At 34.5% G+C, this 274503-nt stretch overlaps 16 protein-coding genes and 12 pseudogenes across 22 annotated transcripts; 10 read left to right on the forward strand and 18 right to left on the reverse strand.

The window, feature by feature from the left end:
• The first annotated feature begins 12886 nt into the window (after nt 1-12886).
• Nucleotides 12887-25878, forward strand: LOC120126356 (NPC intracellular cholesterol transporter 1-like). The gene is made up of 39 exons (XM_039144571.1): nt 12887-13103; nt 13648-13700; nt 14008-14107; nt 14302-14409; nt 14753-14869; nt 15176-15326; nt 15409-15656; nt 15799-15987; nt 16195-16271; nt 16354-16471; nt 17012-17095; nt 17788-17883; nt 18006-18107; nt 18436-18501; nt 18716-18811; nt 18925-19032; nt 19140-19253; nt 19458-19541; nt 20261-20389; nt 20573-20771; nt 20878-21021; nt 21194-21237; nt 21341-21424; nt 21515-21583; nt 21678-21754; nt 22298-22367; nt 22552-22701; nt 23180-23245; nt 23341-23485; nt 23634-23698; nt 23799-23864; nt 24170-24263; nt 24561-24597; nt 24698-24755; nt 24863-24973; nt 25093-25160; nt 25282-25348; nt 25442-25510; nt 25600-25878. The coding sequence occupies exons 1-39, from the start codon at nt 13038-13040 to the stop codon at nt 25684-25686; spliced, it is 3876 nt and encodes a 1291-aa protein (XP_039000502.1). The 5' UTR covers nt 12887-13037; the 3' UTR covers nt 25687-25878.
• A 7250-nt stretch (nt 25879-33128) lies between these two features.
• LOC120126472 lies at nt 33129-34837 on the forward strand (annotated as a pseudogene).
• An 8440-nt stretch (nt 34838-43277) lies between these two features.
• On the reverse strand, nt 43278-46619 carry LOC120126436 (U-box domain-containing protein 15-like). Its single transcript, XM_039144638.1, has 4 exons — nt 46188-46619; nt 45570-45686; nt 44946-45371; nt 43278-44357 (listed from the first exon to the last, which is right to left on the reverse strand). The coding sequence occupies exons 1-4, from the start codon at nt 46527-46529 to the stop codon at nt 43299-43301; spliced, it is 1944 nt and encodes a 647-aa protein (XP_039000569.1). The 5' UTR covers nt 46530-46619; the 3' UTR covers nt 43278-43298.
• A 3007-nt stretch (nt 46620-49626) lies between these two features.
• LOC120126590 lies at nt 49627-52493 on the forward strand (annotated as a pseudogene).
• A 423-nt stretch (nt 52494-52916) lies between these two features.
• LOC120126593 lies at nt 52917-54354 on the reverse strand (annotated as a pseudogene).
• Nucleotides 54355-55269: 915 nt separating this feature from the next.
• On the forward strand, nt 55270-57809 carry LOC120126591 (annotated as a pseudogene).
• Nucleotides 57810-59964: 2155 nt separating this feature from the next.
• Nucleotides 59965-63951, forward strand: LOC120126594 (annotated as a pseudogene).
• A 560-nt stretch (nt 63952-64511) lies between these two features.
• LOC120126473 (pentatricopeptide repeat-containing protein At5g42310, chloroplastic-like) lies at nt 64512-101813 on the reverse strand. The gene is made up of 5 exons (XM_039144656.1): nt 101629-101813; nt 96411-96417; nt 96184-96315; nt 96012-96083; nt 64512-64662 (listed from the first exon to the last, which is right to left on the reverse strand). The coding sequence occupies exons 1-5, from the start codon at nt 101811-101813 to the stop codon at nt 64552-64554; spliced, it is 507 nt and encodes a 168-aa protein (XP_039000587.1). The 3' UTR covers nt 64512-64551.
• A 482-nt stretch (nt 101814-102295) lies between these two features.
• On the reverse strand, nt 102296-103631 carry LOC120126474 (annotated as a pseudogene).
• Nucleotides 103632-104923: 1292 nt separating this feature from the next.
• Nucleotides 104924-107617, reverse strand: LOC120126377. 2 transcript variants are annotated; one of them, XM_039144589.1, is made up of 8 exons: nt 107319-107617; nt 107269-107279; nt 107051-107152; nt 106877-106957; nt 106466-106597; nt 105708-105926; nt 105421-105513; nt 105037-105198 (listed from the first exon to the last, which is right to left on the reverse strand). In XM_039144589.1, the coding sequence occupies exons 1-8, from the start codon at nt 107491-107493 to the stop codon at nt 105037-105039; spliced, it is 975 nt and encodes a 324-aa protein (XP_039000520.1). In that variant the 5' UTR covers nt 107494-107617. The 2 variants fall into 2 exon arrangements, with proteins under 2 accessions (XP_039000519.1, XP_039000520.1); XM_039144588.1 differs by having other exon boundaries at nt 104924-105198; nt 107269-107610.
• Nucleotides 107618-112265: 4648 nt separating this feature from the next.
• Nucleotides 112266-148945, forward strand: LOC120126475 (annotated as a pseudogene).
• A 5182-nt stretch (nt 148946-154127) lies between these two features.
• LOC120126393 (high mobility group B protein 3-like) lies at nt 154128-155604 on the reverse strand. The gene is made up of 8 exons (XM_039144603.1): nt 155509-155604; nt 155382-155430; nt 155155-155250; nt 154905-154962; nt 154783-154827; nt 154616-154696; nt 154443-154532; nt 154128-154344 (listed from the first exon to the last, which is right to left on the reverse strand). Exons 2-8 carry the CDS (start codon nt 155420-155422, stop codon nt 154327-154329), a joined length of 429 nt encoding a protein of 142 aa, XP_039000534.1. The 5' UTR covers nt 155423-155430; nt 155509-155604; the 3' UTR covers nt 154128-154326.
• A 1836-nt stretch (nt 155605-157440) lies between these two features.
• Nucleotides 157441-159332, reverse strand: LOC120126379 (putative 12-oxophytodienoate reductase 11). 2 transcript variants are annotated; one of them, XM_039144590.1, is made up of 4 exons: nt 159168-159332; nt 158478-158618; nt 158148-158377; nt 157441-158068 (listed from the first exon to the last, which is right to left on the reverse strand). In XM_039144590.1, exons 1-4 carry the CDS (start codon nt 159245-159247, stop codon nt 157473-157475), a joined length of 1047 nt encoding a protein of 348 aa, XP_039000521.1. In that variant the 5' UTR covers nt 159248-159332; the 3' UTR covers nt 157441-157472. The 2 variants fall into 2 exon arrangements, with proteins under 2 accessions (XP_039000521.1, XP_039000522.1); XM_039144591.1 differs by lacking the exon at nt 158478-158618.
• A 3911-nt stretch (nt 159333-163243) lies between these two features.
• On the reverse strand, nt 163244-164880 carry LOC120126382 (putative 12-oxophytodienoate reductase 11). Its single transcript, XM_039144594.1, has 5 exons — nt 164794-164880; nt 164572-164712; nt 164337-164467; nt 164021-164197; nt 163244-163848 (listed from the first exon to the last, which is right to left on the reverse strand). Exons 1-5 carry the CDS (start codon nt 164853-164855, stop codon nt 163256-163258), a joined length of 1104 nt encoding a protein of 367 aa, XP_039000525.1. The 5' UTR covers nt 164856-164880; the 3' UTR covers nt 163244-163255.
• A 3657-nt stretch (nt 164881-168537) lies between these two features.
• Nucleotides 168538-169471, forward strand: LOC120126381 (WUSCHEL-related homeobox 13-like). The gene is made up of 2 exons (XM_039144593.1): nt 168538-168845; nt 168921-169471. The coding sequence occupies exons 1-2, from the start codon at nt 168653-168655 to the stop codon at nt 169409-169411; spliced, it is 684 nt and encodes a 227-aa protein (XP_039000524.1). The 5' UTR covers nt 168538-168652; the 3' UTR covers nt 169412-169471.
• A 6510-nt stretch (nt 169472-175981) lies between these two features.
• On the forward strand, nt 175982-184117 carry LOC120126535 (actin cytoskeleton-regulatory complex protein PAN1-like). Its single transcript, XM_039144689.1, has 13 exons — nt 175982-176568; nt 177410-178505; nt 179771-179989; nt 180085-180341; nt 180617-180691; nt 181037-181108; nt 181194-181292; nt 181744-181815; nt 181892-182006; nt 182610-182678; nt 182781-183075; nt 183159-183240; nt 183634-184117. The coding sequence occupies exons 1-13, from the start codon at nt 176434-176436 to the stop codon at nt 184111-184113; spliced, it is 3066 nt and encodes a 1021-aa protein (XP_039000620.1). The 5' UTR covers nt 175982-176433; the 3' UTR covers nt 184114-184117.
• Nucleotides 184118-185317: 1200 nt separating this feature from the next.
• LOC120126428 (coiled-coil domain-containing protein 115-like) lies at nt 185318-187564 on the reverse strand. The gene is made up of 6 exons (XM_039144634.1): nt 187281-187564; nt 186714-186831; nt 186359-186481; nt 186065-186112; nt 185610-185699; nt 185318-185529 (listed from the first exon to the last, which is right to left on the reverse strand). The coding sequence occupies exons 1-6, from the start codon at nt 187434-187436 to the stop codon at nt 185429-185431; spliced, it is 636 nt and encodes a 211-aa protein (XP_039000565.1). The 5' UTR covers nt 187437-187564; the 3' UTR covers nt 185318-185428.
• A 3981-nt stretch (nt 187565-191545) lies between these two features.
• On the forward strand, nt 191546-194620 carry LOC120126536 (U-box domain-containing protein 44-like). Its single transcript, XM_039144690.1, has 3 exons — nt 191546-192165; nt 192266-192575; nt 192982-194620. Exons 1-3 carry the CDS (start codon nt 191551-191553, stop codon nt 194553-194555), a joined length of 2499 nt encoding a protein of 832 aa, XP_039000621.1. The 5' UTR covers nt 191546-191550; the 3' UTR covers nt 194556-194620.
• Nucleotides 194621-195078: 458 nt separating this feature from the next.
• On the reverse strand, nt 195079-197965 carry LOC120126537 (F-box/kelch-repeat protein At5g42350-like). Its single transcript, XM_039144691.1, has 2 exons — nt 197734-197965; nt 195079-197146 (listed from the first exon to the last, which is right to left on the reverse strand). The coding sequence occupies exon 2, from the start codon at nt 197061-197063 to the stop codon at nt 195324-195326; it is 1740 nt and encodes a 579-aa protein (XP_039000622.1). The 5' UTR covers nt 197064-197146; nt 197734-197965; the 3' UTR covers nt 195079-195323.
• A 3937-nt stretch (nt 197966-201902) lies between these two features.
• On the forward strand, nt 201903-204853 carry LOC120126538. The gene is made up of 9 exons (XM_039144692.1): nt 201903-202071; nt 202220-202246; nt 202348-202427; nt 203144-203216; nt 203554-203611; nt 204102-204153; nt 204297-204321; nt 204398-204489; nt 204620-204853. Exons 1-9 carry the CDS (start codon nt 201976-201978, stop codon nt 204663-204665), a joined length of 549 nt encoding a protein of 182 aa, XP_039000623.1. The 5' UTR covers nt 201903-201975; the 3' UTR covers nt 204666-204853.
• A 198-nt stretch (nt 204854-205051) lies between these two features.
• Nucleotides 205052-207747, reverse strand: LOC120126542 (annotated as a pseudogene).
• A 7608-nt stretch (nt 207748-215355) lies between these two features.
• LOC120126541 lies at nt 215356-217235 on the reverse strand (annotated as a pseudogene).
• A 1324-nt stretch (nt 217236-218559) lies between these two features.
• LOC120126476 (serine/threonine-protein kinase/endoribonuclease IRE1a-like) lies at nt 218560-219801 on the reverse strand. Its single transcript, XM_039144658.1, is given in 5 exon segments — nt 218560-218735; nt 218902-218980; nt 218982-219081; nt 219177-219626; nt 219670-219801. Coding segments are annotated over 5 exon segments (888 nt in total). The 5' UTR covers nt 219753-219801.
• Nucleotides 219802-219804: 3 nt separating this feature from the next.
• LOC120126477 lies at nt 219805-220603 on the reverse strand (annotated as a pseudogene).
• A 2576-nt stretch (nt 220604-223179) lies between these two features.
• On the reverse strand, nt 223180-226004 carry LOC120126540 (annotated as a pseudogene).
• Nucleotides 226005-243584: 17580 nt separating this feature from the next.
• On the reverse strand, nt 243585-247864 carry LOC120126478 (annotated as a pseudogene).
• A 3394-nt stretch (nt 247865-251258) lies between these two features.
• On the reverse strand, nt 251259-253479 carry LOC120126544 (increased DNA methylation 3-like). Of its 2 annotated transcripts, none has more exons than XM_039144699.1 (4): nt 253407-253479; nt 252487-252683; nt 251495-251848; nt 251259-251431 (listed from the first exon to the last, which is right to left on the reverse strand). In XM_039144699.1, the coding sequence occupies exons 2-3, from the start codon at nt 252647-252649 to the stop codon at nt 251571-251573; spliced, it is 441 nt and encodes a 146-aa protein (XP_039000630.1). In that variant the 5' UTR covers nt 252650-252683; nt 253407-253479; the 3' UTR covers nt 251259-251431; nt 251495-251570. The 2 variants fall into 2 exon arrangements, with proteins under 2 accessions (XP_039000630.1, XP_039000629.1); XM_039144698.1 differs by having other exon boundaries at nt 252487-252686; nt 253407-253477.
• A 2078-nt stretch (nt 253480-255557) lies between these two features.
• Nucleotides 255558-260139, reverse strand: LOC120126543 (AT-hook motif nuclear-localized protein 10-like). 4 transcript variants are annotated; one of them, XM_039144696.1, is made up of 7 exons: nt 259938-260139; nt 259469-259665; nt 258741-259368; nt 257710-257762; nt 256742-256873; nt 256178-256339; nt 255558-255983 (listed from the first exon to the last, which is right to left on the reverse strand). In XM_039144696.1, the coding sequence occupies exons 3-7, from the start codon at nt 259252-259254 to the stop codon at nt 255759-255761; spliced, it is 1086 nt and encodes a 361-aa protein (XP_039000627.1). In that variant the 5' UTR covers nt 259255-259368; nt 259469-259665; nt 259938-260139; the 3' UTR covers nt 255558-255758. The 4 variants fall into 4 exon arrangements, with proteins under 4 accessions (XP_039000627.1, XP_039000628.1, XP_039000625.1 ...); XM_039144697.1 differs by having other exon boundaries at nt 258741-259279; nt 259465-259665; XM_039144694.1 differs by having other exon boundaries at nt 259465-259665.
• Between the last annotated feature and the right edge of the window lie 14364 nt (nt 260140-274503).

The raw sequence follows: 274503 nt of genomic DNA on the forward strand, positions 1-274503 counted from the left end.
TGAATATAAATTTTACATGTTCATTTTTAATCTTAGTGGATGAGCAACAGGATGGACCTAGGGGATGTTGGAGGCACTGTCGTCAATTCTCTTATATTTTAGATCTTATTCTTACATCTTCTATTGATTATCTAATTTCGTACTCTTAACTTTTATAATTTTATCTTTTAAATTTTTTAATATAATTTCTTAAACACATATATTTTAATATAAATTTTTACGTCGGTCTCAGTAGGGTCTCACTGATCATAAGACGTTGTCTTAAATTCTGACTCATAGAACGAAAATATCTAACATCATCACCATCACCTAAAAGTCAAACCAAATTCTTGTTTTGCGGGTAAGAATATTTAATGCTGATACTGATTTGACTACAGATGTTTAATTAATGGGCATTAAGTGAATTAAGCACTTGTCCATAATGCCCCCATTGATATTTCCTTTAAATTTGAATTTACATCATTTAATATCGAAGTATTATTATTTGAATTAATAATCAATTTTTCATAAATTATGTTCAAAAGTTCTGAGCAACAACCATTCTTGATAAGAGTTTTATTTTATTATTTATAAATAATATTATGATCTTATTTGATTATTAGTCTTACTTATTATTTTCAAGTTTTGTTGATTTTCAAATGTTAACTTTTGTTTATAAATTTATACTTATTAATCGATTCTTAATTAAGTTTGGTCTCATGGTTAATTGAACATCAACTCGTTAATAATTACAAAAAGATAGTTCCTCTCCAAATTATTAAGAGTTTTGGACACCATGTTCGATTGCAAAATATAATTATTATTTTAATAAGTAACTTACAAAGAATTTTAACTTTTTAGATATATTTGACTGATAATGTAACACTTACATCTTAAGTTTTTATGTCATGTTTATGCTACAAATTGTAATTACATTGTTTAAAATAAATTAGTCAATATTAAAAATTCAATAATTGTATATTAGTAATAAAATAAAATTTTCATTAAATAATATTTCAATAGTGTTATTATATATTTATTAATTATATATATTATATTAGTATATTATATATATATATTATATTATATATTATATTATTATATTATATATATTATTATATTATATTATATTATGAACTATAACTGAGTATTAAATTTAGGCTTACTAAAATAGGTGCCTAAATTATTGTTTGACACATCCAAGTGTCTAACGTTATAAACGTTACCTATTTAGGTGTCTGGGCCGTTAACGACGTTAATTTTCTATGTTAAGCGACACGTGTTATAATATGGTGATTTTGATATTTATTTTTTTAATATTATTATATTTATAAAAAACACTAATTTTTATTAAATTATAAAAAGCCCCCAAATACCTAAAATCCCAAAATCTTATTCTTAACCCGCCCCCTTTTCATCCATGACCACCACTGTCGACGTAGTCCCTGTCATCCTCCTAGTTATACACCATCGTATTTGTCGTCGATTGGTCGTTGAGTTCGCATGGGATCGTGATTTTCATCCTAGGGTTCACAAGGTATAAAACGTCGATTCGTCGTCGATCTGTTACGATTTCATTGAGGTTTGGTCGTCAGGGGAGATGAGGTCAGGTGGAGCTTCGTCAACGGTAAAGGGTGATGGTCGACGTGGGTTTAGGGTTTGAAATTAAAGTTTTCAAAGTTTTTGGGTTATTTTAAAATGTTTATGTTTTTCTTTAAAAAATATATATATAATTTTAATTTTAAATTTTATATAAAATTTTTAAAAGCATCAGATTGTGACATGTGCCACTTAAAGGGAAAATTAATGTCGTTAATGGCCCAAGCACCTAAATGGGTAACGTTTGTAACGTTAGGCACTTGGATGTGTCAAAAATTGTTTAGGCACCTATTAAAGAATTTAGATATAGTTTGGACACTTATTTTAGTATTAAGCCTAAATTTAAAGTAGTGATAAAGTGTGCTTATGTCCCTTTAGGCATGGGTTTAAATCCTTTTGATCTATTTTTATTTTCTTTAAATTTCATCAATAAGATATTACGTCCGTTCCACTAAATTTGTCCTTTATTGATTTTTTAAATGTCAATTTTTTTTAAAATTTGACCATAGTTATATTAAATATTTTAAAAAATAAATTTTAAAAAATATATATTTCAAACCTACTTGATTAAATTTTCTAAAATATATTTTTTTTATATTTTTATCAATGATAAATTTTAAATAATAATGAGTTAAAATTGGAAAATTTTGACAAAAAAAATTAAAAAAGGGACAACTTATATGGGATGAAGGGAGTAATATTTTTTTAATAATGTAATCGTCCGAATTGATTCTGTTTCGATATAACCATGGGTATTGTTTTTCTTCCATTTAGGATTTGAGAGATTTTTTTTAATGAGGCATATAGTTTTGTCTTGTTTTGTATTTGGAACCATATTGCAATAAAAACACCCTTTTTCAATTTTTTTAATAATGTTATGTAATTATAAGGTAATATTTGTTTAATTTTTTTTAATAATTAACAACGTATACACACCAATACAATAAATTATACACAAAATATTATCAATTATAAATCAAAATATTGGACTTAATTAAATGATTATGTGCTTCTAAACCCCCTTTCGCAAGCTCTAGTCTATTTATTCCTATTTTTTTCTTTCTTAATTTTCACCATAATATAATGACGAGATTAAATTTATTAATTATTATAATTAAAAGTTCGATCAAATTGATAGAATATATAAATAATAAAGATCAAATATGTTATTATCTTAACTATAACTAAATTGATAAAATGTATAAGATGGAGACCAAATATATTATTATACAAATTTTTTTAACTACCATGTCAATAATTCTATTAACAAGTAACAGTTGATGGTTAGATTGAAATCAAATTGAAAGTTTAGTAACTTAAATGATAAAAAATTACTTTAATTATTAAAATAGAATCAAATCAATAGTTTAATGACCTCATGGATAGTTTACTCTAAAATTTATATGTAAAACATTTATTTAGTTTCACACAAATCATGATAGTGATATATAAATAAATATATCTTGAAGTGGAAAAGACACCCCTATCCTTGACAACGAAATCTAAACTTGGGTTAAAAGTATAAATTGGAAGTGCATTGAGGTGATTATTTATAATATAATCAATAATGATTAATACGTTACATGAATACACTTGATTTAGAAATAAATATTTTAAGTAACTTATTATGCCACGTGATACAAGGATTCGGGTCAAATTTTTACAGGTCAGCAAAAGATTTTGGAATCAATTTGATTAATTGTTAAAATCTATTATACTTTTAATCAAATTTTAAAATCCTTTTTAATACGAATACGGTATCATGTTATAATTATAAAATGAATAGATCAAATTTTAATTTAGTTAATTTTTTTAATTTCGTTGAAACCAGTAAATAAAAGTCAAATTATGCTAAATACCCATGGTATTTAAACGAAGTATTGCATCCATTTCAATACAAAAATCAATAATGGCACGTACAATAAAATATGTTGAACATGTAATATTAACCATTTCATTCCACCTTCTTATTTTCTCTTTATATGATTCATCATACACATTAGTATTTAAATTGATGTTTTTTTAAAAAATTTAAAATTTATTATTTTTTTTGGTTCTAGATGTATATATTTAAATTAAATATTAGTATTGACATATCACTCCAACTATTAATTAAACTGTCAATACATCATTAATCAATTAAAATTCTAATATTATTAAATATTACGTGTCACAATTTAATTGATTATTCGGTTTCGAATTTTTTATATTTATATATTGATTTAAAATAAAGAATCATACCAAAAAAATACAAGCATGTATCAGAACAAAATGATCAACCCTCCCTTTTTTCCGCTCTTAACTCCACCCATAATTCTGCCAACAATAAGCAATTAAATCGTCCGAGAATCAAGGAGGAAGACCGCCTGACGCCGGAACTGAAGTGGTCGCTCCGATGGCGCTTAACTTGATCCTTGGTAAAGGGGCTCAGGTTGGTATCGTGGATGGGGATACTCCTATGGGTGATTGTGGTGAGAACAACCTATCGTCTGATGTGCAATTTATGAAGGAATTGAGGTGTGTAGCCACACATTTTCGTCCGATATTACATAATTTGTTCATATTTATTATGTGACTTATTTATAGTATATGATATACGTATATTATGGTATATACATATTGCATATTTATGATGTTACTTACATTATATATTGTGCATACATATACATTGTATTTATATTAATATGCATATATTATAGTATATATGTATACACATTTCATTATTACACATTATTTTATTACACATATACAATTTATCATTTTTATTTTATTTACAGATCCAAAACCAATCTAACAAACCCTACCCAGCCCTGCAGTCCAAGACCAACACTCAGCAGCCCACCAAGTTACAAAGCAGACCCAGATCCAGACTCAACCCGGAGAAGGACCCGAACCGACCCGAGTAGAGTTTTTCCCTAGCATCAACAACCGCCTCAATCTCAGCCCTTGGATCTGGACCCATTCAACGGTCCAAATCGCTCTAGGGATTAGGGTTTAAACCCTAACCTTTCACCCTTTCCCTTAGCGTCGCTCCTCCACCAATCGAAGAACAACCATCAGGCAGAGGGAGGTAAAACTTGTCACTATTGTAAAAAGAAATGTGTGTTAAATCGGAGTGTTACAAGTTGCAAAATAAAATCAAAAGAGAAGTTGAAGAGTAAAACTCTGAGAAATCTGGTGAGGTCGGTATAGTACAGGAGTACGATGACGAAAAACTCCTAGTTGCGGCTAACGACAACTTTATAACAAGTGATGAGTGAATACTTGACTCTGGTAGTAGTTTTCATATGAGTCCTAATTGTGACTAGTTTGCAACGTATGAAGATGTATCTACAGATGATGTATTTTTGGAAATATGTCTCTTGTAAAGTCGCAGGTATTAGCACAATCAAGATTAAGATATTGATGGGATTGTTCGAGCACTTGGTAATGTGAGACATGTTCCAGATTTGAGTAGAAATCTAATTTCACTAGTTACTCTAGATTCAAAAGGTACAAATTCTCCAGTGAAGGTGGAGCTATGAAAAATTGCAAAAACTCTCTTGTTGTGTTGAAAGGGAAGACAAATACTACCAATTTTTATGTTCTACAGGGTTCAACAGTTTTAGATAATGCAGTTGGAGTTTCATCCACCGTGTCAAATAACGTTGTTGAACAAAATAATTGTGGGCAGAACGGTTATGTGAAACAGAAAATAGTTCAATTTCGTGAACATAATGAATTTGAAGATAGAACTATCATTAATGATCGGGATCGTGTTGTGCATGATATTGCTCGTGGTGAAACATTTGTGAGCAAAGTTGGCACTTATGATAACCATGCCGATGTTAAGACTAAATCCAAGCCTAGAAAAACTTAGACTTGATTGGTGTCCGTTACTGAAGATTACCCCTTTGAGGGGTCTTGTGGAAGAGGTGGATAACTTGTTCGTTGAAGTGAAGAATTGTTTTTTGTTGAGTTTGAGTGTCACATCGAATTTGAGTGTTTTGTCTCGAAACCTTTGCACTTTCAGAATTCGTGTCAATGTGAGGATTTGTTAGAGTTTGACATAAATTCAAAGTGGCACAAATTAATTAATATATAAATATTGAGAATTCAGGAAACCCAGTTTAGTTAAAAGTAGAAAACTTTATTAAATTGATTTCTACTTTATTTAGTTTTATTTGTAATCAAATATTATCTCTATAAATAGATACTAAGGGTCAGGGATATAAATAAAAAAAATCTTTCACCAAAATCTTTTCTATTTTCTTCCTTCATATTAGTAAAATTCTTATCCCCTGCTCGTCGTTTTTCCCTTGAGTTTTTCACGTAAATCCTGATGTTCTTTATTTTTCCTTTTCGATCGTGTTTATTTGTTTATCGATAATCATCATTCGGATATTATAACAGAAGTTGAAACAGATAATATGGAGGTTTACAGAATTTGCAACAATATTTCCGGTGCATTAGCAGGGAGCGCCTTAATTAGCATGATTCTTGAACTCTGGGTTCAAGATTGGAATATTAAAATCCGACATATCAGCCGGGATGAGAACAGTAATGCAGATGGACTGGCGGCGATGAGCCGTGGTGCTCCTGTGGGAATACAGGTGTTCATGGGCCCCCGATGGAATTGGTAGGGTTGGTCCTTCGAGAGCAGCAGACTTCGGCGTAATGTAGCTACTGTTTGGATTTGTATTACCAAAAACAAAGAATCATACCTTGTTATATAATAAACTTATATATTATTAAAAGGATAAATATAAAAATAAGGGCCTAAATTATACTTAAAATTAATTTTTGGTACTTAAAGATTTTTTTGTTAAAAATATGTGTTTAAAGTTTTCTCAGTTACATTTTTAGGTGTCTATCACTAAAAAAAGAACCTTTAAGTGACACATGTCACGTTCAAATTTTTTAAAAAATATTTATAAATAATATTTTATTTTAAAAAATAAAAAAATATAAATGTACATGTGTCACTTAACAATTTTTTAACGGTATGCATATAAAAGTGTAACGAATAAAATTTTAGCCACCTATTTTAAACGAATTTTTTTTTAAAGACTAAAATATTTATTGAGATATAATTTAAACACTTACTTTTATATTAAGCCATTGTTGAACAATATTCTATTGTTAGGAAGCCACTTTCGATAATAGCTCGCCAATATGTGAGTGGACTAGTAGATTAGTTGAACAAATTTATACAAGTTTCTAAAACCTATTGCATTCTAGAAGAAACTTATTATTATTGGATACTATATCAATACATGGCGTGATTATTGTTGATCGTCCTAGAAAATCTATAATTAGATATTGTGTATGAGAATTAAGGCACTATATTTTTTTAAAGTATATTTTCGAATATAATTATATATAAAACAAAATCAGTCATTACGATATATATTTTTATTAATATTAAGATATATAATTAAATTTAATATTCAAATAAAAATAAAAATAAACTCAAGTAAAACTTTTTTTCTCATTATGATTCATACACTAATCATTTAATCATTTGTTGCTATGTACCTAAGAGCTGGTGAGCGATTGTCCCTAAAAATTTAAAATTTTATATATTTTAATTTTTTTATATATTTCTATTAAAATTTTATTTCATCCTTTAAATTTTTAGAAATTTAAGTTCTCTCTATTAAAATTTTATATTTTAAAATTTATCTCCCAAATTAAAATCATACTTCTGTCCTGATTTATTTCACCTTGAAACAAGACTGACGTGTTGATTTTTGTTCACCTAAAGGTTTCCCACCTACAGTTAATTGTACCTTTTTTGTCACGCCTAGGAAGTTTATCTAAGGAAGCATTTCGACCTAATAAACTTCTAAGAAGAAGTATGAATGTATGCTCTGATAAATGAATTCAAGTTTAGATTTTAAATTTTGTCAAAAAAATTTAGAATTTAAATATTATGTTGATGAGAAAATATTTATAAATATAAAAATATAATATATATTGTCGAAATATTATGGAGAGATAAGCATAAAGCAAACAAAATTAAGTAGACTCCATAATAAATAAATTATTATTATTTTATAAGAATTCATATTTGAACAATATAGACGTTAAAGATGTGAGCGTTGAGATTTTAAGAGTTATGTCCAAAAACTGTGAGATGTAAAAGGGTCGGCAACGATGACCTTTTATTCAGTTGTGTGCTGGTTTGTCAGTGGAACCTCATCTGATTTTCCACACATAATTAGGGTCAGTCAGTTCCCACAACTGTGAACCGGTGTGAGAGCGACTGAAACTGACTATTATTATTATTATTATTTTAATTCTTTTTATGTGGGACGCTACCCCACTAAAAATCATTTCATTCATCTTTATCATCTAATTCGGTCTTCATCATTAGTTTCCAATTACACCCTCATCCCCGCAACTAGTGATGGGCTCGGGGGCAATTTTATTCAAATATCACACAAAAAAATATCATTATAGTATCCTTTCTCGAATATGTGCCAAATTAGCACTCTAACAAAATAAGAGAAAGACACATTTCAGAGGACAAGCTTTTCAAGACTTTTGATGATGTGGATAAAAAATTCCTGAAAAGCACGCAGTCTAAAATGCGCCTTCATCTACATTAGTAAAATGATATTAATTTAGTACATATTCGAAAAATGATGTTATAATGGTGTTTTTTTTTTTTGGGTGACATTTGAATAAAATTGCCTAGGCTCGGGACCTAAACCCGAAAGATTTCGATCCGATCCAATTTGATCGGGTCAAATCAGATCATTTTTTGGATATGTTCGGGTTGAGTCGAGTTCATGTTTAGGCTGAAAAATACTCGACTTAACTTGAACGAAAAATACTTATTTTTGGATAATCTAATTTCATTACCCAAGAAAACAGAAGTCTGCTACAAGAAATGGTTTCTTACATAAATCAACAAATACCTACTAAGCTATAAAGCCATCAACTGATAGCAAGCTATACAACCGGTCAACAAATGAAACAAAAAACAAAGAGTCCACAATCTCACGAGATACCCAACTTTCACATAGGGCAGCGTTTCTCGAGTCAATTTTTTGATAGGCCAACCGCTCAATCGAATCCGAATAGCTTCTCTAATATCCTCTAGAATTTCATCCATCAGTCTAGTATTCCCCCCAAACAGTCTGTTGTTTCTCTCTTTCCAGATGCAATACACGTAGCCCGTCAAAGCGAGCTTAAACACTCTTGCAATAAGAGACTTACCCTTAAAGCAGTGTATAGCCCAAGCTAGTTCACCATCTCAGTGGCTTACTATGCGATTGACACCACAAAGGGAAAGAATGTCCATCCATACAATTTTTGCATAATCACACTCAAAGAAGATGTGGTTTCTAGTCTCAAGCTCTATGTCACAAAACAGACACTTGTCATTCTCAATGACAAATACCATCCTCAGAAGCTTCACCCGGGTAGGGAGCCTATCCAAGATAGCCATCCATAAGATGATGTTGTGCTTAGGAATACGCCCAGAGAACCAAACTTGGTGGTGCCACACAACTTTAGGGACCGTGGTGCGCATGTCATCCCAAATCTGCCTCTTGTTGAGCTCTCTGTCTAAGCCAACAATTAAGTGATAGACACAAGGCCTCATTTTCACTAATTTCTTAAAACTCCAGCTGACATTTGTAGGGGAACTCATGTGCCAAAAATCATAATTTTTAATTACTAATATATATATATATATTCAATTAGATTTCTATTTTTATTGAATAAAAATAATATATATATATATAATCTTAAGATATCATATATTTTATTAATTACAACAATGAAGATGATATTGTATCTAAGGCAGTGGGCCCATCTAGATACGATCAAGCTTTTTTTTAACTTCTAATTGTACAATTTTTCAGTAAGTGTTAACATTTCATTTTATAGTAACTAGGGGTGTAAATGAGACGAGACAGATCGTGAGCTGTTTGAGATTGACTCGATCAAGGCTCGATAAATATTCGGATCGAATGGACTCGAGTCGAGTTCGAGCTGGACTCGAGTTCTTAACGAGCTACTTGATATCCGACTCGAACAGCTCGTGAGTAGCTCGAAAACATAATATATTAAGATTTTATTTTTTTAAAATAATTATTAATAATATTAACATTTATGTATTGATTTTTTTTAAAAATACAGTAATATTTTCATGTATTTAAGATTCATGTTCGAGTTCGAGTTTGAGGCTTCAATCGAGTAAGTTTAAATGTTTTTTCTTCATTTTGAGCTTTTTCGAGCTGCTCAGGAGCTTTAGTTCAGGATTTCAAGTTCGAGTCGAGCTTGAAAATTCTAAGCTTGCGAGTTTTCGAGTCGAGTCGAGCTCAACACTACTCGAGCTTGACTCGGCTAATTTACACCCCTAGATTGAACCCTCAAACTCGAACCTAAACCGGAACACTGCAATATGTTCAACGTGTTTATTATTTATCGCAAATAATAATATTTGTTTGTATTTATTATTTATGAGTTATTTAATTGAGTTTTAATTATTTTTATATGATTTTATTTTATTTTCAAGTGATTAGTTTATGCAGTATGAACAATATTCAACTCGAGTTAAAATCAATTTTTTTTGACTCAACCTGATTAAAAAATTCTTGAATTAATTTAATTTTGAGTCGTAATTTTGTATACTTGACTCGATTTGAAAAAAAATAAATTTGAGTCGAGTTCAAAAATAAAACTCGAATAACTCAAAATTTTTAGTAATTAGTTGTTTGATTTTTAAGGTTCAGTCTAGTCCCACAACTTTGTATGATATATCTATCTCATATTTAAACAATATGAAAAAAATATATATGTATTGTCTATAATTATAGAAAATCATTTAAATTATAATCAAATAATACAATAATATTGTAAATATTTACAATTAAATTTAAACAAATATTCAAACTCGACTACACTTAAAAAAATCAAATAAAATATAAGTTATAATATATGACTCATCAACTCGAATAATTAATACTTTTTACTTTACTCAAATTGATCAAACACTTACCCCTGAATTTATACACTTAGATAATTGAAAAGTTATGTCAGATTAATATGTTTAGACTGCTTTTATTTTATTTTTTTAATATTTTCTCTTTATTTAATAAATCAATGAATACTGTTAATTGATCTTAGTAGTTGAAAGATTTGTTATTATTCTTTGAAGTCTCATATTCGAGCATCTCGTATATATTGATATTAATGTTTGTTGTTAGATGATTGAGAATATTTGAACATATATTATCTTATATTCACTCTAAATTTATCGAAAAATAAATAAAATAAAACTAAATATTATTACTTAAAAGATAAATAATAATTTGTGAAATCATCTCAAGATTTATACCAAATTTACGTTTTCAATAACTCGGTAACTATTTCTTAACTGTCAACTTAATAGATAACTTTTTCTCCTACATTTCTCTCGAGTCACTTTATTTATTTTTATTGATTATCTTTTGATCAATTTTAATATTGATTGTCGATTATTAATATATATATTTTTTTGTTATTTTTTTATGTTACATCTTTGATTTACTTTTGTTCTTTAGTTTGTAATAACTCTGACTTGATGATATGTTTTTATCTACTTTTATGACACATTTTTTGTATTCTTTATCAGACATTTGATCGTTCTTTTTATTTTATATTTTTCTCATAGGTAGATTTAATGATGTCTTGACTAACCAAGATTATACTTATTTGTTATCATGTTGATATTTTCTGTTTTAGACCTTCATATTGGATTTGATTGAATACACGATTGAGTTCGTGGATATTTTGTTCTCATTTTATGATTTGTTTGTCGATGCAATCAGATCTATATATATCTATCTTCGTGTGAATTTTCTGGTTAAGATTTATACATTTTTCTTATCTAATCATTGTATGATCTCAAATAACTAATTTATTGTGTCAATAAAAATAAAAATATTATAATTATATGTTTATTTTATAATTATAAAATATTTATAATTATGAATATTTTTAAATTAATCACTTATATATGATCTATTGATCGACTTACCGTACAGGCGAGGGCGATCCTCCAAACTCAGTTTGCTCTATTCATAAATTTTAGGGTTTGAACTCACTTTACTTAAGGGACATAATGTCTTATCCCACTAGACTAATTGATTATTGGTATAATTATAAATATTTGTTAATAATCCAGTTGTTTCTATTAAAAAAATCTGCCAACAACTCTTTTTTAAAGGAAAATCGCCAACTTAAAATAATATGAAATCTCAAATTTCCTATACCATCCCTTAATTCCAATAAGTAAATTTAGGACGTGGTTAAAAAAATATTATCAGTTTTATTATTATTTAAATAATAAAATCGATAAAAAATTATCTAAAATATTATTATTTCTATCGTTTTTGTTATTATTAAGGGTTTTACCGAGCTTGATAATATATTCGGTAAAGCGCTACCTAAAATATTATTTTTCTACCAGATATATTACTAAACTCAGTAAAACGCCCAATAATAATAAAATTAATAAAAATAATAATATTTTTAATAATTTTTTACCAATTTTATTATTTAAATAATAATAAAAACGGCAACACATTTTTTAACCGTGTAAATCCAATCCTCATCGGCCGCCATCAATTACTATTTTCTAACTTCTAAGTCAAGCGTTTAATGAGATTTTGGGATGATACTATTTTTTTTCTTTCAAAAAATCAAGTTTTAATTTTTAACTTTTTTGTTTTATTATCCTAAACTTTTAAATTTTTTAAATTAGATCAATTAATAAAAATAACAAACTCGTTAAATTTACATCAATTATTTTATTTTTCCCAACGTGAACATCAATTATTTTATTTTCGTATAAATATTAAAATTAGTTAAAGTTAATTAAAGAAAAAAGTTAACTGTACTTTATGTCCTTAATTATGATTGAAATTCTAAATTAATTTTTAAATCTAAAAACATTTTAATTAAATGTTCAAGAAAATTAGACTATTCGAAATCTAGATATAATTTTCAGATGTATTGAGTAATTAATTCTATATATTTGTTTTGAAAAAACGTGTACCACAATTGTGTGTGGAATAGATAAAAAAATCACTTTCACAACTGAGAACCAACCGGACAAGAGCCGACCCAACAATTACCCGGACGAAGCAAACCGAAAGCGAGGCTGTTATCGTAAATACAGCGTATACATACATCTCCTCAATCGCAATCGTGCCTAAAATTTAGTTTTCTTTTTCCTTTTTAGAAAGAATTTAAATTTAATTCCCCTTGGAAAGCGTAAAACCGGAAGCTGTATATTTGGCTCGAAAGTATATATAGTTATACACCGTTTTTCCTTGGGCAATCCTCTCCCCTTCAGTCCTTCACAGCCTCGCTTGGCTTAACGGCTTCAGTTCTTTGCCCTTTTATAATATACTAGTATATATTTTGCTCTCACTCAAACCAGCAAAGCTGCAGCAGAAGGCTTTCTGCAGTTAAACAGAATGGACTCCTTTCGCCGGAGATCAGCGCTTCCTTCTGGATTTATTTCATTCATTTCCTTGTTTCTGGTAAGCGTTTCCATCGCTTTCATCCTCTGCTTCAACTGTTCTGATTTTACTTTTCTTTTTATGTTTAATTCTGGCTTCACTACTCGTTTACTTTTTATCTTTTTTTTGGTTTCAAAGGAGAGAACATTTGTCGTTTTCATCCTTATTTACGCTTGAAGCCTTGAACTCCGAGAGATCTACAATATCTGATTATGTTCTTACTTTTTTTTGGGTCAAAGCTTGTCAAATGTTTGCCTGATCAACTTCTTGTTTTCTCCTTCATTTTCAAAAATGAAATCGAGACTTGAAATGTAGAATTCAAGTTATATTTTGTTTCCTCTGTTTCTGATTCTTGAAAGTGTTTTGTTGTAGTCAATATTTCATAGAAACTGAAAAAAATTCAAAATAGCATTTAATTCTTGGCCTAAGAAGTTGTGCAGTTTCATATTTTGATTCTGGCGTTTCATTTTAGCGGAAGATTTTGCTAAAATAGGAAAAAAGAGAGATTACAATTAAATTTTCCTTGTTCATTTTAGCTGACTCTGTAGTTTTTTTGTCTGTGCAGCTTTTATTTATTATACAAGCGGCAGTTTCGCAGCCGAACAATGATGAACTAAGGTAAGACTTATTCGTGCTTATCTCTGCCAACTTTCTACAAAACACAAAAAACAATAAATTTCAATACAGCTCAAATTTATTGTTCTGAGCTGTCATTTTGAAGCCAGTTAAGTATATACGTTTTTGGTGCTTCTAATTCCCCCCCCCCTAAGTAATAGCTCCAACAATTTTTGGTTGAATTTGCGTTTTCTGAAAATCTATACAGTAACTGATGCAATTGCTAATTTACTTCAACTTGATTGAAAACTGTGATTGGTAAATTATTATTAATTGTCCCCCCCCTTTTGTTTGTGTTTGTTATGTCTAGGGAGAGACATGCTGAAGGATATTGTGCAATGTATGACATTTGCGGAGCACGAAGTGATGGCAAAGTAGTGAACTGTGCTTCCGGTTCTCCAGCAGTAAAGGTAAGAAACTTATAACTTTCTCTCATAAATTTTGTACGAATTATGGTTAATAGTAATTATAGAAGGTCCTGAGTCTCGTATGATATGAACTATATTCCTTGAGCCAATTTGCACAAATTCCTTTTTATTTTTATTCTGAAGAGCTTTGGGAAAAATATGTTACAAAATATAACTCTAATTATTATTCTTCTCAGCCTGATGAGTTACTTTCGTCCAAGATTCAAAGTTTGTGCCCAGCAATCACTGGAAATGTTTGTTGTACAGAAGCTCAATTTGATACACTACGGAGTCAAGTCCAGCAAGTAAGATTTATTGTTCAACTTTACTGTTGTTTTTATGCTAGCTTGCATTATTAGAGAGTGTGAATGATTACTTCTTTACTTATGTGGCTTTTGATGTTATTAGATTGTTATTTGGCACGATGGACTTTTCTACTTATAACTCCTTTTATTACTGCATTTGTCTTTCTAGTTTTATCAGAAGTATAATTTTTGTTTCTTACCTGGAAGCTTTAACTATTTTAAGTGATGAATTTCATTCGAACATCATGGCTTAATGCCGGTTTTGATCAATTGGAGTTAGCAGACTGCATGCTCCTAAATTTCATCTCTTTATAACATATGTTTAATTTGTACGTTATTGCAGGCAATTCCTTTCCTTGTAGGCTGTCCAGCATGCTTGAGAAACTTTTTGAATCTGTTCTGTGAGCTCTCATGTTCTCCAAATCAAAGTTTGTTCATCAATGTAACTTCTGTATCCCAGGTCAGGAATCCCGACTAACCCTCTACGACCATGTTATAAGACAACTTGATATCTTTTAGTATGATCATGAAATTGTGTCTGCCTTTTAAAAGCTTGGAAATATTATTGACCAATATGAACTTGGGAATGTTATCTTCAATCACATTGTTGTTTCAAACGTTATTTTATGAGTGAAAATCTGAATTAACTACTAACATACACAATGTCTTGTGTATGCTTCTTGGAACAGATGGTCATGCACTTCTTTAGGGGACACAAATTTTTATATCAAAGATGATAAATTCCTTGATATTTCTCTCTTTGCAGGTCAGAAATAATTTGACCGTGGATGGAATTGACTATTACATAACTGATGATTTTGGTGAGGGCTTGTATGAATCTTGCAAGGACGTAAAGTTTGGTACCATGAATACTCGTGCTATGGAATTTATTGGTGCTGGTGCTAAAAATTTCAAAGGTGAAGTGCTAGTTATAAGTTTTTATGTCAAGACTTGTCCATCATGTCTCAATCTCATTATTTGATTGATTGGTTCTGGCAGAGTGGTTTGCTTTCATTGGTAAGCGAGCACCGAATAACTTGCCAGGTTCACCATATGCCATTCAGTTCCTGCCAACTGTTACCGAATCATCTGGGATGAAACCTATGAACGTATCCACTTATTCATGTGGAGATGTTTCACTGGGATGTTCTTGTGGTGATTGCACTTCATCTCCTCTCTGTTCTAATACAGCTATATCTACTTCCAATGAGGGGGCTAAATGTTCAGTTCAAATTGGATCTCTTAAGGTGAGTTTTTTTTTTCATTTCATTTTTTAAAATCCATTTTAACGAATGAGAATTCCCTAATTCATATGAAAGCACAATTGGTTTCCTAATTTGTGCCACGTTACATGTTTTTCTAATTAGTATAATGGTTTAAAATCTGCAGGCCAAATGTGTCGATTTAGCTTTAGCAATCCTCTATGTTGTATTGGTTTCTGTGTTTTTCGGATGGGGCTTTTTCCATCAGACAAGAAAAAGAAGCCGGTCTTTTCGAATGAAATCATTTTTGGATACAACAGATGATGGCCAATCTGATTCTCTTAATGGGCAAAAAGCTGAGAACCTCCCCATGCAGGTGCCCCCCCTCTTTCTTTCTTTTTCTAACTTTGTGCTGGTTTTCTTTGATCTCATTCTATTCCACTCTTGATATTTTAGTTTAGTTAATTGCATTCACGTCTGCCTTAAAACTTTACGAAATTGTAATTATTATTTGACAACCTTCTATTTTGTATCTTTCTTCTTCTTCTTCTTCTTCTTCTTTGTGCTTCATGTTTGATATTAGAGGCTAGAAGATTCTAATCAACGTAGCACTGTGGTTCGTCTTTCTGTTGTGCAAGGATACATGTCAAACTTTTACAGGTTAACTTTCTATGTATATATAGCTTACATCAGTTGAGCAATGGTCAAGTCTCTGATCTTGTCCTAATCTACTTATTTTCAGGAAATATGGACTATGGGTTGCTAGACATCCTATCCTTGTATTGAGTTTGTCAGTGGGAATGGTTCTTCTACTTTGCTTGGGCCTAGTCCGTTTCAAGGTGGAAACACGACCAGAGAAGGTAATACTTGACTGCTGAATAGCTAGATGTATCTTCATATAAACTGAATCATCAATCATTTCTGTTTCCATCCAAAGAGGTTAGTAATCATAATTAATTTGGTACAAAATTCATTCTCAGGATTTACTGTTAAGTAATTTCAAATATATCGTATAAAACATCCAAACTTCTATGGTTGATCCAGCGATAATCATCCAAGGCTTCTGTTTACTTGCATGAGATATAAGTTAAATAATCTTTTTCATTATGTTTAGATGCATTCTCCAGCTAATCTATAGAAACTGACACCTGAGATACTGGCATGGTTGCTTGTTTTCATGCTTGCAAACCATGTTTTATAATGAATCCCCTCATGAGGCTTTTGCTATTGTTTCTGTTCTTTGCTCAAATATAGTGTCTGCTTTGTTGTTTTGAATGGATGTGTACAATCAGTTGTCAAGCATTTTTAGATCAGAGAATTGACTTTGATATACTTCTGATTACATTCTTCTTTCAATACATTTTCTATTATCTGAATATCTGTTACCAATACAATGTCAGCTATGGGTAGGACCTGGGAGTAAAGCTGCAGAAGAGAAACGGTTTTTTGACAGCAACCTATCTCCTTTTTACAGAATTGAGCAGGTTTTCCCCTATTTTATACTATTTTCCACCATCTTTGCCATTTTATCTGGTTCCCCTTTTTTTTATTGCTGCTGGCCTAGAGGGTAAAATTTATAGAATGATTCTGAGGTCAAGTTATAATTTTCATGATATATGGCATACCTTAGCAATTTTCATTATATCCTTTCTTGGAGTAAAATATTCTTGCTAATTATTTTTCTGAGTATATATCCTGAGGGTGCTACCATCTGTCAGCAGTATACTTTCCATATTTATGTAATTCCTTCAAATCTTTTCCTCTCTCTTTTCCGTATTTATTTATATCAACTTTATTTATGTAATTCTCTTCCTCATAGAAACTTTTTTTTTCACGTTCTTTTCTTGTTTTCTCTAATGATACATTATCTAAGAACCATTAGTTTAAATTCCTCTTCATTGGATTGAGCAAAATGCAATATAATTTCCTATTTAATAGTCCTCATTTCACATTTTTTTTAAAATCTTTTCCTATTTATTTAAATCAACTTTGATTATATACTTCCCTTCCTCATGGCAACATTTTCTCTCATTCTTTAGTTTTCTTCTCTAATGAGATATTATATGAGAACCGCTGGTTTAAATCTATTTATTGGATTGAGCATTGTTTTTTCTTTTTATAGTGCATGTGTCTTATCATATACTTAGGAATAACTAATGTTTCCTATGTTTTTCAGCTAATACTAGCAACAATTCCAGACCCTTTGGATGGTAAATCGCCCAGCATTATGACCGAGGAAAACATTAAGTTGTTGTTTGAAATTCAGAAGAAGGTATTCGTTCTACTGTAATTTATCAGGCTGGATTAACATTACACAGTGTGATTGGGTCTGTAATGGTTTGTGCATTTAGATTATCTTAGAATGGACTTAAACAATTGTAGTTTACTTAACAGGTTGATGGAATCCGGGGAAATTATTCTGGCTCAATGATATCTTTGACAGATATTTGCATGAAGCCGATGGGTGAGGATTGTGCCACGCAAAGTGTTATACAGGTAGCATGCTTGAGTGTGTCTGCACATGAATGAAGAATATGGAATCATAAATTTTCAATTGAAATGTAAATTAACTGTTCAATCTCAGCAGAAAAGCAATGTTCATATTTCTTCATATGGACACTTTAGTTGCTTCTTTTACAAGCATGTTTTAGTATTGAAAACGTTTTGATGTGATAACTTGATAGGTTGCTATTTATGATAATTGTCCGTAAATTCCATTGTGTTTTATATTTGACCAAACTCATCGAATTTCTAGAGCACCTTACTAGTTCTCCTTTATAATCCTTTTTCTTTACTATTTTATTTTCTATGTTTCTCTTGATAGTATTTCAAAATGGATCCAAGTTATGATGCTGATGACCGACTGGATCATGTCAACTATTGTTTTCAGGTATATCTTAATACTTCTTTGTTTATTTGGTTTAAAGGTAATACCTTATCCACATTTCTACTTATTGACCAACCGTTGTTCTAAGGCATGTTCACTTGACAATAAAGTTAAATTATCGATTCTTTTCTTCTTTTTTCCCCTCACATTTCTCTCTTTCACTGTCTTTTTGTCACCTGAGTTGACCTTTAATGTTTCAAGCTGTGCATTCTTTCAGCATTATACATCTGCAGAATCATGTATGAGTGCTTTTAAAGCACCAGTAGATCCTAGCACCGTATTAGGAGGTTTCTCTGGGAGCAACTATACTGAGGTATTAATTTTACTTTTCTGAGCTGCCAATGCAGTCTGATTTTTGAATGTATGATCTTTATCATATAAATATCTAATTGGATGTTGTAACGTAAGATGATATTTATCATACAGGCTTCTGCATTTATAGTAACTTATCCGGTAAACAATGCTCTTGACAAAGAAGGGAATGCAACTCAAAAGGCAGTGGCTTGGGAGAAGGCCTTTGTTCAGTTAGCAAAGGTGTGGTACTTGTACTTGCATCATATCTCTGTGTTTATTGTCTTTGCAATTGCCTTGGGATTTCTCGGATTAGTGAATCTCACATGTGATACCATGTTATGGAACAGGATGAGTTGTTGCCTATGGTTCAATCTAAAAATTTGACATTTTCGTTTTCTTCGGAAAGCTCTATCGAGGAGGAGTTGAAAAGAGAAAGCACTGCAGATGCCATAACCATACTGGTAGGTGTTTTTCTTTATTATGGCTTGAAAACATGACACTTGAGTCCTACATTTAGAAGCCTAACCTTTGTAATTAATGGAATTCCTAAGAAGCCTGCCAGCATGCTTCTTTTAAATAAAATCATTAATCTTGTAAATTTGATTTTTTTTTGTTTTAATTTTCTCAGACTGCTTTCTTTTGCCTTCCACCTTATTTTATCGCAGATAAGCTATCTTGTGATGTTTGCTTACATATCTCTGACCTTGGGTGATACGCCTCAATTATCTTCCTTTTACATTTCATCTAAGGTATCTTGTTCATGATTCTTCTTTCAAGAAAATAATATTTTGTTTCTAATTATTATTATTCTACCTTCCGTTCTCTTTTGGGTGTGGTTTCTGGGATCCTCACCTAGTAGCTTAACCTTTTCTGTTGAGAGGTTCTGTAGCATTGGTAATGAAATTTATCTGATCAAGTGCTTCGGAATTCAAGCCTTTGCATATTTAACTTAATAAGGTTAATAGTCATAAATTCACTTTCATCAGCTTTTGGAGTCGCCCTTAATTAGTTTTTCTTTTAGCAATAGGAACTTTATGTCTAGTGGACTAACATCTTGAACATCTCAGAAAGAAAGGACAAAGCAAATGAGAAATATTGGTTATACTATTAGAAATCCAACCATTGGTATGACTTCTCCTAGACCACTTTTATATGCTATTACCAATTTACCGGAACTTATTTAAATGACCTTTTTACCAAAACAAAGTGTACCTATTCATTGTTTCAGGGATCTATATCTAATAAATGAGAGCTTCTCTTGGTTTTGAAATTTTTCATGTTATGCTTTATTGGATGACTTGAGGTTATGCTTGGATGGAGCTATAAATAACTGCCCCTTCAATTCTTGGACTGCCATAGATAGGTTAACAAGATAACAAAAGTAACCTGCTAGGGTTGGACGAATGTCTGAAACATTTTCCGTTGCTTATCTTATATGATGGATACTGTATGATTGATTGAATTCCAGGTGTTGCTTGGCCTTTCTGGCGTTGTGCTTGTCATGCTCTCGGTTCTTGGATCAGTAGGATTTTTTAGTGCTATTGGAGTAAAATCTACCCTAATCATAATGGAAGTTATCCCTTTTCTTGTTCTTGCAGTAAGTGCCCTGCTCCTTTAGCATATTTCAAATTCATATGATGTTTCTAACTTTGCAACTACCAAGTGCCCGACTTGGAGGATGTATATTACAATTACATCAAGCATTTTGTCTGTCAAGTTCCATATCTCCATTGCCAAGTTCTGTTGTGGCTTGTCTTCTGAACTCTTTATCATGTAACAGGTTGGAGTGGACAATATGTGCATACTGGTGCATGCTGTTAAGCGGCAACCTTTGGACTTACCTCTAGAAGGAAGGATAAGCAATGCACTTGTGGAAGTGGGGCCATCGATAACACTTGCCAGTCTATCTGAGGTTTTTGTTTTTGCAGTTGGAAGTTTCATCCCTATGCCAGCGTGTCGAGTATTTTCCATGTTTGCAGGTCTATGCGTGTTACTGTGTACATTTTATAAGTAATATACATCGAAACAGTTTTTTTTTTTATGCCAATTGTGCCATTCCCCTCACATCCATGCTTTCTGTTGCAGCACTGGCCGTTTTGTTGGACTTCCTTCTGCAGGTCACCGCTTTTGTTTCTCTGATAGTGTTCGACTTTTTGCGAGCCGAGGGTAGAAGGGTTGATTGTTTTCCATGTATAAAAGCATCATCGACATATGCTGAATCCGAGAAAGGTATAGCTGGTGTTGTATGATTGATGAATCATGTAATTGTTTTGATATCTTGATTCTTTGAATATGCATTAGAATAGAACTAGTTTTCATAGTTATTTATTACTTTGAACCCATTCTCACTCATCGTGAAGCTGTCATGAAGTCTTACTAGATTTTTTTTATGGAACTTCAGGCATTGGTGGGAGAAAACCTGGGCTACTGGCTCGGTATATGAAGGTAAATGTGTCTACTTTAGAACATAAGTAACAATGTAATTTTACTTCTTCTCAAAACAAGCTTCATTTTTTGCGTATCAGATTGTTTCTGTTTTTACTTTCAGGTGGTACATGCTCCCATTCTCAGTCTTTGGGGAGTGAAAATTTTAGTGGTTTCTGTTTTTGTTGCCTTTTCATTGGCTAGCATCGTAAGTTGCTTTAACTTTGTCAAAGATCTATTTTATTCTTTTTGCCCATGACTTGAAGTAAACTTCTTATGCTTGGAAAAATTTTTGTAGGCATTGTCCACACGAATCGAGCCTGGTTTGGAACAAAAGATTGTTCTTCCCCAAGACTCATATCTTCAGGTTCGGTTTTTTGGTTTCCTTTTTCCTGAATGCAGAAATGAATCACATGATATCCATTCTCATCCTTGAGTCATTGTGGCATTCTATTTTGCAGGGCTATTTCAATAATGTTTCAGAGTATCTCAGAATTGGGCCGCCACTCTATTTTGTCGTGAAGAACTATAATTATAGGTATTTCCATTTTATTTCTAGTTTCTTTTCAGTTTACTACATGGTATCTGCTTCTGTGTTTTAAAGGATGATTACCTGGTCCAAAGCGTGAAGAGACATATTGGTTGTTTTTCATTCTTGGATCATCACATTTGAACATGATGAACCTTGCATATAGAAAATCTTTAATACCATAAATGACAAAGCATAGTATTGTCTCTTCTAAAAGCTTAAGAATTTCCTGTCTAAAATTAAAATATCAGGAATAATTATAAACACCTGAACAAGATCATGATGCAATTTACTTGCTTTTGATATGAAAAAGGAAACTACTAATGGCAGAAAACTGTGATTTTAGGCCGATTCTATTAGAGCTCCATGTGAATGTTCTATGCATTTTCCATAACAGGGGTTATACTCCATTTAAGAAGTGATTGCTTTCTGATAAGTATGTGAAGCTTCATTGCTATCAAGGAAAAAAAAGATGGGAGTTATTCAAATTTTCATCTAATTGGTTTATAGTTGATAAATAGGCTTTTTGTGCTGACGTTTTTCTATCCACAGTTCAGAATCAATAGATACGAATAAATTGTGCTCCATCAGCCAATGTAACTCAGACTCTCTTTTAAATGAGGTAAAATTGTTTAGTAGATTCTATCTTTTGAGTGTTCATTCATGATATTAGGTTTATCTTAGTAAACCACTCTCTTCTATTTAGTTTGAAGCATATTTATGTTTTTAAGATTGCGTATCTACAAACCTTTGCCTTGTATTGTTTCCGTATTTCATTTGACAGCCTTATCTTGTTGCCTTCCCAGATAGCTAGAGCATCCTTGGCATCAGAATCAAGCTATATTGCTAAGCCAGCTGCTTCATGGCTTGATGATTTTCTTGTATGGGTATCTCCGGAAGCATTTGGTTGCTGTCGGAAATTTACTAACGGGAGTTATTGTCCCCCTGATGATCAGGTTACGATACTATTATTCTTGGTACTTATTGTAAGATTTAATGCAATCCTATGATATGCCGGGAGTTTTCACTTTCCAATAATAAGGTATCCTAAAATATGTTACCAAATAGGTTGGACTGACTTCATCTGCTAGGCCTCATGTGTATTTTGCTTATGCAAAGAAATTCACTTGAACTTAGCTATCAAACCTCATTTGGTTCAATAATTATGTATTTAGTTTCAAGACTGGAGGTTTGATAGCTTTACAGCTAAGCCTTTTTCTGGTAATGGTGCCTCCATTTTTTAGTGAAATAACCAGATGTCTCTATTTTCCTGTTCCAACTTAGCTATGCTTAGCAGTTTTCGTTTCTAAGAAGATATCAATATAAGTTCAATGTCCTGTTTCTCGTATCATTGCGTAATTAGGTTTTCCGAAACCGGGTTTATGGTAATTGGATACATTTGAGTTCGCTGAAATTAAACTTTCTCTCTTCCAGCCTCCTTGTTGCTCTGCCAATGACTCTACTTGTGGGTTGAGTGAAGTGTGCAAAGATTGCACCACGGTAATAGACAACCCTTGAATTCTGTCTGATTTTTTGGTATCACAGTAGTATCTTATGAAGCAGTTCTTGTGACTAATGAATATGGGATGTTTCAGTGCTTCCGTCACTCAGATTTACATAATGATCGCCCCTCTACGTCCCAGTTTAGGGAGAAACTTCCATGGTTCCTTGATGCTTTACCTTCTGCTGATTGTTCAAAAGGTGGACATGGTGCTTACACTAGCAGTGTGGAACTCCAAGGTTTGTTAGAACAAGCCTTCTATTCACGATCACACCAATTTATCATTTGTTGACAATTTTCACGTACCCATTTGACTTTGAGATAGAATCTGTAAATAATATGTGTTCATATTTAAATTTGGCAGTGACTAGTTTTATATTTTATCAGGCTATGAAAATGGTATCATCAAGGCATCATCATTCCGCACCTACCATACACCCCTCAATAAGCAGGTAGAAACTAATAGTCAGTGCAGCCATTTTTGTTAATTATTTCCTCTCTTTCTTATTTTCCATTGAAGCATCACCATTAATTGACTTTCAATTGTTTTAGATTGATTATGTTAACTCAATGAGGGCATCTCGACAATTTGCTTCAAGAGTTTCAGATTCTTTAAAGGTAAGATATCGATCGTAATTGGCCGTCTTAAATTATTCGGTTCATATATTTGTACTTCAGTAGAAAACCCCCTTTTTTTTTTCTACGTGATTGGGTATCTTTATCTAGCTCTTTTTTGCATGATACAATTGTTACTCCTTATTATGCGACTTTATGGTCCTCATTAATTCTCCTACACCAGCATTGCATGGGAACTTATTTAGCTTCTCATGCGAGCAGTCCCTTGTTCGTAACATATTTACAAATTTAGATGCATGCTAGTGTTGTGATGATGTGCGTTTGTTAACTGACATTTTCTGGTGCAGATGGAAATCTTCCCATATTCCGTGTTTTATATGTTCTTTGAGCAATACCTTGATATATGGAAGACAGCTCTCATCAACCTTGCAATTGCAATTGGTTAGTAATTTGCAGAAACCTACTCAAGTGTCATAAATTAGTACACACATTTTTTCCCCAGAACTTATTTTTAAGGCATTTCTGGTACACATTAACGATTCAAAAGTGATTACCAAAACCTAAGGGTAGATTGAAAGATATCTGCTGATGTTATTTAATTTTGATCTGCGTCTTTTGTGTTACCTGAGTTTTACATATGTATTTGACTTGGTATTTAGCAGGCATTATTACAATGGCTTGTGATTTTGTAGTTATTTCTAACAGTCTATTGTTTTTCTTCGGTTTGATTGCTTTCAGGTGCGGTATTTATTGTTTGTTTAGTTATTACATGCAGGTTAGCTTCCTAGTTTTTTTTCCCTCGACTTAAAGTCTTTATCGGTCGGGTTTTACCTGTATAATTACTAATCTCTTTGACATTCTCCCCCCAAATATAGTTTGTGGACCTCAGCTATCATCATGCTGGTGTTGGCAATGATTCTCGTTGATCTCATGGTAATCTATTCTCTGACCGTCACCTTACCTCTTTCGTTTGAACTGGTTTTACTTTGGTTTTCTATTTGCATATGTTATACACCCTCTTACAAAGTTAAACTTTTCAGGGTGTGATGGCCATTCTCGGAATTCAACTCAATGCCGTCTCTGTTGTTAATCTTGTTATGTCGGTTGGCATTGCTGTTGAGTTCTGCGTGCATATAACGCATGCATTTTCGGTTAGTATCGTTCAGCTTTTAGTTTAATCATATGGTTTATCCACCCCCATTTGCTGTGTGGATATTTTACCATATTCATAATTCTTTTGCTGATATATTATTCCAAGTTCCTCGTGCAGGTAAGCAGCGGGAATAGAGATGAAAGGGTAAAGGAAGCTCTGGGTACGATGGGAGCTTCCGTCTTCAGGTTCGTTTCCTTCTCTTATAAAGCACACCATCCACCGCCACTCCTTTCTGTCTTTTACGTTGGGGGAGCGATAAACCATCTATTCTTGCTTTACCGTCGTTATCCGATGTAATTATTGCAGTGGAATCACTTTGACGAAGCTAGTAGGGGTGCTGGTTCTTTGCTTCTCAAAGACGGAAGTTTTTGTGGTACCTATTCCTTTACCGACTTTTTAATTATGGAACCATTCATTTTGTCCTGTAGATTTTTAAACCTTTACCCTCATCTCTTGTGTTTTGTAGGTCTATTACTTCCAGATGTACCTTGCGTTGGTCCTTCTAGGTTTCTTACATGGGCTTGTATTTTTGCCGGTAAGTCTGTTTTTTCGTTATGTAGAAAGGCTAGAACCGGGTAAGTTTAGTTACCAAAGCGAAAGCATTAACCTAGTGTTTTCATTCAGGTGGTGCTGAGCATGTTTGGTCCACCGTCGAGATGTATAAAAATCGAGAAACAAGACGAGCGGCCTTCGGTTTCATCGCAGCCTTAATGCGACTGTCTCTGACACGAATTACCACTCCTTTTGTCGACAGTTTACAATTCCATTTGCGTCTGATATAGAAACTGCATGTATCACCACACCAGAGCAAAGGATTAAAAACAACGGAAAAATTACGAGAAAAAAAAAACAGTTTCCCCCATCCCGTCCCATCACAACATGTAAAGCTTTGTTTTAGAGCAAGGACGAACGAAGTAATAGGAAAATCATATATTGGCTGCTGCTGTTGTCAATATTTTAAGGTAGCTGATTCATCTAACCTAAAAGTTAAAACTTACTTGGGATAGAATGATAGTAGTTGTTTTGCAGTCTTAGATGAATGAGTGTTTCTCTGCGTATTCTCATTTGCCCTCGCCCACTAGCATCCTATGTATAATCTTTATTTGACTTTTCTCCCCTAAATTTCGTTATTCCTAATTGCTAGGTCCGTAGCCGATACTTTCTCTCTCTTATGGAACATAAAGAAAGTAACGTTTTGGTGAAACACTTCTACTGATCGTTTGCTATTTGAAAAGTGCTCAAACTTGGAATTTTATATACAAAAATATTTATCAGACTCGAATAGGATATAATGTAAGAAAGATAGGAAATTTACTCTTATTTTGTGTTTGTTGAGGTAATTTAATTTTATGAAAGAGTAAGAAAATCCCACCATACACGGTGTTATGGTCAAGTTACGTTTCACATCATTTCTAATATAATATTTTTTTTATGAACAAGTAAAATATATTGAAGTAACCTTTCATTCGTGAAAAAAATCAACAAAGTTTATTAACTATATAAAAATTGAAAAATAACTAGGATATATTTTCACAAAAGCTTTCAACATAATCTAGATTGATTATCGATGTAACAAGATGAATATGATTAATATTTATGCTCAGATTTAAGAGTGTTATATAGATTAAATATTAGAGTTGATATGCATTATGTTTAATATATGATATTATGTAATTAACGTAGGATATTATTATTTTTAAAACAAATGCTTAAATTATACATTTTTTTCATATAAGTGTCTAAATTTTTTTCGGTCAATCCAGGTGTCCAACATATCTAACGTTACATTTTTAGGTGTATCGATCGTAACGAACGTTAAATTATGTTGTTAAGTAAAATGTGTCATGCTCAAGTAATTTTAAAATTTTTATTTTTTAAAAAATATAAATTTTAAAAAATTTTATAAGGGTAACATGTGTCATTTAACAGTAGAATTTAGCGGCGAAAACAGTCCAAACACCTAATACATTGAAAACGTTAAATACTTGGATTGATCGGAAAAAAGATTGTCTATAGTGGGACGAATGGAAAAAAATTATACTTGTTCATATTTTAAGCCCAAAAATATTCGTGGGACGAATGGAAAAAAATTATACTGGTTCATATTTTAAAATAAGAAAAAGTGTATAGTTTGGGCATAAGACCATTTTGACCGGTTCTTCTTCTTCCCCAACCCAACCCCATATTCTTCCCCAACCCATCATCTTCTTCTTTCTTTCTCTTCACTTTTCTTCTCCATAGCTTCCAACTCATTGATTATCTGGCTTCTCAACTTCTCCATAGCTTTCTCTATTTCTTCCCTCCCTTTTCTCTTTCTTCCAACTTTCGTGAACTTAGATTGGGATCTAAAAGATTAGTGATTTACCTGCAAACTTCAGGGGAAAACCATGGCGGACACTTGAAATCTCCTCTGTAAATCTTTCTATACATTGCCACCGAGTTATCGTCTTGAAATGGAAAAACCCAGCAAGAAGAACGTAAAGAATCACCCCACAAGACCAAATATCCGTTTTTTTTGTTGAAAAAAGGTAAATGGGCCGCCTAGCTTCCCGTTTTATCCACTAGCAGTATATCCTCGGCTTCTTTATGGCGTTCTTCCAGAAAATTGGAATCTTCATGGTGTTTCCACATCTGCTTAGCGACGAAATCGGTGACTCGATTGGCCTCTCTAGGTACGTGATGCAGTTCTACAAGCCAGTTCTTCTTAAGCATTTTCTCAATGTGTTGCATAATGGTAAATTTCCTGTGTGTGCTCGATCTATTCTTTATTAGATTGATAACTTCACTGTTGTATGTTTCTAAAATCACGCTCATTTCTCCCCTCAAACAAGCGATTCGTAATCCCTCATGGATTCCCCATAACTCTGCTTATAAAATAGAACAGATCCCTATCTTTTTCTCAAAACCCCACAGCCAATTACCATTGTAGTCCCTTACAACAACCCCACACATAGCTTCTCCATTGATTTGTCTTTTGGTTCCATCTGTGTTAATTTTGCAGTAATTGATTGTTGGTTTTTTCCATTTGCATCGAGCATTATCTCTGATCTGTATACTTCCAGCATTTGTAGTCTCAAAATTCTGTAAATCTTGGGTCAGTCTACTAGCTTGTTGGATAATCGAATCCCTTTCAATCATCTCAAGATCGAAAATCATTTGATTTCTTCTCTTCCATATGTACCAGATTACTGAGCTGAAAAAACTTGGCCAATCCACAATTCTTGGCGACGAGGACTGAGTTTCTTCAAGGTTTTCAATGATCCAGTCCTTGAGTCTACAGTTCAGAAACCTGTCTATCTTCTGGGGGTCGATCAGGTCAGTCCATATTTCCATTGAATTAGGGCAGTACCTCAACAAGTGATTAATATCTTCAACTTCATAATTGCACATAGGGCAACTTGCATCCACATTCATATGTCTTCGAGCTCTTTCCGAGTTAGTCAGAATTCTATTTCTTCCAATTAGCCATAGGAAAGTTTTGACTCTGGGAATGTTTTTGTGCTTTGCTATGATGCCCCAAATCTTATCTTCCATATCATTATTAATATTTGCAATCCACTTATATGCAGATTTGACTGTGAAGGCCCTATTCTTCGAGGGAATTCATCCCAGGGAGTCTTCAATGTTCTCATCCACTATAGGGGGTGGCTTTCAGCATATTAATGTCTTGAGACTGCAGTAGCAACGTAAGTTTGTTCCAATCCCAGTTTCTATTTTGATTAATCAATTCCTTTACTTTTGACTTGTCATTTTCCACCTCCAACGGTTGGTTGCAGAATCTGGACAGAGGGCCATTATGATCAAGCCATATGTCATGCCAGAAGCTAATATGATTACCATTTCCAATATTCCAACAAATGTTCTGCTTGAATTTAGTCCACAAGGAGCATATGTGATTCCATAAAGGTGATCCTCCCCTTTTTTGAAGTTCTTCAGGAAGAATATCTTTCATTTTGTATTTGCTTCTCATTACCTGCACCCATAAAGATCAGTTCGGTTAGTAAGTCTGTAAGCTATTTTAAAAATGAAGGTCTCATTTTGGAATCTAAGGTTTTTTAATCCTTGACCCCCTCCTTTAATAGGTTTACAAAGATTGTCCCAGTTCACAAGGTGTACTCTATTTTGCTCATTCAATTTTCCCCAAATAAAATTTCTTGTAATTCTTTTAAGCTCATTGCAAGTTTCTTTGGGGATTAAAATTGATTGCATGGTGTATGTAGGGATCGAGTTGAGAACAACCTTGACAAGAATGATTCTTCCATATAGTGATAAAGAGTTAGCTTTCCACCCTGCCAATTTGTCCTTCACTATTTGGGTGATGTTGTATGTTCGTTTATTAATTCTGTTGAATAGCAGGGGAACTCCCATGTAATTTCCAAGGTTCTCAATCTCCTTGATGCCAATCAAATTAGAAATAATGGTTATGGTCTGGGCATTGACATTTTTGGAGTAGTATATATTAGATTTCTCGAGGCTAACTTTCTGTCCCGAGCTATTGCAGAATTTGTTGAGTGTGTTCTGGATAATTCCAATTTGAGTGTTGTTAGCTTCCGCAAATAATATGAGGTCATCTGCAAAAAAAAAGGTGAGATATGTCAGGCCCATTTCTAGATAATTTAATAGGTTTCCACCTCTCTTGATTCACTATTAAAGAAATCTCTTGCGCTAATCTTTCCATGCAGATGACAAAGAGATAAGGCGAAAGAGGGTCTCCCTGTCTAATGCCCCTGGAAGGCTGAAAGGGTTCAGTAAGTTCCCCATTCCAATTAATTTGATTAGTACTGGAAGTAATGCAATTCATAAATGCCACAATAATTTTATTAGGCAGCCCCATCCTTTCGATGTCGTCTTTAATAAAAGACCACTCTAATTTGTCAAGCTTTTTCAAGGTCTAGTTTGATGGCTAACCACCCTATTTTACCTTTCTTCTTCTTCATCGAATGGATCACTTCTTGAGCAAGGATAATATTGTCAGTAATAACCCTGCCCAGGATAAAACTAGTTTGACTGATGGAAATCATAGTAGGGAGAATAGGCTTAAGACGGTTGGCAATAACTTTAGTAATTATTTTATAGATCACTTGGAAAAGACTTATAGGTCTAAACTGGTTTATTATCTCAGGCTTAGGCACCTTAGGGAGTAAAACAAGACTAGTTCTATTTAAGGCTTCCTCATTCTAACCACCATTAAGTCACTTCTTGATAAGAGAACAAACTTTTTCTCCAACTATATCCCAATTATTTTGAAAGAAATTTGCATGGAATCCATCAATTCCGAGCGCTTTGAGAGGACCCATACTGAAAAGGGCTTCTTTGATCTCATTGTTCTTAAACGGCCTATCAAGCCAATTCCAATGATCCCGAGTTAAGTTAGGAAAAGGCTTACTGTTATCAAGAGAATGTCTGATCAAAGGCTCACTAGTGAACAACTTCTCATAATAATCCTTGACATGATTTTTGAGCATATCTTTATCCTCACACCAAGTGTCAGAATCTGTTTTGAGGGCTGGAATAAACTTTCTTTTACCTTTGGTGATCGCACAGGAGTGAAAATACTTAGTGTTCTTGTCTCTGTGTTTAATCCATTTACATCTAGCCCTTTGAGTCTAAAGTAATTCTTCATGTCTCAAAATAGTGTCAAGTTCAGTTTTGAGTTCTGATTCGAGGGCTGTCAATTTGGTTGAACTATATCTGCGAAGAGCTTTGTCAATACCTTTCAGTCTAGCAATAATTTTTTTCTTCTTTTGATTGATGCTACCAAAAACCTCACTATTCCAATTTTAATACTATGCTTAAAGTGATTGAGGCTGTCTATAAGACCGTCTTGCTTAACCCATTCTTCTTTAAGAAAATTCCCAAAGTCAGGATGATCCATCCAAACAGCCAAAAATCTAAAAGGTCTATTAATATTCCCATTGAGGTTATTCATAGTCTAAAGGAGAATGGGACACTAGTCAGACCCAAGTCTATCAAGATGATGAACAATATTGGCAGGGTAGAGCTCAATCCACTTCAAATTAGTAATGCACCTATCTAGACGTTGCCAAAAATTACCTCGACGCCAAGTAAAGTTATCCCCTTTGTAACTAACTTCAAGCAATTCATTATTAAATATAAAATCCTGAAAATGCTTACTCCCACCTCTGTACCGAATACTGCCACCAATTCTCTCTTAAGGTCTAATAACACAATTGAAATCCCCTCCTAAGATCCAGGGCTCATCATTGCTAGACTTGATATTTTCCAGAAAATCCCACAATTTACATCGAACATTAGGGTTGGGGCTAGCATAAACAGCTGTAAAATAGTTCCAATCATTACTATTGAGCCCTCTGAAACGAGTATGAACATACTGATTAGAGACGCTTAAAATCTTCACTTCTACTGAGTTATCCCAAAGCACCCATATACCACCGCTATGCCCCTGCGCTTCAATTCTGAAAGAATTATTGTAACACATGTTGGCAATACTATCAGCTCTTTTACCACTCATGTGAGTTTCCATCAAAACAATAATCTTAGGCTTGTGCATAATAACACATTCCTTAAAATATCTTTTAAAAGAAGGTTTCACAACCCCTTGTGTGTTCCAAAATAAGAAATTCATAGAAATGAAGCTAGGATTGGTTACTATGAGACGAATCATTTTCCTTCTGAACAGATTCTTATATCTGGCTCTGATCATTATGATCTAACATTCGAATTTGATCGGTTGTAGATGTGTTGTTGTAAGGCGGGGCCAAATTCTCTGAGTTCATAGTATTCTCTTTGATCCATTCTGAAAGAAAAGGAATATTAGGGTTGGGGCTAGCATAAACAACTGTAAAATAGTTCCAATCATTACTATTGAGCCCTCTGAAATGAGTATGAACATACTGATTAGAGACGCTTAAAATCTTCACTTCTACTGAGTTATCCCAAAGCACCCATATACCACCGCTATGCCCCTGCGCTTCAATTCTGAAAGAGTTATTGTAACACATGTTGACAATACTATCAGCTCTTTTACCACTCATGTGAGTTTCCATCAAAACAATAATCTTAGGCTTGTGCATAATAACATATTCCTTAAAATATCTTTTAAAAGAAGGTTTCACAACCCCTTGTGTGTTCCAAAATAAGAAATTCATAGAAATGAAGCTAGGATTGGTTACTATGAGATGAATCATTTTCCTTATGAACATATTCTTATATCTGGCTCTGATCATTATGATCTAACATTCGAATTTGATCGGTTGTAGATGTGTTGTTGTAAGGCGGGGCCAAATTCTCTGAGTTCATAGTATTCTCTTTGATCCATTCTGAAAGAAAAGGAACATTAGGGTTGTTAGGAGTTTTGTCCTTTCTGACTTTAAGACCTTTCTTCGCAATGATATATATAGGATTTGGCTTCTTGATAAAATTCCATCTAGATGTAGGATTTTGATTGTTGTTGTCCTCTTGAATGATTATAGCTGTGTGTGAGCCATTTCCCCCCTGAACTTTGTGTTTTCTGATTTGGGCATTATCCTTAGCCATGATCTGAATTCCTCCTATGTTCAGGTCCTTAGGTTGATCTTTATCTTCCATCGTTCCTCCATCAGAAGTGGGACCATCAGAAGTGGGACCATCAATAGAATTGGTATTCTTAATTTCAGGGTTGGTGGGGTTATCTCTCATTTGGGTTTGATTAGCTTTTCCTTCTGCCTGGATTAAAATGCCTTGGTTTCTCATTTTATCTTTATCCCTCATCCTGTTTTTTGTCTGAGTACCTGGAGCATTCTGTTTTGTAGCAGGTTTTGGAGTAGCAATCCTATTTATATATTGGTTTTCTCTATTCTTTTCGCTGAGACCTTCCTCCAAATGACTTCCATCGAGAGGGGCAAATATGGAGCCTTGATTAGTCATTTCTTCTGCTTCTCTGTTTTGACTTTGAGTTCTATTGCTTCTTTCTTTTGATTGAACCACCATCTAAGGGCCAAAAGGGCTATCTTTACTGTTATCTGTACTTGATTGTTTTCCTATAGTATTGACAGGGTTAGTGATCTCCATTTTCTTTTCTTCATGGTTTATTTGGCAGGTTTCTCTAGCATACCCATAGGTTCCACATTTGAAGCAAATTTGTTGCAGGTCTTCATATTCAATGTTTTGGATAAAGTCATCTATTCCCACGCATGGAATCAGAGGTTTGTTTTAGTCAATAACAACTGCAATTCTCGCAAATTTTCCTCTTTCTCCAACTTTGGTATTGTAGTCTATTTTGATGACTCTTCCAATCATGTTTGCAATTGTTCTAATAATAATAGTATTATAATACCTGTAGGGTAAACTAGGTAGGCGTATCCAAGCAATAACCTGAGATGGATGCTTTTCAGAGGTAGTGAAGTTTCTTGACCATGATTGAACTGTCAGGTAACTTCCATAAATCATCCATGGTCCATCTGTAAGAACTCTTGTGTAATCCTCAAGATTTTTGAATTTCATAAGAAAATATTCATTATCAAGATCAATCAAATTAAAGTTTCCTATAGGTTTCCATAAAGTATAGATCTTGTTCATCAGCGCTTTGTAACTTATCTTCTTTCCCAGCAGTCTAGTGATAATAAACTGTTTCAAGTTTTGATCAATCAAATCATGTATACGGTTAGAGAAAGCAATTTTAGGATAGTCCCCAGAAATATCCATGGTAACATCTACTTCTTGGATGACTAACTCTTTTTCAAGTATCTTAACAGGGGGTTTCTATTCATCGCCAAACCACTTGCAGCCATGGCAGCATATGAGATCTTTTCTAAACTCTTTGGACATTCTTTAGCCGCCTCATCATCATCTTGGGATTCATCTTGTGGATTCATCTTCTATTTGCATGATATCTGATGGCTGACTATATTCATCATCTTTCATTAAACTATCTCGATTCTTCACTTTCTTAGTGGCTCTCAGTTGTTCTTGTTCTTGCTCGCTCTCTTTGCTCATTTTTTCTCAAATCATGTTAACCAAATATCTGCTTTAGATCCATCGTATCCTTTCTTAGAGATAACTTCAAGTGTAACATACGTCGATCTTCCACACATTGTTCTAGATCAATGGTAAACGGAATACCAAAATACAAAGTGTCTTTCTTGAAGAATGTCCGGTTCGTGAAGCATCGTTCTTACCGAATGGTTCCAAGGTCATCGTATCATGAAGGAGGAAATTCTTCTACTGTTTTGATTTGGTGAAAGAAGAAGTCGATAAGATAGGGCCATTGGTTGGTAGAGAGGAAAAAAGATGGGAAGTTTTTGAGATTTCCCCGGATTCTAGTACTATTGCATTTGTGGAAAATGAAGGCTATATATTGTTGGTTTCATCCAAAACAAAGGAATTGATTGGAACACTTAAGATGAACGGAACAGTCCGCTCCCTAGCTTTGGCCAATGACGGTAACCAATTATTGAGCTCGGGTGGTGATGGAGATGTCTACCATTGGGACTTGAGAACGAGAACATGCTTCTATAAGATCGTTGATGAAGGCTACATTAATGGTACGGTTCTTTATACGTCACCAAATGGAAGAATGTTTGCATCTGGTTCCGATAGTGGGATAGATAACATATACAAAGGGATGGTTTTTTGGGATGCAAAAGAAAACCGATCAAGATTGTCGAGAATTTAACCACCAAAGTCGATTTTATGAAGTTTAATAGTGATTCTCAAATACCGACCATTTGTTCTACCATGAAGAAAAAAAAATTTAAAACTGATATATGTCCCATTGTTTACGGTATACTCTAATTGGCCTCCACTGAATAAGAACTTACATTATCCCTGCTGACTGGATTTCAGTCCCGGTAGTGATTTCATGGCAGTTGGAAAAGGGGAGGGAAGAAAAAGAGAAAGCTAGGGAGAAGCTGAGAAGCCAGAGAATCAATGTGTTGGAAGCTATGGAAAAGAAAATTAAAGAGAAAAAAAGAAGAAGAAGATGAGTTGAGGAAGAAGAAGAGCCCGTAAAAATGGTCCAGCTATGCCGCTCAACCATCCATATCAACATATAACGATCCAACTATATTTTCCATCACGTCTATTAACTGGTGTTAACGTCGAGTGACCATTTTCATTAAATTAGTATATTCGCAAACTTGAAAACATCATGGTTTTCCTCATTTTCATTTTCATTGCCATGTTTTTCTCGCAACTATTTTTTGTTTTCTTCGAGAATTAAAATTGTTATATAAAAAAATTCTACTCGTTTCTCTTTCTTCTCAACTATTTTTTTAATATTTTTGTGACTTTTTTTCTCTTTTATCTTTGTTTAGCCAACGACGACGTTAATCTTAATGTTGATTGACTACAGCTTGAGAATATTAGTTCTCTTATTTTTTTATATTATGTTTTTATGTTTTTTATTGAGTCTTTTTAATTTTGAATACACATTCATGTCCTTGTGACATGATTTTTCTCTGCTCTTGTGGTACGCGTTTCCTAAACTCTTGTGGCACGATCCTCATATTTTTTGATATATTTTTTCGCATACCTTTGCGATCGTTCTTGTTCTCATAAAAAATCATCACGACATTTATTTTCGAATTGGTTAGTTGGTAGTCACATATAGTCAGATCTCTTCTTTTGGCAAAAGGTTTGTTTGACGATGTAATTAGAGTTGCATAGTGAAGCAGCCTATCAAATTATTTGGTTCGCTCTCCACTCTTTTATCATTTCGCCAAGCATCTCATTTGAAAGAGATAAGGAGTTTGTATGAAGGTTATTGGATTTTGATATTGATCGTCATTCTCAATGGAAGATTTTAATTTTCTTCGTATTTTTAGGTTTATTATTTACTTTTGTTTGATTATTTTTGTGACTATTCCCCACTTTCCACCGAATTCCTTGTTCTAACAGCCTACACGTACTCTAGATACTACACCAAACGTAAGATTGTTGGGATCCTATTGTTGCATGCATAAAATCAGAATTATGGAAATATTTTTCTCGTAACACTCTACTCACAAGCGATGTAGGTTGACATATTAATCTCCACCCTTGTTTAGCCATGAGGGCTATGTTGAACTTTGCTAAATTTTGAAACCCCATTCCCCCATATTCCTTTAATTTACTGAGTTGGTCTCAAGTACACCAGTGAATCCATTCCAATTTTTACCACAAGAAGCGTGCCATTATTTGTTCCAATTCCACACATAAAGTCTCTGGCAAAAAAAAAATCATAGCAAAGAGGGGCAGAGCCTGAAGAATTGACTTTATAAACACTTCTCTTCCCCCTTGAGATATGAATCAAGTGCTCCATGAATTAATTCGGGGCTTGCTTTTTATGCCCCCTATCATGGCTGGTAATCCAGTATATTTCTCCGGTTGGTTGTACCTCACATCATTTCTATTTGAATCAATGACATTTGTACCGAAGAATAAGACTAACTTCTCAAAGTTTATCATATGTCCGGAGCTTTTTCCATATCGACCCAGCATCTCTTTTAAAACACCTGCAACCCTAGTCGTAGCTTCACCAAAGATAAGACACTCATATGTAAATAACAGATGAGTAATCGAGGGTACAAACCTATTTATCCTCACTCATTTCATAGTCCCTTCAATCTCAGCACTCCGTAATAGGGAATACAATCCTTCGCTGCATAGCATGAATAGATATAAGCTAATCAGATCACCTTGTCTCAAACCTCTATGGCAAAAAAACCTCTCTCACTTTTCCATTCACCTCAAGTTTGAGAGCAAAGTAGCCTCTTCATCTTTTCTTTTCTTCACAAACGAGTGGAGAAGCTCGTAAGCATGATGATATTACCCATTATCAAATGCCCAAAAACAAAGGCGCTCTGTGCCTCATCAATGCAAAGATGAAGGAAATCTTGTATTCATTGTACCAGCATCTTCAAAACGATCTTATAGAAAACGTTACATAGATTGATAGGTTAAAATTGAGTCAATCGAGTTGGGTTTTGAATTTTAGGGATGAGAACAATAAGTGTTCGATTGGTATCTTCCATCCCCTGACCAGTATTAATTAGCTTAAGCAGTAACTAGTTACTTCCTTGCCCACAATATGCCAAAAACATTGATAGAAGATTGTCCCTAGGACATCATCTCCTGATGCTTTTAGAACCCCCATCGATATAATTACCTGTGTCACCTCTTCGAAATAAAACGATCGAGAGAGAATTTTATTCATACTATTTGTGATACTAAGAATAATACCTTGCAGGATTATCATCAATTTCTTCCTGACCAAAGGTGAATAACTCATCAAAATAATTTTTGCCCAGCTCTGGATCACATACTCATCTTTGCATTTCTCTCATTCACTATTTTCCAGCGTTCGAATACGATTTGATCTCTTCTTTTTGGGTATCAAAACGGTGAAAAACTGTTATTGTCCCCATTTCGCAGCTAGTTCACCCTTGCTTTTTGTTCCCAATATATTTATGCTCTATCTGCCTCCATGTTCAGTTGGAGTTTGAAATTTGTGATTTCTCCCAGATTATCCTCCGTGGGTTCCATTTCTATGAGCTCTCTCAATCTATTTTTAGGGTATCTTCTGTTATTTTCTTCTCTTTTTGTATCATTTTAAAATAAACATCAAGTCATGCTCTGACTCTACTAAGTTTCTCTGGAACTGATCTTAATTGTCCATTCCATAATCGCTCAACCTTTTTCTCGCAAGAGTCCTCTAACAACCAAGCTGCCTCAAACTTAAAGTGCCAATGTCTTTCTTATTTCCCCCCAGAGTATCCAACAAAAGCGAACATTGATCTGATCTTAAGTGAATTAGATGAGACAATTTATAATATTGAAAAAGAGACTACCAAGTACTATTTTCCACCCCTCTATCTAACCTCTCACGAATATTATTTTCAGCTCGTCGACCCCTTTCCCATGTGTACGTGACTCCTTTATAACCAATATTCTCTAACTGATAATCCTCCGAAGCCCACTGGAATTCAGACATATGTCTTTCAGATCGCTTCATCCCTCTTTGCTTCTCATAAGAATATAAAATCTTGTTAAAAAATCCTATAACCAATCAAGGTATCTTCGGCTCAACATTCAGGCTTCTCAATAAATCCCAAGACTTCTTCAAAAACTAGTATATCTCCATTGAATCTCTTCTGTGGGATCTGTGAGCACCACATCAATATGCGACAAAGATAAAGATCTAAGGGAAATATCAACATTACTTTTCCAAGCCATGCACATCAACTTCAATCCCATTCAAAAAAACCCAGGACCTTCGGACATCTACCATTCTTGATTTGTGTAGTTTTGTTTCAGATAAGAAAACTACATCCAGGTTAATATCTCTCAACATATGTCGGAGACGTCTAACCACATGAGGATTACCCAATCCCTGGACATTCCAACATGTTGTTCGTGCAATTAAAGATGATATTAGTAGAATGCGTCTGAATGAGTTGAAAACGGATTACTTAAGTTCCCAGACGAAGCCCTTCCAGATCACAAAATTGGTTGAATTTGAAAGTCATGCTTCTGAGATTTTTACGCGCGAATCTTTTCATGCGTTCTAAGAAGAACTTCAACAGGAGACATTGTACCAGATTTCAAGAAGAGATTCAGTCCTTATCAGATGAATGCCAATATTTTTATTTGAAAAGTATAAAGAAAAAATAGGACATTTGAAATTAGTTTTGATTTTCGTACGAAAACCCTAAATTGCTCATACAAAAAATTCAAGACCGTTGGACTTCCATGTCGCCATCAACTTCATGTTTTGAAGCAATTGGATTACACATATTTTCCCGGGTCTTTAATTCAAAGTAGGTGGACTAAGGATGCGAAGGCTTCTGCACCCAGTTTTGTTGATTTGAATGTGCCTCCAGAAATAATGCAAATGACAAGGTTTGCTTCTCTACGTGCAACAACAAGTATGTTATGCTACGCTGCATCAAAGACAGATGCGTCTTTCAAAACCGCAAGAGATGAGATGAAAAAACTAACAGAAGAATTTGAGAACTCATTTGGTTTGAATGATTTAGTCAATCGAAGCAGTGTATTAAACAACGTTCGCGACCCTCAACGGAAACAACATAAGCGAAAAGAAGTAACAAAGAATTTTTTAATATCAGCCAATTCAGTCATCAAAATGTATACCTTTTCGTCAACAGATTAAGTTCCCTCAACACCTCAACTTCATTCACCACTACATCTACCTTTCCTTCCACTTCCCCCTTATGCCTCTCAAGTGTCTCTTCTACTCTTGATTGTCTTTGATGAATATCAAAAATGATTTTTTTAATATTAGCCAATTCAGACATCAAAATGTCGAATTTACTCTGTTTTCCCTCACCGTAATCCCCCGACTGTCATCCACCCCTTCAACCATCTCTTCTTCCTTCTCCACTACCTCCTCTGCTTCCTTTGCCTCCTCTACCTCCTATGCCTCCTCTACCTCCTTGACAATAACCTTCAAAATTAAATTTGTATTAAGACATTGATTATATTCTTAATATTATTTAATTACATTTATTACCATTTCTAGCTTCCTCGGTCTATCCAACTTCAACTTCGCCATAACTCTAACCACCTATTCCTTCCTCCATGCACGGATGCGTGCCACTCCGTTTCTTTCGTAAGCCATCAAACTATCACAGCCCTACCAAAAATCGAACAGTGCAACTTGCATTTATAATAAAAAAATATCATTTTATATAATAACTATACTATCATTTTATATTAAAAAAACATTCTTCAACTCAGTTACCTCTAAGATTGCTATGCACCCTTTGAGGTATCTATGGTTGCCCTTTTGAAAGGTGATTATTGATTCAATCAATCTCGAATAGACATATTCAGCCCAATTGAATTCACCCTTCAAGCCTTCATCGCAAATGAGCTTCATATTGTCCTTGTTCGTTGACGTATCACCCGTTAGACAAAGAAATATCCCGAAAAGGTACAATAGAACTCAGGCCTTCAGGTCATCCCCCCGTAAGATCCACTTTTTATATCCTCTTCAACTTTAGCATATGTCACATTCTGATTCAAACCATATTTGGAGGCAAGTGCTTTCCAGTTCTTACTCCTACAGACTTCTACAACACTTTTGCCTTTGTTTTGTACCCCCAAGACGGCTGCAGCAGTTGATACCCCCAGAGGGAATGAATAATCACCATATTTAGCAATACATTGTTTGACATCAAATTGCTCCATCAAGGATCGACACAATTCCCTCCGAATTGGTCGATCCCCTACTCCTATCAACGATCCAAACCTCATTTCCCTCAGCACATTCAATTGATCCTTCTCTTTAAGGTGTTCAATTAATGAATTCACCCTTTTTATGTTGCACATTGTCGACACTTCCTACATTTTTTAACAATATATAATGTTATTGTTCTTATATATCTTGTATCAACGTATTTACAAGTTTAATGAATACCTTCTTTTCATGTGCTTTCATCCGTTCTTTGTATTCTTTACTATCATTCATTGACTGTGTGATGTAAGGTTCCTTTTCAGCATCACTCATCGAATTCCATTTCGACCTCACATCTTCTGTCACCTAATATTAAGCATAAATGTTTCTTAATCAATACATTAACGCTAAATAATACTCAATGTCAATTTCATTTTACATACCGAACCGCTGTGTGTGCTATTTTCCTTCATCCTTTTGCATTCGACCATACTGTCAACATTTAAAATTTGTAATCAATTTAAAGTTCTTAAATACTTTAATCCAATTACCATTTCAACAATAATAACAAAAAGACATTGATACTTACTAGAAGTACATATATCCACCCTTTGGTTGCTTTCCACCCATTGACTTCATTTTTCCTTCATATATCAGTTTGCGTAAATCAAATCAAATACTGCTTACATACACTTTATTCAATATACAAAAATCAATAACTACTCTTTGTGGTAAAACGGTTGGTCTTCAACAGAATTTGAATGACCACTACAACAAGTGTCGGCACATTTATACAACCTAAAATATCATTTTCTATCTATAATATCATTTTTACCTATAATATCATTTTTTACATATAATATTAAATAAAAGTATCGATATCGATCTCAAATGTTTCTTTACTTCGAAAACCCCAAACAAACAACAACACATAAAAACTATATTTCTGATTATTGTAATAATAAAAAACTAGGGTTTCAACAACGTACCTTTCGATTCGACTGCAGCAACAAACAAATAAAACTTAGCCGTAGAAACGCCTTCTGAAATGCAACAACAATTACGCTTCGATTTCAAAAACTTTATCTATTTTCAGAGGAAATTTAGCTATGTCTTTATATTTACATCGGATATGTTATTTATATTTAATCGATACAACTACCTAAGTGTCGATACTTTTATGTCAAGTGTCGATACTTTCGATAGGATATTTACCTATTTCTTTGAAAGTATCAATAATTTATTACGCGTACTTATTAAAGTATCAACACTTTCAACATATTCAGTAGCGCTTTACCGGTTTTGTCATTTTGAGACTGGTTTTGTCATATTTTTACCTGTTATATTGTTATAGATCGATACATTTTTTTAAAGTATCGACACTTTATAGGCGCTATAACTTCTTCTCTTTTAAATTTCAAAAGTGTCTATACTTATATTAAAGTATCGACACTTTCAACATATCTGGTAGTTATTTACCTGTTTTGTCATTTGAAACCGGTTTTGTCATATTTTTAGCTGTTATATTGTTATAGATCGATACATTTTCATAAAGTGTCGACAATTTTTAGGCGTATAACTTCTCTCTTTTAAATTCCAAAAGTGTCAATACTTATATTAAATTATCGACACTTTCAAGATATCTGGTATCTTTTTATCGGTTTTGTCATTTGTAGACCTCTTTTGTCATATTTTTACCTGTTATATTGTTATAGATCAATACATTTTTTTAAAGTATCGACACTTTATAGGCGCTATAACTTCTTCTCTTTTAAATTCCAAAAGTGTCGATACTTATATTAAAGTATCGACACTTTCAACATATCTGGTAGTTATTTACCTGTTTTGTCATTTTGAGACCGGTTTTGTCATATTTTTAGTTGTTATATTGTTATGGATCGATACATTTTCATAAAGTGTCGACACTTTTTAGGCGTTATAACTTCTTCTCTTTTAAATTCAAAAAGTATCGATACTTGTATTAAATTATCGACACTTTCAACATATCCGGTAACATTTTATCGGTTTTTTCATATTTTTACCTGTTATATTGTTATGGATCGATACATTTTTTTAAAGTATCGACACTTTATAGGCGCTATAACTTCTTCTCTTTTAAATTCCAAAAGTGTCGATAATTATATTAAAGTATCGACACTTTCAACATATCCGGTAGTTATTTACCTGTTTTGTCATTTTGAGACCGGTTTTGTTATATTTTTAGTTGTTATATTGTTATGGATCGATACATTTTCATAAAGTGTCGACATTTTTTAGGCGCTATAACTTCTTCTCTTTTAAATTCAGAAAGTGTCGATACTTATATTAAATTATCGACACTTTCAACATATCCGGTAGCGTTTTACCGGTTTTGTCATTTTGAGACCGATTGTCATATTTTTACATGTTATATTGTTATAGATCGATATATTTTTCATTTGTATCGACACAAACCGACAAGCTAAGTTTGTTGGTTGCCAAATTTTTTAATATTTCTTCATGATTTAGACTTACTACATTATTATTACTCAACATTTCCGGTAGCGCTAAACCGAATTTATTAAATATATTATAATATATCCGGTAACGCCGTATATTAGTCCGTATTTCCTGAGACAATCCCAAATCTTCTTCTATATTGTTTGTTATGAGATCACAAGTGCACGAGAAACAAAACTCAAAGGCAAAACCTTAAGACAACCAGCGACCGAGAGAAAAAGGGAAAAAACCCTAGAAAACCGTATTAGGATTAAAATTACCATTTGTTGGGAGTTTAAATTATTAAAAATTAATATAAGGTCTATATAATCTTGTACAACCGAATTTTTAAAGTTTTAATTAGAGTATGATTTATTTTTTTGGAATTACAAAGAATTCTTCTCTTAACATATATAAGGAGTATTTTTATTTATCAATAATATTGAAGTATCCTTTGGGCTTTGAGTAATTGAATTGTAAAATTCTTTCGTCTTATTTTTTTTAGAAATTGTTTTAATAAGATTTTTCTTGAAAACCTTTTGGTTATTCATCTTTAACCTTATTCTTGCCATTTTTTGAAGTGGAAATCAAAACGGTTATCATCATCTCTATGCAGAGAGGATTAACCCCAAAAAAGTGAAGGCAAAAGAATAATCAACAACTAATTTAGATTTGGGGTTTCTATATATATATATATAGTTGACAAGATTTATGGAATTTGTTCACACTTGCTGATCATAAGCTGTAAAAGAGAAGTTGCTTTTCTCTGAGCTCTATTTGTTCCACTCTGCTTGATCTTAACTAAATGCTCATATACCCCAAACTGAAGGGCTGCAAGGATGTGAGATGAATTATTCGAACTCAACTCGAGAAGAACCGAGGTTGCACACTCCTTGTTCTTAGGGGTTCCGTTTTTTATGAAGTCGACAAGAGTTTCGATGAACGAGAGCTGTCCGATCTCGTGTCTCCCCTCCGGGAAAATTGCAAGAAGTAATAAGATGGAGAGAGCCTCATCAACCATGCCTTGGTTCTTGTCCTCGAGTAACTCCAGTAATGGTGGGACAATGCCAGCTTCAATAGCCCTTACCTTATTTAAGTGGTTGAGAGATAAGCTGAACAGTGCAGTGACAGCATCCCTTTTACCTCTAATCGTGCCGTTCTGCAACAAATCCACAAGCGGGGGAATGCCATCTTCGAGAGCTATCGTCACTTTGTTCTCGTCAAGCATCGACAAGCTAAATAAAGCGGCTGCCGAATTCTCTCTCGTCTCCATACTTCCCTTTTGCAAGACTTCTATTATCGGGGGTATGGCGCGTTCATCGGTTATGAGCCTCTTGTTAGACTCGTCAATGGATAAATTCAATAAAGCTGTAACCACATGCTCTTGGATCTTAGAATCCGGATAGGACAACAGATGCACTAACTGTGGTATTGCTCCATTTTTGGTTATCAAAACTCTGGCCTCTGGATTCTCCTTGGAAAGCATACGGATATTCTTCACGGCCATTCTCTGCACTTCTAATTGACTGGAAGATAGTTCGTTAACCAGACAAGCCATTTCGTCTTTGTGATCAACCAAGAATCTCTTGGAAGATGGATGATCCTCTTTCTCGGGGAGATGAATATTGTTCTTCTCACACCATTGCGTTATAAGGCTCTTGAGGGCATAATTTGGTGCCACTGACAAGTGAGCTAGAGTCTGCCTGGTCTTTGGACAAGTTCGATGGTTAGAATCAAACCACTTCTGGATGCTTTCCCTTTCAAATGTCTGAATTTCATAAAAAAAAATAAACATATAAAATCAAAAAGTTTCCCATAACATAACATGGTGATCATCTTGTAAAATAAACGATAAATTGTCACGATCCGCCAACTGACAACGTACTACTGCTTCCTTGGGTCTCTTCATACTGGTGTCATGAACACAAGGTACATGGCCTAAGAAAGTAGCAGTACCTTACCGATTGACTGATCATGATACATATAAATTTCATACTGTATTAAAAAGAACCGAATATGACCCAAGCTAGGTCGGCTCTTCATTGATGCAAAGCTTTTTTTGATGGAAAAAGTTGAACTGTAACGGTTGTTAACGGTTCACCTCTTGTGATTTGGGTGGAGAGTCGCGGTTGTTTGATGGAGAAAAAGTAGAGAGTAGACGGACTGAAGATGACGATAAACAAAGGATCATTATATAATTCACCATACAAGGCGTCATTTCCACTTCCCCTCCACCAAACAACCGGCCGTTTCTTTCCGTCTAATCTAAAAGGGATGATTTGCTAACAACATCTACAACCCAACTTTTTCTAACACTTCTACATTTGTTCCTTCAAGTGTATACATATAAAGTTACCTGTCCACTGGCAACAATAACAGGATCTCTCATTATTTCAAGTGTGATAGGACAGAGGAACTCATGAGGGATGACCAAAGATTGGGATTTCCCCGGTATTTGATGAATGGAAGGATCATCAAGAACATTGGTAATTTCCATGCCTACAAAGTGCTTGAATTTGTTGAGAAGTCGTATAATTTGCTGCTGTGTAGACTCTGAAATGCCGCCTCTCTCTTTAGCAAGTTTCTGTACAGCTACGGTTTCTATCTTCAAGTCCTCAACGGTATGTAGCTCTAGCTTTTTGGCCAGCCTTTCTACTATGGCTATATCAGCATTCCTTTCGTCAGTTTTTGAGGAAACCGCCATCAGATCTACAGCAAGCTCCATATCTTGTGTATCTGCTCTCTTTTTGGCTCGGGCTAATTGTGTCAGCATCAGCTGAATCTGATTTACAATCCAGATACAATTTTATATAAACATCATAAATATATTATTACCAATAATCAAATTTACCTACTTTAAATATGAAACATATCCTATCAGAAGTGTTTATGCTTCATAATCTTATATATATGTATGTGTATATGCATATATAGATATATGTATATTGACATGCAAGAAAGATAATATTTTCTTATATACCTGTTCCCTCACTTCGTCAGATACCTGAAGTTCATCATAAGGCAACTCTTCCAAAGCTTGAGTCAACTTTCCGTAAACAGTGTGGAATTTGATCGTTACGGCCTCACTCTTGAATGTCTGAATTACAAAGGCAAAACTCAGAACATATATTTAAAGCAACAATTAGAAATTTTTTTTCATATCCATGATTATTGAGGATGGTCATGGATCAAATTAGGTTTTTAACTCATCCGACATTCAGCTTGACTCAGTTTTAGGAAGGTTCAACTGACCCGATTTTTTGAGATTAAAACCTACAACTGAACTAATTCGACTCAACTCAAATATAATATATATATATATATATTATTAGGTAAAATAAACATCTAATTGAAAAATAAATAGGACTATTATTACAATTATTTAGATAATTATAGTATCTCATATCAGGTTGGTTTTTTTAACTCTAAATCTAAGTGCTTAAACTTATCCAAACCCAAATTTTTAAAATAAAAGACTGAACCAATCAAACAAAATCAGATTAGAACCTGCCGAGTTATGTTAAAATGCGCATCCCTAAATTGACATTACAAAATATAAATGATTATATCCGCAAATTGATGCATGTATCCCTCTTACCAGGTAAATCTTGCTACCCTCGTTGCAAGTTTTCAACAGCTTCACCGCCAAACGAATCGCTTTCTTCAACTTAGACAAAGAAGCCACACCATTCGGGCTGATCGGGGAACCGAGGTGCCGAATTTCATCGAATAAAGGCAAGAAAACCTTCAACCGCCTAACCATATTGTAACACTCTTTCTTTTGGGTTCTCCGATAATCCCCAAATCGAGAAACGTATTCGATCATATTCACCATTTTATCAACCAAACAGGCGGGCGATTTCGTTCCGTTATCTTCCCCGAACTTCTCAAATCCTCCGTCTTCGCCATCTCCGTCTCTTTCTCCAGCATCCATCACCATCTGAAGTTGTTTTCTGCTATAGCAACCCCATTTCCCTATATCTAGACCACTATCAATCTGATGTGGCTGACTTGCCAAGCGCCGGCTCAATTTTTGGCTAGACTAACTCAAGATGTAAACCCGATTATCTATACGTCAAACATGAATCACTGATAATATTATCCGGGAATGAAAGAGGGAGATCATCATAGAGACATGCAAAGAAACCCTAACCCTAAATTTGCATGAATGTCTGAGTGTTTTATTGGTACGTGAGTGAAATTCATTTGCGGGTTTTTCGTGTCATCTGTTAGAATTATTAAGTTTTTTTCGCTGCTTTTTCCTTAAAATAGAATCAAAGTTTGTTACTCTTAAATGGACGGCCATGGTTTGCTTTTATAAGTTCAAATAATTAGTTAGGGAGGGCAACCAGACGGGTCGGGTGCGGATACTCCTCCTCCATCCTCATATCCATCTAATATTTTTAAATTCACCACCCATCCACCACCCATGATGAGTAAAATTTTTCAAATCCACATCCGCCCACGCGGGTACATTCTCAAATATATCTCCACACTCACTACTCAACTGGAGACGTACCCGGCTAGACCCACCTGACAGCAACATTAAGTTATACATAAACAACAAACATAAAACAAACACGTCCATTAAAAAACATAATAAAATAAATCAAGGATTATTTGAGTTAAATGTTAACATAGATCTTAAAGTACATAAAACACCATAATAAAAGACATAATTAAAGCTTAGAAACATAAATGACAAACACATAATATTTTTGTTCTTTGACACACATAGATGGCAAACCCTAAAATTATATCTAAATTTATAATGATCCAAAATTTAATGAGTATTTAGTGGACGGGCGGATGCGGCGCGGATAAGGTCTCAAACCCATCACCCACCCACTACCCACTAAAGTTATACCCATCCCCGCCCCAATTAGAGCGAGTACGGTATGAAATCTACGAAATTATACCCGTTTATCATCCCTATAATTAGTATTGTTAATTATTTTATTTAAAGTTTTAATATTATTGTTTTTCAAAAAAAAAAGTCTAAATTAATTCTTTTGTGTTGGAATAAATGTTTTTAAGAAAGGAGTATATAGTGTTTCTTTATTAATCTACGATGATTATAAATAGTATACGTTATAAAAGCTCTTAACCGTTCGATAAAAAAAATTTAAACACTTTTATAATCTCTTGTGCTCGAACTTAGAATATATAGAGATAACGTCTATCTCTTTAACCACTTAGGTAATTGGTTCATGCAGGAGCATGAGCATATATCATTTTAAATTGAAATAATTAACTATTCAAATTAACTAATGAAATTATAAAGTAAAACAACTGTTACTAAATTATAGGAATATAAATAACAAATTTAGTAGTATAGGGATCAAAAACCAAATTTCACCAATAGATGAAGGGTTGATTTCATGAGGTTCTAAGTTTTCTTTTAGGCTTTGCTTAGTTCCGATTTATTATCATAGTTGTTTTTTTTAGTTATTTTAATGTTTAATGGTATCAAACATCCCTAACTTAATATAATTGATCTCAAATTTTAAATATTTTAGTTAAAATTTTAAATTAGTAATATTACTTTGAATATGTCCTATTAATTTAGTCATTAAATTATTACCTTGGGAGTTAAATATCAATTTAATTTTGATGTAAAGTATATTTAAAATAATAAAAATTTATATACCGAACACTTATTAATAGACCATTTAAATTTAAGATTTTGAAAAAAATAATTTTATTAAAATTTAATGATATAACTTATATTTATATATAGATTCACATAATATAAGTCTTTTATTAATGTGTTACGTCGTCAACTTAACGGCATTTAATATCTCTGTAATCAAAACTCAACTTTTTCAAATTTGATGAGTATAAATATATAAAAAAAATGTAAATGATCATTCCGATAGCGTACCATATTTTAAAGCAAGAATAAAATGTATTTGGGTCATAATATTTCATAATCCAAGTTTCTTAGTATTTTTTTTGTTGCCCTCAGTTTTAAGGATTTGTCCTGATTAATTTGGACCGACCTGTGTCGCACACCTAATTTTGGTGGTGAGTATCCAGCATGGTTCAACCCAAAAAAACCGAAGAAATATAAATAATAATAAAAGTAAATTATATAAATGGTTACTGAACTTTTACAGTGTTTACATTTTGCTCTATCAAATTTTTAAAACTTACAATACCATTACTAAACTTTTTGTTTACTTTTACTATAATCACTAGTATTAAAAGCCGACACGAAACATTGAAATTTTCTTCCCAAAAGACTTAAAGTCTTGTTTTAAAGCGACAATCATCAGCCTCATTTTGCTTATAATACGACCGACTAGAAATCATAACACTCGTCATATTAAATTTTTATTGTTATTTCATCCAAGTCTCAAATACAACTAAAATGCCTTTACCATGTGGTCCTTAGGATTTATTAGGGTATTGGATGGTGTTGCATAAGATGAAATTAGCTACCAGCAACAGGAACACAACTACTATCCTAAATGGGAGCCATTGAAGTGCTACTTTTATTCCATTTGTTGAGAAACCTTGAGAAATGTTGAGGGAATCCTATGAGGGGTAATTGTTTAGTGTGTTTAGTGTCGACGATGATAGAAAGAACGTCAAATAATAACGGTACAATACAATTATCTTATAAGTTTAATGACCATTTATATGTATGTAAAGAAGGTCGACGATTGTCGATTTGAAAGAAGACTTTGAGATTTTTTTAGGGAAAACGATTTTAAAGTGCTAAATCAGCTTTTTCTTAAGGACGATGATTGTGATAAAAGAATATTAAAATTTTAGTGTCTATATTGCATGTAATAAAAGTTCAATAACTAAAGTGTAAGTACTCTATAAGTTCAGTGACCATTTCTATAGTTTAAAATAATAACAAAAAAGGCCTTACAATTTGAAAACACGTGGCATCGGAGTTAAGCGTTGTGACTTTACATCCAATTAACTAGCCGTTAGATTTGAAATTATAGAAGTTCTGTTTGCCTCTCTATTTAATTTGGTCCTTTACTGTAAAAGAAAAGGAAAAAAAAAACCCCAAAAAAAAAACTGAACGGGAGAAAGAAAATAGAAAAGTGTGAGAGAGAGAGATCACTCCATTGCTGTCCATTTTCAAATGACAAATTTGGGTAATCTCTTTTTTTAATTTCATTTCCCCCTTTTTCCCGTGAAGTGAAACATCAAACGAGACGGGGTTTCTGATTGGAGTTCAAAGATCAACGAGGAAAATTCTCTTGAGACAGGTTCTTGACTGTTCTCTTATCGAAGACGATTTGCTTCTTTCTTTAATGGGTCTTATCATTTCTTTCAGTTTCATTCATTTTTATAAAAAAAATGATTTGTTTTAGTTTTGATCGATGGGTCTTGATTTTGACGACCTTCATTAGGGGATTCTTATTCTATATATACGTTGTTTGTAGATACGGAATATATGGCTGGATCAGACGAGAACAATCCTGGAGTCATCGAACCCTCAAATCTTCAAGGTGACTGATTAAACCCCATTTTTTTATGTTTAAATAACTAGTCGAAATTTCAAGTTTTTAAAGAAACATGTTTTCTTTTTAATTTCAAATAAAAGGGGGTTTGCGTGCGGGCATAGGTGGGAAGTCGGCGGCGGCGACCGGGCAGAATCGAAGAGCATTGGGCACAATTAATCGTGATGTACTTGGAGCTCCACCTAACCCATGTGCTGTCAAAAAGAGACCTTTATCTGAGTGAGTAATTTCTTAAAATCCTCTGTTTGGTTGCCTAGAACAGAAAAGAAAGTGTTCCCCTTCTTCTTCCTTCCAGTTTGCTATTGTTGGCTTTGTTTGTGATTCCTGAATAATATACGAGTAAATGATGTAAATGAGTGGGGTTCTCTTGGTATTCAAGGGGCCAAAAACGAGTATTTCTGTTTTTCTCAGCAGCAAGAAAAATGATGATTTGTAATCAAGGAATAGTGTTGATGTTCTTTGTCCATTTTCCTTTTGTGTTTAATTCAGAAGAAATGAAGTCTCTAATAAGATCCCATCCAAGCATGTGCATAGACCTATTACTAGGTCAGTGAAATTTTCTGTATGTTTGTTGATGTTTGTTTTGGTTTCCAGAAAACATAATCTTCTGTCCTCTTTTGCTTATGGTGGTTCTCTTTATCAGGAAGTTTGCTGCCGAGATGGCTAACAAGCAGCAAATCAAACCCCAGGTACCAATTCTACAATGATAATTTTTAGGCATTACTCAAACATTGATGATTACGATTAGTTACTCTTACAGGTAATCAAGGAATCAGTCCTTCCGGTGCCAGCTCCAAATCAACCTGATGATTGCATTGTCATAGATTTGGATGACCCCGAGGCAAGTAATGAATCCGATGTGCAGATGTTTGCGCAACACGCTGAAGCTATGTCGGAGGAGATTGACCGGATGGTATAGGACATTTCCCTTCACCGACTCATTGATCGATTTTGTATCATGGTTTTATATGTTTGAAAGGCACTGATGTTTATGCTTCTACTTGCAGGAGGTTGAAATGCAAGACATTGATGAAGAGCCTTTTCTGGACATTGACAACTGTGATAAAAGTAATCCTCTAGCAGTTGTCGAGTACATTGATGATTTATATGAGTTCTACAGGAAGGCAGAGGTGATTTCATGCTCATTTGCAACTTAAATTGAGTAATTAATGAGTGGTTGATTCTCTCAACTTTTTTTCATTGATTTTTGCAGTGTATTGGTCGTGTTCCTTCAAACTATATGGCACAACAACGAGACATTAACGAAAGGATGAGAGCTATCCTTATCGACTGGCTGATAGAGGTAAGCGAAATGTTGCATTAATTGACATTGCTCCTTGTTATGAGATGAATTAGGTAGTAATTCAAATTTCATCATGATTTTGACAGGTTCATTACAAGTTTGAGCTGATGGAAGAAAGCCTATATCTGACAGTCAATATAATCGATAGGTTTCTATCGGCTCATCAAGTAGTGAGGAAAAAACTTCAGCTGGTCGGAATAACAGCCGTGCTTATTGCCTGCAAATACGAAGAAGTTTCTGTTCCCGTTGTAGAGGATCTGATGCTGATTTCTGACAAGGCTTACGACAGGAAAGAAGTGCTCGACATGGTTTGTGATTCAACATTGTGTTCTAAATTATATTGAATCTGATTTCATACATATGCGCCGCTTGATTTGCAGGAGAGATTGATGATCAATACTTTACAATTCAATCTATCTTTTCCGACGCCATATGTGTTTATGAGGAGATTTCTCAAAGCTGCTCAATCTAACAGGAAGGTTTGTGACAAAACATTGTCATTTTGCATTTTTTATCCAACAATATTCATTAACCAGAGATGGTTTTAAATGTGTCTTTGAACCAGCTTGAGCTTCTGTCGTTCTTCATGATCGAGCTTTGCCTAGTTGAGTATGAAATGCTTCAATTTCCTCCTTCTTTATTAGCCGCGGCTGCTATTTTTACCGCTCAGTGTACTATTGGTGGGTTTAAGCACTGGAGCAAGACCAGCGAGTGGTATACTAACTACTCAGAAAAGCAACTAATGTAAAGTCCTTTTAGCTCTTCTTCTTAAGTACCATAAAGTTATGTTCTTGCAAAGCTTACTTTTGATATTTCTTGTATTTTTGGTGTAGGGATTGCTCAAGAATGATGGTTATTTTCCATCAGAAGGCAACGTCGGGGAAACTTACAGGCGTACACCGCAAATACTGTACATCTAAGTATGGTTATGCTGCAAAAACCGAGCCAGCAACTTTTCTGTTGGAGACCAAATCCTAGCACAAAGAGAAGCATTTGCTTGATTGATCAAATCCAGCCGCCAAGTAGGAACTGGTGGGGATTTGGGTACAATCGAGCAACACAAGTTGCTCCCTGGGTTTATGATCATGATACCGACTAGGTGTTTTCGTCCATGAAGACGGCCTTTTTCATTTAGTTTTCCTTTTTTTTTCTACTTTCTTTAATTAGATTTTCCTTTTCCTCTTTTCCAGAGAGAAATAATTGTATTAGTGTTCTAGCAAGGTGTTCGTTTAGATCATGAAAACTTGGATTTTCCCATTATGAATAAAAGAACTAATTTGATATTATTTGCATTTCTTTCTTTATGCAAGCATAAAACTCAGAACTTAACATTCATCATGTACAAAGAATACCCGATCCTTGTGAACAAAAAGACATTAGAAATGATAACATATTGGTAGTTGTTCAATTCGAACACGGCAAATGAGCAGTAATTTGGATATCTGATTTCTTTTTCACATCAAATATGAAGAGTACAAGTTTGGTTACTAGAAAGCAATTTCCAAGCAACTTGCAACGATGATGCTTCTCTCGAAGGAAGAGATTGGAAAGCACATCACAGGATAAACTTACCTTCGAATGGATGGCACAACACCTCTTCCAGCTGTTGTGCCACGGCCAGCAGCTTGAGCCTGCAAAACAAGAAAGAATGAAGTTAAAGATCAATAACTGATGCACACACAGACACAAGGGCGTTACTGAATGATGGATGAACTTACTTTGGCTCGCATTGCAACAGCTCTACCTCTGCCAACTCCAAGAGACGAGCTCTTACCCTTAATCAAGTTACAAAACGAAGTCGAAATATTCCATCAAGTGGATGTCAGAATACCGCAAAATTGCAAGTAAAATGTACCTTGATTTTAGCATCTAGACGTTTGAACATAGGAGCATTCTTTAACATATCCGGTATGACCATGAACCTGTTGCGTATTTCCTACTAATAGTCAAGTTTGTCTGATCTAAACCCATCATAAACAACAATACAAGGTGAGGGTAGAGAATGGGAGACGGTCATAGTACCTGACTTTACTGCCTCAGATGAAAACATGCTCAAGCTGCGAAACCTTTCCATCCTGAAGCCAAGCCAAAGCATCATTATAAATTCAGTTGCAAATTCATGTAAACCAGAGGGAAGCCGAAAGCATGCAAATTTAACCAGAGGGATTTCGAAAAGGATTATGCACTTCCGAGAATGGGAATGAGAGAAACATGTACTTAAATCACAATGAATTCTCTTGAAAAGAAAAACGGAAACAAATAGTAAAGAACCATAATGCAAGAAACTCGTAAATGGGGTTACTTCATTAAAGCAGCTGACAACCTAACATGTGTAGGATGTGATTTCAGTTCCAAATTTGACTGAAATGAACAGAACACAAAGAAAAAACTGGAATAACACAAAATCATTAATAAAAACTATATAGCAGTGATTCCCGAGACGTTTTTTTAAAATAATCTGAGATGATTACAAGGTAGTTTTCCTTAGCTAATTGACACCCCATACATCCTACATGGTACAAACATAGCTGCTAGAAACCGAGTCCTCGTGTCCTATAGAGAGAACAACATTCCTTTTACCACTGAGTCCACTCAATGGTTCAACCTATTTATAAACTTAAGTCAAGGTCCAGAGTCCGAAACCTACATTTAAATCAAATGTTTATAGCATTTTAAGATTTATCACTGACAGAGCAAAAACCATAAACCCTGAATACGTCAGATCGAAATAAGCATAAAGGAGTCGCACATTATGAGGCAGCTTAAAATAAAGGGGAAAGAGAAAGTGAGGTACTTTAGCAGTGAAGGTGATGTTCTCAAGCTGGCAATTCCAATTATCCTCGCACTCGACCATGCTTCCTCTGTAAAGCTCTCCACTCTTGAGTTCCACCGTTACGATGTGACCCGACGACTCGTGTAGTAGCTTCACCGGTATGCCCAAGCTCCGACTCATTGTCTCTCGCCCGCCTGCTTTGCTTAATTGCTTCTGTGAAAATCGCAAAACCCTAGCGATGATATTCGGCTGGCTATTCACTGATTAATTCTCCTTCTACACACTCTCCGGTTTAGATTTCAGCCCACAACTGGACGGTCTAATATTAGCCCAATTGACTCCGTCTTCTACTTTGCCCTTTACCAGTTTATATTGCTTTGCTTGCTCTGTTAGCCCAATTTAATAGAAGTAAGACATCATTGAAAAATAAAAGAGTAAACTACCTATATACTCACTAAATTATAGGAGTGACTCTATTTTGACCATATAACTATGAATTTTATTAATTTCATCAATAAGGGACAAATAGATAAAATATATAAGTAATGATCATTAAAAATATAATTATGCAAAATTATTTAAACTATATATTAGCATTTCAATTAACAATCAATAGTCATGACTTATTGAAATTTTTTGATGACAACAAGGTGGTCTCATCAGTCGTGAGCGGTTTACCTTTTCTGATTTAGGTGAAGAGTCGTGATTGGTGAAAGAACAATTATTTAACTAATGTTTATGTATTATTGAGAGTTGATTATGAAGAAAAATGAGAGAAAGACGGTTGTCAAAGGCGTCATTTTCTTTTTTAATCTCAATTGGAGTATTTATAATAACTTTTAGTGTGTTTTCAGTCGTAGAATTATCGTGACTATTTATTGATTAACATATTAGGTAGATCTAATAGTTAAATATTAAATTCTATTTTAACGTATCATGCAGATCTATTCGAGATCTTATCTATGTGGTATAGTTGCCTGATTACTTATTGAGGCTTGGATATCTCTGGAGATATAAAAAGAAAAAAATTATTTTAATAATTTAGTGATCTAATTGAAAATTATCTTTAGTGGTTAAAATATAACAATTCTATAATATAGTGACTTTACAGATAGGAAAACTCAAATGAAAGCAGTAATTCTCAAAGGAAGAAAAGGGTGAAGAAATCTTTCGATCAAGGATTGCTGCTGCCGTAATCGGAGAAAGCAAGAATTAAGAAAGGTCAAGGTTTTGGAGAGGAGAGGAGAATGGATTCTGCAAAGAACAAGTACAGTATAATAGTAGCAACTTATAACGAGCGCATCAACATTGCTCTTATCGTCTATCTCATCTGCAAACATCTCCGGTATGTCCCTAACAACTCTGGAATCACTCCTTTTCTCCCTCTTTTTACTTGGATCTCTTTCATAGTAGTCTCTTGACGAGCTCCAATGGAGTTCCGGTTACTTTTCTTAAATTCGCGCCCTTTTCTTGTTCTCATCGAGCTTATGTTGTGGGTCTCCACGGTCTTTGAATCTTCTGTTGATTATATATGTAATTTTATATATCGTATTGTTTTCTTATCCTTGAAATGATTTGAATTGGATTATGGGTGTAGAAAAATCGTTTACTCGGTGTTTGGTTGGAAGGAAAGAGTGCGAATATAGAGTAGCAATGATCCGCTTATTGTCTTTGAATCTTCTGTTGATTATATATGTGAAATTCAACCGCAGGACTTTAATCAATGATCCGCTTATTGTCTTTGTAAATTCGAATTCCTATATCTATATGTTAAAATTTCATAAGAATTGTGTTTGTCGAAACTGAGTTTTCGCTGAAATTGAGATGACACCCCGGAAGGGAAAATATGTTCTGATTTATAATAGATTTATATTCATCAAAATGAGTAGCAATGTTGCTGCATAACACTCGGTAGATAAATTAAAATAGATAGGTTTACCTATTTTAGAAAACCTTTCCTCCAATTCGTGATATCTTCTGATATAAGCTGTTGTAACTTCTCATTCCTGGAGCAGTGATGTTGATTTTGAAATAATTGTTGTGGATGATGGGAGCCCTGATGGTACACAAGAAGTTGTGAAACATCTGCATAAACTGTATGAGGAAGATCGTATAGTAAGTTCCATGCTAATATACCTTTGAAATTCGATTCATGTACAATCGGTTTTGCTAATCAATTTGTATGCTTACGTCTGCTTCTTTCCCCTTAATCATGCAATTATTGAGACCGAGAGCTAAGAAGCTTGGATTGGGTAAGTGAAAATCATTCCATTTCAGGAGTAATCCGGAGTTGACCTTTGAATCATTATTGGTTTCAGGAATGGCTTATATACATGGTTTGAAGCATGTATCTGGGAACTTTGTTGTAATCATGGACGCCGATCTATCACATCATGTAAGTGCAATTTGTGTTTTTATATGCCTTTTCTACCAGTTAAATCCATTTACAACACTTCATGCCTATTTACTATCACATATGCTGATCTATTTCTTCAATCTCATTTTGCAGCCAAAATACTTGCCAAGCTTCATCAAGTAAGAAATCCTTTGGTTGATCCATTTTGGGTTATAAGTATGCCCGATTTGCTCAAATCCTTCTAAAGTGCCGGTCCATGACATCTTCTAGGAAGCAGCTGGACACCGGTGCCAGTATAGATACTGGAACACGATATGTCACAGGCGGTGGTGTGCATGGATGGAATCTGATGCACAGACTCATTTGTGGCCTGGTGTATTAGACTTAACTGGATCCTTCAGGTGTGAGAACTAAACAAAACAGAAAATGGGCTATTTCATTCTGTTATTGCTTCAATCTTTAGGCCTAACATTTCTTTTTCTCCTCTTCAAAAGGCTTTATAAGAAATCAGTGCTCGAAGATGTCATTTCCTCCTGTGTTAGCAAGGGATACGTATTTCAAATGGAGATGATTGTTACGGCTTCAAGAAAAGGCTATCACATCGAAGAGGTAAACTTCATTTCATTAGTTGTACCCTTATGAACGAAGCTAACAGATATTCAAACCTTGAGTGAATTTTCTTCTTGCACCGACTGTCAGTGAACTTGATGATGCATAGAATTATACACAGTTAGTGCATCAAATACTCTCCCTCTTCCTATTTCTCTATAGACGAGAATTTGTGATGGAAACTACCATCCTCAACTCTTACATTTGAATGTCCTCCCCTGCATTTACCAGATAGTACAGTACTATCTACACTGGAGTTTGCTCATATGCTTTATACCCTATGTGGTTTTCGTCCCGTCCCCTGTTTCATCTTTAAGGCACCTTCTCAATCTCATTGATTTGTTTTCTACTGTCTACAGGTTCCGATAACATTTGTTGACAGAGCATTCGGAAGTTCAAAGCTCAGCGGATTTGAAATCGTAGAGTACCTAAAAGGCCTTGTATATCTAATGATCACTACATAGACTCGGTACATATAATAACCGACTGTCACGAAAATCATTTTTATCTGTTTAAAGCGAGAAGTAACCGGCGACTCAACGCGGAGACTCTGCAGCAAACAATTCTTACATCTGGTTCTTGGATGTTTCTTTACGAAACCCAATTTTTGATGGCGATGTCTTGCCTCCTTTTCTTTTGGGTAAACTCTACCAAGTATTATGAGACTGGATTGTTGTTTAACAATGAAGAAAGATCATCCAACATTTGAAGGTGTTAATTGACCAAAGTTGACATTTCGTTCTGCAGAATTCAAAGTTGCAATGTCATTGATAAAGATATTAAAATGTTACAAGAGATTACAAAATAAAACATATTAGAACTATTTTAAGAGTTAATTGCATCATATGTCCCCAAATTATAACCTTTATTTTAAATTGGTCTTTGAACTTTTGAATATTTTAATTTCATCCTCAAACTATGACTCTCATTCTAACTTAGTCCTAAAGCTTTTAAACAATTTAATTTCTTCCCTAAACGATGACCCTCTTTCTAAATTAGTCCTAAAACTTTTGAGCATGTCAATTTCATCCCCAAATTCATCCAAATATGTATTAGTTTCCACCATAGTTTAACCTAAATTTTGTTTTATTTTTTAGACATATAATAATATAACTTGGCCTAACAATTTTATTAGCAAGTGATGTGATTAGTATATATGTATAGTTTGGGATGAAACTGAAATGATCAAAAAGTTTGGGGATGAAATTGAAATACTCAAAAGTTTGAAGACTATTTTAGAATGATAGTCATTGTTTAGGGATTAAATCAAAACATCTAAAAATTTAGGGATCAATTTAGAATGAAGCTCATACTTTGAGGATATATGTTACAATTAACTTTTATTTTAATTATTTAAAAAATTACAAAGGAATAATTTGTTAACTAAAGGGTTGTTTGTTTACTCCAAAATGATTAAGCGTTGAATGATTCAAATGCTGAATGATTCAGAGGCTCTGTATGAATTAACTCTAAATGTGACATGCTGTTTGATAATGACTCTGAATCATTCAGAATGTACTTCTGTGCTGAATCATTCAACACTGTTTTGTTAAATCAATCAGCACTGAATCATTTAGAGGTGCGAAACAAACGCGCTGAATGATGAACGATTCATCATTTTAACACTGAATGATTTCATTAAGAAGCAAACAAACAACCCCTAAATTTCAGTTTACTAAATATTGTCATTATTTTAATATTTTATACGTCTTCACTTTGAATGCATTTTTCCCCATCCAAAGCTAAGATTCAATCATTATTTTTTAGTTCATTAGTATTTACATTTACCATCATCGTTAGGGATGGGTATGGGTCGGGTTTTTGGTCCACCCGACCCGACCCGAGAACAATGAGTCCTCCACCCGAGACCTGACCCAACCCGATCAAAACAAGTTTTTACCCGACCGATATATAACTTAAAAACTCGATCCGACCCGAAATAATAAAAAAATATTTTTATTCAATAAAAATAGTGACTTAATTGAAAAAAATAATATATAGAGGGGTATTATTGTAATTATTCCTAAATATATAAGGTAAAATTATATATTTTTCGGGTTGGATCGGGTCGGATATTTTTCACCCTAAACCGAACCCGACCCGAACATCTCATAAAAAAAGCAACCTGACCTGACTTGACCCAACCCGACCCGACCCAATCCGACCCTGATTTATTTTTTAAAAATTCCGACTCGACCCGATCGGATCGGAACCCGTCGGATTCGGGTCCATGCCCATCCCTAATCATCATCGAAATATGTAAGATTAGGGATACTAATGGTTTGAATTAGGTTAAATATTTGATTGAGCCGATTTAAGAAACATATTTCTTTCATTCGAATTTGTTTCGATTCAAATCTAGAAAATTGTATCAGATTTAAAATTTAACTCGATTATTATTAATGATATTGAATCGCTCAATGTGTAATAACAAGAAAATCAAAGCCTCCAGCTATTGCCTGTTCTCCACCAGCAGGGCTTCATCTTGTAGTGTTGCCTTCAGTGGCGGGTGTGTGAATAAAATCATACCAAATCTAATAATTTATTGATTTAATTTTTAAAACATTGATTATATTTTAAACTATTTTTATAATAATTTAGCAATATCTTAAAAACTATTTAAATATTATGACTCGTTAAGCATCGTTGACTGTGTAATTTAAATATTATCTTGAAAAATTAATTTATTTAGCAATATCAGGTGGTTATAATAATTCCTTTATTTTTTTAACCTATAAAAACAATAATTAATCCAGTCATCTAGTGAGAGTATATATCTATACTATATATTCCCAGAAAAAATAAATGGAAATTAACAGAGAAGCCCCGCCCCGTCCGGGTCCACCACCCGCAGAGTCAGCGTTTTTATCGGCGATGAGTGGTTTATTTTTTATCGTCTCTTATCTCCTCTCCGTTTCTGCTTCTTTGCCAATTCCCTCTATTGCTACCGCTAGCGCAGATGCTGATCTCACTCAACCATCTTTCACTCCTATCAACCGGGATCTTTACCATTCCAGGTATGTTTTTTCTTCATTGCCATTAGTTTTAATTCTTTATTTGTTTTTCAATCGTGATTAAAATTATTTGTATTTTTTTAATGGCGTTCGATTTAATTTGAAAAATATAGCCTCGTCAAATAGAGTAGGTTGGACTATTTTAATTTTTCTCTAACATTTTGGCTGATGAACGAATCTTTTGAATCCGAGAAAGAATTGAAAAGAGTAGGTTTGCTGCAAATTCGTGCGTGAAATAGATAAGCTTGAAATGCAGCTTACAATTAGAAATCTTAGTAGATTCGAGTAGAGTGATCTCTATGAAAATGTGTTATTGATGCTTCAAGTTGGGGAATTTCTATAACAAAATGTGTTCCCGATACTTCCTTAGCCTGCTGTTGTCAAATTGACTGTGTGATCTCTCTTTCAAGCAGAGATTCGAAGCCTTAAACCTCCAGATTAATTTCAGAGAATTACATGATATCCTCTCTGTTTGTAGATTAGTTTGGTATGGTGGAATCTGCAAGAATATAATTGAATGCCACATTTTGACCTTTCTGCCATGCTTTTTTCAGTTGAGTTTTTTTTAGATCTAGACACATGAGAACAAAAGGAGTAACAGTCCAAGAATAGACTGGAAGAACAAAATGAACTAATCTAGTCAAGACCATTGAAATGGTTGGAAGCATCTAGTTCAGAAACCAAACATATGTTCAATTATTCTTTTCAATCCTTGTGTTAAAAGTACAGCTGAACTTTAGAGTTCAGAGTTTTGTTATCATGTTTTAATTTACTTTGTATTATTTTGCAGTGATGCTTTGATTGAACAAATAAAGTCTTTGGTGCATCGACACCCTGACAAACTCACTGTAGGTGAACTACATGTTATATTTGGAAACAATTTTTGCATGAGAATTGGGTTTTATATTATTCATGCCATAAACAGGTAGAAACAATTAGAGCTGGAAACAAAGGGTACAAGTCTGAGATAACTGTTGTTACTTATTGCCATAGTAAGAAAGACGGTGATGACAAATCCAAGTTCCGGATCCTTCTTGTAAGTTCCTGCATAATCATATTTGGTAAATAGTACAGCAAGAACAATTGATAGTTTGCCTTGTAGATATTAAAGATGGTACCAGATTGAATCCACTGCTTAACTTTGCATACAGTCAATGTATCTGCTAACCTTTTTCTTATCTGGTATGTAGTTAATGCATGATCTCAGATTAGTACTTGCTGTTTTTTTTTTGACAGATTATTCATTGTCTTCCAGAGTTTTGGGCAGCATGGACGGGAGCTTATTACATCTGAACTTGCATTGCGGATCTTGTCAATCTTAAGTGAAGAACAGTTTCTACCAAAAATGGACCAAGCTTCTTTAAATGCTACCCTCGATAATGTTGTCGTAAAGGTAACATTTTTTACTTGCAAGAACATTCCTGGCTTTTGTTGGGCCTCTGTATAGTGAAGTGACTTGTTTAAGAAAATTTAGTTTACTCAAACTTCAACTATGAACTTGCTACTGGAGGAAGTATGAATAAGATTTTTTTTTCACTTAATACGAGCATGTGATGCTAGACTGCTTGAGAGATACAATATACAGACCATATGCAACTTGAGTGCTAACATCCGATAACATGGCAGGTAGTGCCGATGGAGAATCTGAACTGTCGGAAGCTTGTTGAAGCAGGAAATCTTTGTGAAAGGAGAAATGGTATTTCAATTTTATCTTAACGATATAAAACATCTATGATCTTGTGATAAGAAGTTGAAATCTTTAAATTGGGTTTCTTTGACAGGGAGAGGAGTTGATCTTAATAGGAATTGGAGTGTAGACTGGGGAAAAAAGGAGAAGGTTCATCATTTCTCCATTTTCTTCATGCAAATCCTCTTTGATATAGTTCTTTCTACAGTTTCATGTTTAAGTTGTATGTCCATTTACATGATGTTTTTTATTCATATATTTTATTCGAATATAGGACTGATCCATTTGAAGAGAATCCTGGAATTGCTCCTTTTAGTGAGCCTGAGACCCAGATCATGCGTAAACTTGCCGTATCATTCGATCCTCACATATGAATTAATGTACACTCTGGAATGGAGGTGTAATCATGAATTACATGTTAACAATTCTTTCTTTTTACTTCAAGTATTGGTTTTCCTTAACTATTGTGCAACCTTTAAGCTATTATTTTCTACATCATAAATACCTTTTTTGGACATTGAAACCTCTAGGAGATATCTAGATTCACTAATAGGAAATTTTCTTTTACCTATTGTGAAGATGAATCAATCCTGTTGGTTCATTATGCATCCATACATGACAAAAACATAAAATCTCATAAATAAAATGATATTAATCCATAATCAAGAGAAAACTTTGGATGTCTAATCCTGTATAACGTTGCTTTATGCTTTTTGTATTTGACTTTTCTCTTAGAAATAGGTCAGATTTGTTGCCTGTATGACACACTTCTTGTTTTTGATTTAATTCATGTAGGCACTATTTATGCCATATGACCACAAAAACAGAACCCCGGATGGATTGCCTTCTCAACAAATGAGATTCTTGCTTGAGGAGCTGAATAATGTTCATTGCCACAAGCGTTGCATGATTGGTTCTGGTGGAGGTTCTGTCTGGTTTGTATTCTTATACTCGAAGCAATGATGATAAGTCATGCTAGTTATAATAAGTCTATAAAATCTAATTGTAATACTCAAGAATGTGAGTGATGGGATCAGTCCTCAATAAAGCTTTTGGCATCGGCAATTAATCATTTTACTAGTGGTGTAAATAGTTCTTGACAATAACATCAGTCCTAAACTACCTATTTTTGTACTAGAACACCTAAATATGCAAGCAAAATATCCTATTGGACCAGCCGGTTGTACCCGTCATACCGGTGGTACTACAAAGCGATCACTGGTTTCAAATATATTGTTAAAAGTATTAAAAAAAAGTTGTGTATATTTTACTTGTTTTTCATGCAATTTCATTCCACTAAGATATGAATGTTATTGATTTCAGGTATATGGTACATGGGACAGCAACAGATTACATGTATGATGTTGTAAGAGTTCCCATGCCATTCACCTTTGAGGTATTTGAATTGTAAACTCTCTTTCCACAAAGAAAAAAAGAAGAAGAAGCAAATTTATCTCATTGATAGGCATACTTGTATGTTCGGTGGCAGATCTATGGAGATAGTACGGCAACAACAAAAGACTGCTTTAAAATGTTCAATCCAGTTGACCACACCACCTTCAAGGTATGTTAATTTGCCTCTTTCACTAGTTGGTGTACCGGTAACAGCTAAACAAAGATTTTATTTTGATTTTCAGAGAGTTCTCAATGACTGGGCTGCTGCTTTTTTCACAATATTTAAGCTGGGACCACAGCAGATTGATGTCCAATCCAAGGCACATAAGGTGGACAAATGGGTGTCCATTGATGAATACTTCGATGGTTACCTAATGGGAAGGAGAAACAGATACGGGAAGAAGATGGAGGTTATCGAGGTCGGAATGCAGGAAATAAGAATGTATTTCAGACTTTTCTTGCTGTCCTCTGTACTGTTATTGTTCATGTTCTGTTCTCGAATTTCGAAAGCCGGCAGGCAGATTGTCTCGGCCATTCCTCTTTGAATTTTTATGTTGGATACGAACTGAGGACAACAGCACGAGAATGTTGTGACTTTGTACACGTTAATTAGATGCCTCCTTTTTTGTATGTCGATTACTTTCTTCTTAGATACTGTAGATATCATTTTTACCATTTCCTGTGTATCAAAACTAATTCTTGTTAGCAAATTAAGCCACAAGCTGAAGCTATTGACTACATTACTCTTTATTTTTATTTTGATATTTTCAATGTTCGAGGGTTTATCTAATGAAGGTCTTTAGAGGCTAGAGCGTTTGCAGGCATGGCAAAATATATTATTTCTTCTATAAAATGAAACTTGGAGAACAGAGGTTAAAGTACATTTTGAATGTTGTTTTCTATAGAATGTTACTTGTTCAAAGATTCAATAGTCCTAACATAAGGCGAATGTTCCTCATTCCAAGCTTCAGAACACGGCTCGTAGAGTTCGATCACTCCGACGTGTCACACAAGGATGACCCTGCATGGCAACATGAATAGATTGTTCATGAGAAACAGTTTATGAAGAAAAAAAAAGTTTACTGGATGTAGCAGAAGATTCCCATGTAGGTTAAAAGTCTCCATTCACCAATACCAAAAAAAAATCATTGTAGGTTCTTTTAGCTGAGGAACTTGTGAGCCGAAACCGCAAGGAAAACTCCCTTGCTTGTTTTGTGATGGCATTATACAAAACGTCCGTATATCAGAAGATCACGAATAGTACCCTCAAATTGATAAGTCAAACACCAATGTGTTCTGTCATTAATTGCTTTAGTCATATGGATTATGGATTGTCAACTAGGACTTCACCGCTTGCTTCATGTATCTCAAAGCAGACAGCAACATTGCCCTAGCTTTCCTATCAGGAGTGCAACCAGACAAAATCATCTCTTCAAAGACAGACGGGACCTGAATCCAAACCATACAGGGCATCAATAACAAAAACATGTATGTTAATTATAAACAGATGCCATGGTGCAATGCATTACATCCACAACAACTATGATAGTAGCAGCATTGTGTTATGATTGTAGAGAAATCGAATAATAGGTAATAGGAATTAGAGAGAATTTTAGAGAAGAAATGCTTTTTCATTCATAACATAAGGAATTCATCATCACAACTCATTTTTATTTAGTTACAAGCTAACAGGACCTAAGGATTGCCAGCTGGCTGTCCTTTCTAACTGAATATAACAAATTCATTCTATCTCCATTTCTTTTACAGATATGAGCTATTGAACTCGACTATTTTAACTCTTCTTGGGCCTGCTCCAGTTGCTTCGGATCCGGTTCAACCCGCTCCAAGTCTTTCTGATCCACTTCAGAGGGTAAGTGATTTACATTTCCCTCACGTGCCTCAATCCCCAATTTTTCCTGTTCAATCCCTAGCCCTCGCCTCTCTTCCCCCAATTCTTCTTCGTGCCCTCGCCTTTCTCCTCCCACTATGACAATACCCACTCCTCGAGAGGATCCTTGTCCCCAAGGATCAAAGGACGAAAACTGGCCTCGGAGAACGGAGTAATCTTCCCAAGTGTCACTCGAAGCATCCAGGTTAGTCCATCGAACGAGCAACTGGCCTGTTATTGCGATTAATAATTCGTCTTCCCAAACTCTGACTTGGTTCTAAGCGAAACTGACCCTCTTCATCTACCACAGGAGGCTCTGTCGAAGATGTTGTTGTCGTACCAATGTGTTTCTTCAACATACTGACATGAAAGACTGGGTGTAATCGAGACGTTTCTGGTAAGTCTAACTTATAAGCGACTTCTCCAATTCTTTCTATAATTTTGTAAGGCCCATAGAATTTAGCTGCTAACTTCAGATTATTTCGCAGTGCAAGGGAGGTTTGACGATACGGCTGTAATTTCAGGTAAACCTCATCCCCTACTGCAAAAAATCATTCTGAACGCTTTTTGTTTGCTTGTTGTTTCATTCGATTAGCAGCATGTTCTAACTGTTGTTTCACAATTTGCCTGATTTCTTCCCTGCTCCTCATTAATTCTCCAACAGAATATACTGTTGTATCTGGTTGCCAAACCATTGTAGGAGGCTTATAGCCATATAAAGCTTGAAAGGGTGTTAGGTTTAGGGTTGTGTGATAGGTAGTATTATACCATCACTCAGCATGAGCCAACCACTTAACCCACTGTTTTGGTTGCAAAAACTGAGTCCTCTTAGATACTGCTCAAGACATTAATTAACCCTCTCTATCTGACCATCAGTTTCAGGATGGTAAGCAGTACTGAATAGTGTTGTAGTGTCCAACTGCTTCATTAGTTCTCTCCAAAAGAGACTAATGAATATTTTATCTCTATCTGAAATAGCCATTTTAGGCTGGCCATGGAGCTTGTAGACAATGTCTAGATATAGCTTAACTACCTCAGCTGCAGCAGTGTAGGGGTGGGACAATGCCATAAAATGGTTGTATTTGGTAAACTTGTCTACTATCACCAATATACAATTTTTCTTTAAGGAAGTAGGTAAGCCATAATAAAATCCATAATAATCACCTCCCAAGCTTGTTGAGGAATAGGAAGGGGTTGTAGCAGTCCTTGTTTAGGTTTATGCTCCACCTTAATTTGCTAACAAACTGTACAACATCTGACATAGCTGACTGCCATAACTTTAAGCCTAGGCCAATAAAATATGATCTAATCCTCTGATAAGTATCCTGAGTCCCTGAATAACCTCCATGAGGGGAGTCATGTAAAACTGGAAGAATTTTAAGTCTAAGAGACCCATTAGAACCAATGTAAACTCTATCTTTAAATCTGAGTATCCCTTTTGAAAATTTCCAATTATGATCAGCAGTGGGTGTCACAGTTAATTTATTGATCCAATCAGCAGCTAATTTGTCATCCTTATAGTTGTCTTCAACTTCTTGCACCAAACTGATCAAAGTAGTTCCCATGGCAAGACATTGACCATGATCTTCCCATTGCCTTGAATCATCTGCTACAATATTTGACTTACCCTTTTTGTATTAAATAGTATAGTCCAGCCCCAGTAATTTAGTCAACCATTTCTTTTGAATTATGGTGGTCAGTTTTTACTCCAATAGATACTTTAGAGGTTCATGATCTGTTTTAATAATAAATGGCTTACTCTCTAAGTAATGCCTCCACTTAGAAACTACTAATAAAATAGCAAGATACTCCTTTTCATAAATGGAGAGAGCATCATGTCTAGGACTGAGAGCCTTGTTGAGATAAGCAATATATCTACCCTTTTGAGATAGAACAACACCAATTCCTCCTGAACTAGCATCTGTTTCCAAATAGAATCTCTTACTGAAATCAGGTAAGGCTAAAACAGGAGCAACACACATAGCCTGTTTTAAATTTTCAAAAGCAGTCAAAGCTGCAGTGGTCCACTGAAAATTGTCCTTAGTAAGCAATTGAGCCAAAGGCTTACTTATGGAGCCATAATCTTTAATAAACATCCTATAGTAACCAGTTAGACCCAAAAATCCTCGCAGTGATTTTAAAGATTTAGGAAGAGGCCAATTCTTCATAGCTTCTACCTTGGTAGGATCTATAACTACTTGATAACTCCGTAAAAAGACTATTTTTAAGGCCTTTTCAACTTAAGTTATTGTTTGTTTAAGGGTACATATAGGTCATTTTAGATGTATGTAGCTGCATATAATTGCATTTTGTGGTTGTGTTATTTTATTTTATTAAGGTGCTATATGGAGAGGAAGTTGTGGTTTTTAGTATGTGCAGGAAATAAGAAGCAAAATCGGCGAGCTGGGAAGTAATGCCACGGCATCACACGTTGCTGAAGCAGATTGAAATGCCTCGACATTTATGGTGCAGAAAACAACAAAAATATACAGCTGTACGTGGACAGTTGGCTCTGCACGTGGAATGATGGTTGTAACAGCCTGCTAGGGGACCACTGACACCTGGAGGATAAGGTTCATACACAACATGTGATTCTAGGGGTATGAGGGATATTTTACACCCAAAAATATCCCAACAACCTCATCATTACCCATAGATATTTATTATATATTACACTTCACAAGAAAGAGAGTGGGGTGGAAAGAAAGGAGACACATATTGTAGCAGAAAAATTAGATTTTTATTTTCCCTTTTTTCTTTCTTCTTCCTTGGGTTTTCCTCCATTGATAAAGCTTCAAGGAGTGGCGAGCTAGGCGCCGAGAGGAGCTAGCGAGCTAAAGTGGTTCGTGATGGCCGAGGAGACCTCCAGTGGCGCGCGTCGAAGGCTCTTTCTCACTTCCCTTTGCTGTTATTTTATTTATTTTATTTGTGGGTTGTTGGAATGAATATTTTGTGGATTTTTCTATGGATATTTCGAACCCCACCATGAACTAACTTATTTGGTGGTGGTTGGTTTAATGGATGTTTAAACTTTATTTTTAATGATATATTTAAGTTTATCTTGGTTCTCTATTTGCTTTGCTTATGAATGCTTCACCATCTAGGCTTATAAGAGGCAAGAAAATATTCATTACTTAGATGAAGGCTAGGTGTTCGGAAGAATCTTAAGCTAAAAATACTTGTAAGTATTCGGAAGAAACGCAAGACAAGATCCTCATAAGCAATGGGTTATAGTATTTTCAAGGGGCTTTGAACTGGCCTAGGAATATTATAACCTAATCCCTTAGATCTCGGAAGAGACTAGGATAGGATTTCAACGACTAAAAAGGGTGTCTTTATCAATAGGGTAGACTGTCTAACATCGTTGAGTGAGAGCATATGCCTTGGCATCCTATTCTGTTAGGTTCCTATGAGAACATTTTAGGAAAGCCCTGTCGAGTAAGTAAAGACCAGATAGCTTAAATCTGCCTGAGAGATAAATTTAGCATTCTTAGATCAATCACTACCATTCATTCCATTGAAAGCTTGTCACGTGAGGATTATCTTCTTTTTATTTTATTTATCTTTTATTTATTGTTTTTACCATTTTTCATTGTCTTGACATTTCATCATTTTCAACACTAAACATCTATTCTTGCCACTGCATTTCCATTTGCTACACCATCACACCTTCAATCCACATTCACCAGCATATACATATCCATTGCCGTGACATTTGTATATATCAAGACTAACTATACTTAGATAGAATAGTGCATAAACTTTACTCAATATCCTTCTAATCCATGTGGAGACGATACTCACTCATCACTTTATTACTTGAGCGATTGTGTATACTTGCACATTATTTGCGTATATTTTATAGTACTCACAACACGCAACAAGTTTTTGGCGCCGTTGCCTAGGATTGGCAATTGATGATGTTGAGTTTAGTTGTTGCATCGTTTTAATTATTTTCTTTGTACATAGTTGCTTGTTTTTGTGTTTACCTTTTTCAGGTGTTACGTTATCGCATGACACGTAAAAGACCCAAAGAACCATTATTTCATATAGAACCTGAGGCTCATGCTGTTCAAAATCAAGTGAAGGATCCTGCAGTTCAAAATGCCACGACAATTCCAAATGCTAGGAATGCTGCTCGACCACAAACTATTAGAGATTACTTAACTCCCACCTTGGATGACCTAAAAACTGCTATTATAGCTCCCAAGATTCAGGCAACCCAATTCGAGCTCAAACCGGTTATGTTCTGTAACACCCCAACCCGTATCCAACCCGGATACGAATTCGAGGTGTCACATTGACCTTTTAAAACATGTACTTGTATAAAATAGTGAGTAATTTAAAACTTTTATAACATATAAATGACTAATTTACATAAAAGACATTTTCATTATTACAAAACCAATCAGAGCGTGTATATTTCACTTATTTATTTACATATAACTATTCGAAACATTTATAAAACTGTTCATAGCTTAAACAATATATTCTTTTGAAAACATGCCAACTAGAACTTTATATACTAAAATACATATTATTCACATCTTTTCTGATCTGACCTTTAGTAAGGAGAACTGACTTGTCTTGCTCTACATTGCTCTTTACTCTTCTCGAAACCTACGTGTAAATCACTTACACGCTAAGTCAAAGACTTAGTGAGGCATATAAACATATAAGGTAAACGGTAACTAATAATCATACCAAAACAATTACTACTATCATTTCATACCACTCATACTTTTACATGTAACAAATATATGCATACATATATGTCATTATCATTCATATCTTTTATCTCATGTTCCTATGATCTTTTATGTCCATATCATATAACATATACCATAACCAATTGCACATATACATATCATGTCATGTAAACTATATATATATACTATCATTGATTCCTTTCATCATATGGTCTTATAAGTTACCATTTGTACAATCAATATCACACATGAAATTCCACAAGGAAACAAACATATTATCATATCACTTTATTAATATTATCTATTTAATTGCCCATGATACACATGTGAGAACTAAAGATATGCGAGTACATAGAGGTTGTGCACTAATGCTGTCACCACAGGTCATATAATTGCACCGGAGTGCCACATATAATTGCACCGGAGTGCCGGGAAGAATTGCACCGTAGTACCATATAATAATGTCCATAAGGACCACATATCATTCCTTAAGAATCATATACATATACTAGGGATCAAGTATGTGTCTCACCAGACTTCACAAATGTTCCAAAAAATACATATACGTCCCGAAGGACCACATATCATTCCTTAAGAATCATATACATATGCCAAGGATCAAGTATGTGTCTCACCATACTTCACATATGTTCCAAAGAATACATATATGTCCCGAAGAACCACATAGACCCTCGACTCTTGGCATGCCAACTATACCCCTAGCTCTCATGACACATAACATGGGCATTATCTTTTATATCCTTTTTCATATTCATGTAACCATATCATATATTCATATAAGCTCATGGTTTCATTCACATATACATGTAATCACGTAGTTCATGTCAATTCTCATATGAGTTCATATTCATAAAATAGGATTCACCCTCATGTATCACATATACTTTCTCTTTCATATGGCTTATAATATTTCTCATGTGTTCATATGACATGTAAATCATTGTCATCTTATCATGTTATCACATAAACATATCATCTTACAATACATACAAAACACATCAATACATATATTCACATATACCTATCATTTCATTATCCTTATTATTATTCTTATCATCACCATTAATCTGTTTTACTTACCATATTTATATCAATAACATATATACTCATGCACACATATAAATCATAACAAATACATACTTCTATGAATTCATGTTTTTCACTATTGGAAATAGACTTATCACAAGTCTTATTTTCCCTTGAACCTCATATACTAGAGAATGTGCACTCACCTTAGCCTTGTTTGCTTTGAATCAATCTTAATCCTTAGATTGTTCCGGAACAGGCTTTATTCTATATCTACATCATAATAATACATTGATACATATCAGTATACTAATTGATATCTTCTAAATTGTCACTTCTTAGGCTAAAAGAAAAGCCCATTTCATCTTTTAATGAAGGTATGCATCGATGCATCTTTGCACTACCTGTGCATCGATGCATAAAATACATTCGATGTTTGTTTATTACTGGGATGCATCGATGCATGCCTTATGCATCGATGCACCAATTGCATTCGATGTTTTTAGATTAAAAGAGTGCATCGATGCACTACCTGTGCATCGATACACCTTCAAACAATTTCTGGGTTTTAACCTTGATGCATCGGTGCACTATGAATATGCATCGATGCACTCTGCCCAGAATCCTCTTTTTGAACCCAAAACTTCATTCTTTTTGGATTAAATCCTTCATATTTCAACCCCTTTCATATTCTTAACTTATATATACATACTTAAACTCATTAATATTCATTTATCTCATCTTTAACCTTAATATCCTCTCCTCTTTAGGAATTTCAAGAATCATACCCTATTTTCCACATGTTTCAAATCTAATTCTAACACTTAATATTTCTTAATTATGCTGATAACAAGTCAAATTTAGTTTCAAGTTCAACTTATCAACTCCATTCTGGAAATTCACTCAAGAACTCCAAATCTTTAATCTTCCCTAACTCATTTATCTTTTGATCTTAAGATAACTTAAGCTTTCCTTAAGCTTAAGTATCACCTAAGAATCATAACCCAACTTTTAATTCAACAAATAACCAACTAATTAAGAAACTCACCTTTGAGTTGGAGTTTCACGCACAAAGAAGAAAGGAGGAGAAGAGAATTCTGGAGACCTTGTTTTTGGTTTCCTACACTCTCACGTGTAAAAATATATATCCCCACTATCACATTTTTAATTCTTTAAATGATCAAATAACCATTTTACCCTTTAGTTCCTTTAATAATTACTAACAACTTTTAGGAAATACTTCCAAATAAATCACTGAACTAATCTATTCTTCTACTTTAGTCACCAAATTCTGAAACTTTACAATTTGGTCACTAACCCATAGTTTGGGATGTTACAAATCTCCCCTCCTTTTAAAAATTCGTCCTCGAATTTTCACTGCACATCCTGAGAAGAACATATCTTCTAACATTCTCATGCTGCTTTCTGAACTTAATCTTTTGTATCATCTTTAATAACTTGGTTCTTATCTTTTCAATTATTCGACTACCTTTTTACTTTATATCTCTTATCATGTCACTTATCAGATAGACAATAACATTAATTCTTATTACTCAAACTCATAAATCAATCAAATTCCTTATCAATCTTCAATTGTCTTTCAAGAATCACCAAACTTTTATTTCATCCTTACTTGACTGACTCCAAAACTTCCTTAATACATATAAATCTTTATTCACTTCTCTGACTACATCCACTTGACCAAGAAACATAACCTTAAATCTTCATCATAACTGATTAAACATACACTTTGCATAACTAAGCAATTTCTCATTTTACCTGACATGTCTTTCTTACTTCTGGTTAAACTTATAACCTATATCTCAACATAATCTTTATCACATCTAATTCTTTAAACTTCATCCTTTCATTTTCTTCATAAATCAAAATCTTCTTATACACCAATCATATCTTTCTTTCATGTTCATATACTTTATTCCTATCACTTAAACTTATCTCTGATTACCAATCTTTATTATATCTTTATAACTTTACTAATCAACTTCACTTATACAGAACCTCATTCTTATCGTATCTTGCTTGTATTTTCTTCCTTCAAAATTTTCTTTAAAACACATAAATATTTATCTCCTTGCCTATATCATATCTATATGATCAAAATACACAACCACATCCAGATTCGTATCTCATTTGATTAACTTACTTTATGTTTCCTTCAAATCTGATAATTCTAACATCCATGCCATTACAACTAATTAATAACAACTTTTCAATCTAGGGCGTAAGCCCTGATCAAATTAATCATAAACATCATTTCAGTTAAAATCAACCCAGTGTAATTTACTTATTGAACCCATACTCTCATTCATATACAATATTATGCCTTGTCTCTTTTATTACCTTTCATTTCAATGATTAAAATACATAACCATATCTCAATCCACACCATACATAATTAGCTTACCCTGAAATCATCTTCTAATCCTTTAACTTTAATACACTAATATCTGATAACTCTGTTAGTCAACTTCGATTCTTCCAATCTAAAACATAAACCTTCATCGAACCATTCATATACATTCTTTGCAGTCGAAATTATATCAACAATAGTTTACTCAACTAATCAAATAAATATTCAATCTCATACACCATGTCACTTCCATTATTCATGCTTAACATTCTAACTTCCTTTATTTATAAACTGATCATTGATGTATCCATACTTAAACTCTTCTTATCAATCCTTAGTTTTACTCAAACATTTGAATCCTTACTTCCTTCACTCTATCACTTTACTATAATCACAGTATACAACTGTATCCAGTTTCACTTCATATTTGGTTATCATAACCTACCATATCTTGAAATCTTGTAATTTCAATACATTCCATCCCATAATCTTGTTAGCCCACGCTAACTCTTTCCATCTTAAATACAAAAACAGTATCTACCTCACTTGATACATTTAAAATACTTCTTATCCTTCACATTATTTAATTTCTAGCAAAACACTTAATCCATTCCTTGGTCTTTATCCATTTATCCTTTTATAATCCGCATTGTCTTATACATAACTAAACCATATCATGTTCTTTATACTCCCATGCTCTTTTATATCACATATATTTATCCTTAACTATCACTCCTTATCACATTTTCATTACTTTATTAGTCAACTTTACTTGCACAAAACCTTATTCTTTACCATTCTTATACTTATGTTTTCTCCACTTGTTTAAAAAAAAAAATCACCAGATTCAATACTCATCTAATCCATTTAAAATAATTTTTCTGCTTCGATTTACATAACTTTTGAAAGAGCTTTTAACCCAATTCACAAGGGTTGTCTTTAACCCTGACTTATCCTCAATTAACTCTTTGTTTAATCTTTCAAGATCAAACCTACTGTTGGAGTCTGTCGAACTCTCATCTGATTTGATTCTCTGACGGAGAATACAACTAATTCATGTCTGGTTTAAAGTTGAACCAGAATCTCTACCTTTCTTTGATGGTGCTAAAATTCTATGAAGCACTAATTATCTTAATCATCTGAGATTTTTTTTTCCAATCCTTTTATTCTTAGCTCTCTCTAGAGCTTTAACACGATCAATCATTTCTTGAAATGAGAACAATTTCAAAACCAGTAAAACTCTTTTAATTTAAGGCACAAGTCTTAAACAATCAATCACATGTATCCTTTTTATCCTTCTTAATCAGAATCAATTCAAGAATAAATCTTCTTAACTTATCAAACTTACTTTCATACACATGCATGGGTAATTCCCTTGCTTCAAGCTCATATATTCGAGCTTCATTTATCCGTCATACTCTAACTTGTCAAAGTAGTAACGAAACTACTCAATTTAATTTCTCCTCTTTGGAGAAATAAAAACCTTCTATCATATCATCTAACCATAGGTCTGTAACAACAGAACCTTCCTCAAATCCATCCTTGAACTCGGGTGCTCTTAACTTTTCAACTATTTCGATACATTCATTCTATGAGTTAAAAAAATATAAATTGAAAATTCATCAGAATATTCTTCAACATGGTGAAGACATTCCCTAAGTTTATACAGGCACTTCCTGAGGTTTTTCGCTCTTCTCCCTGCCTGGCCAGGGCAGGTGAATGCTATTACCTTCAGTCTATTACCTTGTGCTTCACTTTGGAAGCTCTCATGATCATACATCTAATATAACATAACATTTTAATTCTATCAACAAGACAATACACTCCTTACACTATCAGATCAGAAATTATTCACTTTATGTTGGCATGCATACTTTTTAAAACACTTTTTACTTCGATTGATGCCTAGAATCAGCTAAATCGTAGCTCTGATACCATTAAATGTAACACCCCAACCCGTATCCGACCCGGATACGAATCCGAGGTGTCACATTGACCTTTTAAAACATGTACTTGTATAAAATAGTGAGTAATTTAAAACTTTTATAACATATAAATGACTAATTTACGTAAAAGACATTTTCATTATTACAAAACCAATCAGAGCGTGTATATTTCACTTATTTATTTACATATAACTATTCGAAACATTTATAAAACTGTTCATAGCTTAAACAATATATTCTTTTGAAAACATGCCAACTAGAACTTTATATACTAAAATACATATTATTCACATCTTTTCTGATCTGACCTTTAGTAAGGAGAACTGACATGTCTTGCTCCACATTGCTCTTTACTCTTCTCGAAACCTACGTGTACATCACTTACACGCTAAGTCAAAGACTTAGTGAGGCATATAAACATATAAGGTAAACGGTAACTAATAATCATACCTAAACAATTACTACTATCATTTCATAACACTCATACTTTTACATGTAACAAATATATGCATACATATATGTCATTATCATTCATATCTTTTATCTCATGTTCCTATGATCTCTTATGTCCATATCATATAACATATACCATAACCAATTACACATATACATATCATGTCATGTAAACTATATATATATATACTATCATTGATTCCTTTCATCATATGGTCTTATAAGTTACCATTTGTACAATCAATATCACACATGAAATTCCACAAGGAAACAAACATATTATCATATCCCTTTATTAATATTATCTATTTAATAGCCCATGATACACATGTGAGAACTAAAGATATGCGAGTACATAGAGGTTGTGCACTAATGCTGTCACCACAGCTCATATAATTGCACCGAAGTGCCACATATAATTGCACCGGAGTGCCGCGTAAAATTGCACCGTAGTACCATATAATAATGTCCATAAGGACCACATATCATTCCTTAAGAATCATATACATATACTAGGGATCAAGTATGTGTCTCACTAGACTTCACACATGTTCCAAAGAATACCTATACGTCCCGAAGGACCACATATCATTCCTTAAGAATCATATACATATGCCAAGGATCAAGTATGTGTCTCACCAGACTTCACACATGTTCCAAAGAATACATATATGTCCCGAAAGACCACATAGACCCTTAACTTTTGGCATGCCAACTATACCCCTAGCTCTCATGATACATAACATGGGCATTATCTTTTATATCCTTTTTCATATTCATGTAACCATATCATATATTCATATAAGCTTATGGTTTCATTCACATATACATGTAATCACGTAGTTCATGTCAATTCTCACATGAGTTCATATTCATATAAAAATAGGATTCACCCTCATATATCACATATACTTTCTCTTTCATATGGCTCATAACATTTCTCATGTGTTCATATGACATGTAAATCATTGTCATCTTATCATGTTATCACATAAACATATCATCTTACAATACATACAAAACACATCAATACCTATATTCACATATACCTATCATTTCATTATCCTTATTAATATTCTTATCATCACCATTAATCTCTTTTACTTACCATATTCATATCAATAACACATATACTCATACACACATATAAATCATAACAAATACATACTTCTATGAATTCATGTTTTTCACTATTGGAAATAGACTTATCACAAGTCTTATTTTCCCTTGAACCTCATATACTAGAGAATGTGCACTCACATTAGCCTTGTTTGCTTTGAATCAATCTTAATCCTTAGATTGTTCCGGAACAAGCTTTATTCTATATCTACATCATAATAATACATTGATACATATCAGTATACTAATTGATATCTTCTAAATTGTCACTTCTTAGGCTAAAAGAAAAGCCCATTTCATCTTTTAATGAAGGTATGCATCGATGCACTGCACAGTGTATCGATGCATTCCCTATCGGTGCATCGATACACTACCTGTTCATCGGTGCATAAAATATATTCGATGTTTGTTTATTACTGGGATGCATCGATGCATGCCTTATGCATCGATGCACCAATTGCATTCGATGTTTTTAGATTAAAAGAATGCATCGATGCACTACCTGTGCATCGATGCACTCTTTAGGAATTTCAAGAATCATACCCTATTTTCCACATGTTTCAAATCTAATTCTTACACTTAATACTTCTTAATTAAGCTGATGACAAGTCAAATTTAGTTTCAAGTTCAACTTATCAACTCCATTCTGGAAATTCACTCAAGAACTCCAAATCTTTAATCTTCCCTAACTCATTTATCTTTTGATCTTAAGATAACTTAAGCTTTCCTTAAGCTTAAGTATCACCTAAGAATCATAACCCAACTTTTAATTCAACAAATAACCAACTAATTAAGAAACTCACCTTTGAGTTGGAGCTTCATGCACAAAGAAGAAAGGAGGAGAAGAGAATTCTGGATACCTTGTTTTTGGTTTCCTACACTCCCACGTGTAAAAATATATATCCCCACTATCACATTTTTAATTCCTTAAATGATCAAATGACAATTTTACCCTTTAGTTCCTTTAATAATTACTAACAACTTTTAGGAAATACTTCCAAATAAATCACTGAACTAATCTATTCTTCTACTTTAGTCACCAAATTCTGAAACTTTACAATTTGGTCACTAACCCATAGTTTGGGATGTTACAAATCTCCCCTCCTTTTATAAATTCGTCCTCGAATTTTCACTGCACATCCTGAGAAGAACATATCTTCTAACGTTCTCATGGTGCTTTCTGAACTTAATCTTTTATATCATCTTTAATAACTTGGTTCTTATCTTTTCAATTATTCGACTACCTTTTTACTTTATATCTCCTATCATGTCACTTATCAGATAGACAATAACATTAATTCTTATTACTCAAACTCATAAATCAATCAAATTCCTTGTCAATCTTCAATTATCTTTCAAGAATCACCAAACTTTTATTTCATCCTTACTTGACTGAGTCCAAAACTTCCTTAATACATATAAATCTTTATTCATTTCTCTGACTACATCCACTTGACTAAGAAACATAACCTTAAATCTTCATCATAACTGATTAAACATACACTTTGCAGAACTAAACAATTTCTCATATTACCTGACATACCTTTCTTACTTCTGGTTAAACTTATAACCTATATCTCAACATAATCTTTATCACGTCTAATTCTTTAAACTTCATCCTTTCATTTTCTTCATAAATCAAAATCTTCTTATACACCAATCATATCTTTCTTTCATGTTCACATACTCTATTCCTATCACTTAAACTTATCTCTGATTACCAATCTTTATTATATCTTTATAACTTTACTAATCAACTTCACTTATACAGAACCTCATTCTTATTGTATCTTGCTTGTATTTTCTTCCTTCAAAATTTTCTTTAAAACACATAAATATTTATCTCCTTGCCTATATCATATCTATATGATCAAAATGCACAACCACATCCAGATTCATATCTCATTTGATTAACTTACTTTATGTTTCCTTCAAATCTGATAATTCTAACATCCATGCTATTACAGCTAATTAATAACAACTTTTCAATCTAGGGCGTAAGCCCTGATCAAATTAATCATAAACATCATTTCAGTTAAAATCAACCCAGTGTAATTCACTTATTGAACCCATACTCTCATTCATATACAGTATTATGCCTTGTCTCCTTTATTACCTTTCATTTCAATGATTAAAATACATAACCATATCTCAATCCACACCATACATAATTAGCTTACCCTGAAATCATCTTCTAATCCTTTAACTTTAATACACTACTATCTTATAACTCTGTTAGTCAACATCGATTCTTCCAATCTAAAATATAAACCTTCATCGAACCATTCATATACATTCTTTGCAGACAGAATTATTTCAACAATAGTTTACTCAACTAATCAAATAAACATTCAATCTCATACACCAATTCACTTCCATTATTCATGCTTAACATTCTAACTTCCTTTATTTATAAACTGATCATTGATGTACCCATACTTAAACTCTTCTTATCAATCCTTAGTTTTACTCAAACATTTGAATCCTCACTTCCTTCACTCTATCACTTGACTATAATCACAGTATACAACTGTATCCAGTTTCACTTCATATTTGGTTATCATAACCTACCATATCTTGAAATCTTGTAATTTCAATACATTCCATCCCATAATCTTGTTAGCCCACGCTAACTCTTTCCATCTTAAATACAAAAACAGTATCTACCTCACTTGATACATTTAAAATACTTCTTATCCTTCACATTATTTAATTTCTAGCAAAACACTTATTCCATTCCTTGGTCTTTATCCATTTATCCTTTTATAATCCGCATTGTCTTATACATAACTAAACCATATCATGTTCTTCATACTCCCATGCTCTTTTATATCACATATATTTATCCTTAACTATCACTCCTTATCACATTTTCATTACTTTATTAGTCAACTTTACTTGCACAAAACCTTATTCTTTACCATTCTTATACTTATGTTTTCTCCACTTGTTTAAAAAAAATCACCAGATTTCAATACTCATCTAATCCATTTAAAATACTTTTTCTGCTTTGATTTACATAACTTTTGAAAGAGCTTTTAACCCAATTCACAAGGGTTGTCTTTAACCCTGACTTATCCTCAATTAACTCTTTATTTAATCTTTCAAGATCAAACCTATTGTTGGAGTCTGTCGAACTCTCATCTGATTTGATTCTCTGACGGAGAATACAACTAATTTATGTATGTTTTAAAGTTGAACCAGAATCTCTACCTTTCTTTGATGGTGCTAAAATTCTATGAAGAACTAATTATCTTAATCATCTGAGATTTTTTTTTCCAATCCTTTTATTCTTAGCTCTCTCTAGAGCTTTAACACGATCAACCATTTCTTGAAATGAGAACAATTTCAAAACCAATAAAACTCTTTTAATTTAAGGCACAAGTCTTAAAAAATCAATCACATGTATCATTTTTATCCTTCTCAATCAGAATCAATTCAACAATAAATCTTCTTAACTTATCAAACTTACTTTCATACACATGCATGGGTAATTCCCTTGCTTCAAGCTCATATATTCGAGCTTCATTTATCCGCCATACTCTAACTTGTCAAAGTAGTAACGAAACTACTCAATTTAATTTCTCCTCTTTGGAGAAATAAAAACCTTCTATCATATCATCTAACCATAGGTCTGTAACAACAGAACCTTCCTCAAATCCATCCTTGAACTCGGGTGCTCTTAACTTTTCGATCTTCTCCCTGCCTGGCCAGGGGCACGTGAATGCTATTACATTCAGTCTATTACCTTGTGCTTCACTTTGGAAGCTCTCATGATCATACATCTAATATAACATAACATTTTAATTCTATTAGCAAGACAATACACTCCTTACACTATCAGATCAGAAATTATTCACTTTATGTTGGCATGTATACTTTTTAAAACACTTTTTACTTCGATTGATGCCTAGAATCGGCTAAACCGTAGCTCTGATACCATTAAATGTAACACCCCAACCCGTATCCAAATCGGATACGAATCCGAGGTGTCACATTGACCTTTTAAAACATGTACTTGTATAAAATAGTGAGTAATTTAAAACTTTTATAACATATAAATGACTAATTTACATAAAAGACATTTTCATTATTACAAAACCAATCAGAGCGTGTATATTTCACTTATTTATTTACATATAACTATTCGAAACATTTATAAAACTGTTCATAGCTTAAACAATATATTCTTTTGAAAACATGCCAACTAGAACTTTATATACTAAAATACATATTATTCACATCTTTTCTGATCTGACCTTTAGTAAGGAGAACTGACATGTCTTGCTCCACATTGCTCTTTACTCTTCTCGAAACCTACGTGTAAATCACTTACACGCTAAGTCAAAGACTTAGTGAGGCATATAAACATATAAGGTAAACGGTAACTAATAATCATACCTAAACAATTACTACTATCATTTCATACCACTCATACTTTTACATGTAACAAATATATGCATACATATATGTCATTATCATTCATATCTTTTATCTCATGTTCCTATGATCTTTTATGTCCATATCATATAACATATACCATAACCAATTGCACATATAAATATCATGTCATGTAAACTATATATATATACTATCATTGAATCCTTTCATTATATGGTCTTATAAGATACCATTTGTACAATCAATATCACACATGAAATTCCACAAGGAAACAAACAAATTATCATATCACTTTATTAATATTATCTATTTAATAGCCCATGATACACATGTGAGAACTAAAGATATGCGAGTACATAGAGGTTGTGCACTAATGCTGTCACCACAACTCATATAATTGCACCAAAGTGCCATATATAATTGCACCGGAGTGCCGCGTAGAATTGTACCGTAGTGCCATATAATAATGTCCATAAGGACCACATATCATTCCTTAATAATCATATACATATACTAGGGATCAAGTATGTGTCTTACCAGACTTCACACATGTTTAAAAGAATACATATACGTCCCGAAGGACCACATATCATTCCTTAAGAATCATATACATATGCCAAGGATCAAGTATGTGTCTCACCAGACTTCACACATGTTCCAAATAATACATATATATCCCGAAGGACCACATAGACCCTCGACTTTTGGCATGCCAACTATACCCCTAGCTCTCATGACACATAACATGGGCATTATCTTTTATATTCTTTTTCATATTCATGTAACCATATCATATATTCATATAAGCTCATGGTTTCATTCACATATACATGTAATCACGTAGTTCATGTCAATTCTCATATGAGTTCATATTCATATAAACATAGGATTTACCCTCATGTATCACATATACTTTCTCTTTCATATGGCTCATAATATTTCTCATGTGTTCATATGACATGTAAATCATTGTCATCTTATCATGTTATCACATAAACATATCATCTTACAATACATACAAAAACACATCAATACCTATATTCACATATACCTATCATTTCATTATCCTTACTATTATTCTTATCATCACCATTAATCTCTTTTACTTACCATATTCATATCAATAACGCATATACTCAAGCACACATATAAATCATAACAAATACATACTTCTATGAATTCATGTTTTTCACTATTGGAAATAGACTTATCACAAGTCTTATTTTCCCTTGAACCTCATATATTAGAGAATGTGCACTCACCTTAGCCTTGTTTGCTTTGAATCAATATTAATCCTTAGATTGTTCCGGAACAAGCTTTATTCTATATCTACATCATAATAATACATTGATACATATCAGTATACTAATTGATATCTTCTAAATTGTCACTTCTTAGGCTAAAAGAAAGCCCATTTCATCTTTTAATGAAGGTATGCATCGATGCATCTTTGCACTACCTGTGCATCGGTGCATAAAATACATTCGATGTTTGTTTATTACTGGGATGCATCGATGCATGCCTTATGCATCGATGCACCAATTGCATTTGATGTTTTTAGATTAAAAGAGTGCATCGATGCACTACCTGTGCATCGATACACCTTCAAACAATTTCTGGGTTTTAAACTTGATGCATCGGTGCACTATGAATATGCATCGATGCACTCTGCCCAGAATCCTCTTTTTGAACCCAAAAATTCATTCTTTTTGGATTAAATCCTTCATATTTCAACCCCTTTCATATTCCTAACTTACATATACATACTTAAACTCATTAATATTCATTTATCTCATCTTTTAACCTTAATATCCTCTCTTCTTTAGGAATTTCAAGAATCATACCCTATTTTCCATATATTTCAAATCTAATTCTAACACTTAATACTTCTTAATTAAGCTGATGACAAGTCAAATTTAGTTTCAAGTTCAACTTATCAACTCCATTATGGAAATTCACTCAAGAACTCCAAATCTTTAATCTTCCCTAACTCATTTATCTTTTGATCTTAAGATAACTTAAGCTTTCCTTAAGCTTAAGTATCACCTAAGAATCATAACCCAACTTTTAATTCAACAAATAACCAACTAATTAAGAAACTCACCTTTGAGTTGGAGCTTCACGCACAAAGAAGAAAGGAGGAGAATAGAATTCTGGAGACCTTGTTTTTGGTTTCCTACACTCCCACGTGTAAAAATATATATCCCCACTATCACATTTTTAATTCCTTAAATGATCAAATGACCATTTTACCCTTTAGTTCCTTTAATAATTACTAAAAACTTTTAGGAAATACTTCCAAATAAATCACTGAACTAATCTATTCTTCTACTTTAGTCACTAAATTCTGAAACTTTACAATTTGGTCACTAAGCCATAGTTTGGGATGTTACAAATCTCCCCTCCTTTTAAAAATTCATCCTCGAATTTTCACTGCACATCCTGAGAAGAACTTATCTTCTAACGTTCTCATGTTGCTTTCTGAACTTAATCTTTTGTATCATCTTTAATAACTTGGTTCTTATCTTTTCAATTATTCGACTACCTTTTTACTTTATATCTCCTATCATGTCACTTATCAGATAGACAATAACATTAATTCTTATTACTCAAACTCATAAATCAATCAAATTCCTTGTCAATCTTCAATTGTCTTTCAAGAATCACCGAACTTTTATTTCATCCTTACTTGACTGACTCCAAAACTTCCTTAATACATATAAATCTTTATTCATTTCTCTGACTACATCCACTTGACCAAGAAACATAACCTTAAATCTTCATCATAACTGATTAAACATACACTTTGCATAACTAAGCAATTTCTCATTTTACCTGACATACCTTTCTTACTTCTGGTTAAACTTATAACCTATATCTCAACATAATCTTTATCACATCTAATTCTTTAAACTTCATCCTTTCATTTTCTTCATAAATCAAAATCTTCTTATACACCAATCATATCTTTCTTTCATGTTCACATACTCTATTCCTATCACTTAAACTTATCTCTGATTACCAATCTTTATTATATCTTTATAACTTTACTAATCAACTTCACTTATACAGAACCTCATTCTTATCGTATCTTGCTTGTATTTTCTTCCTTCAAAATTTTCTTTAAAACACATAAATATTTATCTCCTTGCCTATATCATATCTATATGATCAAAATACACAACCATATCCAGATTCGTATCTCATTTGATTAACTTACTTTATGTTTCCTTCAAATCTGATAATTCTAACATCCATGCCATTACAACTAATTAATAATAACTTTTCAATCTAGGGCGTAAGCCCTGATCAAATTAATCATAAACATCATTTCAGTTAAAATCAACCCAGTGTAATTCACTTATTGAACCCATACTCTTATTCATATACAATATTATGCCTTGTCTCCTTTATTACCTTTCATTTCAATGATTAAAATACATAACCATATCTCAATCCACACCATACATAATTAGCTTACCCTGAAATCATCTTCTAATCCTTTAACTTTAATACACTACTATCTTATAACTCTGTTAGTCAACATCGATTCTTCCAATCTAAAACATAAACCTTCATCGAACCATTCATATACATTCTTTGCAGTCGGAATTATTTCAACAATAGTTTACTCAACTAATCAAATAAGCATTCAATCTCATACACCATGTCACTTCCATTATTCATGCTTAACATTCTAACTTCTTTTATTTATAAACTGATCATTGATGTACCCATACTTAAACTCTTCTTATCAATCCTTAGTTTTACTCAAACATTTGAATCCTCACTTCCTTCACTCTATCACTTGACTATAATCACAATATACAACTTTATCCAGTTTCACTTCATATTTGGTTATCATAACCTACCATATCTTGAAATCTTGTAATTTCAATACATTCCATCCCATAATCTTGTTAGCCCACGCTAACTCTTTCCATCTTAAATACAAAAACAGTATCTACCTCACTTGATACATTTAAAATACTTCTTATCCTTCACATTATTTAATTTCTAGCAAAACACTTAATCCATTCCTTGGTCTTTATCCATTTATCCTTTTATAATCCGCATTGTCTTATACATAACTAAACCATATCATGTTCTTCATACTCCCATGCTCTTTTATATCATATATATTTATCCTTAACTATCACTCCTTATCACATTTTCATTACTTTATTAGTCAACTTTACTTGCACAAAACCTTATTCTTTACCATTCTTATACTTATGTTTTCTCCACTTGTTTAAAAAAAATCACCAGATTTCAATACTCATCTAATCCATTTAAAATACTTTTTCTGCTTCGATTTACATAACTTTTGAAAGACCTTTTAACCCAATTCACAAGGGTTGTCTTTAACCCTGACTTATCCTCAATTAACTCTTTGTTTAATCTTTCAAGATCAAACCTACTGTTGGAGTCTGTCGAGCTCTCATCTGATTTGATTCTCTGACGGAGAATACAACTAATTCATGTCTGGTTTAAAGTTGAACCAGAATCTTTACCTTTCTTTGATGGTGCTAAAATTCTATGAAGCACTAATTCTCTTAATCATCTGAGATTTTTTTTTCCAATCCTTTTATTCTTAGCTCTCTCTATAGCTTTAACACGATCAACCATTTCTTGAAATGAGAACAATTTCAAAACCAGTAAAACTCTTTTAAATTAAGGCACAAGTCTTAAACAATCAATCACATGTATCCTTTTTATCCTTCTTAATCAGAATCAATTCAACAATAAATCTTCTTAACTTATCAAACTTACTTTCATACACATGCTTGGGTAATTCCCTTGCTTCAAGATCATATATTCGAGCTTCATTTATCCGCCATACTCTAACTTGTCAAATTAGTAACGAAACTACTCAATTTAATTTCTCTTCTTTGGAGAAATAAAAACCTTCTATCATATCATCTAACCATAGGTCTGCAACAACAGAACATTCCTCAAATCCATCCTTGAACTCGGGTGCTCTTAACTTTTCAACTATTTCGATACATTTATTCTATGAGTTAAAAAAATATAAATTGAAAATTCATCAGAATATTCTTCAACATGTTGAAGACATTCCCTAAGTTTATACAGGCACTTCCTAAGGTTTTTCGCTCTTCTCCCTGCCTGGCCAGGGTAGGTGAATGTTATTACCTTCAGTCTATTACCTTGTTCTTCACTTTGGAAGCTATCATGATCATACATCTAATATAACATAACATTTTAATTCTATTAGCAAGACAATATACTCCTTACACTATCAGATCAGAAATTATTCACTTTATGTTGGCATGTATACTTTTTAAAACATTTTTTACTTCGATTGAAGCCTAGAATCGGCTAAACCGTAGCTCTGATACCATTAAATGTAACACCCCAACCCGTATCTTACCCGGATTCGAATCCGAGGTGTCACATTGACCTTTTAAAACATGTACTTGTATAAAATAATGAGTAATTTAAAACTTTTATAACATATAAATGACTAATTTACATAAAAGACATTTTCATTATTACAAAACCAATCAGAGTGTGTATATTTCACTTATTTATTTACATATAACTATTCGAAACATTTATAAAACTGTTCATAGCTTAAACAATATATTCTTTTGAAAACATGCCAACTAGAACTTTATATACTAAAATACATATTATTCATATCTTTTCTGATCTGACCTTTAGTAAGGAGAACTGACCTGTCTTGCTCCACATTGCTCTTTACTCTTCTCGAAACCTACGTGTAAATCACTTACACGCTAAGTCAAAGACTTAGTGAGGCATATAAACATATAAGGTAAACGGTAACTAATAATCATACCTAAACAATTACTACTATCATTTCATACCACTCATACTTTTACATGTAACAAATATATGCATACATATATGTCATTATCATTCATATCTTTTATCTCATGTTCCTATGATCTCTTATGTCCATATCATATAGCATATACCATAACCAATTGCACATATACATATCATGTCATGTAAACTATATATATATACTATCATTGATTCCTTTCATCATATGGTCTTATAAGTTACCATTTGTACAATCAATATCACACATGAAATTCCACAAGGAAACAAACATATTATCATATCACTTTATTAATATTATCTATTTAATAGCCCATGATACACATGTGAGAACTAAAGATATGCGAGTACATAGAGGTTGTGCACTAATGTTGTCACCACATCTCATATAATTGCACCGAAGTGCCACATATAATTGCACCGGAGTGCCGCGTAGAATTGCACCGTAGTGCCATATAATAATGTCCATAAGGACCACATATCATTCCTTAAGAATCATATACATATACTAGGGATAAAGTATATGTCTCACCAGACTTCACACATGTTCCAAAGAATACATATACGTCCTGAAGAACCACATATCATTCCTTAAGAATTATATACATATGCCAAGGATCAAGTATGTGTCTCACCAGACTTCACACATATTCCAAAGAATACATATATGTCCCGAAGAACCACATAGACCCTCGACTCTTGGCATGCCACCTATACCCCTAGCTCTCATGACACATAACATGGGCATTATCTTTTATATCCTTTTTCATATTCATGTAACCATATCATATATTCATATAATCTCATGGTTTCTTTTACATATACATGTATTCACGTAGTTCATGTCAATTCTCATATGAGTTCATATTCATATAAACATAGGATTCACCCTCATGTATCACATATACTTTCTCTTTCATATGGCTCATAACATTTCTCATGTGTTCATATGACATGTAAATCATTGTCATCTTATCATGTTATCACATAAACATATCATCTTACAATACATACAAAACACATCAATACCTATATTCACATATACCTATCATTTCATTATCATTATTATTATTCTTATCATCACCATTAATCTCTTTTACTTACCATATTCATATCAATAACACATATACTCAAGCACACATATAAATCATAACAAATACATACTTCTATGAATTCATGTTTTTCACTATTGGAAATAGACTTATCACAAGTCTTATTTTCCCTTGAACCTCATATACTAGAGAATATGCACTCACCTTAGCCTTGTTTGCTTTGAATCAATCTTAATCCTTAGATTGTTCCGGAACAAGCTTTATTCTATATCTACATCATAATAATACATTGATACATATCAATATACTAATTGATATCTTCTAAATTGTCACTTCTTAGGCTAAAAGAAAAGCCCATTTCATCTTTTAATGAAGGTATGCATCGATGCGCTGCACAGTGTATCGATGCATTCCCTATCGGTGCATCGATGCGCTGCACAGTGTATCGATGCATTCCCTATCGGTGCATCGATGCACTACCTGTGCATCGGTGCATAAAATACATTCGATATTTGTTTATTACTGGGATGCATCGATGCACCAATTGCATTCGATGTTTTTAGATTAAAAGAGTGCATCGATGCACTACCTCTGCATCAATACACCTTCAAATAATTTCTGGGTTTTAACATTGATGCATCGGTGCACTATGAATATGCATCGATGCATTCTGCCCAGAATCCTCTTTTTGAACCCAAAAATTCATTCTTTTTGGATTAAATCCTTCATATTTTAACCCCTTTCATATTCCTAACTTACATATACATACTTAAACTCATTAATATTCATTTATCTCATCTTTAACCTTAATATCCTCTCCTCTTTAGGAATTTCAAGAATCATACCCTATTTTCCACATGTTTCAAATCTAATTCTAATACTTAATACTTCTTAATTAAGCTGATGACAAGTCAATTTAGTTTCAAGTTCAACTTATCAACTCCATTATGGAAATTCACTCAAGAACTCCAATCTTTAATCTTCCCTAACTCATTTATCTTTTGATCTTAAGAGAACTTAAGCTTTCCTTAAGCTTAAGTATCACCTAAGAATCATAACCCAACTTTTAATTCAACAAATAACCAACTAATTAAGAAACTCACCTTTGAGTTGGAGCTTCACGCACAAAGAAGAAAGGAGGAGAAGAGAATTCTGGAGACCTTGTTTTTGGTTTCCTACACTCCCACGTGTAAAAATATATATCCCCACTATCACATTTTTAATTCCTTAAATGATCAAATGACCATTTTACCCTTTAGTTCCTTTAATAATTACTAACAACTTTTAAGAAATACTTCTAAATAAATCACTGAACTAATTCATTCTTCTACTTTAGTCACCAAATTCTGAAACTTTACAATTTTGTCACTAACCCATAGTTTGGGATGTTACATGTTCGACATGCTGGACTTGATTGAAAAGTTTGGTGGTGCTCCTCATGAGGATGCAAGGCAACATGTTCGGGAATTTTTGGAGGCCTGTGACTCCTTTCGACAAGAAGGTGTGCATGAAGATGTGCTGAAATTGAAGTCATTTCCATATTCTTTGAAAGATGATGCCAGGGCATGGCTCAATGGATTACCATCCGGCTCTATATGGTCTTGGGCTGAATTGTACAAAAAAAATTTGCTACGACATAATCCACTGAATATGAACAACCATCTTAGGAATGCCATAGCATCTTTTCACCAAGCTGATGACGAGTCAATGCATGAGTGTTGGGACCGCTACAAAGAATTGCTTCGCAAATGTACCAACCATGGATTCCACGACTGGACTCAAGTCGTGATGTTCTACAATGGAGCCAATGCACCCACGAGGATGATGCTAGATGCCTGGACAAATGTCACTTTTCTTGACAAAGCACCTGAAGAGGCTTTTGGCATTCTTGATCGAATTGCTAACCATGATTACCAATTTTCCTCTTCAAGGTTTGAAACTATAAGGAAGGTATCTGGGACATTCAAGTTGGAAGCTGAAGATTCAATGTCGGCCCAACTCTCTACCATCACCAATATGTTGAAGAATTTGTAAAATTCTAAGGCGGTGAAAGAAGTGAAGGTTGATAGCTTGGCATGTCTATTATGCCAAGACAATCACCATGAATGTGAATACCCGAACAATCAAAAGTCCATCAACTACGTGGAAAGCTTCAATGGATGGAGTCAGCATCCCAATTTCTCATGGGAAAATCAAGGAGCTTGTAATGTCAGTCATCTAGCTCAGCAGCAGTATATAGATGAGCCCCCGGCCTTTCAAACGAATATGCCATGGCATAATCAAGGGACAACATCTTACCTTAATACAAGTTATCTAAAGGCCACTATGCAAGAATTTATGGCAACTACAAAGGCTTTATTACAAGATCACGATGCATCTATTAAGAGTCAAGAAGAATTATTACAAAGTCAAGGGGCATGACTGCAAAGTCATAGTTTGTCTTTGAGAGATTTGGAAATGCAAGTGGATCAAATTGCCACGGCATTACAAGAATACCAACCAGACAGATTGCCTAGTGATACTGAAGTCACTAAGGTTAAAGACAGTGAGCAATTTAGTACATTCACCTCAGGGAGTGGCACCTATATCTACAAAGATGCTAAGTTTGGGGGGCAAACACTCGAAGAACCTAGCTATGAGATTGTGCATGAAGAGTCTCAATTGCAAGAGGACTTACATTCGCTGGAGAACAAAGCTGGATGTTCAATGAGTAAACCCGATGATGGCAAGCAAAATTATGAGCTTAAGGATATTTCAAAGGAGACGGGTCAGTCTAGCTTACTCATAGCTAGACCTGGTACGAAATCTGAACCTGTGGATTTCATTGAATTTACTCAACCCCAATTAGTTGCCCATTTTTCTAGGCTAGAAATTGTTAAAGCACTAAGGAATAAAAAGGAGAAACAATTCCCTGATGAGAAATTATTATTTGCCACGGCATTTTCGTGGTACCCTGACATTATCAATTTTCTCATTAGTGTTGTTTTGCTTCCCTACTTGAATAGCCAGGGCAAGAACAAATTGATGCATGATGATGACCCCTACTTCTTGAACAACTTTGTTGCCCAAGCAATTAAAAGATGCCACGGCAAAGGGGAGAGAAAAGAGAGTACTACTGCAAAGGTCCTACAAATCGGGTTCTATCTACTTACACTGAAGGTGGCGCTGTTATATATGTGGAGCATTTTGGTCTATACTGGTGCTCCAATCAAACGCGACAAAAATGTCATAACAATTCATGATTTTTTGGAGTTTGCATCCCTTGAACCTTTTTTAATTTATGTTTCAGAAGTTTTGTTTTGTCGTAAGTGTTTGTTTGTTTATTTTTATTTGTTTTATTTTGTTTTATCTTTATTTTTAATATTAGTTCTTTTTAGGATGAAGGGTGTTTTAAAGGATGAATATGATGAAATCTCACGAGGGAACTTCACAGGCTGCTGCAAATCAATATGTCACGACAAAGATAGATGCAATCGAGGCTCTAACAAGACGCAGTCGTGGCACCTGTTCACAAGGAGATGCTCCCACATTGGGCTTATAATCTTCTGGTCATCCTGGACAAGATCTTGCCATCATTTTAGGATGCCACGACATTTGCAAATGTCACTCAGCAAGACAGTACACCCAAGTCAGAGGATGTTAACTCAGTCAGCATGGACTAGATGACGTCTGAAGTCATCTGTTGGGCGTATGGAGACCTCAACATCTAAGAACACTGAAGGCCCTAGCACACCACCTGCTAAACCTAATTCTGATCCTGACAAAAGCCCCACATCACTGAGTAAGTGCACCAGACACAATACTACTAGCACTGCCAGCGTGACTCCACCACCATCTTAGGAAGACAAAGTACCTTGCATTGCATTGCATCACATCGCATGTAGTCTAGTTTTAACTTAGTTTTTTATTCAACATTGAGGACAATGCTTCTCTCAAGTTTGGGGGAGGTAGTGTTCTTTGTAGAACATGTGCATGATAATATTAACATAATGTTATGCCATGGCATCAGTAAATGGTAGGACACTTAGTTGAAATGTTTTGATGATACCTGATGAAGATGAACTTTTTAGGCTAGAAATTGAATGTAAATGACTATTGAGAATGATAAAACTGACTCTAGGGCTTGATGCTTTGCGAATTATTCTTACACGATTTGTATGTTTTCTATACTTAAAGAACTTAGGAAGTTTTTATGAAAGAACACTGGTTAGCCTTGGCATTAAAATATGGTATTATGCTTAAATGATAAATCACTGTTTAAGAACTCCCTTATCTCTGAATTTTGTTTAATCGTGAATAAATGCTTCGGCATAGCTGTAGAGGGACACTCCTCTTTGCCGTGGCATTGCCTGAAACTCTCTTTAATAAATGGCAGCCACACGCATACGAGTGAATAAAAGTAGTCACGGGATGACTCTGCCTGACTAGCTTGGGGGTGGAAGGTATGCTCCCTTTCACCTAGAGTGTGGGATGGTAGGTGTGATGAGCTGACTCCCTTCGTAGCAGCGTAAAAAAGTGGAAAAAAAAAAGAAAAAAATATGTACTAAATGAAAAGGGAGTATAAATGTGGTTAATGAATAAGTAAATGTTGTGGCGAAACTAGGGAACTCAATTAGAAATTGCCTAAATTCGTTAAGTATAGATTAAATACAATCACGCACACACACAACCATAAAGAATCTTAACCTAGGGAAAAGTACTTGAATTCTTGATATGTCTAGCATGTTAAAGCCAATTATTCTGAGGGTTGAAATTCAATTATTGTCTTGTTGTCCTACTGTTGAAATTGCCATGACATTTTGATTGTGTTAATAGTTATCCATTGCTTGAGGACAAGCAATAGGTTAAGTTTGGGGGTGTGATAACTCTGTAAAAAGATTATTTTTAAGGCCTTTCAACTTAAGTTATTGTTTGTTTAAGGGTACATATAGGTCATTTTAGATGTATGTAGCTGCATATAATTGCATTTTTTTGTGGTTGTGTTATTTTATTTTATTAAGGTGCTATATGAAGAGGAAGGTGTGGTTTTTAGTATATGCAGGAAATAATAAGCAAAATAGGCGAGCTGGGAAGTAATGCCGCTGCATCACACGTTGCTGAAGCAGATTGAAATGCCTCGGCATTTTTGGCGTAGAAAACGACAAAAATATACAGTTGTATGTGGACAGCTGGCTCTGCATATGAAATGATAGCTGTAACAGCCTGCTAGGGGACCACTGACACCTGGAGGATAAGGTTCATGCACAACATGTGATTCTAGGGGTATGAGGGGTATTTTGCACCCAACAATATCCCAACAACCTCATCATTACCCCTAGATATTTATTATATATTACACCTCACAAGAAAGAGAGTGGGGTGGAAAGAAAGGAGACGCATATTGTAGCAGAAAAATCATATTTTTATTTTCCCTTTTCCTTTCTTCTTCCTTGGGTTTTCCTCCATTGATAAAGCTTCAAGGAGTGGCGAGCTAGGCGCCGAGAGGAGCTAGCGAGCTAAAGTGGTTCGTGGTGGTCGATGAGACCTCCGGTGGCATGCGACGAAGGATCTTTCTCACTTTCCTTTGCTGTTATTTTATTATTTTTTTTATTTGTGGATTGTTGGAACGAATATTTTGTGGATTTTTCTATGGATATTTTGAACCCCACCAAGAACTAACTTATTTGGTGGTGGTTGGTTTAATGGATGTTTAAACTTTATTTTTAATGGTATATTTAAGTTTATCTTGGTTCTCTATTTGCTTTGCTTATAAATGCTTCACCATCTAGGCTTGTAAGAGGCATGGAAATGTCCATTACTTAGATGAAGGCTAGGTGTTCGGAAGAATCCTAAGCTGACAATACTTGTAAGTATTTTGAAGAAACGCAAGACAAGATCCTCATAAGCAATGGGTTATAGTATTTTCAAGGGGCTTTGAACTGGCCTAGGAATATTATAACCTAATCCCTTAGATATTGGAAGAGACTAGAATAGGATTTCAATGAGTAAAAAGGGTGTCTTTATCAATAGGGTAGGCTGTCCAACATCGTTGAGTGAGAGAAGATGCCTTGGCATCCTATTCTGTTAGGTTCCTGTGAGAACATTTTAGGAAAGCCCTGTCGAGTAAGTAAAGACCAGATAGCTTAAATCTGCCTAAGAGATAAGTTTAGCATTCTTAGATCAATCCCTACCATTCATTCCATTGAAAGCTTGTCACGTGAGGATTATCCTCTTTTTATTTTATTTATCTTTTATTTATTGTTTTTACCATTTTTCATTGTCTTGACATTTCATCATTTTCAACACTAAACATCTATTCTTGCCACTGTATTTCCATTTGCTACACCATCACACCATCAATCCATATTCACCAGCATACACATATCCATTGCCGTGGCATTTGTATATATCAAGACTAACTATACTTAGATAGAATAGTGCATAAACTTTACTCAATATCCTTTCAATCCCTGTGGAGACGATACTCACTCATCACTTTATTACTTGAGCGATTGTGTATACTTGCACATTATTTACGTATATTTTATAGTACTCACAACACGCAGCACTACTTCAACTCTCTGATCTACAAGAACACTGCATAGAGAAAATACTTAAGACACTTCTGAAGCCACCCCTAGGATTTATCCCTTCAAAAAATGGCAACTCAATTTTGGGTTTATGCCACATAGTACCTGAACTGTTAAATGAACCCCCTGTCCCTCTTCTTTCTACTTCTGGGTCAAACATAATAGGTCTATATTCACTATTCTCTCCCATTTGATTCTCATGTCTAACACTGTTCTTAAGGGCTAAACAAGCATCATGCTTATCTTTAAAAATCCTAGGTTCATCAGTTTTATAAGTGAATCTTGATTTATCCTTCACTACAGTCACAAAAACAAGATTTTTCTCCCCATTTTTTAAAGTAATAGGAGTTTGTACCTGTTCACCTGCAGACTGCTCTTGTTCACCATTTCTGCCAGTCAAGATCATCAACAACTCCTCAACATAACCCTGATTCTTGACTCAAGTGCAGTGATTCGGTTTTCCTGAGTTTCCCATCATTTAGGTGGATTAGAGTCATCTTGGCCTTGTTTCACCAACATTGATAATTCTTCAATTTGCTTTTGTAGTGCAGATAAATCAGCTTCCATATTCTAATTCTTCTTTGTCATACCCACTGAAATTTTGCTAGGAATTGAGGCTCTCGATACCAATTTGTTATGGTTGTAGAGAAATAGAAAAATAGGTAAAAGGAATTAGAGAGAATTTTAGAGAAGAAATGCTTTTTCATTCATAACATAAGGAATTCATCATCATCGCTCGTTTTTATTTAGTTACAAGCTAACAGAATCCTAAGGATTGCCAGCTGGCTATCATTTCTAACTGAATATAACAAATTCATTCTATATTCATTTCTTTTGCAGATATAGGCTATTGGACTCGACTATTTTAACTCTTCTTGGGCCTGCTACAGCTGTTTTGGATCCGGTTCAACCCACTCCAAGTCTTTCTGGTCCACTTCAAAAGGTAAGTGATTTACATTTCCCTCACGTGCCTCAATCCCCAATTTTTCCTGCTCAATCCCTAACCCTCGCCTTTCTTCCCCCAATTCTTCTTCGTGCCCTCGCCCTTCTCCTCCCACCATGACACATTGATTAGATCAATACCACAAATTTATTTGATCTTTCAATGTTTTAGTGAAAAGGACAACTAGAAAAACTGGACTCAATGTGCTATATGCAAGAGAACAGATACCGAAGGTGTGGGACATAGTGAGAGGTCGGCAAGATGTAGGTCTATAGTTGTTTTCTTTTGGGGGTGACTTACAACCATGACCCAGCATATAAAGAGCAAGAACACAAAAATAGAAAAAAACAACTACACTGGGCAACTGATCCAAATGCTTATGTATACAAAGACACAGAAAATATTATTTAAGATACATGAAATCAGCAGGCTAACATCTCATTCTCATAGCAGAAATGACATGTTAATAAATACCTTATGGAACTTGTCAACACGGATAAGAGCTTTCATAAGCATGGTATACGTGACTACATCCGGTTTCACACACTGTATATAAATCAAACCAGATAACAATGTCATAAGTATCACTCAAATGAATGGTACTAATAATTTTAAATCAGGCAAACGGAGGTAACATGGTACTTACATTTGCCTTCAAATATTGCAACACAGTAAATGCCTCGGCATCTCTTCTATCATCTCTAAAAGCATTTATTAATGAATTGAGAGCCAAGAGATTAGGTTTCAAGCCATCTCCTCCTATAACCCTCAATGTATTCTACTTGCATAGATAAACCCTGTTTAAAAGCAAACAACAGATGATAAAGGTATGCTACAGACATCTCATCCAATATAAGCTAGCTCTAGCTAAACCTCAAACCTATTAATTTCAATAATGAACTGACAGAGCAATAGAAAATGCAGTCTTTATGCCAAGCAGATCACCAGACTAGTATATTTTGACGACATAGACCCAGATAATCCTGCCTAAGCATTTCGACTCACTCGCCAAAAGTATGCCTGGAACCCTTTGCCCAACCAGATCCTACTAACCAGGAATCATGCGCGAGAATTATCATGATACATACCACATTGAAGAGGATAAGTACTCTCAACGAATATATACTATGAACTCACTAACTCATAATGGCATTATGCGAAGCACCCGTAACTGTGACTCCCACTGGCGGAGAATAGATACCAACATGAATTTATGATTAAGGCAGTAGTAATCAGTTCTACAGCCAATGAATTGATTAAATAATACGTATCATGGCAATTCATGAGTCAGGGTTAAGTAGGAAACTTCGGCCTAACAGGAGAGAATGAGAACTGAAAAAATGATAGTATAACTTACCCTTTGTGTATATGCATTTATTAAGGCATTATACATAGTTGAGGAAGGTTTTAGTTGTTGCGGAAGACGGCTATCGGATAGAGCAAAATCACAACTCATAATTTGATAAAATAAAAATAAAGATAAATAAGACACAAAATTTACGTGGAAAACCCCTAAATAATATAGGGTAAAAACCACGGGCAACGGTAGAAGAATTTCACTATGAGAAAATAGGAATTACAGCATCTCTCGATCTACCAATGAGAAAACAGTGATAATTCTCTCTAGATAAAAAATGAGAAAACAACTCTCAAGAAACTCTCTAAATTCTCTCTAGTATTGAAAAAAAGCTAGAATGCTTTGGGATGATTTTGAAGCTAAATGAGCTAGGGTATTTATAGTTGAAGCTTAAGGACTAATTTGTAAATACCCTAAATTACAATGACTAAATGTGAGATTGTACCATTTTCAAAATTCAACATTTTTGTTGTCATTTGCTGCCACTTGCACCGAAAGTGCATCTCCACCAAAATTGAATGTGCTTGCATGCTTTCCACCGAAATATTGTTTGGATTTTTCAACAATATCCCACTTGAAGATTTGATTGGAACAATCATATCTTCACATCATTTTTTCTACCTTGTACCTTCATGTTGCTTACGTCTCTGACAGGTCACAAGAGGATCGACACAAAGTAAATTTATCAGCGTTGATCGCCTTCGTCATGAAATCTGCTATGTTATCTTTGGTATGGATCTTCTACATATCTATCGGCCATTCTTCCACCTTTTCACGAATGAAATGGTATTGAACTCGTATGTGTTTTGTCCTTGAATGAAATATTGGATTTCTTGCTAGATGCAAGGCGCTTTGACTATCACAAAACATAGAGACACACTCTTGATTGTGCCCAAGCTCCTCCAATAGCATCTTCGGCCAAATTGCTTCTTTACTGGCTTGTCTAGCTGCTACATATTCTGCTTCTGTTTTGGACGTATCCACAACTGACTGCAATTTTGAAACCTAGCTTACAGCTCCACCAGCAACTTTGAACACATATCCTGTAGTAGATTTGCTTTTATCCAAATCCCCAGCATAGCCATAATCTACATACCCATTGATTAGTAAGTTTGATCCTCCGTAACATAATGCAATATTTGAGGTCCCTTTGATGTATCTCAAGATTCTCTTTACTGTATTCCAATACTCTTTGTCTGGATTCGCCATGTACTGACTAACCACTCCCACTGTTTGTGCAATGTCTGGTCTTGTGCATATCATAGCGAAGATTAAACTTCCCACTGCTGATGCATACGGTAGTCGAGACATCTGCATCCTCTCTTCTTCACTGCTAGGACTCATACTGGAGGATAATTTGAAGTTAATAGGAAGAGGGGAAGAAATTAGCTTACAATCTTGCATGCTGAATCATGACAAGATCTTCTTCAAGTAATTCTTTTGTGAAAGCCAAATCTTCCTATTACTTCTGTCTCGGTGAATTTGCATCCCTAGAATCTTGTTTGCTGATCCCAAGTCCTTCATTTCAAATTCCCTAGCCAGTTGTGCCTTCAATTCTTCAATATGATCTTTGTTGGGTCATGCAACCAACATGTCATCCACATACAACAACAAAATAACAAAATCGTTATCACCAGACCTCTTGAAATAAGCACAAGGGTTTGCATTAAGTCTGTTGTATCCAAGGAACATAATGAAAGAATCAAATCTCTTATACCAACACCTCAGCGTCTGCTTTAGACCGTACAGAGATTTGTTCAACCTGCAAACCAAGTTCTTCTTTTCTTTTTCTTTAAAACCTTCAGGCTGGAGCATATAAATTTCTTCTTTAAGATTTCCATGAAGAAAAGCTGTTTTAACATCTAGCTGCTCTAGATGTAAGTCCAATGTAGCACACATTGCCAAAACTACTCAAATTGTTTTTAGTCGAACCACAGGAGAAAATATTTCATTGAAATCAATACCTTCTTTTTTAGCATATCCTTTGACCACCAGTCTTGCACGATACCTCTCAACTTGATCATCACCATTTCGCTTGATTTTGAAGACCCATTTGTTACCAATTGGCTTCCTTCCTTGTGGTAGTGGCATAAGGTCTCATGTATTATTTTTATGAAGGGCTTTAATTTCTTGTTGTATCATCATCATTCACAGTGAAGCATCTGAGTTGTTTATTGCCTCTTGGTATGTTGATGACTCACTGTCCTCTGTTAAAAGGCAGTACGCAATATTACCTTCTATAACATAATCTGAGTACCAATTGGGACGTCTTCTCACACAATCTGATTGACGAGTTGTTGGAGCTTCAGAACTCTTTGGTTCTTGTTCATCATGTGTTGGTTCTGCTTCAGAAGAATCTCCTTGTTCAAACTCTTTTTCTACATGTATCTGAGTAGTCTCTGACTTTTCAGTGCTACCATCGTCTTCTTTTCTTTGTAGTTTATCTTCTACAAAGATAACATCTATGTTGATGATCACTTTGCGGGCAGTGGTATCCCACAAGTGATACCCCTTTACTCCATCAGCATACCCCAAGAATTTGCATTTCCAGGATTTTGGATCCAACTTTGAAATTTCTTGGGAGTTGTACATCACGTACACAATACTTCCAAATACATGGAGGTTTGAATAATCAGTTGGTTTACCAGTCCACATCTCCATTGGTGTCTTCAGCTCTATTGCAGTTGATGGAGCTCGATTCACCAAATAACAGGCGGTATTGACTGCTTCTTCCCAAAATGATTTTTCTAGGCCTGCATCCATCAACATTGTTCTTGTTCTTTCGAGCAAGGTTCTGTTCATCCACTCTGCCACTCCATTTTGTTGAGGAGTGTTCGCCACTGTGAATTGTCTTTTGATGCCTTCTTTCCTGTAAAAGTCATCAAATTTTTTCACTTTTATATTCTCCTCCATTATCTGTTCTGAAACACTTGATCTTATTTCCAGAATCAAGTTCCACCCACGCTTTGAAGATTTTGAAAGTTGAAAACACATCTCACTTCTTCTTAATAGGGTACACCCAATATCTCCTGGAGTAGTCATCAATAAATGAGACAAAGTACTTTGCTCCGCCTAGGGATGTAACTGGTGCTTGCCATACATCAGAGTGAACCAATTCTAGAACACTTTTGCTTCTGGAATTTGATGTGTTGAATTTCAATCGGTGTTGCTTACTTGTTATGCAATGCTCACACAAAGTAAGTGATACATTTGTTAAGCCCGGAAGTAGCTTTTGCTCCGCAAGGACTTTCATTCCTTGTTCTGACATGTGTCCAAGTTTCTGATGCCATAGCATTGCAGAATCTGAACTACATGAGGCAACAGAGGCTTCTGCTTCTAGCAAAGTCTCCCCCTTCAGCATGTACAAGTTTGTTGTTATCTTTTCGCGTTTCAGCACCACAAGCGCTCCATGGAACACCTACATGATTCCTTTCCGTGTTTCAATCTTGCTTGCATTATTATCCAACAATTCATAGGATAATAAATTTTTCTTCAGGCCTTTCATGTGCCGCACATCTCGAACAACTTTAATTGTTCCATCATACATCTTCAATTTGATGGTTCCCACGCCAACGATCTCTAAGGCATGATCATTGCAACTATACACAGATCCTCCCGAGACATGTTCATAATGATGGAATCATTCTCTTCTTGAGGTCATGTGATATGTTGCTCCCAAATCAATGAGCCATATATCTGCAAATCTTTTTTGCCTTTTACGGTGGTTGACGCTTCACAAATATAGAGTATCTCCATCATCTGAAGTGTTTGTGGTATTGCCTTGTGGATTGGAGTTTTTATTTAGACTCCAACAATCCTTCTTCAAGTGACCCTTCTTTCCACAGTTGTAGCACTTTAAATTCTTCTTGCTCCTCGACTTCGATCTACCATGTTTGTGATTGCTGCTTTGGTCACGTTCTGTTGATCTCTCTCTCATCGTTGTCAACGTTGTCAACGCTTCTGCTTGTTGCAGATTTACTTGTCTGTCTTCCTTGTTCTTGCGCCGATTTTCTTCTTGTAGAACAGCAGCTGTAACGTCATCGAAGACTAGACTGGTGACATTATTGTTTGTCAAGTTGATGATGAGTTGATCATACGAATCCGATAGACTTTGAAGTAGAAGTTCAGTACGTTCTTGTTCCCCTATTTTACAGCTTAAGGATGTAAGCTGAGAAAATAAAGTGTTCAGTGTATTTAAGTGCTCCGTTACTGAAGTAGATTCTGGCATACAGAGAGTGTACAATTTTCTCTTAAGGAAAATTTTATTGTGCAACGATGTGGCCTCGTACAGTTTGGTGAGATGATCTCATATCTCCTTAGTTGTCTTCTTCTCCTCGATGCTTGACAATTCTTCATCTGCTAATGCTAGATGAAAGTTTGTCATAGCATTCTCATCCATCTCGATCCATTTGTTGTCATATGTGAAATCTACCAGCCTTTCACTAATAGCTGCTAGACAACCGTCTTTTCTCAGAATGACCTTCATCTTTAATTTCCACAATAAATTTTTTCCCATTGGATTTTTCAACATTAGTCCGGTAGATTTCATGAGCTCCAAGCACTCTATGGCACCACTAAACCGCCCAGACTTTCCATAAATATCTACAAGTGTGGTATATGTTACAATATTAGGCAACAAACCATTGGCCTGCATCTTCCCCAACAAGCTCTTCACATCGTCCCACCTCTCCTGCTTTCCTAATGAATTTATCATAATATTATAAGTAGTAGTACGCGGTGAATACCCCTTTTTCTTTCATTTCCTCAAACAATTGCTCCGCTCTGTCATGCCACCCAGCTTTACAGTGGCAATCTATTAGCGTATTCCTAGTAGTAGTATCTGGCTCGATCCCCTCTGATAGCATCTGATTGAATGTGGCCATGGCATGATCAAGACAACCTGGAACGATCTTTGCCATTCTCCTTTGTTTCGATAACTAGCTAAAATCCTACTATAAACAAAAGAATTCGGCTTCACACTATTGGCTTCCATCTCTTTCAATACAATTCTTGCACTCTCCCATATTTTCATAAACTTGATTTGATTCGAAAAATGATTAAATTTGAGTTGAGTTATAAAATATAATTAGAATATCTTAAAAATATTAGCAATTAGTGGATTGATTTTTAAGTTTGAGTCGAGTCTTTCAATTCTATATGATATATGTATATTATATATGAAGAAATATATATATCGTATATAATTATAGAAAATTGTTTAAATCATAATCAAATAGTACGATAATATTATAAATATTTATAATTAAATTTGAAAAACTCGACTTGATTTTTTTAAAATAAGAGTTAATAAATTAAGATTTGTCAACTTGACTTAATTGAAATTTTTTTATTTGACTTGATCGAATGTACCTTACCAACCAATAAAATATCAAATTCTTTATTAAATCATTAAATTTAATGCGCTTTGTCCTAAGGTGGCGAATGCAAGGAGATCTCGGTTCTGCTCCAGCATGACCAAGTGTTGATCCTCCATGAACACCAATGCTTCAATTCCATCCTCCATTTTTGTATCCATAAGAAGAACCGTATTCTCGATCGCAGCTTCTGATTCGGCACAGTCCTTGCATACCCACGTTGGCTTCCCCCACCCCTAGTCTATATCATACAGGCCAAAGTTGCACCAGCTCGTAAAATTAATAATATCGATCTCACCACCACACGATGCCTTGCCGATCTCTTTCATTTACTCTAAATATTTAGTCCATCCTCCATCTCCTTGTAGGGCAGCAAAAAATCACCATCAATTTTCCTTGTTGCTTTCCTCAGAAGGCACACCAAGGTGTCCAACTCTGTGTCGTTTTCTGTCGCGAGTGCGGCCGCGACGCATAAGAAGTTCCCGATTGAAGTTTTTGGGATTTGTGGCACTGCCCTTTGACGAAGATTCACTGTATGATTTATAAGAGTCGATTTTCGGGTGTCGGATTTTGATTTGAGAGTTGCGATGATACACTTGGTGAGGAGGGCTAAGATGACTTCGACTTGTGTCGGATTTGATACACTTGAACTTGCTGCTCTGGCTTTAAGTGAAGCTATTGCCGAGGCATCAAAAACAATTATCGTAGTTCTGCACGTTCTTTCTTTGAGAAATGTGGTCATTAGTGTTGAGGTTGCCTCTTTGGAGAATGCCGCATTCTGTGGGAAGACAACCGAGGCGTTGAAATCCGGTAAAACGGCTTTGTCGTTGGATTTACGAATCAGTGAAGCCCAACTTCTAAGAAATGTTGTAATGCTAGTTGCATCGAAGACCATGTGCAAGAGACGTGATCCGATGGCAACGCCGCCGCACGCGAAAGATGTATCATGGATACATAACCTCCTGCACTCGTTGCAGGGAGGAGTTGGGGAACATAGGACGAATCAGTGAGCTCGAGAAACTCCCTGAGCCGACTATTAACTCTAGCCTTGACGTAGTACGCCCCCTCGTCGTTACAGTCGACCGAAAGATGATGTTCCTCGATCCTCCCGGCGAACGGATAAAAGAGAGTCAACGTTTCCGATAGAGATTCCTTAAGCAACTGTGCCCTCCTAGAGTTATCGGCGATGATATCAGCCGACGGAATGCCGGTTTCTTGGTTCATATAAAAGAGGACCATAGGAACATAAATTGAAGGAAGGAACTGATCCAGAAAGGAAAGCAAGTGTGTTCTAAGATGATGAGGCGTTGGAGAAGATGGTTTGACCAATTCTTTGGAAACTATTTCAACCTCCATCACCATTTTCTCTTGCACGAAAATACTCCGACGTTTAGCACAATCCACACATCATTTATATATAACTGGCTGACATGCAGATTGTATTTAATAATCAAAATTTAATTTCTTATAACATATAACATTAATTATTTAATAACTATTATGAAATAGTAACATTTATAATTAAATGTATATGCTAAAATCCATTAATTCCTCATTTTTCTTTGTGTTAATTTGTTTCTTCATTTTTTCCCACTCTTCTCATTATGTCACAAGCATATATATTTTCATGAATATATAATATACTTTCAGCTCTCTGGTAGAGCAATGGAATAAGTTAATTATTATTTTTCACGAATTAAGTGATTTCAGTGATTATAAGATTATTCTCATCTCTTGAAGTTCCGAGTTCGAACACTATGTTTGTAGGGATGCATAATCATTCGTTGTCAAATGAAAATTTCTAGTTTACTCAAAACTTGACGTGCATGTCTCATTCTTGAGGTAAATGTTAAGATTAACCTAGACAAAATGAGACAACATAAATATTTTTAATCACCCAGTCAATTAATAAACCATTCGATTAGCTTTATTTTAGTGGTTAATCTATGTACTCACAAAATCTCATTCTTAATATATGTACTCACAAAATTTAAGCCAGCCGCCATCTCTTTGTGAGGCAGTTACAAAATCACCATCAGCTTTTCTTATTGCTTTCCTTAGATGGCATACAAAGTTATCCAAGTTTGTTTTGTTTGATGTTAATGGTAGGGACGAACACATGATTTTAAGTTTGTTTTGTGTGTACATTATTTCCTTCAGATTTTGTTTGAAGTGCATCAAGTACTTACGATTCCTTTGCTGAAGTTTAGTTTTCGTTGGCAGAGAATAAGGTGGAAAAATACAGTTACTCTTGAACAATATTGCTAATGGCGATGTGCTTTTGCTGCTGTATAATTTCTTGACGTCGGTTCTGGATTTTCACTGATGAATGTCGGGTTAGGATCGACATAATCAACTTCATCATGAAGCAGATGCACCAAGACAAAGTCCAGCCTGACCCTTCAACCTGCAGTTCTGTATTATCTGCATGTCGACGGCGGTTTTGTGGAAGCATTGCAGGTTTCGAGTATGTGGATGATTTCTTATGAAGACATCACATAGGAAGAAAAGAAGATAGAATATGAGGACTATTTTGTGCTGTCTGATGTATTGAAACGTTTGGAAGAACCATTTGCAGCAATGTTAAATTTAGCCAAAATTTTGGATAATATAGAAGCTAAACATGCAAGACATGCACAAAATTTCCATGTTTTCTCCGGCAGCAAATCCCCTTAATTAACCACCCTCTGCTTCTCCGCGTAAATAATAGCATGTTGATGTTCTCCAAATTTGCTATCGAGTATATTAGCAGTCGTGACTGCCAAATTTAAATATCTTCTCCTGGAGGCAACTCGGCGAGCTTTGGACGGGTGCCGAGTACTCTTTCCATATCAAATCGGACTTCAATGTTTCGAAGGCTGTATCCAACCACCATGAGCCAATAAAGAAGCTTGGCTAGTTCAGGTGCACTAGTCTCAGTTACACTTGTCTGTCACACAAAACAAGGGTGGGTTAGGATGTCCTTCAAAAATAAAATGAAATTGTAGTATGGATCTACACATTTCTTCACAAGGTGCATGTATCTTCCAAATCAAAAGGCGGAATTTGGATTCTCATTCTCCAAAACAAAGAGGAAGAACTCCAACTGATTTAGATAAGAATGGAAATTTGAATCAAGAAGCCAAAACTATCAGAGTAATGTAACGGTAACCTTCATTTGGTTGGGATCCGAAACAGCTAAAAGACGCTTAATGAATGTATTCATTGCAAATACGACATCCTCTCCAGCACTACTTGTCAACTCCTACAAAGCATGTAATTTGAGTTAATACATATGTAGATAAATCTCATTTGAAGCAAGTAGAAAGAACAATTATAATGGATATGTAAGGCAACAAGTATTCATTAAGTTCTAGTCATAATCAAAATGAAAACATAACTATAGAATCAGCTGTCAACTAGAACCAATGCCATGAAATTATAAATTGCTGAATTTACCTTCAAATTTTGGGGCTCAAGAGACTTGAGATATTCTAACAGTTCATTTGGACCATTTGCAGAATTTCTGCCAACTTGACGATTTAGTTCCTCAATCTCTGCTTCAAGTAACTCAATGTACTTTTTAGCATCTATTTTCTCCAGGCCAGAAACATTATTCCACCTGATAACTTCACCAGACACATTCTTTTGTGTACCAGGTGCGTAATCTGGAACATCCTGTAAAGATGACGCCCTTTAGCACCATTGAAAAATATTTGGATATTTAAGAATTACAAGTTCATTGAAATAAATGGCATTGCCATTAAACAGTTCCGTCAAGGTGAACTAAATAGAGAGCAGTGTGCAGGAAATCAAAGATCTCTACGAGTAATTGTCACCAAACATTTTAACAAGAAATACAGGAAACCAAATCAAGCATTGTTGATCACTTCAAACAAAGCTATACTAAGAAGTGGTCCTCGGGTTAACTTACATTAGCATCAAACTGAGCAAAATACCTCTCTCCGGAGTAAAAGATGGCAAAGATAGCTTGATAGGATTCAATGATTCAAAGAATAGAAATTAATCACAACAGGTATGCTTTGAATAGACACAAATTGGCCCATGCTTTTATATCACTAAAATGACATGTCATGCTATGCGCCATCTAACTATATCTGTTTCTCATATATATCAATGTGAGATTTCTCCCTGACAGAACAGCTACCATCTTGGTTTCTTTCAAAATGCAACGCAAAAGGGGGGAAAACACATACCTTTTTCTCTTGCACCTCAGGAAGAGCAGCCTGCTCTAAACCTTGTTGCAATTCCAATCGGTATTGCGCATTCTTAAACATATATCCAGTCATCATAACACTGTACATAAGTTGTGCAAGATTTTCGGCAACCTAAAGGAGAAAACCAAAGAAATCCAAATGATTGTCTAAACCAACAATGGTCAAGTTCAATAACACTGACAAACATGACCAAAATATAACTGAAGAACGTACTTTGAATTCTTAAAAGTAATCATAACATTATACATTAGTTTTACAAGATCTCAGCAACCTAAAGTGAAATTAAAGAGCTCCCAATGATTGTCTAAACCAACAGGAGCTTAGTTGAATAACACTAACAATCCGAGTCAAAATCAAAACAAAGAACATCTATTATCACAATATGCTTACAGTGGTGACTGTCACAGCAAAGAATTGCGGGGGCAGTGTTCCTATCATGTTCGTCACTGTTTGCCGCATTGCCTCAACAACCTGGGAAATTGTTTTTTCTCAATTTTCAGTTCCGTTTCATTTCCAGAGCCTAAGAAATTATAACCCTTTATAGAAAGAAAAAAAAAATGAAACCTGTTGAGGAGCTCGTTTCACGAACAATTCCATGAACTCCGGCTGCACATTTTTCACATACTCCAATAGAATCTCTCGCCTGGTCTTAGGCTGCTGATTTTTCTTCATAAAAAAATGCACACTTAAAAGTTGAAACCAACATACATAAAACACCCATACAAGAAAACAGACCCATAAAGAGAGAAAGAGAGAAAGAGAGAAAGAGAGAGAGATATTACCAGACTGCCATTAGGAGGCTTGGAATCACCGTTGGGTTTAGACCCATCATCGCTCTTGGAAGAATCATAAGCTTTAACTCTCAAACCCAATCTCGTGTTGCTTTTAATCTTCAGTGGGAAGCGAACCGACGAAGGAAGGGATTGTTTAGTGCTACTATACGATGAGAAGACGGTGAACGAAGATTGCAGCACAAGAGAAGAGGGTTTCACAGACAAGGAATTCATCTTAGCTCCTACAATCAATAGAAAACAAAGCTGAGTCCGTTTATGGTGTGGACATTAAACACGAGGGGTGAAGTGAAAGTGGTGAGCTTTTTGGTACGGCAACTCCGAAAGATGAGGGTTTGTTGGTGGTTGTGAAATCGAAATTTTGCATGTCTCATTCACCAGAAGAGCGTGGAATTGCACCCCAGAGGATAACCTGTAATGGATCGGGTTCATCGTTTCGGGTCGGGTTTTTCAACTATTTGAGTTTTTTTTTTTTGGTATGTGCTTAGCCATGTAAACGAATCGAACGAATACGAACGAGGGTATGTTCATGTTAGTTTGTTTAACTTTAACGGAACAAATGATCGAACACGAACATAAACAAACGAAAAATTTCTTATTCGTGTTCGTTCGTTAAGGAATGTAGCTTGTTCGTGTTCGTTCATGTTCGTTTATTTAAATGATAAACAAACATAAATGAACGAACATAAACGAACGGATGTAAACAAACACAATAAACAAACGTAAACAAACACAAATGAACGAACTAAAAAATAAATGAACATAAATGAACGTAAACGAACATAAATAAAAATATATTTTTTCTTTCCAAGCAATTTTAGGATTATATTTTATTTAATTGTTTTGACTTTTTTTATTTGTATTTAAAATTAATTAAATTTTAAAATATTTATGGGTATCATATTAAAATTTATTGGGTTGTAATATTTTAAATGGGTCTAGAGAGATTAGGCTAAACATAACTGAAAACACATAAATGAACGAACATATTACTGAACGTTCACGAACTTAAATGAACGAACGAGCCCTCTGTTCATGTTTGTTCATTTAATTAAACGGACACAAAATATTGTTCATATTCGTTCATTTAATAAATAAACGAACTTCTCGCCAAACGATTCACGAACGGTTCGCTAAACGTTCGGTTAGTTTATATGCTTATATGTGCTTATGTAAACCACAAATGAGTGACATTATCTTATTAAGGGAAGATATAAGGAAAAATAAAATTAAATGAGTGATTCGTATTCGAAAATAATTTAAATCAATTTAGAAAAATAAATAAATAATAAATAATATATTTACTACTTTTAAATATAGCATAATAATTAATAATTACATTATTGATAAATTACATAAAAATAAGTAATCATAAATATAATATAACAAGGTATACGTTAGAACAAAAAATTTCTTTGTGGAATCATAATATGTTGGCAAGGCAATAATTTTTAGTTAAAAATTTTTAAGTTGATAATTGAAATTAATTTGATTTAAACGTTTGTTCATTTAAATGAAAATGTAGATATATAAAAAAAATTAAAAGTTTAAAGATTATTTGAAAATTTGAATTAAAAAAATTATTAAATATGTATAAAGATTTATGAAAACTCTGTTAGTGGTCAAATATGAAAGAGTTATCATATTTTAAAGTGTTTAACTTATCAGAAATTAAAGATAAATATCGAGTTCCATCGAGACTCTTTTAACACATCAGTTACCTTATTGAAAATGGGAAAAATAATAATGAATTTCGTGAGCCATCTTCCTTTAACTTCTTTCGTATCCGTACATCGGGTGGCTCCGAAATCGAGCTTCGACTTAAATTTAATATGTTAGAGTCGTTATCGATTATTTAAAATTAGTTGAACAGATACCTTAATTTACCATTTTACTTGATCTACATTTTACCAAAAATTAACCGGATCCGGGAGTCGATTACAGTCAATGAATGATTAGTACCATTGTATTGCACTTTCGATATCAATTTAATTTTCCAGTTTTCTTAATTGCAAAAAATAAAATTTAAATTTAAAATTTGATCTCAATTACTTACCTTTAATCGATTAAAATTATCCTAAAAAAATCAAATAAATGTTAGATTGTAAAAATAAATAAATAAGAGAAAACTAAGACAATGATTAAATTAGAAATTATTAAAATATGGGTTAAATTGAAATTAATTAAAAGTTGCAATGAGAAAAATAAAAGGTTAGAGGGTTAAACTGCATAAATATAAATAGACTAAATTGAATTAATTTAAAATTCTAGAGTCAATTTACAACAGATGACCAAAATGAATTACGCATAAAAAATACAGGAACTACGAAAATAATTAAACTTTCTTGTAATTGCACTAGGTCCACTCTATATAAAGCCCAAAAATCAGAAGAAGAAAAACACATATTTCAACATTTGAAGAAAAAAACACTCTCCCCTTCAAATATTTCTCTCAACCTCCACCTTCCTCACCCTTCTCGGCCAATGGTTGACCACCCCCTTGGTGGCCAACCGTCGCCGCTCTACCCTTTCGACCACCACCTCTGGTGACCGAAAAAAGAACAAATCACACCAAAATATTCCCTTACTACCCCAAGCCCAAATTCGAAGTTAAAATGGCCTAAAAATCACCACAACAATCTAGATCTAGAAGTAAAACTTTCGGGTTTTACCTTGACTCTTCGAATATTGGCGTTCTTCCTTCCCCGACGAAGCCTCTATGCGTTTTCGGATAAGGCTTTTAATATTTTATTATTTTGCTTGGCTATTTGTGCACGATTTTTAGCTTGGTTGGTATTTTCTTTTTTTGAGTTGCTCCGGTGATGCCTATATGTCGATTTTTCAGTGTTCTTTCTTCATGCTTTGCAGGGGCTTTTATAACCATACCCGAAGATATTTTTCGGGTTTGTTTTCATTTGCTTCGGGGATCATTTATCACTGTTTCTCGATTTACTTAGGGTTGAGGTTGCTTTGCTATTGGTCGACTAAACGGGATAGTGGAGTTTCGATTTTGTCAGGGTACTTTTGCATGGCCGATTTTTGGTGTTTTTCTCTGCTTTGGTTGCTTCGTCGGTGCGTTGTCGTTGTTCGGCCGATGGCTGCCTTTCGATTTTCTCAACCTGCCGTTAGATCATTTTGATCATATCCAACGGTTGTTGCTCCTGTGCGGCGCTGGTGCTAGGGTTGAAACCCTAGCTGTCTTCAATCTGGGTCGTTGATCTATCATCGATCTAACCGTTATGAACCGTGCGATGCCCCTAGCTTATGACAAAACCCTAGCTCGCTGGGTCAGGTGACTTAAGCTTCAGACTGTTGGGCTCGCTCTATTTTAGTTGGGCCTTGTCGGATTTGCTGAGTCAGACTACCTGGTTGGGCTCCTTATACCCTTGCTGGACTCGGATTTCAATTTGGACCTAAAACCAATAAAAATAATTAAGTAATTAAATGAATAAAATAATAATAAATAACACTATAAATAATATATCATATAATATAATACGTACTATATATTTATTTAAAAACTATATAACATATATTATATTTTCAAAAATATATATTGTATATTTTTGAAATTATTATATATATTATCATATAATATAATACGTACTATATATTTATTTAAAAACTATATAACATATATTATATTTTCAAAAACTATATATATTGTATATTTTTAAATTATTATATATATTATCATATATACTAAATACGCCATTTGAAATCTCGGGTGAAAATGGGTGTCTACAACTTCAAAGAAAAATGATGCAATTTAGATAATTATTTATCAATATTACCAAATTGATTTATTTTCGTCCAATTCGTATAGATTTCAGTCCTTCAAAACTAGTTAATTTTTATATTAATAAAATAAATAAATTTCAAGATGTAGTTAATTTTAAGTATAATGATAAAATTATTCCTCAACGTTTGTACAAATTGTCACTTTGCATCTTATTCTTTTTTTTTCCTTTTAAAGCATTTTATCTTCTAACATTTTAATTCTTTTTATCAAAACAAATCATGTTGGATGAAAACTGTGAGTTGCTAACGATCAACCCATGTTAATGACGTGATATTTTCACATGTGTCAATTACTGACGTGAAATATGACTAACGATTTTTATTCAACATGCTTAACCAAAAATTAAGACGTTAGAGAGTAAAATACTCAAAAAATAAAATATAGAGTGCAAAGCATTTGAGCAAACATTGGGGATAAATGTTAGGGGGAATTTTGTTATTAGGCCTTAAATTTATTATCTCATTTCTCAAATTTAAACGATTTTCGATAATTATATACGACATGTATTTATACATATTTCTCATATATTTTTCATATAGTGTAAGCATATATCATGTAGGGTTGAAATAATTCAATTTGAACTTGAAAACTAATCGACCAATTAATAAAAATATTAAGTTATTAGAGTTTTATTTTATAATTGAATCTTTATTTTTTTAATTGAGTTGAATTTTTAAAATTATAAATCAAATTAAAATTTTCAATAGTCTGAAGTGATTACAAAATAATATATGTTCGTAATATTTCTTATCATTAACAATATGCGCATCCTACAAACATTTCACAATAAATTCATAACCTTAAAAGAAAACATCACTCCTTTAATTAAGGTCGTTCAATTGGTCTTATTCAGTGGTGGAACTAAAACTTGGTGAGGTAGACACGTGTCATTCTGAAATCCGAATTTTCTTTGATTAATTATTTATTTTATGAATAATGCACACCTAAAATTTTATTTATCCCTATCCTATTAAAAATTTATATTTAATAAATGTGATTACCTTAAAAATATTTTTAATTAGTCACCATGATTAGTACTGAATAGTTTGTTTAATAGTAGTGATTGCTTCTTATTGACCAAGAAATGATGAGGTGTAATTACTAAACTTCATTTTTACTTTACAAGATTCCATTTGTTTACCTCTTCCGTGAGTTTTTTATTCTACTGGTAAGAATCGTGACAGTAATGATGATAAAGGAAGCAGAAAGGCAGATCACCACCGCACTCAACCCACCCGTGATTCGTTCCGTCTTGAGGTGGTTTTGTTCATACTTTGTTTACTTCTCTGTTTATCATTTTTTTCTTCTATTTGTTGTTTGTATTATTTCTTCTTGTCCTTATCCGGCCAATGCCATAACCTTATTATTATTACTATGGCGGAGTAGTAGGCATAGAGCGAGAGAGAGAGATCAATCGATTCTCACACTCTCCACTTGTAGTTTTTGCTTGGAAGGAAGACAGTGGAAAAGCGGCGGCTGCAGTACCGGTGCAATGGCCTTGCCACGGCGGCGAAACCTTTCCCACAACAACCGCATCCGATCTCTGGTTAACATGTTATCGGTCATCTCTGGTGTTCTTCTAATCCTCTTTGCTTTGCTCTCGTTTCTCGCTCCTTCTCCTAACGAATCGCAGCACTTTCACCTTCGCCATCACCATTCAAGTTCGCGTTGAATTTATGACTGATTTTTGTTTTTAACTTAATTCTGTTTTCCTTTGTGTAGTTTAACGCAGTGGTTGAGAATCTTGCTACTAGTGGAGATTCAGTTTTCCATGTTCCGGTTAGGCTTCATATTTTTTCCTTTTGTTATTTGTTTTTTATTTTATTTTATAATTTTAGTGATTATGCGTTCTGCTTTAAATTTCGTTGGATGCTAACGGTTGACTAATTTCTGGTATTGTTTTTGAGAATCAGAGTAACGGAGGAAAATTAGATCGTGATAAATGGAGGTCGAGAAATGCTGAATTCTTTTATGGATGCAGTAATGCCAGCGCCAAATTTGCAAGTGTATAATAAGTTTTTTCTCTAGTTTGACTGATTAATTGTACATCTTTATGCAGAAACTTTAGGGTCAATGACGGTAGGTTTGGGAAACGTCAAATCTAGTCTAGTGATAATGATAAAAGGATTGAGATGATTTAGGGTTTTTATTACCTTGCTTTGGACAGTGATGAAATTGCAGATATACTTAATGCAACGAAAAACATTAATGCGTTTGTTGTATTGCAGAAGCTGAAGCTGTTTCGCATCCCACTGGATATCTGGCTATTGCCACTAGTGGAGGCTTGAACCAGCAAAGAATTCTGATAGCTACTTCTCAGTAGAGTTATTTCATATGCTGGAATGATATCTTATAGCATTTTACTGCTTTGATTTTGGGTTTGATATCATAATTAATATTAGATGCTGCAAGCCAGCTAGTAAGATTCATGTTTCTCTTGCTAAATTCTTATCGAGCTTGCAATGGCAGAACTCAAGAAGACATGCTTTCAATTATTTTCTTGATTGATCAGTGTGGAATTATGTACTAGTTTATTTGTAATTGCAAGTTAATATATAACAATGGGATGGAGTTTTATGATCATATGTCTGCTTGAATGATTGACTTAATTAGCAACATATACTGTTTAAACAGAAAATAGTGTAATGGGCTGCCAATCAATCAAAAGCGCAGGGCATTGATTTTTGCTGATTCTAGATGATTGAAACTTTAGTGATCTACGGACATGCTTAAAGCTGTTGGTCCTTTAGAACCCTAGTTTGAGCTTTTTGTTACCCGAACCACCATCAATGTCTCATGACCATAAGGATTGGATTCATTGTCTTATTGTTCTATTGATGCCATTTTGAGATCAAGCTTACTAGTAATGCATGTCGCAGATTACTGATGCAGTTGTTGCTGCTTGCATTCTGAATGCCACTCTTGTTGTTCCAAAGTTGGACCAAAAATTCTTTTTGAAAGGATGCCAGGTGTGTAATGGGGTGAAAGATATTTGACATTTGAATTCCTAATATCATTTAGCCATTGATATTAAAGAGAAGTTATGCACGAGTTGAGTTGTCAAAATGTTATGTGACAATTTCTACTTTCTACATGTCCAGTAACTTCTCAGAGATCTTTGATGTTGATTGGTTCATATCATCTTTATCAAAAGTGTCAAAATCATAAAGCAGCTGCCTAAAAGGGGAGGGAAGAGTTGGACTCCATACACTATGCGTGTTCCAAGGAAATGTAGTGTAAAATGTTACCAGAATCGTGTATTGCCAGTTATTTTGAAAAGGCATGTAAGTTCCATATTCTCTTTATTTTTCATGGTCAACTTTTTGATTTCTTTATTTACTTGTGCCTTTTGCCTCTTCACATTCTATCTTATTCTTTTCGTATGGAAAAAAATTAACAAATATGTTGCTGAATGCTAATTATGCTTGAAAGCTGAAGTTGGTTTGCTGGTTCCTGAAGGATGAATTATTGAGCAGTAGTCCATCATTCAGTATTTCATAAAGAATCTGATAGTAATTAAAAAGAATGGTAGGTAAAAGGTTAAAAATTGGTGATGCATGAAACCTTTGCACCCATAATGACAAACCTGACCTGGATTACCTTTGAACCATGGTGGCATATCTGCTTGAGCTTTCACTTGATCCTATGTAAGTAGTCTTATCGTTATTGGAAGCAAAAAGTGTCTAGAGAACCAACATACAGACCTTTCTGATTGCTAATAAGTTTTATTGAAAATTTGTTTGAATTTTGGATTCATATCTTTTCTCTCCTTAGGTCTTCTTAGATTTAGCTTTGGATGGCTTTTATATTTCTGTTGACATTTGTTTCATTTGAAGTCTCAACATGTTTTTGTTTCAACCATTACTTCACTCTATTCTATCTAGTAATCTAATTAAGGGGAGTTGATATTGCTCCTATCCTTTAGAACTATCTAATATTGGTTGGTTTCACTAATGACACTTGTCTTGTCATGTGAAGCATGCAGTTCAGCTCAACAAGTTTGATTACAGACTTGCAAACAAATTGGATATGGATTTGCAGAAGTTAAGATGCCGAGTTTTTACCATGCTCTGAAATTTGCTGACCCTGTTCTAGAGATGGGAAAGACACTTGTTCATCGAATGAGGATGAGGAGCAAGCGTTATATTGCTTTGCACTTGAGGCATTTATCTTTATTTGGCCCTGGATTCTATCATGCTTATTAGCTGCATACACAAGTATGCCAGAACTGTAAGGGCCTTAAGGTTTGAAACTGCTTAACCTGCATGCATGATACAGATACAAGAATTAGCGTAACTAATTATACAAGAATTAACGTAACTAACTATACAAGAATGATACAGATACAATGACAGCATGACCGTTTGATGAAAGATTAAATATCTGATGTTGCAATGATAATATCTTGCATGTTTTAAAGATATTCTTCAATCATCATCATAGATGTGCCTACATATAGCAATGAATGAGTGCGTCATTATTTTCATGCAACAGCTCTTACAGTTATTGATGCAGCAAAAAACTTTTGTTACAGGTTTGAGCCTGATATGCTTGCATTCTCAGGATGTGATTATGGTGGAGGTGAAAAGGAAAGGAATGAACTAGGTGCAATACGAAAGAGGTGGAAGACTTTACATGTAAGACTCAGGTTAATAGTTTCATTTATCCCGAGTCTTAGCTTTTACTGGCAAATAACTTGCAATTCAGAAGGCAAATAACTTGCAATTCGGAAAGCAAATTCAGATATCATGGTCACCCAACATCTTTTTTCAGTTTATAAATATGATTGTCTTCTTCCACCAATGGAAAGGGGGGAAATGCAGCTTTTCATTTGCATGATGCGTTAAGTGTAAACATTATAAAAGGTTCAAGTAAAGTGAGTGAAGATTTTATAAAGAACAACAGAACAAGAGAGGGAAAAAGAGATGCATATTTAATTTTTAAGTGTCGTAACCGGTTTTCGCTCGGGCACGAATATTCTTGGCGGAAAAAGGTAAAGTGAATAAATAAATGGTTTTTATTGAAATGTTTTGGGAGTCGTCATCGGCCTTTTGGGTTAGGTAGGTCGAATATCTAAAAATCATCTTTTTAAAAGAGTTTTTAAGAAAACATAGTTAAAAGATAAATCGATCTGCGTTTAATAAAAAAATCGTTCTTTTTAATAATAAAAAGGGATTTGTGGTCGGTTATGTTTGGAGAATGATTACATCTCATAACATCCAAAATTGGTTCCTGTCGATTATAAATTGTCTCTAATAATAGAATTTAAGAATTCAAATATAAATTTAATTTATGATTCTCTTATTTATATTCAATCAAATAATTATAAGGAAAATATATTAAAATAATTTTTATGAAACCAAAGTAAAAGTATATATACTTAGGGTTTATAAATAGGATATATTAGAAAAGAACATCTAGTTACTTTAAGACAACCATTTTCTTCAACATAATATATAAAAAAAATGAATAAATAAGAATAAAATAATTTGATTAAAACAACTATATATATATTTTTTTTTTTATAAATAAATATTTATTTATTTAAAAATATCGGAATAGGACCTTTAGTTAATTTAAGACATCCCTTTCTTAGATATTAAAAAATAAATAAATATTAATAATATGATAATAAATAATTTAAATACAAATAAAGTAAATATATATTTTTATAAACAAGATATTTGTTTATTTTTAAAATACCAGAATAGGACATCTAGTTATTTAAGACCGTTTTTCTGAGTATTTAAAAATAAATAAATATTATTATTTAATCAAATTATGAAATTTTTATATTGTATTTCATGTAAATATGAGTGAATAAAACATAAATAAAAAATAAATAGATAATTAAAGTATTATATTTAAATTATTGAAAAATAAAGGACAATAATATAATAAAATGGCAATTAAATAATGACCAAAATAAAAGAAATTAAAACTATAGAATTAAATTAAAATATATAAAATAATGTACATAATTCGAAATATTATAAAATCTAAGTACTAACAATGTGTTTCAACCATAAATAATAAATTCGGTATTAAAATATAAATTATTAAAACATTAAGGACTAAATAAGTTATTTAACCTAAAATATATATGAATAAACATGCAAGGATTAAATTGAAATAAAATAAACTTCGAAGACAAAATTAAAAATGCCCAGAATTTTAATTCGGTGACTGAAATAGAAATTTACAAGACAGAGGACTACGCGTGTGGTTTTCCCATGTGGGAAATTACATAGAGGCCCTCCCCAAAACTGTAACATCCTAAACTATGGGTTAGTAACTAAATCGTAAAGTTTCAGAATTTGGTGACTAAAGTAGAAGAATGGAATAGTTCAATGATTATTTGGAAATATTACTTGAAAGATGTTAGTAATTATTAGATAAATTGAAGGGCAAAAGGGCCATTTGCAGGGAAAATAATTAAAGATGGTTATATATTAAACATGTGGAAGAGAAGAGGAAACAAAGTGGTTTCTAGAGTTCTCTTCATCTTTTTCTTCCTTCACGCGTGAAAACCAAGAATTAAAGGTGAGTTTTCTGATTTTTGAGTTTATGGTTAAATTTAAGGTTGATTTTGATTATTAAGTAATAATTAAGCTTAAGGAGAGCTTAATTTTTTTTGAAACAATAAGATGAAGCGAATTGAGGGAATTAAAGAAAAGAGAGGAATAAGTGAAATCTTGAAAGAGGGTTCTTTAATGAGGTTTAAGAGTGAATTTGACTTGGCATCAATCTAATTAACATGTATGAAGTGTTAGAATTGGATTTGTAACATGTTAAAATTTGGGTATGATTCTTGAATTTCATAAGGAGGAGAGGGTATGGAGGTTAAAGAAGTGATTATTGAGTAGAAATAAGTGCAAGTATGTGTATGAAAGTTAGGAATATTAAAGGAGGCGAAATATGAAGATTTGAGTTGAAAAGAGAGTGAATTTTGTGCCAATATGTAATTTTTGGATAGTGTGCATCGATGCATCTTCAATGTGTATCGATGCACTCTCAAATAAATGAACATCGAATGCAATTAGTGCATCGATGCATAAGGAGTGCATCGATGCACCCCCTTAAAATGAAAACATCGAAGGTGATTTGTGTATCGATGCATGGGTAGTGCATCGATGCACATGTTAAAGAATGCATCGATACACTGTAGAATGTATCGATGCACTTCAAGGGAAATGAAATTATACATTTCTTTGGTCTAAGAAATGATAGTTTAGAAATATTAATTAGTATATTGATATGTATCAATATATTACTATGTAGATTCAGAGCTTAAACGAGTTCCGGAATCATTGATAAGTAAGATCGATCCAGGGGAAAGATAAGAGATTGGTATTGACTAGTGAGGCCAGGTGAGTGCATACTAGTGACATGTAGTGTTTAATGGAAATAAGACTTGCGATGAGTCTATTTCCTAGAGTAATATGCATGAAGTCATGAACATGATTATTTGTTTGTTATAATTATGTGTTATATGTGATTATATGTATTACATTAATTGTATGTATGCATGACTAAAGATATTGATATGCTTTGTATATGCTATATGATTTGTGTAAAACACTATTATGTAATAATGGAAGAACATGAAATAAGTTATATGATAAAGACATAAAGAATGAAATGAACATGGGATATAAGCTACAAGTTAATGAATCATTTATATATACATATATATATATATGTGTGTGTGTGTGTGTGAACATAAGATAACTAAATATAATTCATAATATATGTTATACGTGATTACACGAGAAATGTTAAGAGACTCTATGAGGATAGTATAAATTTGAGGGCATAAACATAAGTAATGATACATAAGTTATAGGGAAGATTTATATACTTAAAGGAAACTACGGGTTATGAGTTATAAAGTGAAGAATTACAAAACTTTATGAAAGAGTATTATAGAAGTCATGGAAATTGAACTAAATAAATAGATGAAACTAGTATATAGATGATTTATGTGAATGAAAGGGGAAGTGAGATAAGATAAGTAGAAACTATGTATAGGATAGAATGAGACTATTTGAACTGGTAGTATAAACTTTATAAAAGAAGACTTAGGTAAACTCAATATATGATATAATTATAGAGCATTACTATACAAATTATATTAAAGAGTATATATAAGTATATGAGTAAGTTTATAGGTTAATGATAGGACATATAAGATTATATAAATGTATGATAATATGGAAAGTGAACTAAGTTTAATGAGGTTGAACCCTATGAGTAGAAGTTATGTGATTATAAGTAACATGATTACATGATCACAAGATATGATACGTGACATGAGATATATGAAAGAGAAAGTATATGTCATATGAAATATTATATGACTATGTGATTATATGAAAAAGAATACAATTATATGTGATAAGCTCTATGATATGTGAATCATATAAAAATGTTCTACGCGTAAGTGAACCATGTGTTTATATGTATATGTGATATGTGAATCATATAAAAATGTTCTACGCGTAAGTGAACCATGTGTTTATATGTATATGTATATGTGATATGTGATTTATATGACAATGAGCTATATGAAAGAACTACGTGATTATATGTATATGTGATCAAAGTTATGTGACCTAAGATACGTGAAAGGTGAATGTGAATTATGTGTCTATGTGAATACGTGAAATGACATAAATAATAATGCCCATGTTATGTGTCATGAGAGCTAGGGATATAGTTGGCATGCCAAGAGTCGAGGGTCTACGCGGTCCTTCGGGACATATATGTATTCTTTGGAACATGTATGAGGTCTTTTGAGACACATATTTGGTCCTTAGCATATGTATATGATTCTTGAGGAAATTTCTACGTGGTCTTTAGGGACATTTTATATGGCACTTCGGTGCAATTTTATGCGGCACTACGGTGCAATTCTACATGGCACTTCGATGCATTTATACGAGCTGTGGTGACAACATTAGAGCACAACCTCTATAGACTCACATATCTATAGTTCTCACATGTGTACATGGGCTAATAAAGAGATAATTGTGAAAACAATGTATGTAATATATGTATATGATATGTAATATGAATTGTGTGACATGATATATGTGTGATATGAGTGATTGCATCTGTTACATGATATACATGGATATATGTTGATGTATATGTGAATGAGTATAAATGACTTATATGATGATATAAGAATTTATTATAAGATATAGAATATGAACGTAAGAGATCTTATGAACAAGAAATAAGAGATATGAAGTATAATAGTATAAGAGTATGATCAAAATATAAATGATGACATGTATGTGCACAAGTATGTAATTGTTATATGTAGAAAAATATATGAGTTGTATGATTTGATAGCATAAAACAAGCCATGCATGATTAGTGGACATGAATTTCATTAGATGTGTTTTTTTATGCCTCACTAAGTCATAGACTTAGCGTGTGATTGTTTCACACGTAGGTTACAGAAGCGAAGAAGAGCAAGACAGGTCAGCATCTCACTTACAAAATTTCATATCAGAAAATAGATGATTTAAATGTGTTTGGTTAATTTGAATATAGATGGCATGTACTAATTGATTGAGTTGAATATGCTCTGATCAATTTTTATTATTTTGGTCAATTTATGTAAATAAATCATTTTTATTTTAATGAAAGTTTTAATTTTTCTTTGAATTTTGTCAAGAGTCAAAGTTTGAAAGTCAATGTGACACCTCAGACTCGTATTCGGGTCCGGTACAGGTTGGGGGTGTTACATTTAATGGTATCAGAGCTAAGGTTTAGCCGATTCTAGGCTTAAATCGAAGGTAAAGGAGTTTTAAAAATGTGTACATGCCAACATAGAGTGAAAATTTTCTGATATGATAGTGTAAAGAGTATATTGTCTTGCTAATAGAATTAGACTGTTAAGTTATAATAGAAGTATGATTATATTGATTTCGAAATGAGGTGAGAGGTAAACCTAATTGTGATAGCAATTCACCTGCCCTGGCCAGGTAGAATGAATAGCGGATACATCAGGAAGTTCCTCGTAAGATTAAATGTTGATTTCAGAAAGTTGAAATCATATCAGAATAATGATAGAATGAGTTGAGTTAATCGATCGACGGAATCGGCCAAGAGGAGTGAATTGGCAATTAAAAAGTTGGTGGAAGCTTTTGCAGAAAATTGAAAGAAGTTGCACAGCGGTTTAGAGTGGTTCGACTTTCTCAACCAAAGTCTACGTCCACTACCTTAGCTATCCACACTAAGGATTTTCCAACAAATTCACTAATTTGTTCTTTCTTTTGAGGACAAAGAGTAACCTTACAACTCCCTCAAGAATTATACCCCAATTCTTGAGCACGCTCTTTTTCAAAGAGAAATACACAAATTCGCAAACTCACAAGGAAAACCTCACAAGGCAATATGTTTGCACAATTCTAGAACAAGATAAGAACACTCAAAGATAATTACAATTGAGCACAAATTGTGTTCTTGAAAGCAAAATGAATATTGAAGGAAATTTGGCTTGATTTGCACAAACTTGATGTTTGATGCTTTCTCTCTTGTTTCTCAATGATTTCTTCTTTCTTGTTATTGATCAATGGCTTCAGAATTTGTTTAAATACTCCTTCAATTAATTTTGAACGTTGGGGATGCTCAATATAGTCGTTTAAGTGTGAAAACAATTAATAAAATTAGTTGGGAGCGTCTGTGCTTCGATGCATACCCATGGTGCATCGGTGCATCAAGTGTAAAATTCAAATATTTTGACCGTTGGACCCTTAGTGCATCGGTGCACTAAGAGTGCATTGATGCATGAAGTGCATTCGATGTTTCAAAATAGCATGAGTGCATCGATGCATCAAATGCATCCGATGTTTTCATAAAACCCTCATGGTATGTGCATCGATGTTCAAATTATTCCATGGTGCATCGATGCATGAATTGGTGCATCAGTGCATCACTTTGAAAAATTGATTTTAGGCTTGATTTTGGTTCAAAATACTTTGTGAAAATTGTTTCAAAAATATATTAAGTATAAAACACAATTTTACACATTTAGTAAGGTTTGAAATTGATCTTGAAAGACTTGTAGTAATAATTTGATATTTGAGTAATTAAATCGAATATACTTAGAAAATCATATCTTAAAATTCATTTAAACTTAATTTTTTATATCGAAACATCAAAATGTTTTAAACAATATCCCCTTTTTTGATATAACAAAACATTTGTGTAATTTTAAGATTTTCTAAAAATTTGAAATCGATTTTGAAAATTACTCCCCCTTACTCTAACACTTCTCCCCCTTTAACACTTAATATTTCTCCCCCTTTTTGTTAAATCAAAAAGACTTTAAAACGTTTTTAAACAAGGTTTTGAAAAGCATAGCTAATTGATTATAAGTAAATAGAGCTTAAGTTGCTAAGATCACAATCAAAAGAGAGATTAGCCATTAGTTTCATAATCAATATTCATAATTAAATGTGAAATGACATAATTGGTCATATATGTCTAATGATGCAAAAATAAGAAAATTCAGCCAAACCAAATATATATATATTAAGTTCAAAATCCAATCATCCTAATCAAAACTCCAAACACAATCAAACAGTTAAGAACCCAAAATAAACAATCCAGAAACATCAAAATCAATCCAAGTTTTTAAATCCAAGAAAACATAACAAGGAAACAAATTTACTCATCGGAGGATCGGGAGGAGGAGGATAATGAGCTCGAACTTCAAGAGTGAGAGCGTCCATACGTTCACGCATCTCCCGCTGAAACTCAGTAATCTGAGACTCCACGGAGGCAAACCTCAGATCAAACGACTCTAAGAAAGATCGAAAATATGGTGGCATTTGATCTTCTTGCCGTGCTGGTTCCGGTGCCAGAGGAACATCGTCAGGAACTTCCTCATCGATATCTTGCATTAGCTATTGAAGTTTTGGATCATCGTCTGCATCTGGTGCTGGAGGAGGAGGATCATGAGAAGATTTAGGAGAAGCTCGTGAATAACTAGCTCCAGAGTTTGCTTACCAGGTCGAAAGACCCAAAGATCGGTTTCCTCGTCTTGTTTCCAATATGCTTTCTTAACGAGGTGAGATTGATTTTGTTTTGTAGAGGAATGAGATTATCGAGAGAGACGTTTAGACTGAGTTTGATAAAAAGGTTACGAAGAAGACATCCATAAATTAATGTTTCGACATTTTTGAAGGAACAATGTTTATGATGTCCACTAGTTGACTAAATCTAATGTGGGGAAGATTTATTTTGATCTTATTCTTGATACAGTGCATCCACCATAAATCCCTAGTACGAAGAGAGGAGTACCTACCTCAGGATGGTCTAAACCACCACGAGATCATCAAATGAAGAAAATGATCATGATGAGATCGTAGAGTACTAATACTAGAGTTTGGAAGATAGGGATATTCCACAGTTTCATTCTCATTATATAACCCATCATCATATAGCCCAAAACGGAAAGCTGTAGTCTTGGGGTCAATATTAATATATTGGCCTAAAAGATAGGATCTAATTGCTATAGTTCCACATTGAGTTTGGTTTTGAATGCATACCACATTGGAGTAGAAAATGCGGACTAACTGATGATAGACGATAGGTTTGAGGTGAAAATTTTTATCAAACTTCCATGTTTTGAGAATCGGAAGGTATTCGAAGTCAATATCAATCATGGCTTGAAGAGAAGGCATACGCTCTTCCCGGATTCTATAAGATTGGAAAGAATTTATGTTCCTAGAGTACAATTCGTCTCTACGACGTTCAGGCATATTCAAACAGGATCTAAAGACTATTAGGTAGAGGAGGAACGGGATTAGCAGGTCGGGTAGAATGACTCGACGAAGTCCTAGGGCATTTGGGATTGGACATGGTTAAGGAATCAGAATTAGAAAGAAACATGTAATTTGAAACACATGTATGCACAATAATCAATCCCAAAACTCAATTGAGTCCGCAATAATTCAAGGTTCTCTAAACTAAATACTAATGGGCAAGGTTTTGAAAATAATTTTTTAAAAATCATAATATGTATAGTTTTCATGAAAATAACATAATTAAATCAAAAACATCAAATTTAAAAATTAAATTTAGATTTTTCAGTTTTTTTTAATTTCGAAAATTCAAAAATATTGAAAATTTGTGAGTTTTTGATGAAATTAGTTGTGAAATCTAGTTTCTAATCATCAAACAATCAATGCCCGATATAATGTTCATCCTAGAACTAATCTAAACTAGTTCTAAAATCAAAATATGATAAAATAGAGGTTTTTAGAAAAATACCTTGAAAATTTTGGATTGATGATAATGAGAAGTTGTGTTGCATGATTTAATGATAGTAGCAGGATATAGAGATAAAAAGCTTGAAGATTCCAACAGAATTTCGTTGATTTTGGCAAGAGGAGAATTTAGAGAGTGAGAGAGGCGTGCGGCTGAAGAGGGTGTAGTTTTAGGGTTTGAGATAAATGAGAAAATAAGCTTTTTAAACCCCAAAACCGATATGCATCGATGCACATTCAAGCCGTGCATCGGTGCATCTTCATGGTGTATCGATGCGCTTTCAAGGATGCATCGATGCACTGTTAGGTGTATCGATGCATTAAGCACAAAAATGTCAAAAATCCGTTTTAAACACTCAAAATGCTAAATTAATTAGCTCTAGTGGTATTGGAAACTCATATATTAAAAATTAATCATGTTCAATCAATCAAATTAATCATTAAACTACATTTGAACATAAAGTTAATTTTCACCAAAGAATATAAACTCCCCCTAACTAATAGCAATGAATGCAATCAAAAATCATTATTATAAGCATTTTTCATTTATTCTTAAAAGTGCTAAAATTATTTTAAACACTAAGTGAAGATAGTTCAGTTAAACCTAATTCTCTCCTAAGTGTCAAAATATTTCTTTGTCTAAAGGTTTTGTAAAGATATCCGCTAATTGGTGCAAAGTATCAACAAATTCTAGAACTACATATTCCTTAGCGACATAGTCTCTAATGAAGTGATGTCTAATTTCAATGTGCTTAGTTCTAGAGTGTTGGATGGGATTTTTAGTGAGACAAATAACACTAGTATTGTCACACTTGATAGGAATAGTACCTACTTCAATTTCATAATCAAAAAGTTATTGTTTCATCCATAAAACTTTTGCACAACAACTACCAGCTGAAATGTATCAGTTGTACATAATGCAACACAATTTTGTTTCTTTGAAAACCAAGAAATCATCATATTTCCAAGGAATTGGCAAGTACCAGAGGTGTTTTTCCTATCTAATTTATATCCTCTATAATCCGCATCAGAAAAGGCATGCAAGCTAAAGCTAGAGTCTCTAGGATACCAAAGTCCTAATCTATTAGTGTCCTTAAGGTATCTAAAGATTCTCTTAACAGCTAGTAAATGTGATTCCTTAGGGCATGATTGAAATCTAGCACATAAGCAAACACTAAACATAATGTCCGTCTACTTGCAGTTAGATAAAACAAAGAGTCAATCATTGACCTATATAATTTAATATCCACACATTTACCTCCTTCATCTATGTCAAGCTTTGTTGATGAGCTCATTGGAGTGTCATGAGGTTTCCCATTTTCCAGTCCAAACTTCTTGAGTATATCTTTGACGTATTTAGCTTGATTAATGAAGATGCTATCTTTTCTTTGCTTGATTTGGAGTCCCAAGAAAAATGAGAGCTCCCCCATCATGCTCATCTCGAATTCACTTTGCATTAGCTTAGAAAATTCTTGACAAAGAACATCATTAGTATAACCAAATATTATATCATCAACATAAATTTGAGCTACTAATAAATCTTTACCTTTATGTTTTAAAAACAATGTAGTGTCAACTTTCCCTTTTGAAAAACCTTTTTCAATTAAAAAGTTTGACAATCTTTCATACCAAGCTCTGGAGCTTGTTTTAAACCATAAAGCACTTTTGTCAATTTAAGAACATGATTTGGAAATTTTAAATCTTCAAAACCAAGAGGTTGTTCCACATACACTTCTTCCTTTATAAAACCATTTAAAAATGCACTTTTAACATCCATTTGATATAATTTAAATTCATGAAAACATGCAAATGCTAATAACATTCTAATTGCTTCCATCTTAGCTACGGGAGCATATGTTTCATCATAGTTTATGCCTTCTTCTTGAGTATACCCTTGAGCAACAAGTCTAGCCTTGTTTCTCACTATATTACCACTCTCATCAAGCTTATTCCTAAATACCCATCTAGTACATACAGTAGATTTATTACTAGGTCTTTCAACTAATGTCCATACTTTACTTCTCTTAAATTGATTTAACTCTTCTTGCATAGCCATAATCCAATGTTCATCATTTAACGCTTCTTTGATATTCTTAGGCTCTATGCATGAGATATGCAACATAATTACAAATATTTCTAAGAGAAGATCGAGTTGTTACCCCTTTGGATGGATCACCTATAATCTCACCATCATTGACATAGTTGTACTCTCTTGGGTAAGATATTTCCCTTTCTTCAATGATTGGATTCTCGAGAGGATCTTGAGTTTCCTCATCTTTCGTTTCTTCCTTTGATGATGGTTCTCCAACATCATGTTCAACGTCATTTATATTTATAATACCTATATCATCATTCAAACAAGAATCCTTCCTCGGAAGGGGATTATCATTGAAAATAACATGTATATACTCTTCTACAACTAAAGTTCTTTTATTAAATACTCGATAAGCTTTAGAATTTAAGGAATAACCCAGAAAAATTCCTTCATCACTTTTAGCATCAAATTTGCCAAGATTGTCTTTACCGTTGTTTAAAACAAAACATTTACATCCAAAAGGATGAAAATAACTAATGTTAGGCTTTTTATTTTTGAAAATTTCATATGGAATTTTCTTTAAAATTGGCCTAATCATTACTCGATTTACAACATAACAAGCGGTATTTGTGGCTTCCGCCAAAAGTATTTTGGCAAATTGTTTTCACAAAGCATGGTTCTAGCCATTTCTTCTAAAGTTTGATTTTTCCTCTCAACAACTCCATTTTGTTGAGGGGTTCTAGGTGCTGAAAAATTATGGTTAATACCATTAGAATTACAAAACTCAGTAAATCCAAGATTTTCAAATTCAGTGTCATGATCACTTCTAACACTAGTTATAGAGTAACCTTTTTCATTTTGGATTACTTTTGAAAATGTGATGAATTTTTCTAATGCTTCATCTTTAGTACTTAAGAATATAACCTAAGTATATCTAGAATAGTCATCTACCAAGACAAATGCATATTGTTTTCCACCCAAGCTAGTAGTCCTAGTTAGCCCAAAAAGATCTATATGGATCAATTGTAATGCTCTACTAGTTGATACATCATTAATGGATTTAAAAGAAATTCATTTTTGTTTTCCTTTAGCACAAGCATCACATATTTTATTATTACCAAATTTAAGCTTAGGCAACCCTCGAACTAAATCTCCTTGAATAAGCCGTTGCAAAACATTCATACTAGCATGTCCTAGTCTCCTATGCCATAACCAAATATCATCTCATCCTTAGAAACTAGGCATAAATTAGTCATATCAATAGAGTTTAAATGCACCATGTAAATGTTCTTATTCTATGACCAACAAGCATAATCCGATTAGATGCAATGTCAATAACTTTACAACCATTAGATTCAACATGACATTGAATCCTTTATCACATAATTGACTAATACTAAAGAGATTATGCTTTAATCCATTCACATATAAAACATTTTTAATTTGTATGGAAGAGGTATTACCTATGGTACATATACCTTCGATGTGACTTTTGAATTATCACCAAAAGTCACTTCTCCTCCATTTTTGGCGTTAAGCTCTATGAATCAGCTTTGTCTTCGGTCATGTGTCTTGAGCATCCACTATCAAGGTACCATTAGTTTGAATTTATTTCTCGTTCCTTGTAGTAATGCTCCTTTTCCTACAAACATAGATTAATTTCTAATTTTTGGTACCCAAATTCTTTTGGGTCCATATTCATTAGTTTCCAAAATCATAGTCCCCTTAGGTATCCATTTGTGTAGGATATCCTTATCTTTAGTAGTAACGAGTCCTTTAGGAACCCATATACTTCTAACAATTTTTCCATTAGAGGTTTTTTGGGGACCTCTATGATTGTAGTTTTTAAAACTTTTACTAACAAAGTTGGATTTTGAATTTTTCTCCTTTTTCAAAACGTTTTGCTCCAACTTTATCAAAAGAAGCTTTAAGATCATCAATTTTCTTTTGATGATCATCATTGACCTTTGAAAGTAAATTTTGCAAATCCAAAATTTTCTTTTCAAACTCTTCTAATTTGATTTGCAAATCTTTGATTTTGATTTCAAGATCGTTATTGGTTTTGGATATGAGTTTATTTTCATTTTTCAATTTTGAAATATCATTTTTATATTTTAAAAACAATTTCTCATAATCCGAAGCCAACCCATTATATTCCTCTAATAACTCATCATAAGATAAATCATCTAAATCAAATGAGTTAGAGGTTACCTTAGAATCTTCCCCGAATGCCATCAAGCACAAGTTTGCTACTTCTTGTTCCTCTTCATCGGAACCTTCTTCATCGCTCCATGTAGCCACATGAGTCTTGTGCTTATTCTTTGATTGACCATTTCTCTTTAATTTTGGGCAATCATATTTGACATGCCCCGGCTTTTTGCATTCATATCAAATGATTGGGTCATTCTCTTTTGGTTCATTTTTTAGGCCTTCATTTCGTTTGAATTTTCTTCCTCGGTAAGGTCTCATCATTTTTCTGAACCGTTTGGCAAACAATGTCATTTCCTCGTCATCGTCATCGTCATCTTCATCTGAATCACTCTCTTCTTTCGTTGATTTGAGAGCAACTCCCACGTTCTTCTTCTTCTCTTGTCTCCTTCTTTGGCTCGTCTCTTTTCTCAATATCTTCCTCTTCTTTATGCATCATTCCATGTGTGAGGAGAGAGCCAATAAGTTCATCGAGGGTCAAGGATTTTAATTTCTTAGCCTCGATGATCGTCGTCTTCTTTGATTGCCAAGCTTTTGGAAGAGAGTAAACTAACTTCCTTACAAGCTTGTCATTTGGAATGATTTCTCCATATGATTTGAGACTATTGACAATCGTGGAGAATCTATCGTCACAGCTTTAACATCTTCATCCGGTTTCATCCTGAAATTTTCATAGCTATGAGTTAGAATACTAATTTTAGATTCTTTTACCTTTTTTCCTTCATGAGTGACTTATAGTTTGTCTCATATCTCCTTGGCGGTTTTGCAAGATGAAACTCTCCCATATTCATCGGTCCAAGAGCACAAAAGATAATATGGATAGCTTTGGAATTGAGCTGGAACATCTCTCTCATTCACTCCACAATCTTGGATGAGTGGAAGGTTTGATATATCTATCTTCTATGATATTTCATGCTCCCATGTCACTTGCTTGAATGAAATACATCATCCTATTCTTCAATAAGCATAATTAGCTCCATTGAAGAAAGGAGGTTGTTAACGGTAATGAATCAAGACTGAAGTCAGAGTTTGAAGAGCCAGCCATTGATAACATGAAAATCGATATAACTCTTCTCAAATCGACTCAAGAGATTAAACCTTCAAATGAGTGAGGCTCTGATACAATAGTTGAGTTAATCGATCGACAGAATCGGCTAAGAGGGGGTGAATTGGCAATTAAAAGTTGGTGGAAGCTTTTGCAGAAATTGAAAGAAGTTGCACACGATTTAGAGTGGTTGACTTTCTCAACCAAAGTCTACGTCACTACCTTAGCTATCCACACTAAGGATTTTCCAAAAATTCACTAATTTGTTCTTTCTTTTGAGGACAAAGAGTAACCTTACAACTCCCTCAAGAATTATACCACAGTTCTTGAGCACACTCTTTTTCAAAGAGAAATACACAAATTCGTAAACTCACAAGGAAAACCTCACAAGGAAATATGTTTGCACAATTCTAGAACAAGATAAAAACACTCAAATATAATTACAATTGAGCACAAATTGTTTTCTTGAAAGCAAAATGAATATTGAAGGAAATTTGGCTTAATTTGCACAAACTTGATGTTTGATGCTTTCTCTCTTATTTCTCAATGATTTCTTCTTTCTTGTTATTGATCAATGGCTTCAAAACTTGTTTAAATACTCCTTCAATTGATTATGAACATTGGGGATGCTTAGTGGAGTCAATAGAGTCGTTTAAGTGTGAAAATAATTAATAAAATCAGTTGGGAGCGTCTGTGCATCGATGCATACCCATGGTGCATCGGTTCATCAAGTGTAAAATTCAAATATTTTGACTGTTGGACCCTTAGTGCATCGGTGCACTAAGAGTGCATTGATGCATGAAGTGCATTCGATGTTTCAAAATAGCCTGAGTGCATCGATGCATGGCTTGTGCATCGATGCATCAAATGCATTCGATGTTTTCATAAAACCCTCAGTGCATCGATGCATGGTATGTGCATCGATGCATGAAATGCATTCGATGTTCAATTTATTCCATGGTGCATCGAAGCATGGATTGGTGCATCACTTTGAAAATTTGATTTTAGGCTTGATTTTGGTTCAAAATACTTTGTGAAAATTGTTTCAAAAATATATTAAGTATAAAACACAATTTTACACATTTAGTAAGGTTTGAAATTGATCTTGAAAGACTTGGAGTAATAATTTGATATTCGAGTAATTAAATCGATTATACTTAGAAAATCATTTGTAAAATCTTAAAATTCATTTAAACTTAATTTGTTATATTGAAACATCAAAATGTTTTTAACAAAATGTATTCAATATTTTGAATTGGAAAAGTAATATGGAGTAATTTTGTTATTTAGCGGATAAGATAGAATACGGTGAACAAGTGTCACCATAGAGCATTAAAAGATCAAATGATGCAGTGAGAATTGGTAAAAGAGTTCAAGAATAAGTGTATCAGTGATAAACATATAAGCCATATATATATAAAATCAGAGTTATGGATTTGAAACAAAAGGATAGTATTATGTATAAGCAAGAGTGTGTATATGATAAGGATTTGCAGTTAAGATGGAAAGAATTAGAGTTGGCTAACCAGATTATGTGATGAAAAATGTATTGGAGTTATAAGATATTAAGAGATTGTCAGGTTGTGATAACTAAATATGAAGTGAATCTGAATACAGTTGTATATTTGGATTATAGCAATGTGATATACTGAAGGAAGTGAGGATTCATATGTTTGAGTAAAGTTAAGGATTGATAAGAAGAGTTTAAGAATGAATACAGTAATCAGTTTATGAGACAAAGAAAGCTACAACGTTTGACTCTCAAACAGAGTAATAGTACAGTGCACGAGGAAATTATGAGTTTAAAAAGTTGAGTACGATACGTGGAGGGAAATTTTGACGAAATAGAAGATAGATTAGGGCTTGTGCCCTAGATTGAACATTGATGTTTATTAACTGTAATAGTAACGGTGATAGAGTGGTAAGATTTGGAAAAGATATAAGGCTAAGTTAATTAAGTATGATGAATATGGATTTGGTTGTGTATTATGATCATATAGATATGATGTAGACAAAGAAATAAGTAGTTGTATAAGATTAAGGAAGAAATTATCAGTATAAGAGATGGTCAAGGAAGAGGTATGTATAAATGAAAGAATTGTCAAAGTTACGAAGATGTGATGAAGATCGGTAATCAGGGATAAGTCTAAGTGATATAAAAAACGTATGAAAGACTGAAGAAAATATATGATCTACGTTACGAGGATATTTTGAATTGTGAATGAGTAAAAGGGATAAAGAAATTAAAGGGTTAAGTATGATAAAGGTTATATGGAAGTGTAGATGATAAGTTTGATATAGAAATACGAAAAGTGTGCAAAGTAATGTGAAAAGATTGTTTGATTCTGTAAAGTATGTGTTTAATCACAATTAAAGAAGATTTAAAGTATTGTTTTGGTCAAATGAGGATGGAATAAAAGTTTGGTATAGTGATAAGATAATTAGAGATTAATGAAGAAATAGATGGATTTATGATATTGAGTAATGGAATTGGATGTTAGTTTATGTGATAAGTGACATGATATGAATGTATAAAGGAAAAAGGTAATTGAAAAGGTAAAGGATTGAAAAGTAAGTTTTCTGATGATAACAAGAAAGATTAAGTAAGTGAAGCAACATGAGAACATTAGAAGATATATTTTTATCAAGATGTTCAGTGAAAATTTGAGGACGAATTTTCTTAAAAGGGGGAGATTTGTAACATCCTAAACTATGGGTTAGTAACTAAATCGTAAAGTTTCAGAATTTGGTGACTAAAGTAGAAGAATGGAATAGTTTAATGATTATTTGGAAATATTACTTGAAAGATGTTATAATTATTAGATGAATTGAAGGGCAAAGGGTTATTTGCAGGGGAAATAATTAAAGATGGTTATATATTAAACATGTGGAAGAGAAGAGGAAACAAAGTGGTTTCTAGAGTTCTCTTCATCTTTCTTCTTTATTCACGTGTGAAAACCAAGAGTTAAATGTGAGTTTTCTGATTTTTGAGTTTATGGTTAAATTTAAGGTTGAGTTTTGATTATTAAGTAATAATTAAGCTTAAGGAGAGCTTAAATTATTTTGAAACAATAAGATGAAGGAATTGAGGGAATTAAAGAAAAGAGAGGAATAAGTGAAATCTTGAAAGAGGTTTCTTTAATGAGGTTTAAGAGTGAATTTGACTTGTCATCAATCTAATTAACATGTATGAAGTGTTAAAATTAGATTTGTAACATGTTAAAATTTGGGTATGATTCTTTAATTTCATAAGGAGGAGAGGATATGGAGGTTAAAGAAGTGATTATTGAGTAGAAATGAGTGCAAGTATGTGTATGAAAGTTAGGAATATTAAAGGAGGTGAAAGATGAAGATTTGAGCTGAAAAGAGAGTGAATTTCGTGTTCAATATGTAATTTATGGGTAGTGTGCATCGATGCATATTCAATGTGTATCGATGCACTCTCAAATAAATGAACATCGAATGCAATTAGTGCATCGATGCATAAGGAGTGCATCGATGCACCGCCTTAAAATGAAAACATCGAATGTCATTTGTATATCGAATGTTTCTTAAATTCACTCTTCACTGTAGAATGTATCGATGCACTTCAAGGGAAATGGAATTATTCAGTTCTTTTGGTCTAAGAAATAATAGTTTAGAATATATTAATTAGTATATTGATATGTATCAATATATTACTATGTAGATTCAGAGCTTAAACGAGTTCGGAATCATTGACAAGTAAGATCGATCCAGGGGAAAGATACGAGATTAGTATTGACTAGTTAGGCCAGGTGAGTGCATACTAGAGACATGTAGTGTTTAATGGAAATAAGACTTGCGATGAGTCTATTTCCTAGAGTAATATGCATGAAGTCAATAAAATTATTATTTGTGTTATAATTATGTGTTATATATGATTATATGTGTTACATTAATTGTATGTATGCATGACTAAAGATATATATATACTTTGTATATGCTATATGATTTGTGTAAAACACTATTATGTAATAATGGAAGAACATGAAATAAGTTATATGATAAAGACATATGAAATGAACATGGGATATAAGCTACAAGTTAATTAATCATTTATATATATATGTGTGTGTGTGTGAACATAAGATAACTAAATATAATTCATAATATATGTTATACGTGATTACACGAGAAATATTAAGAGACTCTATGAGGATAGTATAAATTTGAGGGCATAAACATAAGTAATGATACATAAGTATATAGGGAAGATTTATATACTTAAAGGAAACTACGGGTTATGAGTTATAAAATGGAGAATTACAAAACTTTTTGAAAGAGTACTATAGAAGTCATGGAAATTGAACTAAATAAATAGATGAAATTAGTATATAGATTATTTATGTGAATGAAAGGGGAAGTGAGATAAGATAAGTAGAAACTATGTATAGGATAAAATGAGACTATTTGAACTGGTAGTATAAACTTTATAAAATAAGACTTAGGTAAACTCAGTATATGATATAATTATAGAGCATTACTATACAAATTATATTAAAAAGTATATATGAGTATATGAGTAAGTTTATAGGTTAATGATATGACATATAAGATTATATAATTGTATGATAATATGGAAAGTGAACTAAGTTTAATGAGGTTGAACCCTATGAGTAGAAGTTATGTGATTATAAGTAATATGATTACATTATCACAAGATATGATACGTGACATGAGATATATGAAAGAGAAAGTATATGTCATATGAAATATTATATGACTATGTGATTATATGAAAAAGAATACAATTATATGTGATAAGCTCTGTGATATGTGAATCATATAAAAATGTTCTACGCGTAAGTAAACCATGTGTTTATATGTATATGTGATATGTGAATCATATAAAAATGTTCTACGCATAAGTGAACCATGTGTTTATGTGTATATGTGGTATGTGATTTATATGACAATGAGCTATATGAAAGAACTACGTGATTATATATATATGTGATCCAAGTTATGTGACCTAAGATACGTGAAAGGTGAAAGTGAATTATGTGTCTATGTGAAAACTTGAAATGACATAAATAATAATGCCCATGTTATGTGTCATGAGAGCTAGGGATATAGTTGGCATGCCAAGAGTCGAGGGTCTACGCGGTCTTTCGGGACATATATGTATTCTTTGGAACATGTATGAGGTCTTTTGAGACACATATTTGGTCCTTAGCATATGTATATGATTCTTAAGGAAATTTTCTATGTGGTCTTTAGGGACATTTTATATGGCACTTCAGTGCAATTCTACGTGGCACTTCGATGCATTTATACGAGCTATGGTTACAGCATTAGTGCACAACCTCTATAGACTCACATATCTATAGTTTTCACATGTGTACATGGGATAATAAAGAGATAATTGTGAAAACAATGTATGTAATATATATATATGATGTATAATATGAATTGTGTGACATGATATATGTGTGATATGGGTGATTGCATATGTTACATGATATACATGAATATATGTTGATGTATATGTAAATGAGTATAAATGACTTATATGATGATATAAGAATTTGTTATAAGATATAGAATATGAACGTAAGAGATCTTATGAACAAGAAATAAGAGATATGAAGTATAAGAGTATAAGAGTATGATCAAAATATAAATGATGACATGTATGTGCACAAGTATGTAATTGTTATATGTAGAAAAATATATTAGTTGTATGATTTGATAGCATAAAACAGTCATGCATGATTAGTGGACATGAATTTCATTAGATATGTTTTTTATGCCTCACTAAGTCATAGACTTAGCGTGTGATTGTTTTACACGTAGGTTACAGAAGCGAGAAGAGAAACGAAGAAGAGCAAGACAGGTCAGCATCTCTCTTACAAAATTTCAGAACGGAAAATAGATGATTTAAATGTGTTTGGTTAATTTGAATATAGTTGGCATGTACTAATTGATTGACTTGAATATGCTCTGATCGATTTTTATTATTTTGGTCAATTTATGTAAATAAACCGTTTTTATTTTAATGAAAGTTTTAAATTTTCTTTGAATTTTGTCAAGAGTCAAAGTTTGAAAAGTCAATGTGACATCTCAGACTCGTATCCGGGTTGGGTACGGGTTGGGGGTGTTACAAAAACTACGTCATTTTGGTGAGGGTATAAATACCCTTAACCCATCCGAAAAAGGCCTAAGCCTTTCATTTTTTTTTTTCATCTATCTCTCTAAAAGAGAGATTAAAAATCTCTCTGCCCTCTCTCTAGATTTTTGTCACCGGGGGGAATTCTGGCGACCGCCGGCCACCATGCTCCAGTGTTATCGCTGTCATCAGCCACCACCTATGGTGGCCGGAAAAAGTCAAAACCCCCCAAAAATAAAGATCGAAATGCCCTAAAGCCGATTCCGGTGTTAGTTTCACTTAAAAACCCCAAAATTACCTAGATCTATAAAAATACCTTCAGTATTTTGGGTTCTTGGACGACTTGGGATCCCCGGTAAGTTCTTCTTTTATTTCATTTGTTTTTTGGTTGTTGTCGATGTTTGTCCCTCTTTTCAGGTGGTTGATGGCTTTTTATAGCCATCGACGGTGTTCTCCTTGAACCGGGTAATAGAGGCGAAGTTCGGTGAGTCACCAAACTATGGTGGTGACTCACCATATAGCAGTGACGTGGACGGCCGGCGTAGACCTTCTGGAGGCTTCGGTTGAGGAATCGTGGTAGTGTGGAACTTCGACAGTGGATGGTGGCAGCAGAGGCGGCGTCGCGTGGTCCCTAGGGTATCATAACCCTAGGGTTTCTTGTTGGAGAGCTCTGGACCGTTGGATCTTGCTAGATCCAACGATGATGGTTGATGGCGGCTGGAGAAGATGTTGTAACCTAAAGGGTTCAGGGTTATCATCTGGGCCTGGACCGGGTTAGGCCTGGAATTGTAATGGGCTGTGTGTTTTTTTGGGCTTATAATATATTTTTTATTTATTAATAATAATATCATAAATAAAAATAAATGGGCAAAAAAACTAGTATCTACAGCTGCCCCTCTTTGCTCATTATTGTGTTAACAAGAATAGGGCAAAGACTAAAAAACAATAAGTTTTTTTGTCCATTTGGCTTTTCTTGATTAAGACAGAGTTGTTGAATCCTCAAGTGATGGATTTGAATCTTTGATGATCTCTGGAATTCAAATCAAGAAACCCCCGAAGGCTTAGTTTCTCAGTTGTCAAGAAACCCCTTTGTTAGGCTTAGCTTCCTTTAACAACTCTTTTGAGATAATTAGTTAACCCCCGAAGGTTTGGTTTCTAAAATCTCATTTGCAAGCAACCATCACTGAAGGTCTTATAGATGACTTGAAGGACTTTAACATCTTGCCCTGAAGGCCTTACAGATGACCCAAAGGATTTTAAATTAAGAAACTCCCGAAGTCTTAGTTTCTAAATCTCATTTGAAAACATCCTGCACTGAAGGTCTTATGGATGCCCGAAGGACTTTAACATCTTTAACTGAAGGTCTTAAGATGACCCGAAGGACTTTAAATTAAGAAATTCCCGAAGGCTTAGTTTCTAAATCTCATTTGAAAACATCCTGCACTGAAAGTCTTATGGATGGACCTAAGGACTTTAACATCTTGCGTGAAGGTCTTACAGATGACCCGAAGGATTTTAAATTAAGAAACTCCGAAGGCTTAGTTTCTAAATCTCATTTGAAAACATCCTGCACTAAAGGTCTTATGGATGGCCCGAAAGACTTTAACATCTTGCACTGAAGGTTTTACAGATGGCCCGAAGGATTTTAAATTAAGAAACTCCTGAAGGCTTAGTTTCTAAATCTCATTTGAAAATATCTTGCACTTAAGGTCTTACAAATGACCAGAATGATTTTAAATTAAGAAACTCCCGAAGGCTTAGTTTCTAAATCTCATTTGAAAACATCCTGCACTGAAGGTCTTATGGATGGCCCGAAGGACTTTAACACCTTGCACTGAAGGTCTTACAGATGACCCGAAGGATTTTAGTATCATGCTCTAAAGACTTATAGATTCAGGAAATAGTTTACTGAGTAAGAAACTTTGGAAATCGTTTTCTTACTATTCAATAATTTCATTTTCAGAAAAGATTAAATGAGAAACTTTGGAAATCGTTTTCTCATTGAAATAACTTGTTGATTGGGTAGCATGACCCTAACTTCAAAATAATGCTCATTCTTGTGGATTGCATTCATCTATTCTTCATATGTTTGTGTGATTCCTGTATTTGAGGCTTGAATTCTACCTTACACTTGTAAGGTATTTTCCATCATGAATCTTCTTTTTTCATATTAAGATCTGTAAAACTTCATGTTTGAATGCAATCAAATGTATCAATGTAATGCATTTTGTATTATTCAAATGATGTTCTTATGAATCCATGAATGTTGAATATGTCTTCATTTGACTTTAAAGTGGTGAACTCGGTCTTCCTTCACTTGAGCATTTATTTCCAGGGTTACCTTTGGATATCAGTGTAGGAACTTATGCTATATTTGAAGAACCATTTGATCAACTTGTATCTTTATGTCTTCTTTGTTTCATTAAAGTCTCAAAAGAAATGTTTCATTTATGGAACTCTTACTGTAATCAAATTATGACCTTGATGCCCCATTTTGTCTTTGATAAATTGGTTTTCTTCATCTGAACTTGTGTAGAAATCCAATAAAGCCTTCATCTTTGAAAAGAGAATCTATCATCTTTGAAGAATGAATCTATCATCTTTGAAGAATGTAGATGTAGATATGCCCAACTCAGCAGGGATTAATTAGGACAACAATGTCTATTCTGATTTGACTCTTGAAACACATCACAAGAGGGTTTATCCTAATTCTTTCATGTCTCCACATCTAATCAGATCTCGAACAAAGCCATTCAGACCATATCATGTCGAGATGTTTAACAACAACCTATCGTTCAACCTTAGTTGGCTCCACTAGTTTCTTGTTGTTGAAATTTCAACTTCCCTTCTGTGGAAAGAAATCTTCATCATTTTTCATTTTAACTTTGGGTTTGAAGAAAATTACATCTTGGGTTTAAAAATTGAAACCATATGATTGTAACATTGGTTCAGCACCATAATCATTGGTTCATAAAACATTTAACAACACATTCATCCTTTCCTGTGGCTTCTGCCCAGATGTTCGTCAGTGAAGTTCTTTGCATAGTGTTTGGAACTTTTGTAGGACGTCACTTAAGAACAAAGCTCAGTGAGACCATAAGTGGGATGCTTTGACTTGCCAGCATCGAATCACCAGAATAATGCAACTGTATGATGAACAAAGTAGTTATGTATAATCAGATTGACTGTCACTGTTTTACCATTTTCATTCTTCATATCTTTCTATCTCTTTGGAAATATTTGCTCAATTCAATGATCTTTCCATAAGATTATATGGGCCCTCGGCATGCCCCAACAATTGCTGATACGAACGTTCAAAATACGTCAATATTCATATGTCTGTTTGAAATGGGTTTTCAAGATATCTCAACATTCTAAATTGTAAAGCTTATTCTCAATGTTCATTGATTTGAATCTCATGATCCCCACGAGATCCAATTTTGGTAATGCCTCATTTTGTACTCGTGGCTCTATTTGTGCCCAAATATCTTAATCTTGACTGTTCTTATTTGGGTATCAATAAAAACAATGTTGTTAAGTAACTTGAAGGATTTTCTTCATGTTGTCACAAACTTAAGAAGTAATCAATCATTCTAAGATATGTGCCTCTTCTGAATGAGGTACCAATTTTTTTTATCTGGAGGGGTCTAGTAGGACAGGGTGGTGCAATGGCTTATCATCTTTTGGTCTTAAGAGACATGTTCCCCAGGTATATCAAAGTCATGTCTCTTTTCTCTTAGATCGGTGGTGCAGAGATTGCTTTCTACCGCCTTGGCATACCTTTGAAAGCAAATGTGCAAGAACTGAATGGTGATCGGTTAAAGCAATTGATGAGTAGATTTGGCGGATTCAACCTTGTTATCGGTGCCATCCCGTATAACAACCTTACCGGAAGAAATAAACATCATCGGGATAGACTCGAGGATTTTTATTGGTGTATTTTCTTGCAATGGCTGCTACAGCGATTGCCTCTTCTGCTGCTCCAAGATACGTACCGTCGGATCCCAATCTTCTTGAACCATGAAAGGTTTAGTTGATGGTAAAACTAGTTATCTCTACTTTTGGAATCTTGTAACCAATGTTACCCAATATGAAAGGTTTATAAGTTAGAATCTGTTCCAATATCTTATTATGTGTCTATCAGTTCTCAAATTCAAGTTCAACAATCTTTTGAAGGACATAATGGATATAATCTTGACAAATAAATGATCGACATGGAAGAGGCAGCAATGATGTATCAAAACTTGAGCCAGTATCACGGTATAACCAGAGTGCAGGTGGTGGACTTATTCATTCCCATAATACACCTAATGGGACTTATGACTCTGTGATTGGAGGATCTTATAGGGGACATGGATTGGTGGCTGGGCGAAGTAATTTGTCTGGTGATGCTTATCGCCATCAGCATGAGATAAGTGCCCCTTTTAAATAGGATAATCTTTCTTGATGAGTGGCTAATAATGTCACAAAAATCCTTACAAGTTCAATTCTCCAGACTTTTTGGACTCTCAGACCACTTGCTTTCAAGAATTCTTCATCATTCTGGCCTTGCTTATTCTTTTTCTACAATAGAAGTAGAATAGGCAACAACTTGCTTCAAGAACTTTCTCATTTGAGACTGTCCTGTTTGAAAATGTTTTTTCTTTCTTTATCAAAGAATAACATAATTTTGTAAAGTATTGTTTCTTACAGGTTCACAATAGAATTAAATCATAAAACTTGAGTTTAATGAATATCAAATAAATCAACTACACTTTTTAAATAAAAAAATCATAGTCCTATGGCAAGTGTCAAAATTATTGACTGATTTAAGGTGTATGTTGATTCTGGTAAGGTAAGGTCTCTCAGGTTGGTCCAACATATATGTCCCTTTGAGATTTCTTTAACTTGAAGAAATGGTTATTGTATTCATCTTATAGAGATACTTCTTGACTCTAGAATCTCAGGAACGTCTTTGGGATGTGTGGTGTTTCATCAAGAGCTTAAGATAGTCTCTTATGTTATGTTGCACCATTCAATATTCGAGCCTCCTTTTTAGGTTTTTAACTCGAATCCTCATTTGGTTTCAAGATGTTATTTAGAAATTTTACATATTGAACCCCCTTTTATCATTTTTCATATCATGCATTAAAGATTTTTTTTTAAAACTACTTTTTGCAAATAAGAATCAATCCTGAGTGGCGGAATGAAATCTGAATAGTCTCTTTCACTTAGAAATTCATGTATGATTAGAATGACTTTTCAGGTACGTAACATAGGTCAGGGCTAATGGTTATAAAAGAAATGGATAAAAAGGCTCAAACAAGTGTTTAAGGTAATTGAACCAATGATCAATTCATTCTAATGCTTTTAATATTGCCTTGCTTGACTTGGATCTGCTTTGCTATTTGTCATTCTTCTTTTGGATCCCTCTAGACTGTCAATTTTTGAGTTCATTTCCATTTTCTCATATCTTCATCATTTCTTACTATTCTTGTTGAATATGAATCTTTGAACTAATTGCACTTGATCAACCTTGTAGCTTGAGGCTCAATGAGTCACCCATCTTGATTCAATTTTTTCGAGTATAGGACTTCAATTGCTTTGAGAACCTCTTTTTCCTCTTATATTTCGGAAATTCTTTCATCTTGTTTGGATTTGATTTCAAGCACTTTGTATTTAACCTACCTCGTAGTTCAAAACTCTCTTTATTTCATGAAGATTTGCCTTCGTAATAAAACTAGATTGATAATTTTATTCCTGTGAGCAGATATCCTTTTTCTTGCTCCTCAATGTGGAGGGTGATCTTTGGTTAGGGTTGAACCAGAAAGAAAAAAATAATTCAGGCTCAAATGGGGACACCAAAGGATATATTTTTCTTCTTTTGCGAAGGGACAAATGACAGAATGTTGTTCATCATTTCATACACAAAATTCTTTATAAAAAGAGGTTTCCCCAGGGATGAATATTCAGGATTAACTTATTTACATGAAAACAATGTAATTAATGCATGATATATTTATCTAAACCAACCCCTCTTTTTTCTTTTTTCTTCTTCTTACTTTGAGTATGCCCCAATCACTTAAAATTATCTTCGATAAGTTGGTCCATGATGCCTCATCTCATCTCTTCTTATATGAAGATTCACGGATAATTGAAAGTTTGGTTTTTTGGAGGTCTTTTGGTTTTACCAGTATGCTGGTTTTGTATCTGGAAGGACAAATGTCCGACTTTTGAAGTCGTGTATAGTGGAAGGTAGTGTTATAAACAAATCAACTCTACCCAAGAAGGTAAACATCTGGATTTGGTGTCTCAAAAACAGGTAAAGGCATTATTTATGATTCTCAGATAAATGTAGGTCAAGATTTGGTTTTGGTAAGGACAAAATAGACATTTTTGTATTTCTGGCTTTGGACGGGATATGAAAAGTCTAATTTTACCACTTGTCAAAAATCTACGATTCTTGAGAAATTAAAGAATATTTAATTTACTTGATACTTAAAACTTCAATATTAAAATTTGATTCCTTGCTCATAACCATAAAAGCAACACAAATTTATTTATCACAAAAAGGCGAAGAAATGAATAAGAAAAACATGATCAAACAAGATGCTGAAAATAAAAGTACTACAGTGGTAGAAAATAACTTCCACTTGTTTATTAGGCTTGCCCTATCATTCCTAGAATGTTGGGTTTATAATTGGACCAGAGTCTTTGTCCTCACTTGCCCGATCTTTTGATCATTTCTCTTATTAGGCTCGTTTGGATGATCCCTCAGACGCATCAGTTTCTACTTCTTTCTTAGCAGCTTTTTGTTCAGATCTCATCTCCTCGTTTATTAGTTGGAAGTTCGGCTCAAAACAATTTTCATTGGTGACAATAGCTTTGTCCTGGTTCTGAACACATATTGTAGCTTAATGGGCGTAGTATTCGCCATGTTCTCTAAACTTCCCAAAGCCCCATCTGTCCTCAGGAATTCTGATATGGGTGTTTGAGATGTTTTCATGGTGGCATCTTCCCAGTTTATTTTTGAACCTATGGACCAATCTCGAATTACATCCATAAAAGCCTTTTTGCTTTGATTTCTTTTCCCATTTTCTTGCATCTGATATTCTTCACAGGATTTGATCACATTAGTCTCTGTCGAGGCAATTATTTTTTAGCATTGAACCTTAACCCCTTCTTCTACCTTGCACTTTTGAATTGCTTACTCTAAAGGATCTTGGAAATTTCCCTTAAGGTTACTAGGAACCTTAGCTAAACAATTTGGAGTTCCAATCTCATTTATCCAATGAACCTCCTTATAGGTCCACTTTTCATTTGGAGGCCATTGTGGCTGGACATATCGTGTAGTAATTAATTATGTTGAGAGCATTTTTGAATGCATTTTTTTACTCGAAAAGTATAATGGAGGGAATTGAAAACCCTGCATATTCTTTTTCTTCTTGATCAGCCTTGCCCTTTTCTATGCCCCTCTTCTTTGGGTAAAGCTTATCTCTCACAAGGGAATTTTTTTCTTTCATTGATTCTTCATTCATCATCAATTCACCAATGCCCCCTAGGACCAAATCTTGAAGTTTCTTGAATTACCATGCTCCCTAATAGGTTCTTGATCATCAGACAATATCACTTCGAACTCATCATTATCATTCAAAACCTCATTCACAGCCTTTACAGCGGGATCCTCTAAGGGTTTCTTTCCATGGATCACAACATTCACCAGATCCATTAACGTGGTCATTTGTTCTTTTGAATCATCCTGGAACTTTTTTGCATGATTAGTCATTTCTTGTTGAATCTTGATAAATTGCGCTTGCAGTTTCTCGATTCTACCAACCCTTGCTAAAATCTCGTTCATGGCTCTTATCATTATTTAGGAAGACCAAGTTAGCTCCAATTTGATTTCGAAAATTCTGTAATGGAATCCTCCACGAATTATTCCCATATTTTTATGATTAAATGCATGTAAAATAGTTTGAAATAAATATAATTATGCAAAGATGCAAATGAAAAAATGAAAATGTAAATACAAATGTAAAAATGCAAAGATGTGAATGCAAATGCAAATGCAAAGATGTGAATGCAAATGCAATGCAAAGATGTAGAAATGCAAAAATAAGAATGCAAATTGTGCAATGCAACAGCAAACATAAAAGTACGAATGCAAAATGAAAATGCAAAGATGCGAAATGCAAATGCATGTATGAAAAAGGTGTTACTCAAGAGTGATCATCTTAAAACCATCTTCATTGAACACAAAAGTTTCGGTACATCAAACAAAACTTTACATATAGGCAAGTTAGTTTCCATTCATGCTCAAAAGTTGAGTTGTCAATCTGCTTCAATTCCTTGTAAAGTCAACTAATTCTATCAGCTTATGAGCCATATTGCTTTTCTGAACACAGCTTCTTCCCTAACATTGTCTTTTTCCTTCATCTTCTGTGTCAACTCTCGGAGTTGTAGGCAATGTTGCTCATTTTCCCTTGTGAGGGAATTTTTATGGTTATAGAGTTCTTGGACAATATTTTCATATATGTTGTAGCTCTCTTTCAGTTTGATGACCCCTGTTATCCACTCTTCTGGGGTGTTTCCTATACAGTATTTTGAAAGGCTTGACTGATCTTTTGGAAATCCTCACACATGGTTTTATATTTGTACTTAATTTCTTGTTTTCATCCTTCAAATAACATACTTGAGCTTCATAAAAACCTCTTTTATTCTGAATGCCCCTATTTATACTCTTACCATTGAATACTTTTGGTATCAATCTAACAGGATCTTTGTGTGCATAGCTCTCCTCTATCCTCAGAGTTCCCTTAGGATGTCATTCCTTGGCTGCGTCCTAGTTTGCTTGATCATAAAACTTTTTGTCCATTTATGAAAACTTTTCAATTTGATGAACACTCTCTCGAATCAACACCTTTGGTTATGACATGATCATGCAATACAAATGCAAAAGAAATCCATATAAACAAGTTAAAGTAAAATAAAATGTATCTACAAAATAGAAAAAAATAAGAAAAAAATAAAATAGTTAGTATCAATTAATGGAAAGAAAAGATTCTATCTATCATGGTATATATCTAACCTCATGCTTTCTAGTTCCATGTTTTGTTTGGAAAAACTAACATAACCGCATGATTACTAGTTCGCACGCATAAAATAAATAAATAAAACAAAAGTTAGAACTTATTTCTCCTTTGTGTACACCTACGGATAAGTGTCAGTAATGTCTAAGATCGGGTGAATTTCTAGGGTTTATTATATGCAGGGTTTTGGTTCTAAGAGTAAAGGTACTCGAACTGTCCTTGTTGGTGTCCTATTGGGCTTCCAAACCCTCAATCCTGGTCCATTATAGACTTAAGTGGATCGAGGTCAATTTGAGGGGACACATTTCCCTATGCCTGACACGGAGAATAAATTCTCAAGAATACATAGGATATATGAACCCCGAAAGTTACTTGCTAGGTCTTACACGAGAATAAATTCTCACGAAGACGTCGCTTTCACTCCCACTTAAAAAGGAAAAGAGCTCGAGTATAGAGCTTATGTTTTTGCAATGCAAATGTTGTGTGTGAGGAGAAATTTTCACAAAAATTAATATCTAAAAAGCAATTAAATACAAACATAAATATATAAGGGTACAAAATAAATTGAAAGAAATCAAAAGAATTATAAATTAAATAAAATTGAATTCTTGATTTCTAACTATTGAGACAATAAATAATCGACTTAGGTTGACTAGAGTCCCCAGTGGACTCGTCAAGCTGTGTAACCAGTTTTGCCCGGGCACGAATATTCCTAGGCGGAAAAAAGTAAAGTGAATAAATAAATGGTTTTTATTGAAATGTTTTGGGAGTCGCCATCGGCCTTTTGGGTTTGGTAGATCGAATACCTAAAAATCATCTTTTAAAATAGTTTTTAAGAAAACATCAGTTAAAAGATAAATCGGTTGCGTTTAACCAAAAATTCGTTTTTTTAATAATAAAAAGGATTTGTGGTCGGTTACGTTTGGGGAAGAATTAGCACCCCCACAACGCCCAAAATTGGTCCATGTCGATTATAAATTGTCTCTAATAATAGAATTTAAGAATTCAAATATAAATTTAATTTATGATTCTCTTATTTCAGATTCAATCGAATAATTCTAAGGAAAAATATATTAAAATATTTTTATGAAACCAAAGTAAAAATATATATACTTAGAGTTTTATAAATAGGATATATTAGAAAAGAACATCTAGTTACTTTAAGACAGCCCTTTTCTTCAACATAATATATAAAAAATGAATAAATAAAATAAAATAATTTGATTAAAACGACTATATATATTTATTTTTATAAATAAGATATTTATTTATTTAAAAATATAGGAATAAGACCTCTAGTTAATTTAAGACAGTCCTTTCTTAGATATTAAAAATAAATAAATATTAATAATATGATAATAAATAATTTAAATACAAATAAAGTAAATATATATTTTTATAAACAAGATATTTGTTTATTTTTAAAATATCAGAATATGACATCTAGTTATTTTAAGACCGCCCTTTCTGAGTATTTAAAAATAAATAAATATTATTATTTAATCAAATTATGAAATTTTTATATTGTATTTCATGTAAATATTAGTGAATAAATCATAAATAAAAAATAAATAGATAATTAAAGTATTATATTTAAAGTATTGAAAATAAAGGACAATAATAGAATAAAATGGCAATTAAATAATGACCAAAATAAAAGAAATTAAAACTATAGAATTAAATTGCAATATATAAAATAATGTACATAATTCGAAATATTATAAAATCTAAGTACTAACAATGTGTTTTAACCATAAATAATAAATTCGGTATTAAAATATAAAATATAAATTAAAAATATTAAGGATTAAATAAGCTATTTAACCTAAAATATATATGAATAAACAGGCAAGGATTAAATTGAAATATAATAAACTTCGAAGACAAAATTAAAATGCCCAGAATTTTAATTCGGTGACTGAAATGGAAATTTACAAAACAGAGGGACTGCACGTGTGGTTTTCTTATGTGGGAAATTACACAGAGGCCCTTACCAAAACTACGTCGTTTTGGTGAGTGTATAAATACCCTTAACTCATCCGAAAAAAGGCCTAAGCCTTTCATTTTTCTTTTTTCATCTCTCTCTTAAAGAGAGATCAAAAATCTCTCTGCCCTCTCTCTAGATTTTTGTCACCGGGGGGAATTCCGACGACCGCCTGCCACCGTGCTCTGGTGTTATCGTCGTCGCCGCCACCGCCTATGGTGGCCGAAAAAAGTCAAAACCCCCCAAAATTAAAGATCGGAATGCCCTAAGGCCGATTCCGATGTTAGTTTCCCTTAAAAAGCCCAAAATTTAGATCTACAAAAATACATTCGGTATTTTGGGTTCTCCGACGACGCTTGGAATCCCCGGTAAGTTCTTCTTTTCTTTCGTTTGTTTCTTTGTTGGTTGTTGTTTTTTTGTTGCTCCGTCGCTTCTGTTCTGCTCTCTGTCCGTGTGTGTCCCTCTTTGCAGGTGGTCAATGGCTTTTTATAGCCATCGACAGTGTTCTCCTCGGACCGGGTAATAGGGCGAAGTTCGGTGAGTCACCAAACTATGGTAGTGACTCGCCATATAACAGCGACGTGACGGTTGGCGTAGACCTTCTGGAGGCTTCGGTTGAGGCGTCGTGGCAGTGTGGAACGTCGGCAGTGGATGGTGGCAACAGAGGCGGCGGCGTGGTCCCTAGGGTATCATAACCCTAGGGTTTCTTGTTGGAGAAGATGTTGTAATCCTATAAGGGTTTAGGTTATCATTGGGCCTGGATCGGGTTGGGCTTGGAATTGTAATCGGGCTGTGGGTTTTTTTTGGGCTTATAATATATTTTTTATTTAATAATAATAATAATATTAATAATAAAAATATCATAAATAAAAGTAAATGGGCAAAAAAACTAGTGTCTACATTAAGCAACTGGTATTGCGAGAACAGAAACTGCATGCATATTTAATTTTTAAGCAACTGGTATTGCGAGAACAGAAACTGCAGTTCTTTCAAATTATCCAATGCAGTCATTCAGGCAGCTGATCTAATGCAAATGCTGTATGGATCTATTTAGTGGTTTACATAAAAACAATCCTGATCGGCAGAGGAGGCAAGGGAAATGCCCACTTACCCCAGGGGAAGTTGGTCTGATGCTGAGAGCTCTTGGATATGGCAGTGACGTTCATATCTATGTGGCTTCCGGTGAAGTGTATGGAGGGGAGGAAACTTTGAGACCCTTGAAATCACTCTTCCCAAACTTCTACTCCAAAGATACATTGCCACGAAGGAAGAATTAGCGCCATTCTCCTCATTCTCTTCTCGAATGGCTGCACTTGACTTCATTGTTTGTGATGAGAGGGATGTGTTTGTCACCAACAACAATGGTAACATGGCCAGGATATTAGCTGGGAGAAGGTAACCAAGCCTGCTTCCAATCTTTCCATTCCATAACTATAAATGCTGGCTAACTTTTCTCCTTCATTTTATTGCAGAAAATATTTTGGACATAAACCCACTATTCGTCCAAACGCTAAAAAACTATATCGGTTATTCTTGAACAGAAACAACATGACATGGGAAGCATTTGCCTCTTGTGTTCGTACTTTTCAGAGAGGCTTTATGGGGGAACCCAAGGAGGTCAGGCCAGGCAGGGGTGAGTTTCATGAGAATCCAACCGCTTGTATATGTGAAGATTCAGAGGCCAGGGAAAAGGCAAATGTAGCAGATTTAAGAGACGAGAAAAATGGAAAATCGGGTGCTTCATCGAAAAAATAGGCTACGGTAAGTGATGACCAGAATGATTATGAGGATAACAACGAACCGAAATGGCCTGATCTGGATGACTATGACGATCAAATTTGGCCTCAAGAGAAGTTCCTATATAACGGAACAGGTTCGGATTACGATGCAGTCGTCTCTGATGAACCTGAGTTGGAAGAGATTCTTTCAGACTAAACATAAGTTCCTGACAAATTTATTCTTGACATTCCTCTGTAGAGGCAAATGAGTAGTTCTGTTGATGATAATGCAAAATATCATCACGTCTATTGAACCCCTGAGATTATCAACGGTTTATGTTTCTTTTGTGGTTTGAGTTTAAGAGTTAGGGAGCATCTACTGATAACGAGGCATACAAATTCTCCTCTTTAGCTGAGGCTTCAGAACAATCCAAATACCAAGGCATGGGAAAGAACGAAAGGTTGAAATACAGCTATGGTTGTTACTGAGGTTTGGGGAAAAGGTTTATGTAAATTTTGTCGTAGTGCTTTAGTTTTGTACCCATCATCAGCACAACTGATATGAGAGAAAGGCGGCGAATGTAAACAAATTAAGTTTTTTTTCCATCACCCGATGCTTGTGACTTTCCCCGCCCCACAATCCTAAGTTAGATCCTTAAGTTTGAGGCACTGTGGCTTTCCAAACTATGCTAAAGATTGGACCCTTTGTCGTATGATCATTTTTTAAAAGACTTGGATCTAAATTCACGGGTATGTATAGGTGTCTGTATAGATTATGTTTCTTGAATCCCAATTATTAAAGAACGAATAAAATTTCTTTTAACTATTGGGTCCAATATAGGGTTCATCACAATGATTATAAATTATTATATTATAGCTACATCAGTATTATAAATTATATCAATATTATAACAATCAGTAATAATTTTCATCTGTCAAAAGCTTATGTTGAATTAATTTTTAAAATTTAGACACTTCATCTCATCTTATATGAATGTAGTTTTAAAACAATAATAAATCAATAATATTGATTATTTATGAAAATGTTCACTCTGTAACACCTGAAGCGGTGGAGAGTGACTTCTGTATTTAATTTACACAATTTTAACGTGCAGTTTTTGTTCAGGGTATAGAAACCCTTTTCCCTAGACATTAGTTATTCTAGGAACTTCTATGGCTTCGGTTATCCCCTCCCCCAAACTACATTATAACCATGTCACATGCATACAACTACGTTGGTGGTCGCATGTACCTCATGTATGGGCTTCCTTTTTGTTGAATGTCTGATGTTTGGTGCTCCTATATCAGCAACCAATATAAGAGAGAGACTTATTCCCTTATAACCCTCGCTCTGAAATTGATTAGCTGCGTAAGTTTTGCTAATACTCGTGGTAATCTTAACCTTCAATTGCAGTTGAAATAGTAGCAGTACCCAAGCGGTCAAGATAATAAAGCATCCCACTTCAATGTTTAGTCCCTGTATTCATGTATGATGTTCTCAATTGTAGGATAACTTTATGCTTTGGTATTTGGAGAATCTATGTTAAATGATTCTGTAAGCTTTTGTCGCACGTTGGTCCCTTGTTTCCTGTATTTAACATTGTATGTGTTCACGTGCAATATCCACTGGGTTAAATGGCTCTTTATGTAGATGTCAATATCCCTGTACAGGTGTATGTGATGTACATGCTCTTGCCCTCTGATTGGTTTGGCTTTAAATTGAAGTCTTGTTTCTCTACACGGACAAACATCCCTTGTAAGAAATCATGCATCCGGGAAAAACTTGTTTTTGATGATTGTCAGGTTTCTTGAAACCTTTGTTGGTTGTGTCTGCGGGTTTGTCTTCAACTCTCTTAATTTTATGACACCAAAATTAAAAGGACTTTTACAATGTTTTTGTCAAAAAAAAAGGGTTTTTTTTAAAACTTTAAAGAGTTATAAATCAACCAATAATCCAAAAATGTTTCAAGTTCAACTAATAGTAGTTAATTGATTTAAAACCATCTTTCACCAGGCCAAAAGAGAATGTTCTTACTCATAATATGTCTACTCTTCAACAACTGAATCCCAGCTTTCACCAGTTGTGCTCTTCCCATACTTGTGAACTTTCCTGTTTACCAGACAAAGGGAATTTTAGCCTCTCCCGAGTTGAATTGCATCACAGAGAGAGAGACATGAAGATGGTAAACAAACAAATAAATAAACACAGTCCAACTATTAATCAGAATGCAATTGTGCACCAGAAAATGTGCTGTAAACACATGGGAATTTTAAGCTAACATGAAAGAGTTAGTTTAAGGGTTCCAGTAACTGTTCCATACCCATTTCTGAAATGCTCCTCACCCCACGTTGTTGACCAACCTATGAGACCAAAATGAGTTAATTACGAAAGTTAAATGAATAAAGTTTATGAGAAACAAAGGCATGTGCGAAACACCATAATGATTAAGGCATAAAATTCCTTAGGCCATTTCTATACCAAGAGTTGCAAAAATATGTGAATGATTACAGGGATATTTGCCAATGACATGAAAGGGAACAATATGGAACCCATAGGCTTTAACTTCCCATTAAAAACAAAAGGAACACACTTACTAAATACCTATACATAAACTGCTGGCCTCTCTCATCCATGGATGAATACAAGTTACATTGTAAACTAAATAGTCTTCCTAAAAATATTGTCAAAACTCACAACATTTAAACAAACCAATTCAACTGTGCATTTTACTATGACTGTTAAAATTTAAGTTTCAGGTGCCAGGAGAGATACTCGAAAATGTTATCGACTATGCTAGAGATTATGATAAACGAAGGTAGACAACCGGATACATATTTAATCTTGGATCGAGAGTAATATCTTGGTGTAACAAGAGACAGTCAACAATATCTTTATCAAGCACCAAAGTAGAATATCAATCAACAACATAATAAAGTACATGGTTGAAACAACTAATGGAAGATCTTTATCAGCAAAAAGATTATAAGGCTTTTCTGTGATAACCTACCAGTTATATGTCTAGCACAGAATTCAATTTTTATGCAATGAAAAAACATATAGAAATACATGTTGCAAATATTTTCACGAAAAGCCCAAGTAGATCAAAGTTCGAGAAATTTAGAGAAACACTCGAAATGATCTACAAATCATCTATGAAGGAAGTTTGCATTGAAGGGTAGTATTAAAAGTCAATCCAAATCCTAAGAAAATCTATAAGTATCATTTAGTGTGTGTATGTATTAAGAATATTCTAGAACAATATGGAACTAGTATATGTGTAGAAGTATCCATAAATAATCTAGATTTTTTGTAATATTTAATATTATATTTATAATTATCTATTAGAAGAATCTAAATATTTGTAGTATTAAATGGCAAAGATGCTGACATTTGTCAACAATCGAATGGCCATTAGAATATATAAATAGAAGTTAGTTTTACTATTGTAATAAGAGTGAAAAACAGGGAAAGAAGTGTCAAGTGTAAGATAAAGAAAGAGAGCCTAGAGATAGAGAAGAGAAAAGAATTGGGATAAAGGTGTATTGTAATTGTGTTTTCAATTAATAAAAGTGTTCCATTCTTTAAGTTTCCCAATTAAATCTTGGTTTGCTTTAAGTTCTTAGTGTACTTGTGTTAGTTTAAGGATCTAATAAAAAATAAATAATAAAGATTTGTTGACTTAAGTTTCGAATTTAAGGGTTGAAACAGTGCACAAGAAACTTATTTTCCTTACTGGTGAGAGTGAGTCAGTCATGTCAAAGGAAAATGGTCTTTTGTGGCACTAAATTATAGCCAGTCAACACAAAAGAGAACAGTTGTGAAATAGTTCTATAGTCAGTTAACTCGAAGAAGGAACATGAGGGTATGTCAGGCTGTTGAGGTTGAACGCAGTAAAGGCCAAGCTTTGACCACCGTGGGTCCACCGACGGATAGAGATAAAGAGTTAATGAAATTGCAACAGAGTTTGTTAGCTGAGAAGAAATTAAAGCAAGAAATTGCAATAATAAATTGTCGTTACCCACAAAAAGAAGAAGCAACGCAAAGGTAATCCGAAGCATCGAAAGGAAGCCTTCGACAACTTGCGAGGTTACACCGGGGACTAAGGGGTCAATAAACCAATCTCATTAAACAAAGTTTATATAAATAAGGCATAATGTCATTTAGTTTTTTCAAGGCATAATGCATGTAAATATTAAATTCACACTAATTTATATACCTTATTTAACTTTAGTTCATATTTTATTATTATTGATTTGAATACGTTGATGAAAATATTATATTAAATCTTTACTCTCTCAATTTAAAGGTCGTAAAAAAATTAAGAATCACATTAATTTTCTTCTAAAATTTTGTTCGACTTCAAATCCATTAAGTCAGTTCTATCATATAACGAGGGATTTGATTCACGCTGTACAACTATATGAGATGTAAATCTTTGATTTCAGATTATGAAGTTTGATTCATGAAGATAACTAGTAATGTACAAGGGTTCTCATAACATCACCTTAGTCATACTAATTGGAGGTGTGATTTAAATTCTTTTATCTTACTACTCTCGTCTCTATTTATTTATTCTCTCCAACATAATCATGCATTCTACAAATTAAAAAAAACATTTGTTGAAGTCGAAATGAGAGAGGATGGGTGAGAGATTGATGAGCAAAAGTCAACAACGGGTGATGAAGAATGAAAACAAATAAAGAAAATGCAATTGGGTGAAGAAAGATGCCATGCCAGCATGTCATCACATAGTTAAGAAACACTTGACAACCAAAAAGCTCCAATATATAAAGTACAGTAATTATATTGAAATAATTAAAAATACAATTAATGAAATAAGAAAGAAAAAGGAGTAAAATTCAATTATTAAATTTGTAATTTAAATTTAATTGTATTAGTGGCGTAATGCATATCTAATAATGTAAAATGATTAAAACAAGAGAAAATTGTACATAAAGTAATATAATACATTTTGCGAGGAACATAGTAGACTAATTGCCTCCACGCGTAATGCATATTGCAGCTTGGCTCATCCAAGCTTCAAACAAATTGCATCTCTAATGGCTAGTTCAAATATCTCATTCGTTACAAGACAGAGACTGTCAACAGCGATTATGCGTCGCAGAATGGCCGACTGACTTTTCACTTTCCCGACCAATAATTTGTTTAATGATTATAACCAGTGACCGTTGTAGCATAAAATAGAATTTGCTTTACCATCCAAAGTCAACCACAACATAATTTAAAAAAAATGCCAATGATTAGCTCGCACAGAAAACCCTGGATGCACGAATTATCTGTTGCAGACGAATGCCAAGCCATGAAAACAAAAGCCACAGAAGTTGATAAACTAGCACTCCAAGTACAAGTAGAAGGTAACAACAAAGAAAACCACGTCAAGCATAAAAATCAACATATAAAAGCCTAATAAATCATCCTAGCAACCATAAAGACAACCACATGAATCAAAACGAACGGAGATTAACAGAATGTAATTGGAAATTAAAGCACTAATTCTCTACAAAAGGATTTATCTAAACCACTTAACTTTAAATCAAGAAGTACATACAGCAGCAGATATACCATCTACGACTACTTAATTTCTGAAGGTCAATGGAAACCAACATGATTCAGAGGTACATTTCTCCCTTTAGATTGACATGTGCAATCTAAAAGAATAAACATGGAGAACATCAAAGCATTAACATAGGATTTTGATCAAACACTGTCACATTCTACATTCATTTCACTACCCTCCGAGGATCATCTCTACTCGTCATCGTCTTCCTGCGCAATACATGAGAACAAATTCACAAATTCAGTGACGGATAATGGAAAACCAATGATCAAATAAAAATAAAAAAACTGAAACATTTGCAACTCACGTCTCCACTGCCTTCCTCGTCATCATCTTCGTCATGGATCTCAGACACAGACTTATCAGATTCCGCATCTTCATCTTTGGGACCCTCAGCCTGGAAAGTTCTTTAATTATGAGCTGCCTAAACAGACCCATTCTGCTGAATGAATAACTTACTGAACAAAAGTGAATTATTACCTGTCTCTTGTTGTAGGCTTTCATGTTCTTTTCATACTCGGCCTTCCGCTTCTCTGCTTTTGCTACATAAGGTGCTTTTTCCTGAACATACCAATTTTAATTCAATCAGAGAACACGGTTGCATATAAAGGTTTTGAAATTTTCAAAGAAAACTAGTAAATACTTACAGCTTCAGATAAGCGCTTCCATTTATCTCCTCCAGCTTTGCCAACCTAAAATAGAGGAAGGTAAGATTTTTTGTGGCGGTAAATCAAATAAATAAAAAAAGAAAAGCATTAGTGACACTTACAGCAGCAACGGATTTGTTTTTAGGGTGCTCCTTTTTGTATTGCTCACGGAACTCCTCCCTAAAATATAAAATGGAACATTAATTAGACGATAAAATGAGAGAAAATCAACTTAATCGTTTCGTAAACGGTCTTTCCTTTAAAAATAAGAAGCCCAACACAAAATAGAGCGACAGAATTTCCAACTTATAAAACCAGGCGAGAATCGTTTACGACACAAAATAAAGCGACATGACAGGAGCGGAAAACTACATGAAAACAAAGAAGGCGCTAGCAGGCCTCTTTGGCTTGTTCGGATCCTTAGCAGCCTTCCCCGATTTCTTTCCAGCTTTGGATTTCACGGTGAGCCTAACACAAGAAAGCCAAAAAAAATTGTCAAAAAATATTAAAAACCACAATTCTCATATAGTTCTCAGAAAATGCGATCCAGTAAAGGATAAACCAAAATACCGAAACGGAAAAGTAAACAAAAAACTTACTTGCTGCTCTTCGTCTCTGACTTTGATTTTCCTCCCTTCATGTCGATTCCTACGAATCAAAAACCTCAGACCAGTTGAAAAACGAGCGAATTCGTTAAAAAAAGGAGGAAAATCGGTGAGAAAATACCTGGTTGAAGACGTAGGTTTAGGATAACAGGAGAGAGAACAAAGAGGGAATCAAGCGGTGAGTTTGAGAGTATGGAGGTGGGGGAGAAAGGAGGAGATATTTAGTTGGGGTGCAAATTGAAATTCAATTGCGCACGAAATGAAATCAATGTTTTAGGCGGGATTTGGAAATTTCATGCCACGTCAACGATCCGTGTGCTTTTATGTGATTGGCTGCGTGGCTCCTAAGCTTAGGCCTTTCCCATATTCACCTCTTGCCCTTTTGTGTTTCCTTTGTGCTTCTTCGCTCTCACTGCGGCCTTTGGTTTCTCTCCTCTCCTTTCCTTTTACTGGCGCGCGTACTTTGTTTGGCAATTGGGTTAATTTGGTAAATTCGAGCCCCTATCCCCATTAATGTTATAATATCTCTATTATTTTATAACTTATAAGATTTAGTGGGCCGTTTATCACTCGATCAGAGCCCAATTTATTTACCACCAAGATGATTGCGGTGCCCAATTATTAATCTATCATTCGATAAATTAAAAGTGAGGTGGCAGCTCGACTGCCTAAGCACGAAACGATATTATTAACTTTAAAAAATTTGAATTCGAACTCGATATTTATGAGGGTGTTTAAATATTTATTATTAAATAATTAAGAATTTTTCGGATAAATATCATCGTATAATCATTTCATATTAATAAAAAAATTAATTTGAACGTAAAATTTTTTAAATCGGAATAAATTCAACGTAATAAATCTCAAATTTTAAAAAATTAACCCAAGAAGATTAAAGCTGAAGAAATCTGAATCTGAACTTTTAAAGCTGAAAAACGAAATGAAAGTATAACGTCTAAATTAAAAGACAAAAGAAAGGAGCTTCGCATGGTCGATACCTCTAACCTTTAATTAGTGGATTTTGATGGAAATCATACGAATGTGTTAACCTTGGGCAAAATTAAAATTTATATAATACGTATAATATATCTGATTATATATAATAAAAAAATTGTTGACAAATATATCAAAACACCCATTTTTCCCATTTTGCTTACCAAACCGAATTGATAGGACAAAATATCAACATCTACTTCTTCAAAAAGCCTCGGTAGCCATTGATGAACCCTTCTTGACTCTAGTGAGATGAGAGTCCAAGAATCCAATAAAATCTCGAGTACATGTATAATCCAATAGCATATTTGGATATAATGCGATACTCTTCCATTTGGTTATACCAGTTGAGAGATTCAGGCTTGGTAAGGATGAAGTAAAACCTTAAAATAATATAGGATTCATCCATGTTTAAGATTGATTGTGATTTTGATTTAGGATGTTTAAATGAATCATTAAATGATATTATATATGTTATTAGGCTCAAGAAATTGTAAAGATATTAAAAAAAAGGAAAAAAGAGAAGGAATCCAATAACAGTATAAGAAAATGTTCTAAAACTAGGATTTTGGATGAGTGGAGTCTAGGGATGGGAATGGCATCCCAACTTGACCGGCTTCAATCCGATTCGATTCGATCGGGTCAGATTTTTTTAAAAAAATTGGGCATAGGTCGCACGGGGTCAATTTCTTTTAGAGGTTAAGTCCGGGTTTAGGGTGAAAATATCCGACTCAAAAAAATTGTAATTTTACCTCATATATTTATGGATAACTGCAATAATATCTATCTATACATTATTTTTTTAATTAAATCTCTATTTTTATTAAATAAAAATAAATATTTTCAATAAATATTTTTTTAATTAAATTATTATTTTTATTGAATAAAAATAATAATTTTTAATAAATATATCATTTTGGATCAGGTTAGTGGAAATTGACATGTTAAAGTTATAATAAAATTTGAAAGCATGTTATATTTTTGATGTGTTCAGATAATTAGTTAAATGGATAGTTTATAACATATTCAATATAGAGAAATGATAGACACCAAAAGTTCAATTGAAACATAACATGCGTATAAAAATGAAACTTAGTTATCGGTTTCGAGAAACGGATAGTCCGTATAACCAACAACCGGATCAGGAGTGCAAAAGGTGTTTTCATCATACATGTTAAGCTCAGCATTGAGCTCAAACCTCCTTGGCAAATCAGGGTTCGCCAGAAACAACCGTCCAAATGCAACGAGATCAGCACCGCCGCTAGTAACCACCTCGTTTCCGTCGTCCCTGTTGTATCCACCGGCTACGATAAATGTCCCTTCGAAAGCATTTCTAATCGGCGACAGACTGCCCTCTGTTTCTTTACTCTCGAATAGGGTGCTCATCGTCCTTGGCACCATCATGTGGCAATACAAAATCCCGTATCTGTTCAATGACGTGACCATGTAAAGGCCGAGGGCTTCCGGGTTCGAGTCGACGCTGACGTCGGAATCGGCGAACGGAGATAGTTTGATGCCAACTCTGTTGGCACCGATCTCATGGGCCACTGCTTCGACTACTCGTAGAGGGAAGCGGCAACGATTCTCTAAGCTCCCACCGTACTCATCTTTTCTATCGTTCACTCGGTCCTTCAAGAACTGATCGATCAGATATCCATTAGCTCCATGAATCTCTACTCCATCGAAACCTGTAACATGAAATCATTAACTTCGGCTTTTAAGACAATACAGAATCCAACTACCTAAAAAAAATAAGTGTAAATTTACCAGCTTCCACGGCATTTCGAGCTGCATTTCTAAAGTCGTTTACGACTTGGGTTATCTCATGGGTCGTTAATCGACGGGGAGCTGGAAAAGATGCCTCGGAATTATCAGATGATCGGCCGGTGTGCCATAGTTGACAAAAGAATATGCCACCTTTCTTATGAACAGCATCCACGATTGGCTTCCATGCCTCCACTTGTTCTTTCGTCCATATTCCGGGAGTGTTTGGGTACCTTCAAATTTTTTAAAGGTTTTATTTAAATTAGGTCAACTTAATTATATGATTAATTAATCTCTCGACTTGCATGGGAATAGGATTATGAGATGAATTACCCTTGAGCAGTTGGTGAAATGCCGGATGCTTCTCCGATCAAGAAACCACCCGGTGTTGTTCTTTGGGAGTAATACAAGATTGCATGAGGTTGAGCTAGGAAGTTGTGAGATCTCAGCCTGGACATTGGTGCCAATACTATCCTATATATAACAACAATCTCAAATGATAAATTTGTTGGAAATAGTATTATTGAAAAATAAAATGTTTTAGCAATTACTGAAAAATTAAATAATTAAATTATAATAAAATTTGATCGAACTATGAAAGAAATAATGTCTTAGAATTAATTAAAAACATTTTGAATCAAACACTACCAGAGTTAACAACTTAACACAATCTTTCAGCATTTGTAAATCCAAAAACTGAAGTAGAGAGATATGTGTTTGGATGGTTTGAACTGGGCAAGACTCTTTGTTTGTAGACTGATAGAAGGGCTAAAAATCAGTGGCAGATCCACGTTAATATGAAGGTGGACACGTGTTTACTTTAAAATTAAAGTTTTATTCGATTAATTACTTATTTTAACATATGATGTACACCCTGAAATTTTATCTGTGTCTAAGTTCATAATTTTTTCTAACAAAGTTCCCTTCTAGTGATCTTGATAGGGGAAATCATATATTTCGGTTGAAATACAAAACAAGTCAACAACTTGAAAATACATACATACATACGTGTTGAAAACAGACCTGTGTGAGAGGCTGAAACTTGCCATCTTGTAAGGGACGAGGAGGCCGGGAATCAAATCCATGTTCTCCGGTGCAGTCATGACGCCGGCCTTGGTCGATGGAGCTTCGGGTTTTGCAGTCTTCAACGATGAGCTAAGGGGAGAAGTTTGCCGACTTTGCTTTAGACTTTACGTCAACCTAAAATCTAAACCACACACACTAAACCATCTATTTAAATTCATTTACTCACCACACCTACTTTTTTTTCCCTTTTATTAATCACTCCAGTGGGGTAAACGCACACCAACGGTACTGGAATTTTGACTGCATCATGAGACCTCGAGTGGAATAACTTGAGCTCCATTTTCTGCTCTAATTTCCATTTCACCCCCATCATTTTTTTATTTTATTTCTGTTAATATTCTTACTTTTTTATTTTATTAACATAAATAAAATTTTTAATTTATTACACGTTTTGAACAATTTGACGTACGATTTGTAGAACCTTGTACGTAATAATCAAGGCAAATTAATGGTATTAAATGAGTATACGGATAGAAGGTTAGCAAGAAAGCAATCAACCCAGAAACAGATGTAGATAGATGGTAAACGGGTATAATTTTATGGATTTCGCACCGTATTCGTTTTAATTGGAGTTGGGATGGGTATAACTTTAGTGAGTAGTGGGCGGGTGTGGATTTAAAAAGTGGTACCCATCACGGGTAGTATACGGGTGATGGGTTTGAGACCTTACCCCCACATCCGCTCGCCTACTAAATACCCATTAAATTTTGGATCATTATGAATTTAGATATAATTATAGAGACTAATTTATAAATATTAATATTGTATAAGACATAACTTATAATCCTTGGTTTATTTTATTACGTTTATTAATGGACGTGTTTGTTTTATGATTGTTGCTTATGTATAACTTAAGGTTGTTGTCAGGCAGATCTAATCGGATACGTATCCAGTTGGGTAATGGGTGTAGGGATGGATTTGAGAATGTACCCGCGTGGCGCGAGTGTGTATTTGAAAAATTTATCCATCATAGTGGTGGGCGGGTGGTGGATTTGAAAATATTAGGTGGGTATGAGGATAGAGGAAGGGGTATCCGCACCCGACCCGCCCGTAATGTAGATGATGTTTCTTTCTCTTTTTTCTTTGCAATTTTATGGGAACAATACCTATTTAATAGTTAATTACGAAAATAATATTATAATTTTTTTTTTAAAATACATCTTTTTTATAATCTATGATAAATGCAAAAATTATTTTATGAACCTCTTTCACCACGTAAGATACGAACCCGGCCAATGAAATTAAAATATATCTGTAATTTTTATAATAATTTATTTTATTATTATTATTATTATTCGCCACAAGGAAGAATATATCATTTTTGTTGTTCTTACTCTAGATTTCTTTGTGAGGTAATATTCTTTTCTCGATAAATATGATTTTATTAAGAATTTAATCGTGACGACATCTATATATCCAAATTGTACGTCTCACTAAAAATTTCTTATTATACTAATAACTAATTGGTTTAGTGGGATGATGTACTAGATCCTTTCGAAGACATGGCACTAGATCCTTAAAATCATCTGCTTTCATTTGCCCTTTTCAACGTTTTAATAACCTCTACATAATCATCTGCTCTTCAATATCAACAACGAGTCTTATCCCATATAGGGACCCCCCCTGGCGCTATGTCGTTTGATGCAGCTATCTTAAAATCACTCATATTTCATAGCAAAATCCTCATCACTACATCAGCCTCAATGCTAAAATTTATGACTCTTGTTCTCCTTTAAAACCAACGATTCCCCATCTGAAAGAGTGTAACTAGCTCTCGCACCACTTCTTCTCCCGATCCTTGAAACAGTATTCTCAAGCTTTTGCCAAACTCCGGCATTTTTTCTTTACTTCTCTTAGCTGGATCGACCTTCTGGCTAGAAATTCGGAAAGCTCCTCCTTAGTGGCTTGTTTCTTCTTCTTTCTACTTGCACGAGACCTGTTTTTTCTTTCCAAGCTCGACAGATATCTCACTTGAATTTCTGCCATAGAACCATACCTTATCTGTTTCTGAAGCAGAGGTTTGACGCGTCTATTTTTCTTTGGAACCGATTTGTTGTTCTCGTACGATGGATCAACTCGTACCACCTCCTCATCAATTGTTGGTCTATTAGTTAAACTATTCACCATTTGTTCCCACGAGACTACTCCACTAGACCTCAAGTCCACTTGTTTTCCCATATCCTCCTTCAATGTATCATTATAAACCTGCTCTCTCACATCAGTGACCATTTGGTTTTTAATCACATCCCCCACGAGTTCTCACAGAACATCATGATCCCTGCAACCCATGATCTCTGTCTCCCCCACGAGTCTTCCATCATCATTTGCAGTCAAGAAGGCGCCACCACTAGGTGTATTCCTCATGCAACGTAGACGCAACACTCCACCTTCTATCTGACTAACGGTATCCTCTTTGTTCATCGGAATATTACTTCGACGTGATATTGATGAAGTTTTGTTGCGGAATACAGCTATCGGATAGAGCAAAATCTCAACTGATAATTTGAGAAAATAAAAATGAAAATAAAGAATACATAAATTTTACGTGGAAACCTCTAAATAATATAGGGTAAAAACCACGGGCAACGGTAGAAGAATTTCACTATGAGAAAATAGGAATTACAACTTCTCTCGATCGACTAAGGAGAAAATAATGATAATTCTCTCTCGATAAAAAGGAGAAAATAACTCTCAAGAAACTCTCTAAATTCTCTCTAATATTAGAAGAAAGCTAGAATGCTTTGGGATGATTTTGAAGCTAAATAAGCTATGGTATTTATAGTTGAAGTTTAAGGACTAATTTATAAATACCCTAAATTACAATAACTAAAAATAAGATTTTTACCATTGTTGATTTTCAACATAAACGTACCCTTTTTGACAATTGCTATTCGGTGAATTTGGTTATTCCACCTTTCGATGGATTTGTTTTTATTTTCAACAGTTTCTGCATAAATATTATCTTCTTAGATCTCTTTTATCTCCCCTCTTGATTTTCTAGAGTCTTAAAAAACGATTTCTTGACATTACCTTTTACGAATTTACGTGATATGTCATAGCCTAATTTATTGTTACGTGATTATCTATTTAATCTATTAACTTACGAGTAATCATCATAATCTTTTGGTCTAACACCAATCCGGCTATAAAATCTATCAACCCAAATGAAAGAAGACTTCTTCTTCGACCTCTTTCCTGACCTGAATCAGTGATGAATCTAGAATTTTTTTTGAAGTTGACATACATGCATTAATAATATAAAATTTATGTACGAAATTGACACAAATAAAATTTCAGGGTGAACATGACCAATAAAATAAATAAATAACCGAAGAAATTTCATGGTGGACACGTGTCGACCATAGACTATATATGAATCTACCATTCTTGGAGAAAAAGAACATCATCTACCATCTTCAATCAATCATCGATCGTACCACTATCAATTATAATTTTCCATTCAAATAGGAAAAATAGCAACATTAACAGTCACAACTTAAATATTTCCGACAACGATTCCAAAACAATAGACTAAAAATGATAAAGACACTATAATTCAATTACTGCTACAAGAAGTCAAGAAATAAAATAGAAAGATGACCAATAACCATATGAAACAACACCTAAAAAAACAACCAACGTAGTCGTTTCAAATAAAATACAGGGTAAATTACACGTTTAATACATAAACTATTAGTTTAGATCCATTTTAGTACATAAACTTTCATTTTTTTCAAAAATACATAAAACTTAGTTTTTGTTCTATTTTACTACCCGTTCAAAGTTTAACGTTAAGTTTTGAATTTGTTTTGAAAGTTTAGGAACTAAAAGGAACCAAAATTGATAGTTTTGGTACTACACGTTTAGATTTTAAACGTGAGGTATTAAAATGAAACAAAAACTAAACATTATGTATGGTGTAAAAAATAAAAAAAGTTTAAATACTAAAACATACTAAAATTGATAGTTTATGTGCTAAATTCGTAGTTTACCGCAAAATATATTGTGTGTAAATAAAGTGAAATTTAGTTATTTGTTTCGAGAAACGGATAGTCTGTATAACCAACAACCGGATCATGCGTGTAAAAGGTGCTTCTATCATACTCGTTAAGCACAGCATCGAGCTCAAATCTCCTCGGCAAATCAGGGTTCCCCAGAAACAAGCGCCCGAACGCAACCAGATCGGCACCGCCACTAGCAACCACTTCGTTTCCGTTTTTTCTGTTGTACCCACCGGCGACGATGAACGTTCCTTTGAAAGCCTTTCTCATCGGCAATAGACTGTCCTCTGTTTTTCGACTATCGAATTGGGTGATCATCCTCGGCTCTATCACATGACAGTACAAAATACCGTATTTGTTCAAAGACCGTGCCATGTAAAGGCCGAGGGCTTCGGGGTTCGAGTCAGAGCAGTCATTGTAATCGGCGAATGGCGATAGTCTGATGCCGACTCTGTCGGCACCGATCTCATCAGCCACTGCTTCGACTACTTGTAGAGCGAAGCGACAACGATTCTCTAAGTTCCCACCATATTCATCTGTTCTGTCGTTCACTTGGTCCTTCAAGAACTGATCGATCAGATATCCATTAGCTCCATGAATCTCTACTCCATCAAAACCTATAGCAAAAAAATCATTAGTTTGTATGCATGTGTGTTACGTATAAAACAAGAACAGATGAATGAATGATTTCATATCAGGATGTACAAATTTAAGATGATATATTAGAAATTTACGAGATGTAAATTGTAAAGTGTAAACCTAGTCAAGCTGTGAAGAGATATATATTACCAGCTTCCATGGCGTTCCGAGCTGCCTTTCTAAAGTCGTTTATGACTTGTTTTACCTCATGGGTTGTCAACCGAAGAGGAGCCGGAAAAGATGCCTCCGTTACTCCGTCGATGTGAGTCTTGGCTCGTATTGGTTTGTCCGTGCATGAGATTGGCGGCCGGCCATCAGGTTGGAAACCTGTACATGACTAAATACTAATAATTATCGATTCAAAATAATTTTGAGTTTATCTTTTTCTGACAAAAAAAATTAAAAACAACTATCAAATAACAAAACAATACATATTCAAAATACAAAAACGGTAAGAATAACTAACAATTATCAGAAGCTCTGCCGGCATGCCATAGTTGACAAAAGAATACACCCCCTTTCTTATGAGCAGCATCCACTATCGGCTTCCAAGCCTCCACTTGTTCTTTCGTCCATATTCCAGGAGTATTTGGGTACCTTCAAAAAGATTTTTTTTGTAAGGTTTAATTTACATTAGGTCAACCTATACGATTGATCTCTACATATGTATCGGATTAATTAATAAAGCGAATGAATATTACCCGTGAGCAGTTGGTGAAATACCAGACGCTTCCCCGATCAAGAAACCACCCGGTGTTGTTCTTTGGGAGTAATACAAGATGGCTTGTGGTTGAGCTACGAAGTTGTAAGACCTCAGCCTGGACATCGGTGCCAATACTATCCTATATACAACAAACAAGTTCAATAACAAAAGCAAATTGCTTCGGAGGGGGGGGAACCAGAAGTGTGTGTTGAAAACAGACCTGTGAGAGAGACTGAAACTCGCCATCTTGTAAGGAGCGAGGAGGGCGGGAGTTGAATCCATGTTCTCTTGACGTCGACCTTGATTACTCGAGCTTTAAGCTTTGTGTTTTGCAGTCTGCAACGATGAGGCTATAAGGAAGAAGTTTTTGCCGACTTTTTGCGTTATATTTTTCTACTTTTATTATCGAGTTACTTGCACCACATCTTTGATTCTTTGAACGATTGACTTTTTTTTAAATAATGAGTAAACTACAAGAATAGTCACTTATGTTTCATATTTGTAAACTTTGTCTCACAAAATTCAAAAAAGTTAAGTTTTGCTCACTTCTGTTATCGTTTTATATATCTTTGGTCACTTTGACGTTAAATGCCGTTAATTTGATGAAGTGGAACGTTATTAAAATAATTTAATTTTTATTTAACCCCTAAATTTTAAATAAAATACTAATTATGTGTCTTTTTATAAATCCAAAATAGTTTAGGGACAAGTTTTTAATATACCATTTTTTAGGGACGAAGCTAGAAAATTTATTTTGGGGTTAAAATTTAAAAATTATGTAAAGGTTTTCTATTATGTTGGAAAATCGAGTTTAAATTTTTTTGTTAAATATTTTTTTAAAATATTGGTCAATTTCTTTTTTAAAGGGTGTCAAAATCTCATTAAAAGGAGTCATTTTCATTCTTTTACATTATATATATAACAAAAATAATTTAAGTATTGGCTTCACTAGTGCCCTTTTTAATATGTTTTTCTTTTTTGCAAAAACTCTACCTTCCCCTTGCGCCTGCTTTTCGATGTTCATCTTCCTCGTCACCGAATATCTCTGTTCGACTTTCAAACACAATAGTTCAGTGAGACATCTCATCTTTCGACCACACACTTTCTCTCGAATACCAAACGCTAATCAACTCAAGCTCGAAAACCACAGTATCGGAATCCAAATAAACCACCTCGCCATCACCCAAAGTTCATGCTCGTTTTTGTGATTTTAGTGGCATGGGGCGAATATAGAAATTAGGACTCTAATAATAAGTATCGAAAAAATTGAATCGTAAGAACAAACAAAACTAAATAAATTTGTTTGTAAATTATTTGTTATTACGTTTGATAAACTATATAATAAATACATCAAATTATAAATAAAAAACATCAGGAAATTTTAAGATGATCCATGTTAGATTTTAACCCACTCCACTTTGTCCAAAAAAATAATAAAAGAATAATTAAGTGAAAAGTAAAAAAGAAACATAATTTAAAAATATTATATCGGCAATGTCGTTAATTTTTTAATGGTGGATAACAAAAACAAAATACAACGCTAAGTTTGATTGTGTAAAAATAATAACAAGATAACTAAAACAGAAATAAAATAATAGATGAATAGCTAAATAAATAAATGATCCTTTTTTAATTATACTTATTTATAATTTTGAAGGGTTCCTGGGCAGGTGCCCCTCCTGTCCAGGCCTCAACCGGAGATAAAACCAATCCTCACGAGTCTGGATCATCCTCCGTCGGATACAAATTAAGGACAAATCTTTGTCTTAGACCAGGTTTAATTGTCTTCCGAAAGAGTTTGTTATTTTCCATGAGAACCTCCTTGATTGTATATACTATGTTATTGCAAAAATCATTCCCATTTGGTACGTCATCGTCTGGTGTAAAAACCTTCTTGCATCTCACAGTTCACAGCCAACAAATGATAGCATCAAACCTTAGTACCGGCTCTTGAGGGCGCTTCTTAGCATCAAGATCATCTAATAACCATCCTCCTGTACGTATCATGGAAGAAAGGATTCCCATGCAAGGAACTAGGGATGCACTAATTTCAAATACTGCACATTGTGATACATTCTGTCAATATACGACTCAATTTTTCATGGAATAGCCGCACACGTTGCAGCTAGCCGACGAGGTAGTCCCCCATGAAGCACGTCGATCATTAGTAACCAATCTATCTTTCCATGCCAACTCAATTTGAGCATCAAGAGACCCTCTCTACCTAATTTGAGCATTAACAATGGACTATTTCAACTTTGAGAGACCATCTCAACCCAATTTGTCACATTTACAATATTAAAATACGGACACCTTATCCTATTAGCTAGACTATATATTATTGGATACGAACATCGGGCTACTACTAATATATTATTGGATAAACTACACATTTAGTATCTAAACTATCAATTTTAGTCCGTGTTAAAATCTAAACTTTAAATTTTTTCAAGCATACATAATGTTTAGTTTCTGTTTCATTTTAGTATCTTGTCGTTAAAAACTTAATGCGTTCAGTACCTAAACTGTTAATTTGATCAATTTTACTATCTAAACTTTCATTTTTTTCAAAAATTAACGTTAAATTTTGAACGGAATACTAAAATGAAACAAAAATAAATTTTAGGTATGATTTTGAAAAATTTGAAAGTTTAGATACTAAAATAGATCAAAACTGATAGTTTAGGTACTAAACACCTAATTTACCATATTATTAGTTACGTAATTACTTATCATGAGACTTCATTATGCAATGAAAGTGTATAAGTTTGGTTAAAGTCTACTAGCAGTTTTTATATTATATTAAAAATTCATTCAGTCTTTCTATTAATATAAGAAATATTTTAGTGTTTTACATTTAGAAAATAAATATTTAAGTCCAACATATTAGATTTATTATTAGTTAAATTAAAATATTAAACTTAAGGGTGAACTATATATTTAGTATCTAAATTATTATTTTTGTTTTGTTTTGAAAGTCCAACTTTATTTTTTTTAAATTATACCTAATATTTATTTATGGTTCATTTTGATATCCCGTTGTTGAAGACTTAACGGTGATGTTGACGTTTTACCATAAGTTAATACTAGATCAACATTGAAAAAAATAAAATATCATAACAGTTCTATTAATTTTTAAAATTAGGTACCAGATTGAAATCAAAACTAAACCTTAAATATAATTTAAAAAAAATTAGGTACCAAAATAAAATAAAAGTAATAATTTAAACATTAAACGTGTAGCATACTTAAATACTCTTTAGTTTATATATATATATTAAAAGTAGTAAACGAGGACGACAATTGGCCCCCATGTGCCGGAGGTTGAGCAAACAAGCACGGCTGACAATTGGCACCCACCCAAAACTTCTGGTTCTGGGCTTTTCCGGTCTAATATTTCCGGTCAGTGTCGATAGTCAAAGTGTCGGGTATTTCTATTTCTACGACAGTTTAATATAAAAATAAAAAATAAGTTATAAAAAATATTAATATTTTTTATATTTTTTATAGACCGTTATCTAAAATATTATTATTTTTCATCGACAATGATAATTTTACTACTTAAAATAAATATTTCTGATATTAATATTTCGATAAAAAAATAACATTTTAAGTCTACCAAAAATATTAAAAAATATTAATATTTTCGATAACACATTTTATTGAATTGGATTTCCTTAAACATCTTCAAGTGTACAGTAAGGCAATTTACCATAGAATTTGGTTTGATTTTTTTTTAATATGGGTTGAATTTTCAGCCGTGGTTTTACTTGGAAACTAGAATTTCAAATAATCAAACGTGGTTCACGGAATTACCCTCCTCCGACGGCTACCACGATCGCGATTGGTCCAACTGCTCAGAAAGTTGCCATTATCAGACACAAAGTTTACCCGCGCAACCCGGCAGAGCCAACGCAATATGACCAACTTTCTATCTTCTCTTCTAATTTATGAAGTTTTTTTCGCTCCCTTGATTGCTTGTTTTATAATCAAGTATTTGCAATTACCATATTTGTTGCCGCTTCTTTCTCCATAAATTTGAAACTGGGTTTCCGAGAGCAAGCTTATTTTCCGCGAAAATGGAGTGGGAAAATCAAGAGATGCAACAAGCAGACGAGTATTTGCTGTACCAAACCCAGAATTTGGTTTGCGGGAAAGTGATGACCGATGAACAGGTCGAGCAATTGAGGAGACAGATAGTTGCTTACGCCGCCATTTCTGAGCAGCTCGCCGAGTTACACAAATCAATCTCTGTCCACCACGATTTCACTGGTTTCCCCCCCAACCCTTTGTTTCTTCTTCTCTTAATGGATTATTCAATTTAGTTCTTTTTTTTGGGTGGCTCAGGAATCAGATTGGGGAATCTATATCGTGACCCGATATCATGTGTTGGCCACAAAATCACCGCGAGACAGCGATGGACTCCGACAGCACTGCAACTGCAGATTCTGGAGAATATATACGAGCAAGGAACCGGGACAACGGGCAAGCAGAAAATCAAGGAGATAGCATCTGAACTAGCACAGCACGGCCAGATTTCCGAGACGAATGCGTACAACTGGTTTCAGAATCGTCGTGCTCGTTCGAAAAGAAAGTTACAGGCGTCCTCCGGATCCGGCAACGGAGAACCAGAAGCACGATCGGAAGATGTGGGTACAAAGGATCAGAGGACGAAACCGGTGAGTTCGGACTTGGTTAATAACATTGCAAACGGGGTTGAAAGCTTCTATTTCCAGAATTCTGATACGGGGATCGATCAGCTGATCGGGAAAGTGGAATCGTCACGAGGCTATGATTCTTACACTAATCTAGTCGAACAATATGGCTTGCTCGGATGATTTCTCGTCCATTTCTCTTCATGCTTTTATTGAACCTGCTGGTTTTGATTTAGGAAGGATTAGACTAAGAATCACGACAGCGTGATCATAACATTAGAGTATTTAGTTAAGCAAAGTTAAGGGTTGTGATTTATATCGACTTCAATGTTAGTTTTAAGTATGAGTTGAGTTATTCGATTTTGTATTATATATATATATATATATATATATATATATTACATGTTAAGAAAATATAAATAAATATATTTGTATGATATATAGTTATAGAAAAGCTTTTAAATTTAAATAAACTGAGAAAGCACAATAAGAAAGAAATAACTAAGATTTAGTCAATTTCATCACCAGAAAACCTCGAACAATAGCGGTAACGAGTCCCGAATTTGATGGGTTTAGATTATGATTTTATTTAATTCTATTGAGTTAGTTTTTTAAATTTCAAGATCGTGTCAGTCGTGTTTAGGTTTAAGCTGAAAAATGTCTGATCTAATCTGAAAATTAATGTAATTCTACCTTAAATATTTAGGGATAATTATTAATATAGGGTGTTTTCAAGTGATAGTATATGTTTTAAAGACTTTAAACCATTTGACAATGAATGATCAAATACTCTGCAGTCTCTGATACTCGAACCTGAAATATCTAAAATGATAACCATTCCTTTAACCACAATAAATTTTCGTTCATGTAAATGTTTTTTTAATAAATTTGTATTTTAGCTTAAGTTAAAAAATAATTATTTTTCAATAATATTTCATGTCATTAATATAACAAAAATTAACATCTAAGTGATTATTTTTATAATCAATTGATAACGTACATAATTAAAACATGACTCTTAGTTAGATAAATTATCAAAATTTAAAAAAAATCATGACTTATGTATTTTATATTTAATTTTTAGAAATATTTAGGGTAAATTATGTAAATAGTCACTAATGTTTGAATAATTTTTTTTTCTACCATTGATGTTTCAAAAGTCACAAATCAATTACAAACAATATCGATTGTTACGAATGAATCAATCCACATTAACAGTGGTTACTAAGAGTAACGAAATGCTAACGTGTCCCATTAAATCGCTGATGTGATCACAAGGTTGGCCATTTGACTTCCCAAACTTTTAACTAAGAAAAAAGTTTGAAAAGAAAATATCTTCTTCCCCGTTGGAGTGGGTTGGCTTCCTCCTTCAATCTTTTGCATTGAAGTACACAAATGAAAGATAAATCATAGAATGAAATGAAAAATAAGGTACCTGGAAATGGAGAACAAAGAAGGAATGAAGAAGAAGCGAGGGAGACGATGGACATGAAAAGCAAAATAGCAGATCCACAAACCGATAACTCCGCCTTCAAAAAGCTCCCGAGGCGGAAACCCCTGCAGTAGAAGAAGAGGAGGCGCCGCCGTTTCCACATAAGCACCATCTTTTCTGAAAACAAACTCTCTCTCCACGTCATTTTCCTCTCTGTTTTCCAATCGGCACACATGCAAGCTTCTGATCAATTCTGCAAATAAAAAAAAGGAAACAAGAAGAATCTAAGCAAACCCAGAAAATAAAATCTGGAGAGGGTAAGGGATTAGTCACCTTTTGTAGATGCTATTTTCAAAGACCAAGAGAGTTGCAAGGCAGTAGAAGAAATAGAAAAAGGACAGACAGAAATGAAGATCCACCGGTCAAGAAGGACAAGTTTGCATGACTCTCTGTCATGGACCATGATTTTGTTGCGTTATTTTGTTTTGTTTTCCCACTTATTTTAATGATACAAAAAGGATTTGGATAGTTTACGTGCATCATAAAGGTCGGTTGTATACTCTGTCATTGCTTTTAACTGTCTAAAAGATTATCGTTTGGGGTTTAACGTATGTTAATGGGGAAGAAGAGATTTTCTTTTCAAACTTTTTTCTTAGTCAAAAGTTTTGGAAGTCAAATGGCCAACACGTGTGGCCATCTGGTTTTGCAAAACAATGCAAGATCATCAATGTAACTTGACACGTCAATATTCCTTTACCTTGCGGTTAAATCCAGCTATTAATTCGTAACAAACGATAATATCAATAATTGATTTGTGACTTTTGAAACATCAATAGTAAAAAAAAATTGACTCAAACTTAGTGACTATGTGCGTAGTTTAACCAAATATTTAAGTTGTTAGAAGTTTATAAGTTTTAAAAATGTTTATAAAAGTAAAAGAATTACATTTAAAATGTAAAAAACATAAACGCAATATGAATGTCATTATGTTTATAAAATATATATTAATTATAGGGTAAGGAATGCAAATACTCCCCAATTATGGGTATTACTTTATTAAGTCACTTGACTATTAAAAGTTACAAAATAGTCTTTCAATAGAGTGTTTCTATCAACTATTAATAGTTACAAAATGATCACCTAAATAGTAATTATGTTCCAGACTAGTCATTTCTCGTTAAAAAATTAACGATTGCTTAAGCTAGATGTTAACATAATGACTGAAATATGATAGTCACTTGAGATTTTGGGATCAAATTTTAGCATATCATAGTTAACAAGTTAACGTTCAACTCAAAATATTATATTTTTAACGGAAAAGGACGAGTTTGGAATATAATGAGTAGTCGGGTGACTATTTTGTAACTTTTAATAGTCGAGAGACTCAACAAAGCAAACACTACATAGTTAAATAATCATTTTGCAAATTTTAATAATTAAGAGACTTAATAAAATAATATTCTATAATTAGGAGATCATTTACGTTATTTAGCCTTAATTCTAATATAATGCTAAAGAGATCTTAGGGTGCGTTTGATTTACAGAATGTAAGATTACCAGTTAGGGAATAGGATTATTAGGAATGTTACATTACTGTGTTTGGTTGGTTTGGCATGAATGTAAGATTACCGTGTTTGGTTGAAGGAATAAAAGATTACTGGAATGTATATTTTACCAAATTGTCCTTGTTCTATATTTTTAACAAGTAAAATTCTAAATATTTAAATAAAAATATTTATATAAAAATTTTATATGTTGATAATATATTACTTGAGTATTTAAATATATCATATATTATTTTAATTTTAATTAATATTAAATTTTACATAATTTATGGTAAAAATATATTAAAAATATTGTGTTTATAATATTTTTTTTTGAGATTTTCTCACTAGGGTAGTGTGTTGATGACAAAAAGCTTCGATTTTTGGAGGCTAATGCGTTCAAGGTGGTTACTTGTTTCCATCATGAATGAAGACAAAGTTAACAGATGAGATAACTATACATCTTTGGTTCTTATATCGTTTTCTATAAACCATAAAGTCCTGAAACTATGTCTTATATTTTAAATTCATCTCCGGATTTTAAAATATTTTAATTGTGTCTTAAAACTATCAACACCATTTCAATTAGGTCATTCTGTTAGCTTGAATATTAAATATTAACTTTGATTTAAAGTACATCATAGTTAAAATACGTTGATCGAATTTTAAACACGTATACATGTGCTACATGAACATAACAAAGGAAGCTCGCTTTGTCCTAAAGTTTTATATCCAGAAAACAATGCCTGAATAAGTGAAAGAAAACACAGAATCTGTTCTTCATTAGCAACCTCCCATTCCAACATCGTCTGGACAGCAGTGCAGCGCGATGGATCTTTCGCTAGATCGGTTCAGAAAAAGCGGTTAAAAGCTTAGCAAATTGTTTCCGTCGAATATCTCGACTATTGAAAATAGCATCCACAATCCATTGCCTTACCTGTTTCAATAAAGAGAAGTTTGAGTTTGTTAAGATAAGATAAAAATTGACGTTTTCGGCAAAAACGAGTAGTCGAAACATAATGGAAATCATGTGTCATTAGTCCATTATTGAGAAGAGATGCAGAGAGACGCAAACAGTGAAAAACAAGTTGAAAAGTTTGTCACCGAGAAATGAAATTAAAGCTAGCATGAACATCTTTTTATCCACACTTGCCATTACAAAGCAATAAATGAACACTATTTAGCCAGCTCTTGGGGACAAGGAAACCGTTCATACAATATGAATGAGCTACTGACATATATAACACAACATTGCAGCATAAGGAACCATCAGCCAAATTCAAGAGGTAGATAACTTCTACGAATAGATGATTCCCGAAACAACAGTGAATCGAAGATGTTCCAAAGAACTTCTGTCTGGTGACCAAGCAATGTCGAACTCTTCTTCACCGGACTCGACGCTAGTTGATTGTATACAACAATCTGTTGCACTCTAAAACCCAACTCTCCATCTCCATGTCCATCCTAATTCGTGCATTAACATTCCAACCCTTAACCCTCAATTCCCAGCAATGGAATTTTATTCAGGTATAAATATAATTTCACAGTACCAAAAAAGATACTACTATTAATATATATATATATATATACTTTTTGCATCTTACACTATAAGCATAAATATCATAACTGCAAATGAATTACCCTTGAACTTTGCAGATTCTTCTTCAGACAACCTCTACACACTGATCTATTTTCATTGTCTTGGCTAATATTTTACAGAAAGTAGAACATGCATCATTACAGGTAAATGAACATAGGTAATTTAACAAACATTTTAATATTAGAAAATAATAATATTTAACAAGAACAATTGTTTGTCATCACAATAAAATAATTGAACACTAATTTAACAGTTCTAAAGTAAGTAAAAACAAACCACAGGATAAAGTTGCCATGCATATAGCTGAGAAAAAGCTTAAACAAAAAAAGGGCATGGTTCATTAAGACCAGCAGAAATAAAAAAAAATAACAGTCTCAACAACATAACAGGTAGGGGGATAACAGACGAATTGAATCAGACGGGCCAGCAATACTATCATGAGCAAAAGCCATTTTGATTAAGCACCACCAAATTATATTAAGTTTTCTAAGAAATACAAAGGATATACATTTAGAGAGTACAAGTAAAACATCTTTTTTTCATGCCCACAGATACTCTAACAAGGATACCACTCACAACGATGAATCCTCTTATTTAGAGATTGCATGTTACAGGGTCACTTTTGAACTGTAGTGGCTTCATGATATAACTCTCTAGGTTCATTGATGCCCAATTTCTGTCCAGGAAAAATATGCCCTATTTCTTCTAACTTGGAATTGTCCAATAAAAAGTCTATAATCATTTCAAAGTTGTTTACACGAGCAATAAGTTAGGTCTTATGTATACTGCCCTGCGTACACAAACACTTAATAGTACGATTTAGGTAGTAACAATAGTGTATACTACACTTCCGCCTCAACTTAAGTAATATAGGTTGGTGTTCTCAGCAGTAAGAGATTCAAAAAATGCCTGCTCTTATTTTCCAATAGGAAAACAACAAATTTGTTAGCCAGGAGCAGGTTTAATAGGGTTTGTCCACGTAAAACCTCTCTTGTTGAGAATATATATGCATATGGCTGGGTAAAAGATAATATTATTTTCTCAAAAAAATCAGAATTCGAACCGTTACAATTATATAGTGTCTATGCGTGTTGTTAATTGACTAAGAAAAAATTCAGAACATATACTAACTTCTAAATTGTAATCACTCCAACTATTCAACATACATATACATGGCATTATAGCAGTGGCAACAAGATGCCATTAAATTAGAGCAAGAATTAGCGCATAAACACTGGCAATTTTGCTAGACAAAAACAGTTCCAAGGTTGGACAAAGCATTCTAAATGCAACTCATAAACAAAACACTCTAAATGCAACTCTTAAATTTATCATTCTATCCAATTTTTAAGACAAGAGTAACCGTAACAACGAAAACATCATCAATTTCTTCAATGCATACAATGCAAAGCTTCGAACAATCCACATAATTCATACGAACCCAAATAATTCAGCTCGATAAAAGCTTTCTAAAAAAGCGGACACAACCTAAAATTTCAAATAAAGCTATACCGAAAAACCCCAAATAACAATTTGAAACCAAGTTCTCTTCAAGAGAAAACATAGGTTCCAAGCAAAAAGATCATTATTTTGACACTATCAATGGAGAAAACATGGGCTTGACCAACTGGAAAAATAACAGAGCAAATGTAGGAGGATAAATTCAGTAGGAAAACAGGGGAAACGTACGAATTTGCGGAGGAGGGAGTCAGTGAGGGGAAACCATGGTGATAAGAAAACGTTGCGTGAGGGAGGAGGAAGAAGAAGGGGATGAATCCTGATAGCCCATAACGAAGTGGGAAGAAGGTTATTTTAGATAATGGGGACGTGAATAATGAAATACTTAATGAGATGGGGGATAGATATTACCAGGAAAACAGGGAAGAAAATTACTATTGGTATTACTTCATTACTGTTGGTATTACTTCATTCCTGTCATTTGATAATATGACCATCTAAACGTAGATATATTTTGTTGGGAAAAAAACATTCCTCCTGCGAATAAAATATACCGTGAACTAAACGGGCTCTTAATCAACGAATGCCATAACAATTAACCATCCTCGCCACGCAAGCAAAAGTTGAAGGCTTTGGTTGGAGGTTAAAGCCAGTACACTGGGAATTTCATGTCTAATGTACTTTACCCTGTACGATCCAAGAAAATTTGAACTTTGGGTTTTGGGCTAAATGCAAAATTACGATAAAAATAATATTAAAAAATGGTTCACAATCTATTGTTCATGGCGATTTCTAGACACAGCCCACCAAGCCCACATCATCTCTGACTCCGATTGTCTCTCCTACTTCACCCATTTCTTAATAATTTAGCCAGCGATCGTTTTGAATCTATTTTTCTCCACTTCTGCTTCGTCTCTCGTTTCTATTTCCTCACCTCTCCTCAATCTAACAACCAAAACACCCTGAATCCCATTTCATCTCCACTCCCCGTTTAATTCTGTACACTTTTTGAATTTTGGGTTCGAATTGTATTTCCTATTTTTTGATTCAATTGTTTCCCTGTGTACACGAGTTTGTGATCTGGTCCTGGATTTTATTGTTCTAGCCTGATCTGGGAGAATTATACGATTAGTTCGGAATCTGCTTCGATTCTTTGTTTTGGGGCGTTGAGATGGCGGGGCAAAATCAGGATCAATTCGAATCTTACTTCAGGAAAGCAGATTTAGACGGGGATGGCAGAATTAGTGGAGTTGAGGCTGTTGCTTTCTTTCAAGGATCCGGTTTGTCCAAACAAGTCCTCGCTCAGGTCCCTTTACCTCTCTCTCTCTCTCCCGTTTCATTTCCTATTAGAATCGAGATTTCTGGGAACTTACCGAATTTAGGTTAGATTGCATTTGATTGTAACATGGTGAAATTTCTCAATAAACGTCAACATTTTGTTGTTGTTTTTCTCTTGTACGATTATCAGCCTGCTTCTTCAGATTTCTCTTTACCAATTGTCCATTTCTTATGTGGAATATGTTCCTTTTACTAGTTAGTACGTCAATAATTTATCAAATAGTTAAGGTTTCGATTGTACTAAGATACATGCCTTGCTGGCTGAAGTTGCAATTGACAGTAGAACATAATACATTCGTTATAGGAACTTTTTCTAGTTGTTTTTGCGATTTTGTTTCTTATGGATGTTTTAAATGTTTAAACTTTCCTTTGTTAGCTGCTGAACCAGTGACAGTCAGTTTGTTCTAGATTTTATTAATATACTGCCTGTTAAACAAAACTTGCATACAAGAAAGGAGAGGCTATAAGTCGGAGGTTTGTAAACCAGTGCATTTATAGTTTGAAAGAATAGACAAAAAATGAAGAATCATTTTTAATTCTGATGAAATAACAGATGCAATGCCTTCAGCCTTGCTGTACTTTCTGTAGCATTTGGTGGTCGATGATGGATTTTCACACAGTGAATGGCATAGTTTAGGGATTGAAAATTTTGATTTCTAGATTTTTGTGTTGGATTAGTACACATGTAACCTGTTATACATGCTCTATAGTGATTGATGTGCCTTATGCCCCCTTTCTGGTATTAATTTATTAAAGCAAGGAGTTTAATATTATGGGTTCATTCATATTGTCTTATTCAATGATTTCAGATATGGACATATGCTGATCAAAGCCATAGTGGTTCCCTAAGTAAGCCAGAGTTTTTTAATGCTCTCAAGCTTGTGACTGTAGCACAAAGGCGTGAATTAACACCAGACATTGTCAAGGCAGCATTGTATGGTCCTGCTGCAGCAAAAATTCCAGCGCCACAAATTAATTTTCCTCTTACATCCTCTCCACAGATGGGTGCAGCTATGCCAACATCCTCTTCAAGTCCTGGGTTCGGAGGACCAGGTGCTCCAAATGCTGGTATGGGCCAGCAGCAGTTCCCTTCTCAACAAAACCTGTCAATGAGACTCCCACAAACCATACCTGCTGCTCCTGCCCTGCGTCCTCAAGGTATCGCAACTCCGGAGTCTTCTAGGGGAGGTAGTAAAGTTGGTCAACTTCAAGCTGGTTCTACTGCCCTTTCACATCAATCTATGCCCACTGTTGCAACTGGTCCTGGTTTCACAAATCAAAATATGTCAAGCAATTGGCTTGCTGGAAAAACTGGTGGAGCTTCAACTGAGCCAGGAGGGTTCACTCCATCAACAGCACCAAAGCTTCAAACAGCAGTTTCATTGCCTTCCCAGCCTACTGATAATAATTCTAAAGCATTGATTGTTTCTGGAAATGAACCTGCTTCTAACTCTTCATTTGGAGGTGATGCATTTTCTGCAGCCTTATTTATGTCAAAACAGGAATTATCTACACAAACCTTTGCTCCTCACAGTGCACCCACCTCATCAGGGATTAGACCAGTTTCAAGTGTGCCCCAACCATTAGTTAAGTCCAACTCTCTTGACTCGTTGCAAAGTACATTGTCTGTGCCTTCTGCTGGTAGTCAAAGTCAAAGGCCATACTCTTCTATAATGTCAAGCCAACAAGCTTCGTCCCAAATTTCCTCCTCTATTACACCATCCGGGATCTCTGTCGGAGCTGGGAATGCTGCTTCGAGCAGTTCCCAGCCTCCATGGACAAAAATGAAACCATCTGATGTTCAGAAATATACAAAAGTGTTCATGGAAGTAGACACTGACAGAGATGGGAAAATAACTGGTGAGCAGGCGAGGAATCTATTTTTGAGTTGGAGGCTACCTAGAGGTATGTTACTTCATATGTTGTTATTATTCAAATTAGTTTCTGAGATATGAATGTGATGCATGACATAGATGGCATTATCTGCTTAGCTTGTGTAACATGTTTGGTGATTTCATATGCGTGAGAAATAGTGGTAGGAATTCCCTGTTGTCAGATGCTAAAAGCCCAAAACATATATTTTGTTATTGTGCTTGTGGTCTGACGCCTTCTTTTTCCAGAAAATTTGTGAATATTATTATATTATCATTTGGAGTTATATCAATAAAGGTTTGTTTTTAATTACGCTAGTTATTAGGATTTTATTCTGTGAGTTTTAGAGAAGACAAATTTTCTATGATTTTTATTTTTCACTTGCTTACAAAAGTCGAGTCCCCCCTAATTTATAGAACTATAGAGAACAATCCAAGTAAACTTCTCTACAAAATTGATTTAGAGATAAGACTAAGAATTTAAATTTGAATTTCAAACTAACTTTTTTTTTTATATGATCTTGGATCATACGAGGGATGGGCTCAAATGTTTAATTTTTTCTGAACTAAGGAGGATTGTTGGATGTTTAAGTGTGAGATTGTGTTGATTCAAGAAACAATATGCAGTGAATAGTTTCCGGGGACTCGAATATGATTTTTGATTATGGAGTTGGAGGTTCGGATGGTCTCCGACTTCAAGACGAGCAATAAGTGGCAGAAAGGCGGATAGAGAGTTTTCGAAGTTTGCTTTGTTGTACTCTTATCGTGTGGAAGCTCATGGCTTTGGTGTTAGAATTTGGCTTCTATTATAGTTGTATTGTTTTGTGTTGTATTTCGGGCCAGTTTTAGGCTTTAAGTCTGGTTAGTCATATTAGAGATGTTGTTGTATCTTATGTAATTTCTTATGTTTAATGAAATCTTAAGGCACTCTTTTCCTCCTTCCGCTGATTAAGGAGCTTCTCTACAAACTCCTTTAATCAAGAAGGGGTTTTTTAACGAGGCCTTCAATTCCTATAAAAAAAATAAAAAATTCAAACTAACTGATATTTAGGAATCTATAATCTACATATTCTTGTAGGTTTTGGGTAGTAAAATTACTTTTTGCTTCTAGGGTTGTAAGCTGATGTTACCTAGTTTTTTTTAGATGGTATCATTCAATAAATCCTTGTTTTGACTAAAATATTTTGGCATGAATCTTGCTGGAGAAGTTCTACCAGTGCAGTGTTCTTGGTCCTGCTGGAATGCAGACCATGGTTATTCAGGTAAATATGTTTAACATTGTTATTTTGTCTTTTTCAGAGGTTTTGAAGCAGGTTTGGGACTTATCTGATCAGGATAGTGATAGCATGCTTTCTTTGAGAGAGTTCTGCTTTGCTCTCTATTTGATGGAGCGGTATAGGGAAGGCCATCCTCTTCCATCTGCACTCCCAAGAAATGTTATGTTTGATGAGACACTCTTGTCCATGACAGGCCAAACCAATGTTTCATATGGAAATCCAGCTTGGGGTCGCAATCCTGGTATTAGTTTGGATCTCTTCTAATATCTTTACTTTTTTTAGTTCCCATTGTTGTCATCCAAGAATAATCTTGATAAGAACGACTATTGCCATTAGGTTATGGACAGCAGCTGGGGATGGGCGCCCAGCCAGGAATGGATACTCAGCCAGGGATGGGTGCCCAGCCAATTACTCACTCAGCTGGTTTAAAACCTCCAATTCTTCCCAATGCTTCTGCTGATACTACTGCAATGTCCAACCAACAAAAGCCGAGAGCACCTGTTTTGGATGACTCCTTTGGAACTCAAGTTGATAATACCGAACCGAATTCAGAGAATGGAACAACCCAAAATATAATGGCTAATGGAGATAAGGCATGACATCTTCTAGATAATGCTCAAATACTCTCTCCCTCTCTCCCTCACACACACACACACACGCGCACAGAAACACAGGCACATACACACACATGTGGGCATGTACCCACTTAAGTTTTTCCTTCTCCATTCTTCCATAGGTTTGGTGAGAGTTTTGACGGTTGATTTATTAACACTTCTGAAAGTAATTTTCTTTACCTAAGCTAGCCTTTTGATTTTTTTTATTTGTTCCTGATGGATAACGAGGAGCATAATTCTTTGAAATTTGGCAGGTTAATGGAACTGAAAAAGTGATTTTGGATTCCAGAGAGAAGCTTGAGTTCTACCGTGAGAAAATGCAGGAACTTGTGAGTATTTTCTATTTCACTTTTTTTTTCTTTGGAGACACTTGTGATGCGGGGGTCTCATTTTGATTAAACCTGTAGTAAAGCTCCTCATCATGGTTATAGAATCAAGAATTAGAATGACTAGTGTAGGTGTGTTGCTGTGTGCATCATATCCTTTGTAGGTTGTTTCAGCCTGCTGAAAACATTGTATTAGTAGTTCAACACTGTTCTCATTAAGATTTAAATGCAATGCCTGAATGCTGGTTCTTTTCCTAATTTAATTGGTGAGTTCTGATAAGGCTGGGAAATTTTAGAACTTCAAAATTCAACCATTTTTTATACTACTTCCATTGTCTTTATGTTCAGATCATGTATAAAAGCAGATGTGATAATAGACTAAATGAAATCACGGAAAGGGCAATTGCAGATAAGCGTGAGGTACTGCCTAAAATGTGAAGGAAGTGTTTATCTCATTTATTTGGACATAATTTTATTGATTTCTGGCTAACAAGTTGTGTTGCAGGCTGAAATGTTGGCAAAGAAATATGAAGAGAGATACAAACAAGTTGCAGAAATAGCTTCCAAATTAACAATTGAAGAGGCAAAAGTTCGTGAGATTCAGGTAATCATTACTTTTTCTTTTATGTGTGAATGACCTTGAGTTGGTTTGAGCTATTTGAGCCGTTGTATTGGATTAACAGTTTGTATTACAAAGGGTTTCTTCACATGAATTTTCCTGGATTGAAATATCTAGATGTTGATTTCCTCATCTTAATGCCCGAGAGTCTGTCGAGGCATCATCTTTTTTTCGGGATAAGAGGAGATGACTTATTAACCTTTAAGCCTTGTTTCACATGTCTGAGTCTTTGTTCTTGTGTTTTTTTCCTTTATTTCTATCCTAAATATCTCTGCATTTTAATCTACTATGTCCTTCCATTCTTTATTTAAATCGGCATATGGCTACAGCATTTTGCCCACTAGCCACATGTTATCATGTAGTATGTAGGTCTTCATATCCCTTTCAGTCCCCCTTTTCTTCATTTCACCAACTTTTGTAATTGTCTTGTTTTTAGGAGAGGAAGACAGAATTGCACCAGGCTATTGTTAACATGGAACAAGGGGGCAGTGCAGATGGTATTCTTCAGGTAATTTAAACTGATCAACTAAATGTTTTTTGAATGAGTAAAATTTTCCGACACTGAGGCATCATCGCTTATCTAGGTCCGTGCTGACCGCATACAATCGGATCTTGAGGAGCTAATGAAAGCCCTGACTGAACGAAGCAAGAAACATGGACATGATGTTAAGTCAGCTGCAGTAATTGAGCTTCCCATAGGTACCTTTTATCCTTTAATAAAGGAAGTTCTTTCTCACAACTTTCATCGAGTGAAGTCCTGTAGTGTAGTATGATATTCTTACCATCATGATTGGTGTTCTTGCATTTTACTTTTTGATCCAACTTCTTGAGGGCCTAACCATATTTTAGTTCAATGCTTCCTTTCAAAAGTTATTAGCTTGGTAATTCTGTGGAGATGTTATTTTATTTGAGCATGTCTATGGTTGTGTTTGGCGATGTATCTTACTGATTTTCATGGTTGTCTATGGGCTGTGGACTATACATGGTGACTCCCCCTATGACCCTAAACTTCTATATTTTGAGCTCCTCTCTGCTGTCAATTTGGCTTGCTAATGTCTGTTTAGATTCTCTTTTGGCAGGGAACCACTGTTTTATTTTCATTTTTGTTTTTGGTCTTTAAGAACCCTTTTAGTCACTTTAGTGGAAGGAAAGCGACTTGGATGTTTGCTAATTGTTGTAACTATTATCTTTGTTCATGTATGGAATGATCCTTCAGTTTTCTGTTTGTCTTTGTTTTTACAAATTCATTTACTAATTAATTAGAGATCGTTTTGGCCTTTTCATTTGCTATGTCTTTTTAAGGTTGGCAACCGGGAGTACCAGAGGGAGCAGCACTGTGGGACGAAGAGTGGGACAAATTTGAAGATGAAGGTACTTCCTTCCATTACTGTTTTAGTATTCTGCAAATGAAGTTATGTTCAACTTGACGGGGTTCTGTAACAATTTTATGCGGTTTTTCACTTCAAATTTCAGGATTTGGAAATGAGCTCACCGTGGATGTGAAAAATGTTTCCGACTCTCAGAGAGGAAAAGCATCTCCAAATGGTAGCTTGACCCCTGATTCCTCCTATGTGAATGGAAAAACTGGGAATCTCTTCAGTACTGAACATGCCTTTGAGAGCGAGTCTGCATATGCACACAGTGAAGATGAATCCGCCAGAAGTCCTCATGGTAGTCCTACGGAGATAAACAAACTAGAAAGTCCATCTCGACAATTTTCTGATGACCATTTTGAGAAGAGTACTGAAGCAGATTCAGAAAGACATCGGTATGGATGTATACAACTTTTTAGTTTGTAGTTGACTATTTTTGTCTTCCGCTCTTGCTAACTTTATTTTTTTTTCTGCACAGAAGTTTTGATGGGTCAGGATGGGGGACCTTTGATAATGATGATACAGACTCTGTCTGGGGATTTAATTCTGCTAATACCAAGGTGACCCTGAACTTCTTAAAGCGCACTTTTGATTTTAGGTTACAAGGATATTGTAGATTTGCCATTTATGTAGAATGATGAATTGAATGGTATATAAAATGTATGGTGGCGATGGGGTAAAAATAGTAAATAGTTTGGGATATTTTGTTGGTTTGTCTAAACTTTATAGATGTCTTTTAATATTTTGTGAAGTTTTATGTCTAGATGTAACACGGCCGTAACCTTGTTCTCAGAGCTCTGTCACAAGGCATAAACCTGGCTGCTTTACCTAGCTTAGCCTCAACAAACTCTGATTCTTACGTGTTTAACATATTTTGGTGTGCTCATTATGATCCTTGCTCGGTCTGATGTATTGAAATGTATTAATTCTTGATCTTTAATGTCACATGGCAGGACTTGGACTCGGAGCACAGGGACTTTTTCGGATCAAGTGATTTTGGTGTACACACAAGAACTGAGTCCCCTCGTGCGGATAGCTTTTATGATAAGAAGAGTCCATTTACATTTGAAGACTCGGTTCCCAGCACTCCGGCCTCCAAGTTTGGGAACTCTCCATCAAGGTTCAGTGAGACATCAAGGGATTTGGACAGTTTCTCAAGGTTTGATTCCTTCAGCATGAATGATGGTGGATTTTCAATGCAACCTGATAGGCTCACGAGGTTCGACTCCATAGACAGCAGCAAAGACTTTAGCAGTGGATTTTCACGGCAAGCCGAGACGCTCACTAGGTTCGATTCCGTAAATAGCAGCAAAGACTTTGGCCATGGATTCTCATTTGATGACTCTGACCCGTTTGGCTCCAGCGGCCCATTTAAAGTCTCATCGAACCAACATAGTCCGAAGAAAGATTCCGATGATTGGCGCGCTTTCTAGCCGGCAATCCTAAAGGTAAAGAGAAGTAATTTTCACGCGGGCTCTTCTATTCATTTCCTGTTTTTTTGTTGGGTTGGCTACCTTTTTGCTATGCACTGTTGTGTTTAAATATTTGTGCAGCGCATGGAATTGGATTGTTGTAAAGTTGTGCCTGTATTTCTTCTTTTATACGGCGACGTTTTTTTTGGCAACTTGGCATACCAGAATAGTGATTGAAAAATAATCAAAAACTCAAAGTTCTCTACTTGTATCTGCTGCCTTCTCGTCGCACTTGAGTTGTAGATGATCAAAGCTTGTTCTGCGGTAATAATCTACTGTGTTTGTAGAATATAAGTTTAGGGTGAATTGCACCTCACATCCCCAAATTGTCTAGAATTTCAATTAATTCTCAAACTTCATATTTGTTCTCTCGTTAGTCTAATCATTTACGCGAGTGTTTGTTCAGATTTGTGGGAGTATATTTAAAATTTGTGAATTGCTTATTATACAAATTACAAACCTTAAATTAACTAATTCTCATTTGATATGGATTAAATTTAAGGTGTACAAACTTGGACGTGACATGTTAAAAAAAACATTATCTCATTAAAACAAACACCATGGCAAGGTCATATGCCAATCCTAATGCATATTCATAATCTGGAACGACGGAACTGGTGTGTCCGCTTCCATCATATTTCTCGCCATGGCAATGAGGTAACGGATTACTTAACTAGCTTGGCGAATGATGATGATCTTGGGGTTCATTGTATGGGAAAGGCCTTCACAGGAAGTCATGAATTTGTCGAGGATAGACGATGCTAGATCGTCTAGTTGAATTGAATTGTGTCAGTTTGTAATTGTTTCTTTAAGGATTCAGGTATACTCTTTTCCTCCAAATAGGATCAAGGAGGTTTTTAACGATACACCCATAATCCTTTCTGTGTATGTTCTTTAATCATACCGCTTTCACAAAAAAAAAATGATTCATGCAATTTACTTTGCATTATATCTAAACTGACATTTAATATCTCTAGTGGTCATTAATACCTTCATGCAACCTGTGTTCAATCAAGAATACATTTCATGAAAACCAAATACTTGAACAAGGGGACAACCTCCTCCAAAGTCTCTACAAGATATAAATGTAACGGGCATAAAATTAAATTATGTTACGAGTACATTCACCTCAGAACTATACATACATCTCTTCTTCCTCTCTCTATTGGAATATCAACACATATGTCCGAGTTACTGAGTTCAGAAGAGAGGAAAAGCATAGCAGGGATAACATAAATGGGGGTACGCATTGTGCAGAGTTACCGGAATGAGACAACTATTTTTCATCCTTACAGGCTCCCGATTTCTTGCTGAGTTTATCGAAAGCACAGAGCATTTCCGAGCGCGTGTTTGCTATCTCTACAATTGTATCTAGTGCTGCAATAGTATGATATAGCTTGTAAGGGAACAATCATCTTGTACTGAACGTGTTCGAAAGCATTGAGTTGAGTGCGCACCTGTTTCAAATGATAGCTGAGCGGCTCGGAGCTTTGGAGAAACAAGAGTTCCAAATACTGACAGCGACTTAGATCTCTCCTTTTGAACCGAAACCGGAGACAGACAGTTTTCCAAAATGATTCCAAGTAATTGTTTCTATATCCAAATTTACTACTTGTAAACAATCAAATTAAACCGGAAAATCTTTCATGGCTAAGTTTCCTTAATAGATGTATCACAGAAAAAGGTCTTTCTAGTTGGCACCGGAAACAAACTAAAAGAGATGCTTCACTGCCATTCTCAAATAACAAAGACAAGCATTCTCCAATGTCAAAACTCAAATCAAATGCAAAACAACAACAAAAATGGCCTGAGAGAGAGTAAAAGACAACACAATCCAAAGGCATTCCCTAGTTTAAAGTTTTAAAGGAAAATCAAAACCATAAGCAAGCTCTATAAGAGTCGTAGGATACTTGGTTGTCAATTTCACACGAAGCTTTATTCTCCGACGAGGTCTTCTCCTCTTAACACAAAGAGAAGGAGAATGTGAGAAACCATACCAAACCATCAAGAAGTAGTTATGGTTTACAATTATAATACCCATCATTTTGTTTCAGTATAAATTTACCGAAGAATTAGCCTAACAACAATAGTTCCAAAATCTTTTTCTTTGCAAATAGTTTCAGCTTTAAGTACATTGTCGGTCTCTATGGTATGCGTGTTAACAGCCAAAATGATTGTCAACTTCTATATAGAGTGAAAAACATACCAGAAAGCTGGGTAGCGCCCCTGTGTCGTAGCTGTGGATGCGATTTGTCCTGGCTAGATTGTTCCTCTCCCAACAACCTCTCATTACCATAAGATCCCCATTTACATAAAGTAAAATGCGGTTCTGCAGAGTCAATTACTACAGATCATGAATCGAATAAGTTCCTTATAGCAAAAAGATAGGTTCCTTATAGCAAAAAGATAGAAAACAAATAAACCCTATGATTAATGCCTCAATACGAGCGAGAATTCAGTGCTACAAATATAACCTTCTCCAGTCTAGTTCACAAAGGCAGCTTAAATCACACTTCCAAGAAAAAAAATGAAATATGAATTCAATTAAAGCTGATAAATACCTTTTCCCTCATCTACAAACAATGATGTAGCAGTAGGATGAGATGTATGGTCTAACAAGAAAGTGTTCACACGATAAGTACCCATGGAATGTCGAGCACTTGCTAGTTCAAACCATCCCTGTATTTGGTATTTCACTTATTAAAACAAAAAAGAAAAAGAAAAAAACACAAGAAGATCAATGCTGGGTAACATAAACAACAGGGATGGACCGAAGGGCCTGAAAATTTCAAATTCTCCTATAATTTAAATATTTTCTTTGTATTTATTAATAATCTATTTTTCCCACCTAAAATTTTTCAAGTACATCCCTAATATAAAATTCTGCTTCTGTTCTATAAACAAGGACTACAAGTAACCAAAAATCAAGATTCAAAGGTGACGCTTTGATGGATTCATTGTTTTTTTTTATTCACTTTGTATTGGTAACGAACCTAACTGAGATTTAATTTATATAACCAACTCAAGTTGAAATTTCATCATTCATCGGTCCAATCGAGTATCACAAAACAAAATTCAGAAACGATAAGTAAGATTATATATGAGAAAAAAGAAAATATTTTTTTTACCTGGCGAAGTGTGGAAGATAAAGAATGGGTGAGGGTGAGATAAGCGTCCATTGAATCCGTAAATTGTAAAACATTTGCATTCTCATCTACTACTTCTTCTTCTTCAGCTGCTTTTCCATTCTCCAAGCTATGTGTTTTATGATCTACTACTTCCATCTTCCAAAACCCAGAAATGCTTCTTGTTCTATTTCCTTGTTGAACTTTGAAATTGCCAGAGATTCCCAGTCTGAACCAGTGTACTGGGAGATTGAATCTAAGGCATTTGAGCAGATGGACTGCACAATATGTTGATCCACATCAAACCCTAAGCCCAATATCATGGGGGACAATGTGGGGATTGTAGCTTTTCTTTTTAGGTATAATGTCAAAATTGATCCCTGTACTTTACTAAATATTTTATAATGAAACTTCTTTTAAAATGTCTACTTTAATACTTTAAGTTTCATTTACAAGAGTGTTACATGTCATTGACATCACACAATGCTATTTTATTTTTTATTGGTAAATATATGTTTAGTATATAAATTATTAATTTTAATTCATTTTAATATTTAAACTTTTAATTTTTTTTAAATTATACCTAAGTTTTAGTTTTTTTATTTAAGTACGCCGTTGTTAAATATTTGACGACACTATATTTTTTATGATTAAATTCCTTTATTTATTACTCGATTATCTTCCCACTCTTATTTTGATATAAAAGTTTAAAAATTTTCAATTTAATCACTCAATTTTCAAATTGCTTCTATTTTAGTCACTTTAATTTATTTTATTAATAATTTTTGAGACATGACAATTTTTATTTTTATTTTATTAATATATAATTAAAAATAAAAAAATAAATTTGGAAGTTAGAGTGATTAAGTTGTGAGTAATTTGAAAGTTAAGTACTTAAATTAAAAAAATTAAAATTTAGTGACCAAAATATGAGTGAAAAGCCAGTTGAGTGATGAATGATATGATTTACTCATAAAAAAGTTACACGTACAAATCACTTGTTAAGTTTCTAATGGCTAGAAATAAAAATGAAACAAAAACTAAATGTCAGATATGATTTTAAAAAAGTGAAAGTTTAGATACTAATACAAATCAAAATTAATACTTCAGGTATTGAATGCATATTTTTTTTTACAATTTAAAAATTCTATACATGAAATCATTTTGTGGGGGTGTATATATAATTTAATAATCGTTAATATAATTTTTATAATTAGAGGAATTTAATTAATTTTTTTTAATAAAAGCTCAAGTGATCTACAATTAAAGTAAAATTTAGTTAATTTATAAGTAGAATTAGGCCCGTAAACGAAAGAACGAACGAACACGAAGAGAAATATGTTTATGCTTATTCATTCAACTTTAATCGAATAAATGGAGGAACATGAACATAAACGAACAAAATTTTTTTGTTCGTGTTTGTTCATTTAAGTGATAAACAAACAGATATAAACGAACACAATGAACGAATGTAAACGAATATAAACGAACACACTAAATGAACAAAACAAACGAACATAAACCACAACAACAATAATCACATAAAAATTCAATACTATAAGTTGCAACTTCATAGCTAACATGTATTTAATTGTTTTGGCTTTTTTTATTTGTATTTAAAATTATTTGAATTTTAAAATATTAATGGATATCAGATTAAATTTATTGGGTCTTACTATTTTAAATGGGTCTAAAGATATTGAGTTAAACATAAATGAAATAAAGTAAACGAACATATTATCGAACGTTTACGAACGAGCCCTCTGACCGTGTTCGTTCATTTAATTAAACAAACACAAAATATTATTCATGTTCATTTATTTAATAAATAAACGAACATAATAAATCTTCCGCCGAACGATTTATTAAACTTTTGGTTTATTTACATGCCTAGGTACAATTTGAGCGGCATATATATTTGGCCGGCAAAATTTTTTAGATAATATTATAAAAAAAATAGATGATTTGAGATATTGAGTGAATTATTTGCCCTCTTTCAAACGTCTTTTTCAAAAACATCAGATAATTTATAATTAGCGCTATAATAATACCTAAAAAAATAATGCTCTCAACAACCTAAAGCAAGTATTTTTGCCTATTTAAGCCTAAAAAAAGTAGGTATGGTATTTATGTTGAAATCGAGTCGACTGTTATTGCTATTGAAATTTACCCGCCATTTCGATTTTTAACTTTGGTTTTTAACCGGCGAGGCACGGGGAACCCGCCAACCACCCTGCCTCGCAGTCAGGCATCAGATACTCGTACTGTTCTCGCTTTAAATCAAGCAAAAAGGGTTTTTTTTTAATATTGAAAAGAAAAGCAAATAATTTTCATGTTATTTTCTGGTTGAAGCACTTTGTGGGGTCACCGGAGGTTGCATGATGAGTTGGTGCCTCCACTCCATACGCCTTCTCTCTCTCACTCTGGCATATGAGATGCGAGAGATGACTGCTCTCGACTCGTTTTGGGTCAACTTTTCCTATTTTCCAACTATTAAATCTCTTTCTCTTTTTCTTTTTTAAGATTAATTTAATTTTGTCCCCTGCTGCTTTACTTTCCTCCTATTTGTTGTCGTCTCAGCTCAAAAAAAAAAAAAAAACACCCCATCATCACCGCTTTCTCAAGACATCAAAGGAACCAAACCCTAATTCAAATTCCTTCCAAACTCCCCAATTTCGATCATTTCATGCAGATCAATCAGCTTATGGAAGTAATCCACTTCGCCCCTGTAGTCCAACATCAGTTTTTCTTCGATTCTTAGAGCTAAAACTAGATTCTTCAAAAACATCGTTCGTTTGTCTCGCTTCAAGATCAACAGGGTATGATTCCTTTTTTTTCTCCCCTTTCTTTAATCAGCTGTGAGTTGCTGCAGGCTGATACCTTTCTAATCTAAAGCTTCTACTTTTTTATTTGGTTTGGGTTGAAGATATTGCTAAGTCTTCGATTTGCTAGATTTTAGCAGCTTGCATTTAGATTCCAATGTAGATTCATTGTTTAGTCGAGCTACTTAATTTGGATTTTGATAATAGATTCTCTTTCCCTTATGCTTTATTTCTCTGTCTAAATTCTGCAGCAACCATTTCTGGACAAACACTTGGTTGTTAGCTTGAAATTCCTTTTCTAGTCTTATACATCAGTTTGGCAGCTAATGGAGGGTTAAATTGGAATCATGTCTCTCCTTTTCATATCAAAGCTTAGTTTTGTTTATGGTCGAGTAATAGGCTAATAGCTCCTTGATTTTTGGTTAAACCCTTGAACTTCGATTTTGCTGTTTTTAATTGTTTCCTGTATTCCTTGTAATGTTTTCTTGAATCACTTGGTTGTTAGCCTTAAATATCTCCTGGTCTTCTGCATCACCTTCGCAAGCTAATGCAGTGTTAAATCGGAATCATGTCAATGATTACCGATGTTAATGATCACATGGTAGCACCTTGATTTTTGGTTGAACCCTTGAACTTTGATTTTGCCGTTTTCAACCGTTTCCTGCCTTCTAATGATTTCTGGACAAGCACTTAAAGTCACTAGTTTTTGAGTTCCTCCTAGTCTTCTGCATCACCTTAGAAAGGTAATGGCGGGGTTAAATTGGAACCATGTCTAACTTTTTCATATCAATGCTTAGCGTTGTTAATGGTCACATGGTTGCTCCTTGATATTTGGTTGTACCCTTGAACTTTGATTTTGCTGTTTCTAATAGTTTCCTGCCTGTCTTCTAATGATTCAGGACAAGCACGTAATAGTTAGTTTTAAAGTTCTCCTAGTCCTCTGCACCACCTTGGCCAGCTACTGGAGGGTTTAAACTGGAATCTTGTTTAGCTTTTTATATCAGTCCTTGATCTTTGGTTGAACCTTTGAACTTTGATTTTTATTTTTTTATTGTTTCCTGTGCCTTCAGAATTCTAATGATTTACGGGTAAGCACTTAATTGTTAGCTTTAGATTTCTCCTAGTCTTCTGCATCACCTTGGCAAGCTAATGGAGGGTTAAATTGGAATCCTCTTTTTCATATTGAAATAGTACTCTTTGATTTTGGTTGAATCCTTGAACCTCGATTTTGTTGTTTTTAATTGTTTCTTGCCTTCCTTCTAATGATTTCTAGATGACCAGTTAGTTGTTACTTCTAAATTTCTTCCAGTCTTTTGCATCACCTTGGCAAGCAGACACAAAGCCAGGGACCTACTTTAGGGGAGCCTAGATAAAACTAAAAATGTTGGAGGGCCAAAGCTTAAAAAAATAATTTAAAAGTGCTTAAATTAAATTTTTAATACTTGGGAGGGATGGAAAAATTTGTTAAGAAAATTTGCATTTTTCTTTTTTGCAGTGACTATATAAGTTGGATGGCTGCGAGCTGGGATGGAAGTTATGATACCGGAAGTCAATCGGATGACAGCCATCATTTCGAGAGACTGCACATAGAGCCCCTTTATGATGCATTTGTTTGCCCTTTGACGAAGCAGGTTATGCGTGACCCTGTGACGTTAGAAAATGGCCGAACATTTGAACGTGAAGCAATTCAGAAATGGTTCAGGGAATGCAGGGAAAGTGGAAGAAGGCTGGTTTGCCCATTGACCCTAAAAGAACTGAAAAACACTGATCTAAACCCGAGTATTGCTTTGAGGAACACTATTGAAGAGTGGACAACTAGGAATGAAGCAGCCCAGCTTGATATGGCTAGTAGATCTCTAAACATGAGCAGTTCAGAAAATGATGTTCTGCTGTCTTTGAAGTTTATCCAACATATCTGCCAAAAAAATCGATCCAATAAGCATGTCGTACGCAACGCTGATCTAATACCTATGATTGTGGACATGCTAAAGAGCAGCAGCCGTAAAGTTCGGTGCAGAGCATTGGAGACACTCCTTGTAGCGGTCGAGGAAGATGAAGATAATAAGGTTGTTCTAGGTTTGATGTTTTGCTGTTGGTTGACAATGACATCATTTTCATGTATGCATCCAGGACTGGATTATTAACTACTTATGCTTTATTTTTCAGGCAATATTGGCCGAGGGGGACACTGTGCGTACAATAGTAAAATTCTTGTCCCATGAACAGTCCAAGGAAAGGGAGGAGGCAGTCTCTTTGCTGTATGAACTTTCAAAATCCGAAGCCGTGTGTGAGAAGATTGGTTCCATTAATGGAGCAATTCTTATATTAGTTGGAATGACTAGCAGTAAATCTGAGAATGTTTTAACTGTTGAGAAAGCTGATAAAACTCTAGAAAATTTGGAGAAGTTTGAGAACAATGTCCGACAGATGGCTGAAAATGGTAGGCTGCAGCCTCTTTTGACCCAGATTCTCGAAGGTGCTCCCCTTTTCCTTGATAATTTTATGCTCTTTCTAACTTGCTGCCAGCAATATACTGATCCTCTGTTTTGCGATGGAGTCGTGTATGGCTTTATCTTTGTTTCATTGAACAATCTGATGATGGCTTTTGCCTAATATAGGTGCTCACATGCTCATCAGTATGTTGTTTTTCAGTCGACCGCATGCCTTCTTATGTAACAATGATTGCCCCTAGTGTTCACACGTAGTCCTTTGTTCATTTGATCTATGCCTGAAACTTGCTAGTTATTTCGTTGCTGCTTGATCTGGGATGAAATACTTGCCTGCTATGGTGATTTTGTTAGTTATCCCGAGCTGATAATCTTTCATGTTTTTCCTCTGAAATTTTCGTTCTCTGTAGTTAATGTAAAATGACATTGCTGCAGGCACACCTGAAACAAAGCAGTCCATGGCCGCATATCTTGGTGATTTGGTTCTGAATAATGATGTTAAAGTCTATGTTGCAAGAACCGTAGGTGAATCTCTAATAAATCTCATGAAAAGTGGTAACATGCAATCAAGAGAATCCGCTCTAAAGGCACTTAATCAGATTTCATCTTTTGAGGCAAGCTCCAAGGTGTTGATCGAGGCGGGAATACTTCCCCCTCTTGTCAAAGACCTCTTTACTGTTGGGGCCAATCATCTTCCCATGCGACTTAAAGAAGTCTCCGCCACGATTCTGTCCAATGTTGTAAACTCGGGATATGATGTCGACTCCATTCCTGTTGGACAGGACCATCAGACTCTTGTATCTGAAGACAATGTCCACAACTTACTTCATCTAATCAGCAACACTGGTCCAACAATCGAGTGCAAACTTCTTCAAGTTCTTGTGGGACTCACTAGTTCTCAAACTACAGCTCTGAATGTTGTTGCTGCAATTAAAAGCTCCGGAGCTACTATCAGTTTGGTTCAGTTCATAGAGGTCCCGCAGCAGGATTTGCGAACGGCATGCATCAAACTTCTGCAGAATCTCTCTCCTTACATGGGTCAGGAGTTAGCAGATGCACTACGTGGCACGGTTGGTCAGCTCAGCAGCCTAATTAGAGTCATATCGGAAAACACAGGAATTTCCGAAGAACAGGCAGCAGCTGCTGGCCTCTTAGCTGAACTCCCGGAGAGGGATTTGGGCCTCACGAGGCAAATGCTAGATGAAGGTGCATTTCAGTTGATCATCTCTAGAGTTGTCAAAATCAGGCAAGGAGAGACTAGGGGCACCCGCTTTGTAACACCATTCCTCGAAGGACTTGTTCGTGTGCTTGCAAGGGTTACTTTTGTCTTGTCGGATGAGCCTGATGCTGTTGCTCTTTGCCGTGAGTACAATCTTGCAGCATTATTCATCGAATTGCTTCAGGCCAATGGTCTTGACAACGTCCAGATGGTCTCTGCCACCGCTTTGGAGAACTTATCTCAAGAATCCAAAAGTTTGACGAGATTGCCGGAGTTGCCACCACCCGGATTTTGTGCTTCTATCTTTCCATGTTTTAGCAAACAGGCTGTCATAACAGGATTGTGCCGTGTTCACCAGGGAACATGTTCACTTAAAGAGAGCTTTTGTCTTTTGGAAGGACAGGCTGTACATAAGTTGGTTGCGCTCTTGGACCACAACAACGCAAAGGTGGTTGAAGCAGCACTTGCTGCACTTTCCACCTTGTTAGATGATGGAGTTGCTATTGAGCAGGGAGTGTTCGTTTTGTGCGAGGCAGAGGCAATTAAGCCCATACTCGACGTGTTACTCGAGAAACAAACGGAGAACTTGAGGAGTAGAGCCGTTTGGGTTGTTGAGAGACTTTTAAGAACCGATGATATAGCATATGAAGTTTCTGGAGATCAAAATGTAAGCACTGCACTTGTCGATGCCTTCCACCATGCTGACTATAGAACCCGGCAGATTGCCGAGCGTGCCCTGAAGCACGTTGACAAGATCCCAAATTTCTCCGGAATATTTCCGAACATGTGATAATTTATTGTATTGCTCCCCTGCATAATTGGGTGAGTATCAACGTGTATGTATTTTCAAATTCATCCTTTGTCTTACATGGATAATTTTGCAATTAGATATTACTGTATATTGGTGGATTTCCCACTTGTGGAGGATTTCCCACTTGTGGAGGGTTTCAAGAAATTGTTCATTTGTTTTTAATGATGTTTTCGTTGACCTTCATCACTTTGCACGAACTACCTATTGTTTTTGGTGTTGAATGTTGTAGGCCTTTAGTTCTTTTATTGCCTTTTCGAGTTCCTCGATTATCCGAAATTCTCTGATTTGAACAAAACCCCAAGGTGGATGTTCATTACCAGTGACTCAAACACGAACTGAAATCTTTATTTAGTTTGAAAATAATAATGAGCTCGTACTCTTCATGCACTCGTCCAACTCTACTGTTCGTTGTCAAGTAGAACCTACTATTAATTGTAGTGCTGAGGCCCTAAGGGAAACATGGCAGAAATTTATTAAGATGCAACAGAAGCAAGATGAAAAATACATAATCCGTTTATGAACAATGGTGAAGAAATTACTGTGAAGATTACTGCAAATGACCATACCTGTGCTACCACTGAATAAAGCACTAGAGACCAGATGTGGTCGCCGTCCTACAAATTGTGGAAATTCAAAGAAAAAAATACGAAAAATTCACAGGCCGAAAGAAATGTATGCACAAAGTCCCCGAGCAGCTGTGATGTTTTATAATTTTTCCGATTGAATTGCAGTGCGTTGCAGAAGGCATTATAGATGTAGCACCGCCATTGTCCTAGTTATGCAGGAAGAAGAATCTAATTCATGAGCCATGTGATTCCTAGAAATACGGCTCCAACTCATCTCCACATTAGACACATCACAGACAGTTAAGAAATCCAACACCTGACCAAATATTTGAAACATTTCAACGCCGAATATTAAGTTCCTGTCGGCAACAAAAACAGGGTTCCAATCCATTGGAGCATCGGGGTGCACCGAGACCTCGGTCCATGTCAGATACATCAGGTCTAGCTCCCACAATTTTCTCACAGCCTTGTTTCTCCGACCAATTTGCCCATCTCCCTCGCACCAAGAGACATAAAACACAAACAAGCGACCATTACAAGAAACAAGTTTAGGATAGTGCTCGTGAACATGGGGAGGAAATGTTGAGGTTTGGATTCCAATCCAGAAGCCTCTTTCTATGTCATAAGCAGCTAACTTGTCATTGTCGGAGCAGACATAGAACATCCCATTACAAACGACCCCAGCACAAACAACCCCAAAGTCTATAGGCAGCTTCTGGATTTCAGTCCATTTATTTGATACAGAATCATAGATTTCACCAGAATTCAGTGGCTCATCCCAAGATCCAAGACCTCCAACAGCAATCAACACAAATCTTTTACAACCCTTTGTATTTGCTTGTTCACTTCTCTGTCTTATAAACTTGTAAGATTTTCTATTCGGTAATGATGAAGGCTCATTTACATCAAAAGCATTTCTGTACTGGCGTCTGACTGAAAGCCTGTGGGGATCCTCATAAACATCTGACACCTCACCAACTCGAGATCTGGGAAACTGCCTATCATGTCGATTCTGATGGCTTTGAATGATTGAGAAATCTGAACAGACCTCGGATACTCCTAAAATAGGCGTTGATCTAGCATATCTCATAGATGAAACTTTGCGCCAAGATTTGGTGAGAGGGCTAAAGACCAATACACCTTTGTGTGTCTTGAATGAGCTCCTATCCACCCTCCCAAAGTAGTTTATGCTTGAACAACCTCCAACGATATAAACATCATCATGCATACAGGCAACTGAGAACATGAACCTTCCTCTGAGGATATCAGCACCAATCCTATGCCATTGATCTTGAGACACATCTAGTGCATGTATCTCCCCAGAGCAATAGCCGTCTTTAACAGCCCCAAATAGAAACAACCATGGCTTTTGACAAGAACCTTCTCGTCTCATTTGCAAAAACCTAGGAGTCGTAGTCAAGTGTCTCCATTTCTTGCACACAAGACGTGCATTCATAAGGCTGGTCAATGGTAGTCTCACCAAGCACATCTCAAGAATGTCATCTGGAAGAAAGATATGCATCCTGCTGTTTTGTACCGATTCGTCAAGATCTAAATCCTTTCTATTGCTCCTCTTCCAAAACTTCTCCCTCATGCCATACAAGAAGCAATCAAAATTATTTTCCTCAATACCACAAATTGATTTGTACAGCTTTCCTCCTTCACTGATACTCGGCCTTCTCCTATAACTTGTATCACCAAATTCCTCACCTGTATCAGCACTGACTTTGCAACCACCACCTCTACCATATAGAGTTAGACATTTCAGCGAAACCCCTCTCACCTTATCATCTTCATCCTCTTCAACTCTATGGTTTTTTCCCCTCAACTTCTGACTAACACTCCTCACAAGCCGTTTAGACACAGTTAGAGCCTCAAAATCCTGACCAAGCGATTCCTCATTCGCACTCTCAGCAAACATTATGGTCTCGAACTCTGGGCATGCAAAGGTGCACACCCCTTTCTATACTGCTAGCTGCATTTTGGTTATTTAAACCCTCGCATCTACAGAAAAAAAGGCCAATGAGGTTGCAGCCAGACGGACACACAAAGGGGAAAACAATTATTAGCAAAGATTTAAACTAAAACAAGAATGGCTGAAGCCCTTGCCTCCCTGGTATTGCTAATAAACATATTAACCAGATAACAAAGAAACAAATAAGACAAATATCCAAATACTTAATGCAGAGATCATACACTGGGTTTGATTAGCCATTACTTCTAAAAAGAATCAGAAAGTAAGGCAAAGGCTAAGGCATATGAAAGCAAATCGAAACTAATGATTTCAAAGCCAAACAAGAACAGCAATGAATATCATCACTTTTCATTACTTCCAGATAACACAAGCAGGCAGCAATAAATTAAGGTAGAATTCAGCTAAATTCAAGGTTTTCACAGGAATAAATCCTTGTTTACAGATCCATATACTCCATTTTAAAAAATCTCACTCGTTCGAATCAGATCCTTCCGCATTTCATTTCAAAGCAAACCAATGGAACTAATTCGGCGCAACAAATGATTCAAACGAAAATGACCAATCTCTCATAAACCTAAATTCTCAAAACAAAAGAAAAACGAGAGAAGAAACTTACATTGCAACAACGACAAATCGAGGGTTGCGATCAACAAAAGAAGCCAGAAGAAATACGAAAAACAATTAAGCAGAAAAGGATCGATGATTAGAATCCATTGGGAAATTTAATTAACGAAAACGAGAGTTTGGTTGGTAAAGCGCCTCGGCACTGATTGGCAAAAAAAAAAAAAAAACGACCCGTCAACTCGGCTCAACTCAAAATACTCGACTCTGCTATTCGCTTTACCTTTTGGTTGTCATCCCCCTCTCTTTTATCTTTCTGTAAACATTATTCAACTTCCCATCAAGTTTCCATTCTTATATTATATGTCACGCCTTTCACAGTGCAAGAAAAAATCACAGCCGTCGATCACTTGGGTACAGACTTCGAAGATCCGCTTTAGTAGGCTAAGCTCTCGATGATCTAGCGGCTGTGGTGTTTCACAAGGTAACAGACGGTCATATTTTCGTTTCTTCTTTCCCCATTTTTTTCTTTAACAATCTTTAAAAAGTGGTGTAATAGTGGTTTAGATCCCTCTAATTAGTCTACTTTGAATTTAATGGTTGGTTGGTTGTCCTTTGTTCCCATATGTAATGGGGTAAGGAGGAGGTAAGATAGTAGGCTGCCCCCAACACCAGGTTGAGAGCAGCTTTCGTAGAAGACCTCCAAATTATGAAATGCCCTCAGTGGGACTCAATCTCACGACCTCAAGATTAAGAACCTTGTGCTCTACTTTGAATTTAATCTTTTTACTTTAATTTGAAATAATTCATCATTTACTTTTACAAATTATTGTCCGTAGAAATAAAAAATATCGATAATTTTTGTCGTTAAAGTATTTATATGAATTATTTTAATATTATTTGAGTATATAATTTAGTTATATTATATTTATATTATTTTTAGTTTTTAAATGTAAATTTTAAAGTACATGAATTAAATTTGATTAAATTAAAATATAGGATGATACAATTTGCATATAGTATATGGACTAATATAAGAATTTGACAAAAATCTTCTGATTTTTGTTTTTTTTATTTCTTTTGTTATTTTCTTTTTCTGATTTCTGATTAAAATATATAATTATGTAACTCATGTTTTTTCGCATTATTATTATGAATTTTAATTTTCTTATTTATTTGTATTTTCGTAATGTTATTTATGAATGTTTTATTTATGTTTTTTTATCTTGATATTTATTATAAATGTATATGTTTTATTTTTATATTTACAAAATCAATATTATAATAGTTAAATATTGTGAATAAAGTAGAGTTGGTGGTAATGTAGAAATAATGCTAGAGATGAATTACTGTTTCATCTTTAGAGTAGAGATGGGGGTTGGAGATGGCCTAATGGTTTGGTTATGGGTGAGATGTGTAAGCAAATTCCAGTCCCTTTTATGACAGAGTCGATGGAAGTGGAAGCCTTTATTCAAAGAATCAAATTCGCCATTGATAACAGCTGGCACAATGTGATTATTGAAAGTGACACGATGTCAATTGTTAATAGACTCAACAAGCATAATGAGGATGTATCAACCATTGGATTGCTACTCAACGAAGCTAGAGGGCTTCTAGCCTCAAATAATGATTTTAAAGTTATTTATGTGAACCGAGAGGCTAACAAGACGCCACATAACCTTGCCCATTGGGCTTTGTCGAATCCTAATCTATTCTGATTTTATTATGATGAACCTAATTGTATAAGAACAGATGTAATCACGGACATTATTGGAATATAATGAATTTCCTCTTTCAGAAGAAAAAAAAAGTTTTTCAGTGCACACACACGAATCATTGATTGTCTATAAAATACGTAAGCTCTTTTAGATTTAATGGATGATTAAATGTATAATAACAAAATTCGAATTGAATTGACTTTACTCGTAATTTCATAGATCCGACTTAAAAGAAATTCAAATTTGAGTCTTATAAAATAAAACTTAAATAATCCAAATTTTAGTGGTTAGTGAGTTGGTTTTCAAATTTGAGTATAATCTCCTAACTCTGTATGGTATACATATCACATATGAAGAAATATGTATGCATTGTATATGGTTATAAAAAATAGTTTAAATTGGAATCAAATAATATCAAAATATTATAAATATTTACAAGTGATTTTAAATAAAAACTTGAACAACTCGACTCAACTTGAAAAAAATTAAAATAAATTTTGAGTTATAAATTAAGACTCGTCAACTCGAATAACTTACAATTTTTTTACTCAACTTGATCAAACGCTCACCCCTAATTAGATGTATGGATCCTACCTTCATGCTCCAACTTCAGTGTTTCAAATGATTTAAGTATAATTTTATTATAACTAAAAACAAACTTTTATAAAGGATTAATCACACAAATGTTATTAAAATTGTTAATATTTTTTAATAAGAATAATTTATTTAATAATTTATTTTAATATATTGTATTAATGGTGTTTTCAGGTGTCTAATGTTCAATCTATACTTATCCTGTTATCCATAAAAACAGAATTTTAATTGTATGTCATTGATCTAAGAGGAAGGATGATCGATCCGCCCTTATGCCCTTCCACTTGATTAATGATAATTTCACCATTTTAGTTTATTAGAATTTGAATTATTTCAACTTAATCTCAATTAACTCTTCAATTAATAAAAAAAATAATGTTTTCGGATTTTTTAAGAAGGTTTAATATAAAAATGTACAAACTATACTTAAAAATAAAATTTGAATTCTAAAGAATTTTCACTAAAAATAAGAGTTTAACATTTTCTTTGTTATACTTTTAGATGTATACCATTATTTTTTTTAATTTTTAATAATAAAAATATATTTTTTAAAATTAAAATTTTATTTTTTTAAAATAAAATATTAAAAATTATTTTTAGAAAAAAAGCTGAGTCCTACCTCACCCTCATTCCCCCTCTTCCCCTCCCCCTCGCAGCAGCTTCCCAAAGAAGTTCGCATATGGTCACCTTTGCCGCCGATCCCCCTTTCCAAGTATGAACCATCAGGATTTTTAGGACTAAATCCCAGCTAAATCCCTCACCCATTAAATTTAGGGTTAGTGATTTTAAGTTTAAGGATTCATAGATTTAGAGAATTTCGAACGGTGATAAGAAGGATGGTCGATAATAAAAGTCCAGTGACTGGTGAATGGTCGTTCGATGATGGTGAAGACGGCTGTTGATAGCCGACGACGGTTGGTATGCGATTTAGAAAGAAAGATTTTAAAGTTTTAAGGTTTTTTTTATATATAATTTTAGAAAAATTAGAGTTTTTTAAATATTAATATTTTTAATTTAGAAAAAACTTCGGAAAAAATGAGGGCGGCACGTGTAAGATAATAGTCAAATTTAACGGTCGTTACGATCCATACATCTAAAAGTGTAACGTTGAAAACATTAAACACATATTTTTAACTAAATAATCTCTAGGCACCAAATCGTATTCCGAGATATAATTTAGGCTCTGATTTATGTGTTACGCCTTCCAAGAGTTAATAATCTAATTTAAAACATTTTAATGCAAAAAAATTAGCTTATACATCTAAAGACTTTTTATTTGGATAAACTATGAGTTTAGTACTTAAACTGTCAGTTTTAGTTTGTTTTAATATATAAACTTTCATTTTTTAAATCATATCTAACGCTTAGGTTTTCTTTCATTTTAGTAACAAGCTGACGTTAAGTTTTGAAAAAAAAAATGAATGTTTATATACCTAAACTATTAATTTTGATATGTTTTATTACTTAAACTTTTAATTTATTCAAAAATCACACATAACATGTAGTTTTTGTTTAATTTTAGTACCCTCTGTTAAAAACTTAACGCTTTTAGTATTTAAACTATCAATTTTGTTCCATTTTAGTACATAAACTTTCAGTTTTTTTAAAATTTAACGTTATTTTGAACAATAGTTCTAAAATGAAACAAAAACTAAACTTTAAGTATGATTTAAAAAAAGTAAAAGTTTATATACTAAAATGGATATAGTTTAAGTACTTAACACATAATTTACCCTTATTTCTACGGCCCAAGGCAAAGTTCTGTTGCCATCCGTTTTTGATGCTGAAAATTTTCTTTTAAATGCCACGAGCGACCCGGTCCAGTCCGGCCGGGTCCGAGTTGCAACATAACTAACTACGCAAAATGTTAAGGCCTGCTTAGCTGTTGCTTGTAAAGGCCCGAACCCGATTCTTCTCTAGCTCCTCAAATTAAGAAGCTCATCAATCGCGATTTGAAAATTCGAGAGCATTGAGCGAGATCGGAGATGGCAGCTTCTACGTTGTGGCTCCTTTCCATCTTCTCCATTTTGTCCATGGCCGCTTGCATCGACGACAAATGTGCTGCATGCAATGCCGTCGCGGTAATAATGGAAACCGTTGATCAACATATGCTGTTTCACTCGCAGTCAAAATCAACGATTCCATTTTTCTTTTTTTTTTTCTCCATATTTTTGAAAATATCAACTGATTTTTTATTTTTATTTTTTGGTTTCGTTGGATGATTTGCAGGCAGAGCTAGAGAGTCAACTGTCAAAGGTACGGGCTTATCTCCCATATACATATGCCTTTAAATCAATGCCACTTTCTGCAAATTGAGCTGTAATTGGGTAATTAATACAATAATTTTATATATGTAGGAGAAACCCAGGAACCATTTGGATATGAGACATCGTTTGGATTCGAAAGGTCAACGCCAAGGGAATGTTATTGATTACAGGTATAACCATTTTCCTGGGAAAAAATCAGCATTGGTAATTTTTATTCGGATAGCTAGTCTCGATCAAAATTCTTTATTGTAGAAATTGAATTAAAAGAGCTTCCCGTCTTTCTTTGATTCCGGGCTTAGCGCTGAAGATCAATGACGAACTGTATGATACAGTAGGAATAAAATGAATGAAAGATCAAACAGAGTAGTAAATGGAAACAGTGAAATTAAGTGGGACGTTGAGCAAAGAACATCAAATTATTAATATGGAAATCACATATCACAATTATTTGCTGGAAATTGGGGAGAAGATTGATAATTAACATTTTAATAACGACAAATGGTTGACATTTTGGATATTAACAACGATTCAGGTCTAACATTTGAGATTTGTACTTTTTACCGCCACTGGGGGTTTGCTAACAAGTGTCAAAAGGGTAAATTTTAAGGTGATCGATCATGTTAGGTAAAGCAGTCTTAAATAAAAGCCTAACAGCTCTTTTTAGCAAACTAACACAAAATGATGACTTTTTTGGCTATATTTTAAACAATGAGTTTCAAAGGGGGATTTTCGACTACAGCATTTCTATTTGATGGGTTGAACATTTTACTATTACTTTGACCTTTTGGATTGATGGGTATAGCAAGCAGGGATGCAAACTTCTCCTCAATGTTTAATACCCCTGTATAATTTATACCTTTGCTTAAATTTCATTTTTTTTAATTAGGATGAGTGAACTTAGAGCTGTTGAACTACTGGATGGGCTTTGTGATAATATGCAAGATTACACTCTTGAAAAGGTAGTTCTTACTTGGACTCGATATCTTCCTTATGTATATTCACGGGGAATTCATCTTTAAACATGATGTTATGTTTTCCTTGAAATTTAACTGGATATTTATTTGAATATCTTGTAGCAAATAAGATGTCAATATAATTATTATCATGTAGTAACAGATACTGAACTTGTGGCAGCATTGAACAAATATGCAATTGTATAGGAACCGCAACTGTGTTCATATGCAAACTGTTCATATTCTCCAATCTCTGTTTTATAGTCGTGTATGCTTTATGACAGCTTATATCGGCATGCAAGTGCATGTTATTTCATATCTGTTTTATTTATTTATTTTGCAGATAGATTCAACTCGACGTGAGTGGATCAAAGTGGATAACTGGGACATTCTCACTATTGGTATGGGTCATTTTGTTTTTGTTATTATTACTACTTTTTTGTTGCAGTGGCAAGTACAAATATGGTTGGTGCATCATAAACTGGCTGGTGAAGCCCTTGATCAATCACAACCACTATCAGAGACTGAAAACATATGGTTCACTTCAAATGTGATTAGTCCCTTAATTTGATTTTGGGCTAAAAAAAATCAAGGACTTGATCTTTGCTTCATACATTTGGATATATTGTTAATATATATGAGGCATAAGTTGGACATGCATGTGCATATGCCATCACTCTGATGGTTTTACTTTATATCCCTAGGATACCTGTATTTCTTCCTGACCATTAACCGAGCCATTGTTTTCTATACTTTCATGTCACTAGGTACTTCTATGTTTATCACGTCCTTGGAGATGCTGTTAATTTCTCTTTCTTTTTGTTTTAATAGTCCATTTGTCTCATAAGTTCTAAAGTATTTCCCCATTTTTACATTTTAATTTATTGATAGGTAAGCAAGAAGCTAAGGCATACTCGAAAGACATATCCTCTTATTGTGGACGGTGGGACTGCATGGAGTTTGCACTATTCCTCTAATCAAGTGTCATTTATGATTTTTTTTATTTCTTTGGCAGTAGTTTTTTTATATCATATAATACAAATGCCAGCTATATTATAATAACCAAGTTCATATTTGTTATGATAGGTTACTGGAGGAAACTGAAGATGAGGTGAATTTTCAATCTTGCTTATCAGCCTAATGATGCCTGAAATTTTAATTATTACTTTGCTATCAAACTCATGCAGTTAACAGAATTAATAAAGAAAGGATCTGTTAAGCAAGGAGAAGTAAGCAAACTTCTATGCGAAGATTTGAGCGAGCACTGCAGCGGCTCAAGGTATCCATGATTTTATTTCTCTTTCCTCTCTTTTCAAGAAACCAGTTCTGGCTCCATCCTAAAAGTCTACTTCTGTGGCACTTGCACTTCGGTTTCTGGTGTTCTGACATTAACACTTATTTGTATGCAGTGATAGCAATTCCGATTCCTATACCAATAGTAATGACGAACTATAGACCATCGGACTCATCGTTGTTCAGCGGAAGAAGAGATTTTATGGGAAAAAAAGTTACCATGCGTTGCAACATTACCGAAACGTGGCTGTTTAATTGAGACTTATTTTTGTGACTTAAAACAAAATTTTGCTCTTTGGAGCATGTTGAGACCTTTCTGGAACTTCAAATAAGATTTCACTTTTTGGAAACTGTAAGTAAACTGAATTAACTGTTTAATTGAGACTTTTTCTGCAACTTAAAACAAAATTTTGCTCTTTGGACCATTTTGAGACCTCTTTTTGGAACTTAAAATAAGATTCCACTCTCACCCATTAATGGTAAATGATATCAATCATTTAGTGGAAGTGCTAGAACATATCTGTCAAGATTCAGTTTATTTACACAGGAGTAAGCAGACTATGGAAGAAGAAAGAACAACAGATCCTGCAAATCGGAGGTGCAACATTAGATACCTCAGGTGTACAGGATTCGAAAACTCCAAAAGAATCATATTCTACATGACAAGGATGTCTCTGAATGAAGGATGACTGTCAGCCACGGTGAATGGGGGCAGTTACTCACGAGAAAAATGCCACGACTATTTCATCCTCCGATGTGTTCGTGTACAAATCACTTTTGACCATCCCATGTATCGTCAGTTACAGTCCAGCACACCCTTTAGTAATTCTTCCTTCCGATGATATGCTGCTCCGAACAAGCGTTTGTGGTATTCTATTTGAGGGGAGGATCAATGGAGAAACAAACCACGATCACTGTTAAATTATCACAAGTTTTCCGCTTCAATGCCTCCCTCACAAGCTCTCTCGAGCATCTTTCGGGATCGTTGTGAAGCAGCAGCTCTTTCCTCGCCATGGTCACGGCACACTGGCTGCTCATAACATCCCACAACCCATCACAGCCCATTATCAAGAATTCATCCTCCTCACTCAGGTCCATCTCCTGCAGCTCCGGCTCTGCACTTAAGGGGCAGGCAGATCCTTTTGGCCCCTTCATGTGCCAATCTCCAAGCGCACGTGCGACGGATAATTGGCCATTCAGGTAGCCATCATAAATTACTCCGCCAAGTTTCTCGATTCTTATTCTTTCGGACGTGCAATTAGGTTTTTGGTCCTTGGACATTTCAATTGCTCTACCTTGCCTTCCCAGCACAGCTCGACAATCCCCGGCGTTTGCAACTACCAAGGTCCTTTAAACAGATACTAACATTAGAAGAGGATTCATGGAAATAACATCCGAAAACGAATAATACCATTGCAGATCCGTGGCTCCCACTTACCTTCCGAAAATAAGAGCGGTTAACGCAGTGGTACCGGAGGATATATCAAGAGAACTAGCATCTGCAAAGGCATAATCAGCTTTCAGAAAAGCACTCTTGATTGCCTTCTCCAAACAAATCGGAAAGTGCGCATCTTCACTATGAATTTAAGTATATTCTCCCTTATAAATACTGCTGCATCTGTTCCTCCATGACCATCAAAAACCTGTCCACATGTATTTGAAAGGTTCAATTCACTAGTATGACCAATTAAGATTCCTAAAGCAGCTTCCAAGCTAATTGTACACGTAATCTAACTGACAAGTTTTTGATACTTTAACCTTATAACTAAAACATCAAGTTATAACGAGGCAGCTGATATAAGAGAAAAGAATGTTAGGAGAGAAAAAGACTTGTGTAACATTAAAAAACTTGTCGGATTGCCCCTTGAAATCCAGCTGCAGTTTACAATATCAGAGACAACTATGTGCTTCTTGCGGCATCCTTTTTCTTTTCGGCCTGGACACGAGTTTTTCACCACAGACTAGCAACCGTGATGATCTGACGGATAGAAGGAAGTGCATAAATCAGACCACATAAACTAAGATGGTTCCAAACAAGCATACCCCGTAGAAAGCTCCTGGAGAAGGGAACTTAGCAGTTGTCTCCAGATGTCCAAGAAGATCATCTATGCAAATGTGCTCATCCTCCATATACTGTTTGGGCCCTATTTCGGCGCAGCTCCCTGATCGCAAGACGGGCAAAAACTCGGTTTTTTCATCGGAAGATGACTTGTGAACTACAATACCGACATCCAATTCCTAGATAAGAGAAAAGTAGTAAGTTAAAGCATTTCACAGGATGATGTGTGAGAAAGTAGAAAAACACCATCTAGAATCTAGCAGAAAACACTTTCCGGTAGCTAATTCCTAAATGTGATTTTATGTCACTTATGATACAGCAACGCATCAACTGAAAACAATAAAAACCCTTTCCCTAAGTGATGATTTTCAACAAATATAAACAGGCTAATCCTTACTTCTCCTAAAAGCTCGATCAAATCAGATAAATGTCGAAACACAGAAGGTTATTCATCACAATTCACAAATGCAGGTGAAAATGGTCATCACTAAGAGTCATCAGTATCCTCATGCAGCAGAATTATTAGTGAATTTTCCTTTTAAACTAAACTAAGCTGCACTCAGATTTTATGCCAATACAGAAAGTCCTTAAAGCTCAGGCTCCTACAATTCATAATGATCAAAAGAGAGGAGCCAGGTTAGAGAAAAAAGATCAAACATACCAAATTAGCCTCCGTAATCATCCTCCCTGACTGCATAATCGAGAGGTGGCATGGAGGTTTCCCGTGAGTGACTTGTTTTTTCATTATCCAAATTCTCATTCATGTCTGATACATTAGCCTCAGTGTAACCACCTTCTACAATTGGCAATGGAGACGAAATATCTATACGTGCAGCCATATTCCTTTCCCAACCATATATCAAAGACCTCGGAAGAAACTTCAAGTTAAAGCAAGAAGAATAAATCATCCAAGCAATAAAAAGATCTGGGAAAACCAGTTGTCGAGGGAAGCTGTAAAATTTTCTATCCAAGAGCAAGGAATCGAAGTCAACTCCCAGATCAAACTACCCTTCTGCAGATAACATAAAAAAACCCAACTTTATATGAAACTAAGCCCTTAAATTACCCTTGATGAAGGAATCCAGCAACCATGTAGAAATTGGGCTCTTAATAATAACTCGAAGCAGTTGGTAAAATTAAAAGAACCCCAGATCATAACTCCAGAAACTATAAATATTCATTTTAAGAAGGAAAAAAAAAGATGATTAGAGCAATAAACAACAAGCTCCAGAGATTCGAATCAAGCTGAAAAAAAAAGCTCACGAAGAGGGTGTAGAGATTATGGGTTTATTGGTGCTCCGCGCTTAATTTTTGTTCTTCGGTGAAATCGTAAGATAGATCCGGAGGAGGATAAGAAAACCCTGAGAACATAGAGGGAAGGGAAAGAAGAAGCAAAAGGCGTCCAAAAGAGAGATTTGGACGATGGAAAAGAACGTAAATAAAAGATAAGTAAAATTGAACTTCTTGTTCCTTTGTTGCTATGCGGCTGACCACCGGCGATTCCAAGTAATCACCTGGATCTTCAAAGCTGTCCCGGGCAGAGGATGGCGGTCAGCCACGTGCATGTCAATTATTGGTGGAAACTATATTTTTTATTAACATAAAATAAATACAAAATAATATATATTTTTAAACATTTAAAATTAAACGTTTAAATTTTTATTTTTATATTTTTATTTAAATTTAATACTATAAATAATATCAACAATTCTTTTATCATTACCCCCAAGCTACTTAGTTCGTGCTTGTGGGAACTCTATGTTGTACCAGATGAGCTACATTTTAGTTTGTTGCCGTTGGAGTTCAGTTTCTTACTGCCGGAATTATTTAGACACCAAAAATTAATATAATATTATATTTGCAGAATAAATAAATTTTGTATCATTTCAACCACTCAAATCAAATTAAAAAAACATGAACATTATCCCCTAGTTTTTCACGTTGATTTTGGATGGTGCAAATATGGATGTTGGGTGCATGTCATTTGGCTTTTGGGTTGGTGAAAATAGTAGATTCTCCCTTCTATTTTTTTTGTTGCCCTCAAGTTCCAAGACTTAATCTTGATTAATCTGGATCGAATCAGGTTGTATATCTAGTTTTGGCGGGTGAGTCTCTCAACGAATTTTTTTTGCATACATAAGGACTCGAACTTGAGACATTACTTAAACGATATCAAGTTGCTTACCACTTAGGTGATTCTCCCTCCTCCTTTGATTTGGCTTTTGGGGTGCTGATTAGTTTTAGTTAATTATTATGCTATTCCACTATACATTACTTTGCCTCCTTCATATTCTTTCTTCTTTTATGTTCCTCCAAATTACCATGCACATGTGTGTGTATATATATATACATCTTTCCATTATCAGGTTAATATTTTCCTGTAAATTTCCAAATTCCACTGGGCTTGTTATATATTGGCATGGGAACATATTGGAATATTAGTAGTGCATGAGAGTGAGTGTGTTTGTGAATGTAAGTGTGAGCTGGTTTGATTGCGTGAGTTAGTTATGAGCTGTTAGCCAGCTGTTAGGAGTTGGTTGGGTTGTTAAACTGTTGTGCAGTTGTAGCCATCTCAACAGAACTAACCTGTATATAACACTAACAGATGTATTAGAAATGCAAGATACATTCTGTATACTTTCACTAGTCTGAAATCTCAACATGGTATCTTTCGCTAGAAGATCCGGGCGGTTTTCTTTTGCTCTCGCTGCTTGATAAAGAGGTGTCACAATGAGTGTTGATCAACTTGCTTCTTCAATGGAGGTCTCGAGGAATACTAAGGCTTTCTCAAACAAAAAAGTTAATGTCATATTAGATGAAGCAAACTTTCTGTTGTGGAAATAACAGGTGCTGCTCACCGTTCGAAGCCATATACATGAACGACTTCTCACTGGCTCAATGACTGCTCCACCACAAATGGTGGTTAGTGATTCTGGTGAAGCTGTGTTGAACAAGTTGTATGAAGAGTATGTGGATCAGGACAATACTCTTACGTCCTGGCTACTGTCAATAATTAGTTCACAACTGTTACCTCAGTTTGTGGGTGCTGAAATAGCCTCTGCAGTAAGGAACACGGTGCTTCAATTCTTCTCGAACAGATCTACAACGGCTGTCATCAGCTTGCATTACAAGCTTCAGTCTCTTAAGAAAGGAGATGAGTCTGGGAGAGTTTATCTCACTCACGTTAAAGAAGTATGTGATGCATTAGCATCGTGTGGCAACGCTGTGTCTCAGACAGTGTATGTTGCGAGCGTTTTAAAGGGCTTACCTCGTGAGTACCAGCCTTTTGTGGCTGTCATAACAACCATGTGTGAATCGATGTCTCTTGACACTATTTACACTATGTTACCAGATGTTGAGACTCAACTAGCAGGATTCGGTGATATGTTTGAGTCACTTCCTATGAGCGCACACATGGTTCAAGGGAAAGTGTCGAGTAAGAATATGGATCATACTGATCGTAGCAATGTGTCTCGTTAAATGTACTCTTGTGGCCGATCAGCTGGTAGAGGTCGGGGACGGTCTCGACTGCAATGGCAGTTATGTGGAAAAAATGGCCACCTAGTCGACTAGTGTTGGCATCGGTTCGATGGAGATTTTCCTGGAATTACAACCAATAACAAAGCCTACTCAAAGGTTGAATCAGGAAATGCTTACTATGCTGCCAATACAACTAAAGATTCTGGATATGATTGTAGCAACAGTAAAAAATATAGTGCCCATCAGGTGTCTCAATTCAAGCCACAAGCTGCTCGTGATAACTGGGTGGTGGATTCGGGGGCCACACACCATGTCACCTCTGATGGCATGAACGTCTCACAGACAGTGGACTTTAACAATCCAGGTAAGTTAATAGTTGGTGATGGTGGTGCTTTAGATGTCAAGTCTGTTGGTAGATCTCCTTTATTTACATCATCGCGTGTACTGTTGTTAACCGATTTGTTGCATCTGCCAAGAATAACCAAGAATCTACTCTCGGTGTCAAAGCTTGTTAGGGATAACAATGTTTTTATTGAATTCCATGCGCATGAGTGTTGTGTTCGTGATGAGAAAACTGGCTCAATTTTACATCGAGAGAAGGAAGATGGTGGCTTATACTCCTTTTTGGTTGATTCAATGCCTGAAGATAGGTCCAAGGCAGAAAGTTACTCAACATAGTTGTCCACAACTGTGTATGACTTGTGGCATTAGCGTTTGGGACATCCATCGCATGATAGCCTAGTGAAAATTTGTAAAGAAATAAATGTAAGCCTTCATTCAAATGTTAATAAAATGTGTGTTGCGTGCCAAATGGGTAGAGCCATAAGTTACCATTTCATGCCTTCACAACAGTATATGATACTCTTTTTCCGTTAGTTTTCACATACCTTTGGGGACCCTCGCATGTTATTTTGAATGGTTACAAGTACTACGTCACCTTTGTCGATGCTTGCATCAGGCACTCATGGCATTATTTGCTCAAAGACAAAGCTCAAGCAATCAATGCATTCGAAATGTTCCAGCAGATGGTTAAGGTGTAGTTTGATTTGCCCATCAAGGCTGTTCAAAGTGACTGGGGAGGTAAATATCGAATGTTGTCAAGCTATTTGTTGAAAGCTGGCATTACACACGGGTTTACATGTCCACACACTTCTGATCAGAATGGAGTGGTGGAACGCAAGCATCACCATGTTATAGAACTTGCCTTGGTGCTGCTTGCTCAAGCATCAATGCCTGTCAAATTTTGGGCTGCAGTTGTTATTGCAATTCATTTAATTAACAGGCTTCCTCAAGGGTTTTACATGGAGCATCACCATTAGAGAGGTTGTTCCATAAAAAAACCTGATTATGGACAGTTAAGAGTATTTGGTTGCCTTTGTTTTCCTCATTTGAGACCATACTTGAAGCACAAGTTGGATTTCAGGTCCAAATCATGCACTTTTTTAGGCTACAACACTCAGCATAAGAGTTTTGAATATCTTGCTGATGATGGTCGAATTTATATAACAAGACATGTGATGTTTGATGAGAAGCAATTTCTGTTTGCAGAGAAGTATGCTCAGTTACCTGCTGCCACGTCGAGTATCACAGAACATCTGGTTTAATCAAAATTGTTACTGATGTGAGCAGACTTCAAGGAGAATGATGCATCACAGGGGCTGATCATAGCTTAGTTGATCACACTAATAATGACTCAGTAATTTACCTCTGCGAGTTCCAGTCCTAGGGTGGAGGTTGCTGATAATTCGAGTGCTGAGCAACAACTGTCGAATGATTTCTCAGTTACTTGTCAAAATAGTGGTCATACTGAACAGAGGTTGTTAGTACACACGAGGATCAAGAGTTGAATCTGACTGAAGAATGTGCATGGAACTTGAGCGGTGCACCAGTGAATAGTCATCTGATGATGACAAGGAGTAAATGTGGCATATTCAAACCAAAAGTGTTTGTCTCTACTACTATGAATGAAGTTCCAAGCAATATTTATGAGGCCCTCAACAATTCTAGCTGGAGAGAAGCTGTTCAGGTCGAGTTTGATGTATTGCAAAGGAACAATACTTGGTCAATCATTAAGATGCCTACATATCATGAGTGGTTGGATGCAGGTGGATATTTCGAGTAAAGGCCTGATGGAACTGTGGAAAGACACAAAGCTCGACTTTTTGCAAAAAGATATTCGAAGTACGTGGTTGCGATTTTAAAGAAACATATAGTCCAGTTGTTAAGTTTGCCACTTTGAATACAGTGTTAGCGATTGTTGTTACAAGGGGTTGGCCACTAAGACAAGTTGATGTAAATAATGCTTTCTTGAATGGTGATTTAACCGAGGAAGTGTTTACAGCAACCACCTGGTTTAGAGCAGTATGCTGCGATAGAAGCTGCTTGTGTGCAGACTTCATAAAGCACTATATGGGCTTCGACAGGCGCCAAGGAACTGCATGATAAACTTAAAGCATCTTGCTTAGGATGGGGTTTAGTGAGTCTCGTGCTGATATCTTGTTATTTGTTAAGAATAATGGTGGATATCTTACTTATATCCTTATTTATGTTTGACATAATCCTTACTGGTGGTTTCTCTCGTGTCATTGATGGAGTGGTGCAGACATTGAACCTGGAATTTTCCTTAAAAGATTTAGGAGAGTGTCGTATTTTCTAGGCGTTGAAGTCAAACGAAACAAGGAGACCTTGGTGTTGTCTCAGATGAAGCATATACTTGAACTACTAGAGAGGACATGTTTATTAAGTGTTACACCCACAGCAACCCCGATGATTGGTGTTCCTAAGTTGACTCAAGATGATGGTGAGTTGTTAACAGATGCTCGAGAATATCGTAGCATTGTTGGTGCCCTTTTGTATGTTTGCCATACAAGACCGGATGTTTCTTTCAGTGTCAACAAGGCTGCTCAATACATACATGCTTCACGTGAGCTATATATGGCTGTAGTGAAGAGAATACTTCGATATTTAGCTGGAACGTTGGATTATGGTCTCACGTTTACAGGTGCTAGCAAGGGACTGGATGTTATGGCATTTGCTGATGTCGTTGGGTGAAAGCCTTGATGACCAAAGATCAGTGTCAGGCCATGTGGTGTTTCTTGGTGCATTCCTGTAGTTGGTCCTCACAAAGCAGAAGACAGTCTCCAGGTCTACGATGGAGGTTGAATATCGAAGGTTGCTGAGGCAGCTGCTGAAGTTACTTGGATGAGCTCGTTATTAGGTGAGTTAGGTGTTGAAAATCGAAACACGTTGTTATTTGGTGTGATAATACAAGTGCTGTTGCGTTAAGTACGAATCCAGTGTATCATGCTCAGTCAAAACATGTGATATGGACGTGCATTTCGTGCTGAAAGGTTGCAGCAAAACAACTTCAGGTGAACTACGTTCCAGATGTCATCAGGTTGCAGACAGGCTCACCAAATCTCTGACAAAGGGAGAGTTTGAAGGTTTAGAGATCAACTGCGTGTATTGCCTTATCGTTATAAAAAAAAAAAGAAAGTGTTGAATGAGCAGAGAATATTGGAATATAGCAGAGTGAGTGTGTGTGAATGCAAGTGTGAGCTAGTTTGATTACGTGAGTTAGTTATGAGCTGTTAGGATTGGTTGAGGTTGTTAAACTGCTGTGCAGTTGCAGCCAACTCAGCAGAACTAATCTGTATATAACACTAACAGATGTATTAGAAATGCAAGATACATTTTCTGTATACTTTCACTAGTATGAAATCTCAACAGAACAAATGTTTTTTAATGTTAATATGCTTTTGGTAATTATTTGTTGTATAAGGTTGGACAATATGATTACTCGACTATTCATTATGTTTCAAACTCATCCTTTCCCGTTAAAAAATTAACAGTCGTCTGAGTTGGATGTTAACAAGCTAACTGAGAAATGATAAAATTTGATCTCATAAACCCCAAACCCTAAACATAATATCAAACGATTATCATAACTCAGTCAGTTCGTTAACATCCAACTCAGATGACCGTTTTTTTTTAACGGAAAATGACGAGTTTGGAATAATGAATGGCGCTGACTATTTTGTAAATTTTAAAAGTCGAGAAAACTTAACAAACAATTTCCCATAGTCAATGAACCATTTTATAACTTTGAATGGTCGAGGTACTTAACAAAGTAGTGTCCTATAGTCGGGAAACCATTTGTATACTTACCCAAAAATAAGATTATAGATAATATAAATGTATTAAAAATTGAAAAATATGAGAAAGAAATAACAAAGACAACTTGAATAATATCATATGATAATATTTATAGCATAAACTTTAATAATATGCTTTTTATTGTTTATATTTTTTTTATATACAATCTTAATATGCTAGCAATTATTACTGCTCCAAGCTTCCAGGATTTTTTTTATCTATATTATGTATATTTGTACGAAAATATAATTATTATTGTAATGTTTTTAATTTTATATGTAATATTTGGTAGTATAAATTATAATTATACAATTATATAAATTTAAATTTCAGAAGGAGTAAAGACCGAAACTACACACGATAGAGATAATATTCAACTATACAATAAAAAAAATTTATTTCAATAATCCTAATCTATATAAAACTAAAAAAGTTTTACATAGTATAAATGTATCCTAACCCATACGTAAAGTTTAAATTTTAATTTTGCATTTTATGTCATATGAATATGACGATAATCTTTATTATTTGACTGATTGATCGATTAAACTGAATTAGATATTATAGATATTCATTGTATATGAATATGTTCAGTCCTTGACATGTTTTTTTCTGGAAGAATTATTTTATTTTCCCGAACAATTTTTACCGGAAGAGGGGATAAAAATTTGCGACTAATAAGTATTGAATTGACGCAACTAAAAGAAAAGATGTTAATTGAGAATTTTTAATTAGTTATTTTAAATGTTTATAGAATAATTACTTTTAAGAAAACTATTATTCATTATTTTAATAGAATTGTCTATTATTGATTAATGGAGTGATTAATCAGATTAAAAATATAGAGGATCATATGATTATAGTAAAAGAACTGAAACTAAAATTTGATTAAAGGAGCGAAACCAAAAATAGAGGACCGTTTGATTATGGTAAAAGTAGAGATGGATCTAGGCGGGACGTTTGTATCTCTAAAAATTTAAAATTATCATATATATATATATATTTAAATTATGTATTTTTTTATTAAAAATATATTTTTGTTCCTCTAAAATTTTTCAAGTTCAACCCCTAAAAATTAATAAGTTCAAGTTCATCCCCTAATATAAAATCTTTCGTTCGTCCATGAGTATAAAGATTAAGCTTAGAATTTGATTATAGTAAAAGGATCAAAACCGAAATTTGACCAAAAAAGGCAAATACAAGAAGATGCATAGGGTTTGTGGGTCCAGCACATGGTTCAGGTCCACAGCCTTACCCAAGATTCCCGCCCGAGAGAGGAATACCTTTCTCCCTCTTTTTCAAAGGAGAAACCCTAAAAAGGGGACTTCAAACCCATGTGCTAATGTCCACCCTTGGATTTTCCTTTTTCAGAATCCACAATTCCTTGCCTTTCGGCGCCGATTAAAGCCAAACTCATTTCACAAACACTTTAGATTGATCTTACTCCACATGACATTTCAATCCACTGCACCATACAAAGGAGTTCATCAAAGTCCACATCTTGGCTTTGTGAATCACTGTTGAGGGTACCTGCATGTCCCATAACCTGACCAACAAACAAAAACTTATGTCTGAGCTTAATGAAAATTCATGCTAATGGTGTCTTTTGAATGTGAACTTACTTGGATCACTAAGGTGACAAGCCCTGTTCCCTTGAAATCACAGTTCCAATAATTCCTGCCGTGCATCTGGTAATAAGCATTCATGGCGTAAGAACGCATGAGCATGAACCTTATCCGGCTCAAAGCAATCGCCACTTTCATAAACCTCCCCTGGCAATCAACTCCGCCCGCACCGCAGCAGAAATCAAGCACCGTTTGAAGCACTTTCATCCGCATGCGGTTTCGCCACGCACCACCGACGGACCCCTTGCTCGACCGCTGCTCATCGACGACATCTTTTCGAACGCGCCGCCGTTGCTGCAGAACTCGCAGCTCAAGTCCACATCGTATACTTTAGACCCATCACCGTTAAAAATCCCAAAGTTCCTCTCACTCGTCCCCCTTGCTTTTGTTCTCGTTAAACAATGCAAACACGAATATCTCTATCTTGTCTTTAGACTTCATCGGTGTCCCTTTGTTAGACTGTGCTCGTTCGATTAACCTGGTGTTGTAAGTCTTTGCATTGTTAGGTGTAGCTGCAGTGTCGCCGGAATCTCCTTTCGATGGCCACCGGATTCGGAAACTGTGATCTTGATCGACATGTTCCCGAACCCGACAGCATCGATAGCCGACCGAACAGCATCGATCTGTGCATCGAGCATGTTGTGGTAGATATACCCCTTAGGGTCATGTACCCCTGTGAAGTTCCCTAGCAAGGCATACTCTATATCAACCATACTTGGGTTATCCCTATATGCAAAATAAGGGTAGGCATTAACCATGAAGGGTGCACCCGTATCGGCCAAAAACCCGACGATCGAGCTCATGGTGGAGAGAAGCTTGGTAGAAAAGGTCGAAGACGAAGGCGGGAACGAAGAAGCAAGAACCGCCATGCTGTGCGGTGTGGTGACCTTGATCTTGCGGTCGAGACCAAGTTTTAGTAACACGGAATGCAAGTTTTTCATGGCTTGGACCAATGCATCAGGGTCCAGATTCTCATCATTGATGGTCAAGTACTCGTTGCCTACACAAATGGCTACGATGGAAGTGGCGGGTATGAAGGGCTGCACGCGAGTGGCGAACCACTCGTCGGACGCGGCGACGTCCTTGCTAATGTTGGCAACGTGGGAGTTTTCGACGGCGACGATAAGATCTATTCCTGTGTTGGAGAAGGCTTGGAGGATTTCGGGGTTGGTGTCATAGATTTTAACTTTGTCTATGAGCGTAGATTGGAGGAGTTGGGCTACCTTTTTCGGTGAAGGGAGGTTGTTCCCTAGAGTACCATAGTTAATGCCGATGCTAGAGACGTAAGGCAACGGGCCGAGGAGGAGGAGGAGGAGGAAGAAGAGGCGGTGGTGGTGGAGATAAGGAGCCATTTGATGGTGTTTTGAGTGAGAGTGATTGGTGAAGTTGTGCCTAATTATGAAGTGAAATGGAGTGGCAGTGTTTGTTTTTCAAAAGAATCGGGACCATGTCAGATTATGTTGGGGACAGCACATGAAGCATAATTCAAAAGAGGAACAGTTCTTTTCCCATTTTTCTGTCAAATACTATTACATTACGAGTCCTGAGACTGATCAGTGGGTCCATTCATCCAACTATATTCAGGAAGAAAGCAAAGACAATGAAACTCGTTACAAGATAAAGGTGAAGAAGAAAACTGGGGTTTGTTGGATTAACCCAATATGTATAAACCTGCTTCATTTCACGGGTTGTGGAATCATGTAAGAATCTTTACAACTTGCTTTTGTTTTATTTCTCTTTTAAAAATAAAAATGTCCTTCACCTTGGGATTGGTATGGGTCAGGTTAGGTAAGATTTTTGGTCCACCTGACCCGAGAATAGGAGAGTCTCCACCCAAGACCCGATTTGATCCGACCAAAATAAAGTTTCATCTGACCTAATCCGACCCGAATATATGATTTAGAAACTCGATCCGATCTCAAATAATAAAAAATATTTTTATTCAATAAAATAGTGACTTAATTAAAAAAATTATATATAAAGAAGTATTATTGTAATTATTCTTAAATATATAAGGTAAAATTATTTTTTAGATCGAATATTTTTCACCTTAAATCCGAACTCGATCCTACCCCAACCTTAAATTTTAAAAAAATCTAATCTAATTAGATCAGGTCGAAACCCATCAAGTTCGAGTTAAGTGCCCATCCCGAGGCTTCACCTGTCTCTATGCCAAATACCATATACTAGTAAAGGTCGCAGTTTTTTTTATTTGTTCTTTTTTTATATTTGAAGCTGATCCTATATACCACACAAGACTCGTTGAATTGTGAAGAAAGGATTGTATAATAAAAATTAGGATTCTAAATGAAACGAGACAAATCATAAATTATTTGAAGTTGATTCTATATATTAGTTAAAATTTGATTAACACTCGATTCGAGTGAGTTCGATTCAATTTCTTAATGAACTAAAGCGATTACTTAATATTCGACTCTAAAAATTTTCGACCAACTTAAAAAAATAATATATTAAAATTTTAATTTTATAAACTAAATTATTAATAATATTTATGTGTTGTTTTTTTAAAATGCAATATAAGATTTTAATGTACTTAATGTTTATGTTCAAATTCGAGTTTGAGTTTCAACCAAGTTAAGTCTGAGAGTGTTTCGATTTCAAGTTTTTTGGAACTCGAGTCGAGTTTCAATTTTTAATTTCGAGTTTGAGTCGAGCTTAACAATTTTAAGTTCATAAACTTTTCAGTCTACCTCAACAATACTGGAGCTCACTCGTCTCATTTTACAACCCTAGTAACAATATTTACATCACGTTCGATACCATCTCCATAAGGGTGTTTACCACCGGTGATGGAAAAAAATAGAACACAGGCTAAACTAAATAAATCCACAGCACGTGTTTGACGACCTTGACGAAGTTGCTCAGGAGCTTGCCGGCCTGAACTTCCATAACCTACATTAGCAGCAACATAACGAATTAATGTCACCAAACTTTACACAAGCAATGCATATAGAAAATAAAGCATTTTAGCAAAGAGTACTTGAGCCAAAGAATGAAATGAAAAAAGGGCATGGTTTAATCGTTGCTGAACTATACCAGATGTGATTGATAAACATACCAGTGGAACCCCGGGTTAAGGAAGACATATTGCCAGTCAAGCACTTGCTAATGCCCAAGTCCGAAAGCTTTGCACATATGGGTTTTTTCCTTGATTATTAAAACATTTTGAGGATTTAGATCTGGATGTATGATGCCAAGTTCATGCAAATGGGCAAGCCCAGAGACTATATCTCTATAAAAAAGATACTAATGTTAGACTCTAATCAATCTCTCTCTCTCTCTCACTCACACACACACACACATACACGAGATTTTAAAAGATACAAAATTTACCACATTAGTTTCAACAAATGGGGAGAAGGATGCCCATTAGGCTTCCAAAGTTCAACATCCTTGATATTTTCCATCACAGAATGTAATTGAACATTATACTCATTGAAGAAATTTGAATCTTCATCCTTGACTCGATTTTGAAAAGATTCAGAGCATAGGTAGATCAGGTCATTTAAGCTACATGTACAACGCTCTAGAGAGAGAGAAACAAAATCCTGATCATACTCTACCCCATACCAGGTAACAATATTTGGGTGTTGATCGGAAGCAATAAGGTTCTGACTATCTTTCAGAGCCACATCATGATGAGTCTGCGCAAGACGTTTAACAGCCACTGGACGGCCATCATAGATCCCCTCAAGCACAATGGTACCATTGCTTCCTTTTGCTATTTCTTTGTTGGAAACAAGCAACTTACCAATTCGGCGTCCATCTACACGGCCATCAACAATCTGTAATGGTCAGCAATGATTTGCCTTCATCCCTTTCAACATAAGGAAGTCTGTTTGTATTTCCAACATTATTTCTCTGAAACAAATTTATTCTTTTTGTCAGTATTGGCGCTATTCTTACCATTCCCACATCTCTTAGATTTTTTCTTTTTCTGCAACGATTGTAATTTAACTTTCTGATCCTGCTTACTCCCCTTGGCTGCACCCGTGCTTGTTGGTACAATGTTCAATGCTGCGGTCCTGGCTCTTCTCAAGTCACGGTGTGAAGCATCAAAGATCCGCTGGTCTCTGGTGTGTGAGTGGGTGGTTGTCATTGTACCCTTCACGATGCCTGCAAAGAGGGTTTGGCAAAGTGAGAAAGGTCCATCTCCAAGATGTTTAAGCTATGAAATGATGAGAGATTCTTTACCAAATTCTTCATCCATGACTTTTAGAAAAGGAGCCAAGCAATTTGTGGTGCATGAAGCATTGCTGCAAGTGCACAATGGCTAGGCCACTAGGGCAAAAGAAACACGAGAACTATCGTCGTTACCGGTGCTATATTCGAAACAGACCTGATGATGTTTGCAACATCATGATCGTAACCCCCTTCATTGACTCCAACGACATAGGTTGGAATATCTGCACCTTTAGCCGGAGCAGTTATGATAACTTCTCGGCACCAGCTTGTATGTGCTTTCTACTTTCTAGCTCGAGGGCCATCTACGAAGACACCGGTCCCTGTAAGAAGCATGTCGAACGATTCGATCACCATGAAAAAGGTTCCCCTGAAGCCTAATTATCTAAGTACCAAAGGCAAATAACTGCCTCGATAACAATGTGGATTCCAAGTTCAGCCCAAGGAAGCTTGAGAGGGTCTCAGTTGCCGGTTGGAGACACCTTGATGAGCTTACCATCAACACTTACGGTTTCGTTGTCGACTATCTTCACATCGGTCTTGAATGTACCAAGCATCGAGTCGTATTTCAGCACGTGCGAAGCCTGTGTTCTGAGTCGTATGCCGCGATTAATAAACCGAACTGACCATTAAAAAGTCATTAAATGAACTAGTAAATAAGGAAATCAAGCCACGAATCGTTCTTAACCAAACTAAATCTAAACGATGATGAAACCGTTTCAAAGCCAGACATCCAAAGCAAACTGAAATAATCCAGTAAAATATTTACATGCATCACTTATGAGATCGAAAACCAAAAAAAAAAAAAAGATTATTATCACTATTATTAGCATTACTACTACTACTACCTCTGGAGAAAATCGCAGAGGGATTCTGGAGAGAAATTTGAATTTGAACTGAACACGAGAGAAGTGAGTCGGAGACAATTTTAAGAAACGAGACAAAAGCTAAATATGGGGCGAGAGACAATTCGGATGGTTTTAAAATGGACTTAATGGCAAAATTACCTGGGACGTCCCCCAAACGTCCCCGAATTCTTTCAACCGTATTCCGCCACCGTGACCCATCCTTAGTACGTACCCCAACCATCTCCGTGCCGGAGACATATCGGGTACTTAAGACGGCACACAATTACCGTCTCCGTGCCTCCCAGGTTCTGGCCAATGCGTCCGAATCTGTTGATTGCAACCTTCAGTTTAGCAACTGTTTCTCCCCTAACATTTTATACAATATATATAAACTATATAATTTATATATATAATATATACATAATTTATATTTATATTATTATATACTATATAGATAAACCATATAGTTTATACGTATATACTACTATGTATAAACTATATAATTTATATATATTATATTATATTATATTTTTTTTATATATATTAATATATTATAATTGTTTTAGTTTTTTTTTTTCAACTTTTAAAATAAATGCAATTTAGTCTATTTTATATTTTATTCACATTTTATAATTATTTCGATTTGATCTCTATGTATTTTTTAGTTTATTTAAATTTTTATTTGTAATTTCATATTTATTAAATTTAGTCTTTAAAATTATATTTGCATATGAAATTGACTCATACGTACTACTTATTTTATATTTTTGTAATTGACACATAATTTTTTAAATAGGTATAATTTAATACTTTTTTATATTAACTTCAAAAATCAAATTTTAAAATTATTACGATTTTGTCCCTCATCAGTACGTGTTGTTTAATTTATTTAAATCTTTACTTGTAATTTCATATTAGTTCAATTTAATCCTTAAAGTTATATTTTTATCAAAATTGATACATAATTATTTATATTTTTAATAATTTACTCTAAATCATATGTCATTACAAATTGCAATTCAATGTTTACGAAAGGAGAAAAATAATTAATCTAAAAATAAAAAATAACTCGACCTGAAATCAATCTGTATCCGGTAAAGATCCGACCTAAATCTTATCTGTTAATGATGTAACCCGATCTGAATGAGATATGACTGAAATCTATCCTGACTTGAATTAACATTATATTTCCTTTTTTTCTGTATCTTCCGTGTACGACTTACGGTTCATATTCAGGGTTCGTGACTGGCTCGGTTAACAGTGTCGCTCCCAATATTCGAATCTGGGATCTTTCCGTAGAATGTTGTATGCCTTACCGTTATTCTCGACACTGGTCGATGAACCTGATATTTTCTCGACTTATAAAGTGAATGCATTGCTTTGCTTGCCATTTTGCTCCTGTTGGGACTTTGCTCTGCTTCGTTCACTTTAATTTGTTTTATTGTATTCACATTTGGCAGTTCATGATCTTCTTTCGATGTGGCCCTTCCATGTGAGAAAGTTTGATCTTGGTAGCATGTTCTTAATCTTCCTTTTTGCTAGGTGTAGTGTAGCATCTTTGTTGCAGGTGCTTTATTAGATGGCAAAGAAGGTTTTGCCATGAAAAAAGTGCTTCTAAAAAAATGTCGAATACACTTGAGTTTTGTTTGAACATTGCCGTTGAGGTCGAAAAGTGCCGGTGAAAAGCACACAGCGGCTATCTTCTTAGTTCGGTTTCTTTCTTTCCGTCACACTTTCGATGGTAGAAACTCTTTCTTTGACGTTGTTTTGCCGTCAAAAAAGTGTCTTTAGATGACCAAAAGTAACACGAAACATGTCCTTAATTCGTCCACCGGAACGAGACCGGACCGGTATTTGTACCTGGTTCAGAAAAGGAATGGACCCTTCAAATTGGCAGGAAAGGAAGTGAAGGGCTAAAGTGATGAAGAGAAGAGAAGAGAATCTAAAGAAGAAAATGTTGCTCGTTGATGTCGGTACCATTCCCTCTATTTTACAAATGTAAAAATAAATTCGAAAATCGACAAAGAGTGAATTAGTGTCATTTCATTTAATAAAAGATAAAAAAAATAAAATTAAGTTTACTATTCAAAGGGACATTATTTTATTAATTGATTAGTTAAATTATTCGAGTTGAAAATTTTAATTTGATTTGAACATAGAAAATTTAATAATAATTTCAATTGATTTGAATAATTTAAGATTTATATATTTTTTAAATTAAATTGATTTTTCTAGTCTTACTTTCTTTTCACCTAACTAACTAGGGTGATGGAATCAAAAGTGAATAACCCGAATTAACAGGGATTTGTTTAACGTATTTACTCATTCTTTGTAGCAGCATCCTGCTGTGCGCCGACGGTGAAGAACTCAGTGATGACTTCGAGCGGCATTCCTTTGGTCTCCGGGGACTTTCAAGAACACAAACGCCCAGGATATCAGACACACGACGACGTATATCCCGAAGATGCCGGCAATGCCGATAGAACTAACCATCACAGGCATGGAGTACGAAACAATGATGTCTCCGATCCAGGCGGTCAAAGCACAAATTGCAATGCAAAGGCCGCGGACCCTCGTTGGGAAGATCTCGGAGCAGAGGATATTCGGTATCGGTCTGTACCCCATCACGAAAAAGCAAAGGTAGAGCACCACACATGCAGTTGAGATGGCAGCATTTACTACTGTGCTCAATTTCACAATCACACTCAACACTAGAATGATTAGTGACACTATGACCACGGAGATTGTAGTGAGTAGCAGCCGCCTGAAAACAATATTGGTATTAGTGTCTTTCCGTTTTCTAGAGGTTAATATTACGAGTCGAAAATAATATTCGAGAAACATGAATTACCTTCTGCCTGATATATCCATGAGTTTCATGGCTACACCTATGCAGGGAAGCATCAGCAAGGTTGTGAATGCACTAATAAGAAACGAGGCAGAATTCGAGCCAAGTCTCAAGTTCGAAAGAAGCACTTCGACACCTGTCTCTCCAAGGATTTGAGGAGTGTAATTGAGAACTTCATTTATGCCAGAGAGCTACACATAAATTTTAGAAATTAGTTTAACTTACTTTGGGAACCAAGCTTATCCATTCTATGTACAAGGAGCTAAAAGAACTATGTAATTCTCCAGAGTTAATGCAAACGCAAGTGCAACTTAATGCGGTATGAACCAGAGTCATTTTTCGAAGCACATTCCAATGTATGAACTAACATAGTGAAAATGACAGGGTGATAATATAACAACCGACTTACCTGCTGAAGCATCTAAATCCTGAACCCGACAAGTAGCGCGTGTTTCACTCCTGGGTCAAGTAGAGCAACCCAGACGGGTCTTTTGAGGCAGTTTTAGCTTGATGAACCATTGCTGGTCCAACAGGAGGCTGGTCCTTAAGCTCCTTGGAATAAAGAGCAAGTTGGCTCACTAAGGCAACAACCTGGATAAACTCACCTTCTGCAGGCATATCATTACCTGGGGCTGGAAGGGATACATGGGACTCACGTCGAGATAGCACGATTCCCTCATCTTGCAAGTAGATCCTCTTAAACACTCATTCTTTCTTTCCATCCTCACTTTCTGTCTTAGACCATTTCCATGCCAACTGCCAACCTTCTCCAATTCCTGTACCACCGACCAATTCTGCAACATCTTGCATAGGAGTGCTATGACGTCTTATAGTCGGAGTACTGCCAGGGCTAGCTATTTGACGTGAGACTAACGGGCGACGCAAATTATCATCAGAGTCACTCCCTGCAACAGAGTCCTCAACTTCCCACTGCACGATCTCCTCGTCCCAACGCTCATTTCTAACTTGAGGCTCTGTTGTACTAAACATGCTTTCAAAATTCACAAAATGATTGCTTTCCTTATCGGGAGACTTTTCTTGCACACTGCCAAATAATGTCACCACAGGGACCATAAGGGGTACATTTTGGTTCACCATGCTTTCCTGGCGATAGGCAAGATCGAGAACGCTTTGTCCAGTGACGGGCTTGGTAACCCAAGACATCTCCTTTTGAGGTCCATACAATATGATCTTGTCTTTATCGGTAATAGATTCTTGACCCTCATCGAGTTTGTCAGCCGGAGTAATTCTGTACTCTTCTATAGAAGTTTCACCTCCAATGCCAAGGCCCTCAACCAGCAGAGCCATCTCACATGCATGATCAAACAATTCTCAGAAAGATCTTCAATTAGTCTAAAACTATTGAAATAAGAGGAACCATTTTGATTAGATTCTAGCACTTCTACGCCTCTTGGCGTTTCTTGTAGCTCAAGCAACAAGTTATGTTATTAGCTTCAAGAAAATTAAAGGAATCAAAAGATGAACCTGAGACATCTTCCCTGCAACGCAATCTCTAAAGAATCTGTTTCGCCTCGAGCATCTTCCCTTTACTGACGAGCCAACAAGTAGATTCAGGCAAATAAAAGACCATCAAGGCGAAGTACAGGAGAGAAGGGATTGATAATATCCCAAGCATCATCCTCCAACTCGGTGAGTTCATCAACGACACACCGAAAACCATACAATACGATAAAAACATTCCCCCCGAACTAGTGAGTTGCGGCAATGTATTTAATAATCCCCTAATCTCCGACGAAGCTATCTCGGATATATAAAGCGGGACAATAGATACAACTATACCAATCCCAGACCCATCCAAGAGCCTAACTATGCACAAAAAATAGACATTAGGCGACCACAGCATCACCAAATCACTAACGAAGTAGAGCAGTGAAGAAATTATGAGCATCGAACGTCGACTGAGCCAATCTGATAGTGGTCTGGAGCATGTCGTAATCGCGGTGGCTCCAATCAGTGACATAGCTACCACAAGACCTTCAAGGCTAGCTCCCAGATTGAGATCCTTCTTAATATACACAGCTGCCCCTGAGAAGGACCAAAAACTAAACACTAAATTGAATAAATCCTAATTCTCGAATCCTTATTTTGAAGAGAAAAAAAAATTGAAAGAGGAAAGTACCGACAATGGTGGCATTATCCCATCCCTGCAGAAAGTTGCCAATCATAGCAGCAATGACTACAAGAGCAGCACCCTTCATGTTTTCACCCATGAATTCTGAATCAAAAACTTATCTGCAAGAAGAGAAGAAACCCAGATCACGACATCAAGCGATTAAGAGTTTTAAATAGAGAAAATAACCTCAGTGACCGAAAATGCCTTGTAATATACGATTTTGACCAATTTTTTTTTGATTTGCCAAAATAACCAATTAAATCGCAATGCGATCGATAATTCGCAACGCGATCTGCGGTATCGCAAATCAGTTTCCAGATTCGTAACGCGATAGTCGAAGTTCACGTTGCGATTCATTCCAATTCGTTGCGACAGGCGAAGTTCGCATTGCGATTCATTCCAATTCGTTGCGACAGGCAAAGTTCGCATTGCGATTCATTCCAATTCGTTGCGACAGGCGAAGTTCGCATTGCGATTCATTCCAATTCGTTGCGACAGGTGAAGTTCGCGTTGCGATTCATTCCAATTCGTTGCGACAGGCGAAGTTCGTATTGCGATTCATTCCAATTCGTTGCGACAGGTGAAGTTCGCATTGCAATTCATTCCAATTCGTTACGATAGGCGAAGTTCGTATTGCGATTCATTCCAATTCGTTGCGACAGACGAATTTCGCATTGCGATTCATTCCAATTCGTTGCGACAAGCGAAGTTCGCGTTGCGATTCATTCCAATTCGTTACAACAGGCGAAGTTTGCATTGCGATTCATTCCAATTTGTTGCGACAGGTGAAGTTCGCATTGCGATTCATTCCAATTCGTTGCGACATACGAAGTTTGCATTGCGATTCATTCCAATTCGTTGCGATTCATTCCAAATTCGTTGCGATAGTCCAAATATTGCATTTGTTTCTTAAGAATTTTCTCTAAAAAGATAGAATTCGCGCGGACGTGTCAAAGACACGTATTACCACGACCACGACCACGACCCGAGACGGGACGGCGGCGCGCGAGAGTTCCTCTTGTTCTCTATCACTCAACAAGGAAGTGGGAAAGCCAAGCCTTAAATACCATTCCCAATACTATGTGGGATTGAGCATTACCAACACTTGTTTCCAATACCATTACCTTCATTGTTGTAAGAGTTTAATTTTGAAACTAAAAAAATATTTATTCGAATAAATAACTTACCCTTTGAGGACTTTGATCATAAATGAAGTAATTGCTAAAACTAACTCCGATTCGGGTTCTTATAGTGTTCAAATGACTTACTTGCAAAGAGTAGATGATGACCAAACAACTCGATATGTTTCCTTTGTGTCATTATCAGCTAGTTTTCGTAGTATCCTCAGTTGAAAACTTCCATCATTGTCTCCTTTGCATTTGTTTGGTTAATATTTTTCTTCCATCAAAGTCCTCAAAGGGTAAGTTATTTATTTGAATAAATATTTTTTTAGTTTCAAAATTAAACTCTTACAGACAATGAAGGTAATGGTATTAGAAACAAGTGTTGGTAATGCTTAATCCCACATAGTATTGGAAACACTATTGGGAATGGTATTTAAGGCTTGGTTTTCCCACTTCCTTGTTGAGTGATAGAGAACAAGGGGGACTCTCGCGCGTCGCCGCCGCCGACCCGTCCCGTCCCGTCTCGGGTCGGGTAGTGGTCGTGGTCGTGGTCGTGGTCGTGGTAATACGTGTCTTCGACACGTCCGTGCGAATTCTATCTTTTTAGAGAAAATTCTTAAGAAACAAATGCAATATTTGGACTATCACAACGAATTTGGAATGAATCGCAATGCGAACTTCACCTATCGCAACGATTTGGAATGAATCGCATGCGAACTTCGCCTATCGCAACGAATTAGAATGAATCGCAACGCGAACTTCGCCTATCGCAACGATTTGGAATGAATCGCAACGCGAACTTCGACTATCGCAACGAATTGAAATGAATCGCAACACGAACTTCGCCTATCGCAACGAATTGGAATGAATCGCAACGCGAACTTCGGCTATCGCAACGATTTGGAATGAATCGCAACGCGAACTTCGCCTATCGCAACGATTTGGAATGAATCGCAACACGAACTTTGACTATCGCAACGATTTGGAATGAATCGCAACGCGAACTTCGCCTGTCGCAACGAATTGGAATGAATCGCAATGTGAACTTCGCCTATCGCAACGATTTGGAATGAATCGCAACGCGAACTTCGACTATCGCAACGATTTGGAATGAATCGCAACACGAACTTCGCCTATCGCAACGAATTTGGAATAAATCGCAATGCGAAATTCGACTATCGCGTTACGAATCTGGAAACTGATTTGCGATACCGGAGATCGCATTGCGAATTATCGATCGCATTGCGATTTACTTGGTCATTTTGGCAAATCCAAAAAACGTTGGTCAAAATCGTATATTACAAGGCATTTTCGGTCACTGAGGTTATTTTCTCTTTTAAATATTGCCATGCATATACCGTGATCTTTAACCTTTTAGTTTATGGCTTATCTGAACTGAAGGGATGTATTGTTGACTAGCATCGAAAGGTGCATAAATTAATGCACCGAAATGTGCATGACCCCTTTTGTTGAAAATGTAAAATAGGATAATTCAATTTAGTCACTAAACTTTAGGATATTTACAAATTAATCCTTAGGCTTCCACTATAAATACCCTAGCTCATTTAGCTTCAAAACCATCCCAAAGCATTCTAGATTTCTTCCAATACTAGAGAGAATTTAGAGAGTTTCTTGAGAGTTGTTTTCTCATTTTTATCAAGAGAGAATTATCATTGTTTTCTTCTTGGTAGATTGAGAGAAGTTGTAATTCCTATTTTCTTATAGTGAAATTCTTCTACCATTGCCCATGGTTTTTACCCTATATTATTTAAGGGTTTTTCACGTAAATTTTGTGTCTTCCTTATCTTTATTTTTATTTTCTCAAATTATCAGTTGCAATTTTGCTCTATCTGATAGACATCTTCCGCAACAATTGGTATCAGAGTCAGATTTGAGTGTGTAATATCTGCTTATTGTATTTATGGTTACCACCAAAAGGTTGATCCTCCAACATAAGAAAGTAAAAAGGTATTACCCATTCTTTGAAGGTTCCAAACAACTATTCACGATAGTGAAATAGTGGGAGCTATCTATAATAGAAGTTATGGCAACGAAATTTGATATTGAAAAATTCAATGGGAGAAATTTCTCATTGTAGAAATTGAAGATGAAGGTCATCCTGAGGAAAGACGGTTGTCTAGCAGTTATTAGTGAAAGGCTAATAGATTTCACAGATGACAACAAATGGATCGAAATGGACGGGAATGCTATGACAAACTTTCATCTAGCATTAGCAGATGAAGTATTGTCAAGCATCAAGGAGAAGAAGACAGCTAATGAGATATGAGATCATCTCACCAAATTGTACGATGCCACATCGTTGCACAATAAAATTTTCCTTAAGAGAAAATTGTACACTCTCTGGATGCCAGAATTTACTTCAGTGACAGAGTACTTAATCACGTTGAACACTTTATTTTCTCAGCTTACATCTTTAAGATGTACAATAGGAGAACAAGAACGTGCTGAAGTTATACTTCAAAGTCTACCTGATTCGTATGATCAACTCATCATCAACTTGAAAAACAATAATGTCACCAGTCTAGTCTTCGATGATGTTGCAGCTGCTGTTCTACAAGAAGAAAATCAGCGCAAAAACAAGGAAGACAAACAAGTAAATCTGCAACAAGCAGAAGCGTTGACAACGATGAGAGGAAGATCAATGGAACGTGGCCAAAGCAGCAGTCACAAACATGGTAGATCAAAATCGAGAAGCAAGAAGAATTTAAAGTGCTACAACTGTGGAAAGAATTGTCACTTGAAGAAGGATTGTTGGAGTCTAAATAAAAAATCCAATCCACAAGGCAATACTGCAAACACTTCAGATGATGGAGATGTTCTATGCTGTGAAGCGTCAACAACTATGGAATGTAGAAAGAGATATGCAGATATATGACTCATTGATTCGGGAGCAACATATCACATGACCTCAAGAATAGAATGGTTCCATCATTATGAACCTGTCTCAGGAGGATTTGTGTATAGTTGCAATGATCATGCCTTAGAGATTGTTGGCGTGAGAACCATCAAATTATTGGCGTGGGAACCATCAAATTAAAGTTGTTCGATATGTGCGGCACGTGAAAGGCCTGAAGAAAAATTTATTATCCTACGGATTATTGGATAATAATGCAAACAAGATTGAACCACGGAAAGGAATCATGAAGGTGTTCCGTGAAGCGCTTGTGGTGCTGAAAGGCGAAAAGATAGCAACAAACTTGTACATGCTGAAGGGAGAGACCGTTCTAGAAGCAGAAGCCTCTGTTGCCTCATGTAGTTCAGATTCTGCAATGTTACGACATCAAAAACTTGGACACATATCAGAACAAGGAATACAAGTCCTTGTGGAGCAAAAGCTACTTCAAGGCTTAACAAATGTATCACTGCCTTTGTGTGAGCATTGTATAACAAGTAAGCAGCACCGGTTGAAATTCAATACATCAAATTCTAAAGGCAAAAGTGTTGTAGAATTGGTTCACTCTGATGTATGGCAAGCACCAGTTACATCCCTAGGCTGAGCAAAATACTTTGTCTCATTTATTGATGACTACTCTAGGAGATGTTGGGTGTACCCTATTAAGAAGAAGTCAGATGTGTTTTTCACTTTCAAAAACTTCAAAGCGCGGGTGGAACTTGATTCTGGAAATAAGATCAAGTGTTTCAGAATAGATAATAGAGGAGAATACACAAGTGAAGAATTTGATGACTTTTGCAGAAAAGAAGGCATCAAAAGACAGTTCATAGTAGCGAACACTCCTCAACAAAATGGAGTGGCAGAGCGGATGAACAGAACCTTTGTTGAAAACATTTTGATATTTCGATATAACAAATTAAGTTAAATGAATTTTAAGATTTTCCAAAATGATTTTCTAAGTATATTCGATATAATTATTCGAATATCAAAACATTACTCAAAATATTTCAAAAATCATTTTTAATCCTTACTTAAGTGTAAAATTAAGTTTTAATCTTAAAACAATTTCAAAATAATCTTTCAAAGTATTTCGAACCATTTTAAAGCCAAAAATTCCAGATTGCTCAGAGGGAACCGATTCCTCCCCAAGGGGGTACCAATTCCCCCCTGAATGGTTTGGCTTCGAGATTTCCAGAATGCTCGGAGGGATTTGATTCCCCCATAGGGGGTACTGATTCCCCCCTGTTCAACGGTCGAAATATTTGAATTTTACACTTAGGGAACCGATTCCCTATGAGGAGGAACCGATTCCCTATAAGGGGGAACCGATTCCTCCCACACTCCAAGCTGTTTTATTAATTGTTTTCACACTAAAACGGCTATATTATCTTCATTAATTATCCCCAACGTTCAGAAGTGATTCAAGGTGTATTTAAACAAGTTCTGAAGCCCTTGATCAACAAGAAATCATAGAGAAACAAGAGAGAAATCATCAAACACCAAGTTTGTGCAAATCAAGCCAATTTTCCTTTCAAGAACACCATTTGTGCTCATTTGTAATTATATTTGAGTGTTCTTTTCTTGTTCTAGAATTGTGCAAACATCTTACCTTGTGAGGTTTTCCTTGTAAGTTTGCAAATTTGTAATCTACTCTTTGGGAAAAGAGTGTTCTCAAGAATTGGGGTATATTCTTGAGGGTATTGTAAGGTTATCTCTTTGGCCTCAAAAGAAAGAACAAATTAGTGAATTTGTTGGAAAATCCTTAGTGTGGATAGCTAAGGTAGTGGACGTAGACTTTGATTGAGAAAGTCGAACCACTCTAAATCGCTGTGCAAATCTTTTCAATTTTCTGCAAAAGCTTCCACCGAATTTTTAATTGCCAATTCACCCCCCTCTTGGCTAATTCCGTCGATCAATTAACTCAACAATTGGTATCAGAGCCTAACTCATTTGAAGGTTTAATCACCTCTTGAGTCGATTCGGGAAGAGTTATATCGATTATCAAAGTCATCAATGGCCTCCGCTTCAAACTTTGACTCCGGTCTCGATTCGATGCCCGTCAACAAGCCTCATTTCTTCAATGGAGCTAACTATGCCTATTGGAAGAATAGAATGATGTACTTCATTCAAGCAAGTGACATGGGAGCATGGAATGCTGTAGAAGAATGATACATCAAACCTCTCACTCATCCAAGGTTGTGGAGTGAAGGAGAGACAAGAATGTTCCAGCTCAACTCCAAAGCCATCCATATCATTTTTTGTGCTCTTGGACCAGATGAATACGGAAGAGTTTCATCGTGTACAACCGCCAAAGAAATATGGGACAAACTTCAAGTCACTCATGAAGGTACCGATGAGGTAAAGAAATCTAAAATTAGTATTCTAACGCATAGCTATGAAAATTTCAGGATGAAACCAAATGAAGATATCAAAGCTATGACGGATAGATTTTCAACGATTGTCAATGGTCTCAAATCATATGGAGAGATCATTTCAAATGAAAGCTTGTGAGGAAGTTAGTCTACTCCCTCCCAAAATCGTGGCAATCAAAGAAGACGACAATCATCGAGTCTAAGGACTTAACGTCCTTAACTCTTGAAGAGCTAATTGGGTCACTCCTCACTCATGAAATGATGCTCGAAGATGAGGTGGACCTCGACAAAATTGACGAGACACCAAAGGAGAAGGAGAAGAAGAAAAACATTGGAGTTGCTCTCAAATCCATAAAAGATGAGAGTGATTCGAATAACGATGACGATGACGAGGAAATGACATTGTTTGCCAAACGGTTCAGAAAATGATGAGACCTTATCGAGGAAGAAAATTCAAACGAAATGAAGGCCTCAAAATGAACCGAAAGAGAAGGACCCAATCATTTGCTACGAATGCAAAAGCCAGGGCATGTTAAATATGATTGCCCACAATTGAAGAAAAGGGTCAATCAAAGAATAAGCACAAGGCTCATGTGGCTACATGGAGCGATGAAGAAAGTTCCGATGAAGAGGAACAAGAAGTAGCTAACTTGTGCTTGATGGCATTTGGGGAATATTCTAAGGTAACCTCTAACTCATCCGATTTTGATGATTTATCCTATGATGAGTTATTAGAGGAATATAATGGGTTGGCTTCGGATTATGAGAATTATTTTTAAAATATAAAAATGATGTTTCAAAATTGAAAAATGAAAACAACTCATATCCAAAACCAACAACGATCTTGAAAGTAAAATCAAAGACTTGCAAATCAAACTAGAAGAGTTTGAAAAGAAATTTAGATTTGCAAAATTTACTTTCAAAGATCAATGATGATCATCAAAGAAAATTGATGATCTTAAAACTTCTTTTGATAAAGTTGGAATAAAACATTTTGAAAAAGGTGGAAATTCAAAATCCAACTTTGTTAGAAAAAGTTTTAGAAACTACAATCATAGAGGTCCCTAAAGAACCTCTAATGGAAAAATCGTTAAAAGTATGTGGGTTCCTAAAGAACTCATTACTACTAAAGATAAAAATATCCTACACAAATGGATACCTAAGGGGACTAGGATTTTGGAAACTAATGAATATGGACCCAAAAGAATTTGGGTACCAAAAATCAAAAGTTAATTTATGTTTGTAGGGAAAGGAGCATTGCTACAAGGCACGGGAAACAAATTCAAATTCATGGTACCTTGATAGTGGATGCTTAAGACATATGACCGGAGACAAAAGCCGGTTCATTGAGATTAACGCCAAAAATGGAGGAGAAGTGACTTTGGAGACAATTCAAAAGGTCACATTGAAGGTATTGGTACAATAGGTAATACCTCTTCCATACAAATTAAGAATGTTTTATATGTGAATGGATTAAAGCATAATCTATTGAGTATTAGTTAATTATGCAATAAAGGATTCAATGTCTTATTTGAAATTAATGGTTGTAAAGTCATTGACATTGCATCTAATCGGATTATGCTTGTTGGTCATAGAATAGGGAACATTTACATGGTGCATTTAGATTCTTTTGATATGACTAATTTATGCCTAGTTGCTAAAGATGAACATGATAGTTGGTTATGGCATAGGAGACTAGGACATGCTAGTATGAGTGTTTTGCAACGGCCAATTCAAGGTGATTTAGTTCGAGGGTTGCCTAAGCTTAAATTTGATAATGATAAAATCTGTGATGCTTGTGCTAAAGGAAAACAAAAGCGTGTTTCTTTTAAATCCATTAATGACGTATCAACTAGTAGAGTATTACAATTGATCCATGTAGATCTTTTTGGGCTAACTAGGACTACTAGCTTGGGTGGAAAACAATATGCATTTGTCTTGGTAGATGACTATTCTAGATATACTTGGGTTCTATTTTTAAGTACTAAAGATGAAGCATTAGAACAGTTCATCACATTTTCAAAAACAATCCAAAATGAAAAGGGTTACTCTATAACTAGTGTTAGGAGTGATCATGGAACTGAATTTGAAAATCTTGGATTTATTGAATTTTGTAATTCTAATGGTATTAGTCATAATTTTTCAGCACCTAGAACCCCTCAACAAAATGGAGTTGTTGAGAGGAAAAATAGAACTTTAGAAGAAATGGCTAGAACCATGCTTTGTGAAAATAATTTGCCAAAATATTTTTGGGCGGAAGCCACAAATACCGCTTGTTATGTTGTAAATCGAGTAATGATTAGGCCAATTTTAAAGAAAACTCCATATGAAATTTTCAAAAATAAAAAGCCTAACATTAGCTATTTTCATCCTTTTGGATGTAAATGTTTTGTTTTAAACAACGGTAAAGAAAACCTTGGCAAATTTGATGCTAAAAGTGATGAAGGAATTTTTCTGGGTTATTCCTTAAATTCTAAAGCATATCGTGTATTTAATAAAAGAACTTTAGTTGTAGAAGAGTCTATACATGTTGTTTTCGATGATAATCCCCTTTCGAGGAAGGATTCTTGTGTGAATGATGATGTAGGTGTTATAAATACAAATGACGTTAGACATGAAGTTGGAGAACCATCATCAAAGGAAGAAACAAAAAATGAGGAAACTCATGATCCTCTTGAGAATCCAACCATTGAAGAAAGGGAAGTATCTTATCCAAGAGAGTACAACTATATCAAGGATGGTGAAATTATAGGTGATCCATCAAAAGGGGTAACAACTCGATCTTCTCTTAGAAATATTTGTAATTATGTTGCATTTATCTCATGCATAGAGCCTAAGAATATTAAAGAAGCATTAAATGATGAACATTGGATTATGGCTATGCAAGAAGAGTTAAATCAATTTGAGAGAAGTAAAGTATGGACATTAGTTGAAAGGCCTAGTAATAAATCTACTGTAGGTACTAGATGGGTATTTAGGAATAAGCTTGATAAGAGTGGTAATATAGTGAGAAACAAGGCTAGACTTGTTGCTCAAGGGTATACTCAAGAAGAGGGCATAGACTATGATGAAACATACGCTCCCGTAGCTAGGATGGAAGCAATTAGAATGTTATTAGCATTTGCATGTTTTCATGAATTTAAATTATATCAAATGGATGTTAAAAGTGCATTTTTAAATGGTTTTATAAAAGAAGAAGTGTATGTGGAACAACCTCCAGGTTTTGAAGATTCAAAATTTCCAAATCATGTTCTTAAATTGACAAAAGCTCTTTATGGTTTAAAACAAGCTCCTAGAGCTTGGTATGAAAGATTGTCAAATTTTTAATTGAAAAAGGTTTTTCAAAAGGAAAGGTTGACACTACATTGTTTTTAAAGCATAAAGGTAAAGATTTATTAGTAGTTCAAATTTATGTTGATGATATAATATTTGGTTCTACTAATGATGTTCTTTGCCAAGAATTTTCTAAGCTAATGCAAAGTGAGTTTGAGATGAGCATGATGGGGGAGCTCTCATTTTTCTTGGGACTCCAAATCAAGCAAAGAAAAGATGGCATCTTCATTAATCAAGCTAAGTACGTCAAAGATATGCTCAAGAAGTTTGGACTGGAAAATAGGAAACCTCATGACACTCCAATGAGCTCTTCAACAAAGCTTGACTTAGATGAAGGAGGTAAATGTGTAGATGTTAAATTATATAGGTCAATGATTGGCTCTTTGCTTTATCTAACTGCAAGTAGACCGGACATTATGTTTAGTGTTTGCTTATGTGCTAGATTTCAATCATGTCCTAAGGAATCACATTTACTAGCTGTTAAGAGAATCTTTAGATACCTTAAGGACACTCCTAGTTTAGGACTTTGGTATCCTAGAGACTCTAGCTTTAGCTTGCATGCCTTTTCTGATGCGATTATGGAGGATGCAAATTAGATAGGAAAAGCACCTCCGGTACTTGTCAATTCCTTGGAAATATGCTGATTTCTTGGTTTTCAAAGAAGCAAATTGTGTTGCATTATCTACCACTGAAGCGGAATACATTTCAGCCGGTAGTTGTTTTGCACAAGTTTATGGATGAAACAACAACTTTTGATTATGGAATTGAAGTAGGTACTATTCCTATCAAGTGTGACAATACTAGTGCTATTTGTCTCACTAAAAATCCCATCCAACACTCTAGAACTAAACACATTGAAATTAGACATCACTTCATTAGAGATCATATCACTAAGGAAGATGTAGTTCTAGAATTTGTTGATACTTTGCATCAATTAGCGGATATTTTTACAAAACCCTTAGATAAGGAAAGGTTTTGGACACTTAGGAGAGAATTAGGTTTAACTGACTTATCTTCACTTAGTGTTTAAAATAATTCAGCACTTTTAATAAATACTGAAAAATGCTCATAATAGTAATTTTTGATTGCATTCATTGCTATTAGTTAGGGGGAGTTTATGATTCTTGATGAAAAATTAATTTTATGTTCAAATATCGATTAAAGATTAATTTAATTGTTTGAACATAATTATTTTTCAATATATGAGTTGCCTATACCACTAGAGAAAATTAATTTAGCATTTTGTGTGCTTAAAAATCGGATTTTAGCATTTTGGTGCAGAGGGAATCGATCCCCCCCATGAGGGAACCGATTACCCCTTTGAATAAGAACCGATTCCCCCCACAGGGGAATCGATACCCCCTGGGGTTCTGTTAAAATCGGGCCAGAACACCCAAAACCCCAAAACCCCAAAACCCTTCCACCGTTCTCTCTCTCAATTTCTCAAATCTCCATTCTTGCCTCAAATCATTGATTTTAATCGGAAAACACTTCAAATATCATCTCCTAAACTTGCAATCATCATTAAAATTGTGCAAACAACATCTAAATCCCCTCAATCTTCATCTTTCAAGGTAAATTTTTCTAAACTCTCTATTTCATTGATTTTTGAACATAGGATTAGTTTTAATTAGTTCTAGGTTGAAATAGTGATCGGGCATTGATTGTTTAGTGATTAGAAACTAGATGTTACAACTAATTTCATCAAAAACACAAAAATTTTCCAAAAATTTTAAATTTTCGAAAATTTTTTTTTTTAAAAAAATTTGTTTTTCAAATTATTGTGTTTTGATTAAATTATGTTGTTGTTATGAAAACTATACATATATTGTTTCTCAAAACCATATTTTTCAAAAGTTTTTCAAAAACTTTGCCCATTAGGATTGATTTAGAGAACCTTGAAATATTGAGGACTCAATTGAGTTTTGGGATTAATTAAATATATTTGTTTTTAAAATTGCAGGTTATCCAATCAATTCCGATTTCCTTCACCATGTCTAATCCTAAACGTGCTAGGTCTTCATCTAGTCGTTCTAGTCGTCAACCAAATCCACCTCCAAATCCTCCTCCTATTCCTCAAAATCCTATTCCAAATCTTGATCCTAACTTGACTATCCAAAATTCTTGTTTCAATCAATCGGGTCCTAAAGATTATCATTATTGGTTTTACAATTATTTTGACTCGTATAAGATTAGGGAAGAACGTATCCCATCTCTTCAAGATATGGTTGCTATTAACTTTAAATATCTCCCTATCTTGCACGAATGGAAATTTGATAAACTTTTCGAACTTGAACCCGTTGTCTATCATCAACTTGTTCGTATCTTCTACTGTAATGCCGTTTGTATCAAAAATCGTGACAAGACCAAAACCATAGGAGTACGTTCCTACCTCCAGGTCAATATTTCCATCTTGATCCGGATTACATAGCCAATGCCTTAGGCTTGGATAATGAAGGTTTATCAAATGAAAAACAAGTTTTAGGCTCACGATATAAACGGAATGATAGTGCAAGTGTTCTAGATCTTCATGAGCGTTTTCTTCATCTCATGATCACTTGGTGGTTTCGACCATCCGGGGGTCGTTATTCTACTCTTAGAGCTTTAGACCTATGGTGGTTGCATTGTTTTGAACACAACATAAAAATAAACCTTTCCGAGATTATCTTTGCTGAGATCGTTGAAACCGTTAACCTAGTGCCAAATAAGAAACTCTGTTCTTCACTAGTTTACGGTTGTATCCTTAGTAATCTCTTTTCTAAAGCCGAGCTTCGAGTTGGTCTAGATGCCGCTTTTCCTCTTAAGAAACAATCATCTTCTTTCTTTAACAAAAGCGGGATGGGTCAAAAATAAAGAAACCGGTGAATGGGTTCGATCTTCTGCAACTACTCCGGGAGCTAGTTCTTCACAAGCTCCACCCGAAGCTGACGAAGATCTCGACCAATTAATGCGAGACATCGATGAAGCTGAAGATGAACCTGAGCAGCCCGAGGAGCAGCCCGAAGAGCAAGCATAACAATCGACTCAAATGCCTCCATATTTTCAATCTTTTATGGAGACATTTGATTACCGATATGCGACCATGGATTCGCGCTTTAATTCTATAGAGTCTCATTTATCCACAATGGGAGCTCAACAATTAGAAATTCTTAGGGAAATGCGTGCAAATAATGAAGCAACCAACACACGTATTAATGACCTCACTAACGAAATGGCCGCTATGCGAGCTCATTTTCCTCCTCCTGATCCGGATATGTGATTAAATGTTTTGCTTTCCAAACTTATTGTTTTAACATTTTGAATATTTTGGAATGTTTGAATTTGTGGATTGTGAATTTGTTTGGATTTATGGATGGTTTGAACTTATATGTTTGGTGTGATTTATTTATTATTGCATCATTTACATCATTATTAGCAATATGACCAATTTTGCCATATCACATTATTTATGAATATTGATTACGGAACTAATGGCTAACGTTTCTCTTAATTGTGATCTTAGCAGTTTATGCATACATATACCTAATCAATTGGCTAAATGTTTTTCATGTTTCTTTGAATCTTTTTGATTTAACAAAAAGGGGGAGAAGTGTAAGTGTGTGTTTTAAAATGATAAATGTGTTTTAAAATGATAAATGAGAGAAGTGTAAAGTAAGGGGGAGTAATTTCAAAACTTGATTTCAAATCTTAAAATACTAAAATGTTTTGTTATATCAAAAAGGGGAGATTGTTGAAAACATTTTGATATTTCGATATAACAAATTAAGTTAAATGAATTTTAAAATTTTCCAAAATGATTTTCTAAGTATATTCGATATAATTATTCGAATATCAAAACATTACTCAAAATATTTCAAAAATCATTTTTAATCCTTACTTAAGTGTAAAATTAAGTTTTAATCTTAAAACAATTTCAAAATAATCTTTCAAAGTATTTCGAACCATTTCAAAGCCAAAAATTCCAGATTGCTCAGAGGGAACCTATTCCTCCCCAAGGGGGTACCGATTCCCCCTGAATGGTTTGGCTCCGAGATTTCCAGAATACTCAGAGGGAACCGATTCCCCCATAGGGGGTACCGATTCCCCCTGTTCAGCGGTCGAAATATTTGAATTTTACACTTAGGGAACCGATTCCCTATGAGGAGGAACCGATTCCTATGAGGGGGAACCGATTCCCCCACGCTCCAAGCTGTTTTATTAATTGTTTTCACACTAAACGGCTATATTATCTTCATTAATTATCCCCAACGTTCAGAAGTGATTCAAGGTGTATTTAAACAAGTTCTGAAGCCCTTGATCAACAAGAAATCATAGAGAAACAAGAGAGAAAGCATCAAACACCAAGTTTGTGCAAATCAAGCCAATTTTCCTTTCAATATTCATTTTGCTTTCAAGAACACCATTTGTGCTCATTTGTAATTATCTTTGAGTGTTCTTTTCTTGTTCTAGAATTGTGCAACATCTTACCTTGTGAGGTTTTCCTTGTAAGTTGCAATTGTAATATTCTCTTTGGGAAAAGAGTGTTCTCAAGAATTGGGGTATATTCTTGAGGGTATTGTAAGGTTATCTCTTTGGCCTCAAAAGAAAGAACAAATTAGTGAATTTGTTGGAAAATCCTTAGTGTGGATAGCTAAGGTAGTGGACGTAGACTTTGATTGAGAAAGTCAAACCACTCTAAATCGCTGTGCAAATCTTTTCAATTTTCTGCAAAAGCTTCCACCGAATATTTAATTGCCAATTCACCCCCCTCTTGGCTAATTCCGTCGATCGATTAACTCAACAACCTTGTTAGAAAGAACAAGAGAAATGTTGAGGGATACAGGCCTAGAAAAATCATTCTAGGCAGAAGCAGTCAATACCGCATGTTATTTGGTGAATCGAGCTCCATTAACTGCAATAGAGCTAAAGACACCAATGGAGATGTGGACTGGTAAACCAGCTGATTATTTAAACCTTCATGTATTTGGAAGTATTGTGTACGTGATGTACAACTCCCAAGAAATTTTGAAGTTGGATCCAAAATCCAGGAAATGCAAATTCTTGGGGTATGCTGATGATGTAAAGGGGTATCGCTTGTGGGATCTCACTGCCCGCAAAGTGATCATTAGAAGGGATGTTATCTTTGTAGAATATAAACTACAAAGAAAAGAAGACGATGATAGCACTGTAAAGTCAGAGACTACTTAGACACATGTGGAAAAGGAGTTTGAACAAGGAGATTCTTCTAAAGCAGAACCAGCATATGATGAACAAGAACCAGAAAGTTCTGAAGCTCCAACAACTTGTCAATCAGATCGTGTGAGAAGACGTCCCAATTGGCACTCAGATTATGTTATAGAAGGTAATATTGCATATTGTCTTTTAACAGAGGACGGTGAGCCATCAATATACCAGGAGGCAATAAACAGCTCAGATGCTTTACTGTTGATGATGGCGATGCAAGAAGAAATCGAAGCCCTTCATAAAAATAATACATGGGATCTTGTGCCATTACCACAAGGAAAGAAGCCAATTGGTAACAAATGGGTCTTCAAAATCAAGCGAAATGGTGACGATCAAGTGGAGAGGTATCGTGCAAGACTGGTGGTCAAAGGATATGCTCAAAAAGAAGGTATTGATTTTAATGAAATCTTTTCTCCTGTGGTTCGACTAACAACAGTTCGAGTAGTTTTGGCAATGTGTGCTACATTGAACTTACATCTAGAGCAATTATATGTTAAAACAACTTTTCTTCATAGAAATCTTGAAGAAGAGATTTACATGCTCCAGCCTGAAGGTTTTGAAGAAAAAGAAAAGAAGAACTTGGTTTGCAGGTTGAAAAAATCTTTGTACGGTCTAAAGAAGGTGTCGATGTGTTGGTATAAGAGATTTGATTATTTCATTATGTGCCTTGGATACAATAGACCTAATTCAGACCCTTGTGCTTATTTCAAGAGGTCTGGTGATAACGATTTTGTTATATTGTTGTTGTATGTGGATGACATGTTGGTTGCAGGACCCAACAAAGATCATATTGAAGAATTGAAGGCACAACTAGCTAGGGAATTTGAAATAAAGGACTTGGGATCAGCAAACAAGATTCTAGGGATGCAAATTCACTGAGACAGAAGTAATAGGAAGATTGGCTTTCACAAAAAATTACTTGAAGAAGATCTTGTCACGATTCAACATACAAGATTGTAAGCCAATTTCTACCACTCTTCCTATTAACTTCAAATTATCCTCCATTATGAGTCCTAACAGTGAAGAAGAGAGGATGAAGATGTCTCGAGTACCATATGCATCAGCAGTGGGAAGTTTAATGTTCACTATGATATGCACAAGACCAGACATTGCATAAGCAGTGGGAGTGGTTAGTCGGTACATGGTGAATCCAGACAAAGAGCATTGGAATACAGTAAAGAGAATCCTGAGATACATCAAAGGGACCTCAAATGTTGCATTATGTTATGGAGGATCAAATTTACTAATAAATGGGTATGTAGATTCTGACTATGAATTGATTTGGATAAAAGCAAATCTACTACATGATATGTGTTCAAAATTGCTGGTGGAGCTGTAAGCTGGGTTTTAAAATTGCAGTTAGTTGTGGCTACGTCAACAACAGAATCAGAATATGTAGCAGCTACATAAGCCAATAAAGAAATAATTTGGTTGAAGATGTTATTGGAGGAGCTTGGTCACAATCAAGAGTATGTCTCTCTGTTTTGTGACAATCAAAACACCTTGCATCTAGCAAGGAATCCAACATTTCATTCAAGGACAAAGCACATACGAGTTCAGTACCATTTCATTCGTGAAAAGGTGGAAGAAGGGACAGTAGATATGCAAAAGATCCATACCAAAGACAACATAGCAGATTTCATGATGAATGCGATCAAGGCTGATAAATTTACCTGCTGTCAATCCTCCTGTGGCCTGTCAGAGACGTAAGCAACATGAATGTACAAGGTAGAAAGAATGATGTGAAGATATGATTGTTCCAATCAAATCTTCAAGTGAGAGATTGTTGACTAGCACCGAAATGTGCATAAATTAATGCATCGAAAGGTGCATGGCCCCTTTTGTTGAAAATATAAAATGGGATAATTCAATTTAGTCACTAAACTTTAGGGTATTTACAAATTAGTTCTTAGGCTTCAACTATAATACCCTAGCTCATTTAGCTTAAAACCATCCCAAAGCATTCTAGCTTTCTTCCAATACTAGAAGAATTTAGAGAGTTTCTTGAGAGTTGTTTTCTCATTTTTATCAAGAGAGAATTATCATTGTTTTCTCCTTGGTAGATTGAGAGAAGTTGTAATTCATATTTTCTCATAGTGAAATTCTTCAACTGTTGCCCGTGGTTTTTACCCTACATTATTTAGGAATTTTCCACGTAAATTTTGTGTATTCTTTATCTTCATTTTTATTTTCTCAAATTATTAGTTACGATTTTGCTTTATCTGATAACCGTCTTCCGCAACATGTATAGATTAAAGCACGTGATATCTACGTGGTGAGTCCGAACGTGATAGATCGTAATTGGTTTTTTTCAAAGATTCGTCCACTTCAAAAAAAAATAACAAAATCAAGCCCTTTCCTTGCCGACCTAAATTTCAATCTGTAATTATATATAAAAAAAAATCTCCTTTCATTGTCTGCTTCGGACACCTGTTGAACGCTTCTGATAAATGTCCTTTCATTGTCTGCCTGATAGATTTGTCATTTTATAATTACATTTAAAAATAAAGTAGTAAAAACTTAATTTATAAATGTTAATTTAAAGACGCAAGTTTAATTTATTATCTTGAGCAAAATTTAATCTCGTTTTTTATGTATCTTATTCACGTTGATACAGAGTTTTTACCTTTTCATTTTATTAAAAAGATCATCTTAAATACATATTTATTTTATGCAATCACATCACATGTTATATGAGTTTTAGTATAAATATTAACATTGGATGCACTACCAATTTATGTATAGACATACATTTGATGCTTCTTAACAGGTGAAATTGCGGAGGAATTGACACCATGTAAAAGCCAGAGAGTTGAGTTGGTTACTCGTTCGTAGCAGCGGCCTGTCGTACACGGCGAAGAACTCGGTGATGACTTCGAGTGGTTTCCCTTTGGTCTCCGGACTTTCAAGAACACAAACACCCAGGATATCAGACACACGACGGCGTACATTCCAAAGACGCCGGCGAGGCCTATAGAACTGAGCATCACGGGCAGAGTGTAAGTGACAATGATGTATCCGATCCAGTAAACCAAAGCGCAGACCGCGATACAAAGGCCGCGGACCCTTGTCGGAAAGATCTCCGAGCCGAGGATATTTGGTATCGGTCCATAGCCCATCACAAAGCAGCAGAAGTAGATAATGACACACGCAGTTGAAATGGCGGCATTTACGACTGTCCCCAAATCCACAATTTCACTGAATACTAGAACGATTAGCTACACGATAAGCACCGGTATCGTGGTGAGTAGCAGCCGCCTGCACACGGTACGAGTATTAGTTTCTTTCCATTTGCTGAAGTAGAATATTACAAGCATTACAAGTTGAAAAGAATATTTGAAAAACCGAAAATTACCTTCTGCCTAATATATCCATGAGCTTCATGGCTACACCTATGCAGGGAAGCATTAGCAAGGTTGTGAATGCACTAATAAGAAGCGATGCAGAAGTTGAACAAAGTCAAGTTCGAAAGAAGAGCTTCGACACCTGCCTCTTAGGTAGCGTTTGATTGGATGGAATCCCTTGAAATTGATGGGAATTAGAATCCAATTTCATCACTTTCCCATGTTTAGTTCAAGTTTTCCAAGGGAATTAGAATCCCTGATGGAATTCAATTCCATCAAACGAGAGAAAGTGAATTACATCAAAAAATGGATGGAATTCAATTCCCTTGTCGGAGGGAATTGAAATTTGACCATACTACCCTCATTAATCATTTGGTAACTTATTCATATATTGAATACTTTTTTTTTTATTTCGGGTCGGGTTTTTAATTCATATATTCGGGTCGGGTCGGGTGAAACTTTATTTTGGTCGGGTCGGATCGGGTTTTTTTAAGTGTGATATTCGGGTCGGATTCGGGTTTAGGGTGAAAAAAACCGGACCGACCCGAAAATATATATATTTCAGGTCGGGTCGTATTAAGTCACTGTTTTTATTAAATAAAAATAATTTTTTATTATTTTGGGTCGGGTCGGGTTGGATTTCTAATTCATATATTCGGGTCGGCTCGGATGAAACTTTATTTTGTTCGGGTCGGGTTTTTTAAGTGTGATATTCGGGTCGGGTCGGGTTCGAGTTTAGGGTGAAAAAATCGGACCGACCCGAAAATATATATAATTCGGTTCGGGTCGGATTAAGTCACTTTTTTTATTAAATAAAAATAATTTTTTATTATTTCGGGTCGGGTCGGATTTCTAATTCATATATTCGGGTCGGGTCGGGTCGGATGAAACTTTATTTTGTTCGGGTCGGATTTTTTAAGTGTGATATTCGGGTCGGGTCGGATCGGGTTTTTTAAGTATGATATTCGGGTCGGGTCGGGTTCGGGTTTAAGGTGAAAAAAACTGGACTGACCCAAAAATATATATAATTCGGGTCGGCTCGGATTAAGTCACTGTTTTTATTAAATAAAAATATTTTTTTATTATTTCGGGTCGGGTCAGATTTTAAATTCATATATTCGGGTCGGGTCGGATGAAACTTTATTTTATTCGGGTCGGATTTTTTAAGTGTGATATTCGGGTTGAGTCGGGTCGGTTTTTTTAAGTGTGATATTCGGGTCAGGTCGGGTTTAGGGTGAAAAAAACCGGACCGACCCGAAAAAAATATATAATTTTACCTTATATATTTAAGAATAATTATAATAATACCCCTCTATATATAATTTTTTTCAATTAAGTCAATGTTTTTATTGAATAAAAATAATTTTTTTATTTTGAGTCGTGTCGGGTCTTTCTAATTCATATATTGAATAAAAATAGTTTTTGGTAACTTAACATATTCCGATTGGAATGTATCGAAATATTACTCTATCTTTTGGTAACTTATTAACATATTTTGATTGCGATGATTTTAACTTATAATGTTTATTGATTTTTTTATTGAAATGAATAATCAATCATTAAAATGAAAATTTAATTTTTAAATTTTTTAATATTACTACATGTAAGTTGTAAAATAAATTAAAATAAAATAAAAAAATAAGAAAGACAATTCTGTCATTTTACATTACTGAAATCAAATTCATCTGACATGTCTGCGAACCAAACAGAATATGGAATTAGATTCCAATTCCTACAAATTCCAATTCTTTCACAAATTCTAATTCTCTCATAAACATTCCAGCGAATCAAACGTCACCTTAGATAATTTGAAGAGTGTAGTAGAGAACTCCATTTATGCCAGAGAACTTCACAGAATTCGAAAGTTTGTTTAACGTACCACAGGAACCGTAGTGCGGGTTAAAGCGGTATGGATTGGTTGTTTTCCGAAGCACATTGTTCTTAGCGAACAGATTTCGAAAAATATAACAGCTGACTACCTGCTGAAGTATCTGAATTCCAACTCCAACTAATAATGCAAGTTTCACTCCCGGGTCAAGAAGAGCAGCCCAAAGTGGTACTTTTGATGCAGTTTCAGCAGGATGAACCATTGCTGGTCCGACAGGACGCTGATCCATAAGCTCCTTGGAGTAAAGAGCAGGTTGGCTCACTAAGGCAGCAGCCTGGATAAACTCACATTCTACAGGTATATCATTACCGGGAAGTGATACAAGAGACCCGCGTCGAGATCCCAGAATTCCCTCCTCGTGCAAATAAATCCTTTTAAACCCTCCTTCCTTCTTTCCATCCTAACCTTCTCGCTCAGACCATTTCCATGTCAACTGCCAACCACCTCCTATTCCTGTGCCACCAACCGATTCTACAGTCTTGCACAAGCGTGCTGTGACGTCTCATGCTTAGAGTACTGCCATGGGTAGCCGGGGGAACCATGTCCTTGTCCAAGCTCGTTGTTTGACGTGAGATTAACGGGCTATGCAAATTATCATCAGTCACCCCCTGCAGCATCCGATGCATAGTCGTCACCTTCCCTCTTCAAGCTCTCCTCATCCCAATGTTCATTTCTAACATGAGGCTCTGCTGTACTAAACATGCTTCCGAAATTCTGAGAAAGCATACTGCGTGTGCTCCCTGTCTCGGGAAGCATCTCGTGCACACTGCCAAATAATGTCACTAGGGGGTCAATAAGGGATACACTTTGGTTCACCATGCTTCCCTGACGAGAGGTGAGACTAAGAATGCTTTGTCCGGTGACAGGCTTGGCAACCCACGAAAGGCCCACTTGAGATCCATATAATCTAATTTTGTCTTTGTCGGCGCAAGGTTCGTGACCTTCATCAAGTTCATCGGCAGGACCTATTAGGTATTCTTCTATAGAAGTTTCACCTCCAATGCCGAGGCCCTCAACCAGCAGAGCCATCTCACCTGCAGATCAAAGAGGTCTCAGCAAGATTCACTCCTATCATAAAAATTGATCGGTTTTATAGCTTATGCTTGTTCATAATTTATGTAACGCCTCTCACAGGATCCCGTAAAACAAGCAACAAGTTATGCCATTAGCTCTTAGAAGTATATCTAACAATTCAATATTCAAGTCCCAACATTTTCAAGTCATGACAAAGAAAAGAGGAGGAAAAGAAGAACATGAAACGTCTTCCCTGCAACGCAATCTCTGAAGAACCTGTTTTGCCTCAAGCATCTTCCCTTTACTCACGAGTCACCGAGGAGATTCGGGCAAATAAAGAACCGTCAAGGCAAAATACTAGAGAGAAGGGATCGATAGAACTCCAAGCATCAAACTCCAACTCGGTGAGTCCATCAATGGCATCCCAAAAACCATACAATATGACAAAAACATTCTCCCGGAACCGGTGAATTGTCGTAATGTATTTAACAATCCCCTTATCTCCGATGGGCAGTCTTGGATGTATAAACTGGGACAAGAGTGACAGCTAAACCAATTCCAAACCCATCTAATAGCCTGGCTATGCACAAAATATAGACATTAGGTGACCACAACATGACCAAACCCTAACGAAGTGAAGCATGAGGAAATTATCAGCATCGGACGCCGACCAAGCCAATCCGATATAGCTCCAGAGCATGTAGTAATAGCTGTGGCTCCAATCAGTGACATAGCCACCACAAGGCCTTCAACGCTTGTTCCGAGATCGAGGTCATTCTTAATGTACACAATTGCTCCTGACAGCAAATATTAAGGATTCAGGCAAGGAAATGGATTTGAGCAGCAAATAGGGCAGATGATGGGTGTAAGAAACAAGGGAAACGATGCAAAACAAGTATCGATAACGTTTGTTCGAACCCTTGTTTCAATAAATCTCACCCAGCATTATCAGGAAGCATAGAAATACCATAATGTAATCCAAGAAACAGGAAGGTAGCATGTGAAAGAAGCAAGTACCAGCAATGGTAGCATTATCCCATCCCCGCAAAAGTTACCAATTGTAGCAGCAATGGCTACAGAGCAGCGGCCTTCATCTTTTCACCAATGAATATTTGTTAGCTGGCCATTGCTTTTATTTGTCTGATTGTTGTAGGTTTCAGGCCTAATTGTTTCAATGACAAGCTTTATTAATAGATAATGGTTAAAATTCTATGCCGAGTAAAGGCACATTAAGTGTTGCTCATTGTAGGACTGTTAGACATGGTACTAAATTGCGGTTACAAGTGTTGCGGATGTTACGACGTGATCTATTCTTAAAAAATACTGTTTCTATATTGAGGATGTAGTTGTGATGTCGCAGTGACCGTGAAACGTTATGATGCGGCCGTTACACTTCGTTGCGGCTGCAATTTAGTACCATAGTCTAGAGTTCTTCTCTGAGTGCCAAGTGAAACATGGTGCTAAATGAATGTACTTTTTTATGATCGCTGACTATTACATAATTATTTTTTGATGCAGGTATCTTTATAAGGTTTTCAAGCTATCTCTTTACAATAATGGGGTTTCGCCAATGTTTCTGCATATTGTTTCTAGGTATGTAGGGAGTTGAATGTATTTGTTTGGCTAGAAAGAAAATTTTCTGTTACCAATCTTTGGTTCTTCTCAGACTTTGTCAGAAGAATAAGATGTCATGTATTGAATACAAGAATGCCCCATTCGTTACACTGTTGAATAATTTGGAATGTGAGTTTGTTAGTTCTTGACAAGGATAGATGCATTGATTGGCTTTACTAGCCAGAAGAGAGGGGGGGGGGGGAATGAAGCTGTAACTGAAAGTAGGCATGTTTTAAACAACAAAAAAGTGAGAGCAGAAAATATAATTTGAAATGTGATGTTTGTATAGTTTTTTTATAAATAAAAATATTTCGTAAATTTTAAAATTAAAATAAATTTAAATAAAAAAAGTTAAATTTTAGGTCATTATATGTGGTATCATTTGATTTGAGGGTTAAGTTTATTTTAATTTGTTAAAATTAGGATCAAATTGATAGAATATATAAGTAACAGTGACCAAATGTGTATACCAAATATTTTGAAATTTTTAATTTTTTTATAATTATACGCTAAGTACTTAGAATTTAAATTTTTATAAATTAAATTAATATTGCTCGTCGTTAGCCGTATTCTTCGCTGCTCGTCGAGCGTAGAATAATCATTAGTGTATATATATATATATTCAATTTTGCAATCATGCTCTTAAAGTTTATTCTTTGATAATTTAAACCATGATATTTTTTTCTTTCAAATAAGCCCTCTTGAAGGATAACATCAAAGGCGAATGCATATAGCGTTAAAGGCTTAATTTTAGAAATGCTAAATATACAAAAGATGCCCAATGTATGCATGTGGTTCTAGGTTAGTGTCTATAGTTTATTTCATTTTAATTTGGTGTCTAACGTTTCATTTCGTAACTTAAATCGGATCAGGTCATGACGAACCGTTAAGTGACACGTGTCACAACATGGTAATTTTAAAATTTTTTATTTAAAAATATATATATTTTTATAAAGAAAACAAATTTTGAAATAAACGTAAAACTTTGAAAACTTTCATTTCAACCCCTAAACTTATGCATACCATCGCCTTTTACCGTCGACGAAGCTCCACCCGACTCCTCGGCAACCAAAACCTCTATGAAATCGTGATTGGTCAACGATCGATTGGCCGTCGGAATCACGTGGGATTACTATTTTCATCCTGAGGTTCGCTAGATATAAAATATTGATTATTCATCAATCAATTACGATTTCATAGGGGTTTTAGTCGCTGAGAGGAGGGGAGGTCGGGTTTCGCGGTGGCCAGTGTGGGTTTAGGGGTCGAATGAATGTTTTTAAAGTTTAAGGTTTATTTCAAAATTTGTTTTTATTTTCATCCTGAGGTTCGCTAGATATAAATATTGATTATTCATCAATCAATTACGATTTCATAGGGGTTTTAGTCGCTGAGAGGAGGGAGGTCGGGTTTCGCGGTGGCAGTGTGGGTTTAGGGGTCGAAATGAATGTTTTTAAAGTTTAAGGTTTATTTCAAAATTTGTTTTCTTTTAATATATATATATATATATATATAATTTTAATTTTTTAATTTTAAATAAAATTTTTAAGATTACCATATTGTGACACGTCACTTAACGGCCAAACTTAACGGTCTAACCCAATTTGAATTACAAAATAAAACGTTAGACACCAAACTGAAACAAAATAAATGTTAAGCATTAAACTGAAACCAAAATCATACTTTGGGCACCTTTTATATATTTAAACCTTTAAAACCTTTTTAGAAACTATCAAACCTTTAGGGGGTGTTTGGTTCAAGGAATGTGGGATTCCCATGGGATGGGAATCCCACATTCCCATGTTTGGTTGGCCGGGAATCTCATTCCCGGTAATGTTTTATTACCAATAGTAGATTTTTTGGGGTATATTACCGGGAATGTCATTACCTCCATTCCTTTAGGTATTATAACATTACCGGCGTTTTGGACTAAAATGCCCTTAAATTTTTATTTTTTTTCAAAAATATCCTTCTTCTGTCATTGAATAATAAAAATTATACGAATGTTAAATTACAAATTTATCCTTAAATTATTTTAGATTTACAAAAAAAGTCTATAATTAAAATTTTATATGAAGTTTAGGGGTTAAATTTTTTTTACCCTTTCATTAAACATTTTTTATATTTTTAATTTTGTAAAAAAAATTATATAATATTATGAATTTAATTTTTAAAGAAAATATATAAATATTTTACAATTTGTAATATATACAAATATATAATAAGGACAATTTGGTCAAATATACATTCCAATAATCTTTTATTCCTTTGACCAAACACGGTAATCTTACATTCCTGATAAACCAACCAAACACAAAATACAACATTCCCAGTAATCCTATTCCCTGGTAATCTTTTATTCCCACTGGTAATCTTACATTCCGTGAACCAAACGCACCCTTACGGTCTTTTTTTATTATCATTATGTAACCAGCTTTAATATTTCACATCATCTGCTCAAAGAGATTGACTGTTTCCCCCTACAATTCCATCGACCCTACTTCACGAACCCCAAACCTCGCCCCCTTGTTTATCGTGTTTAAACTCAATGTGGTCGAAAGTTCAGAGAAACGAGAAAGGTTGCAACGAAAGAGCAAAGTATGTCCTAGGGAAAAGCTCAAGATAACTTACCAATACAAACAGCAATGTAAAAAGCGACCGGCAACGGTAATGTCCGTACCTTTTAACCAGTCGATTCATAAAATTGTTTTTTACGACTCAGAAAAACTTCAAACCCGCACTTTAAACATGGTTTGTTTCCTTGCTACATTGGTGTCCCTTGGGCTTTGTTTTTCAACTTTAGACCAATATGAAGTATATAACTCTGGTTTTGATAGGCCATTTTCCTAAACTTAACACTGAGATGCTGGAGCTGGAGCTGGAGCTACAATCTCAAGAAGGTGGAGCCCAGGCATCCACTGGATCAATTGGCCTACTGATTCTCAAGACCACCACTTCCAGAATGCCATCAGGACGGAAGGTTGGAGAAAACAATCGTGGATCAACTGGTCCAGGCAGAGTAAAGGAAATGGTGAATGGTCCTGGAGAGCAGAACATCTCGTTTCTCATCTCACATTTTTTCGATAATCCCCGCAGCACTTCGGTGCCTTGTGGTATTATACCCTGTATAAGAACCTTTCCATCGCGTTGGATCTCACATTTCAACTTACCTGGTGAAACCAACATTACAAACTCAGTCATCTACTCATCTTCATTTATAACTTTTTGTTCAACAGGATAGCAAGGGTCACACCAGATGGCAATTGCAATTGCCTTTTTTTAGACCAGTAATGTCATTCCTAGTTAGAGGAAAAGTAAAAAACATCCATATTGGTGCATTGTATTTTTACTGACAAGGGCACAACACAGTCTAGACACTGAACCCTTCAGGCACAAGGCGCGAAAAAAGTGCTTGCCTGAGTGAAGTAAACCACAATACGTATGTGTGTGATTTTCTGTGTTAACTGTCTATAATAATAATAATAAGCTTATATAAATTAACTCTAAAGAAAGAATTATTTCATCCGCAAATCATGCAAACCTTTGTTGTTCAATATGAATTATTTCCTTACGGAGAGTTTGATACTATCCCTTTCTTATGGGCCTTTTTTCAACGCCCGCCACCATGTGAAAAAGCATGCCTAGGAGCACTACAAGTGTGTCCTATCAAATGGGCCTTGCCCGAAAGGATCTAAGGTATTTTTGTTGTCTAAAGCTCAAGCGCTTGCTTGCCTAGGCGAATGCCTTGACAACATTAATTTTACATGCTATTAAATTATTAATAACATAGTTAAAGATAGAAACTTACTTTGATCGATCCTGATACTTGGCAACGCAACTCGGAAAAGGAAGGCATTTTGACTAGCACCAATGTCAAGAATACCAATGGATGGTCCATTAGATTCCTTTGCAGCTCCAGTTAAAACAACAGATGGCTTCACCTTTGACTCTGCAAAATCTTCACCGCCCATGACTTCCCTTTACACACGTCAGCCACAAAACCGTCTACTGGTATCACCGAAACAAAACACATGTACAGTTAAGAAAATACATCCAAATGAAGTAACTGAATTATATGTATGTGCTTGTCAACCAACATCATACTCTAGTTCTATAGCCTATGAAATGCTTTAAATATAGTTAGATCAACAAACTACATGGTGTAGAACATAAAAGAAAGGCCTGGAAGAACCGACAAGCCAACCTACCTGCCCCCCTTTGATCAGTGTAACCCATGGTCAATAAATGAGTAACAGCAAAAGTTGAACATTTTTACTCACTGAGTCACTGCATGATATGAAAATGCAAAGTTTCAAATCATTTTTATGAGCTTTCAATGTGAACAGAATTCGAATTTCTGCTGTCAATTCGATCCATTTGAAATCTTTTTTTTTGTTGGGGCGGGGGGGGGGGGGGGGGAATAATCCATTTCATCTCATCAGATCTGCAAAACTCTCTAGTAGAATAATATGGCAAGCTTAATGTGAACCATGGAAAAGATATTTCTATGCAAGTAGTTTAGGGTGCCGTCCGCCGCAAAGATCTAGCGGTGCGAACAACAATAGTAGCGGCTTGCGGCCGTAAATAACAGTGTAACGGAAAATAGCAATTTGATCGAAAAACAGAATAAAATGTAGCAGAAAGATGCAGAGTCAAAGAGCAGATAACTCAAAATCTCGTATGAATCAATTAGAAATCTTCAAGTTAATTTTAGGGTTTCAAAAATACCTTATTTAATCTTCTTGGTCCGTCGGAAACTCGAAGGAAATAGTGATTGGTAAGAGGCTTCTCCGGCTACGGGGATGATTGAAAAGAAATGAGAAAAGGTCGGGAATTTTAAAGGATGTTTTCCAAAGAAATGTAAATTCTGAATCCCATCCCTTAACTTTATCAAAATTGATAAATTAATCCCTATTTAATTTGTTAAAAATCAGGTCCCATATTCAATGAAAATTGAAAATAGTTCGGTTATTAGTAAACCCGTAAATATGAATTTTTTATTTTTTATTTTTTATTAATTTATTACATATAGATAACTGGATTGTTATTTTTGCTAATTTCTTGTATTTAAATTTTAAGATTGATTAATTTTTCTCATAAATTATGATGATTAAGTTATTAGAAATTAAAGTATAATAATTACTTCCATAATTTTCATAAAATATAGAGATAAATACTTAACTAGACTTAGAAGAAATGTTTTTGATATATAATTTTATTGATACAAAATATTAATATTTTTTGTGTGTGAATTATGACATTATCACTTATACAGTTATCGGTCTAAACAGATACTAATATAGCAATTGATCCAAACATATAATCTTTATTAGAGGAACAAGATCAATTTAGTTCCTCTACTTTCGCATAAAGCACCAGAAATAAAATACTCAATGATCCATTCTAATTTTTATTAGAGGTGTAAATGGACCGAGTTTGAACGAATAATGTTATGTAGGTGTTCGTTTGTTTATTTTTTAAAGTGTTCGTGTTTGGTTCGTGGTCGTTTAAATTTTTAATAGCGTGTACGTTTATCTATTTTTGAAAGTGTTCGTGTTCATTTATCTATTTGTTTATAAGTTCATGAATGTGTTCATGAGCATGTTGGTTTAGTGTTTGTTTATGCTCATTTGTATATTCAATTTTTAGTTTCATTTGCAAGTTTAAGAAAAGTGATAAAATTACACCACTAGTTCTTAAACTCTTTAAAATTCATAGTTTAAAATTCATTTTTTTATCATGTGTTCAATTTAATCCATATCTTCACCGATATTTAAAATGTAAAAATAAAATAAAAGGAAAAGGGGAATCGGGTAAACGAGGTTGTTCATGAACATTCGTTTGTTAAATGAACATATTTTTTTTTGTTCAAGTTCGTTTATCTAACTTAACAAACGAACATAAACAATCGTTATACGAATGATTCACGAATAGTTCACTGAACGTTCTATTCATTTACATCCCTAATTTTTATTAGTAAAATTGTTAGTGTATGATGATGATGATAGTTGACATGGTATGACACTTGTGTAATAAAATCTCATGTTTGGTAACAGGAACGAATTAAAGAAGATGGAGGGTAGCTGTTAAATTTTCATATAATTTAATTGATTTTGCATCTTTTATTGATAATTTATTTTTATCTTTTAAAATTTTATGAACTCGTCAATTTGGATATGTTCCAACGGCGAGTCCTCGTGAGGACATGGCAACAACCATCTCATACTTGCAGAATAGGCAAATTAAAAGTTTGGCCGGACCGACAATATATCCATGGGTGTTTCGTGCGACTGGAATCATTCTACGCTTCCCTACTGCTTGGTTCCCACCCATAGAACCATTGTCACTCCTCAGAGCTATCGGACCTTTCTTATTCCGATCAATGTTCGGAATACGACCAGCATTTTTCTTAGTTGTTGCAGCACACATGGCGAGTGGCGAAAAGAGTGGATCCTGTAAACGCAAGAAGGATTCTGACCAGACTTTTGCACTCTAAGGGTTACTGTTGAAGAGAGCCAAAAAAGGCAACATAGTGCAAGCATTGAGACACGCCTCGGAGAGGTGAGTAACATTAATCTCACATCGAAAAAAGAAAAGGGAGATCATGAAATTTAAAAACAGTGACAATACACATCCTATCAAACGTATCTTTTAGGAGAGTAGTGACCCGTGACAACTGCTTGTGATATTGTACTTTAAACTTTACTATGGTTGTGGTAGAGAGATCTTGAATGGTTGATTGGCTACAAATGGGAACATTAAGCTTTGTGAAATGACTTCACTTATTAGCAACAAAAACAAGAGCAACTCAAATTCACTATCTCAAATCTCAGACACAACACCTAAAGGCTAAAACACATGTTCCCTTTCTCTGTTTTTCTTTCTTACACCACCTTTAACCTTCACCTTACAAATGCATACACTAACAACACTCCTCAGCCGTTTCTAGCTTGTCTATCTAGCAGCAACCGAGTCACAATGCTTAATTCTACTTCAGATACACATTGCTTAAATTACAGAATGGTTCCTCCTACAACACATTAGCTGACCCACTACAGACTATCGATTTAAAAGCGCGATTTACTTCCATGGCAAGTTTGACATACCATGTGGGTTGTTATTATTGCAGCCTCCCATTCTCTGGTTAACTGGGCTACCCGGTCCACCCGAGGATTCGCTTAAAGTACCATGAGAAGGTGAGCTGGTAACCCCCGGAGCAAGCTTTGGTGGGGCAGATAGAGCCTCCATATGGTATGCTGGTTTTGTTTCTTTACGATTGCCCGTGACAAAGGTGCCCAAAACCACCTGCAATAAAAGCAACACATAACTCACTATCATTAACAATATAATCAATCACAAATATTTATCATTTTTAAGTAAGTTAAATTTACGGAAACTTTTACTTCTAGTCGAGTGTTGTTGATTCATCCCGTGCAATGCACGATTCTGGGGGGAAAATATGCAGTAATTGAAAATGAAAATTGAGACCAAAAAAATACCTGAACAGGGGATGCAGCTATTAGAAGGCCAGCTACACCACCACCTAAAACCCGACCATCCGGGCCAGACAATGACACGCTTAGCCCTCCAGTTCTGCTCCGCTGACCACTATTTTCTGACACAAGAAATGAACCAGAAAGTGACAGGATTTCAAATCTCCCCTGCACCATTAGTGGAAAAGGAACAGAATGCCATTAATATTAGATACTCAAGTTGTGATACTGATACAATTGATATTTAAACAGCATATGACCATCCATCTATAGGTTGATGCTAAACCTGACAATATTAGACACAATACAGAAAGATAACTAAAATGTGATACAACATAAGAATGTTTAGCTAACGAATCAAGTTTATATAAATATAAAATATCTTCAGTACGATTATGGCACTATAAAATCCATGAACATGACATAGATAGACAAATTACATGATCAAATTGATGCTCTAGAATCTAGATGCCAGTATTTACTATTTACCTCCCTCCCCCAGACACTAAAAGTTGCTAGAAAGAAAAGAAAAGCATTTTTGCTTTGATACTAATATTTTAGATCACAAACCTCATAAGTTACAGTTCCACCAGATGTTGCTGGTTGGCAAAGAGTAACATTTGATATGGCTCCATTTGCTGAGAGAATGCAGATAGCTCTGGGACCATGCTGAGAAAATGACATGATTTTTGATGATACATCCTAAAAACAGGTAGATACGTAAAATTTTAGTTTCAGATCAACATATTAACTACAAATACTATATCAACGGAGGAACTAATCCATTGTATTATGTAAAGAAGCACAGCAAATTTTAGAGTGATGGATGATAGGCTTCCAGTGAAGCAAAGGATCAAGAGGAGGAAAGGTATCTCCCTATACTTTAAGGAATGTCAGTTTAAAAAATCATCATCAAGATCATGTGTTTCATTCCCACTTAGCATAATTAAATATATTTTTTCATTTGACAAACAATAATACATCAAAACTAAATCACCAAAATAAATCTGGACTAAACCCCACCTTGGTGGGACTTGAACCTGGGACCTAAAAGTACCCACAGGCCACAGCTTCCTCCTTGCTGCTAAGTCTCACTGGCCATAATATTGTGTTAAGTTGATTATACATTGTGAAGTTGCAAAACTCGCAAGCATTATTAAATTTTACGTATGCTCAAGTATTTCTTTGTTGTTCCCATTGATTCTCGTTGTCAGAAAGAGGAATTTCGGAAATTTGAATCATTTCTCCAATTTGACCTTTTATTTTATCACATGAAAGATGCAAAGCATTAATGACATAACTCTTTTCTCCAGAGTAAATAAAGCTCTGACGAGCCATACAATAGCAAAGTAAATAATAGAAGTTTCATCAACTCATGACAAACATTTTTGCATCTTGCAACAAGATGAGCATGTCATCATTAATAAATGGAATAAAATTTCTGAATAGTTATCTCTAGCAAGTAAAATCAACAAGACAGTTTTACACATAAACCAGGGAAAGGCGGAATGGAAGTTAAAAGGGGTAAGAGAAAAAACCTCTCCCACTTTAACAGTGATAACATGGGGCGTAAAACCAACACTGTTTGATCCTGCAAAATGAAAAAAAAAATAACTCTTTTAGTGAAATACGTCACCTTAGTAACCAACCAAGAACTAAGATAGCTCAGGCTTCTTAGATTTTTTTCTCTTTTAGAAGGTAGACAGAACCACAGAATGAAAAAAAATAGTTTCATATTGAAAAAGTGATTGAAGGAGAAAAATGAAAAAAAAAATAACAGAAATCTTGTAATAACTAGAAAGCTGCAATCCTTCGGTATTATTCAGGAACGTGCGTGAACATAATATGTATATATAAGCATTCTTGGTAGATGTCACCTGCTAGATAGTAGCTATTAAAACACGAAAGCAAAGATATGGGGAGGAAAGGAAAAGGGCAACAAAAAAATGAAGCAAGGGCATACACTGGTTATGTGTTTGAAATCTAAAGTCCTATAGAATTGAGTTGAATCGAAATCTTGATCCCAACAAATGTAGGCATGATTCAACAGCGTCACAGATTCTTATGTGTAGTTATTTGGACTATCGGTATGGTTAAGTTTGATTATCCTTAATCTCTTTACTACTAGTAGTTTATGCAACTTAATGGTAAATACTAGTAAGTACTGTGATACTACTAATTAATATTACTATCATTACTCAGCACTGCAGCCAGCCTCCATCAGAAATCAGAACCCAAGACCAAAAATAAAAACATAAACAAAACCAAAACAATCATTCCTTTATCATTTGTCCACATTGCCCATTTGTTCTCCTCGCATGCCATCAACATCCCACGTGTGTGTGTCTGTATATATGCCTATATATTCCGCAAAAGAAAGAGAAGAAAAGAAAAAGTAGAAAATCACATCCTTTTCCTAGATGCTAATTCCCAAGCATGAAGCATTTCGAAGACCAAGCTATGAGGAAAAAAAATGTCGTGGCTACCAATCCAAAACAAAAGGTCATCCATTAAATTAAAAGATTGAGATGCTTTATTTTTTTTTACGTATCAACTATCAAGTGAGTACCCAGAGCGTTAAGTTTAGGCTTGTTGAGGGAACCAGGAGGTCTCCCCCTTGGTTTTTTTGCTGAAGTTGGAGAAGAGGCTGATCCTCCAGAAGGCGGTGGCTGAGGAGTTGATGAGGGGAATCCTCCTCCGCTACTGGATTGGGTTACGCTGGCAGAGGGAGGAGGCACAAAAGACGGCAGCAATGTACTCTCCGGCCCATACTTCCTGGGCCTCCCCCTCTTCTTCTTCAAAGGCTCGCTCCCCATGCTCATGCTCATGTTCAGAGCTTGCCCTTGCCCTTGAGTCACCGCCGGCCCACCGGTGGCCCCGTCCGCCCCACCGCCGCCGGAAGCATGCTGCGGCTGATATGTGGGTGAAGCGGAAGCGAGCGGCTTATACACAGCTGTCCCGTCAGCGCTAAAGGCTAAACGCATGTTCTGTATCACCGGCAGTGACGCCACCGGACTCGTCTGTTGCATGCTCAAGCTGTACGGCTCTCTAGTGGCCATCAGTCCCGTCTCAGATCCTGACATCCTCCTCCCCTGTACGCTTGGTGTTCTAAAAATTGAATTATATATGCCCTTTTAGTTCTTTCCTTTGCTCTTATCTAAGTAATTCATTAGATCACGAAGCACCAGCAGCAGAACCTAAAATTTTCAAATAGCAAATTATAATAATCCCAAATATGAAATGTTATGCTGATGCTGACTGCTAATAATAATTATTGTTGAAAATGAACTCACTCACTGTTTGAAGCACTGAACTCACTGATCGAACTCAAACTCGAGAAGTGGAGGCTTTTGAAAAAGCTTGTATGAATCAAAATGGATTTTGAGTTTTCAACTTGAGCGACGAACTTTCAGTTGATCGAGCTTTCAAAATTCACTGACGAAGCCATGAGCTAACAAGCTTAGCTTGCTCGTAAATCCCAGGGTGAAAAATCTCTGTACAAAAAGAAACAAAATCGCTTAACTCCAAATTAAAACCCTAAAAACTGCTGCAATCTCTTCAGTTTAAACCCCAAATCTACTGAATTCATGTTTCTCAAAATAGATGAAGATGCAATCTTTTAAAATAATGGCTCAAAAACCATGGAAATTCTGAACAATTTTACAGAATTTTCGAAAATTTACAGTATATAACAAAAATAATAATCTATTATCCCAAAATTACAGAATATATGAGGGGGGGAAACCCAAAAATGCAAATAACTTACCAATAAATAGAAAAAAATTAAGAGATGAAGAGTAGGATGATAAACAAAAACTTCAGATTCTGAAGGACAAAGGGCAAAAGCGCTGTAAACATCTATTTTCTAAAGAAATGTTGCGAAATCTGAATTTTTAGGCGTTTCAGTATATATTTTATTTCACTTTTTTTATAAATATTTTTCTCTGCTTATTTTTACTCGAGGGTTTTATTTTAAAAGTATACTTATTTAATTCAGTAAAATAAATTTTAAAATACTATAAACTAATAAATTTATATTTATTACAATCCAATCAAAAGTCTTCTTTTAGTTTTTACATAAATGATAAATCTGATATATTAATTATACATTAAATATTTAGATAATTATAAATTAGAAAAATAAACATGACTTAATTTTCGAATTTTAGTTTGAAATATATATATTTTAGTTTATATTTTAAATTATTATTTATTAATTTGTTTTTGAAATTATAATTTTTTATCTCCAATTAAATAGTCAATAATTTTTCAAATAAAATAAGATGACAATAATAATTTAAGGAGTAAACTTAGAAAAATATAATCTGAGACTATTTATATTTTTTTTTGTAATTAAAAATAGTTTTTTTGTAATTTAGTGAAAAATTAGGTTAGGCGATTGTAAATTTTGAAGGAAGTGTAGAAGCTTTTAATTGCATTTACTCCGGCACGCGCTCTTTCCCTTTTTATTCGACACTTGCTTTCCTATTGGTTGGTTTCTTTTAAATTACCACGTAATTTACGGCTTTAAATGATACCACCACCATCCTTAGTTGTAAAGCAATTGGGGGGAAATCCACTAAATTCATATTTTTAAAGTTCAAACTAATTACAATCATAATTAAAAAATATATAAATTAATTATTTAAAAAAAATATTATTAATGAGAATATATATGAATTACGTGAAGATGATAATGAGACCGATCGAAGTAAATCTTTGGTTAATCCAACATGATTTTATTACATTTATACCTTAATCTTGTCTGAAATTTTAACCCATAATTTGGCTGACTCTAATTGACACAACATAATTTTTAATTTTTCATATATTGTATCAAGATATAAAAATAATTGCTCGAAAATTAATTAATTTAATTTAATAATATAAAATAAAAAAAATAATTTAATATTATAATTTTAGTATGGTAAACACTAATATACGAGACAACGAATTCTCTTTAAATCTAATTCAAAACTCAGTTTTATAAAAAAAATAATTTTGTCTAGTCAGAACTCGTCGGATACGGATTCTTTTATCCTACCTAGAATTATATCATATTATATACGTCTTAAATCAAAATAAAACTCTAGAGTGATGAATTAAAGTAGAAAGATTAGTTTCTCCAATTTTTGACTAATTTAAAGATTAAATTCAATGAATGGATGAGATTCATAGTTAGAGCTTTATTTTGTTCAAACAATCTGAATTTATGGATTAGAGTTTTTTTTGGGATAAATATTTATGGATTAGAGTTGGTAAAGAGTAGTTGGTCTATAAATATAAAAGAAAAATGTAATAAATAAAAATAAAAGAAAATTGTAATAAATAAATAAACGTTGCTATTATTAGTCCAGCCACCGCCAGCTTTTCATCATACACACTTTTCTTCCACACTATCCTCTTTACCTCTTTATTGCGACTTTGCATTTTCCACCCTATTACTTTTTATATTTTATTTAAAAAATAAATTTAATGTTTATCCATTTTATTAATTAATTTATTATTCGTTTGTTTCATAATTTGTCTTATATTAATTACGTAAGATAATTTTTTAGATATATTTAAATAAAAATAATAATAAAGTTATCCCTAAAATGTGATTGATATATTTGATAAGTTTATTTTGATAAGTGTAATATAGTGAAACATATATTTTAAGAAAATTAAACCAAACGACGTCACCTTTTAAGGATAACTTGAAAATATGTTGTAAAGTTCGACTCGGTTAACTTTTTTTAAGGAAATCAAAATTTAATTATCAATTTATTTGAAAATTATTTTATTTTTAAAAAAGATTAAAATCAAAATTAACTTAAAAATAAATATCGTCAATTTGATAAAAGGTGACGAATGAATTCAGGACCCATGATGAAACTTGAAACATTGAGATTTCGAAATATAACCGATATTACTTTACAACATATTTTCAAGTTTTTAGATCAATTAAATAATATTTTAAGAAAAGTAAACAAATAATCTCCTGATTATATGGTATTATTTTATTAATTCTTTTTATTATTAAAAATTACAAAATAATTTTTGGACTATAGAGTGTTGTTTTATTGATTCACTCAACTATTAAAAGTTGCAAATGGTCACACGACTATTCGTTATATTTCAATCTCGTCATTTTTCGTTAAGAAATAACAGTAATATAAGCTAGACAATGACATGATGATTATGATATGATAATAATTTGAAATTTTATGATCAAATTTTATCATAACACAATCAGTACGTTAACATTCAATTCAAAATTTCATCAATTTTTCTAACCGAAAAAAGAGTTTTGAACACGATGAATATTCAGGTGACCATTTGTGACTTTTAATAGTCGAGAGACTTAACATGACAACACTGTATAATCAGAGAACTATTTTGTAACTTTTGATAGTCAACAAACTTGATAAAACCCTATAATTTGAGGACAATTTGTATACTTTATTATAATATTTTATACTTTAGAATATTTTTAAAATTATTTTAATTACTAAAGTTTCTTATTTGTTTTAACCCTTAAACTTCTTTTTGAATTAAATCAATTATCGAAAGATAATAATAAGCTGCATCGTCGCTCCTTCCCATTATTGTTGCACTTTTAGAGCGGGATTGGGTTGTGTAGTTCTCTCATGCGGTTTGTGGTTAGCTAAAAGTTATTTATGAATAATTTTCAAATATATATGAAAATTTAAAAATAAATATAGTTAGTGATGTTCATAAATTATCCAAAAAAAAGTACAACAAACAATATGATAATAAATTACAAATGTTTTATTAGCCCAATCGATATTTAGAAAGATGTGGACAATGCTTCTTGTTGTATCCTTTACCTCTGTAGTAGCCACAAAGCTTTGGTAGACCTTGCTCTCATTGAGGATCCTTCATATCAGTATGAATTCGACTAGATTTAGGTCGACCATTCAACTTCATTCATAATTGTGGATTTTACAACCATTCTTGAGAAATTGTTGGTGGCTTATACAGAAAAGTCTCATTCACTTGATTCATTTGTTTGCAAAAGAGAAACCCTTCAATTGTTTACTTGAAAGCCTAGAACAAGCCACCAAAAACTCTTTCCTGGGACTTCTCCAGTTTCTGTGCTTGTAGGATAAATATAAGACCGTACAATGGTTCCAGGTATGGAAAATTACATTGCATGCAACAAATGTGGTAGCTCATTATATGATTGATCTCAATCATCGTACAACAATGTTATTGCTTTTCTTTTTGCCATCCATGACATGTAGTAAGACGAAATATAACCAAATGTATTCTAGATTGATACAACTATCACTAAAACTATGACTATTAGATTTTTCTCAACCAAAAGCTTGACATATAAGCACACGACATCAGAATCTATGTGTTTGTGGTCTTGTGCCAATGAACTCAATGTATATGTGTTGTTGATCTCGAACCGATCAATTTAAAGTTTCCAAGAAGTTGTTGAATTGGCAAAAAAGATATTGTGATGGAAGCAACCAAAAATAAAAAAAATTAATGCAATGATTTATAGTGGTTCAACGTCCTCAATAAAGTCTACACCCACAACCTTAGATATCCACACTAAGGATTTTCCACAAATTCACTTATTTGTCTTTCTTTTGATGACAAAGAGTAAACTTACACAATTCACCAAGATTTATACCCCAAAATCTTATGAATCATTTCCCTCAAAGTTTATACCCCTAAACTTTGAGTTACACTTCCCCTTGGAGAAATACAAATTTAGCAAAACAAGGAAAAAACCTCACAAGGAAAATATATGTTTGTACAATTAAGCTCTCAAAAGATGAACACTAAAGATTTACAATGAAGCTCTCTAAAAAATACAAGAGAAAATAAAAGAATAAAGATTTGAAGCTATTTTCTCTTGATCTTTAGGTTTGCATATTCATCTCTTACTTCTTGAAGTGTCCTTAAAGTGTATTTATAAGAATAAATGAGATTGAAGTCATTTATAGCCGTTGGAGGATGTTTGAAGCAATTTGGAGGTGAATTTCCAAGAAATTTTAGGCCCCTGCACTAAGTGGTATTGATACTCAAGTATGGGAATCGATACTCCTCCTAAATATAGTCGTTACAAGCTCAAATGTGACCTTTTGGCATCCCGGTATCGATACTGTGAACAGTATTATCGATACTCATTATTCATAAATAATATCCGCTCATGAACAATGTCATTAACAGTGCCAAATAGTGACATAATAATGTTTTCATGTTTTAAAAGCTTTAAAACCATTTTTAAATACTTTAAAAACATTTTAATCAACTCAAAAATATTTGATAAAAATAAAATAATTAATAACACATTTGTTTAGGTTTTAAAAACTTTGAAACATATTTTTCAAGTTTGTTGGACTTTGAATTATTTTTGAAATATTTGAAAAAATTCAATTAAGTCCAAAATCATTTTGCATTTTTTTGTTATATCAAAATATATGTTCAACATGTATGTTGTTCGTGAAACCTTGTCACTTTCCAGAACATATTCTGTTGTAAGTATGAAACATGTATCCTCCACTTACAACTGACATTGTGGTTTATACACCTAACAAAATATGTCTTTTGACCAAACTCCACCACATAAAACTCTATATGGACTTTAATACAAAATTACTTGATTGCTAGTTAGGCATCATTCTTAGTTTCAAGCTGGACCCAACTGCCAACTCCATTGATCCGACGTTAGAGGTACCCCGGTAGATTGCACATATATTTGGCATATCAAGAATCTCAGGATTCCTTATGGCATCGTAGTTAATATCATGCATTACAATTGGATATTGATAGTGAGGTATTTTGGGATGGGGTATTTGTGAATGGGTTCAACCCCTATGAGCGTTAGGCAATGCATGACCCTATTAAACCTGTTGTCTCCCAGACATCACCTTCAATATCAATACCTTGTCCCTCTTAAGCATCCTCGGTGATATTAGAATCATCAATTATTGATGATATGATCATGATTATTTGTTCCAAGTCATATATGTGTTGTCTGATCGTGATTATAGTAAGAAACCCCGTAATGATATCTTAAACGCTGAAATTGCATAAATATAAGCATAAGAAGGAAATGATATGAAATAATAATAGAAATGATGGAATGAAAGATTGAGGAAGTTGTTTGAAGGTGATGAAAGAATGATGGTTGTTGTGGTTTAATGATAATAAAAGTAGATGATGAAGTATGAATGACGTTGCCGTGGAAAGTGGTGTTGTTGTGGTAAGTGTTGTAAGGTTAAAGCTGATTATGACACGTTAGTTATTTTGAGCTAAGAACAAACAATATAAAAAGATGGAATCAAAATGGCAGGGTATGAAACCTGACCCACTAGTTAAAGGAATTAGGAACCAACGTTATTTGCAAGTGGAATGGATAAAGAACACAAGATTAACCTGAAGACGATAAAGTTCTATCAAAAGAACAAGAATGAAAGCAATCTTTCAATTAGTTTAATATAAGTCAAAAGTTGTTCTCTTACAATGATCCTAAGTACCTTTTATAGTGTTTCTTAGGCATCATATGAAAGGTTTACAAAAGGTGAATGAATGCACATCTAAATGCACTTAAATTACATTTAAATGTTATGTCTTTCTTCTCTCCTGATGTGGTCGGCCATATTGATTGAAAATTGATGGATTTAGGTTGAATTATGAATGTATCTAGCCTCATTTTCATCTAAAAGGAGAGGTGACTCTTGGACTACCTTGTTTTACTTGATTAGGGTATTAAATGACTTGATTGGAGGCTTTAAATGGTTATAATGCTCTTGTCGGACACTTTGGAGGGTATCTTCTCATTCTATACTGATTTATATCACTTAATTGTAATAATAAGTGAAATAATTCAACCTTCATCGCATGTCTTCTTGGAGCACTTGAAAAGCCTTCAAAATGTGATAATAATGGCCTTGAATACAATCTTTGAATGCTTGTAATTGCTTGTCCTCATACCAACACTTGAATGGCCTCCAAAGATGATAAATTTAGCCTTGAATAGGTGAATTAAGAAGACTTGAATGCATTGTCATTGGTGAAATACGAATAGCCCTTGCAAATTAAAAGAAAAATGAGCTATCATCAATGACCATTTAATGCACAATAACATAAAATTTTCAGTGATATATCACTTCAATTCAGTGATTTATCATACCATTGAATGATGTTTTTAACTTATTTCCCTTTAATGAAAAACGTCATTTTCTAATAGACCATTTAGTACACAATTACAAAAAACTTTTCAGTACACAATCACTTTATTTTAGAAACTTTTTAATGATATATCACTTCAATTCAGTGATATATCATACCATTGAATGATTTTTTTGACTTGTATCCCTTTAATGAAAAACATAATTTTCTCATAGACCATTTTATACACAATGACAAAAACTTTTTAGTGCCCAATCACTTCATTTCAAAAACTTTTTAGTAATATATCACTTCAGTTCAGTGATATATCAGACAATAAAATGATGTTTTAACCATATTTAATAATTCACCATAGCTATCATATTTCACCATTACTTTTTTGAGTGCTATATATAGCCATTAATTTTTCATTTTTCAAGTTCATATTTCGAAAATTTTCATGGCAACAATTTATTATGAGAGAAAATCTTTCATCATCTCCTTCGAGTGAGGCATTCGACTTTTCGACTTGATGAAGAAAATTTCAAACAATGTTAGAGCTACTATGTAACACCCTTATCCTGTATATATCCCCATATACGAGCTAGAGTTGTCACATCAATCTTATAAAACATATATTGTTAAAAAATCGGTATAATTTTTTTCTTTTCTTTTAAAAATCAATATTAAAATAATTAATTGCATTTAAAACCTTAATAAAAAAATTATTTATACATAAATAGAATACTATTCTTATCGAATAATATCCAATTTAAAAACTATATAAATATATATATATATATCTTAAACGAAAACAACTTAAATAAATTAAAATAAGAGCAATTAAAACTCTTTAATATACATGCCACTAACTGATAAATTAACAAATGGGATGTCCTTACTAATTCTGGTAGTGGACCTAACTCCTCAGAAATGATGTTGATACGCTCCCTATTTTTCCTTCTCACCTTGTACCTATGTGTGAAACATGCACACACTAAGTTTTTGTAACATCCCAAACTCCGGGTTAGTGATCAAATTGTAAAACTTTAGAATTTAGTGACTAAAGTAGATAAATTGAATAGTTTAAGGACTTATATATAAAAATTCTGTGTAGGACAAAATAGCATATAAGGATGAATGAAAGGGAGAAATGGTCATTTGATCAAAAAATGAATTAAAAATGTGATATGGTGGAGATATGTAGAGGAGAAAAAGAAAGATTTTCTATAGTTCTCTTCATCATTCTTCCTTCTTTCAGTCGTGAATTCCAAGTTTACCAAGGTGAGTTTCTTGTTAGTTGGTTATTCATTGAATTTAAGTTTGGTTTATGTTCTTTGGGTAATACTTAAGCTTAAGGAAAACTTAAGTTATCCTAAAATCAAAAGATGAAGAAGTTAGGAAGGATTAAAGATGAGGGGTTTATAAGTGAAATCTTGAAAAAGAGTTGATAAGTAGAATTTGAAACTAAATTTGACTTGTCATCAGCTAAATTAAGAAGTATGAAGTGTTAGAATTGAAATTAGAACATGTTGAAAAATTTGTAGGATTCTTGATTTCAAGACATAAGATGAGATTTTGAAGATAATGATGATTTATATGGATATAAGTTGATTTGAGTAAGGGTAGTTGAGTTTAATGGCATGATAGGAGCTTAAAATGGAAGGTTTAGATTGGTATTGGTGAATTTTCGGGTTTAAAAAGTGAATTTTGGGCTATGAGTATTGGTGATGCTTCATCCAGTACCGATACTTCAAGGGTAAATGAATGAAATTTGGGGTAGGGGTATCGATATTGGTTGAACAGTATTGATACCATAAGCCCAAATTTGACAAAGTTATTTATGAAGTATCAATACCTGAAGGGCAGTATCGATACCAAGGGTACCGATACCATAAGGTCAGTATCGATACCATTTTTGAAACTATGATTACATAATCGAAAATAGGTATTGATACCTAGGCTTGGTATCAATACTACAGCTAGGGAAGTATCGATACCCTACAGGGGGTACTGATACTACTCAAAGTGGAAAATTATATTAAGTCTTTCTTTTAGCTTAAGATTATTAAGGATTGAATCATGATATTTAGAATACTGATATGTATATAAAATGTATGATTGTATAGATATCGAGCATAAGCAAGTTCCGTACTGACCGCAGAGTTAGGATCGATCCAGAGAGATAAATCATAGAAGGGGATTTGGAATTAGTGAGGCTAAGGTGAGTCCATACTATATATGTAGCTTTATGAAAAAAAGACTTGTGATAAGTCTATTTTCTATGTTAACTTTCTTAGTCCTATAGTGTTAGGATTTTCGGAAGCTCGAATGGACAACCGGAACGGTTTGCAAATAGGGGTCAGAACGGTTTTTGAGTTTAGGGAGTAAGGAGATTGAAAGATAGAAAATTGCACAGCGATTTATAGTGGTTCGACTTTCTCAACCAAAGTCTACGTCCACTACCTTAGCTCCTCACCAAGGATTTTCCAACAAATTCACTAATTTGTTCTTTCTTTTGAGGATAAAGAGTAACCTTACAAACTCCCTAGTTTTTCCGGGCTAAACTAGAACCTTTACCTAGCTTTTACACGGGATTAGCTAGAACCTTTCCCCTTTACAAAAGGATAAAATATGTAAACAAGAAAACCTCTCTAAGGTAGGTGTTTACAAGAATTAAGCTCACAAGAACAAAATATTTACAAGAGAAAGATGAAATAAGAATGAAAAACTCTTCTCTTGTGTTTGATTGCTTGGATGGTTGTTCTCTTGCTTCTTCAAGTGTCCTTAGCTTGTATTTATAGCTTGGAATGTGTTTGATGTTGTATATATCCGTTGGGGATGTTTTGGAGTCGTTTGGGGATTATTTTTCTACTCAAAAGGTTGCCCATAACATGATGCATCGATGCATGATCAAGGTGCATCGATACCCCTTCATTAAATTCAAATAAACTAGTCGTTACTAGCTGTTGCAGCCTTGATGCATGGATGCATCGCAGGATACATCGATGCATGGCAATGATGCATCGCAGGATGCATCGATGCATGGCAAGGATGCATCGATGCATAGCAAGATGCATCGATGCACTAATTGCATTCGATGTTTGGATGCATGGATGCATTGCAGGGATGCATGGATGCACTGCAGGGATGCATGGATGCACTTTGACACCCTTTAGCATTTTTGTTCAAATCTGAATTTAATGGACTTTAAATTATTTTTGAAACCTTTTGAAAACTTTGAATAAATTCAATTCAAATCCAAAAACATTTTGCAAATTCAATTCAAGTCCAAAAATATTTTGCCTTAAATTGTTATATCAAAACATAGTTCAACAATCTCCCCCTTTTTGATATAACAAAACATTTGAAAAATTGTTTTTGGCAAAACTCCCCCTTAATAAAATGTTTAATGAAAAAGATACTAATTGTTCGAAAATATATGAAAATGTTAAGCTCCCCCATTTTCATTAAGAAATTGAATTTTTCAAACCAAACTTCTCCCCCTTTTTGTTATATAAAAAATAATTCAATCTTTGAAGTTCTAAAATAACATTGGAGAATAAGTGATAAAATTGACATTTAAAAATCATTTGAAAAATTAAAGTTCCCCCTTAATAATAGCATTCCAAATAAAATTAAGCTTTTAAGTTCTTGACACTTAAATAAAATATTGAATTTCTACAAAGAATAACAAACATGTTAGAGGCACATGAAATTCAATATATCCAAGTCTTAAATACTTAATGCAATACCAATTGTTGAAATTTGATATTAATACCAATTGTTAAAATTAAGTGCATTTGCATAAAGTTTTCCAAAAATGTTATGCATTTTGAAAAATTTGATATCAATTGCTAGAGAGATATCATTTTCATTTAGACCACATGCATAAACATTCAAATTTAGGCCAAAAATTAAAATTTATAAAATCAAAGCCTTTAAAATTTGATATCAATTGTTAGAGAGATATTATTTGCATTAAAACCAATTTTGACCAAAATTCATTATGATGAACTAAAAATTATGAAAAATCATTAAAACTTTAAAATGTTCATCATAAAACCTTTTTAACATACATGAGATTAAAACAAAACATAATCATTCAATATAAAAACTCATGCATGCTTAAAATCAAATGAGCAACCATATAACCAAAATTAAAAGCATTAAGCTTAGAGGTTACCCATTCCTTTTTCAAGTGTGGCTAGAGCATCTTGAATATCATCATTTTTATCACCATTGCTCCAACACACCTACAAGAGACATTTATTTTGATTTTGGTATCCAAATTGCTTTGGATCCTTGAACGTTAGTTTCAATGCCCCTTGTTCCTTTCGGAACCCATACTTGTCTAATTTTAAAACATTTTCCTTTCCTCAAAGGACAAGTATGTTCCAAATGACTATGAAAATGGCAATGTGAGCATTTTGTCATATTTAAACATAATAGGTTGTTTTTAGAAATTAATTCTTTTTCTTTTGTTAAGCCTTCAAGCTTAACTTCTAACTCAAAATTTTTCTTTTCTAAATCATTTATTTTGATTTTTGAAAGTTCTAAATCATTTTTCAAAATTTCATTTTGATTTTCAAAATCAACTTTTGCTTTCAAAATCAAATTATCTTTAATTTTGAGTTTTGAAATTAATTTCGTATATTTGGAATTCATGGTCTCAAATCCCAAATACAACCTATTATAAGCATCTTGTAACTCATCAAAAGTAAATGAATTAAATTCATTTGAGTTAGAAGATACCTCAACTTCTTCATGAGTGGCCATGAGGTATAGGTTGACTACTTCATCTTCATCATTGGAATCATCTTCATCACTCCAAGATTCAACAAATGCCTTCTTCCCCTTTTTATTTAGAAGAGGACATTCATATTTGACATGCCCTTTTCTTTGACAATTGAAGCACACCGGAGGACTCTTCTTCTTGGTTGATTCATGTTTCACTTCCTTGGAAATCATGAATCTCTTGAGTTCCTTCAAGAACTTGACCATCTCTTCTTCTTGTTCATCATCTTCTTCATCCACCTCATCACTTGATTCTTGATAGTTTTCATTGGTGGATTTGAAGGTAATGCCTACATCTTTCTTATCTTCCCTTTCTTCATCTTCCTTTACCATCATCTCATGAGTGAGAAGGGAACCAATTAGCTCTTCGAGGGTGAGAGACTCTAGGTTTTTAACTTCGATAATAGCCGTCTTCTTTGATTGTCACTCCTTTGGAAGAGACTAGATCACCTTCCTCACAAGCTTCTCATTAGGGATTACTTCTCCATATCCCTTGAGATCGTTGACAATCACGGAAAATCTATCCGTCATAGCTTTGATGTCTTCATTGGGTTTCATCTTGAAGTTATCGTAGCTATGGTTGAGAAGACTTTTCTTTGATTCCCTCACTTCGTTGGTTCCTTCATGAGTGACTTGGAGCTTATCCTAAATTTCTTTGGCACTGGAACAAGATGATATTCTTCCATATTCATTTGGCCCTAAAGCACATAATAGAATATGTATAGCCTTAGAATTAAGCTGGAAATTTTTCTGCTCTTCTCTACTCCAATCGTTGTACTTGCCAGGTGGAGAGGAGTAACCGTCCATGATTGAGTTCCAAGCTCCTAGATTGTAGGATTGAATAAAGTACATCATCTTATTCTTCCAATGTGCATAATTTGCTCCATTGAAGAAGGGTGGCTTGTTGACCGGTTGTGAATCCATAATAGGATATTCTTCAAGATAATAAGCACCGGAGGAAAAAGTCATTTCTTTGTCAGTTGCGTCGGAAATTGGTAGAGCTTCTTCGAGGATCGTCTCAAGGTGGTTAAACCTTCTTAACGAGTTAGGCTATGATGCCAATTGTTAGGATTTTCGAAAGCTCGAATGGACAACCGGAACGGTTTGCAAATAGGGGTCGGAACGGTTTTTTAGTTTAGGGAGTAAGGAGATTGAAAGATAGAAAATTGCACAGCGATTTATAGTGGTTCGACTTTCTCAACCAAAGTCTACGTCCACTACCTTAGCTCCTCACCAAGGATTTTCCAACAAATTCACTAATTTGTTCTTTCTTTTGAGGATAAAGAGTAACCTTACAAACTCCCTAGTTTTTCCGGGCTAAACTAAAACCTTTACCTAGCTTTTACACGGGATTAGCTAGAACCTTTCCCCTTTACAAAAGGATAAAATATGTAAACAAGAAAACCTCTCTAAGGTAGGTATTTACAAGAATTAAGCTCACAAGAACAAAATATTTACAAGAGAAAGATGAAATAAGAATGAAAAACTCTTCTCTTGTTTTTGATTGCTTGGATGGTTGTTCTCTTGCTTCTTCAAGTGTCCTTAGCTTGTATTTATAGCTTGGAATGTATTTGATTTTGTATATATCCATTGGGGATGTTTTGGAGTCGTTTGGGGATTATTTTTCTACTCAAAAGGCTGCCCATAACATGATGCATCGATGCATGATCAAGGTGCATCGATACCCCTTCATTAAATTCAAATAAACTAGCTGTTACTAGCCGTTGCAGCCTTGATGCATGGATGCATCGCAGGATGCATCGATGCATGGAAAGGATGCATCGATGCATATCAAGATGCATCGATGCACTAATTGCATTCGATGTTTGGATGCATGGATGCATTGCATGATGCATCGATGAATTAGTGCAGATGCATGGATGCATGGAATCATGGATGCACTTTGACACCCTTTAGCATTTTTGTTCAAATCCGAATTTAATGGACTTTGAATTATTTTTGAAACCTTTTGAAAACTTTGAATAAATTCAATTCAAATCCAAAAACATTTTGCAAATTCAATTCAAGTCCAAAAACATTTTGCCTTAAATTGTTATATCAAAACATAGTTCAACATATAGTTATGAACATCCATATATGATGATTATTATAAACATACGCATAAATGTTATATGTGTATATTGTTTTGATACATGTTATATGAATTGTGTGAACATAGTCAAACAACATAAGCTATATGACATGATATAGTTGATTATATGTACATGTGGTACATGGTATGTGATTATAAGATAAATGATATGAGTACATGAACATATGATTAATTAGTGATTATATGGAATATATAAATATTCAAGCCCATGTCATGTGAAATTAGAGTTATAGGTATAGTTGGCATGCCAAGAGTCGAGTGTTACATAGGTCATTCAGGATATATACATGGGTCATTCAGGACATACATGAGGTCTTTCGGGACAAATTTCACATGTCACTCAGTGAATCCTTATACGAGTTGTGGTGACAGTATATGTGCACAACCTCAAAGTACTCACATACCTTCAGTTCTCAATAATATACATTGGCACATAAATTATATAAAATAGTTTACTTCCTTATAAGATATTATGTTCTTATTTGTTAATAATAGATCATATGTGATATTCTTAAATAGTGAATTAATAATTGTGATGATACATGAAATGATTGGATTGTATCTTCATTCATTAGGAAATGCATTATTGTATTTTATGTCTCACTAAGTCTATGACTTAGCGTGTAAGCGTTTTACGTGTAGGTACTGAGAAGCAGGAGCATAAGACCTAGAATCTGCAGAACATCGTAACTCCACTCGAAGATCAGATCAGAAGTAAATTACACAATATGTATTTTGTTGTATCAAAGGTGTTGGCATATAGACAAATTGTGATTTACATATGCTCTGATCAGTTTTTGTAATGTGTTGAATATACTTATGTAAATTATTAACTTTATTTTAATGAAAGTTTGAATTTTTCATGATTTTTATAAGTTTTGAATAGTCAATGTGACACATCGGATTCGTATCCGGGTCGGGTACGAGTTGGGCGTGTTACAGTTTTCACTTAGTGAGACAACATAATAAAATAAATAACATATAAAATAAGTAATATTATATAAAAATACTATTAAATAAAGCATATATAAAATAGAAATAATTATAAAAATTCTTTATTTTAAAACTGTATCAATTATATACAATTCTTTTATTCTTTTTCAATCATATTGTTGCCCATTGTACTATCATGAGAACATATAGTACGCGAGTCTATAATTGAGTGTTTTATGTTATGTGAAGTATAAGTGCCTATGACTATGTTGGACATTTAGTGTCTGTAACTGCACTATAGGTGCCCTGTGAATGTACAAGTACTATAAAACACAACAACATTGTACCTATG

This window comes from Hibiscus syriacus, unplaced genomic scaffold, assembly GCF_006381635.1.
Source record: "Hibiscus syriacus cultivar Baekdansim isolate YM2019G1 unplaced genomic scaffold, ASM638163v2 tig00110458_pilon, whole genome shotgun sequence".
NCBI lineage: Eukaryota > Viridiplantae > Streptophyta > Magnoliopsida > Malvales > Malvaceae > Hibiscus > Hibiscus syriacus.

Coding starts and splice junctions, on each gene's coding strand:
- LOC120126543 (XM_039144696.1), bottom strand. CDS start 259,254: ATGTCAGGATCTGAGACGGGACTGATGGCCACTAGAGAGCCGTACAGC. Junction 257,763..258,740: donor GCCTAAACTTAACGCTCTGG/GTACTCACTTGA, acceptor TTCATTTTGCAG/GATCAAACAGTGTTGGTTTT. Junction 255,984..256,177: donor TAGCTGCATCCCCTGTTCAG/GTATTTTTTTGG, acceptor CTTTTATTGCAG/GTGGTTTTGGGCACCTTTGT.
- LOC120126537 (XM_039144691.1), bottom strand. CDS start 197,063: ATGTTTGCTGAGAGTGCGAATGAGGAATCGCTTGGTCAGGATTTTGAG.
- LOC120126544 (XM_039144699.1), bottom strand. CDS start 252,649: ATGGGCGGTGAAGATTTTGCAGAGTCAAAGGTGAAGCCATCTGTTGTT. Junction 251,849..252,486: donor AAGTATCAGGATCGATCAAA/GTAAGTTTCTAT, acceptor TGGTTTCACCAG/GTAAGTTGAAATGTGAGATC.
- LOC120126428 (XM_039144634.1), bottom strand. CDS start 187,436: ATGGAAGTAGTAGATCATAAAACACATAGCTTGGAGAATGGAAAAGCA. Junction 186,482..186,713: donor GTTTGTAGATGAGGGAAAAG/GTATTTATCAGC, acceptor TTGACTCTGCAG/AACCGCATTTTACTTTATGT. Junction 185,700..186,064: donor TTCGTGTGAAATTGACAACC/AAGTATCCTACG, acceptor TGTCTCCGGTTT/CGGTTCAAAAGGAGAGATCT.
- LOC120126381 (XM_039144593.1), top strand. CDS start 168,653: ATGGAGTGGGAAAATCAAGAGATGCAACAAGCAGACGAGTATTTGCTG. Junction 168,846..168,920: donor TGTCCACCACGATTTCACTG/GTTTCCCCCCCA, acceptor TGGGTGGCTCAG/GAATCAGATTGGGGAATCTA.
- LOC120126356 (XM_039144571.1), top strand. CDS start 13,038: ATGGACTCCTTTCGCCGGAGATCAGCGCTTCCTTCTGGATTTATTTCA. Junction 23,486..23,633: donor TAGCAGTGTGGAACTCCAAG/GTTTGTTAGAAC, acceptor ATATTTTATCAG/GCTATGAAAATGGTATCATC. Junction 24,264..24,560: donor CAACCTTGCAATTGCAATTG/GTTAGTAATTTG, acceptor GATTGCTTTCAG/GTGCGGTATTTATTGTTTGT.
- LOC120126473 (XM_039144656.1), bottom strand. CDS start 101,813: ATGGCAAAGATCGTTCCAGGTTGTCTTGATCATGCCATGGCCACATTC. Junction 96,084..96,183: donor TGCAATATTTGAAGGCAAAT/GTAAGTACCATG, acceptor ATTTATATACAG/TGTGTGAAACCGGATGTAGT. Junction 64,663..96,011: donor GTGTTGACAAGTTCCATAAG/GTATTTATTAAC, acceptor GTTTGGATTCAG/GTCCCGTCTGTCTTTGAAGA.
- LOC120126538 (XM_039144692.1), top strand. CDS start 201,976: ATGGCAGCTTCTACGTTGTGGCTCCTTTCCATCTTCTCCATTTTGTCC. Junction 202,428..203,143: donor GGGAATGTTATTGATTACAG/GTATAACCATTT, acceptor TTTTTTAATTAG/GATGAGTGAACTTAGAGCTG. Junction 204,322..204,397: donor TGGAGGAAACTGAAGATGAG/GTGAATTTTCAA, acceptor AAACTCATGCAG/TTAACAGAATTAATAAAGAA.
- LOC120126536 (XM_039144690.1), top strand. CDS start 191,551: ATGGAAAAATTTGTTAAGAAAATTTGCATTTTTCTTTTTTGCAGTGAC. Junction 192,166..192,265: donor AGGAAGATGAAGATAATAAG/GTTGTTCTAGGT, acceptor TTTATTTTTCAG/GCAATATTGGCCGAGGGGGA. Junction 192,576..192,981: donor TTTGACCCAGATTCTCGAAG/GTGCTCCCCTTT, acceptor ACATTGCTGCAG/GCACACCTGAAACAAAGCAG.
- LOC120126393 (XM_039144603.1), bottom strand. CDS start 155,422: ATGAAGGGAGGAAAATCAAAGTCAGAGACGAAGAGCAGCAA. Junction 155,251..155,381: donor TCAGAGACGAAGAGCAGCAA/GTAAGTTTTTTG, acceptor TTCTTGTGTTAG/GCTCACCGTGAAATCCAAAG. Junction 154,963..155,154: donor AGCGCCTTCTTTGTTTTCAT/GTAGTTTTCCGC, acceptor TTTATATTTTAG/GGAGGAGTTCCGTGAGCAAT.
- LOC120126535 (XM_039144689.1), top strand. CDS start 176,434: ATGGCGGGGCAAAATCAGGATCAATTCGAATCTTACTTCAGGAAAGCA. Junction 180,342..180,616: donor TAATGGCTAATGGAGATAAG/GCATGACATCTT, acceptor GAAATTTGGCAG/GTTAATGGAACTGAAAAAGT. Junction 182,679..182,780: donor GGACAAATTTGAAGATGAAG/GTACTTCCTTCC, acceptor TTCAAATTTCAG/GATTTGGAAATGAGCTCACC.
- LOC120126377 (XM_039144588.1), bottom strand. CDS start 107,493: ATGAATTCCTTGTCTGTGAAACCCTCTTCTCTTGTGCTGCAATCTTCG. Junction 106,598..106,876: donor TTGCTGTGACAGTCACCACT/GTAAGCATATTG, acceptor TTTCTCCTTTAG/GTTGCCGAAAATCTTGCACA. Junction 105,927..106,465: donor CTGAGGTGCAAGAGAAAAAG/GTATGTGTTTTC, acceptor TCATCTTTACAG/GATGTTCCAGATTACGCACC.
- LOC120126379 (XM_039144590.1), bottom strand. CDS start 159,247: ATGACTGCACCGGAGAACATGGATTTGATTCCCGGCCTCCTCGTCCCT. Junction 158,378..158,477: donor ATTTCACCAACTGCTCAAGG/GTAATTCATCTC, acceptor AAAAATTTGAAG/GTACCCAAACACTCCCGGAA. Junction 158,069..158,147: donor TCGAAATGCCGTGGAAGCTG/GTAAATTTACAC, acceptor TTCATGTTACAG/GTTTCGATGGAGTAGAGATT.
- LOC120126382 (XM_039144594.1), bottom strand. CDS start 164,855: ATGGATTCAACTCCCGCCCTCCTCGCTCCTTACAAGATGGCGAGTTTC. Junction 164,468..164,571: donor ATTTCACCAACTGCTCACGG/GTAATATTCATT, acceptor ATCTTTTTGAAG/GTACCCAAATACTCCTGGAA. Junction 163,849..164,020: donor TCGGAACGCCATGGAAGCTG/GTAATATATATC, acceptor TTTTTGCTATAG/GTTTTGATGGAGTAGAGATT.
- LOC120126436 (XM_039144638.1), bottom strand. CDS start 46,529: ATGGTGATGGATGCTGGAGAAAGAGACGGAGATGGCGAAGACGGAGGA. Junction 45,687..46,187: donor AGGGTAGCAAGATTTACCTG/GTAAGAGGGATA, acceptor TTTGTAATTCAG/ACATTCAAGAGTGAGGCCGT. Junction 44,358..44,945: donor TTATTGTTGCCAGTGGACAG/GTAACTTTATAT, acceptor TATGAAATTCAG/ACATTTGAAAGGGAAAGCAT.